The sequence below is a fragment of the Synchiropus splendidus genome, chromosome 1 (assembly GCF_027744825.2).
Source record: "Synchiropus splendidus isolate RoL2022-P1 chromosome 1, RoL_Sspl_1.0, whole genome shotgun sequence".
NCBI lineage: Eukaryota > Metazoa > Chordata > Actinopteri > Syngnathiformes > Callionymidae > Synchiropus > Synchiropus splendidus.
This window is the reverse complement of record NC_071334.1, coordinates 43,216,834-43,482,391: the sequence shown is the minus strand read 5'-3', so window position 1 is coordinate 43,482,391 and position 265,558 is coordinate 43,216,834. Positions and strand designations below refer to the sequence as shown.

Genomic DNA, 265,558 nt, shown 5'->3' with positions numbered 1-265,558 from the left:
CCGAGAGAATCCCTCAATTTAAAATAACCTTAAGCGCACCAAGTATCAGAGAATGCAGACACTGAAAAATAAATAAAAATACAAATCAGAGAACATTCCATCAGTTTCCTGTGTGTGTGTGTGTGTATATATATATAAATATATAGATATGTTAGTGCTGTCATTTTAACGCATTAATTCGATTAATTACACCGCAAATTAACGCGTTAAAACATTTAATGCAATTAATCATGAGTATCAACAGTTCTTCATTTTGCCTCATTTAGAGACGTCTTATACTTCTATTATTCATTTTTGAACTACTATATTGACCATAAGTGCCTATTTAGGACAGCCTTTATTTTATTATCTATTATTTATTTTATATCAGAATTGTGTTTAACTGAATTGCTGTATTTATATTACATTTTTGTAAACAGCCTTGTTTTATTTATTTCACTGTATTGCTGTTTGTGTTACATTTTTGAAGACAGCTTTATTTTATTTATTTCACTCTATTGCTGTATTTGTTTTACATTTTTGAATAATTCACCTGGCCTAACTGGTTTGCGGATGTGCTTGACCTTTACTTTTGGATTTCATTCATGAAGCACAGCTCACCAATAAAAAATTGGATTTCAAATCTTCTCTTCTTACTGTATTCAATTGACTAGTCATGCACTACATTTTTTTTAATATCCTAGAACTCAAATTATTTATCAGGAGACCTTTAGCAGATATGACATAAAAATGAGATTAATTCGATTAATTAATTAGAAAATCCTGTAATTAATGGCATGATTATTTTTCTGACAGCACACACACACACACACACACACACACACATATATATATACACACATATATATATATACACACACATATATATATATATATATATATATATATATATATATATATATATATATATAAAAAGAGAGAGAGAGAGATTAAGAAAGGAAAAATACATCAAAATAAAATAAGAAATTAACCATAATATTTCTGTTTCTTCGGCCCCATTTCCAACCCAACAACAACCCAAAAATCCTCCACACACGACATTAAAAAAAGAAAAAGAAATGTAAGCAAATAAAAATGAACGGAAGCTTGGAGTCCATAACAATCACTTTAATATATAAAACCACTTTTTACAGCCTCTTGTCTTCCAAAGAGAAACAAAAACCCTGAACGTTCTCATTCAAATGTAAAACCAGCACATTAGTCAAACTCCTCATTAGTGTGGAACTTTTTCATGGTGTTTCAAGAGCAGCTGACAGAATCCGGGTAGTTCACCTGCTCCTCCACTGATTTCATGATGTGTGGTTGTTTGCGTAGAAAATAAGTGCCATTGAGTGTCAGGTTTAAAAGACCAGCCTAAATTAGCTTGCGAACTTTGGCTGTTTGGTGTGAGCGCACACATTTCTTTTGTTTGAACATCATCTTTCAAAACACACACCTTGTTTTTTACGCAAGTACAAATAGGTTTTGTAATGATCCATTAACCACCTTGAACACATGGATCTAAATGTGAAGTGTGCTTAAAAGTTCAAAGGTGAAAAAATAAAGCTCACATTAAAGTCTCCACAAAAAGGTTTACATTCTGCATGCTGTTCTGAAGTGGGAGGGGGCCCACCGGGGCTGGGGGGGTGTTGGCAAAGTTACAAAAATCACCTTGAGAAATAAAATGCCGGCACATTAGGGTGTTTCTGGTTTTGCTTTCTGTTTGACTGAAAATATGCACTTTATAGATAGAAGTGATGTTAGAGTGGGTGTGAGGCAGGAGGAGGGCCCGTCTACCCACAGCAGAGGAATGTTGGCTCTGAAGAAAAGGATAAACAGTTTGGCAGCAAGGCTTGTCTTCTTCTTAGATTCAGAAGAAACGGCCAGAGTACTGCCGCACGCTGAAATAGAAGACGGAAAAATTACAAACTCAACGTGAGAAAAGGACACGGACTGATGATAGCAACACATCTGACCTGAAATTGCTGATTCAGTTCTGATCTGCACGTCGGATAAATATTTACATTGAACAGAAAGAGCCACGGCTCAGAGAAAAAGGACAGTATCAACCGAAAAAGTCTATCGCTGCCCACAACAAATAAATGATGAGGAGAATTCACAGTCAAAGCTCACTTATCACAGACAGAGAGCACGACTTAACTTGAACTTGGCTAACCTTACACTGGATGTGTGTCTCACACACACTGTGTAAATGTGTTCAGCTACATTCAGTCAGAGTCCAGAGGCGACTCGCTGGCGTACGTGCCTGTTCTGCAGCAGGTACTGGGCGTTCTGGATCTGGTCCTGTGTTCCTGTGATGGTGATGATGCGGTCCTCCGAGCCCTCCAGCGGTTCATCGATTTTGATGGACGCCCCAGACTCATGCCGGATCTGCTTGATCCGCTGACCACCCTTTCCTATGATGGAGCCGGCCAGCTGAAAAGACAAGTCACATACAATAGCATTGAAAGTCAAGGAACAGTATTTGTGCATCCAAAAAATACCAACACACACATTTACGTCATCAAATGACAATCTTTGCTTTTTCAATTTTGCAAGCTGCAGTGTTTAATAGGAAAAAAACAACCATTATTATAACTTTATTTAAATACAATTCTCAAATAATTAAATTAATGAACAAAAGAATTGTATTATGTTTTTTTTTTTTCAGCCAACAATCTTATTCTTATTCACTGTTGATTCCAGCATATCTACCAGCAAACAGCCAGCAAATCTGGGATAAGATATCAAAATCGTCCCTCTAAAGTTGGTGCCAGGGACAAATGACACAGAAAACCCAAAGCACTCTGTGATGATAAATATAAAAAGGGACACAGATTCATTTGGATTTACGTACGTCCTTCGGGATGGTGACTTGATTTGTGACAACGGGGCCTCCTATATCACTGTAGGAGCCTCTGCCACCTGGGGAGCAAATTAATTGAATTTGAATTTGTCTACAACTTCACAAGAAGGAACAATACTCCCTTAAGGTTAGCAAACAAGAAACAGGGACAGTAATGATCCATCACCACTCACCAGATGGAAAGTGCTCCCAGGAAGAGTTGCTGTCTGAGAAAACAAGGAAGGCAAGACAAAACAGATCATTAAAATTGTTAGCAAACCAGCCAAATGCAGCTGAATAGCTGAGGGCTTTATGTTGGGTTCGGTACAGGGTTCACATCCACACTCACCGTATCCACCGCCACCCTGAAGCAGGGGAAAAAAACAAAAAGTTTAGAGAGAGAATCATGACCAAGTGTGAAGTAGGTTGTGAACTAACTATTAACTATGCAACTAAGCACATTCCTGCTGAATAAGAAGAAAGTGAGATTCCCTTCACACAGACTCACAGATTCATACAGTCATTCATTAAATTCAACAATAAAGTGAAAATTGCAGGAAATTAAGTTCAGCCCACAAATGTTGCTAAATTCTGAAATCGTTTTTCTCCTACAGCCAAAGATGATATAATGACTACTGAATTAAATAGTCAACGTGTTGGCATTAAAAACAACAAAATGGCTATTTCACATATTTCAAAGATAATGCACCTCAAAAAGGAAGAAAAACAATTTTAACATCATATTGTTTAGTATTATACAATAAGCAGAAAAAAAGGCAAAACCTGTCATAACCAAGGCATTACTTGCTTACAGATTTCAATAATTAAAAAAAAAAATGTTAAAGATTCTATGTACAAATGAGAAGCCAAATGTAATGGATGATGAAGTGGTGAATATCTTGACAATGCATAATATAGAGGCACAGTTATGGAGCCTGCAGCCGAGGCTTTGCATATTTATCAACTGAAAGTCAGGTAGGTTTGCCTCCTTACATAAATCCTGTATCACTGTGAGAAACAGATGATTCAGATAAGATAATGCGAGTATTTTTTCCACATATATTTGGTTCATTTATTTTGAGAAGATATAGATATAGTGTTAGAATAAGCAATACTTTTATTTATTTTCATTTGAATGTAAGATTTCAGTATGACAAACAATGGCTAGGGATGTCCCGATACCAGCATCGGTACTTGCACCAATACTGGCCTATTTCATAGTACTCGTACTCGTCAAATACTCAGGACAGCACCCAATGCCTACCGCCAGTGATCGCTCGCGATATTCCGCATCTTCAGTGCATAGGTTTGTTTTTTTTTTGTTTTGTTTTTTTTACAGTGCTGTCAACCATCACTCTCATGTCAATTTGTATCATATATATATATATATATATATATATATATATATATATATACACACGCCCAGCTGGGCGGCACGGTCACGGACATCCGCTCCGCCTCAAAACAGCGATATTTTTCACAGAGCTCCACGCAGCAACTATTGTTCAGACAGAAAATCAGCCTACGAAAAGTGACGTGAGTCAAACGTTATTCTCATTTTACTGTAAAAGAGATCCACCCGTGGAGCTGCTCGAAGACATTGCAGCAGCACTGTGAGAGAAATGACTCAGATACTGGAGGACATTCTTTTCATGAGCATAGTTATAAATCTGTTTTATGCAAGAAAACGCTCAATAATGACATCAGCATAGACTTTCATCTGACAATCTGAGCCGCCCGGCACTAACCCGGGGTGACATGATGTTGCTGCAGCTACCATGGACGTTCAACTATAGTGTGTCTTCCAGGATCATAGCCCGTGCGATAGATGAAGGAACACTGTACACGTAAACCAGCAGGCAAGTAGCAGCATCTTGGGTGTTATATGCAGAGATTACCCAGGCTAAACTTCAAATGTTGGCAGTGGTGTCATGTGGCGGGGGAAAAATAAAAATCATCATTTAAAATGGCTGTCATGCTATTATTAACTACTCTCACACACGGTACTCTGCAAGTAATCAAATGTCAGTATTTGTACTCGGTCGGAAAAATAAGTGCCATCGGGACACCCCTAGTTATTATAGATCAAGTCGCCTGCTGGATCTCCGGACTACGAACTCAGCCTCTCTGTGGTAACCTAGGAGACAACTGTTGCCAGGCAACAACAGGCCTCGTGTGCACACACAGCAGAAAGCATCACCATGTCCAGACCAACGTGCTTGTACTACACTCAAACAAGGAATTCCAATCACTTGAAACATAACTCAGACATTTACAACTGCTTGGCAGCCATCGTGCAGAGGGGTGTTTCTGAACTCACCATGCTGTCGTAGCGATCGCCTCGACCTCGTCTCTCGCTGCACACAAGATGGATGGACAATTAGTTTTCTACACAGGACGGCGTCCATGAGGTCAGTGACAACTTAAATGGTTCATTCACCTGGACCTGTCGTCGTGATAGCTGCCGTGTAAGTATCTGTCTCCCCTGCAAGCAACACACATTAGCCACGTGTCAAAAAGGGAGGCATGAAAAAGCCATCTTCCTCACCCTCTTGCTGGTGGTGGTGGGGGAAGAGGGAGGTTGCGAGCTCGGGTCCCACCTCGCCCAGGCCTGCTCAGCGGCAGTGGTGGCGGTGGGCCCCGGCGGGGACTCGTGTCATCATAGTCTCTTCTGGACATAGGTGGAGGTCTGGAGGCTCGAATGGGAGGCAGGTGTTCAAAGCCCCCTCGCACACGGATGGGGAAGCTCCCAAACGGTCGTCTTGCACGGTCCTCAAACATCACGGTGAAGCCTCCATAATCATATGTCTCGTCGTAGAAATTTGGGTCGTAGGCTTGAGCACGACCTTTGATTGGTGCCTCGAAAAACATGTTCAAAATCATTAAGTGAATGCCACAAACAGCAAGTGTAGCGCAACATACACAGAAGATTCTCTGCTAACAAAATAAGACCTGTAAGACTTTGGTTACTCACCTCTGACACAAGCTCCAAAATGACTTTTATACACTCAACCACCCGGTCGGGCTTCCCCCCCACCAGGACCACTCGGTCGGTGGAGTGTGGACAGCATTCCTGAAACAACTTGATAGTGGTTTGCGTGTTCTGATGAATAAAAACAAAGAAAGCAGGAAGTGAAGGTGATAAAGCCTTTACAATAATACAAACTCATCATTCCGACAGCAATGGGCAAACCTCTCTGAGCTCCTTGATCTTGGCGCCTTTCACCCCAATGATGCCACCTGCTAAGCTCTGATGGATCAGCAGGCGAAGCTCACAGTCAAAGTCGATCCCGCTGTAATGCTGGTACTGCAAGAGATAATTAAGACAATAAAACAATCAGATTCAAACCATGGAAGATTTTTTCATATAAACTAAAGGGTTCATGACATGGTGATCTTAAACCGTCCACAAGGAATGAACGATAGCTTATCATTCACGATATACCGCCAGACCCAATCTCCACGATGACAATTCTGCATCTCACGATAAACTCGATAAACACGCAGCACACTCGCTGCATTGGACCTGTGACGGCGCCATGCCCTCCAGCTCCGTGGCGTTTGACAGCCGACACCGGCGTGTGACAGTTGTGGAGAGTGTGGTGGACTTTGGTTCACCATCGTAGTTTTAAACTTGTTTTGAATCAAGGGAACCTTTGATAGTGACAATGGTCTCTGGATCCCTGTTTAATCTATTAGACCCGGCATCAGTTAGGGACCATCAACAAATTCTAAAGCGGTCAAAGTATTAGTGAAATCTTCAATAAGGCAATGGAAAACAACCATTGTAGGAGAGAGAATTGTGAAAAGGTTTTTCATCACACAAGACAAAGGACTGTCAGTTTGTATCAGGATTTGGAGAATAGAATATGACTAAATGACCATTTATGCACATGATTTCTAATATTTCTTCAATAGCATCTAGGAAATGTGTCCAGACTGGTCCATAGTTCAAGTCAACTGTTCAGAGACATGAGATACAGCAGACAGACGGCTCAATTTAACCCCTAAATAAAGCTGGCAGAGCAGTCTGTCAGACACCAGCAGCTTCTACCAGAGACATGAAACACTGAATTTCTCATCTCTACACTTGGTTAACTATTATATTGAAGCATAAACAAATAATGATGTTGGAGACAAACTCCACTACTAAATTTCATCATTAAAATGTTTCAAGAGAGACTGTAGCGTCCAACACATTAGATAGAATGAATATGGATTTATCCTGATAATTATCGTTATCGCCAAAATTACAACATTTATCGCGATTAATTTTTTCTCCATATCCCCCATCCCTACCGTCCACTACGTTTGTGTGTGATATATACACACGTATATATATATATATATATATATATATATATATATATATATATGGGGTGGGATTTGATTAGAAAATTAATGTTATTAATTAGAGAATATGTGATTAATTAATCTCAATTAATCACAGTTTAATTGTATAAGAATATTTGCCACTAGAAGCCACATTTTTCAATTGGAATGAATTTGGTATATGACTGAATCAAATGATGGAGCCATACATACATTTAAACAACACAATATTGTTTATTTTGCATCAGTTTGACAATAGCACAATAAATCATGATGGTGTCTATATTCAAGTTTTTATATCACCTTATTTAAACTTAAGCTCTTTTAATGTCTTGAAAATATTTGTATAAGAATTTCAATGTTATAAGAATTTCAAGTCCATTCAGAGTAGTGGAAACCCTGGCCATTGGGTAGTGAAAAACATCCCTGAACCATAGCAAACAGATGCTTTTGTTTGCTTTGGTTCAGGGATTCCTCCATGTTTGTTGTTGTTGTTATCATCCTAGCTGCCACGTGTCTTGTGCATCAGTGTGATCAGTGGACCAGGAACTCCTGCACTGACAAAGGTTCCCTGTCGTCTGGAGAGCAAACTGTTCCATTAAATTAAAACGATTAAATGCGATTAAAATATTTTAACACGATTTTTGTTGTAATTAATTAATCGTAATTAACTCGTTTATAATATTCTCTGATCTGCTTTTTGTTCCTCATGAACTATTGAAAAGTCTCTCAAATGCCATCAATATAGTTGTCAACATCCTGCGCGTCACACTCAGGTGTGCTTGTTTACACAGTTGGGACCTGGTTGGAGGTCATCGACTACAGCAGGCGTTCGACCCATGACAACGTATCATCACTCTTGCCAGAATCACGAAAAACATTTTTGGAAAAGTTTGCACCCACAGAATGAAACAGTATTTTGTCTTTCTAACAACGTCTTGCTTGAGTCTTGTCACAGACCCTTTACGTACTGTATATTAGTACTAGTACTAGTCATTTAACGTGAGAACATAACCATGACTGAGAAGGAGGTGCTGCATTATGCATTGGGCTTCTCACCTCCTCTAGAGTGGGGATGATCTTCAGCAGGATCTCGCCGATCGTCTCGATGTTGGCATTCACGCTCAGGATCCTGCCACAGACCATTTTGGCCAAATTAGAAGCATGGCGTTACAATGGGGACACAAAGCACCTAAAACAAACAAATGCTGTTCATCGATGAAATAACTAAGAGAGTTTAAGTTAAAGTCATCATCGGAAAAGATTAAGAAAATCAAACGCTATTGTTTTTAATGTAAGGCCTGAGGTTAATCCCAAAAATGAAGCTGACATGCATCAATATGTTTCTAAAGTAAAGGAAAAGTCAAAAGAATTTGGGGTTGGGTGGGGAGGTTCCTTCACCGTCTTGATGACCAGACAGTAAGGGAAAGTTAGGGGACAGACCAAAGCTATGTGATTTGAAACCGTCTCAATTGGATCAAGCCAGGATTGGACAGAGCCAAGCGGAATTACGGCAAAAACAAGGTGAAAGCAATAGCTCCTTTTACACAGTACTTTAGACGCACTCAAAAGCTCCATCAGCAGGAACAGGCTATGGAAATAATTCAGAGTAAACAGCAGCTGCTAACAACTTCCACTAGTGCTCACACTGGCACGTGACTTAACACAGAGTCAAACCTTCAACCTTTTAGGCAAACTTATCTGCTGAGGTCAACAGCAGGGTTATCACGCTTTAAAATAACTGGGCCGTAGTGACCGATAAAAATGGCATTTACTTCCACGCATGACCCATGACCCACATGAGGTGGAGCAGTTCAACTGTCCATCATCAGAAACTCCAGAGATACAAGACATAAAAGGCATCTCAGTCCTGTGATAACCTGGGCTACCTTTGTGACCTGTCACCTCCCTGCCAGGCAAATTGCTCACCTCCTGTACAAAATATCAAAACAGAAGGTAAAATTGTACAGAACATTTCATTTATTCATTTCAAACGGTGGCTTTCACCTCAAACTTCACTTTGTCTCCAATAATATGGCATTTCTCACTGAATTGTCAAGCTTCTTCCCCATCATTAGACAATTTCTTCTTTCATCCAAATGCAACCTAGTCAATGCTAATGCTAATAATTATTGCTAATAATAGGTGTTCTAACAGTTATGTATATATTTCATTGCTGTTAATAACAGTTCTTGCTCTGCTGCCCTTTTTAGGTGTCTACTTTAAAACACAAAGTCATGTGTATGAATGTATATATATATATATATATATATATATATATATATATATATATATATATATATATATATATATATATATATATAAACATACATATATATATAAGTGCTGTCATTTAATTCAATTAATTAATTACGCCGCAATTTAACACGTTAAAAAATGTAACGCAATTAGTTATCGGTATCAACGGTTCTTCATTTTGCCTCATTTAAGAGGTGTGTTATACTTCAATTATTCATTTTTGAATTGCTATATTGAGCTTAAGTGCCTATTTGAGACAACCTTATTTTATTTCAGAAGTTTATTTATTTAACTGAATCGCTGTGTTCGTACAAAATTTTGTAAGACAGGCTTATTTTATTTATTTCACTGTATTGCTGCATTTGTTTTACATTTTTAAATAATGCACCTGGCCTAACTGGTTTGCGGATGTGCTTGAGCTTTACTTTTGGATTTCATTCATGAAGCACAGCTCACCAATAAAAAATTGGATTTCAAATCTTCTCTTCTTACTGTATTCAATTGATTAGTCATGCACTACAATTTTTTAATATCCTAGAACTCAAGTAGGTCTCCTAATAAAGTTCATCCTAGAACTTTATCAGGAGACCTTTAGCAGATATGACATAAAAATTAGATTAATTAGATTAATAAAAAAATCCTGTGATTAATTCGATCATTTTTTTAATCGACATATATATATATATATATATATATATATGACTTCTTTAAGTTAACTAGTCATATATATATATATGACTTCTTTAAGTTAACTAGTCATATATATATATATGACTTCTTTAAGTTACCAGCCTAATACCTTGAGCCACAAAGTCATAGTTACATCAAACATTAATCGGTTGTCCAGTCACAGGCCGAACATTTCTCATGCAATTTCCGAAATCCTGCTCCAACTCGAGTAAGATGCCCCTCCGCCTGAGAGAAATATAAACTCCCCAGCAGGTCCTAGGTCACACATCAATTACCACAAATGGTGTCTTCGTCTCTCAGATAATGGCTTTTTGAGCGTCAACACGGTTTCCCCATGAAGAGCTCATTGACAGGAATGAGGTCTAAAGATATACGCTGTGGTCTGTGAGTTGACCGAAATTTACGACTAACTTACAACTCATAGAAACAGCTGATGTCCTTGGGGCGCTTCTGTTTGTTTTGTTCAATATATAAAATACTTTTCTTGAAACTTCCAAGTGAAACAAAATAGGTTAATCTACACGAAAAATAAAACACTAGGAAGTGAATTATTAACATGTTTTTGCATAAAACTATTTCGTCTGAAGCTAGCTATGCAAGGTATATACAATATGAATTGATATACAACACAAGCAAATAGAATACTATAAATCACATTGTATAAGACGTTACAAAAAAATCAACTATTTCCACTAAAATAGCCTCAGTTAATTAAAGCATAATTTAAGAAATAAAAGGTCAGATGCCAGGCCTTAATCATAAAAATAATGATGTGTCTATGAAGATTAGCAGCCTGAAACACAATATCTATTCATCTTTAGTTACAAAGCCGCACATGCTGGTTGATGTGGAGACCACTCATGGAACTGATAGTTTCAACAGTTGGTTCAAACTCACATCCAGCACACAATAGCTATAAATGGCCAGAAGTACAACCATTGATTGACAACAGCTAAAAATCTTTGAAAGATGACGGAAAGTTGGAAAAAGAAGCACAACTTTACGTTAGTCCTGTTTTACTCAACATATTTGTCTTCAGCAGTTGATATGTCAAAGCTATGCTACGACCATCATCGAGCCACTCAGTACACAGTACACACTTTGGACAGGAAAACAGAATGAAACGTTTCTACCAGCAGCTGTTGACCACATAGCAGGTGAGATGTCTGTGTAAAAGGGGCTATGGTGGTTGAATTAAAAAGGGCGGGGAAGCAAAGGAGGTTACTAGTTGGAAGGCACAGGACAGTGTTTGGGGGAGAAGTGAATGGAAGGTTTGGCAGGTAGCTTCGATTTGGTTTGACGTGGTCGGAGCGGAAAATTGACAGAAGGAGTGCGACACACTTATATCATGATGGATACAGACGGAGAGGAGGTGAGTCAAGAGCCAGCGCTCGCTAAAAGATCATGGATTGAGGAGCTGAAAACACAGGGTTCGAGGAATGGGGGAGTGGCACAGGTGGCCACAGAGGAGGAAACCTTGTCCTGGTTAAAATGTTAATTTATCGTTGCGAGTTAAAAATGACACGCTGGTCACTTCTGGAGTCTGATTTATTGAGCATGGACAGTAAACTCACTCTAAATCAACAGAGACGCTTCAAAATGGACAGAGATACTGAAAGGAACATTATGTCTCTCACAAGTGGAGGCGGGAAGAGAGGATGGGGTGAGGGGAGGGGCAGTCATGTATATATGGATAAACATGAAACAAAGGTTATCAAAGACATGAGTTTGGCTGTTCTAATCAATAACTGGTGCGACATACCGCTCTGGGCCACTGCTGTCTGGGACTGATACACTGGCATTGAACTGCAGGGGCCGAGGTGGTGAAGGTGGTGGTGGTTGTAGTGGAGGTTGGCATTGGGCAGGGGTTTTCAATCAGGTGTTAGGTGTCCATTAAAGGTGGGGCACGGTTTATGGGTGGGGTCAACCGGGATTGTCAGGTGGACGGGCGTTCGGGGGTCAGGTTGGGCCAACGCAGGAGGGGCATGTCGATCCAGTACATGGCCAATAGAAGAAAGTGGGCAAAAAAAAAGTAAAGGAAAAGGGAAGAGGGGGAGAAGGAATACATTTTTAATTGAAATGAACTAAACTTTTGTCCTACAAGTTAGAGGTAGTTCAGTGAGGGAGCACACGCCTGCATAAGCATCAACCCACCGACAGGGGAACTGGAATCACATCACAACTTACCACTTGTATTTTAAATGGACCATAGAATTAAAGACCTGTGCAAGACTAGCGGCTCGGTTCATGCATCCTCATGAAAATTGAACAGTCGCAAATTATTGAGACATCATCATTCACTTAAATCATGAATTGACCGCTGATCTGATCCAATGCAGACACATCTAACACTTATCAGCACTGCGTGGCCAAATAAGGAGGTGGGCAGGCGTTAGGCTACTTTGAGGCGGCATCAAAGTGACATCACAATGTCCGCTGCTCTCATAACCTCTTGTTCACAAAACTTCAGATGAGGAAGGGCATTATAGAGCTTCAAAACAGAGCATCATCATGATGAGGGACTTGTTTAGTGCATCATGGGCAGGAAGACATAAGCAGTGAGAAAGGAGGAAATGCAGAACATGTCCCCTTCAAGGATCATGTCTTCTCACTAAAACTGACACTGACAATTCTCGTTTTAGCCACGTTAAGCTGCAGTTAAAAGTGTACACGTTCTACATCAAAATTGAAACAACACAACTGGAAATAATGATCTTATCTATGGTACATTAAATTATCACGACAGAAATTTAATTCTATGGACCTTTTAAAATTAAGCCGACCAATCCAAACCCATCAGGTTAAGAGTCGCACAACGATTTTTAAACTTTCTTTCTTTTAACATAAAAAAAGGTTGACCACTCCTCGAACTGTGGTGAAAATGTCACATACTGGATACAGTGTACTCACGTCAGTGCGCAGGGCTTTTATATTCTTGCCACCTTTTCCGATAACAGCGCCGGCGTTCTGTGAAAAACATGGTGGTCAATCCTCGGAAGACCCTTTATTAGTGAGCAGAACAATAACTGGGGCCCAGACACAATCGCGTGCGCCTCACTTTGCTCTGGAGCAGCACGCGAAGTTCCACCATCTCATCCAGGTTGCGTGATCGTTTGAAGGTCTGCTCGTCGTCAGGGTCGTCAGCCGGACGTTTCCCTGCGACGAAACACGGGGCGGTAAAGGGTGAGACACAAACACGTTATCCATAACACAGCCAACAAATTTGTCAGGCCTCCTAATGACTTCCAGCAGACAATATCGGCAGGGTCTCAGAAGGGTGCTAAATAGCGTAGTAAAGATTAATTGATTGGAGCAATGGAGTCAATTTCCTGATCAAAAAAAAAACTTTTTTGACTGGGTCATACTGACTTGTAATGGTGCAGCAACAACAACATACGGTTTGGGTGCCAATTCCATTTATATCGGCATTGTGATTTATTCATTTAAAAATAAATAACAAAAATGCACATCACAGTTTCCCACATACATTTGGACAAGTGGTGACCATGGTTGCATTTGTGTATTTATAAAGACTATTATTCACTCTTTATAAATATACAAAGCAGTTTACAGCATGTGCAATGACAAGGTGCCAGAACAGGTTCTGACAGTAATATTTTGGGGGCTAAATTGTTTCAGTGATTGAGAGCCTGCGTTATCACAGATCACTGTGCAGATGCAGCAGGAGAGAGACACTGGATAAAATAACCAATATCCAACAAGTTTCCCCACAGTTTTACAGCCCAGGACGTCCATTGATCACATAGATGGCGTTATTCTAGGGTCTACAATCCTCCAGAGTTATATTGAGCAGTGGTTAGCAGAGAGTGCTAACATGTTAGCACAGTGCTGACAACTCTCTCGTCATCAGCGTGAAACTCTGGCAGAAGAGGCTTTTGTCAGGCCATACTTCCCATTTGTCTCACCTTTCTAGCCATGTGACGTAATATGTGTCTATATTGTGAATGCAGACTGTGGTGCGTTCGCAAAATGGCACTGTGGAGGGACAGTCGGCTGCCAGATGCATGCACCGGCTACGTGACTCGAGCGACCAGTCCTTGGTCATCTACAATACATCTGACAATAATAATGGTGTTTGAAATTAAAACCTTGCCACAAGTATTAAACTTGAGTGTTTCCTTGCTGCTCTGTCCAGCAGGAGATGCGCTTGAGCTCAACTTCCCAATTGTTTACCAGGAAACTGACTTGACGTGGGAAGCATGTGGGGGAGAAGATTATGATATTTAATATTGTCACAAAAAATTAATTGAAAAAAAAACAAGGGAAAGTATGAGAGTACATGATAAACATAGAACAATAGTACAAGGGTCTATAAATGTACGAGAAAATATTACAAAGTCAAAGACTGACATAATCAATAAGAATATAGACCAAATATTTCACAAAGAGCACACACACAGCATTAGTGTGTATAAACAGTAACAGGTTAAATTTGTGGGCTCTTGTGAACCTTAATGAATAATGAATAAACTCCTCAGGAACAGTGAATAACAGCGTTTATGACTAGAACTAAACATGAGTTTAACAAGGAAGTCGATCTTGGTTCTTGCGTGGCATTATGGAGTACAATACAATTATATCTATAGTGCACTATTAAAAAAATGCAGATGAAAAAATAAAAGTCAAGTATTTCAAATCATGGTCGTGAAATGTGTCTGTATGTGCATGGATTACAGCAAAAAAAAGGTGCTGAGACAAGCAGTATTTTGCAATGAGCAGTCTGAACGGCCGAGTCTTCCCTCTACATTCTGTTCCACCCTGAGAAACAGTTTCAACAAGCAGCCAAATTGTGACTGGATCCTATCCAGATCCATCTTGTACTCCATGGATTAAAAAAAGGCTGATCTGCAGAGAGCCCACCAAACAGCAGTGTCCTGGACAGTATGAAGCCTCAACCATCTGACATGTCCACATGCTTCTTTAAACCAGCCTGATATCATCCAATACCGGTTTCCTCAATTGAAAGAACAAAAAGATGATGTACATTAAATTACATAATTGCTGTAGGATTGCTGTAAATAGAAGTACCGTTGCTATCAGTAGCACCAAAGGTGTTGTCCATATCCTGATCTTCACACTTCACTTCCATTGTCTCTCACCAGCAGGTTAATGACGCACTATTTTTTTCTTTCTAGGATCTGTAAAAGGAATAGAAAGTGATTAGACATTACACACAGAAGCCAAAGTATTTACAGTAACGTAATACTGTCTGATCACCGGAAATCACCATGTTGAACAATGACTGAATTTCTAGCAAATAACCTTCTGTTATAATCCAACATGATCTAGTATTCAATGGACAGTGTCACCTAGAAGGGTTTTGATACCTAGGAAATGAAAAATTAAGACTGAACAGAGGATCGTTTCATTGTGCCGCCCAAATATAGACAAGCTACGCCAGTACACACGACAAGCATCACGTGAGGTTCTTTATTGTTATTACTGTTACTGCATCCAAACGCGTTGTGATACACAACGTTTCAAGCTCTGTTCCAATTTACTCATATGTTGCATGTATTATGTGGCTGTACCATTAATATTTGCTCTCATTCTTTGCTGGGATAGAGCAAGAAAGGTTGCAGTTTCAAATAATGTGTCTTTTTTATTATTTTTTTTAAAATGAAGTAAGAGGCTAGATTGAAGAAAGGAGCAGTGACTGTTAAATATATTTGAGCAAATGAATAACTTTTGATATCATGAAGTAAAAGCAGGAACGGCAATGAATTCAGCACTTCAGAAAAAAAAAAAGCTTCAAAACTTTGCCTTGATTTAACACATCTTCAACAATGATAATTCAAGTAAAGTCAAATTAGCTAAACGCAAACACACTAATGACTGTAAGCAATGGATCTTGGGAAGCACAAATGTATTTTGTCATAAAATTATTAAGTAGGGTACTTTTGAAATAACTTCATCACTGACTGTCTTGACGGCACGTTTTAGCATGCTAGCCACAGAGGAATCTCTGGCGTGGAAGGTAAACATTTATCACGTGACACAACTCTCGAGAAGTCACCTCAGCGAGAATTGTGCACCAGTATACAACGTATTATACAACACAAAGGGCAGGTTGAAAAATGGTACTGCAAATGTCTGAAAGAAACATAGAAACCTTTTTTTTCTGATTTTCTGTGACATGGTTATTAGTAACATTATACAGGAAGTGAAATAACGTCTCCCTCGTTCAGTCATTTTAATACCGCATCAGTTCTTATTGCACCTTTGAAAATAAAATTACACAAACGGTAAATGCTCCCACATCACTAAACAACACCCGTTTGAATTTACATGCATCTGAAACTTGGGCACAGACAACCCACGTATACACAGTCCAGGCCTGCTCTCCTGATCAACGCCCACATGTTTTGATAGCAAATGCAACTACCGTAAGACACTTTCAACAGGAATAAACCGGACAGAAACACATTCGAAGCTGCTCATTCGAAACCATTGCGCGTATATACAAAAGAATATAACATGTCTTTCTAGGTTTACACGTCGGACATGCTACGTGTTGAAAAACAAACAGCAGAGTTGTTTTAATAAAATAAATGAGACGCATATCACATCGAACGGCAGTTTACAGCAACAATGGCGAACTTTGTAAGCACCTTAAAAGCGATCCTTTAAGATTTCTGCAAGCCCTGGAGGTTTCGCACGTTTGCAGCATGGGCAGGAGACAGCAGGCTCGACTCGTCGACACTGGCACAGCGTGCTGCTTTTTCTATACACCGGAGTCGCTCAGACGGGCGGCAGGGACAAAACATGGAACGAGAGCGTTCACAAAAGTGACCCTCTCAGCTTTGGAAATAAAATCAAGCGTCTCTTTGGTGCGCCGATGTTTTCCCTGAATTTTGCCTTGTAGGCAGCCTCCTCGCACTCCTCCGAAGGCAAACGCCCACTTCTGATGAAACTGTCAGTGCGTGTGTGGATTTGCAAAATATTTTCATACCATTCGTACATTGGTTGTTTTACGTCGAACATTACAATGACAGTAGTGTAAATCACTACTGACCATTTCTGAACAACCGTACAGTATTTCTGAAAACATTCAGGTCATTTTGAATTGCATAACCTATTAAAATCAGAATACCGTTAGCAGGCCAAGAGCAGCGCGCCAGATCACGTGATGTGACGTAATTCTGATCACAATTACTCAATAGTGCATTAAGATATATATATATATATATATATATATATATATATATATATATATATATATATATATATATATATATATATATATATATATATGGCATGCGGACGTCATGATCTACCAGGATTACAACTGATCTTTAAGCTTCAAAAAACTGACCGACATATGTTTGTGCTTCCTAACTGTCTCTTGTGTAATGAGGTGGCGTCAGTGATGAACCACAGAAACGCTTTAGTCTTTATGACACACTTTTCAGACTTAGGTGCTAGTAAAGGAGGTTCCGCCATATACTGGTAAACAATTGTAAGACGGCTTTAAAAAGTTATACATTTTCTGAAACTTGCACACTGCACATCAGATCAGCATTTTTACAGTAAATTTCTCTTTCATCTTTAGCTTTGCTCTGAAACTATCTTACAATCTGACAGATACCAGAATATCCATCTTCCCCAGTTTAGTACTGGTTGAAGCATCTAATGTAAACAGCAAATTAATATATCCCTTGCCTTTCCCTTACTAAATGTCGAGGTTACCATGGCAACAGGTATAATTATTTTCTTGATGTTTCACTAATACGACAATCTTGCATACATATTTTCATCTACAACCACACTTGACATTGTCTATGCGGTGTGTAAAATTAAGCTTCATCAGAATAACCACCCTGTCTGTCATGGGTCAGGTGTTCTGACCTCATACTGTTTGTCTGCTTGTTGTTCGGGGCACATAAAGATTGACTTTTAAAATAGTTCCTGGCAATATCAGTATGATTATTCTTCTTTTCTGACAAAAAACCTGGCTACAATCCTCCTGTCTCCATCCTCCTCCACATCGTCTAGAGAGCCTCCCAGGACTGAGCTGGCCCTCTTCACCAGTCTGTCCATCCTCTTTTGGTCCCTGTCTGTAAGGCTGCCCGCCCCAGAAGACCGCTCTGCAGAAAATGGCTGAGAGTCATAGAAAGTCCAATTGAGCAGGAACAGCCTGCTCTACCCTTCTCATCAGTGTTTTTTGTCCAGTCCAGCTGGTTGTTCAGGTACTAGTGTGACACCACCCTCTCGATATCAGGTGGCAGGATGGAGTGTTGTGGGCGAAGACAGCGGTGTGGAGGGTGAAGAAGACAGGAGCCTGGACTGTGCCCTGTGGCGTCCCCGTGCTGCAAAGCAGTGTGTCCGACAAACAATCACATACTGGAGTCTATTGGTCAGGTAGTCCAATATCCAGCCTATGAGGTGGGGGTCCACACCAGCATGACTCAGCTGGTCCCCCAGCAGAGTGGGCTGGTTGGCAGTGAAAGCAATGGAGAAATCAAAGAGCATAATCCTCACAGTGCTCCCAGCCGTCTCCAGGTGAGAGAGTGGAAGTTTGGAGGAGGTAAATGATCCACACTGATCGAGGAGGTCACCAGTGGGCGCAAGTGAGCAAGGATGCCTGAGATGGCCTCCAGACCCGTCCAGACTCCTTCAGCACTTCTCGGTCTCTGGAATCAAAAACCCTCTTCTTCTCCTTCTGGCGAGCATTGATGTCCGGCGTAATCCAGGGTTTGTTGTTTGCAATACACTGCACAGTCCTGTTGGGTAGAGTGTTCTCCACTCAGAAGTTGATCTAGTCTGTAACCATGTCAGTGAGACGGTCAACATTCTCTCCATGAGCATCACTGAGGACTTCCCACACAGTAGAGTCAAAACAGACCTGTTCTGCTTCTTTAGCCTCCACAGACCATGACTTCACTGTGCGGGTTACAACTGGCTGCCTCTTTACCAACGGTTCATACCAGAGGTGGGCGATTGAATTTCCTAAAGGGCCACATTAGAAACTGTAACGGTTGTGAAGGGTCATCATCAAAAGAAAGACATTGATGACTACAAAACATGATGTAAAAATATCCAAAATATACTTCAGTAACAAGGAGTAAAAAATACTTAAGTAACAAGGACAAAGGAACCTAAGGAGATGAAATGTAACTGAGGATATTAAGAAGAGTAAATATGCCAAATATTGAAATATTTCATTTTATATATTCTTAATTTGAATATAAATCAAATGTGGACTAGAAGTTCAATATAAAAAGGCAATTTATTTCATAATATATTTTCAGTATTCCTTCAATGTGTTTTGAGGAGCAAGAAAAACACACAAAAATGGTCAATGAAAAAAAATAAATGTTAGTCTTAAAACAAAAACATGCTACATTTACTGCTGAAGTGGTGGTGACTAAAAGAGAAAGAACAAAAAAGCCAGAAAAATTTGTTTTAGTTTGACGTCAAACGGGCCACGAAAATACAGGCATCAGGCCATACATGGCCGCCAGGCCGCACTTTGCCCAGGTCTGGTTTCTACACTGGCTTGAGGACCCAGTTGTGGCCCGATTTGACCAGGGGAGGGCAAAGCAAGAAGGATCATCAGTAGCTTCATAACATTGGACAGTGCTGGTGGTTCATCTTAGAAACAAGTGAATAATGACAATAATATTTTCCTCAATAATTATTTACTTAAAATATTATTTTATTATTTTATTATTATGAAAGTTTGTTTTATCATCAATCACTAGAAACATTAGATATGGTATATATGGTACACCAATTCATACTTTGCATCTTTGATGAAGAGAGCTTAAAAGTAGTTCATTGCAGGACATGAAAACCCTGTGTGATATATTTCATTCAGTGTTTACATAATTGCTAGCTGTTGCTCATTTCTTGTGGACAGTTCCGGCTCCACAAACACTCATGGTGTCTCATGAGACCATATCCACTTGTGGCAAAGACTTAACAGCACATTTGGTAGGAAAGTGCTTTTGTTTTGTTTTTGTTCAATGCCACACTTGTCCTTTTGATAAGAAATGCATGACAGCAGACAAAAAGGTACATACAGTATATTAACATAATATAAATAAAACTATCACTTATGTTCTAATGATTTTTTGCCAGAGCAGAACACAGTTGGCCTCACTTGTCTGAGGTTCTCACAGGTTGCAAGCAGTATATTTTTTTATCATGTACAGTGGTAGGTGGTAAATAATAAAACTAAATCTGACAAATAGGTAAAGGAAGACCAGAACCTTTCACTACTTTTCTATTCTTAGTTACCTCAGTGGTGTTCTCCATCAACAGGGTGCCCAAGCAACAGTATTTTACGGAGCAGCTGCTTGAGGGACAACACAACTGGCATGACATTGCAAACTGCTTCTCTCTTAAGATTCTGCACTCTACCCCTTCCTGTTGCTCAAGCCTAAATCAATGTATTGAAAAAAAGAAAGAAAGGTAAAACTTTAAATGTTGTCATACAGAGCGCTTCATCATCAAAACCACAAGACGCCATGTTGAAAAAATAAAGTCAAAATTGAGTCATAGAGCCTGGTGTAGCTTCACTGAGTCTATACATTTCCTCTGCAGTCTTCCCTGATACTGTGGGTGTTTTTAACAGACTGATCAATTGCGTTGAATGAATAACCCTTTGACCCAGTGTGAGCTGGATAATTCCATTGAAAGGGCCTCAAATGGCCCCCGGACCACACTTTGTCAAGCACTGTCTTAAACAGCAGAAAAGCCAGCTAGAGGAACGTAATTGGAGATGAACAAACTGGGTCAATACATGAGGCAAAGATGGAAACATTCGCATTTCATTTTTGCGACTTTATAATTCCTCTGGTTTTGAACTGCAGGCAGTTTTTCATAGAAGCGCTGCGTTTTGTGCGTCAACCGCGTACGTCACGCTCCAGGCCACTATAATGACCCAGGGTGTCGGAGTGAGGTGGGTGAAATAACCGTCAAACAAAGCACGTCAAGTCTGAATCAAATGGAATGGAATGAAGTGAAATGGTCAGAAGTCAGCTGTAGTGATGTCTGCCAACATGTGTCTGCGGGCGGAGATGCGCGCGTCCTCGGCGATAATCGATAGACGGATGCAGGTATCCTCCACTCACACACGCTCACACACACGCACGCACACGCAGCAGCATCCACGCTCATCGTGTCTTTTTTTTTCTTCCCTCCACACATACGAATCACTGGTGGACGGCCCTGCCTATTGATCTCCCAACATCTGGACCACGTCATATTTGTTTTTCCGCGGCAGTGAAGCCTGGAGACGGAGCAGTGAGACAGCAGCATCAGGACCACTTGACACCTCCACGGCATCGATATGCAGTAGTGTGATGCGGAGACGGCGAGGCCACTCCATGGCATCGTGATTTCAACCTCGCATTCCTGCGTGTGAGCGCGTCTTTTTTCGCCTGCGGATTAACTTTGGAGGCAGCAACTGATTATTTTCTTGACGTGGGCAGAGATTCGGTGGGATACCTGCGATGGACTTGAGCGCGCAGGGGGGATATGGCATGGCTCGTCTGGGATTGTTGTTGGTGTTGATGGGGCTGTGGAGATGGAGCGACGCTTGCCCCGCATCCTGCACTTGCAGCGTTTCAAGAATTGTTTGTATTGATTCGGTCCCGGGGATCGAGGATTTCCCTCTTCTCACGTTGGATGACATGGAGAACATCACCGAGATGTAAGTGTGGAAATGTTGCGTTTATGTAACATCGGCGTATGAGGCGACCTATAGGGGTGTATTCAGCGTGGTCTTTCCCACGTCTCAGCGCAGCCGCTCGAATTCCAGTCTGGCAAGAGGAAAACGGTGCCATTGTTGACAGATCACACATGAGATGACATGGCTGGTGTGATCGGCTGCCCACAGTTATGTTATCTGCGTCAGTGTGTGTAGGCCTGCGTGTGTGTGTGTGTGTGTGTGTGTGTGTGTGTGTGTGTACCTGCTACAACCCTGCACAAGTATGCAACAGCATGGTGAGAGCAGACTGCTGACTTCACCAAAGCCCTGGTTCCACTGGCCCAGGAGATTGTGCCAATGTTTGCTCAGTGCCATCACCAATGGTTATCCTTTCATGCAAACAAAGCAACATTAGAATCCATAGCTTAAAACCTTGGCATGTTAGCCGCTTGAATGTTGCTAAAAACATCCTGATTCATCAGAGACTCAAAGTCGAGCTGCTGTGTCACTGGGTATCACTTTCCTGCTGAGGTTCGGGTCAACCGGTTGGTGGGGAGATTGAACGCCCCCGATCTGGCTGTGAAAACCTCTTCATCCAGGACTCTCCAAAGAAAATGTGGAACTGTAATTCAAGTATTTCAATCACCTAATTTTTTCTTTCATCTTTCAAATTTATTTAATAAATGTATTTATTAAACAGATTAAATTTCATTTAATTTCTAAATGTTTAATATACTGCACACAATATATACTGCTATGTTTCATATATATATATATATATATATATATATATATATATATATATATATATATATATATATATATATATATATATATATATGATCATGTACAGTACAACCAATTTGCCGGTCAAGAAGTTGTGCTCCTTATGTTCTTCTCAGATGTCAGCAGTAGGGTTTATATTCATTTCACTCAAAATAAAGACATCAGATCTGGAGCAAGGGCAAAATGATCTATTTTATTTATCCTTTACTGCATCGATCACTTGGCTCATATGTTTTGGATACATTTGGTAGGAAAAACAATGCGGGGTACTCTTGATGCAAATCAGCTCGTCTTCAGACATTCCCCAGCCAGAGTGAAAAGCCTTTTTGTCAGACAGTGGAATGCTAGCAGGCAGCATCTTAGCCTTGTGATACAAAACACATCCGTCCGGTCTCATATGAGACTGCCAGTCACATCTGCTTTCTGAACAGCCGTATGATCGTAGCAATGCAGCAACACCGGAAGTAGTCAGTGGCCCTGGACATGTTGAATCTTCCCTGGTACTTACTATTTGAGTGACTGACTTTAAAAACTTTGAACAATAATAAGATATTATCTTCAAAAACAAACATGTTCTGGATTCTTTAATGTTTTGTTTTTTTTTCCTTTACAGATATATCGCCAATCAAAACAGACTGTTGGAAATCAGTGACAGCAGTTTGAAGCACTACATCAATCTAAGAAACCTGTAGGTATCCTGCATCACTGTGTGACATTTGATGATACTGTATGTGCCTGAACGTACTGTATGTACGTTCAGGCACATACAGTGTGCCTTGGTTGTTGTCTTCCTGTTTGAGAAAAGGACAGCATGAAGGTTCAATTCATGCTATTAAACATTAATATTTTATATTAACCATCAATATTTTAATCAGCAAAAAACTAACATATATGAATGTATATTCAGATTATAGTTCAGGTTTTCCGCAGAACACCAGGGTTTGATATCAGGTATTCTCCATTCCCATGGTGTCAGAAGGGGGACGGCCACATCAGAAAAAGAGCTACTTCGTGTGATATGAGTTAGGAATCCACAGGTATCACTACAATGTTAGGTATAAAAGCCACACAAAAAATGGAGGGACTATGGAGAAATCTAAGCTGAAAAACATACCAACAAGTCATGTGCACAAGACGTATGGGATCGCCTTGTTGACAGTGGAAGATTTTATGTATTTAACAGACAGTGTTGTTTTCAGTAGTCTATTTTCTTAACAAATTCAAATCAAACAAGAGTTGTCTGCGTAATACAGAACATGTTCATCACAAAAAACGATGTTCTTGTTTGACTATAGCTTCATGGAGCGGAATGAATACAAATGATTTAGTAACTGAAATTATTTTTACATTGGCCACTTTTACTACAGGTATTTAAAAAGGATATTAGCAAAGATACGTAGTGAAATTAGACTTCATTTTGAAACCAACAGCAGCGTACAACTTGGATAAGGCTGCGCATCCTGACTCTCTCATCCTGGAAGCTGTAATGTGGAATCAAATTGCTGGAATATAAGACAAAATCTACACCCTGCTATTTTTCGCTGGGATCATTGAGGAGGAGTGTTTTCCCATAAAGTCATCAGGAGTTGCACAGAAGAATGTCTGGATAGAACAGCATATGAAGGATGACAGCGGGAGAAGTCTAACTGAATACTAGGGACTAGGAAAAAAACTGAAATAGTTTGACTTCATTTGAAGGGAACTGATGATGGACTCCTTTCATGGATCAGGTTGAGGTACGGGTCCGAGACAACAGAGACCCAATAAACCTGCACTTGAGAGGGGATGTTGGGGCAGACATGGAGCCATTGGACATTACTAACTCTGTTTGTTTTTGATCCTGAACAGAACCGTGACAAAGACCAGATTGATGTCAATATCTTCGGATGCATTCTTCAACAACACAAGACTTCAATATGTGTGAGGACCGCATCTTTGTGTTTCAATAAGGCCAGACCAAGTGGCAGCAGGGTTCCCCAAGCGTTTTTAAAATTCACAGGCATTCGAGTGTGACACTAAAATAGCAAATGAAAACACGTTTCTTTGAATCTTGTTCATGTTGTTTTTGTAGCAGAAAATCAAATCATTTTTACAGATTTACAGTTGACTACAAACATGAAGGCAAAGCATCTGACCTCAGACCGGATCTATTTCCTGGTGTTTATCGTATGCCGGCTACTGTAGACCCAATCTTCCCAGCACAGAAACCTCTCCAGGTCTGCTCATTGAATCCCCCACTCAGAAATGCATGAGAAAAAGTGGAGTAGGTTCTCCTTCTGACCTCGTCTGTGTGGAGGAGTCCAGACACTCTCTATGGAAACCACAGTCCCACCATTTGGTCTAGTTCCTTCAGTCACGTGCACATGTGACTGAAAGCAGGAATGTCAGTGGCCAGTTTATCAAGAGCTGCTTTGCCTTCACCAGTACACAGAACAATGAATGCGTCCCACTGTCCATCATCCATTCCTCAAGAACACTTGTTTCTAAAGTGAACAGGTGATTCAATCTTTAAAGGAAGTGTGGTTTTCGAATTAAAGATGCAGAGGACATGACAAAAGCGGGTCCTGGACTAAATCTAACACTCCATAGAACCAGTTAAAAACACAGTATAGAACATGCACACTAAAGGATCATACCTTAATAATGCCGAACCTGTATTGGGCTGCTGTACCCCACGGGAAAGGGGTTTTGCAACTTTTAATATTCAAACCAGCAACCCACCACTGTTTCATTTCAGAAACCTCAGAGACAATAATCTCTCGACAGTGTCGTGGAGGACATTTCAGAACTTCAACATGAGCAACTCGTAAGTGCCTGGTCCAGGTGAAGAAGTGTCTGCATGTTCTAGGTTTGATGATACATGGCCCTTTGTGTGTTCCAGACTCCTTCTGTCAGGAAACCCTCTGGAGTGCGTGTGCGAAAACATGTGGCTCAAACTGCGGCTCCAGGAGGAGATAGACGGTCAGGAGCTGAAATGCCTAGACGGCCGAGGAAAAGCAAAAGCCTTCACTTCCCTCACACCGCCCGACTGTGGTAACACGAAACCCTGTTATAATAAGCAACACTTAGCATCCGATATTGACTTGCAAGTGACGCCTGACATGCTCTAGGAAATAGGATCCTTCTCCTGCTGTCTTTAATCTGCCTGCTTCCCGCAGTGGTTCCTCAGGTGGAGGTCACCCCTACGCTTGTGACCGAGATGGAGGGCGGTGATGTGAAAGCCGAGTGCAGAGCATCGGGATCACCTTCTCCAGAGATCGTGTGGAACCTTGAAATGCTCTCCACTCATTTTGAGGTAAACATTTCAGCATGTCTGGCCAAGTCAGGACACTGCGAGGTGCTGGTTTGAACAAGGTTCCCATCCTACAGTGGAGTAGCTCTCACTTGTTGTCGACTGCTTTACCTGATTTGACTGCACTTTGTTTTATTGAGTAGATGCGGTACTTAGAGAAACCTCCAGGGGGTTCTGCAGCTGCAGTAGTGGAGGCTTGGGATAAAAGCATCAGCCAAATGACTAAATGTAATTTCAATGTAACAGTAGTCATCATACCTGTCATGTGAGATCCCTGGCCGATTCTGAGAAAACATTAACAGTGCACATCATTTTTGCGTCACTTTACCGTGGATGATGAGCAAAATGAATGACAAAAACCAAAGACATTTTCGGTCTTATAACTTAAGTTGGAATGGTGTCGCAGCAGTTGTGCATGAAAATTATTCAAAGATGTTTTATCTGCCAAACCAGCAAAAAAAAGTTAGCCATTTGTGATCTGTCATGCTAACAAAATATAAACAACAATGTATTTGACGTGGAATTTGTTGTGAAAAATCCAAGCATTTGGAAAAATGTTTTTTTTCCAGATTGATTCTTCCGACAGCATGAGCCGGCTCACCTTGTCTGGTCTGTCTCCGGAAGATAATGGCAGGGTGATCATATGCAGTGCCGAGAACATGGTGGGTCAGACAGAGGCCACGCTCCAGCTCAACATTCTCTGTAAGGCAATTCTCCAAGATTATCCGTTTTACATGTAAACCAGGCAACATTAACCTGACATCAGAGTCACTGTGCTCTGTGAGTTTCCAGTGGATGCACAGAAGCGCGCACTTTGTCCTCATTGCTGTCTCTCTCCGTGGACCTTACTGACGCTCCATGCTTCCTGTCCATTACTCTTCCTCTTGTCAAGCTCCTCGTGCTTTGCCACAGTCCTGTTTTAGCGCACACATTTCTCCTCTTCCATGTTTTCCTGCTGTCACTCCCTCATGTCTGTCGTTCTCTCTAAAGTGCAACACTTTTCGTACCAGCAGCTCCTCCTGTTGTTGACTTCCTGTCACCCTGTGATTACTCCTTCTCTGTCATGTCAGTTGCCCCCACCATCCAGCAGCTGCTGGAACCCATGCAGAACCATTTCTGGTGCATCCCCTTCAGCGTGACTGGGAACCCTCAGCCTGAGATGCAGTGGTATCACGAGAACAAACTTCTGGAGGAGCAAGACTACATCCACACCAGGATTCATGAGTCCACAGAGAGCGAGTACCACGGGTGTCTCACGCTGGTCAACCCCACGCATATCCACAACGGGGTTTACAGGCTGGTGATCAAGAATGAGTACGGGCGAGACGAGAAGAAGGTCTCCGCACGGTTCATCGACCCGCCCGACGACCACACAGGTCCCAAGAATCAGCTGAAATCTTTTTCTCGTTTCTGAATACGCTTTTTGATCGCTGGTTTCTTCTTTGGTTTCAGAAGAAAACTGCAGCTACTACTGTGAGTAAAACATTTTTTTTTGGTGGTGAGAGGTTTCATTACCATGTCACCATGTCCAAGCAGCTCTTGTTGCACTTATCCTCCAATGCCGTACATTTGAATCTCATTCTAGACTCATGGTCTCCTATGACAGTGATTTTTAACCTTTTCCAACGCTTCAGCACTACGGTCACAGTTGCTTTATCAACTTGACTGTATGATGTCTTTGAAGACGTTTTCTTTTCTCTTTTTTTTTTTTGGCAAATGGCCCTGGACGTAGCAGGGAGGGAGGTGCAGCTGTGGTGAAAGCTAAACAAGTTGCCAGAAAAACATAGTCTCCCGAGAAGAGTTAATGAGGTTGTTATTTGTGTGTGTGTGTGTGTGTGTGTGTATATATATATATATATACATATATATATATATATATATATATATATATATATATATATATATATATATATATATATATATATATATATATATATATATATATATATATATATATATATATATATATATATATATATATATATATATATATATATATATATGGCAGATGGCACATATGGTAGATCCAGGTTACCAGAGGATGACAGGGGAAGGGATCTATTGAATCCCAGCTCCATCAGGTGAGAGGTGGGGGGCAACCCTGGTCAAACTCCTTATACGTTGCTGGAAACACATGTGAAAAATGACACATGCACAGACACTCAGGAGCAGCAGGGCATTATCTGGCACATGATTTGTGCAACAACCTGAAAATCCATGAGTAATTTAGGGTAAAACCAATTGTTGAATGTAGCACTTTTTTTAAATATACTACAGTTGTAAAGAAGTGTTGAGAGTTGAATAAATGACAATTATAATTGGCTTTCAGTTTGGTTCAGAGTCCTGGTTGTTTTGGGTGGTTAAGTCGAAGGAACAAATGTGTGTGTGTAAATGTCTTTTGAAACAAAGCGGTAACTTTGACTTGTCTTTTTTGTCCCATGGCCTGCTGACTCACCAATGTCTTCTAACTACAGACCCGATAGGTAGGTGTAACTTACTTGTCCTCTGTGTGTGTATACTTGTACTTCTATCTTTGTGAGAATCTGTATGAGGTTTTTAATCAGCAGAGCGAGGACACGTTTGCAAAGTGAGGACATTACTACAAAATAGCTGGGTTATTATCATTGGGTTTAGTTTGGTAAAGAGAGTAAAGGTTAGGTTTAGCCATGTGTTTTAGGTGGTTAGGTTTAGGGGGAGAGGCTGGCTAAAGGGTTATGTTAGTGTACGTCACTGACGGTACTCACGAAGATAGGAAGACAAAAACGTGTGCGTGTGTAAATGTCCGATGAAGCAAACTAGTAACTTTGACTTGTCTTTTTTGTCCCATGGCTTGCTGACTCCCCTGTCTTCTAACTGCAGACCCGACAGGTAGGTGTAACTTTGCATTCACCTCCACATCAATGTACTCTCTTAACCAGGGAATATATGTGGTTCATCAGTGGTTTCCAAATGAATGAGGCAGTTTTGGAAGTCGATCAAAAGACAACCTGGAAGAAAAAAACTCAAGTGATGATATGCAAGAAGAAATATCATGTCATATAAATAGGCCTGTCAATAGATTTTTCTGAGCTGAGTAAAGCTGAGTAAACTTGTGAATTAATACACTTTATTTGTTCTAAATGTAAGTGAAGTTTTCATCAACAAAGTGTGGCTGATAATGTTAAGAGTGCTATACTTACCATGCTTTTGAACCTTTCCAGTGCCTCTGAGGTCATTCTAAAGGATGGGCTGGGTTATGTTGGGCTGTAGCACGAGGAAAGCATGAATGGCCACTCTGGTGCTGATGAAAATCTACCTTCATACTTCATATAGAACGGATGCAAAATGTGGCATTAGTTTGCCATTCATTGCCAGTTAACTCAGCTTTGGTGTGAGTCATTCAGATTTTAAATTTTAATTACACAATAATCAGAGAACACAGTGAAGTGAGTGTTTAATGATCATTTGCATTTAGAGTAAAAAAAGGTTTTTAAAAAAGTGAATGAAGAAATGCAAAGCCTCATGACTGTTGGAATGCTCATATGTTGTCTGATTTCTGTCCTCCACTTCCAGTTCCACCATTCACACAGATAGATGACAGCGTTGCTGTAAGTGAACCTGCTTTGTTTGTCTTCTGTCTTCAGTCCACTCAGGGCAAACAAAACTTTCCATTGGGCAATAAACTTGCAGTTTGAAGCTTCGTCTGAGTGACTTAGTGTCAGACAGGGTGATAAAAAGACTTTCTGCTAGTTTCAACTGCACAGCTGGGTTGTGAACTTTGGTAGTGAGCATCATCTGATTTTTCTGTGAGTTAGCGTGCGTGCCAAACACACTATTTTCCTGCTAACAACAGCACCATCTTGCCTCCCAGGTCTATGTGGTCGTAGGGATTGCGGGTGTGGCTTTGACCGGCTGTGTTTTGATGGTGATCATTCTGAAATATGGACGAAACTCAAAGTTTGGACTTAAAGGTAACTTCAGAGACCAATGACTGTTAGATTCAGCAAGGTCATTCTTGTCAAGCGATGCTCTGCATCCTCCCTAACCTCCTCACCGTTGACCTCCGCATCATCACCGCGGCGTCTTTGATCACGACGTCTTGTTTGTCTTTCCCCTCTTCGCACCTCGCAGGCTCCTCCTCGGTCATCAGTAACGACGATGACTCCGCCAGTCCTCTTCATCACGTATCCAACGGCAACAACACCCCGTCGTTCTCGGAGATCGGTCCAGACGCGGTGATCATAGGGATGACAAAGATTCCTGTCATTGAGAACCCGCAGTACTTCCGTAACTCTGGCAGCATGCTGAAATCTGACACGTGTAAGTTACCGTTGGCTCTCCAGAACCTCTGGTAACCTGGGCCTTTTCTGATAAATCCATGCGAGACTTCCAGCCAGATTTATGCCGCTGCATTATATATGATGATCCGCTTCGACCTCTACTGGACCAGGATTTATGTAGAATAAGGAAATGACAAGCTAGTCAAAACAATTCTGTGTCATCCTTTAAGGTTATGTATTTATTTATGCATTTATTTTTCTACAACTCATTCATACCCTATTTGTAAAGCGATAAAATGTCTACATCATTTAACAAATTTTTAATAATCTTTTGATTAAGAGAGTTTATTGTCCGTCTATACTTTTTAGGCATAGTAAAACCTATTTAACACATTTTTTTCCTATATATATATATATATATATATATATATATATATATATAAATAAAAAAAAAAAATATATATATATATATATATATATCTACTTTAGTCACATAAAATACATGTGTTTCATCTTCCCATTTTTAATGCACATTTAAAGTGGGTTGAATTCTTGGCACTGTACTGAATTATTTCCTTGTGATCCCAACAAATGAAATATTTGAAATATTTGCCTTTCCAAAATGCTGAGCCTAGTTTTACTGTGGATTCCTCTCAGTCGTCCAGCACATAAAGAGGCACAACATCGTCCTGAAGAGAGAGTTGGGAGAGGGGGCGTTCGGCAAGGTGTTTTTGGCCGAGTGCTACAACCTGACACCGGACCAAGAGAAGCTTCATGTGGCTGTGAAGGTACGGACGGAGGAGCAGCTTGTTTGGAGAAAATCAATGCTCCTGTCAAGTAGACGGTGAGCTTTATTGACCATTCTGTGGTCCTTTGTCTTGACTCAGACGCTGAAAGAGGCCAGTGAGAGCGGCCGGGCAGACTTCTACAGAGAGGCCGAGCTGCTCACCAACTTGCAACACGAGCACATTGTCACCTTCTACGGTGTCTGTGTGGAGAGCGATCCGCTGATCATGGTGTTTGAATACATGAAGCACGGCGACCTTAACAAATTCCTCAGGTACGGCTCGACACAGTGACCGGCCTCTACGACTCACGTGGAGAGATTCCATGAGATTTTGAACACAGAGGCTTATGTTCCATCTCAAGGGTTCGGGCTTATTCTCACATCAACAATCTATTTGAACGCTGCTACCTCCATCATTCGCTAAGCAAATCCTGTTTGACCACCTGAAGCGCACCAACCGTCAGGTGGAGCTCAAAAGCAAAGTGTCGTCCATGTCGTAAAGTAAATTGTAAATAGTTCCACAGAAACTCCTAGAATTATGTTTGTGGCCTCGACTGCGTGGATGCCCGACTTGCCACATCCTCCACTCCCATGTTGCCGCGCCTGTTTTTGGCACACGATTTATGTTTAGTGAGAACACGCCGTTCTTCTTCTTGTCCAGGTCACACGATTGTCCCAGCATGTTGCTACCCTTCTGTCTCAGGACAGTCGCGTCCCCTCGATCAGACCAGCCTGCGCTCTCTTCTTCGCTTCCACCTGCATCATCGCTCTTCCTACTGCCTCCCTCTCACTCACACACCTTCCATACTGAATGACTTCGACTGACTTCCATGACTGAAACTACTCCACCACCTCAGTCTCACTACAAGTCTTGTAACTTTCTCTCCACTAAACCATGACGTAATCTAGCTATCAAGCTAAGCTAATCCAGCTATCGCTACTCCCTGCATGTAACCACGGTCTTCAACCAAAATTCCCCACAGGATCACGTTCCAAATCGCTTTGTCCCTATTTAAACGGCCAACTCTCCTGCAGGTCACATGGTCCGGATGCGGTGCTGATGGCAGACGGTCAGCACAGCATCCTGGTGGAGCTGACCCAGTCGCAGATGTTGCACATTGCACAGCAGATCGCGGCCGGAATGGTCTACCTCGCCTCACAGCACTTCGTCCACAGAGACTTGGCCACCAGGAACTGCCTGGTGGGAGAGAACCTCCTGGTCAAGATTGGGGACTTTGGCATGTCCCGAGATGTTTACAGCACAGACTACTACAGAGTAAGTCATGCAGCTCAGAGAGATGTGTGAAGCATGTGGCGAGACTGTCGGGTGGACCAAGCCGTTCAGACGGTCACTCTTAATACAATTTAAATGCAAATTCTATAATCTGCCGAGAACTACTGCTCCTATGGTAATAAGGGCCACTGGTGCACAAAAGCAGGGGCAAGTGGAGTATTTCAGTCTGCAAGGAGTTAATGCTGCATATTTTGCCATAGGAGCCAGTTTGTTCCGTCAGAGTGATCGGGGGCACTGATAGCCTTCAACTGGAGAGCGCTAAGGAGATTATTCTCTCATTTCTTCACGCTGGAATTAAGGTTAAATGAAGAGAAAAAAAGAAATCCACATTAAGGACGCTTTGATCCATGCAGTTCAAATCACACAGCGCCCTCTGCTGTTGGAATCCGCACTTGCAGCTTTGCGTTGCATTTTGAAGAGTCAAATAAATGAAACCCTCCAACGACCTGACAACAACTCTTCAACACAGTTGCATCATCTGCAGCCATTTTGTAATGTCTGCCATGTAAATATTTCAATACCTCAGACCGTCTTGGAAAATCAATACTGCATTAGCGGGGACGTTTAACTGTGGCCGCTTTTGATTTAATGGACACTTGTTTTACTGCTGATGTTTAACTGTTAGATAAGTACTTTTACCAACTACAATAAAAACTTTCACATGACAGTTTTTAAAAATGTGTCTTGTGAAGTCATATACACCCGAAGAAAAAGAAGTTTATTCAAGTGTACTATGAGTATTTGTACTGATACTGAGTCTGTGTACTTGACGTTTACTTTTGAAATACCACATATGAAAAAATACTCAAGTATGATTATTAAAATGAACTTCAAGTATACTTTTTTTTTTATTAGGGATTTCAACAATATTATTGGGGCGAATCAGAAGCGAAAGATGTGCAAAAGATCATGGGACTGGGTCAATGGTGGTAGACAAGTGTTGTTGTTATTGTCACATACCTTTGTTCCAACATTGTTTTGGTTTTATATTACTCAATTTCATTGAATTACTTTCACCATGTGACCATAGGTGATATTGTGATATGTACAGGTGATATGTACTGGGGCTGTACACTAGCGTATGTCTACTCATATGGAAGGTGTGTATGGTAAACATTTTGAAAGACTGAATTGAATGTTCATCAGTTAATCCAATAGGATAGAAAGTATATCACTACTACATTGGTAGTATGCTTCTTGTGCACTTGCTGAATACTTGAAAGTTTACTTCGGTAAAATGTTCCAATTCGATACAAAGAAGTATAAAATTACCATACTTTATAGTAAACTACTAGTTTATGGGCTGAACGATACATGCTACACTTATACTCAAGTATATGTAATAACATGTACTTTAACTATATCACTTTTTGCTAAGGGCATGACCTGATATGAACATATATTGTAGTAAATGTAGTAAATAAATTTGGGTCAGATCAATATGTAACAGTGAAACGTACACATTTCAGGTTCCTATTGTTATTCTTAAACATACCTGCTGTTACTGGGTTGGTTACCAGGTAATGACAATGAATAAATATTATTTTAATTATTCTATATGAATGTTTTAATAATAATTTAAATTCACATTGATCAACATAACAGAACTTTTCCTAAAGCAACATTTTTCAATAGTGCTGTTCCCTCTTATGTTATAAACATATTATATCATTTTATTGACATTTTTCGTCCTTCAAAAAGTTGACTTTTTTTTGCATGACCATATACGTATGAGAGCAACATTTACAGTATTATCTATGTTTTTGTTTTATTTATTTTTGCACTTCAGAGAGTTTTATTGATATGTGCTTTCGAGCTGCTTTGTAGGGCCGTTCGAAGGCCTTCTGTCATGGTGTGTGTCTAAGAGACATGAAGACAGGAAGCAGTACATTTTAGAGTATAATTATAGCTTTCATTTAAACTGATGGAAACGTGGCTGCCTCCAAACACCACCATGATTATTCGAACACATTCACAAGGGCAACGGTGTGAGAAGGACACGATGACCACGACTGCCATGGTTTGGTCGACAAGTTGGATGAAGAATGACATAGGTGACGAGGAAGAGGATGAATGAGGTTCATGGACGGGTTGAAAACAAGACGTAGTGAGGCACTGGCTGTAATGTCTGCAACATGGAGCTGAACATGGAACACTGAATGTGAAAGCATGAGTCACCACTAAACATAGCAGAAGTCGCATATACATTGGAATCTTATCGATCAATATTGATTTTTTTACCTGCAGGTTGGTGGTCACACCATGCTACCGATCCGGTGGATGCCGCCGGAGAGCATCATGTACCGACGGTTCACCACAGAGAGTGACGTGTGGAGCCTGGGGGTGGTGTTGTGGGAGATCTTTACCTATGGCAAGCAGCCCTGGTACCAGCTGTCCAACAATGAGGTTAGTGCTAAAGGAAGGTCCACTACTGCACAGTAGTGACATCCAAAGTCAAATAAGTATGTAAAAATGAGGACACCCGTTTTTTTCCTGATTCAGCAGAAATCACAGATTTAGCAAATATTTTGTTACATTTGAGACACTACACTTTAATGTTACGTCCCATTGTTTCATCTCTGTCAGTTTTAAATCAAAATCTAAAGCTAAATTTTAAATCTAAATATTAAATCGAAATTGAAATATAAAATCAAATCTTATATCTAAATGTTGCTGGCTTCATTCCTCCACAGTCGGCATCACAGGTAAGCAGCTCGCTCACCTGCGAGTCTGGTGGGTGGTCAGAGGCACCAAGGAGCAGAAGGGGGCGTCTAAATCTCCACTTGGCGGAAAGGAGCGTCTAAATCCTTAAAACTGACATTTTAGATTTAGAGTTAACACTTACACAGATGGAACAATGGGACGTAACATTAAAGTGCAGTGCGAAATCTGTGAAAACAAGATTTCTGCTAAATCATGAAAAAGAGGGGTATCTTCATTTTAACATTCGGCACCCCATATGCAGAGGGCCCCCAGACCACACACTTCACCACTCGTAACTTTTCGTCGTTGCTTTCTGTAGGTGATTGAGTGCATCACTCAAGGTCGGGTTCTGCAGCGGCCTCGCACCTGTCCTAAAGAGGTGTACGACCTGATGCTGGGCTGCTGGCAGAGAGAGCCCTACATGAGGCTGAACATCAAGGAGATCCACCGCATGCTCCAGAGCCTGGCCAAGGCCTCGCCTGTCTACCTGGACATCCTGGGCTGATCACGCCCCTGTATGTATCTCCCGTGTGTGCGCCTGCCTGAGTGTGTGTGTGATCGACTGTGCGGTGGCGCCGGCTTCAGCTGCCTGCACATCATGGGAGTTGAAGAGCGTCACCACGTGAGCGTCTGTGTACAATACTGGGCTGTACATGTGACTTTAAACGCTACTTGTCTGTGTCCTTACTACGTTGAGAGAAAAAAAAAAAAGCCTTAACTCTAATGTTTTGTTTTGTTTTTTCGTGATTTGCAGACTAAAAGGCATGTTGATCAAAAACAGCGCAGTGTTAAAGGTTTAGAAAACAAATAAAAACAGATGGTGACTGCAGAGTTTTGCAAAGGATGAATTTGTGTACTTTCTGTTGAACTCGCTGTCTTTCCTTTCTGTGAGGATTAAATAAAGGGAATTACATGACGGACACTGTATGGCTAGAACACACGCAGGAACTAACAACAGATGTTTTTCTTTAAGTGCGTTTCAAACAAACCTTTGTCCTAAGTATTTTGTTTAGTCATCAGTAATAAGACAATATACAAACACTTTTTTTTTTTCTCGTCAATATGTTTATTGTCTGTATAACGGTACAATAATGTTGTGTAATAACTCAACTCTGATTTTGGTTCAGTCTCTAAAGCACAGGGGCCGGGGCTCAGCCTGTCCAGATGAGCACAGTCTCTTTAAGTTTCTATCTATATTTAATTCACCAGCAGCATCACCACACTGTTGTTTTGTTGCCCAGGTTTCAGGCAGGAGCAAATCAGAGTTCCAGACTTGATGTCATAGAGTTGATACTTCAGGAAAGTTTTTTTTTTTGTCTGTGCAGCATCTAAAGCCGACAGAGACGGCTTGCTTGTGTGTTTACGTTTCTAATCCGATGGTGTTAATAATGTATAGCGTGCAAGTGTATGTTGAAGATCTCATCTTAAACTCTGGGCCGCCAGCTAAGTGAGCAGCATCATTAAGAGTCTGGCTGCTGGAAATGGGGCCCCAGGGAGCTTTTAGTCTGTCAAGAGGTGACTGATGCTGCTTTCAATGCGGTGGTGAAGCACTTTTGTCCTGACAGAACACCTTCATGGCTTAAAATACCGACTTGTATATTCGCCTTTCATCTTTATTCGACCTGCTACACAATAAGGGAAGAAGAATGTGAGTAAAAATAGTAACAATTGTTCCACCGATGACTACTCACATCGACTTACACTACTAGGTTGTGCTTTAAAAACTTTGTTTTCCCACTTGACTTGGAATTTTTAAATATTAAAGCCTAAACCCGGGGTGCAACTGTGTTTTGTTTTTTGTTGTTCATGTTATTGAAAGGCCAATTCCGTTGTCATACTTCTTTCACCGGACACAGCATGTACACAAACAACCGGATGAGAAGTCGTCGCTCAGTCACACACAACTGGAGCACCGTTCTGACGCGCATGTAGAAGTCTTGCACAGGTGGCAATCGTGGGTTTCACATATTCAGAAGGTCAATACTTTTCATAACTTGAAGCAATACTCACAGTCGAGTTTCTGTATTGTCATCCAAAACATGCAACTCAGGAACGGAGGAAACCAAACCGACTCCATGTAGCACATGCTTTAGAAAGAGAGAAAATCAATGGCGACACACAAACACAAGCCCCGTCTCCTTAAAATCGATCCTCCACACACTTAAAAGACTGTCATTTTTCCTTATTTTACTCATTTTAGAATGCAAGGTTGTCTATTTTACTTAAAAGTTGAGGCATCACTTAATCCCTGCTGCTGTGTGTATTGTTGAGTTTTGTTTTAAAACACCAACCTAGTAGTGTAGCAGACTCCATCTCCTGCACGAGTCCACCTCTGGAACACTTCAACCCCAACAGTCACCATGGTCTTCAGGCCACAGATGAAGCTACTCTGACTCATTCCTCTCAATGATCAAGGCCGTTTTTATGCACCTCTCTGTTTCCAATGGCTGTATAATAGTCCTGTCTCTGCTGTACATAAATGACTGTCGAAGATGTACAGTTTGATCATTGTCTATATGAATAGTAGGCTATGTTAAATAGTATCATCTGTTTTCAGCAGCTATGTCAAAAACTGTGCGACTATTCAAGTGTTATGGGCCACTGGCAATATGTGTAAATAAGGTTTTATTTAGTTTACGCTATTTGTCCTACATTTTATCACTTATTTGTGCTTGGTCATTATAGATCTTTTTTTTTAAATGTATTTATTTATTGAATTACTGGGGGAGGAGTGGCAACACTCAGCCGCAGCTTGTTTTGTTTCTCCGGAGAAGAGGATTAGGAAGAACTAACTCATCCATCCGTTCCTCTCTGCCGTGATGAGGAGCTCTCGCAGAGGTGATCTGAGACAAAGGAGCAAAGACTCAAACACCATGCTCCGCCCCGTGTGGCTCGTGTGACGGAGGTCAAAGGTCGCCTCCCGGCCCAGCGCAGCGCTCGACCTCTGACAGACTGTAGCTTATTTCGATCCTCTTTCAGAAGAATAACTGTGACTTTGCATCATGAATAGTATATTATTTTGAATGTAATCTAGAAGGGTCAGGACCTTTTTTTGAATGTAATCTTTGGAGGGTGGGCGGGACTATTTTGTAAATATATGGTTAAAGAAAAAGATGACACAATTTTCATTCCTGGAAAAGAAACAGCTTTTACTTAAGTTGTGAAAATAAAACACTATGTGTGTGTGTGTGTGTGTTTGGGAGAGAGAGGGAGGATGATGAGATGTGTGCATCTACACACACATCTGGAGCACATGTGTGTGTGTGTGTGCGTTCTCCTCTGGCAGGTTTAATCCCGCCATAATCAGCCAGTTCTATCAATCAATTCAAAGCTTTGTGCATCATGTGAGTAGCTTAACCCACAATTAATGGAGATGTTCCTTGTGATACTGTGCATTTAATAAAGGTGGTATGTCTTACAATAACGCTTGTAGCGGTACATTTTTACAACAACAGTAAAGCATGATTTATAGAGCTGCTCACAAAACCTCAGAAGTTTGGTGAGAGGAATGACACTTCCCCAGGCGGCGTTGGCTAGCTTGTATTATTGGGTATGAATGTGTCGGGAATTGCCATCTGCATAATGGGAATGATGAAATACAGATCCGGTCAAAAGATTTTAGAATTTACCTTTTGCACATTTGGATCTGAAAATGAGGTTTTACGTAGAGCTACATTATGCAAAAGCAAGAAGATGGAGTGAGACGGAAAGCTCTTTGAAAAAGTCATTTGTTGAAAACAACAAGCAAACTGAAACATGATCAAAAGTTTAAGAAAACTTTCAAAGAGTTAATACTGCTCAAAAAATTACAAAAAAAACTCAGAAGAACTCAGAACTCACGAAGGGCCTCAACTGACTGGACCTGATGGCCATTTTGATAAGCTTTCCTTGCCATCCCTCCCCAAATGTTCTGAGTGGGATTTAAATCAGGGGAGCATGCGGGATGGTCCAAAGATGGCTCTTACATATATAGCGCTTTCCATGCTTATCCAGCAACCAAAACTAAGTCACCACTGACGGCAGTAGGCTGCAACGCAGCACGCCATCTGAACCATCGGGTGCTAACCAAGGTAAAGTGTCTTGCTCAGGGACGACAAAACCACATCAGGAGCAGGGATTGAACCAGCTACCTCTCAGTCACAGAAACATCTCCTTGTCACGCCAGTAACATTGGAAGCCATCTGGACCGTCAAGGTTACATTGTTTATTATCAGAGAATAAACTTTTTTCCACCTTTCAGTGCCCCATGTTTGATGCTCCCTGGCAAAGTCTAAACGGGCAGTTTTGTGGCATTGAAGAAGACGATGTCTTTGAATTGGTTTTTGAAACCCTTTTCTTGCTGATGCCGTCGGATGGTTATTACGCTGCAGTCGGCACCAGTAGGGTGAGTCAAGGAGCGCCACGTGTCTTGACAGCTGATCCAGCTCAGCGCAGGTGTCATTTTTTTGAGTGTACCACTTGACGTTTTTGTTCCAAAATGCTCAGGATCTTTAAAAAATGCAGAATGACTGTCGGGCTGCATCCAACCTCAGCAGCCATGGCACGCTGCTAGAGGCCTTGCTTATGCAGCGCGACCATCCGACCACGTTCAAGAAGAGAAAGCTTCTTAGCTTTAGGCATCAGGAGGACTTGCCTGGCAGAAAATGAGAATTTTGAGCAGATTTTAGCTTTTATAGCCTGCGGCCTTAAACCGTTTGATCAGGTGATAAACAACCTATTTCAGTTCATGTATCTATTTTTTTTTATGTTCCAAATGTCTGTTCTGTCTCACTCTCTAGGTCCAAATGTGCAAAATGCATATTGTAGCTAGTTTTCAACTGGTCTTTTTTGATCATGTCTGTATGTCTAGCTTTGTGGACAGAAGCACAAATGGCTATTATTCAAGTGCTGCTCTTCAATGGTGGGGACGTCAAGGAGTAGGTTTTTGCACACGACGACAACTGGTTGACATCCAGCAGCACGTTGTGATGGAGAAAAAGAAGGACTGGAAACACAGACAACTAGAGCACTGGTGGCAGCTGACGGGGTGTGACTCCTAGGGGTTTGACATTGGCTTGGGTGGACCAGCGGCTTAAACAAGTAGCCAACCCTTCTTCATGTGCTGTGAAAGCGATCCAGCAGGCACCATTTGTTTCTAACAATAACTGCAGGAGAGTGACAAGAGCAGCTGCTATGAAAGGACTCGCAGAGGAGCAACGACAAACAGCCATAAAAAACTTTTTAAAGGGGGTTTAAGTCGACATTTTAGCTCCTACTCTTCACATTTGACGAGCCTCCCTGTCAGTGAATTATATATTCTGATTTTTCAAACAGGCGGGATGAGGTTCAAAGCCCCTCAGTGTGGAGCTCATTTGGCCATGGAGTGGTCAAAGATGTTGGGAACTTCTTCCTCTGCAGGCCAGGTCGAGACGGATCAAGGGAAAAAGCCTGCTCCATCTCTGGAAGCCTCAGGAAGAGGCAGGCTGCATGGAGGTGGTCTGTTGGTTTTCTAACATCACATGAGCAGTCCAAACCAAAGAGAACAGTTTTGAAGGCTTTTATAATGCTTAGGCCCAGGAGATGACAACACAAGGTGCAAACTCTTTTTTTGGTTGGTTTCATCAAAAGCTTTGTGCAGTTTGGGTTTATTGTAGTCTAAATGTACAATAAAAAGTCTGCCCATGTCTTAGAACTATTATGAAAGTTAAAACGCACAAATCCAATATACATCTTATTGTATATTACACAAGAGGATCGAAATATAGGCAAGTAGGTGGCGTGATCCATTTGTCAAGGCTCAGAAGACTCAAACAAACAAACATGAATAAATAGAAAGTGCTATTCTTAGCAGAGGAGGAAAAAAAAAAATCAAAACCCTAAAAAGCACAGCTGCATTGTGGGCAGTCTCAAGCTCCTATTACCCAGTAAAGAGAGTGAATGACATGAAGCTTATCTATGAATTATGAAAGGTCATATACAAGGTCTGTACAGCTTAGCGCACAACCAAAATACCAAGGGAATGTTCAGATCATAGCTCTGAATTTGTGTGGCTCTGCTGAAGGGTAATGTGGAGCTGAGAAACACACGGAGCAGTGTTCCAGTCGACGCTTCTGTAGGAGAGGATCCGCTTTTCCAACATATTACCAAATGAACTAGCTAACTGCCTGTCGGTTCAGCAGGCCGCACTATAGTCAATACTTTTCATAACCATCTTAAGAACTTTGGGATATCCAAGTTGTTTTTTTTTGTATTTTTTTTACAGTCATGCACGCTGCAAATAACTGCATGCAGTGGTTATGGTAACCCATCCAAGCACTTTTTATTAATATTCATGAACACACACACACACACACACACAGACAGACAGACACACAGAGCAGCTTCATCAGAGGAGGCAGCACCCTCTCAACATGTGATGACGGTGAAGTATTTATACTGAGAGCCATTTGCATGTCACAGGACACAAAGGTCTGCCGCAGCTGCCTGTGACAGCTGCCTGATCAAGAAAAACATGTTAGGTGGTTTGATTATCAACTTCATATATATATATTTGTTTTCTATATATATAATTCATATATCTCTCTTATCGCACTCGCTCACTCAGTTGCCATGGCCCACTCCATCATTTAAACCCACTTGCGCTCATTTATTTTTGTTCACAATGTAACAAAAGTGGTGACAGGCCTGAAATTACAATCACCAAAAAGAAACTCAGAAAAATCGAGGAGGGAGAACGGTGGGCGATCCCAGGGAGGGGGGTGGGTGGAGGGATGGTGTCTGCTGCTGTTGGCCGCTGCCTGTCACTGACAGTTGCAGCAGAGAGGACATAGTCTGCTTGATGCTCGGACATCAAAGAGGCGGTGGCGGAGGCTCCTTCCCCGAAGAGCTGCTCTCTTTTAGCTGAAGGTTCTCCAGGGCCACGTCTAAAGGCATAATATCCACGCAGCCCATGGCTCCGAAGTCGCCGAAGTCTCGACGCTCGTCTTCGTCGGAGGAAGAGCTTTCTTCATGCATCAACGTGGACAGAAGTAGCTCCTGGACAAACAGGCTGCGGTCGGCTCGCTCTCCTTCTAGAAACTGACGTTCTGCTTCAGACATCTTCGGCTCATTTAACCTGGGAGTGGGGACAAATTTGAGTTTGTAACTCTGCTGAACTACACCTAAAAGTGCCAAAATGCAAACACTTTAGCTTCTTTTGCTCAAAAAAGTCGGTTCAAGTTTGCAGAAATAAACATTGTCACTGAAGCTTTTCATGGTGAATCAACATGGGATTGTTTTGGTTTCCTGCTTAGGACCACAGCTGGATGAGCTTCACAGCACACTTATCCCAAGCAGGTCGACAGTCCACTCCAATTCCTCCACATGACAGGTCCCAAAGTCCAAGACTATAGCTCAGAAAAGGACAAAGTGCGGTCCAGGGGCTACGTGTGGCCCTTCACCTGCATGTATATGGGCCTCAAGAGATCAGGGCCAAACTACAAAAGAAATTGATCTTGAAACGCTATTAATAGCACTAAAATGGAGCTTTTATGCCATTTCCATCGTTACTTAACCAAGATGTTCACCACTTCCAAGAGTTCTGTTTCATCCTGACAATAATGAAACAAGTGTTTAAACTAGGGCTGAATGATAGTGTTATCGTATCTATATCGCAACATTACAAATTAAAAACATCCACGATATTAACATTACAAAAACAAAAATACGGGGACGCAGCCACTCACATGAGACACTCATGAGTGCGGAGCTCACTGTCGCTGCGGAGTCTGCACTGATTCAGTGGCCTAAGAGATTTTTTTAAGTTAAAAACGATGGCAGTAAAGCAAAGCAGTGCGACAAAGTCTTTCACCACCTGAACCACTTTTACTGCCCAAGAGTGCGAAGAGAGAAATGATGCAGGAGAGGGTCAGTGGTCAAGTTAGAGGAACATCAGCTCCATTCCAAGTTGACCTATAGACGGGACACCGTGTGTGGCAGGGGGACCGACACAGCACCGGTGACTTCAATGAAGCCTTACTGCTCGGTCCACTGATCACACTGACGCACAAGACACGTGGCAGCTGGGATGATAACAACAACAACAAACATGGAGGAATCCGCTGAGAATACGTTACTTGGACTGATGGGGGGCAAGTTTCATTTTAAGACATGAAAAGAGCTTAAAGTTTAAATAAGGTGACATAAAAAAAACTTCATTCACATTGAAAAAAGTGGCTTCTTGTGGCAAATATAATAGTTGATATTAATTCATCACAAATTCTCTAATTAACCAGATTATTTTTAAATCAAATCCCACCCCTAGTTGCCCATATGCCTGCCACATCACGGACAGGTTAGACCAGGGGTGGGTAAACTGTTCCACACAGGGCCGCAGTGGGTGCAGTGTTTTGTTCCAACCAATGTAATTTTCTTTCAGCTGCACCTGATTGGTTAAACTGTGTGAGCTAGTTTGGTTGAAAGAAAAACCTGCACCACCCCGGCCCTTTGAGGACCGGATTGCCCACCCCTGGGTTAGACCCCCTGCAAGTAGCTATGACAGACCTTGCTTAATGCTACTGTGAATGTGGGTCAAGGACTGAAAGGCAGACAACACAGTGGACGGTGTGGCAGCTGTTCTGAGAGAAAAATTGAACTTGAAAGAAATGAATGAAATCCGTAGACAAGGCTTCTGTTTGTCGACGTCATCACCACCTGTCAGCTGATCTTGGCAGCACTATACCATTTCAATATCGAGATATCTGCCATGCAATATCAAGATATGACATTTTGTCCAGATCTTTCAGGCTTAGTATTAACTATACAATGAAATAACACATTTCAAGCATATAATGTCACACACAACTGGCCTTCTTGAAGTAACAAAAATGAAGTAAAACTCAAAACTCTTTTTCTTGTCCTGTCTTTTGGCTTAGGAAGTGTCATGGCCCATCCCTGCTATAGCACTAGCAGATGCAAATCTGGTCTCGTCTTGAACACAAGTTGGAATGGTTACCACGGTGTCATTCTAATGTAGTCAGGTTGGTTGAGAGAGTAAACAGCTGCTGCTGCGGCTTCTACTGTTGTATATATCTGTGGCTCTTTTTTGTTGCATGCAAAGCAGGGACAGCGTCACACTCACCGTGCTAATAGGAACTGGGAGCTCTGCGATGAGGATGAGGGGTTGCTCTCATTCACGGCGGTATTGTTGGCAGTGACTGTGCTGGGGGGCGGGATGGCATTGCCAGTGTTGCCTGGATTGTTGCTGCGCCTGGTGGCATGGCGGACTGCCTCCACTTGTTGTCGCGCTGCCTGTGCCTGCTGCCTCTCCAACTGCAGTTGCATCTGTAGCTGCTGGAGCTGAGAGGCTGAAGGCCCTGATGAGTTTATCTGGCCGCCTGCTGCCCGCCGCACACCTGACAGCTGGGACAACAACTCTGCAGGAGACACCAGGCAGCAATGAGTGAGGACCCATCATGCTAGTTCTGGTTTTACATAGGAGTTAAGCACGTTCTCACCTGCAATTGGGTCCATTGCTTCTCTGTTGCTGGGGGAGTAATTGGAGCTCTGTGACGACGAGGATGACAGTCCTCCTGAAGAGCCACTAGTAAAGTGCATATTCGTCCGCCGCGCTCTGGGACCGCCGAGTCCTCGTCCAGGGTGGAACATCCGGCGTACATGCCGTACGCTGCTGGACTCATCGTGGGCACGAAACATTAAGGACAAGAGCAGTTATGAGAGGATGTGTGAGGAGTAAATGGACTGGTCGAGGCATTTCTACATAGACAGAAAGGATATTAAATCTCTTGGAGCTCTGTGTTCAAGTGTGAGATGTGCTGTGAAGTCATCTGTGACGTGATTTGGGTCCCCTCCGGGCAAGGCAGCACATATTGGACATATCTGGAAAGTAAGTAAGAAAGGTGTCTCAGTTTAGTTAGCCTCTCATCTCAACGTGAAACAGTACATTTTTGACTGTAGGGATGCTCCAATCCATTGGTCACCAATCATGATCGGCCGATTTCAGCGTGATCTGTGAATGCCTGTCACTGACGATCACAATAAAATTTGCATGCTGCAACACATGCACAGGAAAATGCTGTGCAGGGAAGCACCTTCAAATGAAACACACCATTTAAAGCTCCAGCACTTGACGGAGCACGGAGAGTTTTCTCGGCTCATGAAAGTGAACTGCGGGTTCCTCCGCAGCAGCTGTTAGCGCAGCTGACGCTTAGCAACACCCGCCGGTCCAAGCGTGACATTGAGAACGTTAAGCTTATTGCCCAAAAATAATTATTAATTTCACCGAGCTATATGAGCAGCCTTTCTCAGGTGTCGTTTACGTGGAGACGAAAACGGAAACGACAGGATCCGTTGCCGTTCCGGAGTAAGGTGCACCATTCGCTAGCCACCTGAATCTGAAAAGTTTGAAAATGACCGCAGTGGAAACTTTCAGAAATACAGTGCTCTCTGTCACAGGCTCCCATGACGTCGGTATGTCAATATTTCACGGACATAGCACAGTTTCTGGAGATTCACCAAACTGCGGCGTCTCATATCGAATTAAAGGTTTTTCAGTTGTCCTTTTCACACAATAGTTGCTGCATTCAGCAAGGTTTTTCTATTTTTTGCCTCCTTGAAGAGGTACATTAAAACGTATATGAATTAAAATGATTTAAAGTTTATTTTTTCACATCATGCACACAGAAGGTCTCACCCTGATTGGAACATCCCTAGTTTTACCCTATCTTGTACGATTTCTCACAACTAAGTTACAAACTTGTGAAACCATCAGACTGTTCTCTATTCTCAAAGTGTTGACTCAACTGTGCAACAAAACATAAGATTTATTTATTTTTTTCCATGCAAATTTGACAATTTGAACACAAAACTTTTAAGTCTGAAAGTGCTCTGGAAGTGCAATAACACTTTTTTAATACAATACTAACATAAAACTTTTCTCACACTGAGGGTTCTGAAGTCTTTAGTATTTCTGCAATAAAAAGCATCTGTGCCGTCTCCTCACTCCTGCTTTTTTTGGTCCGACTAGCAGAACATGTGAGAAGTGACATGCTACTGTTTAGTGCAGGGCCATTGCTTGTCTGGGTAAAGATTGCAATGAAGTGGAAATTAATCTAGAGTTAGTAGTGTTAAAGTGACAGCCTTATTTATGTTGTGGAGCTTCACTCTACAACAGTAGTCGTTCTTATCTTTGTGTGTTCATATTTCAGAGCAAATTTATTTGGTAATGGATTTAGTTTCAAGCCAAATATTAAACAGTGAGGCAAACATGGTCTGTAATGAACCGTTGTTCACTAGTGGTTCTGACAAGGAACCCTCCATTACGCCGCGCAGGTGAAGGCTTGTGTTCGAGGAGCATCACCTTCATTCAAAGTTTCCTGAGCTTAATCGCACAGACTACATGTGTGAGGATGACATGCAAACAGTGTACACCACCTTTCCCCACATATGAGAGTCAGACGGCTAAGAAATTTAATGTTGAAATGTCTCCGTTGCTTTGGTGGAACGAGAGAGAGGAGGAGCATCGCAGATCCCGATGTAGCAGCAGTTTTGGGAAACACAAATGTTCTCTGTTGAGTCATGTGCTCCCTCGTGAGGGGAACTTAGTTTCTAAATTTGTCAACACTAGCATCACACGAGCGTCTTTCAAATAATGGAGTGGAGATGAGTTGACAGTGTCAGAGGCACAGGACGTGAGCGATGACTGGTGAAATTAACATCTTGTCTTGTTTCAGTCAGCGAAAATATAATAGCATGTATCATAACAGCACTATCATGTAGACAAAGAAATATTAGAAAATATAGACTTGCCCTGCAGATATTTCACAACATAACATTTCAAAACATAGACCAGCCAATACATGTTATTTTTCCCCCTGAAGAGGACATCTTCAACATTTGAAACTTGTTTGCTGTGTTATTAAAAAACAAAGAACAAAACTAACAGCAACCCAAATGTTCAGAGTTTTGAATGAGACTGCAGATGTGTCTGGCAAGCCTGTCACAATAAGCAATGAGTCAATTAATCGTACATTAATTCAAAATTAACTTGGCCACTTTGACTGCCTGAATTAATTGCATATTGGGTTGTTTCAGTTCCTCTTCTCTCCTAGCTACTGGTCCGTCTTCGCCAGCTGACAGGAGAGTTCACACTGACCATGATATCAGACATCTCTCCAGTTGGATTTGCGCCACAGCAGAATGAACAGAGTGAACCGTCTTGTCGCCTCAGGGGCAGTTGTCTAGCTCACTCACTGTAGCAAGTTAAGGAGACCTGTGCAAACCAACTCAAGACACAGTAACTTGGTTGAAATAAAAGGAAAAACGTGATTGCAAAACCAAGTGTGGGGATATTTTGGCTTCAAACCTGAAGTGCAAGGTGAGCAAAATAACGCGGACGGGTCAGTTTGTAGAATTTTGTGCAATATAGTGACAACAAAAAGTGCAACATCAAACATGTATGCCTATGTGTACCACAACCACCACCGCAGTTTTATCAAGTTCATGCTTCTTTAAGACATTTCAACGACAATAGCAAAATACATTTCATTTTAAAGGCGTGTATTATTTTTCAGATATTCTAATTCAATTAATGGGTGATTTGGTCCCAAATTGAAGTTGACAACAACATTGTTTATCAGCAAGATAATTGGTCGACCAGCAAAATTGGTTATCGTGACAGGCCTTGCTCTGCATAGTATAGTGCGGAATCAGATGCTGCTTTACTTGGTCCTCAGCAAGAAAAAAAAAAAAACTAATTAATTTGACTGCTAAGTCATTTCATAGATCTTTCCTGCCTGACAAAGTATCGTTTTTTCACCAGTGAGAATCGATCTATTAAGTTCATTTAAAAAAAAAAAAAAAAATCAAAACGCGCAGCAAGACCGCGTTAGAAAAAATACCTGGCAACCCATTCCACCGCCACAGTACAAAATCTCCTGGACCCCTATTTGCCAGTGCTGTGATAGCACCATCTTCCAGAGTCACTGCACTGTCTGCTTTTGACAGAGCGGTTCCACACCAGTCAGATTCATCAAACTGTCAGACCCATTTCTCATATCTTGGTTATTGGATCATTTCTGTGGTCTGTGGTGACAAGCATAAAGCGGTGTGATTAAAAGTCAAAGTGTTGAACTTGAGAGTGTTGAAAACTTACTGGATCCACTTTGCATTCCAAGGACTGACTATGTCTATCTACTCTATGTTAACACAGTCTAGACGAGGGAAGATGTAGAAGCCCCATACGTCAGTTTTGCAGGCGAGGGGGCCTCTTTACACTGTGCCCAGGGTTGGACATGCTGTTTTGTTGTTTTAGTTACCATGGACTCACGCTCAAATCCACATCTGCAACACTATTACCAACTCACTCACATCTCCTTTCTCAGCATGCTGATTGATGGGAGGATACAAGCAACTAGCGTAGCTTTGGAAGTCTTGCAGAGCGGCTCCATTAATAAAAATATTGATTGAATCGAACTTAAGGAAATATTGCCCATGAATATTGATCATTTTATTTTGTAAAGCACCATTTTTATTTGTCAACAAAAGTGTTTTATACATCTACCATAATTTCCGGACTATAAGACGCTACTTTCTTGACCTGCTGTGGTGTCATAACTTCAGATGCGCGGATGAAAATGGCTCATTTTCAGTGCTTCAATGTGAATAAAAGATGTGATAAAGTTCAGAACATTGCCGAGTTTGTTTCAAGAGTCCACCTTGATGCTGGACCCCGCTTTCTAAAGTAAGTAAGTTTAGTGGGTGCGGATAATATTCTGGTGCGCTCAACACGGTAGCTATAGTTAAAGACACATGGCCAGCATTTCAGTTGCATACGGCAACGGCAATAGTAGGTCTTAATATTTGTTGATCGAAGTAACGCTAGTTTCCAAGTCATTTCTCCTGCATCCACCATATCTCACTTCTAGCAATGAACTTGTCAGCGTCACATCATTCCTGCACAACTATCATGATTCTGCAGCAGCACCATTTTCATTATCTCATCTTTAATTAAGTGCACATGATCCACTCCTCCTCACTCAGATTCTACCTAGCCTTGGTTGTAAAAACAAATTTTGGTAAAATACAAGGACAATACCAGCAAAAATCACATGCAGCGATGACCTTATCACAACAGTAGTGAAGTCATCACCCACCGGCCCCTCGATGTGTTGTTTAACTCTTCATGTCAACAAAGTTATGAGAATGTATGCAGTAGTTTGACACGTTCTTCAGTTACATCAGCTAATCCTAAATAAATAAATATTTCACTGGGTTTTCTTTACTGTAGTGTCTCAAGCTGTCCAGCAATGCATTGCATATTTTCCAATTATTTAGGGGATAAAAAACAATTTACGTGAATGTGTACGTTTTTCATGTACTCACCACCTCTGTAGACGTCTCTGCATGCTCTGAGGTAACATGTTCCTGTAAGGACGTCTCTGTGTAGCCCATCTTGCCACAATATGGACATGTGAACGACTGGGGTTGCTCTACTGAAAAAGTGTCTCCTCCATAATACAAGTCTAGAAATAAACAGAACATTTCAGTCAATCGTCAGCTGCCAATAATAATGCCTTAAACAAATGAAGATCGATGAGGGTTCATGGAGAGGTTTAAGTGTTTTACTGGTTGAAAAGAATGAATTTCAGCCAAATGGAGACATGCGTGGAGAAATGCTTTTGTTTTGAAACCCACTTTTGCCAAGAGTTAGTCAAATGCTATGACAGGTAACAAAAAAGGACCTGCACAAGCACCAAATCAAGTTTTACTTCACATTTAAACATGTTTTACTCAATGTGACAAAGAAATCACTCTCTTGTTCAAAAGCCACAAAGACATTTATCAGCATGAAGCTCTCAGCAGGCTGTCAGTATGATGGAACTGCTTGGCAACATGTTTCACCAATAAATACAAGTTCATCAAATAATATGAGGTTCAGTGTATGCAGTTTTGTGTACTAATCATGAACCAGAAGAGCCATTGACCTCCAAACCAAATGGTGCAGCTAAGGATGAGTTGCTATCAGTGTAAGTGATGCTCCACACACAAATACATTTCTGATGCCACTGACACTCCCTTACCATAGTCTACCCTAGTTAATATACACTGCATTGGGTGTTCTGTGGTGTGTCTCGTCGTCGTGGCTCCGCTCTCGTAACACGATGCACACAAGTCGTAGTCGTAGCAAATTAAACACTTGAATCGTCTCCCTCTGAAGTTCCCTTTCAAACATGCGTCACAGCTCACACCTGCAATAAAGAAACCAGTGTCAAGACAAACATGACAATGAAGTCTTAAATTCCTTCAGACCGAGGAGTCAGTGGTGCACTTATCTCTGCCAGTCTCCGACACTCATGCTAGTATGTGTTTTGGAAGGCCACCAGTCCCTCATAGAGTACTACATAATCAAGTGTTGCGAAAATGAAGCATGCATTTATAACAAGGACAGGTTCAATTGCTAATCTTACATGCGTAACTATCTACCCACAACTTTTAGTTAAAAAGGAGAATGAAACAAGTCATTTTCAATATAATGAAATAGTTACCAAAGACACTCTTTCCAGCAAAACCTTAAGTAGTTCATGTAACACGGGAAAACTAATTAGTATTTTACTATTTAAGGTATGAGCTATAGCACTGTCATAGTCCTGGGAGATTAGGATTCCAATATTAAAATACTTTTTATAGGAAATGGCATTTCATACAAAAATGTAGTGCAACACAATTATATCATGCTTTCCAAAGAAAAATAACTTCAGGTAATTATTAATTATTTATAAAACCATAATAACTTATAACATATATATATAACATATATATATATAACATATATATAACACACAAGTAGAATTTGGGCAGGTCAGGAAAAATGTGACTGATGAATGCCCTCTTTATCTGCCTCCAAAAATGTTCCATCCAACGGCACAATGGCATACAGTGTCACCATCCATACTCATGTTCATGTTAAGCAGAGCCATTAGCCTCACAAAAATCCAAATTAGCCTGCTTGAACAACAGTGGTCGGAAATGTTTGGACAACTTTAAATATGACTGTACATGGAATACAGCAACCATCTGCTATTCCTACAAAGCAAAGCTAACAATAGTAATGGTCAAATACATACATAAACTGTTTTAATGATGAAAAATCTCTACACTTAGGGATGGTCATTTACATTTTTCTTGTTGCTTATACATCTCCATGGTAAATGAGAGTTTAATTCCAACAGGAGAGCATGCAAAAGCACTCCTTCAATCAATAGAAATATTATGACAGCCTTAGTACGAAAATACATACCCTCTTAGCTGGTGTTTAAAAGGATATACTAATAGCTTGATGTTCCATTCCAGAGACACTGGAATGACTTGAGATATACCCGAGCTTCCTATAATATATAAGTACTTGGGACTTCTCCTGGAACAGGGCAGAGTAAGGATGGGCGATAACTTATCGTACACGATATACCGCCAAACACAATCTCCACAATGACAATTCTGCATCTCATGATAAATTCGATAAAGACGTGACACACTCGCTGCATTGGACCAGCACACGTGAACATGACTAGACCATGACCATCTCCATCTCCAGCTCCGCCGCATTTGACCACAGACACCGGTGTGTTACAGTTGAGGAGAGTGTGGTGGACTTTGGTTAACAATCGCAGTTTTAAACCTATGATAATGGCACTGGTCGACTCCGAGTCTGCGCTAGTGCCTTGGCAAAACAGCGTGGTGAAAATAGTTGGATATTGGAGTGACCTCCGCTCCGCTATTGGCCTCTTCCATGTCCCCATTAGGGTGCACTGATCGCAGAACCACTCTCACAGGCAGCACTAATGCTACGACCCAGCATCAGTTAGGGACCATCAACAAATTCTAAAGGGGTCAAAGTATTAGTGAAATCTTCAATAAGGCGATGGAAAACAACCATTGTAGGAGAGAGAATTGTGAAAAGCTTATTCATCACACAAGACAAAGGACTGACAGTTTGTATCATGATTTGGAGAATAGAATATGACTAAACGACCATTTATGCACATGATTTCTAATATTTCTTCAATAGCATCTAGGAAATGTGTCCAGACTGGTCCATAGTTCAAGTCAACTGTTCAGAGACATGAGATACAGCAGAGAGATGACTCAATTTAACCCCTAAATAAAGCTGGCAGAGGAGTCTGTCAGACACCAGCAGCTTCTACCAAAGATGTGAAACACTGAATTTCTCATCTCTACACTTAGTTAACTATTTAAACATAAACTAATAACGATGTTGGAGACAAACTCCACTAATGAGTTTCATCATAAAACAGTTTTAAGAGAGACCATAGCGTCCAACACATACAATGAAAATGTATTTATCGTGATAATTATCGTTATCGCTGAAATTACAACATTTATCATGACAACTTTTTTTGTCCATATCGCCCATCCCTAGAGCACAGAATGTCCAAATGCAAAATTGATCATTCGAGAAAGGACAATAAACATGGCTTTTAATGAAGCATTTCTCACAATCATCAGTGTTCCCAACCACTCAATCACAAGTTGCACCGACTGTATAAGATTTGTGTCTTGAAAAAGATTGAAAGCAGTCACCTTGTCCATCACTGACATTTAAAAAAAAAAGATTTTGGATGTTAACAGACTGCTCAAATGAAAGACTATTATTGGCATAATTCCTGATGCCTGTATTGTCCTTGGATGCAACCTGCTGAATAATTAAGTCTTATTGCTTACTGCTATTATGAATAGTTTAGATGTTCCTCTTTTGACTGATGGTGTTTGATATGGGCAACTTGTTTGCTTTTAAAAGGGTTTCCTTCAGGTAAACAAATGTCTAGCGTAACCCACTGCTCACAGCCATCAACAGATCAAATCTCAAACTGGTCCAGAACTCAGCAGTGTGGTTTCAAATGGGTTCTAACAGATGACAAAACAGTTTTTGCTTCGAGGCACTGGCTCTGTGTCCACTTCAGAATTGGCTAAAATTTGATTGATAGTGACTTTTAAAGCTTGCCTTGGTCTGTCCGCTGAATGAGTGAATGAATACCAGGAGCCTGAAGTTTTGCTGAGTACTTATAACCATAAATAATATGAACGCAATCATAATCACATCACAAACGCCACTTCACAATTTATGCTTCTTTGCCGGCTTTTTTTTGGGTGAGAAGATGGAAAGTAATATGTCCCACCACTGCTGGAGGGGTACATTGAGCTTTGATTTGCTTTAGTGTGAAAGCCTCCATTGAACTAAACAAAACTGACAATACCGACAGGTAACACTTATGCTTGCAGACAAAACTGTGACTGAACATCGCATTTTTCATCTCCAAAAAGCCCCTGTCACAATACACATTGAGGCTTCATACTTGCTGCTTCATCCACCCTATTTCGTTTTTGTTTAAAGTGACACGGTTTAGTGAATTCAAATGCCAACTGATAGTTCACGTCTATCACTAGTACCAGGCTAGAAACGTATGAGCAACCCAGCTGGTTTCGATCCACAGCGCTTGTAAAGTTACATGAAGGATTCTGGTCCGAGTTTGAGGCCTGGGACTTTCTGCCTTCCTGATGACAGTGCATTCACAGTGCTGTGACAAGACGGAGCGGTGCGGTGGCAACATCGGCGCATCATAACACATATTAGGTCGAAATATACCACAGTGCAGTAGAATGCTTGGCCATTAACGGCTGGCTGTTGTGGACGTTGCAACAGACGCCTCCAAGTGTAGCACACGTTAGCACGCTCGCTGGCCTAGCAACGGCTAACTGCTAAGGTACGCTTGTTTTCCGACAACAACTCACTTTACTATGGTGATTAAAGCACATTCTTCGAGTTTACTTTGTACAATGGCACAACAACTGAACATGTGCACTTGGAGCAGCTACAAATCTCACGACCTGAGCAGAAATGATAGCAGCTGGCTAACGAGCTAGCAGCTCAGGTAACGCAGCTAACGTGTTTATCCACTCACCCTCATGTCGGGACATCCTACACACGGCGACACAGCCCCTCCTTGGGCTCCCCAGCTCGCTGAACGGGGGACGGAACAGTTTAGAAAACCCCAAAATTGAAAGCGGACTTCACCCTCGCCTGTTTGTGGAGCAAGATGGATTCCCTAACAGCTTTCAATTTGTTCCGTTTCCCCTCCCAGTCATTTGTCAGCTGGTTCTGCGGGTAAACACAAGGGGGCGCACTGAGGCTCTGTAGAATGCAGTTAACGAATGAATGCAAGAATACAGCTTATTATTAGAAGTTCAAACCTCAAGTGCGCTATGAAAAACATTCTCCAGCGTCTGCGTAACTGAAATTATTAATATATATTTATTAATTATTATTGATTGATAACAATCAGGAAATCGGGAGGATTAAATATCATTCAAATGTAATATATGGAGAAACATATAAGCAAACGTTTCTTTGAAAACAAGCATCACACAGTTTTGAAGAATGCAGGTTTGTATTTTGTCCTCTATGACATCATCGGCAAAGTGCTCAAAAGAGCAACAGCAGCATGCCCCAGGCAGATACTGGAGAACGACAAAAGCAAGCTGGTCGGAATAAACCAGCCAGAGAAGATGCAGGAGACAAGAGACCACGATGAAGCGGCTCATCTCCTCAATGCTGATGAACAGTGGCCGTCCAGCAATGTCATGGAAGGACCGCTTGATTCCCTCTTCAAGAAGTCAGGAGGTGCAGGAGTTGAGAGCCAGGACAGAGAGCAGGTGACAGAAGAGTCCACCAATACGGTTGTCATGGAGAGAGATGCTCTTCGCCAAGAAGTTCGAAAGCTTCGATCCTTACTTCACAGAGAGCGAGAGTGGCACGCCACTGATGAAACTAGAATATCTCAACTTGAGAAAGAACTTCATGACACAAGAATGCATCTGACTGATCAGAAGGACCTGAAGAACATCTTCATCAAGAAGGAGAAGGAGGCAAGAAAGGAACTCGAGCTGTTGAGGAAATATGTGGACACAGAAACTCTCGGCAACACAAAGATCGCCTCACAGGTGAGGGACGATGTAAAGCACAAGAAGAAGAAACATCTTCAGAAGGACTACGAGGAGCTGAAGGTTGCTCATGTTCTGGCGCAGGAGAAGTTCGCAGCCGAGCTTCAGGAGGAAAGGAACCAGAAAGCTCTCCTCCAACAAGAAGTTGACAAGACACTGGCGTCACATCAGGAAGTGAGTGAGCGCTGCGAGAGTGTCCGACTGGAAGCTGACACCCTCAAACAGAGACTTGAGGCTGAGATCGAGTCTCATGCTGACAAGGTGAAACACGACCTGCAGATCATGGAGACCTTGAGGGCAGAACAGGAGGCCATTCGTCGAACAATGGCGGAACAGATGGACATCCTAAAGAGAGAGACCTCCTTCAACGAGGACACTCTTCGGCAGGAGATGGAGGAGTTAAAGCTTCAGCTAAATATTGAAATCTCACGTAACCTGGAGCTCTCGGCTCAGCTCCAGGCTGACTTTGAAGACCAGCAGTCGTCCAACAAACTAGATGAGGAGAGCAACCTCGAAAGGGATGATCTTACTGACGCCTTGACACCAGAACCTCAGGAGGAGGCGTCCACTGAATCTCACAAGAGTATCTCATCCACCAAGATGCCGTCCTGGAAAACGGCTCGCCGATTCATCGAGATGAGGACATTGAAGAAGTGGAAGAAGATGGGGCAGCAAAGCTGATGCGTCCTTCACTGTATCCCAGAGTAGCTGGACACGTTTGACCAGAGACTTTCAGGACCTGTCACCCGTATGTCAATGAAACTGACTTACCCTGGACTCAACCCCTGTTTTTTTGGTTTTTTTTCCGCAATGCAGGTTGATGCAAAGATTTATACATCATTTTATCATGAGTGTATACTTTCCACTTTAGATGTGATATACGTTTTTGCTTTTTTCTACTGCTCAGTAAACATGTAAATCACATCGTTGGCCTCAAATCCCCAAAGGTCTGGTTTAATGTTACATTTGTTTAATTGATTTTCTCTATATTGTGAATAAAATATGAACCTGAGCATTTAATTTCCAAAAAGGCATTTTAAAATAATACAATAAATAACACCCCCAAAAGTATGAGACAGATAACTTATGCCAACCATTAGAAAAAAGGAAATATAAAGACAAATGGCAAGAAAAAAAAGTATTTTAGTATTTTATTTATTTGAATTGAGCCTTTGAACCAAGGGCTTCAAAATGTGTGATCATAGTGCGTGGAATTTTAACATCTTGAATGTGACTGAGCATTATGTAGCATTTGAGCGTCATAATAAAATGACAATCGTCAAGTTAGATTGTATAATTAATGTTGTTTTTGTTTGTAATTCTACAAATGTTGTCAAGCTTTGATACACACATTCTAAACATTACGTGTCAAACTTCCTCTGGCTGGGTCACGTCCTAAATCTGATTAATCGTAGGTGGTCCTCTTTGGGCTTCACCTAACACCCTCCAATACATTTCTCTGTCGGCGAAATTCACCCTCCCGGCCACCATAGTAACTGCGACTATCAGTGGAATTTGACGACGGTGGTGGACATGGTGGAAATTGTTTTTAATGTCAACTGACACATTCAAGGTAATACGTGAAAAAAATAATATATATAATTAAATAAAAAAGATAATAAAAAAAGACTCGACTTTTAAATGAGTTGGAAAAATCTCGAGTTTTAATAATGAAACCATCAATTACATTTCTAAATATGTAAAACACATTTGACATTTAGTCTTGCCAATATTATTTTTGCCATAGATGAGTGGGTGTATGTAAACCACTTTTAGTTTCTGCACTTGATTGAATTTTTATTGTCGCATTTGAGCACATAGAATTTTTATCATCATATTCAATCCATTGCTTCAAGAATTATTTTGTTATATGAACCAATTAAAATATCGCAACCTACCTCACTAATTTAGAAAAATAGAGCACGTTTTGACATTAGTGAATTGAATTACAACACTTTCCAAGGCATTTCTGAAATTACTATTTGAAATAAATACAGCGGACCGCTTTTGTTTTGTGTGATTTTCTTTCACTTAGTGAGCAGTACATTTCCCAGATCTATTCCTGCATCTGGATGTTTACACGGTGACCAATATTGTCTAGAGGACTAACAAACGGAAGTCACCAAACAAGAAAATACTTGACTCCTGTTGTGCATGTTTTCAATACATTTCCTGTGAACCTTTATTTTATCCACATATTTACACATTTGCATGATGACGAATGCCCATAGTTCTTGAGGCACCTGAGAGAAGTGGCAACTGTGATGTTTTTAAATTACACAACAACTGCAACACAGCAACAGATCATACTAATATTTACAAACTCACATTTTTATCATTATATACAGCGTTAAATCTAAAAAGTGAGGCATGAAGCATAAAGAAACACGTGGACATGAGTTGGTTCCTTCATTATGTCCTGTGAAATTACAGCCTGGGCCAAAATGTCCCAAATCCCTGCTCAACTCTTTCCTGACTCGTCAGGACTCCGGTCTTTGAAGCCATAAAAGCCTAAGCTGGTCACTGGTCAACAAATTGAACAACCAAGTGTCCGCTGATCTGAGGAGAAATGGTTGGTGAGAGCTTACATACATACATACATAGGCCACGAGGCAGGGGACGCCCTCTGCTGGTTGTTGTGCCTCGTGTGGCACATACAGCCACTCAACCACCAACAAAGAACACACAATCCGTCTTGCAATGAAACAGCATCACTCACTGTTGTGCTGCCACTAACCAACATCACCCGGTGTCCTCATGGAAGCCGTTTGACTCTCTTTGCTTTTTTCTCTCATGCTCTATCAATTTCGTCCAACGTTGAGAGTTTTTTTATATTTACCAACATGTGTTTTCAGTCACAGGCAATTATTGTATTGTTATTGTTGTTTTGAAATTCCAAGTTATTGAATCTGTCCGTGGCACAAATGGTTTGTACACGTGGAGAGGAAAGGGACACGGAAGGGTGTTGACAGGTTTCACCAGATGAAGGAAGAGGCAGGTGGGACTGGGGAGGAAGTGTAAGATAAGTTTAAAGAAGAAGTCCTAGAGTGTCAAGATAAAGGCATTTTAGTTGTGATCATGATCTCAACATCTTGTATTCATGTCTTCTCTCTGTGAAATACTTTGAAACGTGTCTCAGCCTCTCTTGCAACACTTAAGGAACTATACTGAATTTAAATAAAGATGAGTTTTAACACATTTTGAGGAACTAGAAAAGCTGTTGTCCTGTTGCAAAGCAGAGGTCTGGAACTTGGTCCAAGTTGTTCAGCGCTTCAACACAAACAACATGTGCTGTGCTATACCGTTAAACTCAACAACACAAACAAAAAATATATTTTTTTAAAAGCTAAAATATTCAGTGTTTCAGAAGGCGTCATTTTTGGTTCCGACTCGAGCTCTGGGCACCGCTGCTCTGTGGTAAACACCCGAGAAAGTTCCTCCATTTCAGCGACAGTAGCGCCATTGCAGCTCGGAGTATTGATGCTCTTGTGCCCACCACTGCAGCGATGTCATCGTCTTCTTTGGTCCTGCTGCTGGAGTTCCTGACTCCATGTCAGTACCCATAAAACAACTAATTGCAATTGCATGTGACATTAAAAGCTTGAGAGATTTCCAGATGAGTCTTTGTCCCAGAGGTTAGCCGGAATTTAAAAACACTACTGGAGGAAATCATTTCTTCTCCGTGTCATGGCACTGAAGCAACTCTGGGCCTGAGTGGACTCTCCTCGGGCATTTCAGAAACACTGCCTGTCACTTTGGGAGACATGGCGGCTCAAAGCGAGTCACTCAGAGTCAAAGCTGTCAGGAAAACTCAGTCCATCATGTCGTCTTTCGAGTAATCCCTGGATTTTCTCTTGAAGAAGCCCATCTGGAGGAGCAAAGCAGAAGGTTTTTGCTGTGAGTGTGGAAGAAAATGTACAGAAAATTCCCATCAGGCTTTGCCACAACAGCGCAAAAGTGACTTTTGTTTTGCTATTCTCTGGTTGACGATGCTTCCTCTTCTATCTTTCCTGTCAGCCTCCACCACCTCGACCCACCTTGATCTTGTTCCTCCTCCTCTCCTCACATCCATGAACTTCAGTGGTTGTCTTCCTCCTCTTCTTTTGCTCTACTCTGAACATGTTCCCTGACTCTCCCCTTCAAGTGTACTTGCTAACTTTGGCCCCAATACTCTCCGTAGGAGCTGTCCTCTTATATACCGGTTTCTCATCTTGTCTTTCTGTTTATCTTCACAATGAGAACCAGAGAATCTTCAACTGACAATTCAAACTCTGCCTCTGGCCTTCATGTCAGAGCTACTGTCTCTAAATCTAAATGTACCGTAACGCTTCCCTGTCCATCGCTGTCAGTTGTTGCCACCCATTTCACCCTGCCCGCACTCTCCTCTTCACCTAAATTACCATACCATCTATATTTATATATCTAAATTCTAAATATGAAGACAAAGCTGTGACATTTCAAATCATAACTGATTTTGAGTTCGAGAAATTAAACACAATTTGTTTTTTAAGATTACAATATAATTAGAAAAAACAAGGGAGGAAGGTAGAGAGTGAGTTGTTTAAAACAAACAAACAGCATTGCTTGTCCTTTGTGTAAGTGTAAGGTTAAGTTTTGTGTGAAAGTAATGCAGCCTTCAAAAGATTGGTCAGCAAGTGACAATCGACTAACATCAACAACTACTGGTGGCGGACTACGCCATGACCACAATAAATAAAACAAAAAGCGTTACCTTCCAAAGAGCGAAGATGACAAGTGCCAGGATGAGCAGGCCGATCAGGATGCTGATGATGATAATCCATATAGGAATTCCACCCAGAGTTTCTTTGGAAACTTGTATCTTCACCTGAGGGACCATACATGCTCATCAATATAGTAGGAGTACGTGTATTGAAAGAGAGAAGAAAGGAAAGTGACTTTGAGACTCACGCTTCTGCTGCTCGCACTGTTGCTCAGAATGAACAGGTCACTGCCAGTGCGCAGCGTGGCGCTCACCAACATGTAGAGGCTGGAGAACTCCGCCTGTCAGACACATTGAGTCGCTGTCACTCATGAGCGGCATGAATGACATTTATAAAAATAAAAAAAATGCATTTATTGAGGTGAATAAAATATGAAGCTTCTAATAATCTGAAACAATTAGAGGTGTTCTTGCCTGAACTGTATTTTATTTTTTAAATAACATTAAAACATGTTATGGTCGTGTTGGCTATTTTTATGATTTTCTTCGAAGATCATTTTTTTAGACATGTGTTAAAGGTCATCAATCATTCTTACTTCCTTCTTCTAAATAAGCCTAGCACTCCGTGAACTGTGCAATTGACAATGGCGTTGCTTGTGTTCCACAATGAACCAGCAGATGACGCCATTTATTCGCGAGAGCGGCTTTTTCGCACTGCCTCACCTGTCGGAGGAATCGGCAGTGGCCATACAACTCACTAATCCCCGGGCGAACATACACACGCAAACAGAAAGGACGTGTTTTGCGCAATAGTTAGCTATGAGTTGCTCCATTTCAAGTCGTAGGTGTCTGCAGAAACACCTGCACAAGTATCAAACGTGGTAAAATGCGTTTTCCTGTCAGTATATACTTGTATTGTGTTGATCACGAGAAAACTGACTTAAACTTTCACTTAAGGCAAAACTCTCTAAGTTAATGAAAAGTAAAACTCACGTGTCATGAGAAACTACCTGACAGTCTTTGTTTTATCAACTTTATCTCAACAACTTCAGGTCAATCTGCATCATATGTTGAGACTGACCTTAATAAAGGTTGGTTTCCAGACCCTGAATGTGACATTGACCTGACTGAATTTGGCCTCTGGGATGGAACATTGAAACGACTGGCAGACAAGGTTTTCACAACTCTGAAAAGAAACACAAAGTGAGCCGCAGAGTCTTCACAGCACAGTGTCCAAAATCTCTCACCAGTAAGTAGGCACTGAGAGTTTCAGGTTTGGGGTTCGGCTTTGTGAACTGTGGGTTGAGCATTTTAGTGTTGATCAAATGAGCCGCATGACATTTCACCTGCAAAAGAAAGAAATGACATCCTGTCATTTTTTAAATCAACAGAGTGAGGACATTTTGGCCGGTCCTCACTTTGTCAAGGCTCATTTTGAGGGTTAAACTACAAAATAGCTGAGGTTAGCCATTTGTTTTAGATGGTTCGGTTTAGGGGGAGAGGCTGGGAAAAGGGTTATGTTTACGTATGTCAATGACAGTCTCACTAAGATGGGAAGACAAGCATGTGCGTGTGTGTGTGTGTGTGCAGACTCACCTGCGGGCTGGCGATCACACTGGTCAGGTAGAGCAGGTCATTATCACGAGGAGAATACTGAGGATACAGGACAGTGAGGGTGAGAGGAGGGGTCACTGCGTCGGCCGTGATCTGAGGACACAAGACCAGGACGTAAGAGCATGTGGGCTCCATGATGAACACATCAGTTTGCGGCTGTTACAGTGTAGGAGATGTTGACTTCTTCCCCGATCATTCTGGTGTCGTTAAAAACGCTGGCATAGGTCTCGCCCTCTTTCACCACGATGTGCTCCTCTACTGGTCGCCTGTGAGTCCAGAGACGAAGAAGAAGAAGGATATGACAGACGTTACAGTCATGGACAAATGGAGGAATGACCCCTGTTGAAAGGCGCTGGGTCCATGCTACTTACACAGAGAAGATGAGTCCAGCTTCATACGTCACTGGAATAGAAATCTGCACAGAGTTGTCATTCAGAGTCGACGGCAGCTCGTCACTGTCGCTGTTGGGAGGAATACATGAACATACAGTGTCACCATGGAAGCTTCAACAGCAGCAGATGAGAGCTCACCTTGTTGCGGTCACGTTGATTTGAATGTGTCGCTCAACATGAAGAGGATTCACCTCAAACCTGACTTTAAAATCCTCCTGCCAAAGGCATGTTAAAATCAACGCCTGACTCTGACTGTGATCTGCAGTTTGCAGTTGCTTTTACCTCGGTATTGCTTCCCAGGAAGGGGTACCCAACAGCACACTCCACTTTGGTGTTGTTCAGTGTGCAGTCTTTGTCTGGCTGTTGGAAGACAAGCGCCGATGTGAAATGTATCGCCAGCCTCAGGAAAATTAACAAAACTCACCTCCACTTTCACGTAATTGACATTTGGCGAGAAGATGACAATGACTTTGGTGTTGTACGCGTTGTCTTGACTGTTCCGGACTTTGATGTTTACGTCTATCTTTTCTTTGTTTGCCTTAATGACCATCCTTCAAAAATGAAAACAGAGTCCATCATTACTTTAACAGCAGCTCATCTCAACATGCTGGGGAGAAATTTGAAGGGTCACTAGACAAGTGCTGTTTCTGATCTTTTGTTCTGGGAAGAAATCAGAGTGCCAGGTTAAAAAAGACAAACAAAAAAATCATTAAAGTGTCACCCTCCAAAAAAAAAAAAAAAAAGTAGAAAATAACAACTATACTAGTACTTCTAACAACAACAATAGTAACTATTATTTCCATACTATTAGCACGAATAACATTGTCAAACGGATCCTCATTTTTAAAAACGCTTTCATCAATTTGCGTGCGTTAAATCAATTGGTGCATTGCTTCTTTCCGCCACAAGGGAGCAGTCATGAGCTTGACAAAAAAATGTCTAATTCTGTATTTCATATAATGCCCTGAAAAAAAAAACGTTTTTGATTCAAAGGATGGTTTTGGAGGATGACAGATTTCACTTACGTCTTCACATTTGACTCAGCGTGAAGCGAGAGGTCAGCAACGCACCGCTGGTCGCTCCCACAGTCCACGAGAGGAATCTAGAGAATAAACCAGAAGATTCATCAGACCCAATAACTTCAATACACTATATACACAATAGTTTTTGTTTGTGCTTCCAGCAGGATGGTTGCAGTTTGAATGACCTTAATTTCCTTTGTCTGAGTCCCAGGTCACAGTTTCATTTGTCAACATTTCTCTCAAGTTGAAGAGTCATGTCCCACGCAAAAGCGTGCTTCCGTTTGATGACTTCCCCTCTCAGTGCACGTGTACCCCTCTTTTCCTTTCAGTAACAATAACAGGAGAGGTTCTAATGCACTTCCTGGTGCGTCTGAGAGCTGTGGTCATCCCTGCCCCGGAGAGGAGTCAGGATGTGTCACGCTTGTTGTTGCTACTGGCTGTTCAGGGGACCAGATGAAATGAAGCCAGCGATCACTGTTGAAAAGTTTCAGATGGTTCATGCTGACACCTGCTATCCCCTTAGCAAAGCAACAACTGTTGGTCCGTTGGTGAGAAACAAGCCAACCTCGCTCATAAATACAGTGACAAGGCAATATCACACACAGTATCTTTGGTCTCTAGGCACAAACAAACAAGGGGGTGTACCAGGTTACATTCCTCTTGGAAGGTGTTGTCGTCTCTCATACGTTTAAGTCCTCAGTCAGACCAAAAGCGGTTGTGAGGACTCAATTCCTGGCATTGAAACAAGAGCAGGAGTACACTAAATACTAAAGACTGACTCCATTTCTTTGCTGATATACCAAGGACACCACACACACTTCCTATTCCGGCTTTGCATTTGTAAAGCGAAGACCATCAGGAGGTAGAGTTGGTCATGTCAGATCTAAGACCCATGTCTGATCCTCAAGATTATCCAGAGCATTGGAAAGGTATGGAGCCCACACAGTTCACTGTCTCCCTCCAGAGCTAACTGAGAAGATTCCGGACACAAAGCGTCCTCCTTGACTGCCCTCTCCGAATCAGGATGTTGGCAGGGCTTCAGATGCACACGGTGAGCGTGGAGCTCTCTGAACTCAGAAAAGCACTTTCCCTCCATCTTGGAGAGAATAAATAACTTCTTCGGAAACCCCAACCACTAGCTCTGGATGGGAGAGTGTGGGAAGAGACTGCTGCCCTCATGTCAACTTCAGAAAAAAAAACAGTGAAGGATCGCTGTCAGCTGTTGTTGGTGCTCATGTTGCCCAATAGATGCATGTTCGGGAGCCAAGCAAGAAACCCAGAATCCTGACAAATGGATGAAGATGGCAGGGGTTTAAGTCTCTCCTACTCTCTGACGCATCGATTTGGAAGATTAAAATTCATTAAAGACGTTTTAAAGCAGCCTTACGGTCTTATTAATGGATGTGGGAAGACTTTCATCCAGCACAGGTCCTTTGTCTTCATCAGCTAGTCGGAACTCTAAGGACACCATGAGAGGGTCTCGGAAGTCCAGTCGGGTCTGCATAGAGAGAAGCAGGAGGAAGACTGAGATGAAAAAAAACAGAAAAGTCAAAATGAAATTACACTAAAAACACACATTTCTATTCATTACTTCTATTTCATTTTTTTTTTTATTATTATCACCTGTTTGAGTGTTTCAAAATATCCAATAACATAAAACATGTCATTTCTATTTTTTCTAAACTTATGTTTATTCAGGCTTTGCTTCTGAAACGTAAAGCTGGGTACAATTAATTTCCAACATTTTGATGCACCTTGTTGTTAATATTTCAACAATCTTACAAATAATATTTCAATCATCACTTTGCAGCTGCCCTCTAACAAGTCTCCCAGCTTCTCATGTAGCCATTTGGGAAAACAAATTCCCTGCTGTTGCTCTAGTCCTTCTGAGAGTCTGTGGGAATTTGTCCAGTTTATATATGCTTTGTCTATTTGGAGCTGTTGAATGGGTCTCATGGGGCAGGTTGTGAGGCATATTTCACATATAAAGTAGAAGACGTGTGCAGGATCTTGATAGAAAGTCAGACTTGTTTTCAGTGAATGTTGAGCTTCACAAAGGTCACATCAGTGAACAGCACTGCTTCCTATTTTTTAGAGTCGACAATAACCTAATGTCTTTTAGGATTAAAAAAAAAAGTATTTGTGATTAATTAATCACAATTAATCGCTGTTTAATGGTATAAGAATATGTGCCACTAGAAGCCACATTTTTCAATTTGAATGAATTTGGTATATTACTGAAACAAATGATGGACCCATACATCCAGTTAAACAACAAAATACTATTTTACATCAGTTTGACAGTAGCACAATAAATCAGGATGGCGTCTATATTCAAGTTTTTATATCACCTTATTTAAACTGAAGCTCTTTTCATGTCTTGAAAATATTTGTATCAGAATTTCAATGTTGTAAGAATTTCAAATACATTCAGAGTAGTGGAAACCCTGGCCATTGTGTAGTGAAAAACATCCCTGAACCATAGCAAACAGAAGCTTTTGTTTGCTTTTGTTCAGGGATTCCTCCATGTTTGTTGTTGTTGTTATCATCCTAGCTGCCACGTGTCTTGTGCATCAGTGGGATCAGTGGACCAGGAACTACTGCACTGACAAAGGTTCCCTGTTGACTGGAGAGCAAACTGTTTAATCAAATTAAATTAAATTCTTAAATATTTTAACACATTTTTGTTGTGTTGTAATTAATTCATCGTAATTAACTGGCTTAAGTCCCACCACTAGTTTGTTTGTATTGACGGAGGAAAGCAGAACCATAGGCTGACACACCAAGTCCGCACTGTCTGGGCCTGGTGTCACACCAAACCCAGAGTAGCTGGAGTCATGAGGCGGTACACTAACCGGCACATGACTGGGCTACTGTACCTGTAAAGCTAGCGGTACTGTAAAGACACTTTCATAGTAAATCATGTCACATCAGTCACGTGGCCATAGTTGCCGAGAATCTCTCCAGTACTTTTAAGGATGCGCTTTCCAGACAGCAGCAGAGTCATTCTGAACTGTTGGGAAAAGGCCAACCTGCCTTGACAGTTTGCTTCTTAAATCCACAAAGGAACCTTGTCTGCAAGTTTCTTGTCCATCTTAAGTCTCTGTCCTTGGCCTTCAGTTTGGACATGAACAGAGGAAATTTCTGCATGAGCTCCAAACAAAGGTCCCACACACCACCTGCAGCTGTTTCCGTGGATTTGTACTTGTAGTGAAGCTAATCCCAGCAATCTGTTACTCCAACGAAGAGCCCAAAAACTGCACTGGTGAGTGGCCCAGTCGCATTTCACTGACCCCTCCACAAGATTCATTCTCTCTGCTGTTTAACCTGAAACATCATGGTATCAAATTCTCAAAACACTTTCTTCTTTACAGCTGGTCAGGACTGAATCTGGGACACTTTGATCAGACGCGGTCTGTTCCTTGTTACAACCGTGGGGCCGTCCTGCAGTCTGTCTCCTGTAGGTGCCACAGTGAGACTTCACTCCTCACTGTAGAGGCTAAAAAGTTCATAGGCTCTCGAGGTCAAAGAGAACTGACAAATGCGTTTTCTGACCCAGTTATGTCACAACCCTCCTAAAATTAAAACAACTGTTTCACAATTTCTGATATCAGGCTTGGAAAAAGGCCCATAGCCTGATGCAACCACGTTTCAGGCCTCATTGGTGACTACTTGCCGACATGATGAAGGTCTCCTTTACACACTTCCTCTCTCGGTCTTTCATGATGACGCTCCTGGTAATCCTGCGATCACTCTTCTCATCAGAATCCAGAAATGAAGCCCTGGCTTTGGCACGAAGAGCATCTAGACTCAGAATGTACTGAATCTCTGGAGGAAAAACAATAAAGTTTGTATCCGAAAAGCTGTAATAAGAGACCAGAGAGCAACTCTCACCTGTATCCAGGTTTAAATCCTGCTTGTCAGACTTGATCCTGAAGGTGAAACACACTTCGGTTGTCACACACACGGATCTGCGTCCGGCGCGTTCACATTGGTACTGAGACTGCTGCAGGTTGATTTTGGCAGGGTCGAAGGTCATGACGGCATGGAGCTCCGCCACATCTCTCGACCTAGTCGGGTAAGATGAAGACAAGTCAGATGAGTCAGCAAATCTAAGACAACGTCGAAAAGGAACAGATGCAGCTACAGCAGCTTTGGCCTCCACTCAGCGGTGGAAGGATTCTGCCAAAAACTATTCAAATACGAAGCCACTTGGGAGATGGAGTTTTCACACAGTGTGGTTGAGCCACAGCCAGCAGGAATGGTGGGATAAGTTCTGCATGGGAAGCTAAATGATCATGTGGGCTGATGTTTTGCGGGTAAAGCCTGAAGGCTGCGGTCCAGCAGTGAAAAATGTAACAGGGGGTTTCTAAAAGAGAGCTTGTTAGGAAGTTGTCTGCCAGTCCAGTGAGACACACGCAGCTGTTGACAACAATGCAGGCTGCTCCATGAGAACAGACGGAAGATTAGTGTGCAAGACTCACCAGAAGAGGGAAGCTCCGCCGAGACCTCCGATGGTCACATCTGTTATTCCGTCTCCATTCAGATCCATCACTCCGTGAATGGACTGACCGAAAAACTTCACCTTGCTTCCGTCTCCGCCTGCTGGAATACGCTGGTGAGGCAAAAGAGAAGTGTAAATAATGGTTCATCACTTATACATGGATTACTATCAATAATTATTACACATTTTATATGCAGTCTATTGGCTATTAATCCAAGAAATCAAGGTGCACATTCTCATGGCCTTACTTGCACAAACTTCTCTTTCAGTGAAGTACTTTCTCCATGATAAATATAGACGGCGCCTCTGTGGTCGTTCTCAAATGGCGCACCAATCGCCACGTCGTTGAACCCATCCAGGTTCAGATCAGATACTGCCGCTATGGCGGTGCCAAATCGGGCACCACAGGGTTCGTTCTGGTTGGTGCAGCTTTCGGAGTGGGCGGTGCAACAAGACTGATTGACAGGCATCAGAGTGAACTCATGTTCAAACTTCCCATGCTAGAAAAAAAACAGAGACATGAATTCACATTGAAGGATTTAAAATGGCCGCCAGCAAACTCAATTGTTATCACCTTGCTGAGTTTGTAAACGTAAACCTGTCCCTGCTCGTTCTTCTCCAAGCCCATGAACATCGGGGCGCCGACCAGCAGCAGATCTGTGTAGGAGTCTCCGTCTACATCCACAGTCTGCAGGACGCTGCCAAAGTACGATCCGATCTGCACAGATGGTTCAGAGGAAATGTTGAATCCCTCACTGAGATCCAAGAACTCTCAAGTCTCAGAAGCAAATTAGCAACACGACTTACACTACACTTTGCTTTTGTTCAGGGATGTTTTTCGCTACACAATGGCCAGGGTTTCCCCTACTCTGAATGTATGTGAAATTCTTATGCAAATATTTTCAAGACATGAAAAGAGCTTTAGTTTAAATAAGGTGATATAAAAACTTGAATATAGACACCATCCTGATTTATTGTGCTATTGTCAAACTGATGCAAAATAAACAATATTTTGTTGTTTAAGTGTATGTATGGCTCCATCATTGGATTCAGTCATATACCAGATTCATTCAAATTGAAAAATGTGGCTTCTTGTGGCAAATATTCTGACACCATTAAACTGCGACTAATTGAGATTAATTAATCACACATTCTCTAATTAACTAGATTATTTTTCAATCGAATCCCGCCCCTAGTTATAACCATGCGGTCACCAAAGAAGCCACATCTTGCTCACGCGCCACAGGTTCCCGACCCCTACAACATTATAAAGGGTCAACGTCTTAGTGGGGTTACCATGGTGAAGCAGCTAAGATTTATTGAGGAGTTTACGACAGGAATCTGATCGTCCATTAAATTCTCTTATATCTGCATCAGTCTTGTGTAATATAAAAGGAAGTTTTTGTGAACTTAGAATTGAATTATTTACCCCTGGGCACTGAGTTTGATAGGTGTGCTGAACAACTAGTCTAACTTGGCCTGAGCACAACCAGAGCTGAAGGTTAGACAGAGTCACACCAACAATTTCAAATGAACACGTCTCAGACATGCATCAGACACCGGTCATTAACTACTAATTAATCATCATTATTATTTTCATTCCATAGTTTAATAAATGCACATTAATATTACGGATGTTTAACCGTTAAATAAAAATATTATCGTTCAGGTTAGGTTAGGACACAGTAAAAAATTAGTTGAAGGATGTGAAAACATATTGTGCTGTTACATTACTGGCTTTGTCTTGAACATCTCTTTACCTGTTCCCCTTTCAGAATTTGTGAAACGACAGTCTTGTTGTCCTTCAGTCGGTAGACAACAACGCGGCCCGTGTGGTTGTATCGAGGCGCACCGGCGATGTACAAGACTTCTTCCCGAGTGGTCGCCGACTGAACATCATAACCTGCAGGGATTACGACACAACCTTGTGTTTGTTTCCGATCATTATGTCATTGGGAATGTAACTGGCTGTGAAGAGGAAGTTATAAAACACGACTGGATTCTGGCAGGGTGACGTTCACTGAAGTGGACCAGAACGCAGATGTAACAGATTCACAGGTGATACTCATGAACACATGCCAACCAGGGTCTGCAGTCTCAAGTTGCTGATTAAATAACATCAAGATGTTTCGCTTCCTCTGTAGCCCATAAAAGACATTAGCAAGGAGCGAACAGCTTATTTATGAGGCAAACAGAAATGCAACTGCTGTTAAGATGTTAAGACAGCACTAGTTAGCTGCAGTTTTGATATTCCATCATTATCTTCAACGGTCTCCCGTCATCTATCATCAGACCAAAATGGTACCTCAGTGTGTAAATTCAGATGCACTCTATTTACTGCAGCTGGCAGACAGATGCTTTAGAATTCAAATACATCATGAGTCAACTCACCAAGGTAGCCAGCCAATGCTTCGTAACCTGCCTCAGTTTTGGGGTCATAAAAGTCAGTCTTCTCCGGGACGATCGATCCACTCGGAACGCGCATCACCACGGTCCCATTCCAGTCGTAAGCTCCGACCGCTCCCAGCAGCACTACCTCCTGTCATGGTTTGAGAAGCAGTGTTTTTCAACCTTTTTCTAGCCACAGCACCCTTGGTTAATTGAAAAAATCCAGAGGCCCACCACCAAAGGAACCTCGGCCAAAGCGCACTTGTTGCTCCTGACACTTGGTTGTCATTTTTCCAGGCTATTTGCAGAAACAAATTGCAGAAAATGTATTTGTTTCAATTATGTCCAGAAAAGGGCGGGCAATATGGCAAAATATATCATGATTTATTTATTTACTTTCTTACTTTAAATAACTGTTTGGATTTTATCACTTCTCTTTTGCAGGATTTTATTGTAGTTGTCAGTTCCAGACATTATTTGCCTGAACTTGCTTCATATCAAAGAATATTTAAAGAATTATTCTTTATCTCTTCACATTTTGGAGCACATTTATTTTGTTGTGTATTTAGTTTTTCACCAACTTTTAAACCACAAAGCAAACTTTGACAGATCATGAGTATCAAAAAAGTTTTGAAGTGAGACGTCACATTAGCTCTATTAGCTCTGTGGTGCAGACAGTCTTTGGCGTCGCGGGTCTGACAATGATCCCTCCCTCCATGGTTCTGTGGTGAAAGTGTGTGCATCAGGTTTAAAAACAGCTGGAAGTTGCGCATGTGAGCGGCTTCTTGGCTGTGAGTGTGTGGGAAGAGGAGCGCCGCACACCACAGCAGCGCTGCTTTGACTGACGGACAGATCAGCGTATCAACACACTGTAGCTCTACAGTAGAGTGGAGAGAAAGAATGTCAGTGAATCCATGTGATCTCCTCACCTTGGTTGATCCTCAACACCTTCTAATTGTCATGATTTCATGTAATGAAACTGGATCATTTTCTCACGGCACACCTGACACTCTCTCACCGCACACTAGTATGCTGCAGCACCCCGGTTGAGAAACGCTGGTTTAAAGGAAAGAGCAGCAGTCGAATCAGAATCAGAATCAAAATCATAAAGGAGGTGATTTGTCGAGGGGAACGCTGTTTTGTGTGAAGTTGGAGGAGTTGCTGTGGCTGAGAGTCTACAGATACAGGTATTAATTCTGCTACTGGTCTTTGGCCCGTCGTTCTGCAGCTTTGGAAATGCCGTCTTATGTTATTTGAGAGGTCATTTAGAGGCCGAGAGTCACATTGCAAGGCATCAGTAGAACTTGTGGAACAGAGGTCGGGATGTGGTTGAGCTTTTCCCTCAACTTTGATTCATTTTCTGCCACACAGTTTTAAGTAAACCCTCGTGTGTTCATAGACAAGCATTTGGACGCATTTCTGCGATTGCGAAGGCTGTAAATCAAAGTCAGGTGCCTGTTTTTTTTCCCCATCAGACAGGACATACCTAATGGCCGAAAACCAGGAAGCACGTGAAGGGTCAGATGTTGGCACATCCTTCTCTACCGCTGTTAAATTTACTGTAACTCGTGCTGAACTCGCACACTTCCATGAAGACAGACAAAACAACATCAGTGAGACGGCTGCAGCAGCGTGAGTGCTGAGCACAGAGAGAGTCTGTGTCTGGAGACTGACTGAGGTGAATCACTGGAGGGTTGAGGATGCACCAGAGATAACACCGGACCATTGTGTACGCATGACTTCATCAGCTGAGTAAACATCCAAGCACGTAAGATAAACTAAACGCCTACTCTCAAGCACACTTTACTTTGATTCAAAGATACACTCATTGGAATTCGTCCGGACAACTTCCACCAGACTTATACCATGTTTGGATGGAGTCGTCTGACTAAATGAGTTTCTCTGGCTCCTGAGCTTGAAATGACAGGATGATGATATGATGACAAGCCCCTCCTAAGGGACACAGGATCATTATACTGGGGCGGAAAAATGCTTTCAGACACCCTTACAATTTGAAAGATCGAAAGAAATTGTGATCGAACAGTAGATCGCCATTGTGGAGTTGGTAGATGGCAGAGCCATGCGGAAGAAACGCCAGACCATATTAATCTGTCTGATTTAACCCTTTAAAATAACTTAAAAGGCTCGACTTAAAGTTGTAAATAAATAGCTGAATGGCAGTCAGCATGTGAGGTGCCTTCACTCTCAAGAATAAACTCAGAGTGACTTGAACCTGAACATGACGCCCTACAGCCCAGTAAACCAAACATAGTGGTAAAATGAGGAATATACTTGCAAACAAGCTTTATGTTTCCAAGACCAAGCCTCCTCACATTGGGCTAATGGCATTACTGGTGTTTCATTTACATTACAGCGCCAAAATGCACAGTTTTCATCCAGGTGTGAAACACCACTCAGCCCTCCAGCGTCCCAACAGTGGCGAACACGACTCATAAGCAAGTCTCGCACCTGTGCTTTAAGGAGTTGGCAGTTCTGATTTAAAGGTAGTCAGCACAACACTGCCAAAATATCGAATGAAGTTCAACAGGCATTACTTTAGCTCATCAGTAAAGAATGTGGCTCCTAGAGCGCAGCATGTTGCTAAGATAAATGTTGAGGCTTTTTTTTATTAAGCCTGTTTATGTGCAGTGCTTGACTGAACACCTAATCAGAACCAGCCTCTTATTGAAGACCACCTCAAAGGTTGGTAAACGTACCTTAGAAGTATGTGCACTGAAGCCAGCTTGAGACATTTCCATTCCAAAAGAAGATGTGAAGTTGCCAGTCGTAGCTGAGGAGAGAGAGAGAGTGAGAGAGAGAGAGAGAAAGGCAGAAACAAAAGTTAGGGCAAGGATTCAACATGAGGTCAGTCGTCAAAATCGTTGTCCAGTTACCTTCTAAAGCAAAGATTTTGGATCCCAGAGCATCCACAATGCTCAGCAAGGCCACTTCATCAGACACGTTGAAGAAGTGGTCATGCAAAGGGGGACTGGAAATGGCCTCGATCTCTTTGATGAACTTCTGAACCTCGGCTGCGCTTTTGTTCTGCCTGTTGAAGTCTCCCAAAACCTTCACAAGATTCACTGAGGCGTTACATTGAGCTTACTTCAATTCAAACAATGCCAGAGTGGTATCTTCTCCTCCATTAAAATAACATTATGGTTGACTTAGCTTCTGTAAAATTCAATTCAATCCCTCGACTAGTATGCTTACACGGACGAAAGACAAAATCAGTAACATCAAGAAAGGCTTATTGGGTCATAAAAGCCTGCAGGGCAATTGATGTCAAAGTGGACTGTGTACATACCGCGATGCCAAACCTCTCGATGCCATCATCTTTGCAGTCTGTGATGACCTCTTCCAGTTTATGGGAGTCATGTGCGTCTCCATCAGTTACGACCACCATCACTTTCTTGACCCCGGGTCGTGCGCCCCGCTCTGGCATGAAGGCCTCCCTCCTGTCGTGCATTATAATCGTTTACAATGAAAACTTACAAGGAAATCCTTTGTTTTCAATCGAGCATGTGACGTCAGTGTGAAGGCAGAAACACAGTTCAATTTGAGGTCAGGTCATTTCTTTTCACAGAAGTCATAAGTTGCTCTGAGGTTTATCTGGGAATGTCAGCAGATAGATGAACCAACATCTGATAGTCAGTCTGGTGAGAACTCTTTTCTGCTGGGTGACCGCAAAAATGACTGTGATGACAATTTCAATCAATTTTTCACCCTCCTTTGAGCAAATTTCACCCTCCTTTGAGCAAACACACACATGAAATACCTGGTTGTATTAATGGCATCGAAGGTCATGGTCCTGACCCCCGTGTGCTGAGGAAGCCTCCTCACGTAGGCCAGCAAATCAGCTGTGTTGTCAAACTGGCTGAGGTTGACCCGGTGGGTGACAGTCTCACCGTAAGACACGATGCCCACCTGGAAAACAGAAACATATTCAGTAACTCACTCCCCGTCGTCTTCTGAGCTGCTCCTCCCTCCATGTATGCGGTTGGTCTGGTGGTGGCGCCGATATGACACAATGTTCTTTATTCAGACTTCGGCAGCCATGGAAGATGTGACAAAGACTTTCCAGTGTTTCTGTCTGGAAAACTCCTCATGATCCAGGCTGGACTGATGTGCCCATAATAAAACTAACCACTTGTTCACCAAGTGAGGAGGCGAGACAAATACCAGGGTCATGCTCAAAGGGTGTACCTCCAATGTGGTACACTGCTACTGATCACTATGAGAACAAGCACATTTTACGCCTACTCATATAGGGAAAACCTGCACACATGAACTGACCTGTGAGAGTTTGGGCCCCACTTCTATTTTCTCAATGAAACGGATCAGAAAGTCAACAACGCTGTGCCATGGGAAGATGCTGTTGGAGCCGTCCAGGACGATCACAATGTCCAGTTCCTTTGGACAGTCTGCACAGAAATGGTGACAATTACAGGAACAATCTGCCTTATCCCGAAAAAAAAAACTGCCAGTGTTTTCCCCTAGTTCTGCTGTTAAAAACCTGAAACATCCCACCCAATTTCAATGATTTTAAAAATAGGTTTGTCCACAGTTCAGGCCTCAAAAACGGCTTTTAAATAACTATGACATCATGGCAGACTGCTTCTTCCCCAGTGGCGTTCTTCCACTATTCTTTGAAGAATTGTTTTCTTTAGAGCTTGCAGTTAGTCTACACAGGAGCCTTTCACACAGTGGAGTCAAAAATCTGAGACAGGAACAAAAATGGACCGTGTCAAATTTTGCGTTTTGATATGGACTTCTCTTCACACGGGGAAGTTGTGATATTTTGCTAGTCGAAACTGTCAGCCGAGAGGAAGTCAGTCTCATCAGTATTTGGAACAAATATAAAGCTGGCCACGGGCCACACGGCAGCCTCGTTGTTAGCACGCTGGAGTTGCAGCAAGAAGGCTGCAGGTTTGACTCCCAGGTCAAACGGTGGCCTTTCTGCATGGCGTTTGCAAGATTTCCCTGGGGTTCAGGTTAACTGAGCACTCTAAATGTGTGAATGTGTGATCAAATTGTTTGTCTATAGACTATATGTGTTGCCCTGTGATGGACGGGCCACTTGTTCAGGGTGACCCCGCCTATCGCCTGTTGATGCTGACATTGGCACAGCTCCCCCAGCAACCCACGTCTGGAGGACAAAGCAGAATGGAAGATTTATGTATAAAGTGGGTTGCACACTTAACAGGTATGAGGCTGGTTTTAGTTTTCACTGAACAGCAGAGCGTGCAGTTGCATGAACATGACTGATAAAAGGGCAGCTTTTATAATGTTTGATTTTAGCTGTGTTGTTGATGTCGTCTTTCTCTTTGGGCTTCTCCCATCATGGGCGGCCACAGTGGATCATCTTCCTCCATGTCACCCTGTCCTCTGCTTCCTCTTCTCTCAAACCTCATGTCCTCCTTCACCACCTCCATTAATCTCCTCTTTGACCTTCCTCTCCACCTTCTGCCAGGCGGTTCCAAACTCCTTCTTCTTCTTCTCCTCCTCCTTCTCCTCATTCTTGTCCTGCTCCTCCTTCTTTGTCTTCTTCTTCTTTTTCTTCTTTGTCTTTTTCTTCTTCATCTTCTTCTTCCTTTCTAGCCTCTCTGGCTTTGTCTCCTAAACACCTGACCACGTGTGCTGTCCCTCTGATCTACTGCTTCCTGATCCTATCCATCCTGCTCACTCCCAGAGAGAAGCCCAGCATCGTCATCTCTGCTACCTCCAGCTCTGCCTCCTGTCTCTTCCTCAGTGCCTCTGTTTCCAAAACATACAACATTGCTGGCCTCACCACCGTTTTGATGTGCTAATGCCAAAAGTGTCAGTCAGCGTCAATAGTTATGAAAGTATATTCTCTCACTGTGGCAGTAGTTCGCTCAAACTTCTTTCTTGCCCCAAGCCTGCAGTTCAGAAGCTCACTAGTGAACAATGAACGTTCGTCTTGGTTTAAAGCTGTAAGCAAAATGACTGGGCCCTGCTTCTACTCCTAACTTGGTCATTCCACAAGGGAAGAAGGGTCGGACCAGACGAGGGAGTGATGTGGCTGCAGACTTGTTTACAACAAAAAGAATGTGCTCATCCTCCTAGACACTTTGGGAGTTGGATATCAGGGTCTTTGGGGGGTACTCTAGTGAGGAGCAACAGCTGGCTCTGTGTACCTTGCACTGCCGGTGCCATGGAGTTGAGGATCTGGAAGGAAGAGCTGACATTGGCGCACACGCCAGAGATGTACTGCTGCTGACCACACATGTAGCCGTACTGAGGACCACAGGCCTGCAGAGACACAAACAAATAAACTGAGTTGCCTCTTTCTTCCTGCTGTGTGAACCAAAAGGAAAGAAAAATGTGATGAGTTGGAAAATACATAAATCATTGTTGTAGTGGTGTGGGTGATTCAGTAATATACCATTCATTGAAATTGAAAAATGTGGCTTCTTGTGGCAAATATTACCAAATAATAATATTAGCAAATAAATACCATTTAACTACGATAAATTGAGATTAATTAATCACAATTTTTCTAATTAACAAGATGCATTCTTTAATCGAATCCCACCCCTACTTTGTAGATAACACATTATCGAGGCTTGCCATATTAAGGCTTCTGGCTTCCTCTTTGTACTTGGGCTTCATCTGAATGCAGAAAAGCAGAAAGCAGACATAACGGTCGCTATCAATCATTGTTTTTATTGAACTGTTGTTTTAAGCTCCACCTTGCAAACTTGTATTCTAATTTGACAAGAACATTAAACCACAGTGAAATTACATTTGGCATTAGATCTGATATCTTTTATTATAAACAGGTGTTGAAAACTTCCAAAATCTCTGGACCAACAGCTGGGTTTTGTCAGCACGGAGGAACAACAGCTTTACTCTGAGTCACTGGTAGTTAAATAAAACCCCCGACTACTGAATCCCATTCAAATGCTTCACTCCTAGCTTCGATAGCTTTGTGATCAGTGCAGGAAGGGACTCGCCCTCTCAGACTTGAACTAAGGCACTCTTTAACCTCTGTAAACCTTTATGAATAAGGTAACTTGTTTTCACCTGCACTTTATGGCTGTGCATATTCCATCAAATGGCATGTACATTATTATGTAACGTAATTGGGGCGAAAGCTGAAGAAAGTGTCCTCAGTGGGGACAAATATCCACACCACGGCTCTTTGTTGACCGCAGTCCTCCAAAGTGGAAGTATTCAGCCCAGGGAAGCAGTGAGTGAAAAAACAAATCATTCATGTGGGACGAAAACCCAAATGTGTTTGTCCTGCTCTGGAATGTTCAGTTCTGTCTATGAGATAAGGAAGAAGCAGTGACCAGCCAAGACTCACACGAAACCTCTCTCCCTCTAACTTTATTAAAGCGTGAAGACTTGAAGCATGAGAGGAAAAGTAAATCTAAAAACCCACTATTAAACAACATAAAAGGTTGAGCATTACACTTACAGTAACAATCTGCACCCCCACCTCCCAAAAAATAATAGCAATAATAATAATAATAACCACAGCTCGCTCAAACCATTATTTTACCCGTAATTCACAACAAAGGTGGGCAATGAAATTTCCCAAGGGACATCATGGACTGTGACGGTTGTGAAGGGCCTAAAGGATGAAGAAAAAGAAGAGCCTTGAAAATGGTGGGAAAACGTGAAAAAAACAAAACGACAACAAGAGGGGGAGGGGAGGAATCCAATTTTTATTTTATATATTCATTTCATTTGAATATTAGAAATTGCACAATGGAAAAAAAAATGAATCAATTTTGATTCAGTTGTTTTTCAGGGTCAAAAAAAGGACAGGACGTGTTAGTTGGCTGTCAGAAATATGTGTCTGTGACCACTTTATCTCGGACCTCATGACGGCCATGTAAATTATATTTTCAAATGGGCTGCATTATCTACTGTGACTGTTGTCATTCAGCAGATTCTTGAAGTTGAACTTAAATTTTGTCAATATTTTACATTTTATTTTAATATCATGTACTGCTTTTTAATATGCATCCATTTATTTTATAATTCTGCTCAGACCACATGAAGGCTGCATAAATTATATTTTCAAATGGGTTGCATTATTTACCGTGACTGTTGTCATTCAGCAGAATCTTGAAGTTGAACTTAAATTTTGTCAATATTTTACTTTTTTTTTTAATATCATGAACTGCTTTTTAATATGCATCCATTTATTTTATAATTCTGCCCAGACCACATGAAGGCTATATTTTCAAATGGGCTACATTATCTACGGTGACTATTGTCATTCAACAAATTCTTGAACTGAAATTTTGTCAATATTTTAGATTTTATTTTAATATCTTTAACAGCTTTTTAATATGCAATTGTGCTCAGACTGCATGAAGGCCGCATAAGTTCAGGAAGTGGGCGGCATGAGGCCCCCGGGCAGCATTTTGGCCCCTCTGCATTGACGTACATACATTTGTATGTGTTTTGTGATTGTCGAGATCCTAGAGTGGAAGTGTAGACAGATGGTGGCAACTTGGCAAGTTAGCAAGTTGAATGTATCTGAATCACATTGAGGTGTGGGAACCCAGGTTTGAAAAGCCAGATAAAACTATAAAGCGAGTGATATTTTAGGTATGTGTTTTTACATCTGCCATCAGCCCCTCCCAATTTCCATACTTGTGTACCTGCCAGACTTGACTTCACCAATCAAGCCATAACATCAGACTCTCTGAAATGCAGCACCATAAAAAGCGATGCGTGAGTTTCCCAAGCCCCCGTACATTTCTCCATTTGCTCGAATGATTCACAGCACTCTGCTAAATTCCCAGGATATGAAGCTTTGCTGGGAACCAGGGAGGGTCAGGACATCCGTTTCCAAGGAAGAGTAAAGGTCTGGAGAATATTTACTGAGACACATTCTTAGCAGAGTGTCTTCTGATGTTTATATTATGCAAAATGTAGAGCGCCTTCATCTCTTACCAGAAATCCTCCAGTGGGATTGGTGACGAGCGTGGTTCCCATGGTCATGTTCTCCTTCACTTCATTCAAGTTAGGAACTGTTGTGTTTCCTGAGAGAAACATGGGAGAGTAAATGATAAGACAAACACACAGACAGCTGGATAATTTTATTCCCGTGACACCCTGCCTCCCTCCTGATGTAACCCACACTGACATGCAGTTAAATTTAGGGCCGTACACGACTTCACCTCAGTTTGACAATTACAGTGGGAATGGAGGGGGTCTCTCATTGCGCAATCACAACATGTGGCTAAAATTAGCAAGTCATGCCAAGTTATTACTTCAACTTGGGACCTCAGAAATTCCCACACACTTCCACCCACCTCTACTCCAGTCCCCACAGGCTCATCCTATTATTGAACCGCTTCTGATTCTAATTAGTCGAGCGTATTGACTTTGGCATGCGTTTTCCTGATGCAGTTCCATTGACCGTTGAAGCGTGTTTGCATTTCAGAGATTACGCATTTGCCTTTTTATTCATCACTTCTCGATGATAAATATTACTGCCTGCTTTTTACAGGGAAGAAGGGCAGTTGTTCAGAAATGACTCACTCATTACTTCCACAAAATTTTCCTGCTAAAAGCTTAGCAAAATAATAAGTTGTCACGTCAAAAACATGACTTCATAAAACCTTTTCTGCTCTTGACTGTATACAGCAAATTGTCACTACAAGAGGCTTCTGAAACCAACCAATGAGTCAAGTGACTGCAAATGCAGATATCACACAAATGGGATGTTTTGTTTGGTGAACTGCTGATAAGATCAATAACTCACATGCACCCTTGACTAACACCCAATATAATGGAAGTTGCAGGTTCAAATCATAACTTAAATCATAACTTAATTAAATAACTTGAAATTGTATTCTACGAAAAAAAATAAATGAACTTGAACTTGAGTGAAATCACTGAAAAGCACTGCTCAAGCATCGGGAGATACAGTGTGGGAATCAAATCTGCTTCAAACGTCTGTCAAGAGGATGTGAGTTTGCTCAACACTTTACATGATATTTTTGGGAAAAGAAAACCCAATTTCCCCTCAAAAGATAAACAGTAACATCATATCTAGCGTGAGCAAGAAATAAAACAGTGTAGAAGAAGCATCTTACCAGTTCCACCATGTGCAGAATAAACTACTTTAGACTTGAGGTATATATATATATGTGTGTGTGTGTGTGTGTGTGTGGTATATATACAGCATGAAATCAGATTGTGCCATGTCCTGCAAACTAGTTCAAGATTTGAACACAAAAAGAAAAAATGGCTGATCTTCACGACAGAATTGTCACACCAATGAAGTGTACATGAATGTTTGATAACTGCTCTGTACTACTGTATGTTTTTGTACTGATGTGTACTGCAGTTTCTATGATCGTCTAAGCCACTTTATTGGTGATTAATGTTGCGCTCAGTGAAACTTCTCTGAACCAAATATTTAACAACATTGCGGTGTTTGCATTCTGCCCACCGGCTTCACAACAATCTACTCTATCTATTAAATTGCTTCAAGAAAGATTGCAGTACAATGTTTGTTTTTGCATTTGCATTTTCTTACAAACGCTGAATGAACAAACAAATGCTATGCAACTATGCAACTCTGTAAGATGTGAACTTTTAGCATGCGGAAGTCCAGCAGACGATTGTTGTTTTTACCGGTTCAATTACAATGTAATATTGGAATCATGTAACATTAAGTCCTTGTTTGTTTGTGTTCTTCCTGAGCTCCCCTTCAGCAACACACTCTCACACACACAGTTTCATTCGAGTCAGCAGAAACAGTGGAAGTACACAGATTACACTGCATAGTCAAGAAGGCACACAAATATTCTCATGCATGTGAACAAATGCTTCTTACTTGGCAGCTCCAGTTTGACACACTTGTTGCCCCCCCTCCCCACGGGGCATTTGTAGACGTCTCCCGTCCGCCGGGCGGGTTGACCTGAGAGCGGCGACCCAATCAGAACCCTGTGACCAAGAATCGTGGTTAAGAATCGTGGACCATGTTTCAAAATGGCACTTAATATATAACTAGAGAGGGGAGAATTTTTTTTTTGGTTTGGCACTCAGAATATGGTGATGTCGACGGACCACAGCAATGTTTATCCACAGCAATTACACTTTAGTGTGTAGGCTTGGAGTTTAATTAGTCAACAGAGGTGACAGAAAAACACCGAGCTAAGCTTCCAGGTTGAGAGTGAAGCTGCCATCAAATGAAGTTAGAAACTTCATAACCACTTATATTGATCAATCCATGATTTAAGAACAGCTCTTTACCATCTTCAACCAAAATAAAGCAAAGGGGAGCAAGACCACGGCTGAGACCGAGGTCAATAAAATCAAATATATATAATAATAATATATATATATTTGGTATATATAATATAAAATAAAAACAACATGAGCATTTCAGCTTCTGATGTATTTTCAGTAAGAAAATAAATGTGTATGTCTGTAAGATTTGACCTTCTTAGCTTTATGTATTCTTTATTCAGTTTGGTCTCTGTATGAGCTGGTCTCGACATGGTCCATTCCAACCATTCATTGTTATCACCTAAAACTGTTGGGACTCTGGGATGAAATCAGAGTGCCTGGAGGATTGCCAAATGCACAGTGAGACCGTAGAAAGGTCCCCACTTCACTACGTAGTAGCAGCTGAGTAATAGTACTGAAGGATTTTCTGGAAAATAATAAATGAAAATAAAAGCATTCTACACCGGGAGAACATGCAGACTCAGAATCAGCCATCGGCATAGTCAGTGGGGATCCCACCAATTAGAAAAGTAATAAAAATAAAATAAAATAAAGCCGGGTTGCTCGGACAACTGACCCAGTATATATTTATTTTTTCTAAAATACCCCCAGTGAAATTCGAACACAAAAGAATCCGATATTGTTTTGGCTGAGCAGTGCAGCTCTCATGCGCCTCACATTGATGCCCACGTGTGAATTTATAACTTGTGTCCATCTCAGTGCATCTGATGCTAAAAAAGGGTCGTGTCGTCTGCGTTCCTCTAAACACTGCAGGCCTATTAACATTCCTGGCCTCTAATGGGCCCTGGACATCTGAAGTGGGATTCTGAGTGGAATAACAACACACAGCAACTCAGTCAGTCCGCATTGTAAACACACAGACACACGCACACACCCGGCGGTATCGATCGTTTGGTTTTTCATTCCCTAAACTAAAGGTATGGCATGTGTTTCACCTATGATTCATTGTTGATGGTGGTGAAGTCCGTTGAATTCAGTGGAGTGAAGATGAGACGCTCCTGTCTGCAGCGTCGCTCACACACACAGACCGGGGCCACATTATTGAAGGCATGAGCCACGTCCAAAAATATATAAGCCAAATAAATGGCGCACACATTTCTATCTTTGACGCTTGATATTTCCAGGAGGATCACAGTAAAATGTATGACTTTTAAAAATACATGCACAAGAGACATACGCAGGACGCAAACCAGCGTCACACGACCAGCTGCTCAGGTGAGCCTTACATATTTGTAGGATGTGGTTCTTTTCAGCAACACAGTAAAACAATGTGGCTCCTAGCCTCGGACAGGTTGGCCACAGTCGGATTTAGACCAACCCTCCGCGAACAAAAAACACCTGTTACAACTGAACCTGGTGGTTTTAACCAGTTGCAAAGGCAACTTTTAAATCCAAATTGTGATTTCATTCTTTCACATGAAAAAGTAGCATGCATTGAAAATGAGGTGACATTCAGATGAGGTCACATTGGAACTGGCCGTCACTCCAACTGCACCAGAAATGTCTTATCTCATCTTCATTTCTTCTGGAGCAACTTGATCACATGGCTGCTCTTCGGTTTGAGATGTTGCTGAGTCATAGTGGAGATGGCAACTTGGTCCTGAGTCAGTGAGATCAACCCTGAATGTTGGTGAGGTATGGTGTCATCTTTGGTGCAAAAACCAACGACCTACTTTCATCTCTAGAAAAAGACATAGCAGTTCACTGACCTCCACACCTGGTCCACCAGCCAACTACCAGCGAAGGTGGTCTTATTGCACCTATAGTGTTTCTACATTCATGTCTGCAGATGTTGATGGGAATTCATCCGAGGAGTTTTCACGGCCAACTTGTTCTGTACTTCCATGTACCAACTAACACCATAGTGGTTATAAGTCAGTGCCCCCCACTGTATGTCACGATATATAGGCCTAACCCTCCACTGTGTGGTGCATGACAGCATCTATTGTGTGCATTCTTACTGCTCCTACTAACAACTAAATACAACAGACTAAACACAGACTATGTAGTGAATATGTTTTCCCAATTCCAGAGCTCCTTCTAATCACATAAATGGATATTCTTTGCCACTCCTTCACTACACTGAACCTTCAGTTATGAAGGAGGATTTATTTCAGCAGTGGTTCCTCTAAGTGGTCTTTGCCACATGTTACATGATTCTTAGAGCAGTTTTACCTTTCAACACATCTAAGATGTGATGTGGACTATAACAGTGGGAGTCAGGCGGATACATCTGCATCCAATCAGTCACCACTGTGATACAGCAACCTGTTACATCACGGCTCGGGTAATCTTTTTTTTGTCTCACATGAAGTCATAATTTCTTATTTCACTGACCTTCTTGCTATTTTTTTCTACACCTCTTCATCATGGCTTCACCTGTATTCTCCAAAAATGCACCTCTGCCCCCTTTCCATCCTAGGTTTAAGAGACCTAGCACAGTGCTTATCCATCAACCCTGTGATTCTGAGGAGGCAGTATGAGTGGGGGTCCGGTCGCAGCTGGAGTCGCAGATTAGCGGTGCGTAAATTACTGAGCTGATTGGCTTTTGATGGGATCGCAAAGTTCCAAGCCGTACCAGGTTTGCAGTCAGGGAGTTGAAAGCTATAAAGATAAATACACGCGGGGAATCGGCGACCGACTCCAACACCATTAACCACCTTCGGTTAGTGTTTTACAAGGTAGAAAAAAACATGCCACTTTCAATGACTGGCCACAGACGCTTGGGTTTGTGGTACATAAAGGTCGTAATAATGTGTATACTCTGGTCAGCAGCTTTGGGTTTATAGCTTGAGTAATAAAGACACCGCAGCTGTCTGACTCTCTAACACGGCCTGCATATAATGAAGCCCGTCCAACTGAAATGTCACTGGCGAGAGAGAATTCATTGAGTCTCCCTGAAGAGCCAATAACTAGCTGTCACCAGTCTAAACAACATACTGTACATGTACAGACAAAAATTCAAATCAAATATAAACTAGAGGAGCACCCAGATGAAGAAGAACATTAGCTCCAGTTGTGCTCCTGTTCCTGTGTCTCAACAGTGTTAAGGTTTTGTGGAGCTACATTTTATTGAAACCCATCAAATAAACATCTTGGCAGAAGTAAAATGATTATTCTTGTTCATGTTCTATTGCTACTGCTTTTATTGTTAATCCATTTTGTCAGTCGCACATCTTCCTGTGGCAAATCTACTTCATCATCAATTTGTCTCTCATACAGTGACCCATTTGTCGGCAGAATGTCCACCCTGTGGACAAGTCCTTGTATCCCTACGATCCACATCCTGTTTAGCATTTTCTGTCACCAATGTTATTTTGTTTGTCTGCTGCTTTGGACTTTTTGGAGTTTTTATTCTTACATTTTTGCTTTTCACCACTATTTCCATTGCTACTTTTGGACTTCAACATCTCTAATTTTGTACTTTTGGATTTCTTTTTGTGTTGTGTACCTATGGACTTTTCAACTGGTTTGTTTTTCTTAGTCTTTAATTTATTTATTATTGTTATGATTACTAATATTATCATGTTTTTGACAGCACGTTTTCCAAAGCACTTTCCTAGTAGGTGGGAGCCCCAATGACCATGGCAATAAAGCTGATTCTGATTCTGATTTAAACACCGGTTTCCACTTCTGGATCTCCAGTAGTACACACCATATGTCAATAATAGTTTCAAATACACATTTAAAACAGGGTGCCATCTACTGGGTAATACATTCTAATAAGGTCAGTTTGCATGCAAAGATAGTGTACTATTAAGTGCAAGCATTATTTTACATTGGCCCTACCTACTGCTTGAAGGCGACAAGGTGATCCAAAGTTTACTTTCTATTTTTGCTGAGATGTACAGGACTGGTGAAGGATAATAAATATTAAAGATGACTCAGCGGTCGCTCACCATTTGCCCTCGCTGTTCTCAAACTGCTGGACGGTGTATCCAAACATGTCCTCCAGGGGACCGTCAAAGGACAGCGCATTCTTTTGGTCGACATTGAAGGACAACACAGACACCAGCAGCACTAAGAGGAGAGAGGAGATGGACAATTACAAATAAAATAAAAACACATTTTAAATGACACTCAATCGTGACAGCTAGTCTTCAGGGACTCTTAAGAGAAATAAGCTGCAAAAGTAAAAAACAAATATTATGCTAAGGGTATACATCAATGCAATGAGATGAACTTTTGCAACCCAACACAACATACGTATCAGTGCACATACACACACCCACACACTCATTTTGGAGACGGCTGCAGGAATTTCAGACATCAATGTGAAGCACTCTGGTCAGAGAGCAGTCTGACCTGTGGAACAAAGGCCTCTTCTCTGCGCTTGACAGAATCTGCACTGGTCTGTCACTGAGCTGAGTTTATCACAGAGTCTGTATAAATCCAACTATGTCTTATTGTGTCCCCACAACAATCACACTCTTTATATCTACTGTGCCCCCAGAATTTCACCCAAGCAATTTATTCACTTGTGAGGGAGTTCAGAGAAGTGGAAGACTGTCAGACTAAGCACACGAGGATGTAAATAACCGGCAGCTATGTGCCCTTTGATATGAAATCAACATTGACTGGACACTGGAGACTTGATGGAATAGACAGCCATTCATTCACAACCTGACAAACACATTAATAGTTAGTTATAGACACGGCATATATGTCACCTTAATACTTGAAAAGATCTTGTTTAATCCGGTTATTGGATGAAATTCATTGTCACTATTAAGACATTCAGGGTGTCAACTTTAGAACAAAGTTTTTTAAACTTAAAAACATGTTTTAAAAAATGTTTAGTCCTCAGTGTTTCAGAGCAGTGTTTCTCAACCAGTGAGACGCGGCACACTATTTCAGGTGGTAGTAACTCAATGAACAATTACAGCGATAATTGTTGTGCTCCTCTTCCCACACACACTCCCAGTGAAGAAGCCGGTCAAATGCGTAACTTCGAGTAAACCTGATGTGCCTCTAACTTGACCACAAACCTTCACGACTGACGGATGGAGTGCTACTTGTAGGACCCGCAACGCCAGACACTGCCTGCACACACAGTTTCACACAGTGCAAAGATACAGTCCACGTTTTAAAACATATTTAATTCATATGAGTACTTTGCCTTTTTTGTTTTTTTGTTGTATTTTCGTATTTGCTTTAAAAGTTTTCTATACAGTGTAGTTATTAGGTTTGAGAAATTAATGCGAAAAAAAACTGCGCCTGATGTAGTTGAGAAAAAAAAATCGGCCAAAATCAGTATCAGCATGTTGGGGCTTTCCATAAAATAGGTATCGGCCAAAAACAATGTCGATCACCTCTACATGGCACACTACATGGTTTCTTGCACTTCCACGTGATCAGACAAGGTTAACATCTTACACAGGGCAGCAAGACAGGAACGGAGATTCAGAGGATTCACAGGATTCTGCCACGAGGTCCGTAAATCATGAAGATTAAGATGCCTGAACTGTGTGTAATTTACTTCTTTCCTGCTTCTCTCCCGTAAACAGACGACTTAAGAAAATATACTGTGAGGAGCCATAGTGAGTCGTGTTTGGATGTCGATCGCATCCATTTCAAATAAGATTATGCATCATGTGTCCTCCAAGAGAGAGAAGAGGGAGTGATCCAGGCCGGCACACTCATAATCACAGGCAGGAGAAATATTATACCTCTGGCTCTGGCGTGTTTCCCTCCGTGTTTGCTCTGCTGCAGCGCTTCAAGTCCCAGAGCAGCGCGATTTCCTGTTCCTATTAACCTGATTATGGACTTTTCCTCAATGCCACAGGTACACACTGACACGCACATACACAAAGTTAATTTTAGCTGATTTAACATGGCTGCTGGCCAGTCAGCCTTTTCCCATTAATGGCAGATTGCGCTCAAGTACAGTGCACTGCCAGACGGCTCTGAGCTTCAAATCCAGCAGGATGGTCCTCTGTCTGTGGTGTGCAGCGCTCTCATGGTGCCGCGTTTGATGTACCCCACTTCAGTGACAGTCACGTCAGTGACTTTTACAAGCTGCTATTTTATTAGTGGGACAAACAAAAACAATATTTTCTCTTTTGAGGTCTGAAGTTTGCAGACAGAAAGTTGCCATCGGTGTTTACACTCATGCACATGGTGAACAGAGGAGAGAATTAGTTTTCAGCTTTCAACGACAAAAAAACCCCACAGATGTCTGTGGTATAGCTTGAGAAGGCGCCAGTTATTCAAGTTTTGTTCTTCACAAGTTTGTGGACGCCTGACAAAGTTTCAGTCCAATGAAGGTCACTTTGTCACATCACCTTATGTGATTCACTTCCTGACTATAACATTGGTTAGGTATGAGTGTTGTTATCATTTGATCTGAATTTTGTTTTCAAGTTTTTTTTTCTTACCCCCAGTCACAAAACACAGCATCCCCGTCACCCTGGGATGCACAGGTTGAGATGAGAAAAGCTGAGATCCTAGAAGTGAGAATGGGTTTCACCAAAGACCAAAAGATGAAGTGAGTAACTTAATACTAAAACCAGTTGGTAAATAACTGGATTTTATCTTGGGATGTCCTGATACCACTTTTTTGCAGAGCCAGTACTATTACTGACATTTGAGTACTAGCCCATACCGAGAACTGAGATACGAAGGACACGAGTCTTGGATATTATATATACTGATATATAAAGTGATATTATATATACCGATACATGATATATAAGATCCTGGTTCTGCCTACTGGTTTACATACAAATGTGGTGTTCCCTCTTATATCATGGGAGTTGAATTCCGGGACCACACATGATAGTTGACAATCTGCGTAAGTAGTAGCACCTGGTTAGCGCGGAGTAATGCAGATCATCAGATAAAATCATAGTCTGTGTAACTACTAATATCATTATTGAGCCTTTTCTTGAATTAAACACACAACTGAAACTACGATCATGAACTCTAGCACGCTTGGCTTTGGTGTCGGGTTTCACACAGCGTGGACATACACTCCATGTCTTAGGCTGTGTCCCATTTCTCACCCTAACACTGGTTTTTGACCCTAACGCTGGGTTTTGCGCGTCAAGTGTAAGTGTAGTGTGTCCCAATACTCCCGAAGAGTACCACTTGAAATGATCCCTCCAAACCGAGCTGACTTGAAACCAAGTGGGAATATGAGGTGGGGATAGAGGTCTAGGATACCAAAGTACTTTATTGGATAGGACAACGGGGACATTTTAGTAGCGAGGACTACTCTTCCGTTTGTTGACTTTTTCTCGTGCCACACGTTGCAAATGGTCAACAACAATACAACATGTATGTACAACAGTATGTTTTTATTTCTTCTGAGCTAGCATCCAGGCTAACGTTAACATCCTAATACCGCTGACAGATCTATCACCGCACCATAGTGGCGAAGCCGGCTTTGGCTCCGCCCATTTCTTCTCTGTTGGTTCACCAAACCAAGACAGAGGCAAGAGGTTGCAAACACATCGGAGATGGCATTTCCAAAGCGTCTCCAACACTGGATATGCAGGAAACAAAACACAGCACGGCAGCCAATGACACGTTGTCTTTACGCGTGACGTCAGGAAGCGTTATCCCAATTCTTAGGGACCTCAATCACTTCACTTGGTCGTCGGTGGGTGCTTCATAGTGGAGGGCACTCAGAACCAAGTGCTAGTGTTCAGTGCTCGTGTTAGGGGGAGACATGGGACACAGCCTTAATGTTCCAGTTGCTCATTTACAATAAAATGTGAATGTCTACACTTAAGTGTTTTATTTATAGTCACTCGTCACATATCACTAACTGAGCTCCTGTCTGAACCGTCCTCTGTGTAGTATATTCGCTCCATGGGAAAGGGCGATCGTGGCATGAGAGGCAGCGAAAACCCTCATCTGCATGAGTGTTAACTGTCCTGTAAAAACACATGATGCACTGAATCCACTGAAGGTGAACATTGCGGGGAACACTGTAGTGGGTTTTAGAGGGTTGCTGTCATGAGTGAGTAGTTGACGAGTACGAATACAGCGAAATAGGCCAGTTTCAGTGCGAGCATAGGCCCTAATTCTAACATAACAGCTCTGTGCATACAGTGTTGGAGTGGGTGAGAAAAGCAGTGGCTTGCTGATGCAACAAAATGACAACCCAAACACTGGTAAACGTGCTTCTTACATCATACAGGACCTTTGAAAGATCTTAACGGCAATGAAAAAAAAAGTCTTGTGTTGCAGTAGAAGAAAGTGCCACACTCTGAAAAACCCTTTTTGCTCAGATTTAGGGCAAAAAATGTTCAAACAGTTCAAAGAGAACAGCCCTGTGTCTGTTTTCAATCGAAGTTCGACGTGCTCCTGATTGATCCTGGCAGTCCGTCAGCAACACTCAGCCACAATAAAACCCTGCTGCACGCTCGGACACACTATTCAGAACCCCAAACTACTCCTTTATTAGTGTTTAAAGATTCTGCAAGACATCACGCCAAAGCTGCGAGTCAGTTGACACAACAGGAGCAGAGCAGCACCTGTGAGCTTCACCCAGTGATAAAAGTCTCCCACAGTCAGAACCTGGGGCTTTAAACTTGTGTTTATATGCAATAAAGGGACGCACCTGAGTAAAACCTGCCTAAGAGAGAGCTTAAGAAAATCAACACCTGCAAGGCTGTTAATAATAACTTACAGCAACAAACAAGTGTCCAGGCGATCCATGACAGGACGGTCAACTAATCCACTGCGACTAAAACACCTGTGGCAGACCTTCAAATGATCGTGGCAATGCTACTTTATATGGTGCGAATGAATGAGTCTGTAAATATTTTAGTTTACAGCAACCTGGTGTTTGACCGTGCCAAGAAACTTTGGGCGAGTCTTCTCTTTACCATGTGTCTGCAGTTAACTACAGCCTCAACTGGCAACGGAATCTTTGACATTCTCACGGTGAAATAGAAATACTTCCAGATATCACCCTTTGTTCTCTTTTGCTGGTTTTCACATGTACATCAGATGGAGGTCATGCGTCACATGGTCCATGATAGAATTGAACAGTAAATACTGTAGGCAACCAAAACATGTTACAAGGAAAAAAAAACATGGAGTAAATTCAAAGAAAATAAATTCACGAAGGAGGAAATCTGCCATCTCCATTGCATCCAGTGACAGCCGCCATTAAGCTAACTTACGCTATCGATCTACGTTCCCACCCTCACCTATGGTCATGAGCTTTGGGTAATGACCGAAAGGATGAGATCGTGGATACAAGCGGCTGAGATGAGTTTCCTCTGCAGGGTGGCTGGGCGCACCCTTAGAGATAGGGTGAGGAGTTTGGTCATCCGGGAGGAGCTCGGGGTGGAGCCGCTGCTCCTCCGCATAGAGAGGAATCAGTTGAGGTGGCTCGGGCATCTGATCCGAAGATAATCACATGCACAGTTGATGACCAAGGTTTGTAGGTTTCAGTAGTTAGAGTTTTGAACAAAGCAGCCATTTTTCCAACCTTAAGTGGTTATAAGTTTGAAATTAGAAACATTTTATTTGGGAGTGACGCTGGTCATGAGGGTGTGTGAGCAGATTAAAGAAGAGAAAAAAAACACCATCTGATGGACCATTTATTAATAATTTTGGGGTGTCATTTATTTATTTTTTACATGCGCCACTTGTTTTCGATAAGATTGTTTTATCAGCAAAGTGTTCAGTACACAGAAAATAATATTTTGAAATGGCTTTTTTGAGTAACGTTTGCCTCAATGTAAAAAAAAAAAAAAAAGAAGCCAAGAGCCAAATGTTCGTATCAGCTGTTATTTGAAATGCATTGTCATCCTGACCCACTGGCTTGGGTCGGGATGACAAGACCAAGCATTTAAGCAGGAACATTTTAAAGCTCCCCAAGAGTCTGATTAATTGCCACACCTCTTCCCACTGGCCCGAAGTGAAGTAAAAAGGTTGTTGCTTAATGTCATTTCCTTGGCAGCGGCTCTTGACTTTTCATTAAATCCTTCCTCCACACTCTTCAGACCGAAGCTTTCCCCCCCTCATCCTTTTATTCCAACTCATTTTCTGCTCCATTCATCGTCTCTCTTCCTTTCTCTGGGACACCATCCATCACTATTTCTCCCCTTCATTCATCTCTGTCACTGCTTCTTCACGCAGAGCTGCTCTCTTTTTACGCATGTTCTCATTCATGTAGTGAAACATATTAGTGCCACAGCGACAGAGTGTCAGGTTTCCTGCCTCCAGATGTATCCTCAAGAGCTCTGGTTCGTTCACATGGAGGCCGACAAGCCCAGACCCACGCATGACATCATCCCCTCGACAATTGTCGAAGCTTTTATCCGGCTTCTTTTACTACAACACACAGTCACTCCACAAAGCAGATACATATGCTCCCTAAATGTGCTGATCAGACAGTTCCACAACATGCATGAAGCAGCTGGAATGAGGAAGCTTCTGGGACACATCAAACACCCTTGGAGTGACTAAAAATACACACACACTCAGGGGTCAAAGGATGACCTACCTCCAAGATCAATAAGCAAACGTGCAAGAAAAAAAAATCTTGGGTCTTTAGAGTCGCTGATGGAGTTACTCTACCCATGTGCTCAGCCTCGTAGGTAGACTCACACTACAGCATGTTTGTTTTCACAAAGGAAACCTTGGGAGAAAATGAACCACTATTTTTTCATTTTACTCGATAATGAAGATGTATTACAGATCCACCTCTAGACAAATGACATGTTTTGTGAATGGCCATTAGATGACAATAATACTACAGTTATATCACCGTGTCCTGCAGTCGTGCTAGAATTTGTCTGTAGGAACTGAGTTGGCTGACTCTCAGTCAGTTTCAGTTCACTCACAGTTTATTTATCTGCATGAAACTAGTAATGTGTCTTTCATTTCAAAAGACGCTATTTAATAAGGCTAAGCAACGTTTTACTGTGCTGTATTTTATTACCAGCCACAGCATTTAGCAACTCTAGTGACATTTTTTAATGCATCAGCTATACTAATGTAGCTCAATGCACACGCTAACATACCTTTAGGGGGTTATATTCAACTACTGTGTATCAAACGACAGCTTTCCGAAGAAAATACGTCGTGTTTGCAAGTCGTAAAGTCCAATTCCAATGTCTTCCAATGAGTCTTCACTACTCTGACTACACAATCCAAGATGGCTTCCCCGAATGTAAACAGGGAGTAGAAGTACAGTTTCCTCTTCATCTGGTGGGCTTTCTACACACAAACAGCATTCAAGACAAACATCAGCATTAATCAATGTAACTTTGACAACAACAAAGTTAAGATGGTGTTTTCACACGAGTTGCTACATATAGTTATCGTAAATGACTTTTGAGCTTTTTGAAGCTTTTTGAAAAAGCACAAAGGTTGAGACTTAGCATTAGCAACGTAACCATTTTGTGTTTGCATTGTTAGCCACATTTCCTCCAAAACCCCTGTTTATATTTGAGCTGAAGATTATTCGAAAGCATTCGAAATTGAGTTAATATTGCTATGTTAACTCACAGACAGCTGGCAACAACGGCTATTTTTAAGATTTATAAAATTCAGTCACTCTATCTAAAAAAAAAAAAAATGTCTCACTGAATATTACATGGAAAATATAAAAAATATTGTTCGGTTTGTTGTAATACATTGTTATTCAAACCCTAAAGAGCAAGTTAATCAAAGCATAGAACAATAACGTGGTACTCACCTAAAAACCTGAAGTGAAAACACGGATTAAGTGTTTTCAATTTTCATTAAAGCTTCCACATTGACACAAACCCTGGGTCACTGGGATGAAAGTGGCGGCTGTAAACAACTTGCCTCACCCTGTAACAAGCGCAGATGCGCAACCAGTGGGAAGGAGATGTTTTGCTGCCTCGCTGTTATTACAAGTCTTCTCAACAACAATGAAGGGAATGTTGGGAGATAATCACGCCCATCTGACTACTGTGTAGATAAACATGAGAAGTGCTCTTCCTTGGACATTTGCTCCCGAACATCAGCAGCAACAGACGGAAAGGTTCTTCTCATTACAGTCACTCTGAAGCTGTCCTAGTAAAACAATAAATAAATGACACAACTAGTCTAAAAAGGCTGTATGTTAATTTGCAAGCAGAGAAGGAAGAAGCAGAACCTCTCTTTCACGCCGAAATCATGCTGCATCAGCCTTCCACATCAAAATAAGGCCTGCATCAATGACATCCCCAAATTAGTTCCGCAACCTTCGACTAAAAGGGGCCACTCTAATGGCCCATTACCTAGAACAGATATATACAGTATTTCTTGACCGCCCACGCTGCAAATTTATGTCACTTTCAAGGCAGAGTCTAAATACAAAACCTTATTGTTTCTTGCTGTGTCTTATCAATTCAACTTCATGGTACCTTGAATTGAAATCTCATTGACATATCAACAACAGGATCTTCTTCAATCACCAAAGGACAACCAATGAAACTCAACTTTGTCTCCAAACTTGCATGTGCATGAACTGTCCCTCCGATATTTTAATTTCTGGTGTTGTCCTAACCTTAACACAGTAAACACAACACATTTATTCCTCACTGGGTCTTGGATGTAACATCCTCAGAGTCTTAGGTAACTGAGAGCTGATGTTGAGGATCTCATCTAAGAGTAAAGCAGTAATGGGAAGTGTGCATTTTAGCAGATAAAATAAAAGTTTGTTAACAGAAAAAAAAGTCTACACTTTTTTTGAATGTGAACATCTATATATATATATATATATATATATATATATATATATATATTTTTTTTTTTTTTTTTTTTTTTTTTTACGCGGCTGCATTGCAAGGATTGTTAACCCTGAAAAAAACATAAAGTTGTCTCATAAAACAGCGAACAGCTCCCAAAGGAGAAATTAAAACAAATATATAACAAGCAACAGCTTTGCTCCTAAAACTTCGAGATTTATGACGGACACAAGTCTGGTGGTGTTTCCTTCAGCAGAACTGTGTCACATACCTTCATGGCACCAAGGTGGAATACTGTTTTGTATATTGAGTCAACAGTTGGAACTACTGTGGCAGCATGATAATGGCCCTCCAGGGACAACATGTCCTCAGTCTCCCTGTTAAATTAAAATTACCTGGTGAGTGGAGTGCTAATTGAGTGATACGACTGTCAAACAAGCAAAGCTAACTTTCCTGGATCATCAAAGCTTTTTTTGCTTTTCTGTCAAAGATGTCCAACTTGGGAAGATTTTTGTGTTCCTTACAGAGGGTTTTTCCCCAGATCTTATTTAGGAATTGCATTAATTTCTCACAATATTTACGTATACATGAAAAGCCTGCGATTATTTTTTGTGCGATTATGTTTGACATCTTTTTCATATTGGACAGGACTTCCTCAGTTTTTTCTTTCCTTTCTCTCAGTGACTGCATTTTTACAGCATTTTTCTACTCTCCTAGCATTGCCGGCCATTGTTTAATAGTTAGGTTTAAGTGCCAAAAGAAATTTCCCAAAGCTACGCACCTCAAGGTTCTGCTCATGATTTTGGTCACTCTGCAGAAAACAGATATCGAGTCCAACAAAAGCAAACACTGAGAAAGTCCTTTGAGTATTTTATTGGCCCATTCACGGTAAAGGCAGATCACTAGCTGAGTGTCACAACTACATCGACAGAGCACCAATTGAATCATGTTTACCGTCAACCTAAAAGTAAACTCTTTACTTCCCATGTGAATCCAGAAGAAGCATGGCAGCAGAGCAACTGGGGACCAGTTGTGTTGTGACGTAGAGGTTAACCCTTTAGGCACCTGAGATTTGTCAATAACATATTGCACTTTGTTATCATGATTTAAAAAGGTTGGCAACTGAAAATGATGTCACCAGGTGGCTAACTTCTACAGATGTTCATCTGATCCACTGGTGATACTCTTCCTCACCTCTCAAGCAATAGTGATGGCATCATCATTGTTGTTCACTGTGAATACCACTGGAGCCACACCACCATTTCCAGTGCTTTTTCAGTCTTTATTTAGTCCAAACATGGCCACAATTGTTGCTCAGATTTAAGTTACAGGCGTCCACTATCTAGCTTGCGTAAACTAGCAACTACACCTGGCATCATATTGGGAGCTTGGCTTGTTAAAATGCAGCAATGACGCAGTTTTACAACTTGAGTGACAAAAGGGTTAACATGAACAAGGTGCCACAAGTGCTTTTTGTATGAAGCCAGTTTGATGGATGTCTTGGGCCCAGAGCTGGACAGAGAGAGTGATAGACAGCGAAGGAGGGTCTGGTGCACAGATGCAGCATCGCCATGGCTGCAAACACACAAATGTGCAGCTGCACTGAACAGGTATTGGAAGCTCCAGGGGAATTTGTGTGAGCACATCTGACAGAAGTCATTTGCCAAAGAATTTCAAATTGCAGTACCCTAAGTATTCCACATAGTATTCCACACCAGTGAAAAGCTCCAGATTTATGAAGCGCACACCCAGAATACATTTTCCAAGACTAACACAAGTTGGAAAGGTTGCTCACTGTGAATGTGTGATTTTGATGGACTATTTACCAAAACAGGAAGCCAAGTCATGACCTCAATGCAGAGAATGCACGTGATTGGCCATAAATTCTGAGCTATCTGAAGTGGAACTCAACAGTAGCTAGGAAGTTATATTGCTCATCTCAGTACTTCTACAAGCTCTGTTAAGGGAAGCAAATAAAAAAAACATTGCAGATCTTGTCTGCTCATGATAACTGGTTCCCCGCTTCACTGAGTACGTGACAAATAAAGGAAGCCTTCCAACATAAAAAAAAGAGTAGGAGTGTGAGTCCATCCCACTATTCTAATCTGCTAGAGCCAACGTCAAGATAAGGTGGTTCTCTCCCACAACAAACCTCTCCTTTTAGCTCTCCGCTCTTGACAATGTCCTCTACTATTTGCCTTGGTCGCTCTCTGTGCTACAGGTCGACTGGAAGCACCACCACCAATGATAAGTCTCACTTGAACTCTGTAGATAATTCTCCTCCATACACCCACTCATTCACACTCTAACAGCAGGATGTTGCTAGTTGCTAGTGTCAGCTGCTTGAAAAACTTTATCTGCTTTGGTGCCAGGGTTTTGAATGCCGAGTCGTGAAGCTGCTTTTGTTGTTCCTCATTTCCTTCAGAGCATTAAAAAGTGAACGTGGTCAGAGATATAGTGGCTTGTTTTTATCGGACACAATAATGTTGAGTTATTTAATCCAGGTGTTGGTGTGAAGTGGAAGATGAATTTCATTACGGTATATCCCCATTCACTAATGTATCATGGCACACACTACGGGTTCTGTCTCGGGTGGCCTGGGTCCGATGAGCTGAGAAGGAAATAGTGGGAACAACTGCGTAATACACAGTGAGAGAGATTACTGATGATCGAGAAGATTTTAAGGATTTAAGTACCAATCCAGAAGTCAGAAATAATCAATGAATAGTCTGGTGATCTTCAGTAACCTGGGAAAAATCTGCGTATTTCTTCTTCGCTGTCCTCATGCAGACAGCTGTGAGATCACAGCAGTGAAAACATATACTGTAGAGCGCACATTGTTCATTTAAGCAAATCTGTCCACCAATAAAATTAGGTGTTTATCAGCCTAATAAAGGCGAAAACATGAATTATCAAACACCCGCACACATCGTGAATCCCAGACTGCTGCGCTGCGCTCCCGCTCCCCAGTTCCATATTCTGGCAGATGAGGCTGCACACCTCAGTGATCTGGGAGTTTGAGAAGTTGTTTTTGAACCATGTTGTTCACCCAGACAGCGATCAGACCCTTTACTGCCCGGCATCTATCATGCTTGTGTGGACTCGTGCGGTACACATAGTTTCCGGCATCTAGCGCTGAGTCGCTTGAGGCGAGAAGCTCACCCCCGGCTGAGAGTTTCCCGAGACAAGGTGCAGGTCTCCAGTCGGGATCAAGTCTTTGCCTGGAGACAGAACCCGCAGTGTGAAAGCGCCCACACATCAAGTACGGGAGAGACGTTTATTCACAAATTCTTGGGGAACAACACAGATTCCACCATCGTCATGGACCAACTTGTCATATTAAAACCATTTGCATAGGTCAGGGGTCACCAAACTGTTCCAGAAAGGGCAGCAGTGGGTGCAGGTTTTTGTTCCAACCAATCAAGCACACACAGCTTCACCAGCCAGGTAGTGCTAACTAGCTGCTGCTAGTTTCAGCTGACACCTGATTGGTTAAACTGTGTGCCCTTGTGAAGAGGTGCAAAAGGGTGCACGTGCATACGGATCGTGTTCTACGAGTATGTGGAACTTATGCAGCTGTTTTGGCGGTGGTTAAGGTGGAAAACTTAGCAATGTGTCACAATTGCAGTTTCACTTGTATCTGTGCACTTAGAAAATGAAGGCGAAATTACTTTTCGTGTTTGTATGAATGTAAATCCTCTGACGCATGGATACGAGTCTTTTGTTACGGGTATGTGCCACTTTTGCACCCATTTTACCTTCATAGGCTAAAGCCGTAATTTACAGCCCAATGGCTAAAGCTCACCGTTGCGCTGCGCCACCAACCTGAAAGTCACGTGACCAGTCAAATCGCAGCCTTACGGTTAGAAAATCACGTTTTATCACATTGCGGTATAATCGCAAATGCAATTAATCGTTCAGCCCTAAAACTCACCATACTACACCATTTCCAGAAAACAACTAAAATCACCTGTTTACACATTAAGCAGAACTAAAGCGGTTGACAAAGATAAGGAATGCGCCGTGGCCTCAGACACGATGACAGAGAAGCAGTTGTGTACCATGCACAAGGAGGAAATGTGCACAATGAAGGGAAACGTGAAGAAGCGTTAACGGCAGATTCCCCACATGCTGGTATCCGCCACAAGATGCGCCGATCCACCACAAAAACCATGTGAGAGGAAATTGTGTTTGAGCATGTTTTTTTTTTTTTTAACCTTCAGCGTGAACTACAGCCAGACCCAGCAAATAGGTCAGCTCTTTCTTAATGGAAGGAACATTCCTGAGGACCTTTAATGTCACTTCATTGACCATCGTTTTCTGGAGTGATCTGGAGCAGCTAAGATTGAACTCACTTGGAAAGTCTCTGGTTCTGTGCTGGGATGCTTCTCAACCTAGTCGAGAACCTCTGCACCTGCTCCTTGGGGCTCTAATATCAAGCAGAAAGAAAGATCCTGTACATCCTTTCTTCCTACGGTGTTCATCATCAGTGTTCACGTGTAGGAATATTTCTTTTTCTACTTCTACTTGTTCGACTTGGTCTTTCTGGATTCAGCTAGACTGACAGGATAAATGCCCAGTATCCAGTTTCTTCATTCACCACATCCATGAGTCTCAATGGTGGTCTCTGGAGCTAGATCTTTGCCACCGACTCGTACGAACGTGTCTTGGTTATTGTACACTCGCTGCCACAAAATCAGCCTATCACTGAGCTACCGCTTGAAGGTGTCTGCTCTCATTGGCTGAACTTCGCCACCAAACACAAGACGTTACAATTGGGAGGAAGCAGTTGTGGTGGTTACACTGTCTGAAGTAATAACAGCATTCCAAACATTAGAAGTAGTTGTCATTGTATAAGTAGCGATACAAGTAGTAGTCATGGAACTGTACTTAGTAACTAATAGATGGAATAGTAATAACAGAAGTAGTAGTATTACTGCAGTAATAGCACTAAAACAAGTAGTAGCTGTACTAATAGAGCAGCAAGAGTTGTAGACTAGTAGTAGTAGTCGTAGTAGTAGTAGTAGTAGTAGTAGATGAGTGGAAAACGCAACCAATCAAAACATCCAAATCGGTAAAGGTGATGACAGCCCATGCTGAATCCCCTCATGTGTTCCAAGTGTGTGGCTGCTGACCCTCCTTTGAGGTTAAGACCCACGTAAGTTGACCACAGATGGGAATCACACACGTCTTGTTTATTTGACGACCTTGTCTGTCAGATATCAGTTTCCTCCCAGAGTGTGTGTGTGTGTGTTGTGTGAGGTTTGGGGATCATTCTGAACCTATGGGAGGGTCCTGATGTTTGTCTTCTGGCTTTGAAGCTACTTAGAGAAGGATTAGAATTTCACACAAACACATGGTGGAGATCGTAACTGCTGTTTGTGTCAAAGTGGTTCAGCCACTGGGCCTCACAAGAGCCACATGTTGGGTGCTTACAATCACAACATCCTACTGTACACGCCGTTCATGCCGTCGGGCACGGCAAGGCAGCGGAAGCTGTAACGTTACTGTCAAAGTCTCCACAACTGTTGTGGAACTACTCAAAAGTGGACCAAGTAGGAAAACTTGTTTGCTCACATAACAAGTCATTGCTGCCCACTGTATCCATACTTCCGTACTTATTCAGTTTGTCTATAGAGGTAACATGAGTCATTTCAAATGAGACTGACGTTGGATTTAGTCTCAAAGTAAATGATTCACTGTAATTGTTGAATGAGCCAGATACTTGTTCAGTTTTGAGGGCTTTAAAGACAGATCATGAGAAGGTTAAGCACTAAACACTTTGGGTTAGCTGTGGTGCTAAAATGTTGCCTCTACATATTGAATTCAGAAATGTTAAAAGTCAGTGTTATATGGTAGAAGACAAATAGCGAAGTGCTAACGCGAACCCTTGTGTATCAACGGCAACACCTCTTGCTTGATGCGACAGCATTTCACTCTGTTGATGATAAATACTGCTTCATGCTGTCAGATGACTTGGATAATTACTGAGATGCAGTGACAGCAGAAGCTCTAACAGAATTACAGCCTCACATCTGCAGTTTGAGGTTGCAGGGTATGAAACCCAGTCCTGTGGGTGGCCTATGTGGTTTCACAAGTCGGCAGGGGAATCTTTGAACTGCTCTTGTGCTGTTGCTCAAAGACAAATTTGCACTTTAGTTCACCAGCAGAAGCACAACGTCCGGACAAACAAAAGCCAAAACTGGTTCTCCAAAGGTGCTGCGTATGATCACCCGAATTCATCTAATGAGCATCTTTGTGCTTTGATTTCATTCTTAACACGCCTCTTTTTCACCACAGTAACATGAAAATAAAATGTGATTTTGCCACTGGGAGCTGTTCCGCGACATCAGAGGCCCAAGGAGACATCTTGGCTTTGCTATAATATTGCTTGTCATGATTTACGGTGTACACTTGAGATAAATGGCTGCCACGATAGAAGGTCCATGTATGATCAATCGTGCATCATGAGGAGGAGTACAGTGAATTATGGCTTCTCGTCTGCTCTCTTCATTCCTCAGAATTTGTCAACACACAGTGGCAGACAAATTGGTAATTAGTGATGATGAGTGCGACCCAGAGGAGGAAGCCGATTTCAGCGAAAGATAGGTGGCGGAGAATACGAGGAAGCAATGTATTGCCATAGATGGTATGGTTCACTTCTCAGACCTGCCACTGCAAAATTGGTAGGCTTCCAATATTCCCAGTGCCGAAGACATAAATAAAAACTACTTTTTTTTTTTAACAAACTTTTGATCGTCTTGTCTTCATAGATAACACTTGTTCTTACGGCCTACAATGAGATTCAGCCTTAGAAAGAGGGATGAAGGGTGACTTGGCGTTTCATTGAGAACATCAGGAACTTCACACTTTGTCTCTTCAAGCATCTGACCAACAGACTTTTCATTGTTTGTCAGCAGTTCCTCTTGGTGTGTCAGACAACATTTCCAGCCTGCTCCTCTGACGCAAACCCAGAGAAGAGACATTTTAAGAGATTTTAAGGGGTTGGCTGTCGTGAGTGCTGCTTTTGGCAAACTTATGAGAGTTTAATTGCCTGATTCCAGTGAGAACAACAGGTGTCGGTCAAGCAAAGTCCTCACAAGCCTGAATATTGGTGGGATTTTTTTAAATCAACTCATAAAACTTGGCAGTTTATGATCAGAGCAGCGTGTAATCCACAGTGTTGGGCCAGTTACTTTAAGATAGTAACTTAGTTACACTTACTAGTTACCTCATTCTAAAGTAACTTTGTAACTTCGAGTTACTCATTACCTTTAAGGTAACTAGTTACAAGCAAAAGTAACTTTTTAAAAACTGTATGTCATAGCGGAACTCAAACTTAATCATCTTAGAACAGTCACAGTCGTCAGGCTGGGTGGGGAACCAGCAACATTGAGACAGGATCGGCTCCGATATCGTTGTTTGTGTGGCCTGCTCAACTACACAGTCAGGTAATAAAGGTCATCTATCGATCTGTAAGCTCTAACCCACTTCAAGAGCAATCCTATTACAAAGTCTCCACTTAATGACCTAAAGGCGCAATGGCAGTGTGAGCGCAAGTGAACGCATGACAATATTGGAACGTTTGATGGGCATATTTATTGTAACCATTTAGAGGAGAAACTATACCTTTAGAAGTGCAAAATAATCAACTCTTTTACAGAACACTTTGTAGTGGCAGGAACAAACAATAGTGCAAAACTGATGCTGATGATCATCTCAACAGCAACACACCTAGACCAAGTGGAAACGTTAACTGCAGTGACAACTCCACAGCTGTGATAGGCAGCATGTCTTCCACAACACACCTCGCTGCTACTAGTGTGCTCAACTGCTTCTGAGATAGAGGCTGTGCAACATGCGCTCCCAAGTCAAGCTTCTGCTGTTTGGCTGCAGTGGCTTCACTTGTGGCATCAGACGAGCGAACCTTAGCAGCGTCTGCTTCTCGCTCTTTTTGCACCAGATTGGAATTGCTGGTTTTGGACGTGTATAGTACTTTCAAGCCTCCGCATAGCTTTCACGCCACTGCAATATTTATCTGGTCTTTTACTGAAAAGGAAAAACAATGAGAATATATCCACTATGGGAATCTCACACCTGGACCGTCATTGATGGCGCTGCGTCACATGACTAATGTGGGCTTCACGTCCACCACGGAAGCTCTTAATGCGTATTATGGACACTGCTTTCTATTGGTAATTTTGGCAAAGGAACGCATTATGGCACTCGTTATTACAAAAGATAACGTAGTGCCTATAACACGTTACTTAATAACACGTTAGTCCCAACATTGGTAATCCATGACAAAATCCACAAAGTGGGGACAGAGGAGCCGTGATGCACTGTAACTACACCGCTCAGTATCTTGGCAACACTCTGCCGACATGCTTCCTCACAAACTGGTTGGTAATTAATCATGACTTAATGTGTAATAGCAAGGTGTCATGGAGAACATGAGCAGAGCTAACACCTGAAAATAACCATTAGGCCACGCTCATCCTTAGTGAGCTGGGTCACTCCAATGCGGCACTTGGCTGAGTGAAGCCAGATGTGGCTCTCCACTGCAACGCCAAACTCAAACCACCTGTAACCCCATCTCCGTTAGGAATTTACAGAGATTAAATGCTGCCACTACAATAAGCACATGTGGGCCTCCGGCAGGCAGAGGCGGCTCCCACAGCTCAACATGAGATCTCCTGCTTTGGGCTCCGACCAGATCGTTTCTATTGCCAAGCAGGGGTCACGGTTGAACAGTAGACGATCGCAGCAGCAAGGCCAAGGACAAGACTTGAACTACTCTCAGGCTTCAGACACACTCATAAACAATCGGCTTGAGGGTCTGCAGCCAATGTTTAATGGCAGTGTGTGGCGGGGGTGATGGTGCACAAAGAGGTAATGAGAGAAGCTCATCTGGGGGTAAAGTGAGTCGACCTGACTCCTTAATGTGGTGATGGGATGGTAAAGATTTGCTGCATGACCTTTGTGCTGAGAGACACACACACAGACACACACACAGACATACACATCTCTCTAACTCAATTCTCTAATGACCATCACAAGCTCCTATCACATGTAAACACAAGAATGTGAGATTAAAAGAGAGACGTTCAACCTTTTCTACGAGAAGAAATCTTTATTACCAAGACATAAAAATGAGGAGTGATGATGACAATTTATTATTTTTTCCACAGGTGATTTGTGTTTTTAATCATGTCGCAGTATTGACTTCAAAGATTCATGAATGTACACAAACATCATGGTCAATTTAGCTCACAATAGCTTGCGATGTGATTTAATAATGCCTGAAATTAAACATGTTATGCTTGTCTGTGCAATGTGACATGCATGATTGTGAGGTTACACACAACTGTGCTTTAAAACTGTACATGTTCCTGAATTAAAAACAGGAGGTTTTTATGACAGTGAAAAAAATGGGATCTTGCCACATGTTCCAGGATGAGGGACAGTCATGCAAACTTGACCCATAAAGGTCATCACGACCCGCTAATATGGATGCTGTCAGTCCAGTGAATGTCTGGGCCAGTTGGCTGCTCCTGTAAGTAGTATCATTTGTCTATAAAATTACTACAAGTACATGATATGGAAAAATGACTCATAATGTCACTGGACAAAACCATGCTTTTACTCGCACTTATTCATGAAAAAAATATATGAAAACCTGCTGCACACGGCTACAACCGTTCAGTCAGAGGGACAGCTGAAAAGCGGGTCCTGGTAGCACATCGTGAGGCTCCAACAAATGAGACAGCAGTTGACTGAAGCCGCTGTCTTTCACCACTGAGAACGCAAGGTCATCTATCTTGATGCCATGAATTATTTTTCGTGTCATTTGCTAAGCTTTCTCACGGTTTGCTTCACTTTTAATTCAACTCCGTTAGATTAGATTTTTTATTGCACAAGTGTCATTATAAATTTGTCTGCACCACTGTGAGTTCACCACACGCAACCATCTAACGGACAGTGTCTTTAATGTGGTGTTTTTCACTGCGTAGACGCGTTGAGCATTTGAAATTAAACTGAAGCTTTTTTTTTCTTGTATCGAGGTGTGAACCTGCCAAATCTGTGTGTGATCTGCAAGACATACTGCGAGGGAGTTCTCTGTAAAAGATGTCGTAGTTGTAAGTCACAAACAAAACAGGCAAACATTCTGTTCAGCTATAGGCAACAGTGAGCTCACTGAGACTGATGATGAATAAATGAAAATACACGTGTCCCAAATAATAGAAATCGAAAGGAAGTAAGTGAAAGTCAGAATAATATTATCTGTTTATTGACAAAGTTTCTGCTCCTTACATTAGCACTTTGTCGTTGTCTTGCCTTGTAGCTGACACTATCTATTCCCTAACTAAAGAGGGCTCCAATTACTAAAAAACATAAGCAAGGAGAGAGAAGTGCCCTGACATCACCTCATCTCAACCTCAGGTGGCTCTGAACAAGCATTACTGATAAAGCTATTCAGTCAAAGTCAACAGTGGCGTCATTTCTCACCTCAAAACACATTTAAACAAATGATCCCAACATCACATCCCTTTATCGGTGATACTTATTTCCTCAGAAAAACTTCTCAAAAGCAGCTGACAGTTCTGCTTGGCAGGAAATCTTTCAGTTTCTAGTGCACCGTATTAATTTTAGAACAGTTTCCGTGCCACTCGCTTTTCTAAAAAATGGGGTGGAAAGGCAGTTTGGTTGCCACCGGTTATGACTCACCAGTTTCGGAGGCACCGCGCAAAGATGCGAGTGGACCTCCACTCTTTCTCTTCACATCACGATGAAAGCAAAGACGGCTGTTTGACTCACCGGTGACTGCAGCAGCCGTCAGCCTGATGTGAGGTCTCATCTCGGATCGATGAAGATGTCGCTCCGTCTCTTTAGTTAGTCCGTGTTTTCGCGCGCGCCAGTGATGGTCAGTGGCTACTGGAGAGCACGAGCGTGTTCACTGGTCGCAACGTCCAGTCCCGGACAGAGCGAGTCTAGACTGCACTGATTCATCTCGAGAGCTCGCTTGTTCCATTGCGCTCGGAGTCTGAGGCGGGACAAGAGAGGAGGAGGGGGGCGGGGGGGGGAGGCGGTGCGAGAGTCGAGGAGATGCAGAAGATGCCTTGGTCAAACGCATTTCATGGGAGGTAAATGGCTCGCCATTAGTTTTGAATTTGAAAGTATTTATGTACAGTCGATGCCTTTCCAAACCCCCCCAAAAATAGGTAGTTTCACCAGACACTGTGCCTGTGATCAGAATTATTTCCCAAAAGTACTGTCCTAAAACTTTGTCTTCCATTATAAAGTATGACGTAGCATTCTGCAAGGATCTGAAATAGGTGACTCGCTGCTCAAAGTTCTGACGAACGAGGGTGTCAGGAGTGGGTTGAGATGGAGGAGGCCACGATACCCTTGCAACCCCAATGGGAAAACGTATCACCACCTTTAGCTCTGGTGATCTCCAGTCCACACTATGACCACAACCAGGATCATTCTGCTGCTACCTCCATGGAACAATAAAAAAGGTGCTTTTGATGATTTGACTCCATTGTTGTGAAGCTGGCTGGACTCCATCGCGCTGTATGGGTGGCGAACAGCGCGGCAATGTTGTTAAATGTTGTTTGGAAATTGAATCCACATGATAAATATTGGACATAATGACTGGGTTGCTGGTTTGCAGCGTCAGACTGTGGTCAATTAGACAAAATGTTTGGGCTCAAACAACTTAACAGAGTGGCTGAGTGATCAAGATTATTGTTAAAAAAAAAAAAAAAAGGTATCTACAGATTGCATGATAGTGGTTTATCTCATTCAAGACCAAGTCTAGCACTACTTATTGTGCCAGTATTTGAACTTGGGTAAGATGTGTTTTAATGACCAGCATGTGTTGCGTGGCGTGGCAACGGTGCAGTGAATGCGACAAAGACTAAATGCCTGATGCATTCCTTACATTTTCGTTGACAAACCCCACAAAAAGTGGAACGGCAAGCGGCCGTCGTGCCACCATAAAGAAAGAAGAACCATAAGAGTGAGCACTGATGTGAGCTGTGAACTTCCCTGCTGTGAAATGCCTTGTAAAAGACAATGATAGAGTCTTGAAAGTGGACCCTTCTTGAGACAATTCCATTGATGTCATTCATTATATCAGCGTAATGTCCAGGTCATACTTAATTGTATGGCTAACTAACCCTATGGTAAACATCAGTAAACCTAATTTAGGACCTTCAACAGTGCTCCTGGAAAGCAAGCACTGTTTTGGCAGAGAGGTGAGATATGGAGGTCGTGACTGTAAAAATATTTGATAATATATGGTAAATATTTGAGAACTTTTATCAACAAGATAAGGTTGAAAACTTAAAAAGCATTTAAGCATTTAAATAAAGCTTTGAAGTGTTTGGAACGCAGGTCAATTTTTAGATGTCTCTATTGTGCCCTTTGGAAGATTTTATTTGGGTTTTTTAAATTTCTTCTTCAATGTCTGTGTTTCCTAATCTCTTCAAATGTTCCAGGGACCTTTTAGGATGGTTTATCAAATAGATCCAGCATGTCTGAAAACCGGCTCTGAAAGTCATCAAGTTAACGCAAATGAATGAGATTTCTGTCCGTCATTGCCGGTGGATATGAGGGTAGCAGATGCCAGACAGGAAATGAGGTCACACTGGTTAATGCGCTGACACCAAATTTCATGTGTGGACTATTGCCTGGAGCTTGGTGAATAGCAGTTGTGTTTGTGCTCTGTGTGTGTAACAAGTTAGGAAGTTCTGTCAGAGGATTCGGTGGAGACCTTGACCACTGGAGGGCACTGCAGCAAATCAACAGCGGAAATTATTCTGCATTTCTACGGCAAAAAATACATAAAGGCAACTCAGATTAATACGGAAGTGACATGCATGTGTTTACTTTTTTGGATGTGGCATGCATGGCTTCATTTTTTTTATCGTGAGATAACAATTATCTCGTGATAATTCGTATGTCGGGATAATTTTACCTCCAGATACAATTGTAACTGTCAGCGCATGCGTAGCTGCCTCTCTGGCAAAGCGTTTTGTATACATCCGCCTGTAACCAGTCAGACTATAGAATAAGTCGCTGCGCTTTAAGCGCTCTGACCAAGTTAACAAGTTATCTTGAGATCACAGTTATCACAAGATAACCGTTATCTTGGTATAAAAAAATGAAGTCATGCAAAAAAGTAAACACGTCACTTCCAGGGCTCCATAGATTAAATATTTAGACCCTTTATTTTATCTGTTTAAAACTGTGATGTCAACTAAGATGTCATAGCTACAGTCCCACGACAAACAAGTCATTCATTCAGACAGACTTTACTTTCACATTTGAGTTGTACTGGGTTACACATTTAAAAGGTGCTGCCACAGCTGGAGGTTTTAAGGCGTCGCAGATGGAGACAGTTCTACAAAAGTGGTAGTAACATTTTATAGGAAAGAAGGTGGTCAGGGGTGCCAAGACCTGGATCCTGATTACAATGTAAACACAGACTGCCTAGTTTCACAATCCCAGCTAAATTATCACTGCAGCGCTGATGTCTATCCCTTAATAACGTCTACCAACAGCAATCCCTGAATTGAAGCTTTCTAATAACCTCCAAATTATCCTGACTCTCCACTTGGAATCCACTTTTGAAGTTTGTCAGCACAAAATTTCTCATGTGAGAAATGGAATACAGCCATGGAGCAGCAGTAAAGAGAAATCCACTGAGCCAGAATATAAGAGGTTCATCTTAACCCTGGCTGTAGACACACAAAGTGAGCTCACAGGTTCTTGACATCTAAATGCTCACTTGTTTATCCACTTCTTTGCACTTTTGTCCTCCGATCTATTCATTCATTCAGCTTCATCTGCTGCTCCGTGATGACACTGTAAACGCTGACAGGTCCTCTAAAACTGCTGAATCATGTCTATCCAGCACTGATTTCCTGTATCCTTCAAAATAAAAAGAAACAAAACACCTGGCTCTAAATCCAATGTGGTGCAAAGGCTGAAAATGGTCTCCCAATGTTACAGAATCTTGTATCAAACTCCTAGACCCCGAAATGGAAACATTTGTTCTTTTTCACATAATTCATGAACATTTCATCCAAACCCGTCCATTATATTTATTATATTTCAAGTTATTTAGAACAGTGGTCTCCGACCACCAGGCCGTGCATCAACTGGTACTGGGCCGCACAAGAAATAATTAATTATTTACGTTTTGTCTATCATCTGAAGTGTCTGAAGGATCTTTTATTTTGAAAATATATATATATATATTTTCTCGGTTAAGCCTCAGTCACTTGAGAGCCAAAATTCAACCCACATGCTCTCAAAATGAGTAGGAAACAGTCATTTCTTTGCGAAGGGAGAAAGGTTCAGGGAAGAGACAGAAGAGCCTATCACTTCCAAGAAGAACATTTTTTACAAACAAACACCAGGAGTCAGATTTATCGCGGTCGTCTACCGTCACTCCCAGATGGAACCGTCTCATTGCAGAGAAACAAGCTCAGGGCTCCCATTGATTGAACAATATGGCGAGTTAAAATTTCCATGCACTTTATATTTGTGGTGTGTCTGTATGCTCTTTTGAAGGTATGTTTAAACGTTACCGCAGTGACCAGAGTCAGAGAGTGTTTGGGCACTGGTCAAGAGGAGGAGAGTTGGTGAGTCTTAGCGGAGACACAAACATGCAGAAGCCTCATATGACGGTTCAAAGTGGCAACTTCATTCCCCCTGAGCCACGTTGCAATTGTCAAGTGTTGTAGGTCCACAGTGATAAAAAGGTTGGGGATCGCTGATTAAGAATACAGACAAATCAATGCTGTCAAAAACATAACCTCCCTTCCAGAGGTAATAAATCTTGGCTCCGCTAACATAAGCAGCCACTTCCATTCTAAAAGTGAAGAAAGGAGTCAAAATCAATTGGATCCACCAGACTTCCTTTCAGTCATGCCTCTTGAAAATGGCCACTGGAAAAGTGCATTCATTCATATTTTAACAACCAGGAGAAGAGGAAGCTCTTCATGTCTGTATGTCAACGTTATGAGCGCATCAAGCTAGCGTCACAAGAAAGAGGGCTGAATCGGCATCAAGGAAAACACAAGCAAAGCTATCAGAGAATCTCAGGAACCTCTGATGAATGAGACAGTTTACATGAGACCTTCCTGTCTTCAGCAGATCTCTGACGGAGGACTCAGGAAGACCCTGATTAGTTTTCCTCTCGCCCTTCCCCACCCGACCCTCTCCCCAACCCTGGTGTTTTCACACACACACGCACCTTGACTGTTGAGCTGCCTAACAATGTAAAGTGGTTTCGTGGTTATGTTTTCATTTTTCAGTCACTACGCAGTTTCCTCCCCCTCCTGCCTGCCACCCCACTACTAGCAGCAGGGTTCTATTCCAATGTGTTTTCTTCCCCATGTGTAAGACACAGTGCAAGACACAGCCTGTGATATAAGCTCTTTTCACGATCATGTCACATGTATCTGACGCTCAGTTGAAAGCATCGCTGCAGCTTCTGCTGCCTTCTCATGTAATGAGGACAAATGGTGAATTCCAGCCACGCAAATCCCTTTAAGTGAAGGGAATTAGTTTCCATATGATCAGCCAGACAATTTTTATTTGCAGACCGAGTCAATCGTTGTGCTTTTCTCCAGCTAAGTGGTTCGCTGCTCCCTCAATAACAAACTCCCCCCGCAGTAAAATCTATTTACAGGGAGCATCTGAGGAATTTCAAATGTATACAATAGCATACTGCCTGTGTGTATAGGTGGATGGCAGTTCTCCATAAACAGATATGTGTGGTACTCACTGCTGTCCAACTCAGTCATTTCATATATGCGTGAATAAATGCTCACATTTCTAATAATAATAATGTGAAAATGCTACTAAATGTTACTTTTGACTTGATGTAAGGCGGGAATTAACATCCATCGCTTCAAGAAATAACTGAGAAAGGTTGAGGAGTTTGATGATTTCCAGTCCTCTGAATGTCAGGAACCTTTACATTCCAGGAACTGCCTCTTTGTCCACCCGGATCTGTGTTGGTCAGCTCATCGCCTGCTTGAGGCGAAAAGAGTTTAAGAGTTAGTATGCAAAAAGGACAAACAAATCACTTCAGAGTAGCCAAACCAGATCACCAGCATTGTTTTGTGCTGCTGCTGAAGCATCTCATTCTGGTTCATGTTTGAGATCCTCGGTATGAGGATACTCATCGGATATGTATGTAAAAGGAGAAAAAAAACGTCTTGTTTTGTGTGACACTCTTGTTGGCTTTGGTGAAGGAGTCTCCCTTTAATGCTAGAGGGACAGCTGATAAGCAAGACTGAGATCGAAAGAGAAAAAGCAAAAGTGTTCATAAGTATATAATATTAGTATAAACATATACGTTTAAGATGAGGCACAACGTGTACTTGTTATTTTGCTAGGTCCAATGTGAAGCTAAACTTCTATCTTGGAGGAATGATCTGCAAGAGGAGGTGTCACTGGATGTAACTGTAAAACAGCCCAAACTCGCACAATTAACAATCGCCTCAGGATATTGAAATACAATTGGCTCATGCGTACTTATATCACTCCAGAAAAACTCAATAGATTCAATGGCAATATCTCTAATATATGTTTTAAATGTGGTCAACATAAGGGGACTTTTTTTCATTGTGTCTGGCAATGTGCCAACATGAATAAATACTGGTTTGATGTCAAATGTAAGACTGAAGAGATCCTATGTACATAAATCAAAATTGATGCTAAAATGTTTTTATTGGGTATTTATCCTGCAGGAAATAACTATACCAAATGCCAACAGTTATGTATGGATCTTTGTGTTTCAGAATGCAAAAAATTGCCATGGAAAAGATGTCTTTTTTGATCAAAGGAAAGTAAACGAATAAAAATATTGAATAAAAACAAAATGTATCTAGGAAGAAGAAGTGAAGCAAACTCTTTGCAAAACATTTCTGCAGACATAGTTGTTAATACAGTAGACATGGGGAGTTGAGAAAGTGGATGTACTCAGGTGTTTAAAATATCAACTCAGGTGAATGAGCCTGGCAGAACTAGATGCTTCCAGATCAATTCAAATGTCTTTTATCCAATGTAGCATACAAAACTATCTGGGGTTGAAACCTAAAGCAATGAGCAGCAAAGTTTTCATCTTACACAACCAAAAAGCTCAAGTACTCCCTAAATGTCTTTATCAAGTGACAAAAACGATGGTTCTGCTTCTGACACTGCAGCAACTGGAGTTCAACTCATGGCGCCCCATGGCTAGTAGTAGGGGTAGTGGGTGGTGGATGATATTTCTCCATATCGATGACACAACTTCATCCTTCTTCGATGCTGCGATGACATCAGGAATCTCCTTTATGAAACAGTTTGAGCCCCCACTTTCATACTCATGTCGTGGTCCAAAAAAAGACGCCAAATTTTCTCTACAAAGGGTCGGAAATAATAAGACCCTGTTCTTCAGTCTGTTTCTTTTCAATGACGCGTATGGTATATGTATTATACATGTCAATGGAAGTTGAATTAATGGATCAAAAAAGAGAAACTAGTAAGGAACTCAGACATTAATTTTCACCCAAACTATTTTTTCACTGACTACATGTATTTTATCTATGTAATTTGTATGAAAAGTATGAAAGTAGCTAGAAGTAGGTGTTGGCCATGCGTGACTCATTTACTATTTGTAGGTGGAGTAGTGTGGGTGTTGTGCTCTATTGTAATGGGTCGAAATTTGCATCTCCACTAACCTGACATTGTATTTTACAGTGATTATCAGACTTGAATGGAATAAAACGCTTCATGACAGTGTTGAAGGGAAGTGCTTGAATGGGGGAACACATTCTGACAACAGCGACATGACAGGATTTGTATACCTTTAGCCAGTCTATTTGTTACATAATGATAATACACAAAGCAATGATTGATTATTGGCTTGAAAATGTCATTTTTATCTCTCATGTGTGGTGATTGTTGAATAGAAAATTCCTCCAACCGATGACTGCTTGGTGACGTCTTCACTGAACAGGAGCTCAGATCCACTTTTCGTATTTCACCCAGCTGCCGGGCTCTTGACACGAGAGGGCTGATACAGAAGCCAGAGCTATATAAGGGCACGTTTGCTTGATACTCTGGTAGACTTTGACTTTTGTTTGTCTTTTGTTCAAATCTGTTTGTCTTTCGCTTCTCTTTCAATCTAAATGAAGAGACAAGATGAAGAAAACAAATGTAATTTTTTGTTGCTTGGCTCTAAATATGGATATTTCAGGCAAAAAGCTATGATAACATGCTATTTCTGCTGCCGCATCTTTAACAAGCAATTGTGTTACTCGAAGAAATATCTGTGTCCATGTTGGATAGTGACATGAATCACAGCTGAAAAGTCAACTGCAAGAACTCTCTGTGCTCGCTTGTGACATGTAAACATCCTGAGCACGGAACCCGTTCAATTTCCTGATCTTCAGAATACATTTGAGGCTTTTAAAATTAGAATTCAGTCAGCCTGACCATGCTTTGGAAGAATTATAGCTTGCTCCTTCAATTCATGTATGTGCGAGTTATCATTTCTGAATATATGAAACTAGCTCTGAATTCATGTTGTTTGACTTTTTGTATTTTAAAATACTTTTGTGTTCTTCCACCTGATTTATTTTCGAGGTCAAATAGTCCACAGTGGCAGCAATGATCATCCAAAAACATCTCAGAGAGCCAACGCCTCTACCAAGCGACACCTTTGCACCCTTATTGTGAATCCTTTTTTTCCACCTCATGTTATCGTCAGCTGTTCAATACCCTCAAAGCAGACACAGTTGGAGCAAAGAGCACTGTAGCACTGAGTGCAATGAATTCTTTAAGTACACGGACCAAGGACTGGACTGCATGCAGAACAAGCAGGTTTCGTCACGGAGCGGAACCCAATTGCAGTAATGCAAGAGTCACAGGAGGCAGACAGCGGGTCAAATAAAATCATTTAATATAAAAAATACAAAATCACAAAAGGCGTCACCAGACCGAAAACAGAAAACCACATCCAAAACATCGCCGAACTAGGATGAGTCCACATCGGAATAAGTCCAACGAAAAATCTCACCGAACCGGGAGAAACGAATGCGAGCGAGTGTGTAAAAAGAATAGAATGAACAATAAAACACAAAATAAACGAACGCACAAGGTAGGAGATGCAACAAGAAGAAGAAAATCAAGAAACCATGTGGGGCAAAAAGACAAAGAAAAGCCAAACGCAAAACTCAGAGCACCAGTGTTCAGGAAGAGAGAACAAAAGATACATTAACTGACAGATAAATGCACTGCTGCTAGAAAGCAAGCGAGAAAAGCCAACTACCAAAGATACAAATGTAGTCGATCTGGCACACGTTGCTGGAGTCCAGGTGCTCTTATACTCAGATGTTTAACCACAAAAGAGGAAGGAAGGAGGGAGAAACAAAACTGGAATCAAGGGACAAAATAAAAGCAAATCATCAAGTTTGCTGTAATGACAGCATTTCGGTTCCTGATTTAGTTACAAAGATAACGACTGTTCATTTTTCAATAGAAATAACTATGTGTGTCCATGTGACTCACAGACTTGTGCTTCTGTATTCTGTGTTGTATTTGGTCGTGGTCATGGTCTGTATGCTGCGGTCTTGACACAGTCTTGACTGCAACACTACTGTAGATTATCACCAAATTTGATCACAAAACCACACACACACAGTAATATTAGTTGAAAACACATTTAAGAATTGACACAACCGATTGACTCAATAAAAAGTGTGTTTTGTCCAGCATTTGGTAAATTACAGTAGCTGAGCTGCAATGGCAGCTGAGGTTGTGATTTCACTGCTCGGGATTCCCTTTTAACAGTGAAAAAAACTCAAGTCATCTGTCTGCCTGGTGTGAGAGAAAGCAGATCCTTCCTTCATGAATCCTCTTTGATGAGAACAGCATCAGACGCAGTGCTGAACTTGAACATGAACCAGACCAAGAAATGGAAATAGCCAAAACTGAGCCCTCACACATCCACTCTCCTGATTTGTTCTCTACTTTTCACTGACATGTCTCACACTCGCTGTACAGTTGACAGGAAACAGCTAATGATGGGGACATTAAAAGACTAAAGACTCCACTTTCATCTGGCGGGGTTCAAGAGTACAGCACATTACTTTTGTCACATCGAATCGAGACATGTCATGTGCCTTTGAACTGGGAGGAAGTTCAAAACCTGAGCCACCAAGAATCAGCCAGTCTTATCAGGCAGCGCACGTCTCTCCACTGAAGCATGGTGATGTTCTTCCAGTGAAAGGTATCCTCACTGATCTAATAGCTATGGAGATCTGTAAGTGACATGCATGTGTTTATTTCTTTGGATGTGACATCCATGACTTATCTCAAGATGTAATTGTAAATGTCAGCGCATGCGTAACTCAAAATAATAGCACATGTGTCTAAGCTATACGTATTATTCCTGAAAAAAAAAAAATAAAAAAAATAAAAAAAAAAAAAAAATATATATATATATATATATATATATATATATATATATATATATACAGTGTGAAAAGCGCAGAGACTTTGCCGTCGGCCATATTCTGACTTGCAGACAGTGAATGACAACGCTGATGAAGTTACAAAGCCATGGAAGACATAGTGGTTACAGGAGGACGTATACAAAATGCTTTGCCAGAGAGGCAGCTACGCATGTGCTGACATTTACGATCGTATCTTGAGATAAAAATGATCTCAAGATAACTGTTATCTCGTGACAAAAAAAAGAAAATAAAGTCATGCATGCCACTTCCAGGGCTCTGTAAATAGCTGATGTGCTCAAGAGAACAGAAGACCGGATCATCCTCACCATGAGTCTCCTGCAGGTTCGTGTCTGACTCGGAAAGAGTCTCGACCTTTTGACTCAGTCAATAGCGTTTCAGAGATTGAATTACAGCCTGACCACTGACTCCCCCAGACCCGCATTACAAGGATGAACAACCTCTTTCACAGGGGAAACTCACAGGAAAGCCAAAAACCAGAAATTCCTACTTTAATGCTACATTTCTGTGATGAGCTCTGTAGTCCATTGGCAAATCATACTTTTAGAGAGGTGCCACTTTGCTTACAGATGAGTGAGTCCACGGCTTTGAGATCATTGTAATTATCTTCTCTGATGTCTGTCCACTCAACTTCTCTTGTCTTTTACGACGTGGCCATCCATCAGAGATTATTCTGCACTGTGGCCTTATATCGCGCCATCTCTCAAATGTTAACCCACTTAATAAGCAGATGACATCATAAAAACATTAAGATGGTGGAAAGTTGTCGATCACTATTGACATTTAGTGTCAACTCCAAACCTTCATTAAGACCTATATTTAGTTGCACAGGCTGCACAAGTTGCACAATTAATCCGCCGTTATAATACGTTGTCGTCTGCCAAAAGTGTCTCACTGAATGGAAACAGATGTGCTCTCAAATGTTGGTCCGTTAGAACAGCTGCAGAAACTGAAGTCAGTCAAGCTCAGTTTTATACTTGGGGGATCTTTTTCTGCACCCACACTGTTGTTGATATAAAGCACTCGGATATCGCTTGAGTCCTCAGAAATTTGAATGATGACGATTGTAACAACATTATACTTGAACACACTTTTTTTTCCTAAAGACACTTGGCATCACTGACTAGAACAGAGGTGGGTCAATACGTTTCTTCAGGGACCACATTATATACAGTGACTGTTGTGAAGGGCTGTCGAGGGTCCAGCCTTAAATGAAAAGGAGTAATTATCCTGTGAAAAACATGATATTCTTTTTACATGGGGAATATTTTGAGTGGAACCATGAGTGGAATATAAATGTTTTACTTAAACATCAAACTTACTGATTGTAAAGTGAAGACTTTTGAATCAACCATGAGCAAAGCATTTGGCCCTTTAGCTGTATCGTGAAACTATGAAAATGATCGGGAAAAAATGTATTATTCATGACATGTCCCTGTGTTATTGATGACCACTTTTTCCATATATTTTCTTTTTCAATATTGTTATGTAAGTTATACTTATAGCAAGTCATGCCTTTTTTTCCATTGTTTGTTGTGCTCTCAATTACTGCAAAGGCTATGGATTTTCATTATATATTGAAGATCAAAATTTAGACACAGATTTAACATTCACATTCATCTGAACATATATTGGAGTTCAACGCTGCAGTTGACTTGAGTAATTTAAGTTGTGTGACAGTTTGCTCAGCGTTTTTTTTTTTTTTTGCAATACCCCAAAACTCTTTCACTATTCAACCCACAAAAGTGTGTGAAAATCCATGTCTAAATATCATAAAATAAAAATAATATATTTTATTTCAACTCCATAGAAGATATAAGTAAGTGTAAATGAAAGTATCGCCATAAAAGTGACTTAAAAACTGCTTCAACAGCATGAACAGTGTTTACTGTCGGGGGTGGCATCACGTTTATCATTTTTTCTTTTCAAGAACTCCTCCATTGTTCTTAACTGTCACAGATTTGAAACTGTCGAATCAATTCAGTGACACACTACTGCCACCATACATGTCTAATGTATTAAAACTGAGCATCTCGCAGCCCAAATGTGTAAAACAAAACACTTTTAACGGCCCGCTACGAGGTGCTTGCGGTTAAGGTGCCTGTGGTTAAGAATCACTGACAACATTGAACAAAATGTAACCAAAAATATATGGAAAAAGTCATAATCAATAACACAATAATGAAATCGTTCGCGATCATTTTCATAGTTTCACTACACACGCTTTGCTCACATTTGAGCCAAAAGTCTTCACTTTACAATCAGTAAGTTTGACGTTTTAAGTAAAACATTTATATTCCACTCATGGTTGAAACGTTTCTTGGTAGACATTATGAAAAATACATGCAGCTTTAAAAAAAAACATTTGAAATGTCTACCTGTCAGAAGAATGATCAGAAATCAAATGTGGCGTGTTCAAGATCTGAATACGTTCACTTGGACATCACCTGCTGCTGCTCTGGAGTAAGAGAGCAATTGTTTCGACTAAACTGATTTTAGTAGAAGTTGTCACTTGAGTTGTTTGCAATTGATCCACATTAGCTCTATTTTAAAGGCACGCTGTTCGAAACAAAGGTCACATCTGCTCAGATGGTTCTGTGACGCTCACTGGGAATATCTCACGTGTGTTTGACCCGTCTGCTCTCCTGGCTAACCAGAGGATGATTAAGATCATGAGGTCTCCATGCTCCCTCATCATGTTCGCTTTGACTTCACCTCACATCTCATGTTTGGAGGGTGAACGTTGGCCTGGGTCCAGGACATGTGATCAGTCTGAGAAGTCATCTGGTCGGCATTATTCAGTGCAGCGAGCTTTCACAAGACTGGAGCCGTGTGGATATTTTAAAAGTATAAACTGAGTAAACACTGTGATGACAACTCCATTGCTTCTGCTGAGAGAACAATGAGGTCATCAGCGGGTCCAAACATGACTAGCCCAAACAGTCCATCCGTAAGGGCCTTTTCCAATTCTCATGTTGTGAGTGAGTCACTTTCTCTTCACACACCGAGCGTGGACGTGCAAACAAAAAATGCGGTCAAAAGTCTGCATGTGTGTGTGTTAAGTTTCTTACGGCTGTATTTCAGAATCTCCAGAGAGGTCCCATTGTTAAAGGTTTCCTGCACAAGTCTGTGAGGGAGAACCAGAGGAAAGGGAGGATCACACACATTTGTGGGTTGAATAGTGAAAGAGTTTTGGGGTATTGCAAAAAAAAACAACTTAAATTACTCAAGTCAAGTGATGCGTTAAACTGCAATATATGTTCAGATGAATGTGAATCTTAAATCTATTATGATATTCAGTGTATAATTCAAATCCATAGCCGTTGCAGTAATTGACAGCACAATAAACAATGCAAAAAAGTTGAAGCAAATACATTGTTTCAAATATACAATATAGCGGAATTTTGTTCGTTATGTTTGCCTTAGTTTTCTAGATAAAGAATTTTAACTGTCGTAAGAATTTTGAGGCTTCTGATGCCTTTTTATTAAGAATTTTTGGCTTCTGATGCTTTTTTTATTTTGAGGCTTCTGATGCCTTACACTCATATAATGGAGCTATTCATAAATGGTATCAATGAGGGATTATTAAAATTAAGCTCTTCAGTATAAAATTCATTTTCCTTAAAAATAAATAAATATAATGAACTAATATCATTAAAAAGTGGAGACAGGTGATATCATTAATTGAATGAACTCTAACAATAACTAACACTTAAGTTACCTATGGCTGACTTCGCAGATTTGTGTGTATAAGAAAGACTCACAAAGCCACTGCATTGTCTTTGCATCAAATGCATCTTTTGAAGGTGTGAAATAGTCTGTATGTTCCAGTTAGTGCTGCAATGAATCTGCACTATTTAGCATGTGTGCTCACTTAAGTATGATCAGGCAGTTAAATATTTATATTTCTGTATCATCAAACATTGGAGCACTTTTCTGAGTAAAAACATCCTATTTCTAATAGTGTGTATGTGTAATTGTACTCAATTTTATTTTTCATAACAGAGTCAGTCTGTGGTGAGCGTAAACATGCTGAATAATTTTTAAGTTTTGGGTGTTTATAAAAATATTTATTGTCATAAAATACTAATATTATTGGCCAACATCCTTCCTGACTTCCTGACCACTGTTCAATAGTGCTGCAACTGGTTTAGCAACACGACTTTTTTGACTTGGTTTTACCTCCGACTGGCTGGTATCTTTGAGTGACCCCATTGTCCGACTGCTTGTTTCTTCTTTCACATCATACGTAGATCGATTGCCTCATTCCAGTGTTTATTATTCATGTTTCTGTCAAAGGCTTGAAGGCAAAGCACTTCCCTTAATTGTCCGGAGCCGAAGCAGATGTTGATACCGACATTGTCTTTCTTTCAGACCATTATTCTTCCACTTTCACACCTCTTTATGTTATTTTTCAGAAGTGCCATAACTGTCAAATGTTTACAGCAGGCAGACTTATGAAGTCCAGCTGGTCCTGAAGCTGCTGTCCTTGGATGAGCTGCGGTCATTATCAGGCTGTAAACTGCACTTCTGTTTCATGTTCACACACCAGCAACGATAAATCAGCCACATGCAAGCTTTTATTCATGAATTAGCAAGGCCCCTTCCACGATCCTCTTTCTAGTTGTCGGAATGAAGCCGGGGGAGGGTTTTCATTTCATACCATTTGATAGCAGGATTCTGCTTCTTCTCAGTCACCTTGTACTCACTTGGGATTTAGGCTATCACAGGCTATTGAACATAATTATATTTTCTCTCGTGACGCATCCTTGAGAGCCATCCAGAGTTTTGCTAATTCACTTTTCAGCTCTGCAATAGAAAGTGAATGCGTGCGTTGCCTCAGAGGAGTTGGGCGAGTGTTTGCATGTGTGCGTCTTCTCGTACATTTATGTGGAGGGGGCAGCGAGGGTCATCCATTTGCCCACTCCTCAGACAGGAAATGGCTACAATATGGGCTCGAATGTGGCCTCCCTAAACTCTAGGGAGTGATTTAGTCTGCTCGTCCAAAACCAGAGCTGCAGGATCAGTGAGCAAACATGTCCGCAGTGAGAAATACAGATGTTTTGTCCACATCATTTAAAAGCCACAGGCCTCTGCTAAGCAATGGTTTATTAATCGTGTCGGTGAGCGTGTGAGGCGACATGACAGATATGTTTTATGACAGGAGAAATAATGCTAGGAAGCTTCAACAAAATGCCTGGACCAATTTTGGAGTAAATGAATTCTTTCTTTTCTTCTTCCTTCACTTTCTCTCTCCCTAACAGATGTATACTGAGTACAAGTAGTCTTTTTTCCTCCCGCTCATGCCTCTCCGGCATTTCACCACCTCCTCCTTACTCCCACAACAAATTACTAAATCATCAGCAAACATCATCATCAAGAGTCCTTTTTTCATCTCATCATTACTGCCAATAGTCAGCTGTGATGGCGGCATCTATGACCAAAACATATATGACCTAGTGGTCCCCACAAGTACCTGTATAGCTAGACAACGGATGTGGGCAATTACATTTCCTGAGGGCCACGTTATATGCTGTGACTGTAGTGAGGGGCCCTTCAAGCAACCATTAAGAAAATCCTTAATATGACAAGAAAAATAAATGGGGGGGGGGGATCAAGTGCTGATGCTGATTTTTTTGTTTCCATCCAGGGGTTCAATGTGGATGTGGTTGAGGACTATAAATATCTTGGGGTCCTCATAGACAATAAACTGGAATGGGCTCAGAACACTGGGGCAAAAAAGGACAGAGTCATCTCTACTTCTTGTTCAGAATCAGAATCAGAATCAGAATTTAATTTATTCAGTGGGGAGCCCACCAACTAGGGAAGTGTTTTGGAATAAAGTGCTGACAAAAAATATAAAATAAATAAATAGTAATAATAATAATAATAAGGATGTTCACAAATTCACGGCCGAGGTGAAGAAGCTGTTCCTGTGATGGGAGGTTCTGGTCTGGATCGACCGTAGCCTCCTGCCAGAGGGAAGAGGAACAAACAGTCCATGTCCAGGATGAGAAGCGTCGGCTCTGATCCGACCTGCACGTCTCTGGGTCCTGGAGTCATACAGGTCCTGAAAAGGTGGCAGGCTGCAACCGATCACGTGGCGCTGTTGTACCACACAGTGATGGAGGAGGTGAGGATGGACTGGATGATGGCCGTGTAGAACTCCACCAGCAACTTCGTAGTCATAGTTTTCGTAGCTCCCGCAGGAAGAACATTTTCTGCTGGCCCTTCCTGATGAGGGACCTGATGGTTGGCTCCCATTTGAGGTCCTCAGTGATGGTGGTTCCCAAGAAGCAGAAGGAGTCCACAATAGGAATGGATAAACCAGCCAACATGGACACCAGCCGCTCCACCTCCCTCCAGTAAGCCGACTCATCTCTATCTGAGATGAGCCCGATGATGGTGGTGTCATCCGCAAACTTGATCAGCTTCACGGACTCGTGGCTGGAGGTGCAGCAGTTGGTGTAGAGGGAGAAGAGACATGGAGAGAGAACACAGCCCTGAGGAGACCCGATGTTGAGCATCCAAGTGTCGGAGACAGTCGTCCCCAGCCACACACGCTGACTCCGGCTGGTCCGGAAGTCTGTAATCCATCTGCAGAGGGAGTCAGGCACGTCGAGCTGGTGAAGCTTGTCTTCAAGCAGAGCTGGAAGAATCGTGTTAAAGGCAGAGCTGAAGTCTACAAACAGGATCCTGGCATAGGTTTCTGGGCAGTCCAGATGCTCCAGAACGAAATGAAGGGCCTGGTTCACTGCATCGTCCACAGATCTGTTGGCTCTGTAGGCAAACTGCAATGAGTCCAGGTGAGAAGCAGTGATAGATTTCAGGTGAGAGAGAACCAGGCGCACAAAGGACGTCATGACCACAGACGTCAGTGCCACCGGTCTGTAATCATTCAGTCCTGTGATCCTGGCCTTCTTGGGAACAGGACTGATAGTGGAGGACTTAAAGCAGGCAGGAACATGACAGGGACATTGACAAGGAAGCATTGAAGATGTTCGTGAACACTGGAGCCAGCTCAGCAGCACAATGCTTCAGGATGGCAGGGGAAACTCTGTCTGGATCCGCAGCCTTCCGAAGGTTCAGCTTCCTGAACTGAGTGCGCACGTCTTGCTCCATGATGTCAAGAGAAAGAGGAAGAGGGGGGAGGTGAGAGGGTGGCTCATCAAAAGTGACTGTGATCGACTTTGCTGACTCAGGGACATCGTTCGTCTTAGTTGTGTCACTAAGAGACAGCATAGTCCTTTGCTGTAAAGTGGAACATGGGGCTGTTCCTCAAAGGGACAATAGAAGCTGTTCAGGTCCTGTGCAAGAGCGAGGTTGTCCAGAGTGGGGACAACTTTGCTTACTAAAGCTCTTTAGTATAGCTTTGTTTTTGCACTTTATAATATTATTTCTTTTTAATTTATTGTGATATGTTGAGTACAGAGCATGTTACAAACATAATTTCCCTTGGGATTAAAAAACTTTTCTGATTCTGATTATGTGCGATGAAATTTCGTCTCATAAAAATAAATTATTTTTATGAGAAAAATCATTTTTATGATTTTTATAAATCATAAAAAATGGCTCCTATTTCATGAAAATACATTACACATTAAAGATTCTGAATGTGTCTCAGACATTTCAAAAAGGGACAGGAAATATGCACAAAATAGTCAAGCTAGGTATAATAAAACAAGGATCTTATATTTTATTTGCACTCATATTAAAAATAAAATGGTCATTGATCAGTTCTACAGTCTTAAGCTGACTCTGGGAGGGCCACATAAATAAAGTCAAAGGGCCGCATGAGGCCCCTGGGCCGGACTTTGCCCAGGTCTGATTTAGAGTCCATGTTTTTGGTCTCTGAGAGGAAACCAGAGTCAGAAGAAAATGCCTGTTACTGACAGTTATCAGTGAACAATATATCTTATTGACATTGGCAGCTATATCGTCGGAGAAACTGCGTGTGTTCTTGCTACCAGATAATCCACCGGAGCTTTTTTTCTCTGGGCCTCACTCCAGACATGGTTTCATCTTGGACTGCGTGCAGATCATCTACCTATATGGTCAGCGGAGTGTCTCAGCTGTGCTGCTGGAGTGGCTGTTTACACGGAACATATTTCCAAACCATCTGAGGAATCGTCTCTGCGCAGAAATGTTCACACTGGCATCTAAACACCAGAGGAGAAGCACATTGTTTAAACTGAGAAAAAAAAAGAAGTTAAAAAAATACACAATTGCATATAAATCAGCTCTTAAAATCAACATCATCATTAGTCGGACCTGAAATGTACCAAGTGACAATAGACAGTAACAAGAGTGCAGATGGGAACAGCTGACAGGAGATGTAAACATTGTATGATAACGCAGACAAGATTTAGGATTTGTTCATTTCTCAACGGTCTTTTGTACTGTGGTATGTAGATGCTCCTTCAATACACAGCAGTGGTCATGTTAAACATTCGACTGTTGCTGGAGCAACAAACCATAGCAGGCGAGTTGCATCTGACAGGGCATATCAATTTGTTTTTTAGATAAAAATGACTTATAGTTCTCAAACGATGATGCAATCAATGTAATTTAAGGAAAAAGGGTGCTATATAAAGGAATACTGACACCACATACTAGCACATTTTTGACATTTTAGCCACCGTCTAATGCAATGAGCTCAATCGGACAGCAGGTGGCAGCGATCTGGACAAATGACAAAACCGTGAAAATATGGGTAAATGCACATTTTGTCAGCATAGACATAAATTATTTCGCCGATTCCATTTGATATTGCGTCTTATTAAGCAATGATTTGCAACTTTTTTTTCGAATTTTATTTTCATTTTTAGAGACATCAAACAACGACAGATAGATAATTAAAACAATAATTTAAACAAAAAATAAATAAATAAATGAATAAATTATATTAATAATAATAAAATAAGAAATAAAGATCCATCATTTATTTAATATACAAGGCAACATTGTGTCTGTTCTCAGGAGTCAGTGCTTTGCCAATTCAAAGACTTGACTTCATCAATAAATGGAGACCAAACTTTATAGAATTTTTGTGGAGTTATAAGGTTTGGTTAGGTTTTGCAACTTTTAAACTGAAGCCAGTCATGTGGCCGGAAGTAATTAATGGGGAAATCTTAAGCTTGTTGGCAAATCCCAGCAAAGCAATTGACCAGCTCTAGGTTCGGAACATTTGCTCTACGTCCGATTTCTATCAAAATGTGTGCATAACCGAACATACAGATAACAGAAAGACAAACCAGTCTAATATTGAAAGATTTTAAACAAGCGGGTAATATTGGAGGAAAACAATATTCCTAAACTTCTTTATTTTTAATAAACAAATGCTTGTGCAGCAGTTCATGAAAAATAAAAATGAGCATATTTGCACTTTTATGGTGTTGTTCCTTTATTAAATTCCATTTGAATCAGACATTTTTCAACAATTGTTTAACACACATCCTCTTTGTTACAGAAACATATGTGTGTGTGATATTTCATGATTCTACTTGTGTGATACCTGCACATGAAAAGAGTCTTCATCTATTAGTGGGGTGTATAACAGTTCATTATGTGCCCAAGTCGCTCTAATCCAGTTTAGTGTCTTTTATAGGTTTCATCATATACTTCTTTACTAGCACGACGTAGGCTTCTTCTTCATCGGAAATGGACCAGGCCACCATGTAGTGCTCAATGGCTCACAGACACCATGCATTTCCTAAAGTTGGAAAAAAATCAAGCATACAATTAAGGGTAATAGTGGAAAGTTTTTCAGTAAATGGCATCCTTTTCTTACCTATTTCAGCTCACTTGACTCCCTCTCCTTTGAGTGATGTCAGAGTCATTTATATTTCATTGTTTTTGATGAAGATTACTTTCTCCAGTTTCCACTTCTGCCTCCAATTTTTTTAAAATATTTATTTTAATTTTATATATTATTGTTTATTTTATTGCTGTCACAATTTATTTTGTTTGTGTATTCTCTTTTAGGTTAAAAAAAAAAAACCTGGAAGAATGAAACTTTTTTTTTGTATTGCATTGTGGTCTGAAATTGTTATTGTAATGTCATATCCCAAAATATATACAAAAGAAAATATAGTCTTCATCTAATCTAATCACAGGTGACCCACCCCAAAATAGCTGGACTCCTCCACCAGGGGCAGAATCTCACCTGCAAACTAGATATTCCAACATATTCCACCCTGGAGCCATGAGCACTCCATGGTCTACAAAGAGCAGAGATGATATCCTGAGGCCACCAAACCAAAGAGCCCCTGCACCAGAATTACATTTCTTAATTTTCAGTTGTTAGTCAGGGAAACTAAAAAGTATTTGACTTTATGTTTAACACACTTGGAAGCCGCATCCTCTCGAGACAACAATAATCGTGGTGCAAATCCCAACTCAATCTGACAATAGGTCAGGACACTGGGGACTTGCCGCAAATCCAGTAAATCCAGCCCAACCGGATTAGAACCTTTACCCTCCTTGCTGTAAAGCCATGGTATGAACATTTGTGTCTATCTTTGTGTGGGTGTATTAAAAAAAACACGTTCTGACACCTAATTAAAATGACCTCTCCATTAACTTTGGCAAACGCCTGGCAATTTAATTTCGTCCTGTCAAATTGTGTGTTTAAGGATTAACACAAGCTTGACTTGTCCTCTCGACAGGCTGCGTTGCACTTGTCTGTGGTCACAAGAAGTGACAAGAGGATGGATTTAAAGAGGACGAGAGCGGACAGAGGTCAAAACACAGCATTTAATCCACAGCAGAGGATGAAAGTGACATTCAGCGCTACATCAGTTACTCCAGTAACACACGGTCCTTTAAAGAACTTTTACAAAATGAACATCAATAAAGAACAGTCCATTGAAGGTCGCTGGCGAACTGATCTGTTTTGGATGAAACACCATCGTGAACTATATACATGGAAACACTGCCACCTCGTGTTGTATTTAGTATACTACCTCGATTCGCATGTCTACTATGCGTTAAAACATAAAATCCTGTCTTGCCTGTGGTGAACAAAGTTTGTTTCATTTTAGCCTGCATACATTGTAAACTGTCGAGGACCAGACAGGACATGAGCTGGTGAAGAAAAGCTTCTGTCATCTCTAGGTTCAAAAAAGTTGGAGGGCAGCGACAAAGAATCCTGGCGTGTAATGGGCAATAAATAACGCGTAAAGGCGATAGATAAATACGGAAGCTGCCTTTTTTTACAGTATATTTTTTAACTTTTAGATTTAGTGGCGGCGAGATTATTTTTAATGAGATATGGAAGTATCTGCAATGTCAGAAAACATTTCATAAAGTTATTTCTAATGTACAAACATTGCCTTTGTTTCGAAACACATGACAGCAATGAAATGAATCGGCTACCTGTTATCTGTCACTCGCCGTGCAAAACATGAAAGCTGTGGTTTACATCCAGAGCCGTGCCGTACGTCCATAAATGCAACACACAAGATGCGTTCAAGGTCCAGCTCAGAGCCTATTCAACGTCACCGAGGCTTCCACCATGTTGGATCAGGAAGTGGGCAGAGCTGAAGCAGGATCCCGAGTCGAGCTTCTCGTCGTCTTCGATTGCCTTCTTCTCTCGAGTCGCTAGCCATTTTATTACTCTCCCACCGAGAACATCTAAGTTACATGCGGTGTGGCTGTTCGGCCTGTCGGGGCTGACGCTTTTCTCCGGATTTAAGGATTCATAAGCCGCAGAAATGACTTCTCTATCGCAGAGAAGCTCGGGCCTCGTCCAGCGGAGGACCGAGGCCACTCGCAGCGCCGCCGTCGACAGAGAGAAGTGCTCCGACGAGGAGGAGGACGAGGCGCGCCGCTGGGACGATGACGACGACGACAAGGGGGACTCGAAGGAGACTCGACTCACACTGATGGAGGAAGTGTTGCTGCTGGGCCTCAAGGATCGAGAGGTGGGCTGACTTCAATCCAGTCAGTGGACCAGAAGCACAGTCAGAAAGTGGGAACGTAGCGAGCAGCGACGTGTAAACAAAGCTAACTTTCTAAATATGCTGCCTAGTAACTTTGTCGTGGATGTTGCGGTTGTTTTAAATCCCACCGTTGGCTCCACATATTTATGTAAGAGGCAATTAAGACTGGTTTGTTGTTTTGGGCGTACTGAAGTGACTGTAGCCGAGACACTATCTCGGTTACCTGGACAGTGTTCGTGTCAACTTGCCAGCCTTTTTCCAACCTGCTGGAGTGTCTGAAGTGACGTAGCAGCTCGTCCTACCGGCACGTCAGCACCAATAACCGGCTCCACTCCTGCTTTTGTCTGTCCTCTCCAGGGCTACACGTCCTTCTGGAACGACTGCATCTCCTCGGGACTCCGGGGCTGCATGATGGTCGAGCTGGCTCTCAGAGGCCGAATCCTGCTTGAGGCCTGCGGAGTCAGGAGGAAGAGTCTGCTGTCCCGAAAGGTGATGTGCTCCCCTTGTTAGTTAACGTGAAGCTATATGGCATCAGGAAGGAAATATTTGACACACCTGCACTTGTAATGAACAACTCAGAAGCAAAATTGTAACTACCGTAACGGCATGAATCGTTTGAGCACTTACATGTACGACATGTCTGTCAAAGTCGATAAGGTTGTCAGTGCCCAATAATCAATTTGAATCCTTGTCATTCTGAATTTTCATCCCATTAAAAAAAATAACATAAAAGATGAGACGGCTGCCTACCAACCCATTTTAAACATGCCTAGTTTATGATGCTGCGTGTGGCAGTGGGGTTTAACTGGATGTAAAATGAACAGCCTTGTAAGTTGTCTGAGGTAAATTCACTCAAATCTCGTTTTTCTTGTGCAGTGAAACATTTGTACATGTCCTCACAAGGACGGCTGTTTTGTTGGAGTTACGTTCTGCAAACCAGTTATTTCAACAGCAGATGGAACTTCTGAAACCTTTGATCTTTTTGATTATAGTTGTTATGTAAATGTATGTCATTGTTTACATCAAGTAAAATGGCCCAACCAAATGGAATTTGGTCATGTGACTCCAAGTGAGTCCTGAAGTCCAAGTGCCCTGTCACACCTGTGCCAGCTGTTACATAAGGCTGTGGTGTCTGAGCCGTATTGCTGCTGTATCACACGTCTTACCCTTAGGGCTAAACAATTTGGTAAAAGAAAAACATGCAACCTGTTTTGAAAAATGTTGCAATTTAGCATCAGGTTTTTAGATAGCTTCCAGACATGGAAAAAATAGACGCCCAGTTTTTCCTTAGCAGGACTAAACGTCCGATTATTAGCACTAGTAGTATTAGTGACATCACACTGGCGTCCACGAAAATAGTGTTTCCACCTGCTAATTTTACAAAATGTGATGGAAATTCATCATATTAAACAGCGGTATGCTTGTCTTGCATAAATGTATGAAAGAAGATGAACAAAACTGTAGACATTTAGCTTGTAGTAAGGGAAATAATCATTATAAAAATGATTTTTTGTTTTGTTTTTTCAATCTGAAAGTGTTTTTGTGGCTACTGAGTTTGTATTTGACGCTTATTTGACTCAGATGTTTGTTTTTATAAAAAGTTATTTTTGTACCAATAGATGTTTGCAGTTTCGTAGTCAGAAAGTTAAGTCAGTCGTCGACATGTGTCGGGAGTGGAATGGGCTGGTGACAGGGTTATGGTCTGGGGTGGGGCTTTGGACGCCCTGTTTCAAAATCCTAGCTAAAAGCTTGTTTAGCATGCATTTTTTTTTTTGAGTTTGTTAAACTGAACATGTAATCATTCTATTGTATGAACAAAATGTAATCTCATACAATCGTCATATAAACATATCTTACTTATCATGATGAAATGAGCTGAAATGATGAATGCATCATATGAATATCATATTTATTTAACTATGGAGTTGAAAAAAGAAAAACCTTCAATCACTGGCTTCAAGTCTAATAAACGTGTAGCATTATTATTATTAACTTAAATAGAATCAGTTCGTAACAAAGCACTGAAGAGCACGATAGAAAAAGCATAAAATACAGCGTATACTGTGTGGCAAAAGTGTGTTAAATGCAGAACGTCCAAAGCTGGTTTATCATTTTCTTTAAATGCCCATCGTTCACCAAATGTCTTGTAATGTTGCAATCTTCCCATTAACTGAAGACATCACAATGGAGCACATTTTTGTTTTTCTCATTGCTCTGCAATTTGAAATTCACATTCCATCATATTTCGATGTCGATTTGAATCGAAATGATCTTTCAAGCCTTTTTGACGTGTAGCCATCCTGAGACTTGCATCTACTTTGTCATGACTGTCCTTTATTGATTTTGTAGTGTTTTTGAAATGGACTACACGTTTAAATAAATCGTTACCGACAGAGAACCCAAAGTGATCCTCCTATGATTTGCCCTTGCATTTCTTATTTTAATTGATCCCACAATAAGAGTGAGGACTGGGCCTTTTCTAGTGAGAAAGTAGAGAGGATTGACCAGCCTTGTATTGGAGTTTTGAATTTTTGAATCTTAATTTATTTTCTTTTTAAGCTCTGGAACTACCTGAGGAAACCAAAATATGACCTAAACATAGTTTCAGAATGGAACCCAGGTGTAGCACTCCATGTATTATCATTGAGTAAATAAAGACTAGTCCATATTAACACATGCTACAGTCATCATTTGTCTTTTGTTAAATAAATGTAGCTTCACCTATTCCAAGCCTCACTTTAAACATAACTGTTTAGGATTAACAGACATGACCCAGACAGCCTTTTGAATTTTCTCTGACATCAGTGTGCCGAATGTCTGATCCCATGTAATATATATGAAAATAATATATATATATATCTTTGGCATCTAAGCGATGAAGAAATTGTTGAATCCTGATTGGGCACTGGGAGTGTTGCCACAATGAACATGATCATAAGTCACTAGGGTTGAAGTTTTTTTTTTTTTTTTATTTTTTTAAAGCATTTACTAATTTACGCAGTGTTTGACAGCCCGCAGTGATTTGAAGGATCAATGTGATTTTGCAGTTATCTCACTTAAACATGGTAGTCATAAGCCACAAAATGAGCGGTATTTGAACACTGATTGTTTAAATTTCTCTGACAATGTTTGAAATGTTCGCCATGATTTATAGCCATTGTGTGCTGTTTGTTTTTCGGTATATAAGATAAGCAGTGGAAGAACAAACTTTGAACATTTCAGGTGGTGTCCTGTTCACCCAGGATGTGAGCAAAGACCGTACACTTTTTGAAGATCAAATATGGCTGCTTCTGTTTACACAGGTGATCTGCAAGTCTGATGCCCCGACGGGAGACGTGTTGCTGGATGAAGCGTTGAAGCATATTAACAGCACGCAGCCTCCAGAGACTGTTCAGAGCTGGATCGAGCTCCTGAGTGGTGAGAACTATTTATTCTCTTTTGTCGTGTGGGCAGGTGTGAATGCAGTGAAATTCAGCAGTTCAAGGTCAAGGTTCTTATTTTTATATGGCTTGCAGCAGATGAAGAGTCACTGACAGAGACAGTGTTACAAATGGAGGTGCAAGAAAAGACGAGGAAGACAACCGAAGACGTTCGTGGGTGGGGTGAAGGAGGACGTGTTGGACTAGGGATGATGATCAAGCAGTGTTTCCGTTGCTTAAATGAGAGCCGCCAGCCCTTGAGAATAATAATCTCTTTTCCAAGATGAAATTGCACATGATCATACATATTAAAACGAAGCATCGAAACAACCGGATCACACAACGCATCACGCAGGCGGACACGATTATGGTGGTTTTCGGCGGTTTGGAGAGGGATTTGCTTCTCATGATTAAAACTAGCATTTTTAATGACACCAATTCTGTCAATATCTAAGCTTTATTTTATTCATTTTTTGAGGGTGTGGTCAGTCCACCGCAGTTACAAAAATCCTGGGGGAAACAATGTCAACATCGGTAAACGTGGATGAGGCCGACTTGCTGTGGCCGCCCTTGATGCCAGTAGTAGATGAGAAACAAGCATGCCACAAAGTGTTCAAGAGTTGCGGTTATTTACAGAATGTGGTAAACATTTTTTTAGAGTGCTGTGTTTTACTTTTAACAGTGGAAGACATGAGGGTTTGACTTGGATTTATTTAAGGCACAGAGTCCCGATATACCATTAGCAACCATGCTAACGGTTGCTAACTTGGTAGTAATGTCGCCTCCTAAAACCAACTACTGACTCAAATCTTCTTGTGAGAACAAATGATCATTAGTCTTGGTGTTTGTTTTCTTCTGATGCGTAGCTGAAGCCCACGCAGCAGAAGCTCATGCAGCTGCACATCACCCAGTCAGATCATGGCTGAGCTACTCGGCTACATGCAGGCTTAGTGGCGCTATGGACCTCATTATCCAGGTCGTGTAGAGTTCTGGCTCTCATCCTGTTGGCGCAGTCGTCCAATGTTGAGGAGAACGCCTTTGCCCTGCTCTGTGATGATCTGTACGACTTGGGCATGAAAGGAGTCCAAAATGTACTGTAGTCTGACTAAGCTGTTTACTTGCATTTTGAAAGTTTGAATTTGGCCGGACTAACGCAATCATTTGGTTTTCTGAGCCATCACGGTATTTATAATTACTGGTTGTGTGACAATGCAGTTCAGAGGTTCACAGTAGCGTTCCTTTGACTTCAGGTCAGGATTCCTCAAGACAGCTGCGGAGAGAAAATGTTGTTGTCCTGAGATATGACAGAGTTATCTGGGTTGGTTTTAGTGGGTGAGCTATTTTGGCTTTTAACTATTAAATAAACCTGTTGCTTTGTAATTCGTAATTCTCACAGGGTTATCATTGCTCATTTTCCAAACAAATTTCAAAGAATATGTTTGAGTCATTACACAGAGGATTAGTGAAGCTCCTCTGGAGCCTGGTCAGAGAGATGTAGTTGAGAACGTTACAGCTTGACTGGCAACAACCGGAAAGTCTCCACGCAGTCTGCCACAGGAGACAATGAGCACGTACACTATGCCTGAACGATATGGACAAAATTTCACGTGTCTTTAACACAGAAAAGTATTAAAACATTTTAATAAGGATGCTCCAAAATGAAAATTTGTGGCACAAGCCAAATGAAATTTACAAGCTTGGCTTGTAAAAATGCAGTTAACTTTTTTCCATTTTTTTTTTAAATTGTGTAAATAGTCTAGAACAGTGATTCTTAACCATAGGGCCGTGGCCCATGGTTGGGCCGCTAAAAGTTTTTTTTGTTTTACACCCCTGGGCCGCAAGATGTTTTAATGCGTTAGCCACGTATGGTGGCTGTAGTGAGTCACTGAATTGACTTGACAGCTGCAAATCTGTGATAGTTACCAACTATGGAGGAGTTCCTGAACAGAAAAAATGATAAAAAGAGTGATAAAGTGATGCTGCCCCCTCCAACAGTAAAAAATGTTGACATGAAAACAACTGTTAAAGCCGTTTTGTAAATTAATTGGAACATTTTATGACAATATTTTTTTTCAAATTTTCTCAACAGTTTGCATCAAGTGTACCGGTATTTTTTTTTCTTTAGTAAATTTGATGAATATGACTTGCACGTGGTTCTGCTACTGGTTGGACTTTTCGATCACAAATAAATATCTTTACGATGATCACATGGTTTCATGTCATTTCACAAAGTTTTGCTTTGTTTACGTCTCAGTATATTAAATATGGTTATTAATCACAAGAGAAATGAATCTGTTCTACTACTTGAATGGGCACTGGGCCTATTTATCCTTGGAAAGGTGGCCCTGAGATCAAAAAAGTTAACAATCCCTGGTCTAGAATACATATTTAAATATTTAAAGAAATTAAATGTTTATTGAGCATTCTGCCATTTAAAAAAAATATTCCATTCGTCATTTTTCCAAAAGAAGGAAGTTCTTCATTTATAAAATTAAATGACAGAAAATTAAAATCATTTTGTCATAAAATTAAAATCTTTTTTTTTTCACTTTGGATTTGGGGAATCCTTGTTAAATGTACAGGTCTGTGTGGGTGCAGCCTAAACGGTTAGCAGTACTAACCCACGCCCCGTGTAAACAAATGGTCGAGCTCTTGCTGACTGGCAGGGCTGCGTCAGCTTTCTCTGTGTAGTGGGCTCTCTCTCTGCCTTCCACCGTAGGTTCCCTTCATGTAATTTTCCCTAAACACTCCTCCCCTTTCCACTCGTCAAAATCTGCGATATTCCATGTTGTCGATATGGTTTTAATCAGCCAATTCCGTCTGTGATTCCTTGTTAAAAAAAACCCAAACCAAAAAAATGATGCGCATTGAGGTAGATAAAGCCATGAAAAAGGGTAATATTGTGAACAGAAGGCTCTAGATAGCTTGGTTGGACACTCATCACAAACGACAATTCTATTCTTGCTCTGTATTCATTTCAACACTGCATATAGACTTCAAATCACACTTAACACTTATCACAGCTTTAGCCCACTGCACTTGAAAAATATAATTTCGACACAAGTCTTGGTCATTGGCAGACCCTGCAGTGACCTGTGGAGACGTTGCTGTCAATGCTGATGCATGGTTGGAGCAGGTAGCCAGGTTTCTAATGTGGCGCCTCTGTTAATGGTGGAGCAGGTTGCCAGAATTTCTACTGCAGTCTTCTGCTTTGCTGTGCATTTGTTTTTCAGCTCACAGCGATTTGAAAAACACATTCTATTACGACACGTTTTTGAAGCGAAATAACTGTTCAGTCCCACTCAGGGCCTCAATGATGATGTTTATCCAGCGCCTGCAACCTCAGAGGAGCTGAACAGCGACAGAGCTGCTCCGTCTTAGTTAGCCGAACGTGCATGCATGTTAGCATCTGCGACATGGATCCACCAGTGAATCTAAAGCGCATATTCTTGCGTACCAAAATTTCGACACAGCTGTTGTTTGATTCGGGTTTTCCTACTTGAGAGTAACCAGGAATACATCAGGGTGAATTGTACTTCCTTAGCAGAACTCAGTCTCCCTTAAGGGGAAGAGTTTTCCTCGAAAAACACCAAGCGCTGTGATTGCAGGTGACACTTCAGTGCAAATCAACCCAAAAACAGAAAACACCCATGACCCTGATACCCTAATGTAAATCTCTGATTACACTCTTGACTGAGCAACGTGGTCTGAAAAGTGATATGAAGTTCATTGATAATTTTTGTTATTTGGTTGTTGATTCTTAATTGTAATTTCTTGTTTTCAGGTGAAACCTGGAATCCTTTGAAACTGCACTTCCAGTTGAGGAACGTGAGAGAACGCTTGGCTAAGAACTTAGTGGAAAAAGGCGTCCTGACCACAGAGAAGCAGAACTTTTTGCTTTTCGACATGACAACACATCCGCTTACCAACAGTACAATCAAACAGGTCAAGTATGAGTGTTCATTTTTGGTGAAGGGAAAGAGTGGGCATGTGGGGAGCAGGCTTTTAGATAGAGGGCTTGGGCGTCCGGTGGATGCCCTAAACTGCAAAACGTGAAAAAATGGACGCCCTCCAGTGCTCAAAACCGGACTCCCTGTTTCCTCAGCAGGACGCCCTAAATGTACTATTAGTACCTGTATAACGCCCAACTCGTAGTATCATCTCACTGGTTTACATGAAATTGTATTTCTGCCCGGTAATTTCGCTGAATATGATCCGAATTTGCAGATTCTCAAACATTTTGCAGCTGTATTTTGGCCATCGTGGTCGCCATGTTTGTTTACCGCCGTAATCTTGTGGTGATCTCGCGAGTCACTCGCGGCATGGAAGCGCCCTGCTATTGGTGGGATGTCTGGCGCTGATGACAGGAGGAAACCGCATATAAGTTCCAAACTTTAAACAATCGTTCGCAAAACTAACTCTCTCTCCCAAATTCAAGTAGTTCCATTTATTTAATCAAGCGACCAGCCTTTATATATGTATTGTTGAATGAATGATGTGGTTGTGAAGGTTTAGAAAACCGTCACAGCTGATACAACTGCAGGCTTATCTTGCATAACTATATGAAAATAGATGTAGACACAAGGCTGTACACACGATGGCTTGTAGTAAGGGAAAGAATCATTATGAAAGTTTTTATTATTATTATTGTTGTTATTATTATTATTCTAATGAATCATGGTCAGCTAAGAAAAACAATTGCCAGGGCACCCCTGCATCTCAAAGTGTTACCGTGGCGACAATTACTGAGCTCATGGCTGTAAATGTGTATTTGACTCAGATGCTTGTTTATCTGTTGTTTATCAAGTTATTTTGATACAAATAGATGTTTACAGCTTTGTTTTTTTACAAAGCAAGTTGTCAGTCGTTTACATGCCGTGTCGGGAGGGCTGAGGGGCGAGGTTATGGGTTGGGGCGGGTTTTTGGTTGCCCTGTTTCAAAATCCTAGCTAAAAGCCTGGTGGGGAGAGTGTAGCAGGGTTTCCCAGGGCGCTTTTGGGAACCCCACATTGTCACAGTACAATTTCAGTATTTGTATTTTGACCCCTGAATTTGCCAGGAATGCAAAACATTTTAAGAGAGCTTTGAAACTATGAGATTTGTTGACTGAATAACTGAAGTTAATGTCCTTTTTTTTCCCCATCAACAGCGTCTAGTCAAAAAGGTCCAAGACTCTGTTTTAGAGAAGTGGGTCAACGATCCGCATCGCATGGACAAGCGCATTCTGGCTCTCATCCTGTTGGCGCATTCGTCCGATGTTCTGGAGAACGCCTTTGCCCCACTCCACGATGATCTGTACGACTTGGGCATGAAGAGAGTCCACACTCTGCTGGAGCTTGAGCCGGAGAAGGAGAGCGCTAAGTCCTCTGCCAACGAACTCATGTGGGCAGTGGTGGCAGCCCTCGGGAAATGAAGACGCCCGACTGGAACGGTGGCTTTGAGCCGCTTGATTGGTTGAAGGACTAAATGAGACAGACTTAAATGAGACAATCTGTTGGGCTTTTTGGGAAAAGCCTCGTCGTACATCTACTCCTACGGATGACATTTGGGCACTGGCCCATATTTACTTAGTGCAATCTGATTGGTGGCGGTTACAATTAGGCGTTGACATCGATGACTGGCTGCTTTTACCCAGAGTGGTGAACTGGCTTGTGTCCATCATGACGAAAAAAATAAGACGCTTCTGCCATTCGCATAAAGAAAGCAGGCGGCAGGAACTGTCACCATGAAAAGATGGTTCTCACCTGGGCCAAGTTATACCCGCGACACAAAAGGAGACTTCATTGCATTATCTTCATGAGATCAGAATCAAACCCTGGTCTGTGTCCACAGCCTCCCACCTGCTAGGCGCAGCAGCTTCTGGTGCTCAACCCTGCTTTTCCAGGGAGTCCGCAGTTAGGAAGTTTCAAAATGCCTCACTTTTCAATTTGGGAAGCTAGAGCAAAGCAGTGTGATAATGTCAAGAATAAAATTGGATTCATTTATTTATACTGGTCACAACACAATGACGGCTTTAAAAAGTTCACGAGCACGACCAGCTATCTGAGTTCTCACCATGAAACAGGGCTGTGTGTGTGTAGGTAACGTCTCTTTCTGTCACATTTTCACTGCTCTACATTGGTGCCCGTGATTTTAAAACATCCGTTGAAGTTGGTCATATGAACGTAGCCTCTGCTTTGTTGTCCAAGTAACATAAGCGAGTCCATTTTGTGACGAGTCTTCCATTTCTGTTATCGCGCTAATAGAAGCTCATTGTAGTTTGCCATTCATAACTATTTTGCACAGTCGGCTGCTCCATAGATTGGAGGATATTTATAGGGACTATTTTAGTTGCGTGGGTTACCTTTAGTCAATTTCGGAAGATTACTGTAGAAATTAAAGTCTTCACAACATTCATTCCAATGGATAAAAAGTGAAATGCATTCTGCACTTATTTTCCAAGTGTGAGTCGCTGTGCAGCTCAGACTGCATACAGTCGGTGGAATGATCGTTTCCTTTTTTTTTTTTTTTTTTTAAACTTCTTTCAGGCAAGTCTTTTCATTAAGGGTCTGCTCACTCATGAGCTGTCTTCGCACCGATGTAAAAAGCAGCGCATATCCAGATATCTGCCTCTATTTTTTTATGAATATGAATGGCTATTCCCTCCCGAAGGGGCTTCACAGTTTATAAGCAGCAGAGTTGGTTGTGAATTTACACATTTTGGAAAAGGTCAGAAAGTGTACACCTGATGAAAAATGACGTTCTTGGTTTGATTCACTCCATCAATTAGCCCCTCTTGGATGACTTTCATTCATGCTGTTGTTTTTGGCAGCGTCCAGAGGAAGTGGAGGAACTGGTGCGTTGGTCAGTGCCTCGAGAATTGCCTGTTCCATGCTCATGACCATTCACGCGGTCTGACCAGTGCTGCCCTCGAGTGGCCTGTTGCCCAAGTTATATGTCCCTGTGTCCTTAAAACCGTGAAAGGACCCACCATGATTTGTTTACAGCGGAAACGAGCATGCATGCTAACGGTGGAGGGTCGGGGTACTTGTGGATGTAGCTGCAGAGAAAAAGGCTTGTTGTGTAATAAGTAGTTATTTTAATGTGAACGAACTAATGGAATTCAATGAAAGGGATCTTCTCTCCTCTGCTCTGTAATTCTGTATGCTTTTGTATTGCCACACAAAATAAAGTAAGGATCCTTTAAGTGCCTGAATTTAGGATTGTTTGTGGCGTTTCTTTATGCTCTTGCAGAAGCAGTTTTTCTGTTTTTCTCTTAAACCTTGTGATTTACTGCAGTGATTGGAGTATGTCCGTGTTCAATCCCCAATTAACAAGTGACCCGCTACACGTGAATGGAAATGGAAAGGGTTGATATCAGATGAGGCTCATAGATTCGACGCAGTGATAAGTCATTCCAGTCAGTTGAAATCACTGAGCAAGTGAGAGGTCGCTCACATTTCTGCGTGCGCCACTGTCAATGGGTTTGTATTTGTCTCTGTTGCTGCCTGCTTCCTTCAGGATGTGATTGAGTGAGCTACAAAGTTGTTTTTCGTCAAAGAACATTCTGAATTATGTGTGATGGCGTAATGAAGACGTCCAGGAAGTCTTAGGTCAAATGATCTGAAAGAGAGTTGTAAGGAGCTCGGGCTATAACCAAGGGAAATCGATCGAATTGAAATCCCACTGAGGGACGCCGTGGCAGGTCTTGGCTACACTACATACTGACCCATTTAAAAAAAGCTCTGCACAAAAGCCTAACATAATCCTGGCTAATATTGATGTAGGGCTAGGGTTAGCTAGAACCCCCTCGCTAGACTTGAACGCCTCACCTTGCACCTGCACCACACAGAGGAATTATGTTGATGTATTTGATGTAAACAACTTTAACAAGAACATTCTTACAAACATCACTTGTATTGAGAGGATATAGCTTCATTGGGTCCGAGTTGAATTTGTCTTTGCTTCCTGCTTCCTGCGTGTCACAACTTGCGACAGAACTCTGGCTTTGTTCTCACTCTCCGCTGAAGATGGAGGAAGATGGTGAGTTGGAACTTCCGGTTTTTACTGTGAGAAAAAAATGAAAACAGTAGTCTCAACTGTCATCCTCCTGAGCAAATTTCATTTGTTTCCATTTGAATTCAATTTAAATAAATTTCTCACAAGATTAAATTCAATACACAATCATGCTAACAGAATTTCTACTTTTTTTTCATTTCCTTATTTGGAGGGTCGTGTTACAAGTAGCCATACAAATAAATATCAATAAACTTGAGACTAGTCTACACTACAGGTTATTATGTAAATGCTCGAGTGGCAATTCTATGGTTTGAACGGTTTTTCATTATAGCTTTCCCTCTCATAAGGTTTCAATTACCTGAGTTTTTAAAAGTGCCACGTATTTCAACGGAAGAGCGTCACCTAATTGGCTTGTGTTTGCGTGTGGTGCCTATTGTTGCGTGAACTTGTGACGTTGATCTTGTGTCGTACGATTCCTCTGAAGGAGGCGATGTGCTTCCTTGTTTCACTTTCCTTACATGGACGTTGTTGCTACGTTTGTTTGTCCAACTCTGACGCTGTGGTGAGAGCTGATAAACCACCCACGCGTCGGTAGAATTTCTTTTTGAAACACATATTAATGTTTCGACTTCATTATATTCATTTATTACTACTCGTATAGTGTTTATGATTGACATATGATTTTAAAATTATTATTTATACACTCTTTTTACCCTGTCCTCAGTCAATGTTCGCTATTTCTCATGCTACATTTTAGTTAAGTAAAGTTTTCTTCAGCGCAGCTATATTTCTATTCTACTGTATGTCTCTTTTAAATAATTGTCACATTTCATTTGTCTGATTTTCTTGAATTAATGTGCGTGTATACGTTATAAATGAGCACACACAGAGAGAAGCCTGAAGGAAGAGTAGGTGTTTATTTGTTCCTCGTGGGAATAAATGCGTAAATAACAACATTTCTTTAGAATAGCTCATGAATACATGGTTCCAGTACCAGTTCCAGTGGTTCCAATACATGGTTTAACGTCATGCCGACTTCTTAACAGACACGTGACCTGATCAACAGCTCCTCACGATCAGCGCGACCTTTCTTCTGGGTCCAAATCACAGGAGATTCCGTCAAGGCTCGACCAAACTGTGAAAAGTCGCCATCTCCCACTCAATATTTACATCCCGGTAGTGAGTCGGAACCGCAGGCTCGGGATCTTTTTCATGTCTTCTTCTTTTTTCAGGAGACCACCGCGACTTCAGAGGTCACATCACTTGATGATGGTGACGCTCTCGTAGTTCTTGATCAGGATCAGGAGCAGCTGGTAGGTCCAGTACAGCTCGTCTCCGATGTCGCGCAGCTCTCGGGCGCTGAGGTCAACCATCGTTTCTGAAGTAACTGCAACCGACAGGCGAACATACACCAGTAAGAAAACATAACACAATCGATACAGCTCTACCGAACTATTGAAGACTTCCTCCTCACCTCGAACCGCCATTTCTGGTGGGATGTGTTCCTGCGACTAAACGCCTGGCTCCTGTGTTGGCTCGTGTCTTCAGCGAGTGTCTCGTGCTCAGCAAGAGTGAAAAACAAGTCGAGACTGATTTAGTAACCTGAGTTATATACCGCAGTCCAGACGACGTCGTCACGAGGAAAGCCCCGTTGTAACCACGCCCACCCCATGCATGATGTCATTTATCACAACTAAGCAGGGATTCTTCTTTTATAATAATAATAATAATAATAATAATAATAATAATAACAGTAAGCCTGGGTGCATTTTATATAGTAAAATATTACCAGTTATCTTTGAAAAGACCTTTGATTGTGAATCCAAAACAAGCCTGTTAAAGAGTAAGCAAGCAAAGTTGTTTCCAAAAACACAACGTGCACTCAGTACTGTAATCCTGAAGTGCCTTAGTCTCATAACCAGACTTTGTTTTCCACAATAAATTGTTTAGACAAGACATCGTAAGGATCGAACACTTTGAAAACGTCACTAGAAGAGCAGACACCTCTGTCGTCCATGACTCAAGTCCGGAAATACGCGTGAATATGCACGTCAATGTAATATAAACATGAGTTGTAACATTGTAATTCACCAAGACTGTAGGTGATTATTTAAGCACCGTGACCCATTGAACGACGTGCAAATAAATGGATTCATACTGTCTGAAATCATTTAGTTGCTTGAATTGTCCGTACTTATCTATATTTACTTTGTTGCACATTCGCCATTCACTCCACTTGTTGTCACTACTTCCGTATCACACATTACAGCCACATGAGCAAGATCAACGTTACACGACGTCACATCCGTTCGTCATTGTCCTAACCGAAACCCAAACCATTTTTTTTGTATCATCGCCTAAATTGGCATTTTAACATTTCGCATCGTTAATAAAGTAAATTTTACATTTTTATGAGGTTTAATGAATATTATTTCAATGTCAAAGTAAATTGCCTATAACTTTATTGGCCGACAGAGAGCACTCGTCTCAAATAAACAAACCAGTCTTGGACCACGAAAAACAGTGAAACTCATTTGAGTGAAAATGAGTCGAAGGCATATCAAGCAGGTGGACCTGGAAATGTTTCTGCTAACCTTCAAAGATCTAAATTTAATATTTTTACTGAGTTTCTAAATGAGAAATTTACACACTACAACAAAAGTTTCACAATATATATGTATATTGCCACATTGTGGCACTGTGGCAATAAAAACGTAGAATTCATCTATGAAAAAATAACAATGAAGGATTCTTCTTGAACTGCATTTTCTTGCAGATAGTTCACATTGCATCTAAGCTCTTTACTATAGATTTTTTTTAGCACTTTATAATCTTATTTCCTTTTAATTTATTGTGATATGTTGTGTACAGAGCATGTTACGAACAGGATTTCCCTTGGAATTAATAAAGTCTATCTATCTATAAATCTATCTATTTACTTTTTGATTAACAGACCAAATGCCGCTGAGCAATCACACGACACATTATTTTAAGGAAGTGGGAACAACAGTGCAAAATCTCCGGATTCTTCCCGGAGATTTTCTATGTATTGTATGCTGAATTAATATATGAAGGACTTTCCTTCATTGCTTTGTGTAATTCTATTTATTGTTGCCAAATGTCCCCCAAATGTCATTATTGAAAAAATATTATCTGAATCAGTTGATTAATTCAATGTATACTCTCAATTGTTTTCAACGAAGGCATTGACGATATAAAATAGCTTCATTTAAACCATTTTGTTTATATAAAATGCGTATCCATTTGAGATCGATTCAAAGATTTTGTTCCAAAAGAAATCGTGACGTAACGATTTAGCCCCGCTGTGATTGGCCTTCCTGCCACACGTGGGCTGCCGCGGCTACATATATATATCGAGGCGTGAAGCAAGTTCACAGTTCTCATCGTTTAACGTTCACGACGCCATGAAAAATCTTCATTTCAAAGACTGTTTTTGGGTGAGTTTTTTAGTCGTGACTTTGTTTTCTGCAGTATTTGCATCTCAAGTTTATTATCTTTCCTTCACTTTCAACCACATTGCTCATGAGACTTCGTTCAATTTGACAATGGCTAATTTTGCGTCGACTCTTTTACCGACGTCCTCCTAAAATATCCTTCACTGGCTTGACCTGTTTTCCCCCTTGTCTGGGAAACAATTTCCCACGAAAGTAAATACAAGTGTGTCATCATGTGGGTTTCATCTTAAATGCTGAGTGTTGCAGAGCCAAATGCTCGTGTGTTTATGTCTGTCTTCGGTGTCATGATGAAATGTGTTTGTGTTGGACTGCCAGAGCTCAGACCTGGTCTGCACCGGCGGTTATGACACCATAATACACTATCTTAATGATGGGAGACGCACTTGCAAGGAGGTGGAGGACTTCATTAAAGCCAGGTAATTATGGGTCTTATAATATGATGCCATGCACATGCAAACATTGGGTGCTCAGTGAGTATGGGAGTTGCCAGGTCATACGGTAGTTGCTACCCTGAAAGTATAAAGACACAACTCTAAATTCTAAGCTATTTAATTCTTCAATTTCTGTCACTGGTGAGCTGGAGTTTTGAAGACCCGCTGTAGCCAGTCTGCACAAACTACGGCACACAACTGAAGTTTCAGGTTCCAACATTAAATGACTAAGATTACAGTTGTTGAACAATGACTGCTCATCCTTTATGATCCGATATATGAAGGTACTCCTAGAAAAGCCAGTGTTCATTATTATTATAAATATAACTAGAAAAGAACTCTTCTTATTCACACCCATGCAGTCATTTGTAGACAATATTCTTTCCCATTTATTTAGATGTATAATTTGATCACTTTTTTTGAAAATGTTTACAGTGAGCGCAGTGGACACCACGTGGCAGTAGCGTTGGAAAACAAAACAAAACACACACACAATAGATGCAAAACGTATTGTTCATGAATTCTTCATCCAAAATCCAACCATCTGTTCCATGTCCCAATATCAACTTTCCTTCTGAGTTTAACGGAAATCTGTTCTCCCATTTTGTGGGAGGTGAATTTGATCACTGTCATGCAGGCAAACACCCCATCTGGAAGGAGGTAACACATGGAACACTTCATTGTGATCCAACATCATTACAGCCATTGCAGTTAGAATGAGGTGGAAGGCACTAGCACACAACAAAAAACCCTGGAATCAAACAGAACAGGATAGAAAATCTATTAAGATTTTGAGAATGAATCCGGTTTACTCGCAATATGTGCAATGTTGTCTCTCCAACTTCATATGACACAGAATCCTGACATATTTTGGCATATGATGGCATTATTATTGATAACAGCATTGTTAATAATAACATACAACAAGTGTTCTTTTTTTTTTTTTTTTTTTTACAAAACAACTTCCCTTCCAAGACAAACTTAAGTTGTTACTCCTTCTAGGTCACTCATCCTCAGCAAAACTCAATAAACGCTCGGGTTTGAAGAGGTTAAAGACTGAAACTGGTGTTACTCTACTGGGTTGTGTAGCAATGGTATTTGTAAGAACCTCCTATTTAGTCATTTAAATGAGGAAGTATTTGTGACTTTTTTAAGTGTCAAATGTTTTACAAACCAGTGCATGGCGGCGATATGTAAAGGGCTGAGAAAGAAATAACAAAGAAGTAATTTTGTTGTGACTTACATCGGCTGAAAAGTTGTGGTCACCAATCAAACACTCAAAACAGGTTTGAAGACAGAAAAGACTCCTCCTTGGGTTATCACTTGCTACTCACTCCCGATGCAGAGGAGCGGAGAAGGACAACTCTAGAAAAAAGACTTCAACCATCAGAAGGAAGTGACTGACATCAACACGTCCAGTAAATGTGAAATGAAATAAGAACATATTTGAGGAGACTGGAATAAACGCTCACTCATTAATATCAATTCCAGGGTGTACTTCAGGCCGCTGCCTGTGGACCACAAGGAAGCATATTTCTGCTCACCACATTCAAGTTGTTCATATGAATCTGCTTATTTTCCAGGCAATTGATGAAGTACATCAGTGGTCCGTCAAGTAGATTTTTTTTCTTAAAGTCCGTTCATGACTCTACATGAGGCATTGGCGATATGGACAAAAAAGGTTATCGCAGTAAATGTTGGAATTTCAGCTATAGACTCAGAGTCGACCATTGTCGTTATCAAAGGTTCCCTTTTAGCGAACGTATCGTGAGATGCAGAATTGTCATCGTGGAGATTGTGTTTGGCGGTACATCGTGTTCAATAAGTTATCGCCCATCTGTACAGCATAGTATATGAATGGCTGCTCTGATTATGATATGGACCCAGCCTGGGAGTGAGTCTCAGCGAGTCTCAGTCTGAATAAGTTCTCTCCCGTTAAACCGCTGGAGGATGTGATGTTGATCATCCCCGTGAGTTCTGAATATCTGTCTTTCAGGGCGTCCATTGAAGAGCGCTACGCCAAAGATCTTCTTGGCCTGTCCAAGAAAGTGTGTGGACACAATGAGATGAAGTAAAGACAAAGACTTTTTAAGTTCTAATGCCATTGATCATGATTTCAGCAGATTCATATGGTCAGATGAAAGCAATGTATATCATTGTAATATCTGTTATTTTTGAAGAAATGACTTTGTTGAGTAAGAAAACAGTCTTCAGTTTTATCAACCAGGAACAAGATTTTTATTTTCCAATCTGAAGCAAATTTTATTGTTTGATGTCACCTGCTTGCTATTCACACACTTCAAAACAAAGTTGGAAACAGGAATATCTTCTTGCAAAACTCTTCAAGTATGATCTTTGAGGATCTAAACTGCTCTGTTGTCTTGTGTTTTTTAAGCACGCTGAAGAGATCCCTGGACATGTTTAAATTACGTAAGTTCTTTCGTCATTTCACTAGCTTCTCATCAAGATGCGGAATATCCCCGCGACGAAGGCAGTCACTCTGAATTTTTGGGTGAGGCCTGGTGATAGAATCAGGGGGAAAAAATAATAATAATAATAAATGAAGTGACAAGCTAAAACATCCCAGCGTTGCAAACATGCAAACTTTTATTTTTAAACAGGTTATCATTTCAGCAGAATGACATTGACTTTTTGTGTCTGCAGAGATGGAACAAGCGAGTCTGTCACATATCCACTTGGCTCAGAGCATGCGGGAGGAGGCGAGGAAGCTGGAGGAATTTAGAGAAAAACAAAAGGAAGCGAGAAAAAAGGTTTAGTACCCTTTCTAGAGTGGCGCAACATGAGCACTGAAGGACTTGAACTTTGGATTTCAGATTGAGCAGCAGATGGACGCTCTGCACAAACTCAGGTCATCGCACTTCAAGAAGACATTGGATGTAAGTAGACTTGTGAAGTTGAGTATCTGAACCTGTTGTGGAATTAATAGAGCATAATAAATATTATTCTATTTTCCTGTGGTGAATTTCTGCAGTGACAATTGTGTTGCTGTTCTTCCTCTTCAGTGTGAGGGAAGTTCTGTGGGTCAGTCAGTGAAGTTCACAACGGCCCTTTAATTTCAAAAAAAGGAGAAGTGACCAACGTTTCCCTAAAATTCAAAATATACAAATGAACCACGGTGTCCGTTTTCCAACAGTCTTCATGGTATTGCACTAGCTACTGGGAAATTTGTGTAGTCAGCGTTCTGTAATCTAACTAAGATATTAAACATTCATGGCCCGGCCGAATGATGTCTTCCTTGTGAAGATAAGCTGTCATCTCCTTCGATAACTTCAACTTCTCTTTTAGTCTTCCTCTATTTCTGTCCAATAAATTCTCACAGGCTCAGATGTGAAGATTGAACTGCTGTGGAAATGTACATTTGCGAGCCAATAAAGGCTCCAGTTTGTGTTTTTTGTTTGTGACAAAAATAGTACTTTTAAAAAGTTGTCTAAAAAGATGTGATGTGGAAATATGAACGCAGTTCATGGGAATGTGTTTTACATATTTTTTTGTCAAACTCCACAGTCCAAAAAGACCTACGAGCAGAAGTGCCGGGACAAAGAAGAGGCGGATCAGAGTGTGAACAGATACAAAAACACTAACAACACAAAGCACATGGAGAAGGTGACTATGAGGGCGAGAGCAGAGGCTGGTCGTGTGTGAACCACTCGTGAGGTACATTTACGTGTGTCTTCTTCAAACCTGCAGCTCTCTGCTAAAGCACAACTGGCCAAACAGAACGCAGATGAAGCAGGTAGAAGTGAAGTATTTTAGTGTTTTCATTTATTCGCCTGTTTCATGACATTCATTGGGAAACCAGAAGGTGCCTAGAGCCGTGAATACACACCCACCCACACACTCGTGTTATGTTTTCATGTTTTGTGGGGACTTGTGACACTTTACTCTCATGCTTTGTCCAGTCTCTCACCATCAACCTAACCATCTAAAACACATGGCTCACCTTAACCAGGGCCTAGACCAGCGGCTTCTTAACCATTCTGACCTCTGGGCCCGCCTTTCCCAGAACAAATGGGCCCAGTGCCTATTCAAGTAGTAGAACTGATACATGACTCTTGATTGCATTTGTGATCAATAACCATATTTAATCTACTGACACGCAAACAAAGCAAAACGTTGTGAAATTACATGAAACCATGTGATCATCACAAAGATATTTATTTGTCATCGAAAAGTCTAACCAGCAGCAGAACCAGGTGCAAGTCATGTTCATCAAATTTACTGAAGAAAAAAAATACACTTGATGCAAACTGTTGAGAAAATAGGAAAAACTGAATACAATTCTGAATAGAATAAATAAAACTAAATAAAATAAAACAATGTCTAAATATCATAAAATAAAAATAATATATTTTAATTTAAATTCCAGAGAAGATATAAGTGAAGTGTAAATAAAAGTATCGTCATTTCCAAACTGCTTCAACATCAAACATCACTTCATCATTTTTTCTTTTCAGGAACTCCTCCATAGTTGGTAACTACCACAGATTTGCAGCTGTCAAGTCAATTCAGTGACTCACTACTGCCACCATATGTGGCTAATGTATTAAAACCGAGCGTCTCGCGGCCCAGAGGTGCAAAACAAAAAAACTTTTAGTGGCCCTATGATAGGGCCCCCGCCCTATGATTAAGAATCACTGGCCTACTGTCCCCACAAGGAGCTGTGTTTCCAAGAATTGGTCCCCACAAGAATAGCAATACAAGTTTGCGCACGCACATTTGCAGCTCCATCTTTATGGGGATCACTCATTGACATTATAACAAATATACAAATAACTGACGTACATTTATTCAGATTACCCTGGTACTGTTGTAATATATAAGGAACAAAGTCATCTTGTGATGTAGAAAGTCAAATATGAGCACAGAAACTACAGATGGTCGGATGGCTATGGCTATTATTTAGAGTGATTGTTCAAATATTCTTTATAGATATTTGCCATAGCATTCACTTCCGCCGGCGATGTGTTTTGTTGATTCTTTCCTGTTTGTCGGGATGATTTCTTCATGAAGACCGGATATACCAGCAGAACGTGGTGTCTCTAGCCACCCTCAGGAGTGAGTGGATGAAGGAGCATGTCAGCGCCTGTGTGGTGAGATCTGTACAGGGATAATGGGCCAGCTCAACTAGTGCGTTACTAGTGATTCTTTACTCAGCTCTCTTGTGCTCCTGATAGGTGTTTGAAAAACAGGCGGTTGAGCGAATCCATTTCCTGAGGAACACAGTGTGGACTCATGTCAACCTGCTCTCACAGCAGTGTGTGACCAGTGATGAGGTAATGACTAGGACAGTCTCTCAAGTGTGGCTTTGGATCGTGTAGCTCAGTTCGTGCCGATGTGGCAGGTGCAGCCCTACTTCTATTGACAGTGTGTTCATGTTTATGTGCAGCTGAATGAGGAGGTGAGAAAGTCTCTGTCGCAGTGTGACATCCAGGAAGACATTGAACACTTTGTTACTCTCAGACAAACCGGCGACAAACCTCCAGGTAACATGTCGCAGCAGACACTGATCCATTCATCCTGATGCGTGAGCTTTGAGCAAGTCATTTTTCTCATCAGCTGCAGTTACGTATGAGAACTTCTACATGGATCAGAGGTCACTTGTTGCCACCCAATGTCCTCAGCTTGCATCTCCAGCTGTCAGGTGAGACGTGACCATTTGTGTTGGTGCTGGATGGTGTAAACAACATTGTGGGGAAATGTAATGCACATAAATAAGTAGCTTTCAGCTACTTATGTCATGTCTGGCTTGGTTTAGCTAGACATCACAGCTTCAGTACGCCACGTCTGAGTGTTGTGCAATGTGTTCCCCCATGTCTTCAGAATCAATGAAGCCACCCTAATGGCTGCTGAAGTTCAGATCAACTTAGGGCAATACTACTTTTACTGTACATCAGGGATAGGCGATATGGACATCGAAACTTATTGCGATAAATCAGCGATAACGATAATTCTCACGATAAATACATTTTCATTCTATTCCATGTGTTGGACACTGCAGTCTCTCTTGAAACTGTTTTATGATAAAACTTATTACTGGAGTTTGTCTCCAACATCATTATTTGTTTATGTTTCAATATAATAGACAACCAAGTGCAGAGATGAGAAACTCAGTGTTTCACGTCTCTGGTAGAAGCTGCTGGTGTCTGACAGGCTGCTCTGCCAGCTTTATTTAGGGGTTAAATTGAGCCGTCTGTCTGCTGTATCTCATGTCTCTGAACAGTTGACTTGAACTATGGATCAGTCTGGACACATTTCCTAGATGCTACTGAAGAAATATTAGAAATCATGTGAATAAATGATCATTTAGTCGTATTCTATTCTCCAAATCATTATTTAAACTGTCAGTCCTTTGTCTTGTGTGATGAAAAACCTTTTCACAATTCTCTCTCCTAAAATGGTTGTTTTCCATTGCCTTATTGAAGATTTCACTAATACTTTGACCGCTTTAGAATTTGTTGATGGGCCCTAACTGATGCCGGGTCGTAGCATTAGTGCTGCCTGTGAGAGTGTGTCCACGATCAGTGAACCCTAATGGGGACGCGGAAGAGGACGCCGTCACCAATACTGGAGCAGAGCTCCGTCCAATATCCAACTATTTTCACCACGGTGTTTCACTGAGGCGCCAGCGCAGCGGGAGACCTGCATGTGTTGAGGACCTATGAGGACCACTCCATCTAATAAAATAAAGTATCCAGAGACTCAGAGTCGACCAGTGTCATTATCAAAGGTTCCCTGGATTAAAAATGAGTTTAAAACTACGATGGTGAACCATCGGTTATCGGTGGTTATCCCTACTGTACATTATAGATGAATAAATCACGGGTAATTGTTCTAAATAGAACAAGTCACAACTGAGCTTGTGGTTTGTTGACAGAATTGCAGTCAAACTTCTCAAGCTGTGAAACTATCAAAAATGTTTGTCCTTGATGAAGAATGTTGTTGGTCATGTCACGCCTGACCAATCCGTTTGAATCAACGGAACTGAACAACATCAAAACCCCAGCCGCATTTCCTCTTTCACTGACATGGAAAGCAAGAAGAATCAAGCCCAGTCATGTGGCAACCATGGTAAACATGGCAAAGCATAGTTTGAAATGATGAAGTCAGACAAGGAATTATCCTGGTTTTGCAACTCCATCGGAAGATAAAAAAGCACTAAGTTGCGTACAGTGGTTTTTGTTCCTTCTCTGGAGTCAGTCATGTGACACGGTGAAGCGATGTCGGAGCAGAAGTTTAAACTTTCTTTGGGGACTCTGCAGGAGAGGACCCCTCCCAGTGCCCAGCAGCAACACCAAAGGTTGGTCCAGCTCTCACTTCTGCCCAGTTGCCGCTTCAACAAACTTTTGATCCTTCTTTTCTTGTCGTCTGTAGAAGATGTGATCTACTCCACAGTGCAGGAACCAGGCTACAGTATGATCCAGTTCTAACGCTCAGCTTCTGTTTACTGAGGTCCTGACCCCCAGCCAGGCTCAGTTCAAGCTCATCCGAGTCCAAACACTCTTCATGGTAGATTACAGCTGCAATGTATGGCTGCCTTGTAGTTGAACATGATAAAGGTGAGACTCTTGTGCCGAAATGAAAGGAAGCCATTCATTCTGTTATTTAAAGAATCTCATGCTGGAGTTTCCTTGGCATTCACAAACCTTATAGAAGTTTTAACCACATAGCTGCCAGGATCATGTCAACGTTTTAAGTTTTGCTCTGTACAACTTGTATGTTACGTTTTATTGTCACCCACTTTAAAATAGTCCATCCTCATTGAGTCACTAAGGACAACATGTGCATCATGCTGCCAAAACGTCCACTTGTTTCAATAATAATACCACGTCCGAACCAATCTGATAACTTGCCAAGATTAAATCTACTAAATGTGCAATGCAAATATGACTTGGCATCATATTTTTCCATAAACAGTTGTGTGCATTTTGTCCTGAGTGCAGAGCGCGGTCAATTCACTCGACCAACACTGGATTAAGTCATTAAAAATGTAAAGTTTTATTGTCATTTGTTCATTGTTTTTTCTTTTAACTTTTGCTCATGAATGTAAACATGGGGGAAGATATTACAGCTGTCTGACTTAGTGTGCTCTCTGAGAGGAACCAGAGAGACAGGAAGCACTTTGATGTGGCTGAGAAACATTCAGGCAAAGTCAAGGCTGACTTGTAGTTGGTCACACGCCATGTTCCGACTTGATCAGCTCCAGGATGGTTTGAATCGTTTTCTCATCTAAAAATAGAACCACATCATGAGTACGGTTACGAGTGCAGGTCATGGACCGGCTGGTCGCACCTTCGACATTCATGCGAGGATTCTCCAGCTTCTTCTCCAGCAGGGAGTCGATCAGCTTCCTCAGGTGTTTGAAGATCACTCCGATCCTCACCGGAGCCTGGAAAATAAATACGTGTTTACTTAGTCTGCCGAGTACAACTGCCTGGGACTGAATATGATTCCATGATTTATTGTATCAATTCCAGCATGTGGCAACCAGCAGAAAGTCACTTAAAGAAGAGATATGGAGCCTGAATTGAACATGAGCTCATTGCACAACACAAAGTGAAAGTACTGCACTTGAGAAATGAGAAGCAATGAGAAAAGGAGAAGCTGTCGTAACTTTGCAGTCACTCTCAGGAAATTCTCCAGCAAGTGTCACATATTATAAGGTACGTTAGCCAATGAGAACAAGTCACACAGCCAGTTGAGAATTGAAAGTTCTTTGATACACCTCTGACGACTTGACGGAATGCACAAAAATATTCTTGTTGAATCTTATTTAACAGCCACAAAGCTGCTTTTGGCTGTCAGACCACATCCTTTACATGTCTCAAAACCTTTTCACAACGATACACAACATTTCTACCATCAAAAGATTTGTTCAGTCTCTTCGCATTACTATATTACATCCTGCAAGAAGTTTGTGTCAGCAGCCAGCCAGCCGGACTGTGTCAGTCACTGGCTTCCGGAACAAAATATGCAGTATGAAATGATCACATATTGTCTACAAATATGTTTGTAGACAGTTGATTCTGTTGAATTGTAATGCTAAATAAGACTGTACTCCATAGGTTCTAACTAAGACCTTTGGGCACGCGGGCGAAAACAGCGCATTTTAAGGGCTTTAATGTTCAGATCATTGCACAGTTTGTTTCATGAGTAACTCTCAATGCTGGAGTCCGTTTTCAAAACTACTTTTTTGTTGTTTGTGTTTTTAAGCCGGTGCACCACTGACCTGTCCACAGCGCAGACAGCACCACTGAAACTGTGCCTTATAGACCACTGCAGTTCATGTAGGAGCAAGATCTATTTTCCTTCTGAAATTGAGTGGGTGTGGCTAATATTTCGGTTCACTCTATAGTCTGGAAATTACGGTAAATAAAATTCCAGTGACTGGAATGAACAGCCAGTATTTCTTCTTTAGAGTTATGTATTGGTTGCTGGTGACACTTCCAGCTTCATGCATTGCATTTCCTAACAAGTGACCTGGAAGTGCATCCATCCGTCCAGAGTGATGAGCCTCTCTCTGTGTTGGATATCGATGTCACCTCCAAACAGCATCATAGGAAAGGGTGAGATGAGGGTGGTGTCCCTCAGGTAGATCTTTGTGTACTTCACCTGCGGAAAACAGGCAGAGTAAGTGGCGTCTGGGAAGACGAGCACTCGTGGTTGTATTTACTTTCTCCTGGTAGAGCAGCCAGCCATGCGTCTGCAGGTTGCGGTTCACAGAGGATGGATGGACTTGTGCTTTGCCTTGTGGCGTCTCCACGGTGCAGACCAGTTTCTCCAGTACGTCCACGGAGTTGGCGCACAAGACCCGCGCCACGCTGTCGTACAGTCCAGCAGTCAGCGCGGCGTTCAGGACGGCGGTGAGCGGCTTGGACAAAGCGCCCGTTTGCGTCTTCCAGTTGGAGCGTGAGGAGAAGAAACCCACCTGCTCCATCATCTTCATCAAGTCGTGCTTGACGTCCTGCGGGTGCAGACATGAGCAGGGACAGACCAGGGACGACTGGAAGAAACAAGTCATCTCGTACCTCTATTGTCATGAGAGCAGTGCGACTCAGGAAATGTTTTCGACAGTAGGACAGCTCAGCTTTTTGTCCCTCCTTCTTCGAGTTCCTCCACCTGCACAACAAAATGCTGAAAACCAGCCTGATACTATAGCACAACACCTCATTATCGTGAATGCAACTGGCAGCATTCGTTGCAAAGAGTTTTCAACTCGCCATCCTAGCCAAACCGTAGACACAATTTGGCTCAGTTAGAGATGAAAGCCTCAGGATTCTCACAGTGTACCTGTTTGTACACTGTTTGTATCTGTTATGGTTTTGGAGATACGGCTGTTTGTTCGGGGAGTAAGTCACTCCGCCATCTGAAGCACAATGACATAGCAGGTTTTGGGTGCGCTTTGTGTGAGGGTGCTTTCACACTGCGGGTTCTGCCTCGAGACAAAGCTTTCAGCTCAGAAGTCTGAGATGTGAACCGCAGATTTTATCCCGGCTGGAGACCTGCACTTTGTCTCGGGAAACTCTCCACGGGGAGTGAGCTTCTCGCCTCAGGCGACTCGGCGCTAGATGGTACGTAATGGTACTACGTGTACAGCACGAATCCACACAAGCATGATAGATGCCGGGCAGTAAAGGGTCTGATCGCTGTCTGGGTGGACAACATGGTTCAAAAACAACTTCTCAAACTCCCAGAACACTGAGGTGTGCAGCTGACAGCAGGCGGTGCATCGGGCCACCCGAGACAGAAGGCCCCTGAGAGGGAGTGGGAGAGGGGGAGGGTGAGGGAGAGGGAGAGGGAGAGGGAGGGGGAGCCTTGAGGTGGCGATGGAGCTGCAGAGTAGGGCAAAGGTCAGGGCCCGCTCAGACTGCAGCCACAGACACCGGGCCATATCTTGGCTGTCTTTTGAGCTAGACACCCTTTGAAGCTTAAATCGTAGCTGCAGACCTCCACTTATAGCATATGCATGGTGGTGGCGCACGGTGCATTCACAGGCTGTTTATTCATAAACAACAGCGTCTAGTTATTTTTTACTATCACATGGTAGATTAGCATCTCAATAACGTCTTTGACTAAAAGCCATACCCCACATAGGCATTGTAAATGGTCAGGTGGTCAGAGTTAGACACAGCAAGCGCAGCTTTTGCCAGGTTAGCTTCTTCTCTTCGGTTCATTGGTGTAGAGAAAGGGGACTTCTCAGTGATGGCAGCGGCGATTGTTGCCTAAAAGAAAAACAACAATGTAAACCAAAAAAATCAATCCAGTGGAGTGATGGAAAGCGCGAGACGTACGATTGGTTCCAGGCAGCCGAGGATCGCTCCGTAGATGAGCATCTTGCCTATCTTCACGTTGACGGGCAAACAGGCCAGGTGGTGGCCCAGCGGCGTCAGGGCATGATGGCTGGGCTGACAGGCACCAATTTTTCTCAGCAGGTTGACGGCATTGCTCACAGACTGAGGTTGAGGAGCATCTAGGGCGCGACTCAGGAAGTCTTCAGGAGATCCGTACTGACATTTCTGCCACGGAACAAGAACACCATAGAATGCATTTTCCAAAACCCAAAGAAGGATCGACAACATTTTTCAGTACAGGTATGTGCGTTCGAGAAGCAATTCTGAACAAAGTTACTTTGTGCATCGTGTGTGCATTATATTGACCATAATATGAAGACATAGCTCCTCCAGCGGGACACGAAGAATTTCTGGAATAGAGTAGTCCATGAAGGCATCAAACCTGAGGACAGAATGTTACCCAAGTATGAAACATGAAGCTAATGTAAAGATGGGTCTCACACAGTAGAACTACCGTCACCAAACAAACAAACAAACAAACAGCTTTCACTCAAAAGTGAGGAGCGATGGATGATCCAAACCTAAATTTCGGGTAGAGTCTGAAGCAGAAACCATTGCGGACCCGTCCTGCTCTACCCTGCCTCTGGAGGGCGCTGGCCTTGGACACAAAGGTTTCCACCAGGGAGCTCATTTGGCTGCTTTCGTGGTACCTGAGCACAGCAGGCGGGAATCAAGCATCACCATCAATGATTCAGTCACTCAGAAAGTGGAGCGTGATTATTACTTGTTTTCCTTGGTCTTCCCTGTGTCGATGACAAACACAACGTCAGGAATGGTCACTCCAGTTTCAGCAATGTTAGTCGACAAAACAATCTGAAACAAAAGACGCAGACTCGAATTTTCAACGGCAAAAGATTCCAGTCTTGTCATAGGCTCTGGAAACAAAAACAATTTTCAATGTACTTTCCCCATTTCAATGTGTGTATTTGAGGCCTATTAATACTTCCAAGAGTGCAGTACCTTCCTAACCCCAGTGGGGGGAACGTTTTAATACTTGGAAATTCTGGGAAATGTTTGAAAGCCCCTGGCTCCAGCCTGGAGAACAGGGCGGAGCTTAACGTTGAGCTCGAGGGTCCTGCCCACTTCAGCCACTCACCGTTGAGTTCAGCCCGTCTTAACACATGCCCATCAACCATTGCGCTTGCATCTCAAAAAGGCTACAAAACTTCAGCCAAGTGTTCCACAACACTGGAAGTAAGAGAGACTTCTTTAAAGCGGACCTCTGAATATGCTCTTAACATATTACCTTATCATATTATATGATATCGTTGTGATGCAACAGTTCGTTACCCTATGTTAAATCTGTAATTTCATTCGTCTCTTTATCAATATTTTCAAGTGTAATATTAACCGAGCATAATATTAATGAGTTAGCCTGGCAAAAATGTTAACACGTTACATTGATATTGCACATGGTTTTGTCATTTTAGATTTCTAGTGTAATAACATTCGGATGAAATACGTCATGATGATGTCGAAACAAGATATATATTTGTCAGAATAAATGATGTCTTCATGTTTAAAAGATGTAGCCTTTTTAAAAGTCCGGTATGTATTGAACATTGTAACAAAAATCAACATTTTTTTTCAGTGTGACGATTCTGTCTGCTTATTTTGTTGTCTATATGGAGACACATAACAATTTGGAGATTGGGTGCGATCCCAAAGAAACAAGAAACAAGCAGCCCAGGACTTTTTCTTTGCCCATTCTGCACCTATAAAGAGGCTCATTATACGGTTGACAGTCATATTAAGGGCCAGTCTACCGTGAACTACAAAGGTACTGTACATATTTGTGGATTTGCCCATTTTTGCACATTAGAATTTAACTCTAACTTGCTAACTTTACTGCTCTCTCTTTCAGAGTTCACAATCTCGAAGTCTTTGCTTCATTTGATATGAATGAATGAGAGGCTCACAATAAAAACAAATTGCATTTGTGTGTTGTCTTGATTATTACTGTATTGAAACTTTGTTTCAAGTGTTCTCCAGTATTGTGTGCGAGCTGAGTACACAGTTTAAATCTATGTATTAAACACATCTGTACAGCGAAACCACATACTCTGTCATTTGAGTGACACAAAAGTCTGATTTCAGAGTAAGACTGAAGTATCTGTTTTGTCCACTTGTAATTTTCATGTAAATTGAGAATAACGTGCAGTTGTAAAAATGTACCACAGGATGGTGCCATAAAGACAGTCTGCGTTACGTTCTACTTAGTTGCTTAATTTTTATTTAAGGGGGGGCAGTAGGGGGCAGAACGCTTGAACTCAACGTTGAGCTCCGCCCCCTTCTCCAGGCTGCAGCGAGGGTTGTCACTGCCTGATGTGGTCCGCCTGCCTGATGCGGTCCACCGGAAGTTCCGGGACTGGAACCGGATGTTAGAAACACGCATGCATAAGGTCTACGAATTGTGTATATTGGTTATATCGCGTAAATTTGTGCGTTTTTTGAATAGTTGTCAAAATAGTTAACAGTAAAATCTGGAAATTATACGTTTTTGCGATACGTTGGTCTGTCTGCCTGATGCGGTCCGCCGGAAATGATGGTGCTGAAGCAGGAAGTTACCGACGAACCGGTTTACGGTAAGCAAGCGTTACTTTGGTTTATTTCTTTGTCACAGCCAAACTGCACATAGCTAACCCTAACCCTAACCCTTAATCTAGATTGTAGAAGTAAAAATTGTAAAACGTTTTTAAAAAACTTCATCGCCTGTGCGCGATATAACCATGGACGCATGCGCTTTACCGGTAAATGTCAGTTGGTAAAACTTCCAGTTCCAGTCCCGGAATTTCCGGCAGACCGCATCAGGCAGGCGGACCACATCAGGCAGTGTTAAGGGTATCTTGAAACGTTTCATACTTCCAAGAGTGCAGTACCTTCCTAACTCCAGCAGGGGGCACGGTGAACGCTTCAGCCTGATCCTTGGATGAAAGAGTTGAGTGGAGAGCAACAATCTTGTACCTGTAAGTAAAAAAAAAAAAAAAGAACTCATTAATAGGACTGTACTCCAGGTCAACTCACGACACCTTCACACCACCTGCTTGTGTCTCTGAACCGTTTGTCTGAGGTCAAAAGGTCATAGAGCTGCTGGATGTGAGCCAAACCAGGCAGAAAGACGAGAACAGCACCATTCAAGGCAGAAAACTGTGGAGCTTTATCTGCAATAAAAAAAAGGTTGGAGCACATGTTGGGACGTCGGTGTGCACCTTAAACAAACTGGCAAACTTCTGTTGTTACCTAAATAGTCGACGAGATCAAGCAGCAGCTCCATATTGATCTTATTGGGGTTCATGTACTGAAGAACATGACGGGTCCTGCTGCTGAAGTGGTCCAGGTCAGGACCAAGATCCCAGCCAGCAGAAGAGTCTCGTATGATCACATCCTGGAATTCAACTTGTTAACTGGCCATCACGGACGTGTTGTGGTTCAAGTGAAAAGGCTGTTTGAAGCAGAGTCCAGAGTTACCTGGTGCTGCAGTGTCTTTCCACCTTTCTGGGTGACAGAAATGCTGACCTCCTCTTCTTCTTCCAAGATCTTCTGGCTGTACTCCGAATCCTTTTCCAGGACGTATCCCATCTGCTCCACAATGTCTTCCAGGTGAAACACCTGAAACACAAAACACAAGAGATGTAACGTCAAGATGAAACAGGAGTACTACGAAATGAACTCACCTCTACAGGAAACGTCCTGCCAGGGATGTTGATGACTGGACAGCAGTTGAAGTAGTTGGAGAACTTGTTGCAGTCCACTGTGGCGCTCATTAGAATCAGCCGCAGGTCTGACCGCCTCAGGACGACGTCTTTGAGGATGGTCAGCAGGAAGTCGGACTGGACGCTGCGCTCGTGTACCTGAGGAAGGACATGACTAGTCACTAATCTCACTCCCCTTCATAACGCTGTGAAAGACAGCACAAAGTCCAGATTTTGTTTCTGATTTTGTTTGTACTTTCAGCCCCAGGAGACGGTCTTTACCTCGTCCACGATGATGTGGGTCAGTGAAGTGAGGTGGCGGTCTTGCTGCAGTTTCCGCAGCAGTACTCCGGTGGTGCAGTACAGCAAGCGGGTCCACTCCCCGGACTGATTCTCCATCCTGATCTGGTAGCCGCACAGCGACGACTGGAACATGAGTTTGGATCATCAGCCCAGCGACCAAATCAGATCAGACATGAAGCGTTGCACCTTAGATCCTGGTCCGTCCTCACAGCCCAGCTCCTGGCTGACCCTGCTGGCCAGGCTCATGGCGGATATTCTCCTGGGCTGGGTCACCACTATGTTGCACGGCTGAATTGCTGTCAATAGCTCCTCCAGAAGGAACTGAGGAATCTGGGTGCTCTTTCCACTTCCTGTCTCTCCCGCCACCACCACCACCCGGTGCTGCCGCAGAGCCTCTAGTATACGGTGGCGATGGTGAAAGACTGGAAGCTGCTCCCGCTCTGCCTAGAGGGTTCACTCAACTCCATCAACATGTCAATGTCACATTTAACACGTCATGAGGGCCTACCTGCAGCTTATTGGCCAGATTTGACATCTTCGACTTCAACAGAAGATCTCTGGCTGCTTCCAGCGCTCCATCTCTCCCCATCCTTCCACCTCTCTTCTCACCCTTGTCCTCAGACTCTCCTCCCTCTCGGATATCAAGAGTAGCCAGGCTCTCCCAGGACTCCTCCGGCTCTTCATCCTGACAGTCATTCCCCTGTGGCTCAGAACTGCTTCCCTGACTTTGCTGTTGTTTGAGTCTGGTAAGGAGTTTGGAGATGAATTGGTCTCTGGGTTTGTTTGCCGCAGTGCGAGTCTCTTCTTGCTTCTGCTGCTCACTGTCTCGCCACTCGAGCCAGACGTCCCTGTAGGTCGGTGGGAGCAGCTGGTGCACGGACTGACAGGAGACATAATCATTAGCAGTGGACTCACTAGATATTCCACATGGGAAACTGGCATCTACAGCATCTACTGCGTTTGAGAGCTTTCAACGCCGTCCTTGATCACCTGACTTATGACATCCCATTATACTAGCCTTTAAAAATTTCATTTTTGCAAAGCAAATCACATTATAGGGCCCTTTTAAGAAAACAATAACTGCATCTAGTTATCGTTTAAGAAAACAACAACTGCATTCAGTTCTGTGAATATTTTTGTTGGTCAAACTGGCATTTTACGAGGCAAGTCAAGTATCTTTGGTTTCACTTGGGCTACAGGGAATATAACGCTACTGAGAAGGCATTTTTACAAGCAACATACCTGCCCCTTGACGAGGCTGTAAAGTGCCAGGGTTGCTCCCAGATGCTGGGCCTGCATGCTGTCCTCTGTCAGTATGGTGGGACACACCTCCAGTACATCATCTGGCTTCTGAATTCTCACTCTGGAGGCAAAAGAAGTCTAAGTTCATGAGCTGGTTCAACAGGCTTTTTCCAGTCTGAAGAACAACTCCAAACTAGAAAAGCAAACAAGAGTGCGCAAACGTCTGCCAAAAAAAAAAATCCATAAAAAATGGATCAGTCATCCAGATCCTCGTCCCATTTCACATTTCCCTCAAAATGTCATCCATGGAGCGTGGAGAAAATATGTATATCTTATGTACTGGAAGTCTGAATTGATCGCTTAAAATGATCCTTATCATAATTTGTTCATTGTCCAATTTCACACATTTCATTTTCCATAACTTTTCAAGCTCTTTTGGATACAGACAGACCAATGCCATCCTTGGCCGAGATCATTTATGGACCAAATACTTGAAGAAAAACATACCTGCATTTCCAATATCTCCCGGCAGCGACCTTGTTAAAGGTAGGAGGAGGACTCTTGGGCAAGTTCTTTCTGACCCAGTCGATGAGGAACTGTTTGGGAGACTTTCCCGTCCAGCTGCGAGCCGTGTAGTCAAAGTTGCGAATGTCCTTTGGTTCATTCTTTTTCGTAACTGAGAATGAAAGAGTCACCGAACAAAGTCACGCCATCGTCATTCATCCCTCCGTTAGAAAAGAAGACCAACAATCTAAATTGTACCTTTTTCTGTTTGAGGCTGTTTCTCAGCTTGTTCGAATAAGTTGAATCCCAGATCTTCTTTATCCTCTTTGACAGGAGTTGGTTTCTTTTCCTTCTGAGGTGCGTCTACTACTTTTATGGCTGGGTTGAACACGGGGTGGGACTCCAGCTGCTTCATTTCTGCACATGTAATGCATTGACTTAAAATGTCACGCAAGACATAAATTTGAAGCTGCCACTGTAAATCATACCTTGCTGAATGACCCGTATTCGGTCCTGCGCTGTCCTTTGACCCAATTTGTCTCCTTTTGTTTTGGCTGTCGTCGCCATTTCTTTAGTGTCATATAGTTGAGCGGTCAGAATCAAATACCTGTCATTCTTGAAATGACAAATAAATAATCACAGTGATAAATATACACATACAGTTGGGCAATAATGATTTCACACTAAATAAAGAAGAAATCTTCAGTCACACTGCAATTTCCTGTTCCTGTTCCTGTATTCACCAAATATTCAGACTCACTAAAATTCAGGTCAAAAAAACTAGATTAAAAAAAAGAAATTTCAAAATATCATATGCTACATAATAACATGCTGATAATACATTACAATTTAAAACATGGTTTAATTCTGGGCCGAGCAATACTTTCACAAAGAAATAAAAAATAGTAATAATAAAACTTAGTTTTCACAATCGCCATGTATATCAACATCATACTGAGAGATGCACATGTTTGTCATAAGTGGATCAATTTTGGAATAACGTAGTAATTACGGAAATGAAACAATAATGGCTAAACTCGCCGTTTTACCCACTGGATCGAATTTTTCATCAAGTTCTGGATTGCGCTCTGACGTTTTCCCTCCTTCCTCCTCCTCCTCCTCCTCCTCCTCTTCATCATCATCACTACTCTGCTCAGCGTATCGCAAGATCCAGTCTTTCATAGTCGCTGCTTCATCCTTGGCTGACACCTGATGGTCGACGCAGAACAAGGCACTGTAGTTGAGCAGTCACACCCAGATGTGCTGGTTTGCAAACCTTAATTTTAGTCGGGGGAATGGTGGGTGTCGGCTTGTGTGCGGGAGGTTTCTGCTCTGCTGGGATTTGAAACTTGGGTCGACTCTTCTGACTCTCTTCCTGCATTTGTTGGGTGAATCCTTCAGGAAGCTCCTCTGATAAATTAAGACTTTTAAAATTGGGACATGCTGCACATGCATAAAGAGCAGTCTCACCATCATTGAGGTTCAGGCATAGCCAATCCAGAGCAGAGTGGAGATCACCACCATAAAGCACGCTGCTCTTCATCGACTCCTCAATGTGTTCTCTTTTGAACTTAAACTTCTCCAGAGCAGTGTACAAGTCCTGGGAGGAAAAACAAACAATCCTAAATAGCAGCATCTTAAGGAGAAGTTTAAATGACTTGGGCGTGAATGCTTCATTTTTACCAACAGTTTCTTGTTTGTGAGTCTTCCTGAGACAGTGCCTTTGTCCCCATTTTCCTGCCTGAAATCATTGATGAGCTTGATTATCTTCTTTTCCAGGTCAGCCTGAATAGAAACCTGTGACAGAGGAAAACGTTTTTGGAACAAATATACTAGATTAATGATTTGATATCTATGAAATTAGACACATTTAAATTCTTATAACTACACTGAAGTGTGCTGAAGGAAATACAGGATGATGTCACGTTATAATTGCAAAGAAACTGTATGTAACCACAGTCAGAAAAAAGAATCACTGTGAATCACTCACTTTCAGGATGGATTTGTCAGAGACGCCACCAGTGTCCACTTGGGTTGTGTTGGCAAGACTGTAGGTCTTTGGAGCTGTAGAAAATGGTTTGGTTTATAGCTCACAGTTGATGCCACATTTATTTCACTCAATACTCAAACAGAATTCTTATCACTGCCATGCACACTCGGACCAGTAAATAACACAAGATTTATTTTATTTAGTACAAGTACTTTAGAAGTATACACATCAATATTAAGGATCCTTGCCGATACTTACTTCTTGTGCATTTGTACGTCGAGTTTTTTAGTTAGTTAACACAGCTGAGCGCGTCAGTGTCTTAACTATTTTATTCGGTGCTTCGGGAAAAGTATGAAGTACCTCTGGACATAACACTGACATAGCCGTGAATAAATTAAAACTAACATGAGTCGATGGATTTATCAAGAAAATGAATAGATTCTAAAGACGACCGAGTAATAACAAAAGACGTCCGACCTCACCACCTGGGTTTAGTGGCAGTGGCTAAGATGAACAGTACGATAATGGCGTGGTCAAAATACAGCGAAAGAAAACCTTTAGATTTGCTGTCTTTGGCAGGTTTGGGCTGCTTCTTCTTCGGGTCTTCTGCTGCGTTACTCCCCGCTGCAGTCCCCCCGGTGCTGCCACTCGCCACAGCCACTGACTGTTTCTTCTTCTTGCCTCCCATTATCACAACTTATTAAAAAAACACAATGATACAGGAAGACACCGGCTACTCATTCAAATCCATATGTGAAATCAGCACCAAGTGCCGAGCAGGTACTTCTTCATCTTTTTGGTGTGTGCAGTCAATCTAGAGTAAAAATGCACTAGCGCCACACCTGGCGTGGAGCAGTTAACGCCAACATCGTAGACCACATTTGACGTCAAGCATCTGTGCGACCGTTTGGAACGAAGCGGCTTCCGTAGTGCATGCACTACCGGTTCAGCCGCGTGTGCTGCCTGCCCTCAACAAACATGGCGGACGCATTCGGAGACGGGTTGTTCAGCGTGTTTGACGACGAGCAACAAACCTCTTCTAGTAAAAAACTACCGACCAGTGCAGTTGCAGAAACGAGGTATAGCCCCAATCTAAAATGCCACACTTTATAAGACTTTCGTTTCTTTTGCTATGTGTGTTTCAGAGAAGCAGAAGTAGCTATGTCAAGATTCGAGCCTGTCGTTGTTTTATAGTGCATTGTGTATTGGGGCGTTCATAATAGTCCGATATCATTCACGCTTATCTTGAGTCACGGCAACATTCGGGGGTAAATGGTGAGCAGCACAACGGGCTTTGAGTCGCTATGTCATAAGTTGCGGGATCTAACACTTTCTACCGTCGTTGCATGATTGAACACTGCATTACTTCTATTTCGAAGTAAGTAGAGACAATACAGTTCTCTGATGTGGCATGGCTTGTAATTACATGATAGGTACAAGAAAAAGTTGTCTTTTAAATGCATAATGCTTGTGTTACCTGTTAAGGCTCATATATCTAGAAGCCATAAGACAAGTTACAGTTTTGTCTGGTAAGTAATGTTTCGCATGACCATGCCAGATTGTCTAAATGTTGGTATTTGCTCCTGAAATATGGTATATATATATATATATATATATATCGGTAGATGTCATACAAGTGACAGCCCCAAGCAACTGTGTCTGAAATTTTCAGCTGTAAATTTTGTGATTGTATTGTGTTTTCAGCAAATCTGTTGCCAAAAATGGCACCGATAAGGAGGCTGGTCCATCTGGCCGAGCTAAAAGAGAAGCCGATAGTGATGGTGGGGAGGAGATCGTGTCGGGGAAGAAGGCTCGACATGACATTGCTACTACCAATGATTTGAAGTGAGTTGGGCTTTCACTTTACAGACCGGCCTGCTGTTACTTCAAATAGGTCCCACCGTCTTGAATTTACTTGAAGGACTGTCGGTATCTTTGGTGTATCTTAGTTTCCACAACACTAACGGTAGGCACTATCCTGTTGCTGTAGCTGCTGAAAAGTGTTCTATAAAGGCTCAAAGTTTCCCTTTCGTATACATTCAAACTCTACTCAGGGTTTCTTTTGTTTTCAGACACGGTCGTCAGCTGGCGATTCACTTGTGTGTTTTAAGTGTTATCTATTACCCGTATTATTCCTAGTCAAAGTGATGAGAATTCAGTGCTGTAGAGAACATAACTCATATTGGCAATGTGGCAATCCTTGTTTGATGAAGTGAATGGGGAAACAACATCACCAGCTCCATTTCTGGTAGGGTTCTAAGCCCCGTGCAGTCTGCAGAAGATATCTTTTTGTTGACAGAGATCTGAGTGACACCATGACCCGTGTCGCAGCACTTTGAGCCCTGTTGCCCTGTTCCTACAATATCACTTACGTTTGTACCATATAAATGAGCTCACAGTTCTGAAGGCATGACGGCTTTTATTTTGCTGTGTGGTGACCAAACTCGGTTACATGCCACGGAAACCCTTAGTCAAACCATTGCTCATGAAAGGTAATGTAATCCAGAGAATTATTAATATTGAATCATAATTGTGACAAGTATTCTCATGCTATACCTTTTGTGAGTGGCTTGTAAGTCCTCAAACACCTCCTCCAACATCCTAACAGCATAATGCATGAATTAGGTTATGAGTAGTGGTATAAGTGAGTTTTATTTTTTCATTATTGTTTTTAAAGATAAATTAAGGTGGTCATTATTGTTGCTGACTTATGCTTTGTTCTCCAGTTTGGCAGAATTCATGCCACAAGTTAAAGTGGTTCCAGTTGAAACAGTGGAAGGATGTTCCCATGAGGTGAGTTGGTTTGAGGATGAATCCTCATAATTGAGTCTATTAATGAGTAAATTGTTAATCGTCCTGTTTTCTCCTGAAGGTGGCGCTGCCTGCTGGTGATGAATACAAACCACTGAAAGCACGAGTGGGGAAAGCTGCTAAGGTATGAAGACATTAGGTCTGATATTCATACTATAGCCTTTTGATGTTATAGCTCAGTCTTCTGTCTTTTCTCTCACAGGAATATCCATTTATTCTTGATCCCTTCCAGAGAGAGGCAATTCTGTGTATTGACAACAATCAGTCTGTGCTTGTGTCTGCGCACACATCTGCCGGCAAGACTGTGTGTGCTGAGTGAGTATTACAAGAAAAATACAGTGGAATATGTGTCCATACAAATGGTTTTGATTCAGAAAAACGTTTGACCAGCGATTTCAAACATCACATGTCAATAGTAGGACGTATTTATTCATTTAGTGAATTGTGACTTATGACATTTGCGCAGGGCTCTTCCTTATAAGGTAGATTTTAAAATGACCTTAACAGATGTACTACACGGTCTGATTTTGTCGACAAACGTTCGCCACAATCATCCTTCCATCTGAGACACCCCCTACAGTGGGAAAAGATCCTAGGGAGAACGCAGAATGCATTAAAATAAAATAAAATCAGAATCAAATGGAATGAGTAAGCTTAGGTGAAGGTGCTTAGTAACATAATACATTGTCAGTGGAGGATTTGTGCAGTAAAGTGTCCAGTTCATTAGTGTGTTCAGGTGATAAAAAGTGATTTGCAGTATATTGTTATAAGATAAGTGAATTGCCCTTATTAGTATCTAATGCTTGCTTCATCTTTTGTCCCATTTTCTGTCTACAGATATGCAATAGCTTTGGCCCTCAGAGAGAAGCAGAGGGTGATCTTCACCAGCCCCATCAAAGCTCTGTCCAACCAGAAGTACAGGGAAATGTATGAAGAGTTCCAGGATGTGGGGCTGATGACTGGAGATGTCACCATAAACCCCACCGCCTCCTGTCTTGTCATGACCACAGAGGTGACGCACATTTGCATACATTACTATGGTATTGCAGAAACTTATCACTGGTTTCTTCTTCAGATTCTGAGGAGCATGTTGTACCGAGGTTCTGAGATCATGAGAGAAGTGGCCTGGGTCATTTTTGATGAGATTCATTACATGAGAGATGCAGGTAGGAAACGTTACCGGCAAATAACAGGCAGATTTGGACAAGTGCTTGAGGATCGTTTGTTTCTTTTCCAAGAACGTGGCGTTGTGTGGGAGGAGACGATCATACTGCTTCCTGATAATGTGCATTATGTGTTCCTGTCGGCCACCATTCCTAACGCCAAACAGTTTGCAGAGTGGATTTGTCATTTACATAAGCAGGTAAGGACAATACTCGTCTCAATACGGTAGCATGTTATGATGCACCACATGTGGCGGAATTTGTATAAGCTATCAAATTGTAATGGTCCAATGTAGAAGTTTTCGACCACTATGTAGCTATACCTGTTCGTAAAACCTGTGAACATGTATGTCAGAAAAAGCCCCAAGTTATATTTTGATTTCATTTAGGAATTATTTACTTAGACTTATTGTCATTGCTCAAAAACATATCACTATATTATGGCAACGAAATTTCGGTCTGAGGCCTCCAGTTTCCAAAAACTATATGTCCAAAAATAAATAAATGTGAGATAAATACTAATCAGGAAGATGTACAAATAAACAAATAAACAGTATTCTGGCTATTGTCTAACGTTCAGCAGCCTGACAGCACCAGGAACGAAACTGTTCCTGAATCTGGTGATTCTGCATCGGATGCTGCGGAACCGTCTGCTGGATGGCAGGAGGGAGAACAGTGCATAGTGGGGATGAATAGAGTCCGTGATGATCCTTTGTGCCTTGGATAAGCAGCGACCATCTGCTATATCCTGGATGGAGATCGTCTCTGATGTGCACACCCAGGTACTTGGTTGTGCTCACCACTTCCACAGCCCTGTCGTTGACGTAAAGAGGGGCATGGCTGGGTCTCGACCTCCCGAAGTCCACGACTATCCCCTTTGTCTTGTCGAGATTCAGGGCCAGATTGTTCGTCTCCCACCAGTCCTCCAGATGTTGCACCTCCTCCCTGTAGGCCAGCTAATCATTGTCCTGGATGAGACCCACAACCATTTTGTCGTCCGCGTACTTCAGGATGTAGTTGCTGCTATACTTGGGGCGACAGTCGTGGGTCAGCAGTGTGAACAGCAGTGGGCTGAGGACACATCCCTGAGGGGAGCGATGTTCTGGGAGATGACACTTGACGTGTTACTTCCTACTCGGACAGACTGGGTTCTGTTGGTGAGAAAGTCCAGCAGCCAGTTGCACATGGAGGTCTCCACTCCTAGGTGGCCCAATTTATGTACCAGGCCCCGTGGGATGATGGTTACACAGGTGATCTTTGTATTAGTGGATGCTGCAGATAAAGTAGCATTCATACATTTAGGATCAATAGTCTTCCAGTTCAATCAAAACCTATTTTTTCTGGTTATTGGAAAAATGTATCTAATTCATTCTCTCAATTTACCGGCAGCCGTGTCACGTGGTCTACACAGACTATCGTCCCACTCCGCTGCAGCACTACATCTTCCCAGCAGGAGGCGATGGACTCCATCTAGTCGTTGATGAGAACGTAAGGAGTCACTCTGTTATGACGGTTTCTGTTTAAAAGTTACTTTTCCAACCGGTTGATAATCATTTCCAAGATCTTAATTGTGTTGTTTCCTATCTGCCCTTCCTGTCTGTTCATTCCAACACGTTCTTTATGCCAGGGTGACTTCAGGGAGGATAATTTCAACACAGCCATGCAGGTCCTGAGAGATGCTGGTGACTCTGGGGCCAGCAGTGGTGGCAAATGGAACCCAAAGGGAAGAAAACAGGGGGGGACAAAAGGTGATCACAGATATTCAAAGAATCAAATAAGATGAAATAGAGGTGTATGAATTGGGTTGTCTTTAGGCCCGTCCAGTGTTTTCAAGATAGTCAAGATGATCATGGAGAGAAACTTCCAGCCAGTCATTATCTTCAGCTTCAGCAAGAAGGAGTGCGAGGCCTATGCTCTCCAGGTGTCCAAACTGGACTTCAATACCGGTGAGTTGTTCCCTGTTGCGGCATGAAAATCTGCTTTTGCAAAGTTTGTCTTTGTGTGCTGAGATGTTGCACTTGGCTGGTCTCTGGGATAATTTCAGCATAAATGTTAGACAACAGTGTGGTTTGTTATTTTTATTTGTGAATGCCAAGTATTCTTGCAGCCTGACTAGGAAAATGTCTCTTGCCTCAGCCGAGCATGGGGTCATGAATTGCAGTGGAGCTGACATTTCTGACATAAGCTTTGTCTTTGTTGGGCAGCATAGCGCAACCAAGTTTGCAGCGATTTACAATTGTAAGTTGCAATTATTATTTATTATGTGCTTGTAACCGGGTCTGTGATTTTTATGGGTTTCTAATTGTGAGTAAGTGCTAATTCCCTTGATAGTGGAGAACATGTTTGATCAAATCATCATAGCATGAAAAGCTAACGGAGATATCTATCCTATTGAAGAGGAACCTTAGTCTCTGCACTGGACTTGGCCAAAGTAGATTTACTGTGGGTGGTTTTAAACAGCTGCATATTTTAACTGAAGTTACAAAATCTGTTCCTGAAACCTTTAGTAGCAAGTGAGTGTGTGACGGCGAGATGAGTGCAGGCAGCCAAAGATAATTGCTTTCATTTGTGGAGAGAATGATTTGAAAATCCAGATGTTGTCCAGTCACAACAGTCACATAACTCCATCTGGGTTTCACTTGACCTGCTGACGTTCTAATTGGAGCTGCGTGTCTACTGATGAAGCTCAGCCAATGGCCTGTTAGAAATTTATATGTAATTGAGTTTTGTTTCATTCATTTAGTTTTGTCCGGATGAATTCCTGCCAGCAGAAACCTCCTAACTAGGCCCAATAAAGCGCACGATTATTCTAAATAATGCAGACCTATCAGTGCCAGTTTAATGGAGGTAATATTGCCTCATGATTGAGATACTTGTTTTATTGCATTAGCTGAGCTATTGACCATCCTTTTACTTTTTCCACATTTTGAAGTTGCGTCTTTTCATCCAGTTAGTGTTGATTTTCTTATTTTGTGAACTGCGTATTCACAGACGTAAGTGGCTTTCTCCCTCCTTAAAGTGAATGATCTTTACGGGAACATCCTTCCATCTGTAGTAAATAGAAAAGTGGGTACGATGCCATGAAATGTGTGATCCTTGGTCCTCCGGTAGAGAAGAGGGAAAGGGGGGAAAACATTTTTGGACTCGGGAAAAGAATTCTGACTGTCACTTGAGTCTAAATATGGTGAACATGAGCGTTGGTGTTGCTTTTACTGGCCTCTCTGGATGCGCATGAGTAATTTCTCGGCAAGGAGCCTCAGTTCAAAAGCACTTTCAGTGATTTGTCATAGGATTATGTGTCCAATTCAACTTTTTTACCGCTTTATTGTTCGGTTTAGGGCTTTTCTGCTGTTTTTTCTTCTTTGAGTGAACCTGGTTCTGTGTGGTGATGTGTGGTCATCTGTCCTGCCGTGGACTAACCTGTCTAGGGTGTCCCATGCCTCTGCCCAGTGCAGTGGAATGGAATGTCCCAGTTGGGGCTCTGGGTGTGACCTGCCATTTGAATGTCTACAAGTCCTTATTTTCATAGATTAAAATTGAGCAGTAATAACATTCCGTGTCCACACGTGATACTTCCGTTTGGCGACATATGTCCGAAAGATTGGGGATAAGCAGAGGCCAGACAAAATCTGTGATGGATTATAATGGGAATCTGGCAAAGATGGCAGGTCATAGAAAATGGAGAGGATCATTGCGAATCTGAGGAATGCTTGTTTTATTTAACTTGTCATGAGTGCCGAGTTACGCTCTTAGTTGCGTGAACATCGTGATACTTCAACTTGGTGAGATCACATTCTGGTGTGCAAACACGGTTAACCACTGGCTCCTTGGTTCAGGGGGGCATGATTTTTTTTCATGCCTCGGGGTCTAGTGCCTGTGAATTGACTCTCAAGCAGGGTGAATCAGTGTTATAGTGTTAGGCCCAAAATAGGTTGTAACTTGTGGGGGAGAGAACAGCGTGTCATGCCCATAACAGGGATGTAGCTTGGATACAAACATTTCGGTTCATGAGTTATTTTCTTGTTTTCAGATGATGAAAAGCGTCTGGTGGAAGAAGTATTCAACAACGCTGTCGACTGTCTGTCTGATGATGACAAAAAACTTCCCCAGGTGAGACTAGGTCCTGACAAGTGCCAACTGTTTGCAATAATAGTTTGGATTTTCTGCTGCTATAATGCAAATACAATCCATGTCACTCTTAAATTGAATGGCTGAATGATTGTACCATGAAAAAGTGGTGCAGCGAAAAATAAAAGCAGCCACGCTCCACCTATGTTGACGCAATATCTGGAAATGAGAAGAATCATTGTCATTTATCGGAGAGTGAAAAACCTGACTCCCATCCAGAAGTCAGCATTTCAGAATACTGTGGAAAGAAAATAAATATGCTACATTTCCTGTTATATAACAGACACTTATGATTTATGGTGGATCAGAATTTAGGACTACAGACCTCCAGGGTCCGCACTGGTTACCTCATTTGGATTTGAATGCCCAACTTTTTTCTGCACAGTTACTGCTGCTCGTGGGCTCACTGGCTGCTGAATTGAGCTAAACGTTTTTTGTGTGTTATGCTCCACGATATCACAAATCTGTGGTTGCCCTCTCCAGGTGGAGCACGTGCTCCCCTTATTGAAGAGAGGAATAGGAATCCATCATGGAGGTCTGCTGCCCATCCTGAAAGAAACCATAGAAATCCTTTTCTCTGAAGGCCTGCTAAAGGTGAGAACCAAACTCCTTCCAGTGTTTCATTTGTGCTGAAACAGAAGACAGCGGCATAATTATTTGATGGAGATCTGAGAAGAAGAAACAAAAGATTTTGTTTTGAGTTTTTGTATCCAGCTATGTAGCAGTTGAATCTCTGCCCACTCTTCTATAAATTGACTTGACTCTGTTTTCACTTGTCCACTGACCATGTGGCTTTTTCTTCCTGAAACATCTCATGAATGAAAGGCGTAAATACAAAATGTAACCTTCCACCAAAACCAAGACTGCATCCATTTCTAAATAATTAACTTGCCATGTGGCAAAAGACCTTCAGGCTGTTTGGAATTGTTTCATGCTGCTCGCATTGGATAATATGAAAAGCTGTCGAATAGTGACAGATCAATAAACACTATGTGTCTCTAATTTGATGAACTTAAATCATCATTCTTCAGCTGTGGGGCAGCATTTTGACCAGCGACAACAGTCAGTTATTGGAACTCGAATGAAAATGAATGAGCTTTTGCCACACAGTTGGTTGACTAAATGGCAAAAGCCCACTTAATGACACGTTGAACTGTGAAAGCAGAAGAACGTTAAACGTTGCACCTCTCTCTCTCTCTCTCTCTCTCTCTCTCTCTCTCTCTCTCTCTCTCTCTCTCTCTCTCTCTCTCTCTCTCTCTCTCTCTCTCTCTCTCTCTCTCTCTCTCTCTCTCTCTCTCTCTCTCTCTCTCTCTCTCTCCAGGCTCTGTTCGCTACTGAGACATTTGCCATGGGCATCAACATGCCGGCCCGCACTGTTCTCTTCACCAGCGCTCGCAAGTTTGACGGCAAAAATCACCGCTTTGTAAGAACAAGCTTGGATTTCATGTATTATAATTATGTTTTTCATGATTTTCCTCACTTTCATTGCCTATATTCACGTTACATTGGGGGAATTTAGAAGCTTGGGTTGCTTTTATACGCTCCTCTCGATTAACTGATGGATGAGGTGCAACAATCAGAACATGCTCAGTGAAGTGCTCTGTCAATCTCACCATTCGACCTAGTTCATATCTTGCTGTGTGGTGTTGGGTTGTTGTGCATCTCAGGTTGGTCTATGATGCTGTGTTGTTCATAATTGAACAATACTTCTTCAATCTAATCTAAAATGTCCCTTCTAAGGGTGGTTACTGATGTTGATGTTTTCCTTCATAAATAAGAGATTAAATACAATTATATGTTCAAAATATGTGACTTATTTTAATTTTTGATTGATTGATTTTAACCCATGACTATTAAGTACCTTTATTTCAGGTCGAAAAGACCATAATTTGTTGTAAATTTATTTTGTTAATTCTGCTGCTTATCTAAAAAAGCAACGTTTTAAAGCTTTTGTTTTGAATTGCTTTTCTGTGGTTCATTATGAACATTTTTCTTCCACTTCTATTTAAGCCTCTTCCCTGGTGCTGTCCTCATCTGTTTCACTGGTGCCTTTACTCCCTCTCCCAGAAGTTAAACAAGGTCACATCCATTTTGTGTCCTTCTCTTGAAGCTGCTTCACCAATCAGAAACCACCAATAAGACAGCAAAATAAACTCCCTGGAACCGTTTCCAGTGCCGAGAATAATTGGCCCAAAAAAGGTTCTCTGGCTCTAAATTATGGTGTTGCATTATCCCTGTGTGTCAGCCTTTATAAGGTCTTCAACACTGCTGCTTCTTTGCCACATAAACAGCCACGTGTTGTTTGTCAGATTGAGGAAGTGCTGTCACAGAATAGAGTCTCATATTCACACACAACAATGAGTGGAGACCAAAAAAAGTTTCACAATTTTGCAAGAACATCTGGTACCTATGGTGATGCCAAAAATCCACGCAGGCACTAAAACGCACACACGCACACTCACAGTCACACAGTCGCACACACACACACACACACACACACACACACACACACACACACACACACACACACACACACGCATATCTCATTCCGCAACCAAGTTGCTTTTTAGATCAGGGACGATCACATGGCATTCCTAAATCAAACACCAGATCACTGCAGGACGAGATGAACTCTGCTGCCCTGCTCTATTCACGGCTCCTGCCAGAGTGCCGGTTAATATGTGGAATCTAATCAGAGACATGTGCTCTGCAGAAAGTGGAGCTTGAGGGATTTTCGTGAAAAGCTGTTTTTGTTCTGCGTTTTCTCCTGCAGACAGTTGCATCAGCCCTGAAGTCAGCTGTGTGGAGAGGCACTACTTGTAGAAGGATTTGATCCGTTGCAGTGCTTTCCTCTCTCTCCTGTCTAAACAGCAGCGCTGTTTACACATGCGCCACTTTCCATCCCACCACTGCCACGCTGCAAAGACACCAAGGCTCTAATTATGTGTTCCTTCCTTCTTTCATCAAGATCACTTCCGGTGAATACATCCAAATGTCTGGACGTGCAGGAAGGAGAGGGATGGATGAAAGAGGAATTGTTATCTTCATGGTGGATGAAAAAATGAGTCCAGCTGTGGGAAAACAGCTTCTGAAGGTACTTTAATGGAGGCTCTCACGAAGAGATTAGCATCTTCAAAGTCGAACCTTGAAGTTGAAAATGGTGGAGACAACCAAAGATTTTAGTTTGAAATTCAACACATTGGTAACTGCTGCTGTAAATATTTAGTGTGGGGATTATAAAAGTAGCTGCAGGAAACATGTGACTTCAGCCTCTCGACCTCTGTCGGCTGGGAAACGATGCATCCGAATGTTTAGCAGTATTGAATGAGTAAATATCTTGATCTCTGATATGTCAAAGGTCACACTGACCCTGGAACACTAACCTTGCTGCTCCCCCTGACTTTAGTTGAAGTGAAGCAATTGTGGAGCAGAAGAGGAGTAGACAAAATGCGACTTGAATTATGTGTTCTGTGTTCAGTTGCAACGGAAATGTGAAGTGCATTGACCGCTTGACCCCTGACCCTGGTTTAGAGGAATGAGAGTCTTGTATGTAGTTATGTTTTGTCTCTTTCTGCTATTTACCTCGACTCAGTAGCATTTGGTGAAATAGCTGTGGGATATTTGCAACATTTCATAGTTAATTAATATTAACCCAGTTGGGACCCATGCAAACTATTTTGTCAAGAAGCAAGTCTGGTTATAAAAGAACAATACATTTTTTTTACTTGTTTTTGACTTGACCTAGTGAGTGAAATCCTCATTCATGTGTGCGGCGTCAAAATACTACCAATTCTTAACATCCAGCTGTATTTTTAAAGTCCTGGCCTTGTGCGATGTCGGACCAACAGATAGTGTTATGGGTGTGGTAGTTCATTGCTCGACTTGCTACATGTCAGAGAGATAGTGTTGTGCCTGAGGACAAAAACTTCTCTCTCAGTTTTGACTGGCTGTAATTTCAGTTTTTGGACACAGATTTGGTCTTTTCTCTGCTGACCTGACTCATCGACTGCTTGTACAACAAACATAGTTATGTGTGATCAATACAAAAGTTATTCTGCCGACAAGCCCCCTTTTAGGCAACTAACGTCCATGGAGTTTAGTTGAGAGTATACGCTTTCATGGTGCTTCTGCCTGTGTACTATCACTGTCCGCTTTCATCAGTGTGAGTTGATCATGAGTTTCATTTGTCTGATTTTCATGCTGGTCCATAGGGCTCTGCTGATCCTCTGAACAGTGCCTTCCATCTGACCTACAACATGGTGTTGAACCTTTTGCGAGTGGAGGACATCAACCCCGAGTACATGCTGGAGAAGTCTTTCTTCCAGTTCCAGCACTACAGGGCTCTACCTGGCGTGGTGGAGAGTAAGTTGCTGTGTGTCGGATGTGCTCCATCTCACCCTGTCCTCTGCTTCCTCTTCTCTCAAACCTCATGTCCTCCTTCACCACCTCCATCAATCTCCTCTTTGGCCTTCCTCTCCACCTTCTGCCTGGCAGTTCCAACCTCAACATCTTCCTACCAATGTACTGGCTCATCTCTCCTCTGTACATACCATCTCCATCTAGCCTCTCTGACTTTGTCTCCTAAACACCTGACCACATGTGCTGTCCCTCTGATCTACTGCTTCCTGATTCGATCCATCCTGCTCACTCCCAGAGAGAAGCTCAGCATCTTCATCTCTGCTACCTCCAGCTCTGCCTCCTGTCTTTTCCTCAGTGCCACTGTTTCCAAACCATACAACATTTCGAAACGTTTCCTGTTTCTGTGCAGAAATTGAGAAGCTGGAGCAGCAGTACAACGCCATTGTAATTCCCAATGAAGAAAGCGTCGTCACGTACTTTAAAATCAGACAGCAGCTGGCCAAGTTGGGTAAAGAGATACAAGAGTTCATCCACAAACCCAAATACTGTCTGCCCTTCTTGCAGCCTGGGCGTCTGGTGAAGGTCAGTTTTCAGTTGATAATGAGACACAGAAGTCAAGGGTCAAGTCTGAAGTCTGGTGATGTCTTGAATGAGCAGGTGAAAAACGAAGATCTGGACTTTGGCTGGGGTGTTGTTATAAACTTCAGCAAGAAGTCCAATGTCAAGGTATGCAGATGGGCTTCTGTTTGTCCGCTTGAACTACGCTGTGATTGGCTCATGTTTGATGTTTCAGGCCACCACTGACTTGGAGCCGCTGTACGTGGTGGAGGTTTTGCTACACTGCAGCAAAGAGAGCATCAAAGACTCGGCGACAGAAGCAGCACGGCCGGCGGCTCCAGGCCAGACCGGAGAGATGCAGGTGTGTGATGTCAGACATTTTCTACACAAGTGTTTGGGTAACAACAATCGTGGTTTTCAGGTGGTTCCAGTGATGCTCAGTCTCCTGACCTCCATCAGCTCTGTTCGACTTTACATCCCAAAAGACTTGAGGCCCTTCGACAACAGGCAGCTCATGCTCAAGTCCATACAGGTGTGTAACAACAGATTCCCGGATCGTCTGTTGGGACTGACGTTTCCGCTGTTTGTCAATGTTGCCTTCATATGACAGGAAGTACTGAAGCGGTTTCCTGACGGCGTTCCGCTCCTCGACCCTATCGACGACATGGGCATCAAAGACCCGGCGCTGAAGAAAGTCATTCAGAAAGTAGAAGCCTTTGAGCACCGCATGTACTCGCACCCATTACACAGTGACCCCAACCTTGAGTCGGGCTACTCTCTCTGCGAGAAGAAATCACTGGTGAGAATGATTCTTTGCTCTGACGTCAGTTGATCCCTAATGTTTAGACTACACAATGAATTAGTCACCACACCAGATAATCTATGACCTTCTGTTGTCGGCTCCTGCCAGACCTGTCGACTACAAACGCTAATAAAGACAAAAGCCGGAAGAAATCCAGAGCAGAGATTTGGTACAGAACCTTCTCTGTGAGTTCTGGGTGGATCTAACATACCAAAACCACCTGATATGATCTTATCAACTGGAGGGAGTTTTTGTCAAGCTGTATTTGTGGGGAACTGGAGTCCGAAACTTCCTGAGGAAATGCCGCCTTCTCTAAATGTATCACTGGCCTTCAGTATAAATGGGAGGCTGCACGATCATTGTTTCATAAGGAGTTACAGCGGTGAGGGTTTGAACTCAAGCTTTTTCTGATAATTATTTATCAAGCAAATAATCTTTTCAACCTTTCTCCAACTTGAAATCATGTCTGAGCGTCTCCACTTTTTCCTGGGACTCATGGAATCGGTCTGTGTTTGAGAAATGTTCTTAAAAAGAATGAAATGAAAAACAGATTTTTTTCCTTCCTTCAAAACTTGTTTTCAAAACTCAGTCCAAAAAAAAATTCAGAGTTCTGGGCCCCCAAAGCATGTGTCACTTGGGGTATGAAATGTGGTGTGTTGAAAATCTCTTTAGTGTGAGTTAGGAGTCTCATCACGCTACACGAGTAACACATGTTGGCTCAGCTGTCTTTTGCTTGTCAAGTGCTACACACTTTCAACATGGCTGGACTTAATAGTTAACTCACCAGAACTCCCTTTGACAACATGTTTGGCTGTGAAGGTGTGTTGGCAGATCAGCTCAGATAAGACATTCCCTCACTTCCCTGCAGCCTTCAGTGCCAGCCTGCTGAGGCCGTTGGCGTATTCAAAGCGCTGAGCAGCCGTTTGCATTCACATTTGTTTGTGGCTTGTTTTATGAGAGTGCAGCACTTACTAAAGTGGATTATTCTTCGCTTACTTGGCAGAATTAAACTTGTACCATTAACCCTGCTAATCCTCTGAGGCAGCGCTCCATCCCATTACACACTCACAAACACTCATGCCCCAGTCCAAACTACAGCGCTGTTGCGTCTTATGTGAGACATAAATAAGTATTTGTGTTTACTCTACTTTCACCCGTCAAACTAGTCCACAAACGAACAACTCGAGAATAATATTGTCTTTGGATCCGCCTCTTAACATTATTAGATTTGGCTTGAGTTTTAACATTGAGCTCCAGTTCACTTCAGACTCTTCTGTCTTCTGGTAAAGTAATGATTTTAAATTAATAATAGTGAAAAATTCTCAGCCTTTGTCCTCTGACTGGAGTCCACTGTAATATTATGAGGTTGAAATTGTAACTCACCGGATGAATATTTGCGATGGGGTTTTGTTTTGCAAAGAAATTAATTTCTAGTCTTCTTTTCCTGCTCTAAAACGTGGCAACTCTTCTGTAAACGTCGATGATTTAATCTGATGTTGCCTTTCGTCAAAGCTGTTGAGTGTTTGCTTGGATATAACTTGGTTTTAGTTCCTCTCCGCCTGGATTCTTTCAGATTGCCTCAGACCTGCGGGCAGCCAGGCGAGAGCTGAAGAAGGCTCGCACCGTGCTGCAGATGGACAAGCTGAAGTGCAGGAAGAGAGTCCTGCGCCGCCTCGGCTTCGCCAGCCCCTCAGATGTCATCGAGATCAAGGGGCGAGTCGCCTGTGAAATCAGCAGGTGAGTCCGCCCTGATTTTGGACCCTCAAATTCCAGCTCGACCTTGACTTGACCTGAATGTGGCTGCAGCAGGGCCCTGGTGAACCCAGAGGATCTGCAGTGCACACTTCACTAGTAAAGCTCACTCGCAAAGATATTTGTCATCGAAATTTACCGAAGAAAAAAAGAAAAAATACACTTGATGCAAATTGTTGAGAAAATTGGAAAAACGGAATAAAATAGTCAAGCATAAAAAAAATAAAAATAAACATATTTTATTGAAACACAGAAGATATAAGTGAAGTATAAATGTATGGCAATAGCAACAGTTTTTACTGTTGGGGGCGCCATCACTTCCTTAATCGTTGGTAACTATCACAGATTTGCATCTGTCAAGTCAATTCAGTGACACACTACTGCCACCATATGTGGCTCATGTATTACAACTGAGCATCTCACAGCCCAGAGGTGTAGAACAAAAAAACTTTCTGAGGCCGTCAAGGAGGCCCTCGCGGTCCATCCATGGGCCCCGGCCCTATGGTTAAGAATCACTGGTGTAAGGCATGTATTATTTTATATGTGACATTTTGCTCAAGGGCTGGGGCCCAAATCTGAGCAACCAAGAGCTTGAGTTTGAATTCAGTACGACTTTGTGGCACGTTATAATGCATGACTCTATTTCTCACGATGGTTTGTGTTGAAATTATCACTATTATATTTGTGCCGTGTCTTAAATGTTGGGCCCAACCTGTGGTTGGTGTGAGATAGAAGGGTCACTTGAGCAGCCATAAAAGCGTTCTGCTCTCTTTGACTGTTTACAGCGCCGACGAGCTGCTGCTGACAGAGATGATCTTCAACGGCCTCTTCAACGACCTGACGGTGGAACAGGCCACGGCTCTTCTCTCCTGCTTCGTCTTCCAGGAGAACGTAAGTTGGAACTGAGTCAGGTGGTCTGGTTGTTGCTCTCGTTGATAAGGATCTTCCTCCAGAGAGCTCTGTTGAGATTGTTGGACAAATGTTGACATTGGCAGGAAACCGGCTCCACACCGCAGGGACAGATTTTCTTGTTGAACTCACTATTGTGTCCTGGAGGTGAATAGAACGTTCATTTGCTCGCAATACAGCTGGTAGGAAAATAAGGTCAATTGTTGCTAGGTGACGACACAACTGTGGGGATGTGAGGAGGTACATTCACACTGTGCTGGGCTAAGTTGGTTCATGGGACCATGGCTGGTTCTGAGTGTGTGAATGTTTGGCAGGCCAGCGAGATGCCCAAACTGACCGAACAGCTGGCTGCACCTCTGAGGCAGATGCAGGTGAGAGTCCCGGTCAGAGACGGCCTCGCGTCACCAGTCTGGTTGTGGTGGGACTGACTTGTCGTCGCTGTCAGGAATGTGCCAAGAGGATAGCCAAGGTGTCGGCCGACGCCAAGCTGGACGTGGACGAGGAGACGTACCTGGGTCAGTTCAAGCCTCAGCTCATGGACGTGGTCTTCGCCTGGTCCAACGGCGCCACCTTCGCCCAGATCTGCAAGATGACAGATGTTTTTGAAGGTGGGTCCTCGTGATTCTCTCTCGTGACTCGACCCTGGAAAGGCTTTCTGCCTCTACCAAAGTGTGACTCTGATAACTTTTGCTGGCTTGGTTAAAACAATCAGCCGGACACAGATGTGCTCAGTTTTGTCCTGCCGTTTGATTCTGACAAGACGGTCGGCTGCAGCTAAAAATAGTTTCCACCTCAGCTGCTTCCTGTTGGACAAACAATGGCGACTATAGAGTCGAGGATATGGGCGTCCCTGCCCCTGCTAGAGTTGGCATGCAGCCATAATGCTAACCATAATATCGAAAATATGATTCAGACAATAAATCAAAGGAATGTGAAGAACGTAAGAAAAAAATAACAATTGTAGAAATAGCAATTGCAATACTTAAAAACTAAATGATGATAATAATTATAATAACAATAAAAAAATTATTATCATTATTATTAAGACTACTAACTGTGAAGTGTAAACTTCAGTCCAAAAATAAATCATTTCTAAACAAATTGGAAGACTAAAACCTCAAATTGTTGTCTGTAAAGAATGATGACTGTAACTTGCTGCTGTATGGTTCTGTATGACTGGTGATGACAGCCAAACCTGGTCGTGCATCTGCTCTGTGCAGACCCCTGGCAAGCAGCCCATTTCCTTGCTTAGTCGCCCAATATTGCTCCTCTGTAATAGGCTGATCCACAGTCACTTCAGTGGGTCAGCAGGTGGCAGTAGTGTTCTTAGTTGACTCCGAGCAAGAAAGTAGCTGCATAGCTCAAGGATGTGTCCCATTTCTCACCCCAACACTTGTTTTTGACCCTAACACTGGGTTTTGCGCGTCACGTTTCAGTGTAGTGTGTCCCAATACTCCTCAGACCGAGGGCTCTCGCCGATGATCCCTTCAAACCGAGGGAGCTCCGGAGCTGACTTGAAACCAAGTGGGAATATGAAGTGTGGATAGATTTCCAGGATACCAAAGTACTTTATTTCAAAACAATGTTGGACAGGACAACAAGGACATTTTAGTAGCCAGGACTGCTCTTCCATTTGTTGACTTTCTCTGGTATCACACGTTAGTCACCCAAATGGTCGACCGTGTCCGACACCATGAACAATACAACATGTATGTACAACAGTATGTTTTTATTTCTTCTGAACAAACACCAGTGGGCTAGCATCCAGGCTAACGTTAACGCTAACGTCGGCTCTGCTCTGAAGCCGGCTTCTTGGTTGGTTCACCAAACCAAGTGAGATGATCAGCACCGATGCAAGAGGTTGCAAACACGTTGGAGCTGGCATTTCCAAAACGTCTCCAACACTGGATATGCAGGAAACAAAACACAGCACAGCAGCCAATGGCACGGTGTCTTTACGCGTCATGAAGTGTTGTCCCAATTCTTAGGGACGTCAATCACTTCACTTGGTCGTCGGTGGGTGCTTCATAGTGGAGGGCACTCAGAACCAAGTGCTAGTGTTCAGTGCTCGTGTTAGGGGGAGAGATGGGACACAGCTTAAGTCTGAACCGAACTCTTTAAGGTGTCTCGCTGAGAGACCGACAGAAAGTACTGGCATGACCGTAACTTCCTTGGTGACGGTAACCATTCTGCACCAAATAAAATTGAAAGCCACGAAATGCTCGACAAATTTAACAGAAGTTTTTGGTGAGAGCTGCGATCGGCTTCCATGGTAAGTGAACTGCTAGTGAACTCTTGGGACTGGTCCATTAACCGCAGCGTGCGTCTGCAGGCAGCATCATCCGCTGCATGCGGCGTCTGGAGGAAGTGCTGCGGCAGATGTGCTCGGCAGCCAAAGCCATCGGCAACACTGAGCTGGAGAACAAGTTCGCTGAAGGTGAGTTCATACATTCATGTTTCTGTCATAAACCGCCTGGATCTCATTCAATTTCCTCATTATTTACTGGACAAATATTTGAGTGCCGATGCTGCAGTGTGTATTTTCGATGCTGGAAGACAAACAAGCCGTGTTGGGGTTGGATCCCGGCTGACGCTGCAATTATCAGCGTCTGAGAGAAGTAGGATAATCTGTCTAAAAACAAAAACAGATTATCTTGATTCATATTCAGGCCCAGATTAGCGGATTGCATTATCGCTATAATGAACCAGTCCAGTTGGAACAGGGAGGTTGTGAGTCAGTCTGTGTAGCTGAGTGAAAATGTTCCACTCGGATAATAGTCGAGCACATAATTGTAAGGACAGGAAGTAAGGAAGAAGGAAAACATCGGCAGAGAGAGGAATAACAACCTTAAATAAGTAAACAAGCTCCTCCGCTTCTGATTCTCTCAAGTTCCATGCATCATACTGTAGATGTATGTCAGTCACATTTATGTTAGCCAGGTTGAGATGAAGTTTAAGAGGAGAGTGCAGGCAGGGTCACCGACTGTCAGAGTCGCTGCTTGTGTGAAAGTGGAGGCTTGGTGCAGATGACTTGAATAGATGGAGAGGAGAGACAGGTTCTGTTTTGTGTGTCGGACTAGAGAGGATGGTGGATCTGGGCTGAAGAGGAGGCTGGCAGGGAATTATTTCAGGCAACTGGAGTTACAATGTCGATCTGTGGCGAACTAATGATGTCAACATTGCATTCTTCAATGTGGGAAATTGTAAGTTTGTGAGTGAAAACAAAGATGAAATGAGATTTTAAAGAACAGATTGAGAAAGTGAGACCCAACACTGAAGCGTGTGCTGTTCCTGTGTGCAGGAATCACAAAGATCAAGAGGGACATCGTCTTTGCTGCCAGTCTTTACCTCTAACTGGTCCAGTGGAAACACCAGAGCTGCGCAGTAGAGCTGATCATGTGTTCAGTGAAATGGCTTTATTTTCCTTGTTTTACACATTTTGTACATAATTCTTTTGCAATAAACAGCTGTGTGGTTCACTGGACATACGGATGACACAGAAGGTTTGTGGTCTCTTGTTTTGATCAGTGGTAGCAGTTCAGCCAAGGCAACACGGACTCGGATTAAACATGTTCAAGTGATCCAGGATCGGATCGTAGAAGCGAGTGGTCAACTGATCCTGAATCGGATCCCGGAGTAAAAGCAGAAGTTACATTCACAGGTTTCCCCTCAGCAGTGGCTGGACCCTCTTTAGTGGGAGCATGCGGTCCAACCCAGACCCTGTAGATCCACCTGGTGGGAGCTAGAGAGCAGCTTCACATCATAAATACGTCTTCAGAAAGCTAAAGTCCACACCGCTGCAGATGCATGCAGATATTGCGGGACGGGCAGGCAAGAGGTGAAAGAGTTCTTAGTTGGGACTCTCAAAGTTGTGTCCGTTTGTCGGCGTTTCCTGGAGCGTTGTGTGCGGAATGTCTTCCTCTTTCCTTCCCTGCGGACGCTCAAAGAAATCGGAGACGAAAAAGACCTGCAGGGACCAAAGGAGAGAGAATGGTGAGCATGGTGTTCTTCTAGATTTATTCTGGACGGGGAGGTCTGTGGATCAGAACCACAAATACAGGAGGAGACAGACAAGTCCCACCAGTTGGTCCTGGTGCACCTGCTCACCACCTTAGCCGGCGTCTCACAGCAACTTGCTAAAGGACACAGGTCTATTTCCAATCACTCGAGCGCAGCCTCATGGCTCAGCTCTTTTCTTCACTGATTCTGACTCCAAAACAACTTCACTTCCTGGTTCAGAAGCATAGCCCCAGAGTCAAAGGAGTTGTTGAGCTTATCCTCATTGATCTACAGTGAATATCACTCTACCAAAACATAATATGATAAACACGCCGCACACATTGCATTGGACCTGCACACATGAACATGACGAGACTGTGACGGTGCACTGCGCTCTCCAGCTCCGTGGCGTTTGACAGACGACACCGGCGTGTGACAGTTGTGGAGAGTGTGGTGGACTTTGGTTCACGATCGTAGTTTTAAACTTATTTTTAATCCAGGGAACCTTTGATAATGACACTGGTCGACTCTGAGTCTCTGGATCCCTGTTTATTTTATTAGATGGAGTGGTCCTCATAGGTTCTCTGATGAGGTCGTCCGCCTTGGTTCACATCAACACATGCAGGTCTCCCTAGAATACGACTAAATGATCATATATTCGCATGATTTCAAATATTTCTTCAGTAGCATCTAGGAAATGTGTCCAGACTGGTCCATAGTTCAAGTCAACTGTTCAGAGACATGAGACACAGCAGACAGACGGCTCAATTTAACCCCTGAATAAAGCTGGCAGAGCAGTCTGTCAGACACCTGCAGCTTCTACCAGAGACGTGAAACACTGAATTTCTCATCTCTACACTTGGTCAACTATTATATTGAAACATAAACAAATAATGATGTTGGAGACAAACTCCACTAAAAAGTTTCATCATAAAACAAGAGAGACTGTAGTGTCCAACACTTGGAAGAGAATGAACATGCAGCTTATTCAGCATCTACAGCTTATTTTCTGAGAACACGCTCAGAGCACGGTGACCTGGAGGACGACTCACCACAAGCAGGGCCATGACGGCGCCCTGCAGGAGCCCAGTCAGCACGTCACTCCAATGGTGTTTGTAGTCAGACACCCGGGACAGTCCGGTGTAGATGGAGGCAGCGATGAGGAAGAACTGCAGCATGGGCCTCAGCAGCCGGGCCCACTGGGCCTGCAGCCGAGCCTGCAGGTACAGCTGCGGGGGGGAAGCACATGACATTCTTTGGATCAGTAAATGTTGAAGTTCATGAGTCAGCATCAGAGCACAACATCCTGTTCCTCTCTATCTTATCGGCTGGGCTGAGCCATAAACCAGATTAGTTTTTTGTAGTCTTTTCAGCGGGTTAGCCGCAGACTTGGTCCAACGCTTCTAACCTGAACCCAGGAGGCTTGGCCTTGGATGAAGTTTTGGATGAATTTGATATCAAATATTCTAGTTTGAAACGAGAATCAGGAGACTCTCCTGCCACCTTGGGACACAAGTGTTCTGCTGATGAAAGTGACTCACCGCCAGGAACAGCATGCAGTACATGGAGAAGGACGAGTGTCCGGAGTAGAAGGAGAGCCTGTGATGGGGGCACAGACAAGCATGACTCAGCATGACAGACAACTACGGGAGCAGCTACGGGACTCAGAAAGTGACATGTAAACTCAACTCACTCCGACCACAGTTTCCCCTCATACATTTCCCCACATGCTCAAGCGAACAGTACGTGAGGGTCAGGGGTCAGTGAGAGGGACCCCAGCCCACCTGCTCTGCTCTCGCCCGTCCCACAGTGGAGCGCCAGCCTGGACAGTGTCGATGTGCACGTCCCAGAATAAACAGATGCAGGACTAGAATAACAACAGAGTTTCCACTCGCTCTACTGTGGAAACACACACGTCCAACACATCTGAACACGACTTCACTCACTCTGATGATTCACCCAAGCTTGAACCCTTTCGGAGAGACAAACTGCCTGGAAAGATACAGTATGATTTCAATGGATTATGCTGATGGCAGAATGACGCCAACAACACGGTGGACTCTGTGTTCAGTTCTGGAGCAACACCGTGGCTCCTTTAAATGCAGCTGAGCCGCTGGTCCCACTGTCTCCTGCAGGGAATCGTGCAGGGGAGTTGCATTACAGAAAGACGATCTGGCCCAGCCTTCCCCGCGCTGCCACACACACACACACACACACACACACACACACACACACACACACACTCTCACATGTCCAGGTCCAACAGAACTCAGTGAAGTCACTGAAGCCCTTCCCTCTGCTGACCGCAGAGAAGTCAACAAAGTCTCAGCTGACATCAGCACCCTCAGAAGTCACGTGACCAGTGATGCAACAACAGGAGAGGCTTGGACTTTGCACTTGTAAACAGTTATGAAACAAAGGTGCGGCTGATTTGGTTAATCTGGAGGCCAAGTGCTGACCAGTGACCCCACTGCTGACACAGCGCTGCAATCAGAGCACTGTCTCACTCACAACCTCAGTCTCACGGTGTTTTGCCCTTTAGTCTTCAACCCACATGTAAACACAAAGAATGAACGTCTGTTGTGACAGCGTCGCGCACTTGCCCGAAAGAAAGGGCCGAGTGAAGCGGAACCAACAAAGCTCACAGAACCTTCAGAGGAACCTACCTTCAGCTTCAAACATGGGAAAAAACCCAAAGTAGCTAAACTCCACCTTCCTTGTAAAAACATAGCATTTGAAACTGACCTGCCCTCGTTGACCTTGGTGGGGTCACCGGTGCAGACGAAATCTTCCACGTAAGCGCCGGCCGTGCAGTTGATGAGCTTCCAGTCGGGTTTGCAGATGTCCAGGAAGTGAGGCCGCAGTCGTCCGATGGAGTACTTGGCGATGTCCGTGAGCGACTGGCTCATGGCGGCGCCGAAGAGGAAGGTGCCCACCGCCTTGTAGACGCAGGCCAGGTAGCTCCCGAAGGACGACTTGGACGAGAGGCGCTTCAGATAAACGGACAGGCACTCGCCGACGACCATCTGTGGGAGACCAGGGAGGACAGGTTGGGTTCGGTGCCCTCACTGGACTGCAGAAATATGGACATACTGTATTTATAAACAAAATACTAAACATCACAACTAAGTAGGAAAGAATCAGGAGGATGTCCACTTTGATCCAAGAGTTTTAATTTGCATTTGTGCAATCGGGAAAAGCTATTTTGTTATTGTCACCTCCACTTAACCATTGATGAGAATTGGGATTTGTTGTACTCATTTTTACAGACTTTTTTTCCAATAGGATATTTTTTCCCTATGGAGGAAAACAAATGCATGAAAAACAAAAGAAGCCAAACTAAGCTGAGCTACATCGGTTCAAGCTAGCACCTGCTGAACCACAGGTTCCAGTCCTGCCACTTCAGTTCAGTACACACAGTGGACGCAGTATTTAAGCACTCCCGACACAAGCTACAATACTTTCCACTCGAGTACAAAAGACTCTTCTCACTGAGTTGAAGAGTGGATAAAGTCTCAGTAGGTGACCAACTGCTGACTGGTTCGCTTGTGTTCACTATTTTGAAAAACTGGCGATTCTCAAGGGAGATGAGTTTTTTTTCTCAACCCAAGGTTTGCTGTGCTGGAATCCCCCTTCTCAGTCTCTTGGTGACTGAAGAACATTAGTAACTCAACCTTCCGCTGCCACCGTCTTTCCTCTCATGCATGACCTTGAGACTTTTAGCTAAACCACTGCTAGCTTAAACAACACATCCTCAAACTGTGGTTCACCGCCACGAAGATTCGAGGGATTTTATTCTTAAGGTGTGGCTTGTTGTGTCCCCAGGTCAACATTTTCTGTCAGTCCCTTTGAGAAGACAGCAACAATAATGTATTGCAGCATCTTGACTCCCTCCAACTCCTTCAGTTCAGTGCTATAAATACATTGGCAGTACCCGTTTAAGATGTACAAACAACTACTTAAATGTTAGTACAACTTCAAACACTCTTAAATCACAAACACATTGTGTATTTGCCTTTTTTCTACATTCACGTCACCTTTTGTCTTCTACTTAACAATACATACGAGTACACAGCGTCTGCAAATACAGGGCGGCGTCACACGAGGCCTGGGGCCATGTGCAGCCCAGTCAAACATGAGAGGAAAACTCTACACTCCAAAGGTGAGTTTTTTTGGTGACAATGACTTCTAAATGTTTGTGTCATTATGCACGACTTTACTTGCTGAGTCTGGTTTAGTATCATAAAACATATCTGCAATACACATCTTAATCGTCTCTCTTTTGAATTCATGCTGTGGATCTGCATTGAACAACAGTGCAGGGCCTGTTTCCCTGCAGATTTCTTACATTATTCTTTTGTTATAACTAATGTTTCCCATTTTGAACACTTCTCGACACTGTGTCACAGCTGTTGGGTGAGATTGTGAGGTCTTGGAAATGATAGTTGTTGTTGCTGATTTGGGAGTTTTAGCTGAACCACTGCTAGCTTAAACAACACATCCTCACTTTCTAAAGCAGGTTTTTCAACGTCTGGCTCTTTATTTGCACGATATACCAACATAAGCACGAAAGTTAAACATTGTTTATACTGTTTATACAGCGCAACTCTCAAGTGCGAAGGCTTACAGGATCATGGTGAGATCATGGGTTCTGTCTGAAGATATGAACTGGTTTATAGACGGGTTTGTTTCTGGCACATGCTCTTTCAATAGGCTGCTCGTATACAAGGTAGTGGGGGGGTGCTTCAGTAACTCGTCAATGAGTTTGTCAGTAAAACACACAGCTATTATTGGCAGCATTTGCAGAAAGACAGGGTGATGCAATCAGGCAGAATAGTGGAGGAAAAAAGCTCTTAGTGTTGAAAGACAAAAAAGACATGAGCATGTAATTTAATGAATGAACTTACAACAAGAATTGTGAGAGGAATCATTATGCCCCCTAACAACTGATAGGAAATGGTCTCTTCCTTCACCGGGTACTTGATTGTATCGTCATTACAGAAAAAGCCCCGGCGGAAAGGTTTGTGCCGCACATTGAGTATTGCGAACGGCAGTCCAGCTAGCAGAGAGGCAAGGAGAACACAGAGAAGCAAAACACAGGTTAGTGGCTTGTAAGGCTGGCTGCCTGTGTTCAGGACAGCCATGATGCAACACCGCCTGTGCAGGAATGAGTGGCACATGACGCGACGCATTCCTGAATGGAAGTGGTTAGTTGTTGACTGTCTGGGTTGAAAGTTGAGTTAAAGTCAGAGACAGAACAACAGTCCTCTCCTCCACATGCAACAGAAGAGCTCCGCTTCCTCCGGATACTGGGCCCAACGCGGAGTCGCTCTCAGCATTCGCTGTTTTCAAACAGAAGTTGTTAGGGGTCACATTCAAAGGAAACGATCATCTGAGCCGCATACGTCAACCACACAACAGACCACATCACTTTTCCTCCCACCTGTGCTTTGACAAACTCGATTTAAGGAAGCAGATGCACCAAACAACCCTAACAGTTGCAGATTCACAGTTCTTCCCTTCTTCATTGACTGAACGGACTGATGACGGATGAACATTTTAGGTCCTAGTTTACTTCCAGAAGCCCATTTCAATGCTATTTAACAGTGGACATCCTCCTTCTTTGCTCTACACTACTGAACCAAATAAATAAAACTACTGTCAACAGCCCAGTTACCACCAATGGAACATGATCACACTTAAATTCCACATTATTTTCTCACTCAGTATTTTGGTGAGAATTGCAGAAACACTTTGAGCAGAATCAGGATTGGTATATTACAAACCCCTTAGCTCCTCCTGCAGTAAGGAATTTCTCGCTGACTAAAATGATTCCTTAAGTACAAAAGTTTTTTCCGTTGGCTATTTTATTGTCCCTTAAAATACATCAGAATTGAAAGTAGATTTTGAAACATATGAGACAGATCCAGAATCTATAAATGGAATGTGGTTGAAATGAAATAAAACACATTTTATGTGCATTTTTTTAAAGTGCAATTTCATGTGATCACATTTTTATTTAAAATTTTCTCTTACCCTCCTGTCTTTGGGTTTGATGGCCCCTTTCAACAGCCACAATATATAACCTGGCCCCTTAGGAAATGTAATTACCCAGCCCTGGTTCAGAGGAAGACTGACCTTGCATCATCATACCAACTTATAAACACGTGATAAGCTTATTTATTGACACAGCCAAGGTTTAGGATCAGTAATAGGATTAAAAGTTCTCATCACTCCGGGTGGAACTGGGCTATGTGACAGTAGCACACTTACCAAACAAGGTCCTGATTATTCAAATGTCAGATCTCTCTCAAAGCAAACTCCTGTGACAGTGGCAGAGATCTAAATGTGCGTGACTAGTCTGAAACAATATGACCCAGTGGGCGCGTCAACATATTTTCCATGAGCGAGGTCATGGGAGCACGTCCTACTTACGCAGCTAATGGGCAGCGCGAAGCCCACAGTGTACAGCACCGTGGACGTGACTGTGCTGGGGTGGAAAGGGTACTTGATGCTGTCATCGCTACAGAAAAAGCCCCTCTGGTAAGGGCGGACCTTACCCAGGTTAAAGGCTGCCAGAGGCAAGCCTCCTGTGGACGAAGAGGTCAGGAACATTAGACATGAAAACATCACTTGTCAACAACAGGGCTTCCACTGGAGAGACTACTGAGCTTTGAACATGACTTCCCAATCGTGGGTAGACATTAAGTCCGTGCACTTTGATTTTATCAATGAGCAAGGCACTAAAATCACCGTCACAGATTTAACTTTGCAAAACAAAGGCTGGTAAAGCAGAATAAATTCCTACTTTATGATCAAGACTTTTATCATATACCTCCAAACATTCCCGCTCTTCTAAACACAGACTATCCTCAGAAATATGTATGTATATACAGGGGTTGGACAAAATGATGGAAACACCATTATTTTGTCCAACCTCTGCATATACAATGTTTGCTTTATGCCTCCTTAAATCTCCAAAGAAAATGGTTTTCCTCCTGTGCAGTTGGATGACCATTTTTTAAGTGTGTTTCAATGAGAACCTGAAGTGGTGGCTTCAGAAACATAAGCCTTCCTGGGCAGGTTTTCATTCTTTTGAGAACAATTGACTGGGATGACCGGGTCATATACTGCATGTAGAGCAGCCAGAAGTTTCAACCAGACTGTAAACATTAGTATTTTAATAATGACCTACAATTCAACTGAGTACTTTAAGAACACAGCCAAAGATGGGAGTGCAATGTCTGAATTTCTCTGGTAAAACGTCTCCTTAGTTCCCCAAAGGATGCCACACATCTCTGAAGTGCCGTAACCATCTTGATGCAGCCACAATTGGTTTAGTTTCATATGGTAAATTTCAAGTCAAGTTCAAGATTATATATATGTATATATATATGTATATATATATATAAATTTTATTTATTTATTTTTTTTACACGTGTAGGTTTGTAATTTGAATCACTGAGTGATTTCAGTGAGCGTATGGACACCCCTACCCCTCCTACCCCTGCAGATAAAACCCAAAAGTTTGGTGCCAAATGCCATTCAAACAGCTGTCAGCTTCAGATGACTGGCTGCAGCAGCTGGAGTGGCTGGGATACTCCCGAGCCACCAGCCCACACACACACACAAACAGGCGTGTTTGCCTCTCAACACGCAGGTTACGTTCCATACTTTATCTGGAGTCATTTAGATGACTCAGAAATGAGATAACGCCCAAATGAATCGTCATAACCACTGGCATCACGCAGCATTCTTCCAAGACGAGCCGCTCGCCCACAACATGTCAGTGCTTGTGTCGTGACCACCATGTCATGCTTCTGCCAAAATGCTAATGTGTGGCCAGAGCTAACAATTGTAGTTTAGCCTCAGTATTTTGCCAATTGTGTACAAAATAAGGAAAGTTATTATACACAGGTTTTTGCAAACCATTTACCACGTTCCTGAAGAAATGTTCAAGACTTCACATTGGTGCATTACAGCAAATCTCCTTCATTGACATGTGACACAGTTGAGTTCTACTCAGAGACTAGGAAATGTTCATTGTCTTTCTCTATCAGTTGGTTGTTCAACTCAAAATGGGTTGTTACTACATAACCACATCCTTATTACAGTGCATGCTCTAATGTTGCCTCCAAAACAGTAGCTCTTGTGGTTTGTTCCCAGGCCATAGTGACCACCTTGACCAACAACATGCTGCAGTTGCTGCAAGGCAGACAGAGTGTTGCAGACTGCTGAGTCATGGATGGGCCAAGTTAATAGAGGGAGGCTAAAGACCATCTGCGTGATGTGAGCTGACACACAACCAAACCTGCTGAATAAGGTGATGTCTTCCTGGCAGAAGAGATGTCGGAGGTGTCTGTACACCGGCCGGAGGCCCAGCGTTGCACCTCATCTGGATCCACTGTTGGCAGTGGGGTGGGATTCATGGGAACCACTGAGTGTGTATCCTCAGCCTCAACATACTCCACATACGAGAAATATGTTTTATCAAGAGCCTTGTGTGGGGACACGCCATTGTAACACCCAGAAGAGCTAAAGCTTTGTTGCAAAATGAGGTTTAAAAAAAACAAAACAACTGCTAATTCATAATAACAAGTAAATACATAAGGTATAAATGGTCATAAGTCGCGCTCACTGATATCATCAGTAACAAACCAAACAAGGACATGGTTCACCATGCCAAATCTGGTGTCGACTTTTCCTATAGAAATCGCTTCTGGTGACTAAGGATGGCAACAAAAGCCAAGCAGCCACAGAGCGGTCGTCTCCCACGGTGGGACACTACACTGGACTGGACTTCAGCACGCGCGTGGACGGAACTAACGACGAGAGCTCGATGCCCTCATGGTGACATCATGTAGACATGTACTTACCCAGAATCAGGCAGGCGATGTCGAGCAGCACAAAAGAGACAGCCCGGGTCTCGAACATGTTGTCGCTTGTGTGTGCGTCTCGGTCTCTGCAACGATCAACAGCGGAGGCTTCGCTCCCCCTCGACTCTCACGATCTCTTCACATTAACATTAAAAACCGACGACTTATGCTACAGATATATGCTACACGACCTATAAAAGGAAGAGCGTGGCGTGCTGGAGAGGATTTTCGCTGGAGATGAGCTTCCTCTCGCCGGTCATCGTCCACTCGCCTGCCACTTTCAGACACGATCCACCATCTTGACCAACACCTGTCGCCAGCCTGACGAGAAAGCGACCCGCGAGCCCTTTTACAGAGCCGAAGACCTCCGAAGACGAGCGATGACGCCTCGGCCACGGTGATGCATTCACGTGTTTGGAGGAGTGTCGGAAATTTGCCTCACACGTCACGAGTGGTACCGTGCCAGTGTTGGCGCTTCGTCATAAAATTCAAATATTGAAACACACTTATAAATAACCTTAAATACATATTTAAACATTGTTTTTGCATCGCTAACAACTAAAACGTAAACATTTTTACTTTGTGTCAGAGAAACACATCCGTCAAAAGTATAGTCAAAATGTATAACATTAGCATATATGTATAATATTAGATTAGACTAGATTAGATTAGACGCCCTATTACGATGGATAGATAAAATTGTAAAATGCCATATTTAATAATCATTGCAATAATAATTGGATCATTCTCCCGAAAAAAATGCATATATACCACTATCTAGTGGTATAACGCTGCAATTACATTGACAAATGATAACTGAATGACTATATATATATGTATATATATCGTCTAGAAACCGTTTTCCTTGGTTTCATTTTCTTTTGACGATCAATTATTTTTTGAATTATTTCTAACATATCAAGCACCATTTAAAAACAAAAGGCAACTTTCTTTAACTTGGCTGGACGTTTGAGCAAGAATGTTTTATGTGCAAAACAAGAAACATTAGTGCTTCAGTACCATGTTATTTCTGCATAAACTCAACTTTTTTGGTTGTATTGCACTTTCCTTTGATTTACTCTTTTTGTTTTTATTTTTATTTTTTAAACTTTACTTTGATTTACTACGCATTTTACAAAATTACTTATTCATACAGGATAATAAAAGCTTCACTTAGTGCAGGAGGGAAATACAATCTCGACTGATCAAAGATCACTTGTTTGAGAGGATTTACCGACCAGCTGTATCAAATTCTTTACACACAACTGTCTTACAATAAATGACAAGAAGCTAAATAAATAAATAAAAATAAAACAAACAAACAAACAGAAAAACAACTCAGATAACGAACTTTACTCAAGTGATACAAAGAACATTTGGTGGGGGATTTAACAATCATTAGAAAATAATATTCACAACTAACTTTTCACATCTTTGGTTTCAATCCATGACAATAACACTTCCAACAATCGCTATACATGGTTATAAAAACATTGAAAACAGCCTCCAAAAAATGGAAGGCGATGGTATGTTTGAAGGAATTATTAATACAAACAAACAAGACATCCATACAGAATTAAAACAAACATTCAGTTTTGCAGTTTTGCAACAATTCTGAAAATGTTGGCACCAACATATTTGAGAGTCGACCAAAACTGAAGTCTTTACTACGAACTTTCTTTCAAAAAGAAAATAAATAAAGCACAACTGACCCACCACATTCCAGAATACACAACTTCAGTTCGAACAGACTAAAAACAGTCAATCATTAAAGTAAACTGACTGGTGAGGTCAAATTCAAAACAAGACAAACGACTTAGAATTTCACTTACATTTCCATCACAATGACTCAACGTTTTTATAATTCACACATTCCAGCCAAACGGGTCTTTATAGGCCATTTCAGGCTCCTTCATGTTATTTGAACAGCCATTCATGCTGACCCTCGGCAGAACAGCTCACGCAGAAAAGTCAGGGAGGCCATGTGGGACATGCTCAAGAAGGATATGAGGAGAAAAGGTGTGACTAGGGAGGATGACAAAGAGAGGTTGAGGTGGGGCAGGGTGAGTTGCGATGGCCAAAACCCACTCACGGGGAAATGACATGTCGACACGTAGTCCATTAGATGGCGCTGTTTCCCTGAACATGAAAATTCAAAGCCAGTCCAAGTTACTTCAATGAAAAGGCACACGATTTGAACAACTCGGAGCTCATTCAAACTCACAATGTACAATAACAGTTGACCATCAGAATTATAAACAACCTATTTTTCACCGTCTCAACGGAGCGTCCTTGTAGTTCAAGCCCTCATTTTCATTCACACAACAGCTCAATTTGTAAAATGCATTTCAACTTGCAAAATATATTAAACCATATTCACATCAACTAAACTAAAACATTAACTAAAGGTGAAGCAAAACTCATCATCCACATCAACTTGCAAGTATTATTTTACTATTCCTGATATTGAGACAGACCTAATGACAAAACTTACCCTTGGTAACATGAAGGTACATCATTGCAAAATAAGTGAAATAGCTGACTGAAATGCGGCTGACATAGACTAGGAAGGTTTAATACTAAGCTCAATAAAAACAACGATAGCATTTCGCAAATCCATTCTTCTAATTCCTGTTGTGGGTCTGCACACACACTGTTGTCGACGTGATGTGCATGAACAGAAAACAGCGGATTAAAAGTTGACGTCAGTACGATCATGACTTCTTGGGGCCAGAGTTCTGCTTCTGCTTCCGTAGATGAGCTTCAATGTCGCGCCTGAAGAACAGCATCCCCAGCTGCCCGTGCGAGGCCTCGTTCATGGCTTTGGACTGCATGCACATACGGTACTGGTCCGGCGGGAGCTCGTCCGCACAATGCTTCTCATGCCACAGGTGGAACAGACCTCGCGACGGCGCCCGGACCACCAGTAGGTTACTGTGCAGGTACTTCCTGTAGAGGTGGACGTCCTCGCCCCCCCAGCCTTTGATATCGATGTCGAACCCTCCTGCAGAGACGTGATGTGACAGGTTGCCGGTTAATTTGTGTTTTTGTTCCTTCCTTGAGGAACGTGAGGAATCCTCTGAAGTATTATGCATGAGATCATAATCGGTACTTTACAAGCTGTGCTAGGTTGGAAAATACTGTACTGATTGTTGTTTGACGTTGTGGACTGATGCTATGAAACTATTTGACGGAGCAGGTTTGAACCTGCAGTGCTGTAAAATGAGGGGAAAGATAGTCAAATCTTGTTGTCTCTCAAGCTTCAGCTGCAGGATGAGAGGGGGATAACAAAAACATTCGCAGGTGTCGAACATCTAAAACATGTCTATTCACGCAGAAACAATAAAAACCCTGGAACTTTGAATTGCCAAAAATAACCTCTCCTGTGTACATGAGAAAACAGGAAACAGGTAAAGCAAAGAACAGTAAAAAGGATGGGCATTAATGCTATTAATAATCATGATCATATCTAGTGACGCTTCCCTCAAGTAACTACCTCGACTTCACCTATTCTAGTACTAATCTTTCCCGGATGAAACAGCTCGGTGTGTGGATGTAATAGACACAGAACTTTGTAAATGGAGAAAACAATGTAGTGCACATGCCAGGCCTGAAGTGGCGCTGTATATCTCTGTATCACTTCGCAAACAGCGTCGAGGCACTCGGGATAGTCAAGCTCGCCTCCAGGCAACACTGTTATCACAGACGGGAAGTTCCCCCAAATCTGTTCTTAAATCATCCAACAGTAATGTCTGTAGTGAAACGTGATGGCGCTGCAGCTGGTGAGAGCTCTGGGAGCTAATAGTGATGCAGTCACTTCTGCTTTTGGTGGTTTAAGAGAAAGTCGTTTTTTGAGAAAGTTACTGAACAGAATAACTCAGGTGACATGTTCATTCTTGTTCCAATTGTTGGCAACTGGAAGGCAGAGATGGAGTCGACTCTCTCCTCACACACCGATGGAAATGAAAACCAACCGCTCCTGCAGAGAGATTTCTCTGGCTATTTTAGGTTCATCAAAAATGGACTGATCCCACGACTCCTTATCTTAGGTTCAAAACAAGATTTACATTCAGGAAATGGATTTTCTTAAGTCACACAGTTAGGCCATACACATCACGGCCACAGACTTCCTGCAGGACAGATGGAATATTACCTATGTTGATGAAGTCCGACCTGTACTGGCAGGTCATCCCGAACCCAAAATCCCTCCAGAAGCCAGTGTCTTTCTTGATCACCTGAGGACAAAAAAGATGTTTCTGATGCATGACATGGACTCAGGGGAAATAAGGGCAGTAGGCTTGCGCCTCTTCACACACACAGCAGCAGCAGCAGAATGTTTAGAATGTCTCTCTGGTGGATTTAAAAAACATGCAGTGTTTGTCTATTACCAGCTGCTGCTCCACTGCTGGGACGTGCTCAGAGCCTCCATAGATCAAACTGGGGTTGTATTGGCTGAACAGCACTGGGTAAAAGACTTTTTTACCTGAGAGAGAGGGGGACAGTGATGTTGGATGGTGAGGCTGCAATTGTTTAGAGCACTGCCTTCAGCGGTCTCACCGGGCTGCGTGTTGAGCCGGCAGGTGTTGAGGAAGTCGGCGTTAAAGTAGATGTCCACGTCACAGAAGAACATCAGCACATTCCCTCCCTTCCAGGACCGTGCGCCGACATCCAGACCCCGACCTCGTGAGAACTCCTCGTCCAGTTGTAGCAAGGTGTAGTTTTTAAAATGGACTTCCCTGCATACATATATACAAGACTCTTATTTAACCTTGACTAGACACACAGGTTGTTCCAAAGGAAAACATGATGCACAAACAAACCTAATCCCAAAACAAACACTACATTCTGCTTTCATGAGAGAAACCTTCCGACGCTGGTTTCAGGAGCTGCTCCTTTACACAGTTTTCCTGACATGATCAAGTTTGCTTGTGATGGTTTACACCAGTAACCCATGATGTCAGCACAGTGAATGAGCGCTCATTTTGCTGTTGCCTTGAAGCTCTAATAATGAAAGTTAGAGGCAGCAAATGAAATCACACTAATGTACACTGAGAACTGGAACAACATGAACTGAAATAATGCTACAATAATTGAATAAGAATAAATATAAACATATTTAGTCAGTGAGATTGCAAAGATGATGTCCCTCCATAAAAGACACACTTGTAATTCACTTCACTGAGTGGTTCACAAAGAGGTACTTAAGCCTGCACCTCTCCTGCACCCGACGCCATTTTTCACTGAAGAAAAACCAGATCTGTTTAATATAAGAGCTTGAAAAAAATGTTTGATATGGCAGCAAATAGCGGTATTTGACATCCAATATGATATTGATATTTCATCTCCAAATGTAAAACAAGAACAATTACTTATCACACTAATATCAAAGTAGTGTGAGCAACAAAAGTACTGCATTTGCTTTCAACACTGTATTTGACGTCCAGCATTTCCAATGAAGCTAGTAAAATGGGATAGTTGTTTCCGATCCCACAAATTTTACTTTATTTGACCTTCAGTTTTGAGCAATTCTGTTTGATTTATTATTATTATTATGTGAGTGGAATATAGCAGTTCTTACACTGTATCTTGGCCTAAGTATTGTGATACGAATTTTGAGGTTTGAGCCAATACTCACCACTTATTGACTAAATATTCTCAAGATTTCGATCTTTCTGTCCTAATAACATTCACTGTTTGAAGAGTTGCAGTGCAGTATGGGAGTGATGGTGCTTTTTACTTACAGGGTATCAGCTTGGCTGGTGACATGCTGTTTGAAGCAGAGCATGAAGAAATGAGATTTTCATGATTAAAATGAGCTGATTTTAATATCCGCTGCACATCAAAGGACATGCTGTCGTAGCTGTGCTGTAGGTTTAGTTCAGAGCACATGTATATTCAGGACTAAAGGGGAAGACGTTTCATTCATCACCTCAAAGGTTCCCAAACACTGCGAAAACCTCTTGAAATTGTCACTACGACTCTATCTAATAAATCAAAATAATTCATTGGTCTGCCACTATCGATGGACAAGAGTCAGGTTTCGTTTACTCGGCCAGTGCTCATACTTGCTTCCTGGGGCTGGGATCTTCAGTAAACAGTTTGAAGAGGGAGACTGTCTTGGCTCGTGAGATAACACGACTGACCCTGACCACAGCTTCCTGCTCACAGGGGAACGCTTACTGTATGGCTCCAGTTATAGTGTTCGACTACAACTCAGTTATAGTTGCTAAGGAGGCTGATGTCCTTTGGGATGCATGGAACGCTCCTGAGAACCTTCTGTCACTCTGTATTGACATCAGCCATTTTCCATGGCGTCGTCTACAGGGCGGGGAGTATTACTAACAGAGACAGGAAGAGCCTGGACTCCTGACTCCCACAGGGGAGAAGGTGGGAGACACAAAGACTGAAGGCAAGCTGCCATCCATGGTGGCCAACCTGTCCCACCCCACCAGAATCAGAATCAGAATCAGTTTCATCCCACCAACTAGGAAAGTGCTTTGGAATAACGTGCTGTCTAAAATAAAATAAAATAAAATACACAGTTGAGGGGAAGAAGCGAACAGCAGGGGCCTTTTTTCCATCTGATATGAAACACGACTAACACCACATTTCCTCACCCCGGGAAAAATAGAGGCATTCCAACCTAATGTAAAAAAAATCATTTCATGCAAAATATTGTGAACTATTGATTCCTGAAAATGGAAGACCTCACAAATCTAGTCCAGGACTGACAAGACAAATTACTTGTGTGGTTTTTCACAGACTCCTCCAGTCATGAAGTTTCACTTTTTTCACCTCCCTCTCCTCTCACCAAAACGCACTTTTCCCCACATTCCTGTGAGGGAGCAACTTGGAGCAAGGAAGTCTTACGAGCCATCAACTGACCACTGTAATTGGCCAAATAGCCAATGTTGGTCTTTGGGAAGACACACAAGGAACACTGGAGGACCAGAGTCAAGCTGAAAGCGAACATTTCCTTTGGCTTGTGATTTTTTTATGATGTACTCTATACTAGTGTAGTCAAGACCATGTTGAGTCCAGTGCACACAAGAACAAGGCCAAAACCACTGTGATGAGGAGGATGTGGCTAAACTGAATACAGAGCAAACAAAGCATTTCAGTTCTGGATTAAATGTGAAAAAGATGACTGTTTCATTTGCAGTGTGAAATAAATGTGTGTCCATTTGACCAATAGACTATTCTGTTTGGTGAGGATCTCACCCTGCTCATTGGTCCAGGTCTGCTCTTCGTATGGACCTGGCTACAACAATAATCTGCACAAGGTACATTGTAAATGGTCCTGGACTATTTCTACTTCTGAGCCTAACTCCCACTAAATGTGCGTGCTCCTTTGATCGACGAGCGCCCAGAGATTAGAACGCAAAGACGCGGCTGTGGGACGTCTGCATTTTTAATACGGAAGAATGTTTGTAGCTGCCGGCTTTTAGAATCCACTCAAAGTTGATATTAGGTCCCTGCGGTGTCTCTATCTGAATAAATGAGATCCTAATCAGATCTTTACAAGGAAGCGGCACAGCACTGCACACGGGGGGGACGTTTAATCAGCAGAGTGGAGCGCGGGTTGATTTGATCTGATCATGAGATGAGGCAACATCAGTCCAAGCTTTTCCAGATAATTACAAAAGTTAATGCTGCTCAAATAAAAGAGGTGCACTTTCCAGTGAGGTGCAGGGCCATCACTTTCCTCTGGGAACCAGCGAGGCGTGGTGAAGACGTCATTCAGCCAAAAACAATCATCAGCAAGGTGAGGACATCTAAGATGATCGTGTCGCCAGATTTGTACCCAGCCAAGTAAACTTTGAATTCATCACTTCATAGTCCCGAACCCTGGGCCTGTTCTTATTCTGAAGTGAAATCGACTGACTTCAATAGTCTATCAATGATTTGTTCCACGACATGAAAAAGTAGCAGCGCAATGATCCTTCATCAGGGCTTCATAACCTTTTGGATCTCGGGGCCCACATTCCCCAGAACACATGGCCCCGGGGCCCATTCAAGTAATAGAACTGATTCATGACTCTTGATTTCATTTGTGATCAATAACCATATTTAATCTACTTACACGTAAACAAAGCAAAACCTTGTGAAAGGACATGGAAGCATGTGATCATTGCAAAGACCTGCAGCAGAACCAGGTGCAAGTCATGTTCATCAAAAAAAAAAGAAAAAAGAAGAAAATACACTAGATTCAAACTGTTGAGAAAATTGAAAAAAAAAAACTGAATAAGATAAATATAATAAAACCACGTCTAAATATCATAAAATAAAAATAATATATTTAATTTAAACTCCAAAGAAGATGTAAGTGAAGTGTAAATAAAAGTATCGCCATTTCAAAACTGCTTCAACAGGTGCTCTCCTGAACAATTTTTACTGTTGGGGGGGCGACATCACTTTCTTCATCATTTTTTCTTTTCAAGAACTTCTCCATTGTTGTTAACTGTCACAGACTTGCAGCTGTCGAGTCAATTCCATAACACACTACTGCCACCATACGTGACTCATGTATTACAACTGAGCGGCACACAACCGTTACGGTGCAAATGTGTAAAACAAAAAAACTTCTAGTGGCCCTCTAGGAGGCGCTTGTGGCCCAACTATGACCCCCGAATCACTGCCTTAAGTTATCCTCAAGGATGAATCGTCCTTACACATACTCTACTACTACTGTTATTTGCTCTATATTGAATACTGTGGTAGGCCATCTACTCTAATCTATACTACATAATTTCTGCATAATTAAACGCACTAAGTTTAAGTTGTTTACCAAGTATTATAATTTAGTATGTGTTTAGTGTTCTTTATTTTTATTTAGTGTTATTTAAACGGCGGCCTAGTAGCTAGCACTTGCTTTGCAGCAAGAAGGTTGTGGGTTTGATCCCACCGGACCACCTTTCTGCATGGAGTTTGCATGTTCTCCCTGTGGGTTCTCTGGGTACTCTGGGTATTCCCGCCTCTTGCCCCATGACTGCTGGGATAGGCTCCAGCTTTTCCCCCCAACTCTGAGCAGGACTAAGCGCTGGTTAATTGACGATGTATGCATGCTATTTATTCATTTTTTTGCTCTTTAGATTTCCTTCTCTCCACCCCGACTTTATCAAGTTTGGGGGCTATTGGCCACGGTTCATGGTGCAACAAGAAGTGACTCTGAAAGTGCTGCTAAGGAAGTACTGTTCCAAGACAAAAGAAGATTGAGAAGTTACACTTTAAGGCCCAGTAACATCGGAACTCCACATACTTTCAGGAGGCTGCACAGCTGTCACACCACACAGCTGTTTGGTTTTTTCTTTTTTTTTTTTTGTATTCACACGGAGAGGATATTAGGATGTGACACCAGTTGAACAATGTTCCGAATACTTCATCTAGCAATAGATGATACCTCTCAAAGTCTTTGTCTTGGACTGTGTATGCTCAGGTCTTCTTTTCACAATGAGAGTGTCCTAACAACACATTCAAGAATTGAGGAATTAAATAATAAGTCTGTTTCCCTATAAGATAAATGTACCACCATAGTTATTTTTTATTGGAGCAGGGCCCATTGATCAACAGAGATGCCAAAGAACCGATGAAATACATTTACAATCTATTGCACAAAACCTTCCCTCTATATCAGAAACACAACATAATCCTCTGGAAGTAGCTGACCTTGAACAACTTCTAGCTGAAACAAAACCCGCCTGTTTGAAGTTCACGCAGGATGAGGTGAGAGTCAACAGCTGATTCCAGATGAGAGCAGCTGTTTTTAAGCCGTATCCGTTCACAGCTTGTGACTAATGCTTTTATCATACACACACACATACATACACACACGACACCCAGAGTAGAAGGGGTACTTTCACACAACTCCACATCGCAGGAATGAAAGGTGAAATGACACATGGAAAAGGTAAACTGAAAGAACAGCTGAGGGACAAGATGTGTCTGTTATACAATAAAAATTACTTGATAAAAATAATAATATTGCGAGTAGAAATGCAGCCAAATACTGAAAATGTATTCCATCAGATTTGTAGAATCAACCTAAATATTCAAAGCAACTCAGTCATTGGGCTGTCGGCTAACAAGATGCTTGATTCTAGGAAGTTTATGAATCCAAACAGAGTCAATCTGTCTACACAGAGTCCCAGGAGAGTTGAGCCGGCCCTCCTGCTGGCAGTAAACTGTCCACAGATGGCAGAGACGGAGCACAAAGACTCAGCTTGTCTCAGGTTATATCAATGGAAGCTTCTGTCACAATATGCTTTGCTTGTTTTAACTCCAGTGAAGCAATAAGCCTTGCCTTAATTTACGCAAATGAAATATCCCATGACCAAAGTAATAAATAAGTAATAAACACCATCCTTAACCTCCAAGAATTTTCATCACAGACTTGGGAAAGAGAAACCATTTGAAGTCAAGTTTGGTGGATGGAGGCAGCAGAAGTTTTTGGTCACTGTTGAAGCCACCTCAAGAAGTCAATAGAAGAATACTTCTCTGTAGTATACCACTGCACATGACCATCCCAAAACTTCATCAGGCTAGTAGCCTTGCTGCCTCCTGCATTTTTAACTGTTGAGACAAGAAGAAATCGTCCAATAATGGCACATTGAAAAATCCCAGCAGCTGCTCTGCAAACTGTGTTAAAAGCTTTAAAAGTAATGCAGCTAAAAACCAGAGTCAAACCATGAGTTGATCTATTATTCAGTGGGATAAGTGGAGTGTGTGGGAGAGTGCAGGCGCTATCAGGTGTAAATATCTCTCACAGACGTTTGTGTCAGTCTCATCAGTCTCTGCTTTCTCTTAAATCTCTTCTAAAAACACATTTTTACGAAACTGGCTTTTATGTGATGTTGTCTATGTACTGGATTTGCTTTTGTTTGTCTTTCAGTTGACCATGTCTGATTCTTTTCTGTCCTGTACTGATCTTAATCCTGTTTTAATGTAAAGCACTTAGTGACCCTTCGCGTCGAACAGGTGTTCCATACATGAAGATTTATTATTATTATTATTATCATTTATGTTACACTATTTTAGGATTGTGAGCACAGAGTAGCCACTGCCTCAAAAATGAAAATGGCTGCACATAGAAAACCGCTTTTATAGCTGTCCTCGAGATTCCCACAGTCCCTTTTATAATGGTTCCAAACAGCCACCTTGTTTACTGACGGAATGAAAGACTGTGATTGAATCTGTGAGGGTTCTACTTGAGCAGGAGTGGGCCCGATCCCGTTGGTTCTGCTCAAGACAAGAAGGAGAGACCTCATTTTCTCCCTGGATTTCTATTTTTACTGTGAATCTGTGCTGTATTTGTACCTATTTGCTTGAGCGCGACTAAATCAGACGACTTACTGGAGCTTGGCTGCGAGCCGCTGATTACTCACAGCCACATTCAGGCTTCGCTTCAAGCTCCACGAGTTTCTAAGAAACTAAATGCATTCGTTTAGGCCTAATATACATATATTTTACTCAGCTAAATTTATTTTTTTTCTTCTTCACACTGACACCACCATCTGGAAATCGATTCAGAAAACAGATTCAAACATGACCAACCACACGTCCCAAATTGTTTAGTTGTCTTAGCTAACAATAAAAGCCACAGCCTGAGCTCACAAATGCTGAAAATGAAACTAAGGCCAAGGGCATGCATGGCATGTGACTGAGCAAGAAGGCAAGCTTCAAAAAACTTCAGTTGGTTGTTCAGTGGGAGGCAGCAAAATATAGCTCTGAGGGCCTCGAGGTTGGGAAATTCAATTTCCTTAAGGTCCGCATTAAATATCGCGACAGTTATGAGGGGGTGGTCGAACCCTCCGAAAGAAGAGACGAAGAGCATCATCCAATGATGACAGTCAAATTGCTGTGGAAGATACTTTTCACTTGCTGCACTGTGTGTGCACTGTGCACATCAATCGTTGAACTGATCTGAACCAGTGACGACACCTTTCTCCTGCACGGCTCGACCTGTTAAGGAAGAGGGCGGGTTAATAACCAGATTTCAGACAGGAGAGAGCCTTAAAGCAATAACTTCAAAACCAAACATCATCATGATGAGGGCGTCATGGTGACGTTTTCCGGACTTGATACAGTGACCACGGGGTTTGAAGGCCCATTTATGCTCCCTTTCCGTACAGAATTGTCCCCTCCGTTTCAAACAACGTAACCATCACGATCAAATACTTCCATGCGTTCTTTGCGATGGTATTGGTGTTCACCAATATGTCCACCAGGGAGAGCAGCCCAGAGTCAAAAGTTTATGACAACGACAAACTCAGAAGCCAACATGGCGACTGTAGAAGAAGTGTTGATAATGTACCTTTTGCACAAAAGAGGAAACAGAGGCAGTGTTGAAGGAGGCGGCGGCCAGTATATCGCAACTGGAGGACGGAGAATTTCCGCCATTGCTATGCATTCCTACATGTCGGGTAGCAACAGCAACACTGCCCCCCACGGTTTCCGGTGGTACTGCTCCGTTTGGTCTGTATCCGCAAGCTTTGTGGTGCAGGTGCAGAAATATGGACGAAATGATCGCAGAGCACTGACAGAATACTCCATCTGTATGTAACATTGAGCATAAATGGGCCTTTAAGCATTGGCTCTAATTGCTGCGCTACAGTAATGCATTGCTATGTTGGACTGACTGGTTAGAGACAAAGAGATAGTTATTGGACAAACATTAAGTTGACTTATTTTAGAAAATAATTGAAAAACTATGGTTTGGAAATGGGCAAACAGCATAAATGCTTGTTTTTCTAATTTGTTTTGACTAAGAAATAAAAGGACAAAAGGAAAAAAGGACAAAAAATGGATTAAAAAAAAAGAAGAAAATTTACTTCCAAAACATGGACTTTATATATTTATTTAAAATACTATTTAAATAAATAACAAAATTAAATTGCTAGCTGTCCTACACTGCTACATGATATTTGGCTGAATTTTGGAGAACAGTGAGAGTCTAAGATAAACTGAGGTAGGGGAATGAATACTAAGTCAAAAGTTTGTTTTTTATAATTTCATTTTGCATTGAGGTTGATGACAAGTTTAGACTCTTGAAAGGACAATGAGACTGAATCAGAACCAAGTCACTACAAAACAAACCTGTTGACTTCAAATTAGATTTTTGATAAGAATTACTATGCATGGCTTTTAGGGAACCGCTTACACTTTTTTTTCACTCCAATTAGTTTCAGGGAAGTGGAGAAGTTTGGTCATCTTTGGTACCATTGTGGTAACATGAAATATATTTGTATGCCAAACCATAAAGGTTTCCAGCTGTCTTCAAATGACCCATTGTTTCTGCTGCAGAGGTGGCTCACACATTATTCAACTGAAAACCAGATTGCTTTGGAACAAAGTTAAAGTGGAAGTAAACAGGGCAGCCAGACTAAAACACAAGTCTTGACATCAAAAATCCAGTGGACAAACTCATGCCAAGTATGAGGAGATATGTTTAAAATGATTGAGTAATGCCAAAAACATCAGAGAAACTGGAGAAAGACAGCACACACACGGTTGCCTCTGTTTACAACATGTAAAATCCTTAAGTTTTACCTTGCAAAGCTAAAGCGAGGTAAACAACTGTACAATCTCTATGATGTGGTGTCATGTTTTTATCTTCCTATGACGATACCGGCAGGTAAATTAAACCTCAGAATGCCATACAGTTGAAAATCTCTCTTCACTTTACATTACCGGTGAATAAAAGAAAACAACTAACAGAATGGTCCGAGTCCTTGACTGCAGCAAGGGTTTGAGTGACGTCATCAGCTGTCTATGATGTCACTTATCTAAACGGTTTCTAAAAGCCAGAACATGTATACATTGAGGGGTGGTTTGTAAATCAGTGGGATGAGATCAAATCATTATTTTTAATCTTTTGACATTGTACAGTATTGAAGAGTAGGGACGCTCCGATTAGGATTTTTGGTGCCAGTCACCGATGCTGATCAGCCAGACTGTCGATCACCACCGATCACCGATACCGATCACATGGATTGACAATTAATGTTGGAATGTGATGTGGAAAAATTAACTTTAAATCACTTTAATTCTGACACGTTTTTATGTACCTCTTTGAGGTGGCAAAAATAGAAAAACTTCGCTGAATGCTGCAATTTTTCTGTCAAAAGGACAACTGAAAAACATTTAATTGGACGGGAGGCACCGCAGGTGAATCTCGAGAGACTGTGCTATGAAATATTGACATACTGTAGCGGGACTCCAAGACAGAGCGCACTGCATTCATGAAAGTTTCCACACCGGATGTTTTCAAAAGTGTCAGATTCAGGTGGCTAACAAACGCTGCATCTGACTTCATAACAAGTTTCCGTTTCCGTCTTCGCCACCTGAGAAAGGCTGCTCATCTAGCTCGGTGAAATTAATAATTATTTCTTATCATTCCGAATGTCACGCTCAGACTGGCGGGTGTTGCTAAGCATCAGCTGCGCAAATATCTTGCTGCTGAGGAACCAGCGGTTTCACTTTGATGAGCCCAGAAAACTCTCTGCTCCGTCAAGTGCTGGAGCTTTAAATGGCGTGTTTCATTTGAAGGCGCTTCCCTGCGCAACATTTTCCTGTGCATGTGCTGCAGGATGCAAACTTGACATGACAGATTGAAAGAAGATCCACAGCAGACATGCTGCTGCCGAGGAGCCAGCGCTCTCACTTTCATGAGCCCAGAAAACTCTCCGTGCCCCGTCAAGTGCTGGAGCTTTAAATGGCGTGTTTAATTTGAAGGCGCCTCCCTGCACAGCATTCATCCTGTGCATGTGCTGCAGGATGCAAACTTTCCATGACTGCTGCTGAGGGAGCAGCGAGTAGGGAGGAGCGGACGCGTCACAACCAGCGGGGCTTTTTCAGAGTTGTTGTGATCGGCAGTGACAGGTAGTGATATGCGTTCACCGATCATGTCCAAATCAGCTGATCACGATCGATCTGAGCATCCCTATTAAAGACATAATTGTATAAATGAAATGTAGTGAAAAATTGGTATAAAATTGGGATTATTTTCTTTTTTGTTCTTTTTGTCATATTTTTTTTTGAACATTTTAAGTGCACATTTATTCACTTAACTCAAAAGGTTTGTTTTCATCGTGAAAATGTGAAAACAAATATTTAGTCATAATTTCTGCTAAACAACAATGTCGTGTATATTGAACAAACCAACACCAGAGAATTTGAAAAACAATTCTGGGATTACAAAATGTATCATCATATGCAAGACAGTGAAACTGATGAAAGCAAAACAATTTGTATTCCATACGTGGGAAATTCAAACTGCAAAGATTGAATGCAATTCTGTCCAATTATATCCCCACTCTGCTCTCATCTTCCAAATTATGCAGCTGCACCATCAAAGCAGTGAGAGGCAGGCTCTTCAGAGAGAACTCGACCCGCCTGTGAACTGACTAAAATGCCAGGACAAAGCTGGTTGAAGAGCCTCGCCCAAATTGGCGAAAATAAGAAGGACGAAAAAGAGAGAATTCTCATCTCATCTCTTTGTTCCTTTCACAGTCCAATCTTTAATTTGTGTCCAACTGTCCTTCATATCTTTGTGTATAGTTTTTCATGGCTGGTGAACTTAAAGCAATCTCCAAACACTTCCACTCTTCCAGCGGGGATTTGAAAGGAAAGCAATCATTCAGTGACGGCTGGTGGAGTGTTTTGCGGACGATTGATACTGCTCTTGTGATTTACACTCGAAACCTTTTCAGACAGAATAAATTATGGGCAGCGGGAGATATAATTCATCTGACCTTAAGCATCAGATAATGCTCTGCCATCTGTTAAATACAGGATTGAGAGCCATGTTAACAGATCTTAATCACATTCACAGATCACTTTGGATCAATATTTCTTATAATTTTGGTCTCAATTTGAATGGATTTAGACTGGCATGCAAGTAACCACGACTATATTAATCCACCAGAGAGCACATAATATATATTGGAAAACTGCTAGTCCAAATATAGATTCATTAAATTGTTGTATTAAAGTACAACAGCCCTTTATTGCAAGCCAAATGGCTTCCATTAAACATGCAAACCCATATCACTAATGGTCGACAAGGATACAATTTCATGTCGATATTCATACCAGATATCTCGATTTGATGTGACTGCAGGTCTAGGGAAAATTGTGAAACTAAAATTTAATTTTAAAACTAAAATCATCATCATGGAAAGGATTGGCAGTCTTCAGATGTCGATCGAGGGCCAGCAGGGAACGAGCAAAATAACTAAAAACAAAAAAAGACCCACAGATCTCGGTACATTCATATGATTAAAATTTGGTGATGATCTCAGATGATCCTATTGTCTCTTTGTGGAGGTGAGCTGCAGCCTGAAAACAGACAACTCTTATTCGCAAAATAATGGGCCGAGCGGCAGTCTGCACTCTCTGACTAGAAAAAAAGTCCTTTTTCTCAGAGACAAACTAAATGAAGACATCAGTGCTCTTACTTTCATTAATGTGTGGTATATTGAAAAATGTAAATTCTGCCAGGGAAACAAATGACAAGACAAAGAGCATTTATATTGTGAAACTAAAAGGTTGAGTCCCCATAAGGTTGGTCTGTGCTTCTTAAAATCCCCAACTATCAATTTATCAGATTGCATCCTGGGATTTTTCAAGCATGAACACAAATTTCCAAGTCTTTGGTCAGAAGACTTCACAAAGCGCGGGCTGAGATTCAATGGTGGATGGTTCAAAGGTAACTGTGTTTACATCACACACAATTATTGTCATTAAAAATGACGCAACAGATGAGAGTCAGTGTGCATACACAGACTTAGCAAAAGTGAAGACAAAAGTGCTTCTCAACTTCAGAAAAAACATCCCGATCTTAGAAAAAAATAAAATCCCTGAAGCTATGATATTGATATATTTGTCTAAGGTCATCTGGTTTCTTGCATCCAAACCCACACTGCTGATGCTTAAGACAAAACTCTGTATAGTTCAAGGCTTTCTCTTTCTGCCAGCGGTGACAACAGCAGACGCAGAGAGACAAAAAGACGCTGTGTAACTCAGGAGATAGTCAGGCTGATTCAGAGCCACACAAAAACCCTCAGGGATTGACATGCGTCACCATAGCAACTCACTAAAGGCCATTGAGGCTTTAAAACAGTAGCTCTGGCTCAGATATGCTAACGGTGACCGTCTTCTGGGACTGTGGGTGTCAAGGTCTGTGTGAGAGTGAAGTATGCATCAGGAGTGATTGAAGTATTTTATCCACATCTGCCAGTAAAGACGGTGGAAAAATTGAGCTCTGAAGCTTAGGTGGCACTTGTCCATTATTTATTAGATGAGAGCTCTTAGTGAGCTGGAGGTGATGTATTGTGGAAACAGGGGAGAAGGAAAACAGCTTTTCTTTGCATTCTGCTTTCCACATTTGCGATTCCAATTGCAGTTCCAACCTACCTGGATGTGTTCTCCAGAATCCCGCGGACTTCACTCATCTGCTCTTTCCCGAAATACACCACGGTCAGATGGACCCGGCCGTCTTGACGGACGCAGACTTCCCTGCAGGTTCACAGGCAGAAAAGTACTCGTCATTGAAGTAAATTCAAGGACTGTTTTGTGAATTCAATTTCAGACCGACAACTTCCATTGCAACAAAGGGAGCATTCTCAGCAGCAGTTTGGTTAAGTCATTTCCTCTTTCAATATTTCCTATTTAAGCTTTCTCCGTCCATGTTTCCACATCTCTATTTGAAAAAAACACACTTGACAGTTAAGTTGTTTTTTTTGAAAGTCAAGTCTCCTTCACAGACCGCAGAACAGTCCTTGTTGCTTCAGGAGACCTCTGGACAAGCAAAGTGCCTCTCTTTTTAGCTTTACTGATCACGACGAGAACAAGAACCTGAGCACTACATCATCACTGAAAGACAATGTAATTGAAGCATATAATATATCCATAATTCTAATTCTGTCCTAAAAACATTGATGGGTTTAGGGTTATCAATTAGTGGGAAGAAACCCGAGTGTACAGTGCACAAGCAGACACAGGACAACAGTACTAACCACTATACAGCAGTGCTACCCCAGGAATCAATGACTGCATGATTCGATGAAAAAAAATAAGGAAGGTGAAGAAAGAGTTTGATTCCTCCTACACATGTAACTGCCACGTACTGTTTCGTCAACACAATATCACACAGCGCACACGTGGGAAATAGATGTATAATGGATGGCGCTGCTGCTCCAGAAACTGGCGGTAAACATTCATCCCAGACTGGATGTGGGTCGCACCTGGACAAGTTCCTATTCAATCACAGAGCTGTCATGCAAAGATTCACACTCATACGCCTGCAGGCTCTTTAGATGATCCAATTAACTTCCGAGTGTTGGGTCAGGAGAGCGCCAGAGCAGGCAGAGGCAGACCACACACGAGCCGCAAACAAAGACCCCGGCAAATTTGGTTTTCACTCGGATATGGCTATAAGACTACGGAGAAACAGATATCGGTAAGACAGCAATGGGGCGCTGCAATAAAAAAAGGGAAAAAAAAAATGTGAAATTTGTGACATCCAGAGAACTCATCTGTCACAATGAGACAAACAGAGAGAATTCTTTGCACACATGTATAATAAAACCCATATCCAGAAAGACTTATGGTTCCTTTGAACTGCCAACATTTCAGGGGTTTAGGTTTAAAAGTTAGAACTGCAGAGTCGCTGACCTTATTGGGAACGCAGATAAGCTACTGCATTCATCTCAGAGATGATCTTAAAGCAGCGAAAAGATTCTTCAAGCATCAAAGGTGATCTGTGCCTCTCTGCCACAAACATGTCTGATGACCCTGAACCATGAACCCAAGTTCAGCACCTCAAACCGGCCCTCAAAGGGCTACAGTGGCTGCAGGTTTTTGTTTCAACCAGTCACCTTCTCACCAATCAGGTGTCTGAAGACTGTCATGAGTTGATTGTGAGTCAGCTGCACCTGATTGGTTCACCTGTCTGCTTGTTTGGTTGGAACAAAATCCTGCACCCACTGAGGCCCCTTTGTGGATCAGTGTGAGACTCCTGGTCTATTTTTTTTAATTTGCTTTTAAGATACTTTCACAGTGGACAAAGTGCTACAAGTTCTATAGATAGAGGCCAGCGAAAAGATCATCAGAAAGCAATGAAATATCTGAAATTCACTGTACATTATATGCCTCTTTCTGAGTCGTAAATCCAAATGGACTAGAATATTTCAACTGACCTTCGGGGTTGGTCAGAGATGGGCTAACTTCAGATTTACAAATGTGATTTGAAGTGAGCCAACACGACTCTCAAGTCAAGGAAGTTGCTTTGTTCTTCTTCTGTGGCACACGCTGCCTTAGTGTCTAGCTAGTATGACCACAGACTTGCCAGTCATATCAAACACCAGGTGAAGGTGTAAACACCTATTCCTGCGCTCAATACAAGACTGATACTGTACAACTCACGGTCCCCAGTCACACACCCCATATCTGAGCGTGCAATTTTAATATGAATGAGGCTCAAAATGTTTGCTCAGCAACACGGCGACTCTTTCAAGTGAGCAGGCTTCTTGCTGCGCTGTATATCAACCACGGCTTCTCTGCCCAGGAGGGCATTTTAATGGGTCGAAACACTGCTACTAAGCAGGATTTACCATGTAAAAGAAGATGTGATAAGCAACAGCGCTGGCAGAAATAAATCACAGCCCACGACTGATGCAGACAAGCTGGAGAGCTGAGACGAGCACGTTTAGTCTATCTGCTGATTCAGACTGACAGCGAGTCACAACAAGAATGCAAAAAGCCTGACTAGAAATAGAGATATTATTCATTTATTGCTTTCCAAAACATGTTCACTAGACCGTAGTAATAAATACATCTTCACCTTAAACGATCAAGTTGATGAGTCACACGACAAAGGAGTAGGAAAGAATATTTAACCCTTCAAGTGACTTTTTTTTCAGTTCAACATTCAACTCTGATATCTCTATTCCAAAAGGCTGCAACATGAAAACGGTGGGAGATGCTGTCTATCTGCCTATTCAATATACATTACATTCACTTTCGTGGGACCATGGACACCTGGACTGCTGCTGCATCCAACACTATAAGCACTATATTTTCTCCCGTGGTTACGGCTGTGTGTCCTGTTTTTCCATGTTTTGTCATGGCATATTGACCATGAATCAGGTCCAGCACGTGCTTCTTGTGTACTGTCATGGTGAATAAAAGCGCATGTCACATGTCGCATCTCACTAGTCAGGTTTCTACCCGAATGAAAACATGCAAAAACAAAACGCGACTTTATGCCTGTTTAACATTATTTTGCGTTTAAGACTAGAGTGCGCCATGAGATGACATCATCATAGAGCGTCTCTGCCACAAAAACAACACACTCGGCTGAAAGTCAACAATGGATCATGGACAGTTTCCTGATCAAACGATCAGCTCCAGAAAAGTATCTGTTTCTTCATATTTCACACTATCATCTGGAAATTATTAATACCATTAGTACTACTTAGTACTATTTCCCAGATGACTGCTGCAGCAGTAGTAACCCTCTTGTCTCTCTTGTTCCTCATAAATGTCATATTATCATTCCATGTTATTGGTATAATTCAATGAGGAAATGGAGACGTGGGATTCATACGCAGCACATTTTACTGAAAGGAAGTGGGAGTAGACTCACCTGAAATTGTGCATGAACTGCTTGAACTTGTCGGTGCGTTTGGACAGTGGGACGATGATGTTGACGAGGATGTTGACCGTGTCCACCCGCTCGTTCTTCACCTTCATCAGGGGTCCAAATGGACGGAAGAGGACAAGGCGACGGAACTCATTAGCGGCCTCCCCTTTGAAGGTCAAATCATACACCGTCCCTTTGTCCTTCTCAGTGCGAGTGATACCTGGAACAGTAGACAGATGAATTTATGAGAAATGTTAAGTAGATGGGAGTCAGGGTCCTACAACACACATCAATCTTACATAAGCCTCTGATCACTTAAGGTGCCAGGGCACACTGAACACATCTATTTATCACTTCCATGAAAAATATTACATTTTCAATATAATTGGACAAAAACATATCTGAATTGAATAAGATATGTAATGACTGTGGCACAGGACAGGAGCCGGATGTGGCTCCGGGCTATTTAATTTTAAACACACAAAAATATAGACTCAATCGTAAATTAACTCTGTGACATTACAGCCAACACAGATTAAAAACTTTTTGAGGTAAACAAAGCAGGAACATAAGTAATTACATAATAAGATTTGAGACTAACACTTACATAATAGCGAGGTGTTTTGGTGGGAACTATTCAAGCTCTAAAATCTGTGAAACGGAATTTTACCACTGGGTTACAGTGTGTTGTGTAATGGTCAAAACCACTAAGTACTTTGATTCATGTGTTGTTTATTACAAGAAATTTCCATCAACTTCATTTTAAAAAAAAAAGAAAAGAAAAAGGTGGTGGCTGGTGTTTGACCAGCAAACTGTTCAGGCGACTATTATCCACGATAAGTACTAAGAGTACTATGAAAACTTAAGCTATAGTTTGCTCAGTGACTTCTGAATAAATGACACAGCTCATCAAAGCTTCTTTAAAATGGCATTCTCCTCCACCAAATACAAACTGAAGGAATATTTAGAAACAATGACACAAGAGTACTATTTTTATCCCTGTCGGACTGATTTATTGTGTATGAAACACAGGGGAGATTGAGGTCACTTGAGGCCAAAGGGGAGATTGACAACGCACTTCACACCAGAGCAATTCTTCTTCTTTTGCGTTGTTCGACTTCTTCAGAGAGAAATGATCGTATATGATGCTGCTCTTATTTTGATCATTTCTCTCACAGTGAGCAGGAGTGAGTGCAAGGACGGTGATGAGACGAAGAAATATATCCATGACAATAGACAAAGACCAGACACTCTTTGATGGAAGAAAGAAGAGCTTTGTCGTCACAATGTGGGGCAGACATGATTCACCGTCTGATAGCAAATTGAAGTTTTCCTGCCAAAGTAGCTGACTTCCTGTGTGAGGATGCAGTGATCCCAAGAGACTTCTTTTGGTAAAAATCCAGACCAAAATGGTTGACTTTCGTGCTATCTGTCTGCTTCTTGAATGAACAATGAAGCTGAGTGCTTTCCCTTTTTGCCTCCCTCTTGGGAGTCAGAGTATTTAAAGGTCTCCTAGGTTATTTTGGCTAGTTCAACCATTTCAACAGACTTTTACATCCCAGCATACATTCATACACTAACATTGTGTGTGTAAACAAATCTGTAACAGAGCTTCAAGTAAAGTCAAGTGGAGTGCGGAATGAAAATGTCTGAAAAGGATGAAAGGCAGACTTATCACACTTACACATTTACCAAAATAGGTGTCTCTGCAAGGTAGGTGTATCAAAACCTTAAACACAGTCTACTTCACGGGCCAATTAAAGTGAATATTTACTCAAAATTATTCGAAATTCTTGACCAGAAAAAGACAAAATATCAGTCTCGCTTTATCACAGTATCACAGCATGAACACTCCAAGTTCATTGATGGTAGTAATCTCTGCTAAAACTGCTAGCTTGAACACAATACCGCCACATGTCACAAGTTCTGGAGCTGTTCTAGTTTTCAGGGAATGTTACTCGTGGACCACAGAAAATCACTTGGTGGCCGGATTTGGCCCTTGAGTTTTGATTTTTACACATCTGACTGGCTCCTGATGTCATTATGCAGAAACATGGAGCGTCCATTTTTTTTAAGTGTGGCCATGAAATAAAGTAAAAGGGAACTTAAACGCCTTGAAAATATTTCAGATAAGACATGTTTTCAATTTAAGTTTTGCCCTTAGCATTTATCTGGAAACTTTTCTCATGAGCTTATTTCCTCTAATAATGTCACGAATTTCCTCTCAACATTTTCTTTTTGAGTGCTTATCAGTTGTCTAAGAGTTTTTAAGTTTCTATTTTTCCAATGTATTCTGCTCGTCCTAGTATCATTTTAATTCCCCTTGAATCCCTTAAACCAATATAACTTTGATACGAACACCATGTCTGCAACGTTCCAGTATTACAGTGTTTCTCTTATCGCAGTTCCACTTAAATGAATTCAGAATAAAGTCCTGGGAGTCACACTCATGAAATGAACACATCTTTTCAGTCTGAAATAGAGAAAATAGAAATGCTTCTTTCACTGGGAATTGTTGCAGCGACAAATCTACACAGACTTCCTCAGACTCACGTACGCTTTTCACTACTTACAGACCACACACAGACAGGAGCTCGCCCATTATTCACTCATTCCACACCCACGTCCAACATGTAGACCTTCAAAAATCAAACACACACACGCACATCTCCTGTTAAAAGCGATGCTCCCCGGTGCAGGATGAGCAGCTGGGCTCATTTCCTGTAGATGTGATCAGACGGAGAAGGAAATCCTGGATGCTTCGCAAACACAAACACATATTCTCCACATTCCAAGGGCAACAAGGGCTGGGAATTGTTGTTACCTTCAATGAAGTCGGACGGTGAGTATACTTTGCTGGTTTGGCTGTCTTGCTGGGATGACGGTGTGTTGAGGTTGTGCAGGGCGGTCTCCAGGACCTCCCCCAGCTCGTCTCTTTTGTCCTTGCGTACCGGCTTCTCCTCCGGGTGGCGAGTCAGTCCCATTTCTAGCTGGTAGACTCGCTGCAGGGTGAAGCTCTCAAAGGGAACCACTGCATATTCACTGGGGAGTCTGGATCCAGAGGTCACCTCTGCCTTCGACAGCTGACTTCCAAGGAACTCCTGGAGGTCACTCTGTTGGCTCTTAGCGCCTTGAGCTTCACCAAGTCCAACAACAGATGCAGGCCCAGCTTCATGAGCCTCCACTGTTCCTCCAGAAGCTCTCTTTAAAGTCTCCTGCACCCCTTTCAGCTGTTGACTACGCTCTTGCAGAGCCTCTTTGAGCTGAGCAATCTGCTTCTTCAGAGAGGAAATGTGAAGTCGATGCTGCTCCTCTCGCTCCTGCAGCAGCGCCTGATAAGACTGGACACCATTACTCTGTGAAGGGCCAGCTCCCGCAGTTTTACCGACCACAGCTCCGGCTCCTGGCCCTGTACCAACGACGTGGTTGGGACTTGCACGGGGCAGCACGTGACTCAAAGGGGGGTCGTCCGAGTGTGGGGGGCTGCAGGTCATAACATAGAGGAGCGACAAAGAGCAGCAGAGGAGCACCAGCACCCCGCCAACCCGTGACACCCAGGCGAGCAATCCACGTCGTAACATCGCAGAGAGAATCATCCAAACGCCTCACAAATCAAATACTCATGTGACCTCACACACAGCCGCTGTGATAAGTCTATGATTGTGTTCCATCACCGGCTGCTTATCAGCGTGAGGTCACTTCATCTGTTGTTTCTACTGGCGCCCGATAAGCTTCTTCAGAGAAAACATGGGCATTGCCAGTTAAACTAAGTACACACTGTGTTTTCAGCATCCATCCCAGACTTGTTACATCATGTGTGACTCAGTGCGTCCATAATTTCTTCTTCCTGTCTCTTGACTCGTGTGATGGAAAGTGTTTCCCGGAATAATTGAATCAGCTGGATGATGCAGGGAGAAGCAGCGCTACATTCTATGAGCTCGCAACTCTACGGTCATCTGTGGTTACTTCACAATGTGGACCCGGTTCTGAGGAGAAAAAAAACATGAATCATTAGTTTACTTATTAGCGACACACTCTTTACTGAAGAAGAATCCAAGTTATTACATTAAAACATCAGTTATAAACAACAACATAAGATACATCCCAAGTCATAGAGCAAATAAATAAATTTAAAAAATCAGAAGTAGTTGAGTGCAAAGGAAAACAGCTGTACAAGACTTAATGCCGTTCATGGGAATCATGAGCCTGACAGAGCCGGGAGGTGTGGTGTGATCTCAGCCTCCTGGCTTCTCGGAGCCACACACGTACCATACAGTGATGAAGGGGGTGCTGTGTGCTACATTTTGAAAACCTAAGTGAAGACCTCCATCTGGGCTATCCTCATATCACATAAGTGTTTTAGTTCCACACAAGTGGGCAAGATCATAGTTGGGGAAAGTAAAAAAAAAATCACAACAGATGGAAGACATAAACTAGGCACAACACGTAGCACAGCTAGTGAAGCATACAATGGCGTTCATACAGTAAGGAGAGGGAGGTTGTGGGCTTGCCAATAGGGTGCATTAAAAAAAAAAAAGACTATCATTTTATTTTCACTTGGGAATAAATGTGTTTTTGCAGGATTAGATTTTTATTTTACCATAAATTTATCAGAGCATATTTTTTCCAATAGGCCTCCAGACTAGATGCCTTCCAAGATATGGGTGACTAAACCTTATATAAATACACAATACACACACAATGGGGAGAGTCAAAAGCTTTTTTTGTAGTTTTTGTGCATCACTGCGTCAACTGTCATATTGGGTGAAACCTGGGAGGCAAAGTTCAGGACTGGCAGAAACAAGAAGTCTTTTCATTCAACCCAAACCTGACCCACAAACCTTCAGATGAATGAAAAAAGCGACTAGATTCGTGTTGATGAATTAAGAGGAATCTCAATGAGACAGAAGTTTCAGTTGCTGTTTCATCAGCCTGCTGCACAGTGCCACACAGCATCTCCTACTGCAGACGCAACCATCTGCACTCAGTTTCCACATATCAACGTTCCTTATCACAGTAAGATGAGTCAAGCCATTTAAGGGTGTATCAATCTGTCAGCCGGGTTGACATGGTTCTTTTAGATAGCAGAAGCAACGCGGCACAAATACAGAATCAGACTCTCACCCTGAGTCCTGTATAATGATAGTGAAGTCAGAAGAACAGAACGGGGCCATTTGCTTTTATCTGATTTTATCTTAGTTGCTGTAAGTGACGACACTGTTCATATATCTATTTCTCATGGTGGCATACAATAGAATAATTAAGTATTTAGTGACCAAAAAAAATGTTTTCTTTGGAGTAAGAAAAGGTAAGGCTAGTTTCTTAAGGCCCATTTATGCTCCCTTCACCTTTCAAATGACCGTCACTGCTCATATACTTCCATGCATTCTTTATGGTGGCATTGTGGTTCACCAACATATCCACCGGGGGGGCAGCGCACAGTCAAACGTTTATGACAAACTCCAATGCAAACATGGCCCTTAGTGGAAACATGCAGAAATACGGAGGAAATGAACGTAGATCACAGCAGAAGGTTTCATCCTTATATAGATCTATATGTAATATTGAGCATAAATGGGCCCTTAGCCTGAGACCGTGGTGTGGACCTGTAAGGCTGATAAAGCAAGAGACAGTGACCCAGAGACAGATTTGTAAAGAATCCTACATGCTGCGCCATCTTATAACTAACTTCACATATCATCACAGGGTAGGTACCCAGAGAACAAGAGCATCCCTACAAGGGGGCATTTTTCCCCCTACAGATAAGGTGAGCTCAGTCATCCAAAAGAGGCTCAAACTATGACTGCGACTTCTGAGGACCCTGTAGAAAGACCATGGCTCATGGTTGTCATTCTGGAAAAGCAGTGGAGGAGGTTTCGCAGATTAGGATCGGTCTCTTTGGAAACACAACTGGCTCTCAATCTAAGTCATGAAACTAAAATGTTTTTGCTCGTGTTCACAAGAGATCGGGTCCTGCTTTTGTTGACTCTGGCTCTAATGTAAGCTCCTCCCAAAACAGTAACCCAACACATTTTACAAGATATAAGAGTCGACTATTGTCCACTAGTCCATTGCCGAAGTCAGCAGTCTGAATTGCATGTTGATGCATTCAGTGAGAAAGTGGTGGGTTAAGTCACGTGTTAGCACTCCTTAAGGTTTTGCTCTTGAAATTCAATTTCATGCCACTTTTTGAGCTTCACTCATGATGCGCACTGGTTGGTATGGCCACATGTACCACATGACAACAATGAAGATGTCCTCACGTGTCCTAACCCCAACCACTCTTGTCATACAATGCAAGGCAACATTTGTTAAAATTGAGATCTGATACATCGACATGCACCAGAAAGGTTGCCTTCGGTTCCTTCACTGGAAGCTGCAGTCTACATGAGGACACAGTCACTATGTGACGCCTTAGGAGTGACAATGTGTTGACTAACCTTACAAAGCAGTTGCAATTCAGACCTGCCTTATCTTGCGCCCACGCTGTTGCAGGAACAGGTGAGCTAAGGGACATCAATTGAGCGAAAAATCAGAATGTATGCTTTTCAACTCAGCTCCTTCACCGGACAGAAAAATAATCAAGTCTGTCACTCTCAGCTCTATCCTACTGTCAACTGTAAAAAAGATCCCTTGATACCTGAGCTCATTCACAATGAGGCCAGCCAGAACTCATTTCCAATCCCACTTGGCAATTCCACCAAAGCACATGGACATCACATAATGCATTCATTCTGCTATATAAAATAAAATAATATAAAATAAATATAGAAATGATCTTCCCACTATGCATTGGGAAAGGAATCAGTGAGGTGAATGTCATGCAGCCATTTCTTTCAAAATGTATTCAAGGGTTGTTTACAAGAAGCACACAAGGTTAATGGCACCGTCATAACTCAGAAAAAAAAGGATTTGGTTCAACTCCACCAAATGACAGCTGGTGCCTCTTGGATTTAGATTAATTGCGGACCCTCTAATTGCCGGAAGGTGTGATTATAACTGAGGCTGGCGTGGTGATGGAGCGTGTGTTGGTAGTCCCGAGCGGAGTGAGCGGGGCTGATCTACAGTCTTCCTGCATGAACCAGATAATAAATGGATGGAGTGTGAGGAAAAAGCATTTCACCCACTTCTGAACGTAATCCATCTGCATCACAGCCTGCAAACTGAGAGAGTGTTAAAAAAAGGAAAACTTTGAGGACAGATTGAAGTGGAAAGTACACATTAGTTTTTTAATGAGATACATGAGCTGAATAACTAAATACTCACGCTTTGAATATCCAGCTACAGGCTGGTGGCAAGTGAGTTTATGTTTTTAAGCCTCCAAAAACAATGAGGAATTAAAACTATGGCTTAATTTGGTAGCACAGCAGCAGACAGAAACGGTGCTGCCAGCAGTCAGCAGGGGACAAAAACAGATGGCAAAAAAACCTGATGAAGCCAACAATAATAAAATCTAATGGCAAACATTATTCATTATCTCGGTCTGCCTTTCGAAAAACTTGCTTCACAACAATGAAAACAAAATAGCTTTATTTGCAGTCATTTTGAATGAACCAAGTTCATTCAATCATTATTTGGAGACAGAGATGATTCAGTGAACAAAGTTTGACTGACAGACATTAAGATGTGTTTCCGTGTGCAGGTTCGGTGTCAGCCTTGACTCACTGTAAGCATCCGTTGAAAGTATCTCTGTGTGGTGCGCACAGAAGTTGCTTTGACTGCAGCCATCAATGGATCAGTATGTGGCAGCGGTGAATGCTGAGCTGTGCTCTCGTCGGACGATGCATTTGGGCAGCACTACAGCATTTCACCAGCGCTCAGCAGAGATTCAGGTTTAAAGCAACAATGACAATTCCAAGGCAGCATTCGGTCTGCATAATAAAAGTCACCTTGAGGAGTGTCACACACTGACCAACTAAAGTCAGTGAAGAGTCAAGAAGGGCTGCAATGATTAGTTGATGTCATCGATTACGTCAACAACAAAAAGTCGTCGAAATCTGGGAATCAATGTGTCATGTTGCGGTTGGTGTAATGCCGTGGAATGGGCATGGAGAACTGGTTGTTATTCAGAAGCAGTGAGAAACGATCACATTCTCTGTGTCATGTCTGCACTTTGTCTGTTCCTTTTTGTATATTTCTCTCGTGCTTTTATTTTGTTACCCCCGGTTTCCTGTTCCTGCTTTATCTCCAGCTTCACTGGCAACACAGCTGGCGTTAATCTCCTCATCAGACTCCTCGTATATAAACCTGTGAACGTCAGCCCTGTTTGCCAGATTGTTGCTTCTCGCTTCGTCAAGGTAAACTGTTTCAAGACTTCCGTGTGTTCGCTTTCCTCCCTGGTCTCTTCTAAATTCTCCTTGCGCGCTTGATCTCTATTTCAGCCGTATCTTGGTTTGTCCTCATCCTTCCTCGCTCTGCTTTTTGTCTTTGCTCCCATCCTCCAATTCAGACCGCGTTGTGAGCTTGTTATTTAAGTCTCACTTTTAGTTTTCGTCAGTTTACCCATCGTGTGTGTGTGTGAGTCTGATTAGCCGCCGCCACCGAGCGCTTTCAGTTTAGTGCCACCACCATGTTGAGCTTAACTCCGGGTGTGTGTTTTCTGTTCTCCCATTTATATTGTAGGTCGTTGATTCTAATCCGCCTCTCTTGTTTTCCAGATTTACCCCGTTCCCTGTGTGTTGTTCCCGGTCCGCGTTTTGGTTCCCGGCGTCCTTAGTTTTCTAGTTGTCTGTCTGTCTGTACTTATTTATTTGTTCCAACGAATAAATTGTAAGTTAACCTCGTCTCCCGTGCCTTCTGCCGACCAACACTGCCTGCACTTGGGTCCATCAGCCGTCAATTATGACAGAACAATCTGGCCTTGAGCAGGTCTCAGTGGTAGTTGTTGGTCTGCAGAAGGCGTTAGGCACCCAGGCCTCGCGAATTGGAACTCTTGAAAGAGCTGTTCAGAGCGTCCTGGAGCAACTGCAGAGCATGTCTTCTGTGTCTAACCGTCTGTCTGCTTCCTCCGCTGAGTCTGACACTTCTGCGTCAGCTAACTCTGCAGTCGAACCAGCACACCCTGTTGCCAGCGGGCGTGAACCAACAATCCCCACGCCGGAGGTTTATGCTGGTAAGCCAGGGTTCTGTAAACATTTTTTTTTCCAGTGTTCTTTAGTGTTTGACTCCCAGCCGTCTTATTTTCAAACTGACAGATCAAAAGTGGCCTACTGCATAAACCTCCTGCGTGATAAGGCCAGTCAGTGGGCGGTCTCCTTATGGGAGTCAGACTCTCCTGTTCTGAATAATTTTTCCAGTTTCTCTGCAGAAATGAGGAGGGTTTTCGACGCTCCTTTTAAGAGCGGACCCAAGGCTTCTCAGCGACTCATTTCGCTTTCGCAGAACTCTCCAGGTGAGTCAGTATCTGAGTATTCAGTACGTTTCCGTATTGCAGCAGCCGAAGCAGGCTGGAACGAGCCAGCGCTCATGTCTGCCTTTTACAACGGCTTAGCTGGCAATATCCAGGACCAGCTCTCCACTAGGGATGAGCCTTGCTCATTAGAAGACCTAGTTATGTTGTCTATCAAAATAGACAACCGACTAAGAGAGCATTCCCGGCGGAGACGGCCCACTCCTCATTTTGTGCTTCCAGTCCCGTTCTCCCCACCTGAACCTCTGCCCCAGTCTGAATCTCCAACAGATCTGCCTGAACCCATGCAGGTGGGGAGGGCGAGACTAACACCTGAAACACGGCAACGCCGTTTGTCTCGCGGCCTATGCCTATATTGTGGTGCAGCTGGCCACTTCCTGAGAACCTGTCCTGTACGCCCAAAGAACCGTCGGTCTCCTCCTGTGACTAGTACTCGGATCGGTGTCATTTCTCTGTCTCGGCACAAGAAGCAGCAGTACTCTTCCCCTGGTGTTTCACCAGAACCTGAGAGACCCATGCAGTTCAACAGAACTCATCTCTCCTCTGAAGTGCGGCGATACAGGTTAGCTCAGGGGCTATGTTTTTATTGTGGGGTGGCTGGTCATGTTCTTGGGACCTGTCCTACATGTCCCAAGATCCCTCGTTCGCTTTCTGTGACTCAGACCCGGGTTGGGCTCATCTCGCACTCTCTCCGCGATGGAGAAACGTCGCACATCTGCAGGTCACTGGCTCCACGGCACCGCTCCAGAGGGGTTTCCGGTCAGGCTACCAAGGTGCTTTCCAGAGCGCCGGCAAAGCCAGAAGTGCTCCGGAACCCCAGCTCGCCGTCCAAGCCAGACCTGTCAGGAGCCTCTTCCAAGATCCAGACCCCCAGTTTACAGTCCGAGCCACCACCCCCGAGATCGCTATCGCCGCCTCCCCAGGACTCGAGTGTGGCTTCCCAGCCGCCGCCTCCCCAGGACTCGAGTGTGGCTTCCCAGCCGCCGCCTCCCCAGGACTCGAGTGTGGCTCCCCAGCCGCCGCCTCCCCAGGACTCCAGCGTGGTTTTCAAGTCACAGCAGCCAAGCTCTTTCAGTCCCTCCAATGAGCCTCCTCCTCCCCTCGTCTCCGACGACCATCCATCCATCAGACTGCAAGACATCCTCAACAGCAGACAGAACGGTGATGGATTCCAGTATCTGGTCAGTTGGGAAGTTTTTGGCTCTGAGGAAAGGTCCTGGGTCCCCGGACCCCTCTTGGATCAGAGGCTACTCAGCGACTTCCACGCTCTACACCCGCATAGACCTGGTAAAGTGCCAAGAGGCCCTCCTTAAGGGGGGGGTACTGTCATGTCTGCACTTTGTCTGTTCCTTTTTGTATATTTCTCTCGTGCTTTTATTTTGTTACCCCCGGTTTCCTGTTCCTGCTTTATCTCCAGCTTCACTGGCAACACAGCTGGCGTTAATCTCCTCATCAGACTCCTCGTATATAAACCTGTGAACGTCAGCCCTGTTTGCCAGATTGTTGCTTCTCGCTTCGTCAAGGTAAACTGTTTCAAGACTTCCGTGTGTTCGCTTTCCTCCCTGGTCTCTTCTAAATTCTCCTTGCGCGCTTGATCTCTATTTCAGCCGCATCTTGGTTTGTCCTCATCCTTCCTCGCTCTGCTTTTTGTCTTTGCTCCCATCCTCCAATTCAGACCGCGTTGTGAGCTTGTTATTTAAGTCTCACTTTTAGTTTTCGTCAGTTTACCCATCGTGTGTGTGTGTCTGATTAGCCGCCGCCACCGAGCGCTTTCAGTTTAGTGCCACCACCACGTTGAGCTTAACTCCGGGTGTGTGTTTTCTGTTCTCCCATTTATATTGTAGGTCGTTGATTCTAATCCGCCTCTCTTGTTTTCCAGATTTACCCCGTTCCCTGTGTGTTGTTCCCGGTCCGCGTTTTGGTTCCCGGCGTCCTTAGTTTTCTAGTTGTCTGTCTGTCTGTACTTATTTATTTGTTCCAACGAATAAATTGTAAGTTAACCTCGTCTCCCGTGCCTTCTGCCGACCAACACTGCCTGCACTTGGGTCCATCAGCCGTCAATTATGACACTCTGGGATCATTAAGAAATGTTCATTTCTGTTCCTTTAATTGGTTCCTGACTGAGGTCGGTCTCCAGCTGGCCACCATCGCTGTGCGCCCCAGGCTCCGCGTCACCACCTCCAACTGACCGCCTCAGTCACAGTCACGGAGGAGTTTGAGCGGCGACGGGTCGTAATGTTCAAAAGTGTGGCTTTGTTTTGTTTGCGAAGATAACGCGTCTCAAGGATGAGCAACCCCCTTGGACACCATGGTAGATAACAGCTAGCTAACTTGTAAGTTCTAGATGTGTTGAGTCCTCTGTCTCTCTCCTCCTCCTAATAATAACCAGAACTGAACTAGAGTATTATTCAAATAAGGCCTTTTGATGTGGATGTTGATCTGATATTTCATATGAGATACAAATATGAGTATTGATGAGTTTAAATTCTTCTCAAGGACCAAAGAAGACCTCTGTTTTAAAGAACTGGAGCTCTCTGTCAACTGTTTTATGCTTCACAGAGTTAATACATGTTCGGGAAGTTGTGTCATTATTTTAATATACTTGTTTAATAATGTATGGTGTCTGAGTATCACAGTGAGATGATTTAAGCAACTTAAGGTTATACAGAAATTAAAAAATTCAAGTAACATCCGACTTACGACCGTAATCGGTTCCGACCAACCGGCTGTAAGTCAGATTGGACGTAAGTCGAATGTCATTCAAAATAGCCGACGCGAGGGCTTTAGCTACTAATGTAGTGGTAGATCACTGTGTGAGAGTGAGATGCTGGATACTGTGCTGCCGTAACTGTCGTATGTGATGCCGGGCTGCTACGTGCTGTGGTGCCAGACGTTGAATAAAACAAAAAATAAGCATCTGCTGGCCATGGTCCTAAGTACGGGTGGACGCAAGTCAATGAATAGGTTGGTCGACAACAAAAATAATCGTTAGTTGCAACCCTAAAGTCAAGACATTTCACAGACAGTTCAGCTATATATGCCCATCACCTGGCCACTACATAAGGCTAAATGTGAGACAGAACCCTGCGGCATTGTGACATCATCATTTGGTTAATGAATTACTTTAAATTCCGTTAATACACTGAATGAGTCAATCAAGTATACTGTATATGGCAAAATCAATGGCGCTTTTTGGACAGAGTCTGAGCAGGACAATGATTATGGCATCAATGATTTCAGCTGTTTTTATACCATAAGCTTCAGTTCTAAATGTTTAACCTCTACTTGGATTCCAACAGTGAAAGAGTTCAACAGACAGTCTGCCCCTAGAGCTTTAAAGAGCATGTTAAGTGTGTTGCTGAAAGAATGTTTGGATTCGACAGCAGTCCAATTCACACTTGGTCTGATTTATGGAAACAATTAGTAGATGAATCACGAACTGAAACTGAAAAATCAATCTTTTCACTGAAGGCCAGATTCATCACAGTAAAAAATGGGCTGGTCGCACCGTGGTCTCCAACTACACAGTCGACCCAGTGAGTCTCGCTGAATGAGTCAATTCAGACCCGGTTAGCCGAGTCCCTGTGGGATCAGCACGGCTGTGGAAAACAGGCGTTACCCAATTTCCTCCTTTGTGTTTTTGTATTATGGTAATAGCTGTTCCAGTGTTCACGCAAATAAAGTCGGTTTTTCTTTAACAACAGTGACCTTGATGGGATATATTTCACGCTTCCTTAAACAAAGCCAAACTAGCCAAGCAGTATTTCAGTGATCCATGGGCGCTGAGGAGCAACAGAGGGTCTCACTGGCGTAATATCAAATAGAGAAAAGCTGAGCGGAATACCAGAGTGAGTATTAAAGTGTTGGGAGCTCGAAGGACAGTCCTTCCAAGCCCACATTTATTTACAAAGCTGGAGTCACATGAGGTTTCACACTCATCGCTCTGGTAGACACGAGATAGTCAAGCTACTGAGTGACGAACACGACTGGTGGATATAGCAAACAGACAAAATAGACAATGCGTCTCTTCAAGATAAGATATTTCTGTGCGCCTCATGTTATCATGAGCACTGAGCTTGGACTTTGCACGTCATTAGAAATTTAAACGTTGACATCAGAAACTTAAACTGGGAGTTTAATAGACACTGTCAGTCAGTTGGCAGTACTAATGGATATGACCAACTGTCTGCCTTCGCAGGACTTCTAGTCACTTTTAACTCAGACTTCAAGATCAGGTGGGAGTGTGCATCTGTGATCTAGCCTGGAACTGATGGAAACTGGCGGAAAGCCAGAAGTGGTGCGGGAAAGTAAATGCCTTTTGGTGATGGACAGCAGGAGATGGCGAACTACATCTGAACTGTAATTAAAATAGCAGAATTTTGATAGAAGAGATGGCTGTCAAATGAAATCTCAACAGAAAGCCTCTAAGATCAATGTCTGTTAGCTGGGAAAAATAAAGCCTATCCAGCCCAAAGCAGAAGAAAACAAATGTTAGCAACCGTGACATTTGAAGTGAATTGAAAGTGTGGATCAGTGTTTCTCCAACAACATCATCACCATGAGGAATTCAATTTCACCACAAACGCAATGCTGTTTTAAATCTTTTGGGAAGCAAAAAATCATTTCTCTCTTGTGTCTTCCCTCGTCATTTATCATCCTTCACCTCCTCTACTTTCCCACTCTGCCCTCCACATACTCACCTGCATTTCTCCCCGCACTGAACTCCATCTCTACTTAAAAATGAAAGTCACTCTGAACTTAGAGTTGTGCATTGTATAGAACAAAGGGAATAATTCCAAGTAAGTTCAAGTTAAATCCGAAAACCTCACAAGATGTCATTTGGGTTTCTAAACAAAAATCTTTCTCTTGATTTTTGGTGGGAAAAAAACAAGACACTGCTTGAACTGGTCAAATTGTCATACAAACTTGAACTCAATTGAAATTAAAAAAATTAATAGATATGAGCCCAAACTTTACCTGAGACTGCCCCGCAACAACCTGAACTGTCTCTGCCCATTCATAAATTAACTGCTGCAGAGAAGTGGAAACATTCATTTTGAATTTATAAGTCTTCATTACATCAAATTCTCCAATATCACCTTAATATTTGCACACCACCATCAATGCCAGCAACGATCTTTAGACTTTGTCCGTTTAGACTTTGTCAAAAGGACAAATGGAGCGTGTCAACATCATATTCCATCTCAGCAAGTTGGAACACTTCTACACAGAGATGAAAGGGTGTGATATCATAGTAATCAATGACAACAATAACACTTGAAATAGTTTGTGGTGATAATTCTGATTATAACGTATTGAAAAACCATGTTCAATATGGTTTCAGGAGTGTTTCTGTGGTCAATCAACACAAGGCAACATATATTTGAAATAACGTGGTTCTTCATTTTTTACTCAAATATAAAGGCTAGAGGGGACTTTAACTTGGACCAGAGTATTTTTGCAGATTAACTTTTACTTTTATTCAAGGAATATCTGACTTCCTTCACCTCCATATTTTACAGAGCAACTGGCTAAAATGTGTGCTTTGGTGGATGATCACATACTTCTTTGTTACCGCTCTCCTTCCACTTCACCAGTGACTTTGTTCAAGTCTTCATTCTTCAAGTCCCTTTTCACTCACTGACTCCTTCATCAACATCATTTCTCAAGTGTAAGTTGACACTTCTGCAGTAAGTCCGTACAATCAGCTACAGGCTCAGAAACAGTCTACATATTACAGCCCAGAAACACCTGCTTGAAGTGAGTTTGAGTGAGAGGAGAAGACAGTAAATGGAGGAATGTTTGCGCTCTGACAAGAAGTCTTTCTGGTTGACAGTCACACCCGGGCAGCAGATATCACACACGGCTGACAGGAACCGGTGTGTGAGAGTTCTCTCTGTGCTTGAGTGTGAACAGGTCGAGCTTTAAATGTCTGCGGCATTTAAGCAGAAGCGACCTACTGACCCCTTTATCATGACAAATGCCTCACCGCATTGCAGCTGCATCAACCTAACTCTCTCAGCACCGCTAATTCAAGATCTGACAGGCCAATGTGATATATTCCACAACATGAGGAGGACAGCGCTTTTATGTCAATGAATACATGATGTAAAATAGATGATCCCTCCATAAAAGATTTGAGTAAAAGCAGCGGGAAGTCGGCTGCAAAATGGCTTATAAAATGCATCAAAAGGAATATATTCATTTCTCCACCAAGCTGTTCATTTGGGTCCTGAAACCTACTTTATAAAATCTTACAAATTAAACTGTACTTGCATTTCCACTTCGAAGGTCTCATGAAAAAGAAACGCAGAATACCACCAAATACTTGATGATGTAGCTGACGATCAAAAGCTGAAGCTGCTGAATCATTCAAAAAAAGAAGCGATTAAATTTAATTGTGAGATCAGTGGCCATGAGCAACAGCATGTTATACTTGAAACCAAAATCTTGACTAAAACTGTGGGAGTAATAAAGGCCATCTAATCTAATCTAATCTAAACAACAGAAGGCACAAATGTGGGATGTTGACATCTTAAAAACAGCCATCAATCAATGTCAGGTACGTGTCCAAGCATCTCGGGGAGATCGCAATACTTGATTGTGCAATATTGTCTTGATATTTTTTTTTTCTAAATGAACATTGAATACTTAAATACTTGCCGCTGCATTTATGACCAGTTTTTCTGGTACACTTTATAGACTTTTCTTTGTACCCTGGAGATATGTTGTTAAGGAAGCGATTCATTCCTCTGTTGGAGTGTGAAATTTAACTGGAAGTCTAACTGGATTGATCTCATAACATTAATCTCATTTTCATGCACATAATATTGTACTGCATTCTCTATTTTTTTCCCCTTGAAATAATGGTTCTTATTACAATATATGGTTGAAATAGTATCACAATATGTTGCAATGTATCGCATCACCACCCCTGTGTCGAGATATGTATCGTATGGCAAGATACTTGCCAAGACACAACCCTCTTTGTCTCTCAGGTGAACAGACCCCTAATGCTCAAATGCCAATCACAAAGGGTTTGAATCATTTCTATGTAATATACATGATATGCCTGATCATTACCACCGCACTCCTGATGCCGACTGCGGCGGACTTGGCCCCGAATCCTTGTCTTCCGTAGGGAAAACCTGCATTATTTCATTATTACTGCTATTTCATGATGCCTTAAAAAGGGATGTCCTAATCGGCTCAAATAACTCCACAGTACAGGATAGAAAGCCAAACAATTCACTGACGACTACGATACAAGACAAGCCAGTGTAAAAACACACATGCGAAGAGATATGAATCTTCTCAACCACCCACTCTCCTCCCACACGCTCCAGCACATGGCCTTGAGCTGGTCTGTCTGAACGCACAGTCGGAGAAAACACAAACGTACATGTGTAAACTCTCTTATTAGTTCAGCTTGAAAGCTCTGCTTGTTTTCAAGTTCTTCACATAAACAGGCTTTTGACCATAGTTAACTCGTCCTCAGCCGTCCATAACTACTGCACTGTTACTGCTATAACTATTTTAACAGCACACATGTAGGACGATGATGAGGAGCTAGCATGAGTGATAGTCAGCCAGTAATGAAGCAGCAGCGAGTGGCGTCTTTGATGTCTCCTGTCCCTTCAGGTGATTCTCTCTCCCATTCATTAGGAGGCCACTTTTACCCGGAACCTTCCTCTCGACATGCCATCTGGAGACCTCTTAAAAACACATACACATATACGCACGCACGCACTCCTCACTACAAGTGTCCTCTGTTACATTCGCTCTCCCCCACTCCTGCTTGTTGGTCAGCAGTACTACGTTGAACCAGATAAAACTTTAATGTTTAGTGGAGAGAAATGGGTCAGAGACAGACTGACTTTTTTTTTTTTAACACCAATAGTGTTTGCGAGAATCTAGCTGAGATTTTACTCTACTTCACACTTAATAAGTCATCAAAAATATTTGATCAAAATACATGCAATTTTTGTAAAGTAGTAAAGAATTCCCAAATGGGCATAGATGACGTACCTCAGCAGGGAGTCACCCAGAAGCTATTTTGACAAGCTGCATGAAGCACCTCAGCTGGATTGTCTCCATATTAAGAAGGAATAGTTCTCCTCTGAGCTAAAGGCCTCTGAAAGAGGAAACGTTCACAACTGCACCGTCCATCTCTAACTTGTAGACAAGGTCTGACGACGAAGGTCACCAGACCTCGGCAGTGAAAGAGCACCACATCCAGGAAATCCATCTACCAAAACTGTCGTCATGATCCAGCAGCCCCAAAAAGATGGATGAGCAGCTTGTGGAAAGGAGCACAGCTATTAGATCTGCCTCCTTTTAAAAAGCCATAAGCTCCCATTAGTCATTTGCAACACAGACTTTGTCCAAACCCTGAAATCCACAATAATTCATTCCTGTGCCTTTGAACAACACTGCCAAGGTTTTTTTTATTGTCTTCTACTAAAAAGATTCAACCCATAAAAGCATCTGAAGATCACCAGGAGCATGACAGCTGACGGATCTGGTACTCGATGATGCTTGTAACGATGAGCCAAACGACTGTTCTCCATGGCCCAAAAGCATCATCATAATGCTCATTCCACTGCAAAGTCTGTATCAACTGTCCCATATATATATATATATATATATATATATATATATATATATATATATATATATATATATATATATATATATATATATATATATATATATATATATATATACAGTAGCTCTCCTACAACAAACGCAATAACGTGCGGATTCAGGATATATTTATATCATAAATGTGCCAGTGGATACTTATGTAGGCTAATGCACTCAAAGATATTTTTATCATAAAGATATTGACTTGAACTGTGCTTTACATGAAGATCTGTAAAAATTAAGGATGGAATTTGATTAAATAATGTAATCTAATTAATTAGAGAATTTGTGATTAATTCATCTCAATTAATCGCAATTTAATGGTTTAAGGATATGTGCCACAAGAAGCCACATTTTTCAATCTGAATGAATTAGGTACTGAATCCAATGATGGACCCATACATACAGTTAAACGACAAAATACTGTTTAGCATCAGTGTGACAATAGCACAATAAATCAGGATGGTGTCTATATTCAAGTTTTTATATCACCTTATTTAAACTAAAGCTCTTTTAATGTCTTGAAAATATTTGTATAAGAATTTCAATGTTATAAGAATTTCAAGTACATTCAGAGTAGTGGAAACTCTGGCCATTGTGCATTGAAAAACCGCCCAGAACCAAAGCAAACAGAAGCTTTTGTTTGCTTTGTTGTTTGTTGTTGTTGTTATCATCCTAGCTGCCACGTGTCTTGTGCCTCAGTGTGATCAGTGGACCAGGAACTCCTGCACTGACAAAGGTTCCCTGTTGACTGGAGAGCAAACTGTTCCATTAAATTAAATTAAATTAAAACGTTTTTGTTGTAATTAATTAATCATAATTAAGTCGTTACAGGCCCACTGCTAGTAAAAATGTGAATGCTACATGAAGAAATCTTGACCTTGAGAGTGTGTGGGGGTTCGTGATATATATTAGCAGCTCTGTGGTCACCTCATTCCTGCTCTATTGACGCCACAGGGCGTAATCATCTTGAATTTCAGTTTCATAAATTCATACTTGATTGTGGTTAGAGAAAATAAACGTTGACAGAGTGGCAGGCGATTTTGTGTTAATATTGACAATAACCTGAATTGTTGTTGGCGAATGTACTTCTATTTGTTGTGCGCCTGTATTGTTGTGGATCGGCGACTTTCTAGGAGACACCTGAGGGAGACGGAGCCTGTGACGCTGTTGTTTATCCGCACAACCTGTTTCCCTAGCAAAAAGTCGTAATTTCTTCTAACTGACACTCAGCTGAGCACACTCAACTGATTCACCTCCTCCACGTGAAAACTTTTTTGAGAAATTTTGGTGTTTTCATTTATGTTTATTTTTGCTACTTGTGAAAATTCTAATAAAAATAGGTGGAAACCCCATTGCAGATGATTTCAGACACATGCGCAACAGAGCAGCCAATCAAAAACGACGGTTTAATATTTGAGGGCGGCTTTTATTTTGAAACCATAGTCAAAGAAGAACTTCCACATAGATGCTAACACTGTTAGCATGTACGGCTAGCCACTCCCCATCATTGCTCCTCTGAGGTTGTAGACAGTGGATTATCACCATCTACAATTAGTTTTTACCACCATTAGTTTTTACGAATTTACGAATTTTTTACCAGACGCCCTGTACACATCTCCCCAGTGAGGGGCCTAACCAACTTGGAGGAGGACTGAAGGCAGACCCAGGACATTTTTGAGGAGCTCTGCCTGGTAATGCCTCGGTATTCCCCCAGAAGAGTTGGGTTTATGGGGAGAAGAAAGCCTGGACCTCCCTACTCTCCCTGTTTGCCGTACCTGTGACCTGACATCACATGGAAGATGGATGTATGAATGGACATTTCATTTTAGTCTGCACTCAGGTGCACATTAGGGGTCTAAAACTGATCCACAAACGGGCACCTGTGCGTGCAGGGTTTTGTTCCAACCAAACAAGCAGCAGCAGACTGACACAGACGTCGATTCAATAATATATTGAATATATTGAACTACATACAAGAGTTTAGAGCGATAAGACATGTTGAATAATGAAGGCATCAATATTTAATATAATAATGTGATTCCAAAAAAACACATTTGTCCTCATACATCACATTTTCAACACTAATTACACAACACTGCAACATAGCAGTTGTATATAGCACAAACACCAATTCACGCTTGCTACAAATTGCTTTATGCCAGTATATTATTGGAGCATGGCGCTACATGAAGCGGAAGGAATTGCCATGAGGGGATGAAAATCAGTGAACAGAGCATAAACAAGGCCTTACGATTGGTCCATTAAACAGGGGGGATATGGTGCAGCGCGGTCACAGACAAACTATCTGTCGTGTAAATGAGGTTTGGAGGAGTCTTTATGGAGATAAGTGCAGCGTTATGTCAGTCGCAGCCAATAATTCATTCAATAATTGATCTTGTTAGTGTATGTGGAAATGGTTTTTAGGGCATTTAAGGGCAACTTCCAAAAAACAAAACAGTGAAAACAGTAGCCTGGTATCACAGAAAACACGCTTCCTTTTGCACCTCTCTGATAATGAAAACCGACGTTAGGAAATATTGAGCAAATTACTTTTGAAAGAAAACGGACAGATTTTCTTTACTTCCCTTTTCTGCAACTAGGTGAGTCAGACAGGTTTCTGTTCAAACTTTAAAATGGGTACTTAACCTATGTAGTCATGATCACAAATATTTGTGATGTCATTATTGTTACTATTACAAACAGTCATCAAAAGAATGAATCATAAAATGAATACACCATTTTGGATGTGCGACACGTGTTGTGTTTTTACGTTTTATGGGGACATTGATTCTGATTCTTTCCCCAAACCCTCACCCTATACCTAACCATCCAAAACAAATGGTCAACTAACCTTAACCAGGACCTAATCCAAACTTCAATTCAATTTATTTATATTTAGGCTTAACCTTGTTATGACCAGCAAATTCCAAATATCCTCACAAGGACATATTTGGTCCTCCCAACAATAGATAAAACCATCACACACTACAAGCAGGGAAAGGACACACAAACTCCAGACATAAAGGGTTAGTGACACTTGCTTTGAGCCGAACCACTGTGCCACTAAGACAGCTTGATGTGACATGTATTAGATTGGGAAAAATAGATGGAGGAAAAGGGAGCTGGATGAAATACAGACTTATGTTAGAATTCATCATTTAAAGAAAGAGGAACCATGTCTTAAATGTCAAAATGAGTATGATGACAAGTGAACTGACTAAAAGTGCAGGCTAGATCTTTATGATATCACTCACCAAATGCCTCTGGTTACATGATCTGGGAAACATGAGTGCGCACACACACACACAGAGAGAGAGAGAATCACAAATGAGGGCAGTTCCATCTCCCAGGCCATGAAGCACATATATGTCACCGCACATCTCATCACGCGGCTGTAAATCAGGGATAACGCACACCTATTGTGGGTGTGTGTGTGTGTTGTTTCTCCCGCTTCCAAGTGAGTCAGCGTGTTCCCCGCTTGTTAAACAAGCTTAAAGCCAGCATAATCTCCAGTTTCACTCTTCCAATAAGAGGAAAACAACTCCGCCAGCTTCCACAGCAAATACTTCAGGTTGCCTGGTTGCCTCTTACTGAATGGGCTGAGCGGGATTAGAAGCATTTCACTGACGGAATCTGCCCAGTGGCTGCACGTACATCAGCGGGCAGAGGGTTTAACAAAAGAGTCGGATATATGGCTCCTTTAGTTCACTTTGAATTGGTCTTTATGAGGCTGCATGGATCGTGAACGTTTAAAGGCGCGTGTCCCATATAAACAATATCCCAACGGCACATTTGAGTGAAAACAATGAACAAAATGTGCACATGAAATAAGCTCTAATGACCCAGTTGTGTTTAAAATATATTGTGTTAACATTAAAATAAGCCATGAATTAAAATAACGAACAAATACTCAATAATATTCACACTTGAAATTGTTTCTAAAGAGGAGAGATATTTCAGCGGCTGTCTACAGTGTGTCGTTCCGGGACACTTACCTCAAGCTCCGGTGGCATTTACCTCACTCCGGGCTGACTGGGGGTTCTGTTTTGACCCGCTGGTTCGGTCCAATAAGGGTCCACAGCAAACACATGCAGGGTGTGTGGATACTGGTGCCGCCTTCATCTGTCAAGTCTGAGGTTAACATGTGGACAACACCGGAGCCGGATACCTTAAGCTTTCACAATAAAAGCACCGCTCGCGGTCGCTCGACACAAAGCAAGAAAACTGTGACTCTGAGGCCAAGAATTGAAACCTGGTATCAAAATAATGAGGACAATCCCGAAGGTTGAGTAATTAATGCCAACTTCTGTGCTGAATGGGCTAGCTGGTTGATAGCACCATGATCGCAGAATTCATGCTGTCAACACTAACCAGCGGGAAAACTTCGGGATGTGCTTCGCATTTAAGTGGACACCCAGGTGGCTTGGTTTCACACGCGTTAAAGATGTAATTTGCTTCGTAACTATTAATTCACAACCAAATTAAAAAAGTAAAAGTAAGTAGTCACCGTTCAGGATTTTATTTTGAAGCCCTTCGGGAGAAGTCTGTCTCCTCCTAGTGGTTTTGACGGAGTCGCTCCTTGCACGCTTGGTCCTCCAGCCTTCCTCTCAAAAATAAAGAGATCCTTGTTGGAGGATTGTAGACCGGGCAGCAGGAAACACAAACGCCTTTCACGAGTAAATGACAACGGTAACTGTGACTGTGACGTTGGACATTGAGGCTCATCTCCATGTAAAGCGACCCTAGAGGTCGAGAACATGACCTGACAGCGGTAAAACACACACACGCTCAGGGGCCCCGGTGTGTATATGGGGATACAGATCATTTGTTTTTGTATTTCATTATTCATACTTACAACTTCTGTCGGTGAACATCGTCTGCAGTGGCCAGTACCAATAAAACACTGACGGACGCTTTAGGGCAAACCAGGGTAAAGTGTGGTATCGGGGCCACACGCACCTAACTCTTTGCATTTAACTGTGGTCAGTGTCAATCGGAACACGATAAAATGTGTGCATGCAGCTTTAGGTATCTGTTTGTTTGTTTGTTTTTTCCAAACTATAAACGACTTAGCTTTCTGTTGAAGCATCATTCACGTTTATTCTCAAGTATGTATTTCACGATTTTCAGTAGCTTAAGACTTTCTATTTTTTTGTATTTAGATCTTTTTTTAAAGCATTTTATTTCTCATAACCTGCTATTACTCGCCTTAAAATTACTTTGTTCAACCATGTCTAATTATTATACGCCTACGTGTCACATTTCATCGACGGTTAAATGGCGACACTTCGTGGCGAAAAACGGGACTGCAACTTCTACTAAATGAACTCCGACTCAAGCCTGCGAGCAGGGCGCATTCGCGCATTCGTCACCATCTTAAACTTGAAGGACAAACAAAACAAAACCTCCCAACTATCAACTCAACGAATGTCAGGGGACATAGAATAGTTAGTATAGTGCATAGCTCAATTTGCCCCGTTTTCCCTGTGCACATTTTAAGACACTCCCTGCCAGGAAACCAGGGACCTGATCAGCACACTCCTAAGGCAATCAAGCGAACGCTGACAATAAAGACATCCTCTGGGTTTCACGCTGTAACGAGACCACTGGGACCCTGTGTCTTGTCCAAACAAGCCGTCACATGCGTCATGACGCTGTGTCACCAAGACTGGAACAAAAAGAGCAAACTTCCGATTGACAGCATCTCTGCATTTAATGCTTTGCCATTTTAAAATGTTGCATATAAAGCATAGAGGCATAAGAATATCAAGAATAGATTACGATTTAACAGCTCAGTCTTTTCTGTCTCTATCTGCAAGTTAATGCGATGAACTCGACTAGAAAGTCACTGCTGTGATTTAGAAAGTTCCTGAGTATTAAGTGCATATTCAAATATAAAGCCAAGCACTGACTGAAAAGTGTTACAAATGTAGTATATTAAATAACTCCTAAAAATTGCAAGCAGACATATTAGAAGATATAACAGTCACGCTCCCTGATCATCAGGGCTCTTCGTCTAAAGTGCAGGAAGATAAAAGTTTGCTACATTTTTGTTTTCGCCACCGTTCCTTTGTATTCTAGCCCTTAAAGTTCTGGAAGATCTCCGCAGCATCCAGCCAGGTGGCGAAGCAGGCCACGCCTCGGTCTCTGATCTGCTTCCTGCCCTTGTCTGTGATCACATCGCCGTTGTTCTTCACAATCACCAGTTTGGGCACCGCTGTGATCTTGTAGCGCTGCTTCAACTCACTGAGAGAGGAAAGAAAGTGGGGGAAATGTGGAGTTACACAAGCTGACTCTCTAATCTTGTTGCAGTTGGACACAAGTAGTAAAGAAGCCATAGCCTGATTTTGGCCTTTCATGTGTTCATTGTGATGAGTGATGGAAGATACCGTATGTTGATGTTATTGAAAATCTACAGGTAAATGACTTAAACAAGACACTGGAACATTGTGTTCCTTCCACATAAGATTTAAGATTTAAAATAAAATAAAAACAACAATGTTGTTCCACATGTACACCATCTCGCTGTGGACTTTTTCCTGAATCATTCCTCTAAAGGAAAAAAAAACCAGTCTGTCTCTATCTCTTTAAAATAAAATAAAAATCTGAAGAGACATAATGAAACTCAAGCAAGCTTTTGATCTCAGAAGGTCAATATGAACATCTGATCAGAGCTTCAAGAGCAGGACTACAACCTTGCGACCTGAAACAATTTGCTGAAAGAAATGTTTCAGCACATATGCGGTCATTTCTGCAAATCTGCTCTGAACGTTCATCAGGGCCAACTTTTGTTAACTTACTTTTTTAAATCAGGAGGTCGCAAATTACACATTCAACAAAATTGAGTCTCATCTTTCCATCAACTTCATGGCAACTTATCTGCAAACACTTTGAACCAAGTACGTTGCTGCAGCTGAACGATAAAATGCACTTATCTTCTATCTATCATCTCTAAAGTGCGTAGAGTGTGTAGAAGGAAGCAAAAAAGACGCTAGAGCCAACAAAGTCTCTTTTCTGGATGCCCCGCTCTACTGGAGAACAATAGACCATCTACCTCACAAAGTCCATTTTAGCTGCTTGTTTGACAGTTGTGACCTTCATTTTCATGGACACACCGCATCTCCCCATCTGTGGCAACTCTGTACTCAGACGATGGTTTACGTGAATGAAAGGAGATTCATATGAACTGGGCATATGTTAAGGTTGGAAGCACCCACAGATTTTAACAAAGTAAAACATCATGAACGGGACGTGCCTTAAGTAATTCAAGCGTCGCCACTTGCAACGTCACACTCACTGTTTATAGTCGTCAGTCCACGGCAGAGCGAGCCAGTCGCCGTGCATGTCGTGGTAATACTCCACCATGTCGTCAGTTGACTTGTCAGAGGACACAAACACGATCTCGAACTGGGCCGGTGGCTCACTCTCCTCCACCAGCTCCGTGTAAAAGTCGCACAGGATGGGGGTAAAGTCTCGACACGGTGGGCACCATCCGGCCGAGAAGTAAATGCCCACCACTTTGTTCCTCAGCGCCTCTTCGGGGTCCACACTATCCCCGTCTTTATTCAACAGAGTTCTACCAGAGAAGACTTCCACCATCCTTGCCGCTAACGCGAACAGACTACCGGCCCAGAGAGGTTTACCTGAAGCCCATATTCGTCCGCTCACTTTTAAAACAAGCGACTTCCGGTTTTGTTAACCTGTCAAAGCTACTTACGACGTACACATCCAGCTTAACACCTGTTGACCAATCAGACTTGAGAGTGCAGTTACGTCACGGTAGGCAGGCCGGAATGTTGGAAGTTGCGTTCAAGTGCAACAAGAAAGAACGAACTTTCCATACATGAATGACTTGACCAGGACTCTTAATCGAACCTAAACCAAATTGTTGTTAGCTGATTTTTTAACTGACATTTTAAATCCCGTGAGGACAGATCAAAATGTCCTTAACCTTTACCTAACTAAAACCCAATTTAATGAGCTGGTAATATTTGAAGTTTCAACCCTCAAAATGAGGTTTAACAACGTCAGGACCTGCCAAAAAATGTCCTCACTCTCTGAAAGATACAGTACAAGTACACACACGTTTGTCTTCCTATCTTACTGAGGGCCGTCATTGACATAAAGCAAAACCAATTCATAATAACCTTGCTATTATGCAGTTTGACCCCACAAAATGAGGCGTAACGATGTGAGGACCTGCCAAAATGTCCTCATTTTGCAGAAATGTTCTCACCTTGTTGATTAAAAAGTTCAAAATATTTTAAAAAATTAAAAAAATATATAGATTCTCACAAAGATAGAAGTACAAGATAGAAGAACACACACACACACACACACACACACACACACACACACACACACACACACACACACACACACACACACACACACACACACACACACACACACACACAGAAAGTTAACATCTAAATGTTCAATTCAACATGGAAACAATGAAGGGACCAGAAAGTGTATTGTGACACAGCAACTTTGCTCACACTTTCTGGTGGAGTGTCTGAGGTCAGTGGGAAGGAAACCCGGCCCCTTTGTCTCAGTGGGAGTCTGCTGCCCAGTAGTGGCGTCGACCACTTTGTCGAAACACTGAAGACACATAGCAAGGACTTCACTCCAGTAACTACCAGACAACATGACTTCAAATTCTAACTTATCATCGATGAGACGGCTGGTGGAGCAACTGAAGCTGGAGGCCAGTGTGGAGAGAATAAAGGTGAGAGATTCAACATTTTCAGTTAGTTTCTTAAAAACATAAACAACACACTACTTTTGTGTCATTATCACAAATACCTAATATTACGTATGTTAATGTTGTGTCACATTTTGTAGCGTTATGTACAGGCGGCATACTCTGTTTTTAATAAGTTAAAAACAAAAAGAAAGATATGATAGATTATGCAGGATATCCCTCCGCATCAACCGGCTGGGATGGACTCCAGAGCCTTGCAATCACATGACGAACAAGCAGAACTAAATAACTCAAAATTCAAAAGTCTTTTAATGGGGAATGAGGGACTGAATGGTGAGGAACCCCAAAACAAACAAAAATATCCCTTCCTTGCTGTATGTGTTGCATCACACAATCGCACCTGGAAGTTGGCAAGCTGGCTGCGTTCAAAGCTGCGAAAAGGAAAGCAATTTAAAATAACTTATGCTGGAAAATCCAACCATACGACTGTGAAATTTTTGTTCAAGCCTGCTGTTTATTCATTCATCAAAGTAGACTGGTGTATTGATCACATCACTTCCATATCCTGTTCCTGGTTTCTGGATTTTCTTTTCAAGGAAATACAACACTGTTTTTCACTTACTTTGAACACAGAATTAATGGATATTAAGGTTGAATTTTATATACAGTCAATCAAATTCTGACACACAGCGAAGTGAGTGACTGAGATATTCTCAAGAGATCAAGAGTAAATGTGTGGGAGAACAACACAGATGGTTTCCTGACCATGGAAGCGACATCTTACCATGTTTAAATATGTGCACGAGTCCGAGAAGACAAGCAACCACCCCCAAATTGACTCTTGTTTTGCAGTAAGCTGGTCACATCTGTTACCACATTTTGACTGGAATTATCAACAGATACTGAAGTTACCATAAGAATGAGCGGTTGCTTGCCAAATGAATTTTATTCAAGGACCCTGCAGGCTGGACACGTGTGAAGTAATCATATAATAAATGGGTTAATACAAAAACTATTTTTTATCCAGTGACTGCTTTGAAGCCAGCATAAATACAGCCAGCTTCTCAACTAAACCTAATCTTAGGTCTGAAGGTAAAGTCACTCAAATACAAAACAGTCTTTTCAACACAACCTAGCAACTGAATAAGTGAATTGTATGGAGAAAAGCTGATTTTACTTTCTGTCCTGGTCCCACGGATGGCATGTAACTGCAGGGGCTACACATCATAAACCAATATGGTATTGTATCAACCAGTACTAACATTATCACCCAGACACTGTTAACTCTCAGCTGATGGGCTGACAAGGTGGTTGCCCGTTCTGCAGTAAACTCCTTTAAAAAGAGATGTGAGCGCTTACGTCTTCAGATTCCACCCTGAGCCAAAGCAACAAACAGAATTGTACATTTAATGTCTTTGAAGGTGTCACAGGCAGCCGCAGAGCTCCAGCAGTACTGTCTGCAGAACGCCAGCAAAGATGCCCTCCTGGTGGGAGTGCCCACCGGCAGCAACCCGTTCCGAGAACCGAGGTCCTGCAATGTGGTCTGAAGTCCAGGCTTCAAACAGCACCTGACATTTCTGGGGACATTTTACAGATGAATCAGGAATGGAAACCTCCACCTCGAAGGAAATATTGTACTTAAACTTGCAGAGCCAGAGACTGTATAATTACCCATCATTAAACTTTATTTTGTAGTCTATTGTCTAGACATCTTTCTTTATCTTTCCTTGAATAGGTGAGCCTGTGTTAGTAACACAATTCAGACAGGGACCGAGACAGATAATCACAAAGCGGATGTTTATGCCAGGAGTCCAAATTACCTCTTGGTATCTGGCTGTATCAGAACTTCCTGAACTTCAGTGTAACTTGGGAGCAAGAGCAGAGACAGGAAACTCTTTCTTCCTGTTAGAAACTGCAGACACTTAGCATGTTTCACTTCACATCTGGCTGTATTTGTAGTGAGTGGCACTTTTAGCGAACAGATTGAAATCAGGGCTAGTGGCCCAATTGTGATAGCTGGCTAGCTAGACTGCCACCGCTTACAGTCGTCACAATTGTACATCTGTTCTTTAGTTTATATACAAGTGATGTTGGCTACAATTCTTATTTCAGAAAAACACTTGTGGACAATTCTCTTTTCAAACTCCACGGTGACATTTTTGTTCTTTAATTTAGGAAAACAAACTGACATGGTTGACAAGCAAATAATATTGACCTGGTCAACTCACAACACTGCTGATGTGCTACAGACTAGAGATGAATTACCGTAATTTCCAGACTATAGAGCACTCTGGAATATTAGCCGCACCCACTACATTTAAGAAGGGAAATAGAGCTTGTTCATACATAAGCCGCAGTGGTCTATAAGGTTCAGTGGTGCTGTCTGTGCTGTGGACAGGTCAGTGGTGCACCGGCTAAAAAACGCTTTTCAAAAGTAGTTTTGACAGTGAGGAAATAGTGGAAACAAGCTGCATCATATGGAGCGTCTTGATTTATCCACGCTGCTCTCACAATAAGTTGAACACAGTGAGAAAGATTACTGACAGTGAAGTACAGATCCAGTCATCAGAGATGATCAGTGAATAGCCTGGTGATCTTCCAGTCCCGGAGCGCTGCAGCTCCTCCACAACACCGGTCTCCTGCAGCTCCCGGCTGCACACCTCAGCGTTCAGGGAGTTTACAAACTTGTTTTTCCAACCATGTTGTCGGCCCAGACAGCGTTCAGACCCTTTACTTCGCCTGAGGTGAGAAACTCACTCCCTGTGGAGAGTTTCCAGAGACAAAGTGCAGCTCTCCAGCCTGGACAAAGTCCGCAGCCAAAACCCGACTCGCTTGAGTTAATGTCGGACTTTTGAGCCGAACGCACTTTTTCTGGAGACAGCGTCTCACATCTTTTATTCACATGAAAGCCCTCAAAATACGTTGTTTTTGCCCGCGTTCCGACACCACTGCCGGTCTCAGGGGTGCTTCTCAATTCCAGACCTCCAGGAGATCCACTCTGTTGACGGAGCTGTGGACACACGGGCGAAAACAGCGCCTTCTGAGTGCTTCAAGGGTCAGTAAATAGCCTCTGATTTCAGTCTGTAAAATTCCATATATTAGTTGTTGTATAAGCTGCAGGACCACGAGAAAAAAGTAGCAGCTTATAGTCTGGAAATTACGGTACTCTTTTTGTTCATTTGGAGGAGCTGGGTATTTATTTCTTCAAAACCTTTGACTCATTTTCAAACTGTGCCATGCCATCATCCACTGGGAAATAACATTTCATACTGTGCATACATTACAGTTGAGGATTTACCGCTGAGCAATCACTGCTCACTGTTTTTCTGATTTAGTGCTCGCTCGGAAGTTAATAATGATGTGCAACCAGATGAATTTAGTAACATCGCTGCATGTGATAAATCATCCGACGCTTGAAGTTAAAATGGCATTCATAAACGATGTACATTCTTTTATCTCTACATCTATTAGTGTTCTGTCTTTTGTCTTGTGTTTTGTGCTTCGTAAGCAGCGTTTCACAAAAGCTGACCATAGATTCATACTTTCGGGACGTACAGGACATTTGTGACATTTAAATAAAGAATAAGTTCTTTGCTACATGAACCTCAGGAAGCGTGAAACGATGTCACCTGCTGGTAAATAAGCAAAAAACATCTCTATGGACACAATATAGACTACTCTAACTGTAAGGTCATCTTTACTTTTCTCTTTCGATGCAGCCCAATAATGTAAAATTTAGACAGTACTCTGATGTCACATGTTGATAATATGATTCAAGATAAAAAAAAAAAAAAAGTGGTGCCGTTCCACTGTCAGAGACGCCATTAAGTTTCACAGTAAATGAATAAATAAATGCACTGTCGTGCCAACAATGTAAACAGCTCACGGGCTTATTCAATAAAATGCACCAGTGTTGTGTTATGTCATCAAATATCTCATGTGGGATTATACAAATTGTAAATAAATACATTTGTTTAAAGTACAGAAACAAACTGATCAATGATGTTGAATTAGTAATAATTATATTGACTAACATGCAATACTATGCTATGCTAAGCTGTGCAATACACAATAAATGTCTGTCTGCCACTAAATAGCTGAATAACAATGTGCTACAATAATGTGTACGTCATGTTAAACCAATACAATTCAACTGACGTGAACCAAATCCATCCTTTATAATGTTACATATATACAGGTATATATATATATACATATATATATATATATACACCACCCAAATTGTGCCTACACTATTATGTTATTATATCCTACTGTGTTGCCCTGCACTATATAACTAAACACATCTTATATAATATAAACGTGGTATGTTTACCTTTCTCATAGCTAATAGTGCAGTAAGTACAGTGTTTCTATTTTGAGATTACATGACATTTTTCACTGTGCAACCTCCAAATGGTGTACATGCTTATGTGAGGATGAACAAAGCCGTTTCAAAGACATAGGCTTTGATCTTTCTTCCATCTCATTCGTTCACAGCTGACAGGACTGCAGACTAACAAATCCGGTTTAGAATCGCCGCCTGAATTCCGCCTTTCCTCTGACGTGTCTCAATTTTGATCAAAGAAACTCTTCATGTTGCAATAACTCCAGATCAAACTGTAGAAACAATGCTCCACCTGTTGTGTGCTTCCCATGAGCGCCACGGCGGCAGGTATGAAGCTGCAGTTGTTCTTCCGAGTGGAAATAACCTGAGTGGCTTGAATGGAGTTGTATTCCCTTTAATGGTGCGGGGCGGGGAGCGGGATTAGGTTTCAGTGCACACGCCTTCCTTCGTTTCTATTCTCACACTCTGGTGATCCACTGCATGAGCTGCTTCACTTTAACTCGTCTTAAACTTCCCTGGCCTAACTTTTCTTACTTGAATGAGGAACTATGACTTCTATGGACACTGGAGAACTTCCACAGGACGCCCCCTCACCTTACAAAGGTCACTGACATGATTTATATCTCATGTTGTGACTGAAAGAGACGGCATGGAGAACGTCAACAGACTTTATGTGGGACTTCTAACAGGTAGGTTGTGATCCTCTTTCCTGGCTGTGTGCCTGTGAAGAAGCATGAAACTATTTTTATGCTGCTATCTCTTCATACAGTGCCAAAATTGTCCCAACAAAAATGCTTTCGGGTTCACAAATCTCACGCCTTTATAACTGAATGGGTGTGTTGGTAAATGATTAAAGAAAAAGCAGTAAATTCTTCAGCTCCTTGTCATAACAGGAATCTTCCATGACACGTTTGTCACTATACACACACACAGCTGAATTTGATCAATAATTCAACCCAGTCTTGCTGAGCATTTTAATTAAAGAGGATCGACTTACGAGACTTCTTTCCTATCTTACTGCAAGGGCCCCTCATTCACAGAGGGTGTCTTTATTGCTTGCTAATATATGTGTGGAGCATCAGCTTTTGTTTGTCTCTGACCACAGCCCTGGCTCTGTGCAAATACTCTCAGGCCAGTTGGAACGGCACCAGGGAGCCTGCCAGTCCCACAGAGTCCCTCTGCCATCACCGTAGCAACGGAAACAACTGTACAGGTAGATTTGTGCCAAGCGGTTTCTTGTAAATGGCTACAGGTAGTCACAGGAGTAATGTTGTTGAGTAATTGGAATATAAATTATAAAGGGGTTTTTTTTCTGAAAATTCAGAAAAAGAAAAAAGTCTCACTGACTGACCCAATACTTACTCATACAGGCAGCAGAAAAGTACCAAAAACATTAGCAAAATAAGATTTTCTGATTTTTTTTAATGTATTAGTTCATGTATTGGTATCAAATCCAATTTTGTCACTTCAGGTTTCATGAAGTTTAATACAATATATCATCTAACATGTATGAAAATAGTGTGCTATGATATAAACTTCTTATTCAGGTAAACATTTATTTGGTATTCACATTTAATATCTGTTTAAAATGCCAATTTAGATTCAGCCACAACAGCTGTGGCTGCCCTGTGTTCATCCATAACCCTAACGCTACTGTAACAATAGATATTTGACTTTATGTCAGTTTAGTTAGCCAACAACTTAAAAATGAATTAGGTCATCGCAGGCCTATCCAAAAAGACAGGCACGGGGGCCATCTAGTACCCCATCATCTACAATACAGCCCGGAGTGTTGGTCATAATGTGTACTGTGTTTGTGGCTACTTGGTGGGACTTTCATAAAATGTCTAAAACAATAAAAAAAATGAAGCAAAATGAATGCAATTTATAGTATTTTTTTCCACACACGTACAACTGTGTTTGCCCCATTTGCCATGAAACTAGAAGCTTGTCAGCGCATAACCAGTCGAAGCAGTCTAATGCAAACAAATAGCTGGCAGGGAGTACAAGTACCTGTGCAGCCACCCACCAGATACTTTTGACAAGATCTTGTCAGTCTTACAAACAATACACTGCTAAGCTACGATGCTAATAACCAAGTACAGAAAAAGGTCTATCTTTCCCAAGACAAAGTCAATGTTAGCTAGTTTTCCTTAATTCGCTGATAAAGATTGACTGTCCATCAGATGTAAAATGAAACGATAGATATTTTAGAGTTGTCATATTTAACATGAAAAGCATTCTATTTTCAGGTTCATGCCAGTGGAAAAAAATCCTATATTTATATTTGCCCTGTACTAATGTTGAAGCCAAACTCAGAATCAAGTTTTGCAAGCAGGTTTTTAATTAATTTTAATGATCAAACTAGGAGAAAAAACAGTGCCCTGGGAAGGACAGATAAGTGAAGAAGTGGTTGTGCTCAAGATACGAAGAGCTTCCCTGCTGACCTTATTGATTCGCCAGTTGATGGAGGGCACATGAGAGTCTGCAGAAGGGCAGGAAAACCCATCTCAGTCAAAACACTTTGGAAAAACCTGTGCAACTGCTGATAAAGAGTGCTCCACGGACGCTAAGAACCAGGCAAGCGTTTATGATGACCTTGTGCTTGACGACCAGATTCTTGTGAAGATAAAGCACACAAACTTGTGTCCGGTTGAAGTGCGCCCATTGATGTCACCTGAACGTCAGTCGGCAGGTAACCGGGCAGGAGTGTGTAGTAAAGATAGCGGTGGCCTTTGGTGGTGGAAGACAGCGTGTAACTTGCGGTCGGGAGGTCAGGCGTGATAGTTGAAGAGCAGCAGCCGCGGGGTGGAGTCCCTTGTCTGTGAGCATGTAGGTGAAGAGGGCATGCCCAGGTATGGGAGTTGTAGCTGCACAGAGTTTATTTGGTTTCATGAAGGAGTGTCTTCACCGTGATAAATGAAAGTTCAATGACTCCGCGCTTGGAGGAATTTGTCAGGGCTCACCGCTGAGGCTCATGTTGCAGTCTATTTATAAACATGACCGTTCCAGAACTTCCACTGAGGTGGGTGAATGTCACAGCTATGTCACATGAGAAAATTAAGCTACATTCAGAGATTGTAAATGTCGAGATCAAATTCTACGTCCATCAAAACAACGCCCCGCACAGCAGTCACCTCCAGTCATCACCTCCTTAGGTGAGAATAATGATAAAATATGTCAAATCTATCAATATGTTGAGAGGTTTAGGGATCGAATCAGTGAAGTCTTCGACCTTAACATGACCCTACAAGCCGCTGCAGTAGAATGGAAGCTTTCCGAAGAGCATCGTGAAGCACAGAATAACAGAAACGGAAGAAACACACAGCAGCATAAGTAGACACCATTGTTTATCACCGACCAAAATATGTCAGACTGAAGGACCGTGGCCTAAATCTGTGTGGCATAATCTCCATGTAAAGATAACAGAAGGCCATTGAATTTCGCCACAACTCTGTGTTTTGTTGAAATCAATGATGTGATTGGACAAAAGTACAGAACAGTTGAAAGATGCGTTGACTAAACTACTGCCTTGTTATGAATGTTATGTTATTCCCTTTCTTTGATTTAGAGCAAAATCTGTACAAAATAATGATGGCCCCATTCGGCTTGTACGTAGAATATTTTTAATACAACTGAGAGCAAAGACAAAATTAAACTGCTGTTTGAAATTGTGACAATTAACAGTCCCAAAGCCAAAAGAGTTCTGATTTAAAATAATCTGTGTGATATAGACATGTTCACTTTGTAAACACTGATGATGTAGCGAGTATTCTACTTTACTGGAAAATGTACTGAACTTCTGTACACGGCTTTGACGTCCATGTATTTTGCGCTGAAATAAGTCTGGTTTTACTTTGCTCTTAAAATGAACATTTGCTTACATGTAAGTCATGCAGTCATGTTGACTATAAATGTGTCTATTGTCTTGACATGTGTCGGTACCAAATGTGGACCATGTATCTTACATGCCGTCGGATGATGGCGTCACTAACGGCATCACACATAAAACATTTTTGTCCACAAAAGATGATGTTTGTCATCAGGTTGTTCCTCTTTTCCACATCTTTTCCACATTGTGATTGGCTGTCATGTTCAGGTTTTTGCTTTCAGTGAAAAATGTGCCTTGATGTCGGACTTGCCATCCTCATGTCAGGACATACCAGCCTATCATGATACGTTCTTTCTCATACCCGGAAGTGGAGCCGACATATACGTTGCACCTGATGACAAACATCATCTTTTGCAGATATTTATTTGCAAAAGTATGGCAGACGTACCACCAAATCCTTCATTTCAAGATTCACTGGTTCTTGCAAATGTTTTTAAAAACCTGATCGAAACATTCCGCACGTGGAGTCAATCACACCAGACCAATTTAATGGCAGGTCAAACAGTCGCAGATTTGCCCTGTGGTTTGTACCATATTTTTACCTTTATTAATACTATAATAGTTTCAATATGCCTTACCGAATGAATGTCTGCATCAACCACCATGTTCATTTCTGTTGTATGTGAAGGGGCATCTGCTCTTCTCCAGGTCTCTGAGAGATCACCATTCTGAATTATCAAGCCAATCACAAAAAGCATAGTTCTGATCATAAAAATCAGGAGAACAGAAGCAGCTGATGCTCAACAGCAAAATGGTGTTTTTCTTGTTAGGGGCCAAAAGCTGGGAACTAATAGGGTCTTTTCACGGCAGTCACTACAGCCACGACAGAGACGCCGTGGAGCGGCCACTTCTCTGAATGTCCAAAGGAACTGCAGTATTACTGCATTCACGGAGATTGTCGTTACGTTACAGAACAGAAGACGCCATCTTGCAGGTGACAAGCTTACACATCAGAACAATCTGCTCACTTCTAGCTGATCAACGTTTCTTGCGTTGTCTCAGGTGCCATGATGGGTACGATGGGGCCAGATGTGAATATCTCATCCCCGCATGGTTGACAGATAAAAAGCAGATCATCACCTACTGCGCCATTGCAGGACTTGTGGTCCTCATCCTCTTCATTGTTTTCATCTGCATCCATGCACAGTAAGTTCATGTGCTGAAGCCACATTCGATTTACCTGGGAGAGGAGAGAACAGCGTGTGGTCGTTTGTCTTTCTGTCAATGGAACAATAGACAAATAGATTTCAGTTTTCAGAGAAAAATGAACAGATTTTGCTGGTGTTCCAGGTTTTTATTTTATGGATTTATTATTATTATTATTTTTTTTCCATCTTGTTTTGAAAGCTGATTCTATAAAACAAGAAAACATTTATTAAACATGCAGATGTGTCTGGGCGGAAAACAGGACAAGGAAAACAAACAGACAAAAGAATAAAAATTTTGGTCTTTGGATTTAACCACATCTCACTGTAACATGTTTCTAACATCTCTCCTCAAACAGCATGTAACTCACATCTTATCTCAAGGAAAGGATAAAAGGCTCTCCACTTTTCATTCATTTTAATGGATGTACTCTGCTGCGATGAAGATATATACGATAGAAGAATATATATATATATATATATATATATATATATATATACATATATATATATTTATTTATTTATTCTTCTATCTATGTCCTTCACAATCGTACTGTCTGACAGAAGACGTTATATGGTGAGTGTAGAAATGTCAAGCTTTTATGGCAGCGAGAATTTGATTTAGATCTGAAAGGTTGAAAGATGGGAGAAAATAATGAGAACTTTTTGTGAACTTCTTGGACAGATGTTTTAGTTTCTGTCAATGACTTCCAAAAGAGTTTTTTTGTGTTTCATAATATGCATTATAGTTTTCTTTCAGGTGCCTCTAACATTCTTATTTGCTTTTGTGATGTACAACAACAACAAAAAAAACAATCGATGTTACATCGTTTGCAGCGTGGTCAAAAGCACTCAGAGGTCCCTGACACTAAATCTAACAACCATCTCAGTCGCAGGTCCAGACGTCGTGGGATGCGAAGGCAGCGAGAAGGAACGAGGAACGGCACAGAAAAGCTTCATATGATGGACACCAATGCAACACACTCAATCGCTGAGTCTGCAGAACCGACTCACACCAACTCTGTGTGAAGACTGTTTGTGCGTCTGGATTGTTCAGACATGAAGAACGCAGTCCTTCAAGTGAGAGAAGCAGCTGTCTGTCACTCTTTGATGCAACACTTTCTGCACCAAGCTGGAACAATGAAGGTGGATTCTACGCCGTAGCCGGACAGTAGCACTGCACCCTTTAAGTTCAGGAGCTGCATGGGATACAAACCAACAGCCGACCTTTGGGTTGGTGTTTGTCGTACAGAGGGCGTGAAGCATGAGCAGGACTCCACACAGCGCCCTTTTCCTCTCCTTTTTTTTATTTACACATTTATTTCTCAGATGCAGAGATACTTTAACCATCATGCAGGGACAATAAATATGTTGTTGCTCATCTGCGTCAGCAAGACAAGCGCCTGATTGAGGGTTTGTTTGCAGCGAAAAAGGAGAGTTTGCCCTTGAGAACAGGTGGTTTGTATATTTGGAGATGTGCAGCCACAAGTGAAAGAAGCAGCCATGGCAGCTGCGTTGGACAGCTCGCCTGGAGAAAAAGTCTTCCACTGTACAGACCAAACATTGAGTGTGAATCTTAATATAGATGGATGCGGGTTAAGCCTGATCTCACCACCCAAATAAACAGATTAAAGCCCAAGCATGTTTCACGTACATCCTATATGTTTATGGATCGCTGAGTGCACTGAATAGATTCTTGTTGAAACCAAAACTAGTGAGCTTACAATTTTGTGCATGGCGTGGTACAGTATTACGGATTGAGTGTGTGACAGGCATCTTCTTCTTCTTCTTTCTCTTTCGGCTTCTCCCTTCAGGTCTGGCAGCAGTGGATCATCTTCCTCCATCTCACCCTGTCCTCTGCTTCCTCTTCTCTCAAACCTACAAACCTCATGTCCTCCTTCACCACCTCCATCAATCTCCTTCCTCTCCACCTTCTGCCTGGCAGTTCCAACCTCAACATCTTCATCTACCAATGTACTGGCTCTCTCTCCTCTGTACATGTCCAAACCATCTCCATCTAACACCTGAGCACATGTGCTGTCCCTCTGATCTACTGCTTCCTGATCCTATCCATCCTGCTCACTCCCAGAAAGAACCTCAGCATCTTAGTGACTGGCAGGAGTCACAGCTGATAATCCCAAATTTCAACCAATTCATCCAAAGCTCTAACTCAGAGCCTTGGCCAAGCAAAAATATTGAAGTGAATTTTACCCAGGTTTACTTCCAACAACTTCAAGTCGTCCCCAGAAATCTGAATCACTCTCATCAGGCCAATTTTGAATGGTGTGTTGGTTGCAGGTTTGATTCCCAGCTCGGACCAGTGGCCTTTCTGCATGGCCATTGCATGTTCTCTGCCTGTGCCCGTGGGTTTCTCTGGTTTCCTCCCAAGGCTCAAAGACACGCTGATCCAGTTTCACCTCATGTGTCCGGAGATAGAGGTGGACGATATGATGACATGAAATCATGACAATTACGTGTTGAGGATCAACCAAGGTGAGGTGATGGATTCACTGACATTCTTTCTCTCCACTCTACTGTAGAGCTACAGTGTGTTGATGCGCTGATCTGTCCGTCAGTCAAAGCAGCGCTGCTGTGGTGCGCGGCGCTCCTCTTCCCACACACTCACAGCCAAGAAGCCGCTCATGTGCGCAACTTCCAGCTGTTTTTAAACCTGATGCGCCTCTAACTTGACCACACACTTTCACCACAGAACCATGGAGGGAGGGATCCTTGTCGGACCCGCAACGCCAAAGACTGTCTGCACCGCAGAGCTAACAGAGCTAACGGCTAACGTGACGTCTGCCAAAGTTTGCTTTGTGGTTTGTGGTCTAAATGCACAACAAAATAAATGTGAAGAGAGAATTTTTTTTTTATGAAGCAAGATTAGTCAAAGAATGCTAAGGATTTATCTGGAAACTCAAAACTGCAATAACAATGGAAATAGTTATTTAAAGTAAATAAATCATGATATATGACATATATGTGTATATGTGTGTGTATGTGTGTATATATATATATATATATATATATATATATATATATATATATATATGATAGCTAAGTCAAATTATGCCATAATTTATGTTATTTCATTAAATATTTTATTTTATAGACAATTTATTGAAAGATTTTAAATGACAAAAATTGCAAGATCTTTCGAAATGCTTTTTTTTTTGCAAGACAAATATATATATAAGCTAAGCTTGAGTCACGTTATTAAATCCTGTTGCACACCTCTTGATCACATGTGTGGATGAACTATCTCGGTATCCACTGCAGTGCTCTCTACTGATGGATATGACATTATGACTCATAGCTCCATCTGAGTAGAGTACCTGATGATGATTTTTCAGTCCCTTCAGCTAGTCACTGGTGCAGGCAATCCAACCATAGCTCTTTCCCATTCCTCCTCTCAGCCCAAATGTTTTGTGTATGTGAGCTCCAAGCCATATGGATATCATTAAAATCCATAGGACCTGATGCATACTGACATTTTCAAAGGCCACCAACAAAGCTCTGGTGAGCGTGGTGAATACACCAGGAAGAGCAGGTGACGGTGAGTAGGATTACACTCCATGAATGAAGAACATGAACCAGCTGTGTCAGGATTAGCTTTTTGTTCAGTTCAATCCTGGGTTTCATGCTCATCTCAACAAATGATGCTGCAACTTGCTCAGTCTCTGTTGCATCCAGCTGCACTGCCATTATCAATCCCACTTCACAGAGTGTATGACAAGAAACCACAAGCAAAGACATGGTGGGTGACACGCTGAATTTCCGCAGCTGCAGAGGAAAGAAGAGCATCTTTCATGGCTTTTTGGTGACTCACTGAAGATGCAGGATCCACCGTAGGTCATCTGAGATGAGGACTCCTGAGTGGCTTGTTGGAGAAGACCCTCCCCACAGTATTGCCGCTGATCTTGAGTGAGGGGTAACCTCTTAGCAACACATTTGCTTTGACTTCAGCATTTTATTTAAATATAAGGAAATTTATGGCAACAACATGGAGTGTGTAGTTCGAGCTATGATTGCATCAGCTGTTTTATTTGTCATATCTGGGCAGCTCTCTGGACGGACCACTTTTCATCGTCCTCTCTCTTGATACCACCTTGGCAGTCAATGGTGTCCACTATGGTAGATAGCTGTTCTAAGTCCATTTCCTCCAGTGCTCTGATGCTTCCACCTTGCATCCTGCTATGTCATGCTCAGAACATTCAAGTCAGGTTACATTAGCTACCGAGACTATGCTTCAGTGTTGGTTTGAATAACTTGTTTGAGTTGCCCTGAGTCACTTGCTGAAAAGTCCTTTTAATACTGCCACACACACGTTTATTTTAATATTTTTTGGGGGGCCTCTCATTGCCATAATGCTTCCCTCACCCTCTCACTCTTAACTTAACCACCCAAAATAAGTGGCTGACCTTAACCAGGACTCCACATGCGACTCTTTCCCCAGTTTCATGCAGATCTTCACCAAATGAGTCGACGAACTGGCTGCAGTTTTGGTCAAGTTGCTATTGAGATGATGGTTTATACAGGAAATAACAGGAAAAAGTCACAGCTATACTTTGACTTGAGTTTCACTTTGAAACACAAACAATAAACCTCGCCGCACATCTATGCCCCCTCCCACCGCCGACTTGGAGCACGTTCAATGGCGATGCGAGTGGCGGTCCTCAGACTTGGAGTGTCATCAGATCCACGATCAACACGACTGACATGACTTTGTCATTCCCTAAACTAAAGGTATGGCATGTGTTTCACCTATGATTCGTTGTTGATGGTGGTGAAGTCTGTTGAAATCAGTGGAGTGAAGATGAGACGCTCCTGTCAGCAGCGTAGATAAATGGCGCACACATTTCTATCTATGCCGCTTGGTATTCCCAGGAGCATCACAGTAAAATGTATGACTTTTAAAAATACATGCACAAGAGACATACGCCGGACGCAAACCAGCAACCTTGTGATGTGCTTTAGCCGCTATACTGCCGCTAAGTCACATGACCAGCTGCTCAGGTGAGCCTCACAACCTGACATGTTTGTAGCATGTGGCTGTTTTCAGCAACACAGTAAAACAATGTGGCTTTTAGCCTTTGACTGTTTGGCCACCCCTGGTGTAGGCATTGGGATGTTTCTCAGTCCATCCTTGTCAGACAATGTCATCGAGGGAGACGATGACATTGATGATGACGGATAACCTTCCAAATGCAGTCCACCTCCTCTTTGGACTGTCTTATGCACTGGATCTCAACCGCCCAATGTTTATAAAGGTTGGCCGCTTACAGTGAGAAGACATGCTTTTCCATACTTCAGAGCAGCAAGTCTTGACAAGTCACCTTTTTGTGAGGACATTTTGGCCTGTGCTCACAGGGTTTAATTGAATTTCCTAAGTGGCCAGGTTCTATATTGTGACTGTTGAGTGGGGCCGTCAAACCCAAAGAGAAGAGGGTAAGAGAACATTTTAAATAAAATCAATTCTTGACATAACACTATCCTTGTGAGCACCATATGAGATTGTGAGGACATTTGGCTGGACCCCATGAGGTCATGTCTCAGTTTGTGGATGAAGACTTCAAAATAACTGGATCATTATACCAGGGTTTCAGCTCTGCTCAGAGTACTGGTTAAGGTCAGCCATTTGTTTTGGATGGCTAGGTTTAGGGTGAGAGGCTGGGGAAAGGGTTATGGGAATGGGAAACCTCACAATATCCCCACAAGGACAGAAAAACAAATGCATGTGTGTGTGTTTGGTGCTCGAGATGGAGGTTCTACTCACCATTAGTATGTTTACTTGAAATCTCAGGAGATGCTAAAGGCGCCCACTTGCTTCCTCCTTGAGCAAGATCTCAATTCCAATTCTGAACACCCCCTCCCTTCCATCCTTACCTGTAACTTCTAAAGTTTCTAGTTTTGCTGTACCTTTCCAAAAATAATAAAAACGATGAATACAGTTTACTTTTAGGTGGCTCACAGCTGGTCCCCACAGTGAGGTCTCTGGTGTAGACAGTCCAGAGATCAAATGATGGCGGATGGTCAGGCAATGACTGGAAAGAAGAGCAAGTTCCATGCGGTTTGTTCCTTGTAAGATGAGACAAAAAAAGAAAACAAGACAAAGAGATAGAGGACAGAAAGGGACATAGGAGAAAGGAGAGGTACTACTAAAAAGAAAGTGGAGAAGTGTGAAGAAGATTCAGAAAGACAGAAGGATAGATGAAGAGGGAGCATGATGGATCGTCGAGGAGTGAAAGGTCACACATGTACACTCCACCATCACCGCTGCTTTAGTCTCAGTTCCAGTCCAAATCTGGGCGAATGAGAAGGACGGATTCCCACCAGTGATTCGTGATGTTTTGGGGTGCACAGGATGAAGTGTCACACCAATGGTTGAATGTTCCAGCCACAGATCCAGAGCTGCACAATGGTTCAGTTGACTCAGAGTTGTCTGATCGAGCACAGAAGGCTGTCACTGTGATGGACTGTCGACCTGTCTGTGGTGTCACCATCATGTCCACCGCTATTGACCTGCCTGACACACAGGAGGAACGCCATTACACGCTCACCCTGAATGTTAAACAAGGGTTAAACATGGAGATCCAATGAAGTCTGTGAAAAGCATGAAGTGCCACCAGGTGCTGCAGATACTAGAGCACCTGCAGAACATTTGGAGAGCCCCATCACTACCTGGTCATTTCATCTTTATTGCATAATGGTGAACAACCATTTAAGAACAGTCAATTGTTTTAACTGGTATAAGTTGTTTTTAGATTTCAGTAAACAGAAGAAAGTGACAGAACAAAAACATTGCAATGGGGGGAAATACAAAGTGAGAAAGAACCAATAATCAAATAAAGAAAAAAGTATTACCATATGACTGAGACAATATGACAAATTACAACATGTCTGCAGTGGAGTTAAAATCCTTAAATGAAAAATAACAACTTTAAATACAGGGAGTCAAGTCTCCAGACATCATCCCTAAATTTTGACTTCTCATTTAACGATTTCAATTCATGTAGTAGTAAAGAACACGCATTTACGCGATGTCAAGTTTTTCCATCTTTCTTTATCCAGCCCTCACTGACTGAATCTTTGGTTGAGTATTTTCGGACCAGCACCGTGAACAGCACCAGATTGCGCCTGAGCGCAGCGTCAGGAGTTTTTTTTTTTTTTTAGGGATGAGGAGGACAGACGCGCAGACTGAATCACACACTACGGCGACACTTAACACTTAAGTGAGCGGCTGCGGATGGAACTTGTTCTGGGTTTTGGATTGGAGTGATGATGTGTGGAGACTTGCCTTGCGAGGACGCACCGGGGCTCAACTTCGATGCTCCCTCCAACTTGTCTTGTTTCCTCAATATCACCAACCGGTCCCGCGCGGACCTCCTCCAGTTTATGGACTTGGACATAGCATCGGATGGAGCCGCGGTTGTCCGGATCATCATCTCCGTCATCTATTCGCTGGTATGCGCCCTCGGTCTGGTGGGGAACTTGCTGGTTCTATATCTCATGAAGTCCAAACGCGTGTGGAAAAAGTCCTCCATCAACCTCTTCGTGACGAGTTTAGCGGTGACGGACTTCCAGTTCGTGCTGACGCTCCCCTTCTGGGCGGTGGAGAACGCGCTGGACTTCACGTGGCTCTTCGGGAAAGCCATGTGTAAGATCGTGTCCTACGTGACGGCGATGAACATGTACGCCAGCGTGTTTTTCCTGACCGCCATGAGCGTGGCTCGCTACTGGTCACTCGCCTCGGCTCTGAAGGGCAGACGCCGGCGGCCGCTCGGCTGCTCGGCGCGCGGCGTCGCGGCGGTGGTCTGGTTCGCCGCCGCGTCCGCCGCGCTGCCGCACGCCGTCTTCTCCACCACGTTCACCGTCTCCAACGAGGATTTGTGCCTCGTCAAGATCCCGGAAAGCAACGGAACCACGCAGTTCTGGCTGGGACTGTACCACTCTCAGAAAGTGCTGCTGGGCTTCGTGCTGCCGCTCGCCGTCATCACCTCCTGCTACCTTCTCCTTCTCCGCTTCGTCAACACCTCCAGCGCAAAAAGACGCGCCGAAGTCACCAAATCCGTCACCATCGTGGTGCTGTCCTTCTTCCTGTGCTGGCTGCCGAACCAAGCGCTGACGGTCTGGGGGATTCTCATCAAACTGAACGTGGTCCCCTTCACCTACGGCTACTACACGGCGCAGGTGTACGCGTTCCCCGTGTCCGTGTGCCTGGCGCACTCCAACAGCTGCCTCAACCCCATCCTCTACTGCCTGATGCGGAGGGAGTTCAGGAAGGCGCTCAGAACTTTACTCTGGAGGTGGACTTCGCCCACCCTCACCGCCATCAGGCCCCTGACTCACTCCGAGAGGCCCGGCGGGGACCAACTGGGAGGAGTCCTGGTGCCGGTCCAGGTCCCTGAACCGCCGGCTGTCGTGTTCTACCCTCCCGGAGTCGTCATGTAGCGCCGTCTGGCCGATTACAGACGCGTGCGAAGACCAAAACCTTACGCGCCACTGAACATACCAATGGTAAGAGGCTCATTCAACCTCCAGAGACTCGGAGTGGAGCAGCCACCCGACATGGCTCAGTGATGTCATTGGAGTCATCCACGGGTCGGACCTGATCGGTTTGTGCCTCCTTCGACCTCAGCTGGATGAAGAGATGGACGGTGATGCCAGGTGACTCGGAATGAAGTTCCCAAAGGAAAAAAAAACTGTTGTTTGTCTTGAATTACCATTGAATTACACAAGGTTGTGTTTGTTGTGTATCGTCTTGACTTGACTGGAATTTTTCCGCTCAGAATTCACCCGAAGAAAAATGAGCAAAAGACAGAGATGGTTGCAACCGAACGCAACCACGAGCTCAAACTCCGAAGAAAAAAAGTGTGTACAATGAAACTGAATGAAAGTCGGAATTCATGCTCTCAAACATGTAATGACTAGTATTAACAGATGCATCTCCTGTCCTTGTCTGTGTTGCGAAATTGTGTTTGCTTCTCTGTGTTTGTGTGACAACGGAGGCGCAGAGACCCTCAGCCAAGTGTCTGTGGACTGCACTGAAGGTGTCAATTCAAAACTGACCTCCGGACTCACAAGTCAACTCTAGCTTCATATGATTTCTGTGTTCCTCATCGCATGCACGACCCCTTGTTCAGTGTGTCATCGTGTGATCTGACATCAAATCAGCCCAGCGTCGCATGGTGATTAGACGTGAGGAACGGCGTGCGGCGATTCATAGCAGCATTATTATTAATATTGCTCACCAGAAGAGGGTTGTATTGCTGATGTCTCGAACCAAACAAACGGAACAATACAGAGTTTTGAACTTTAAGCAACATCTTTAAATTCTAAAGCCTCATACTACTGGTGCTACTGTGACTACTGCTATTACTACTACTGCAACTTTTAATGATGATAATAATAATAATAATAATAACAATAATAATAATAACAATAACAGTTATTATTATAAGAAACAAACCAGGAAACAACTGTATAAAATGTCTCAAATTTTCAAAATAAATAAACAAAAATAAAATAAAAAATAAAATCATGAGTGAATGAATGTTCATTTCAATCTCCTCTAACATATTGCATTCTATCATTTTTATCGTTATATCACATCTGCTCATTTGATGCATTGCCATTCGACAATTCCGTCAACATTACTTGATACAGAGATTGAAAAGGTGCAGAGTGTAGAACAGTTGTTTTAGTTTGTGTCTCATGTTCCAACTTTCTCTGTTTTTTTTTCAGAACAGTGCACATGTTCTTCATGTGTGTTATTATCAGTCGGTTCGTATTGTAGTACTAATAGTATTTATACTACTGTCAGTCTTTCATGTTTACTTATTTCTCTCATTGCCTATGTGTAACAATAGTTTTGTGTTCATGAAGGGGTGTGTGTGTGTGTGTTTTTGTCCTTTGTGCACTGCTAACTGTCAGTTAGTTTGAAGTCTGTTCTTCAGAGTAATCTAGCAGTTTCTCTGTCAGACCCATATTCCCCTCATATTGTGCAGGTTTTTAATTCCTTTGTCTACTACCACTATTGTTCATAATAATAATGATAATAATAGTAATAATAACAATAATAATGACACCTCTCAGGGCCCTCTCATCTCAGACATACTACGCAGTGCACAATTATCAATAAATGTTGGCGACCCATTCAGAAGAAGAGAAGAGTGATCGCAAATTACAATCCATGTCTCCGCGTTGTCCCTGTCAATCTGGCTGTACTTGCTCTAACTGCACTGCGATGGCCGCGCCAGCGCCTCCTATTCTAACAGCATCGGAGGAAGTGAAGCATTATGTGTTTCAACAAATGATTAAAGCATTTTCAACTTGTGAAACAGCCATCTGCTGAACATGATGCTTCAATTGCACATTCATTACAGACAAAAGAATAATAAGGTGGAGCAGTCGCTGCAATCCACTACAACAGACTGCTGTGAAAAGTGTGGGCACTGTGGGCAGAGTGGGCAAAGTGAGGCCCAGGGCCTCAACCCTCTTCAGCCTCTCATGGTCAGAGAAAAAGTACCATTACAATTTTAATTGAATGAATGAATGAATGGCTTTTATTGCAACTGCAAGTACAACAAAATGATGCGATTCTATGTGCTCTCAATAGTTTTTAGTAATATTTTTTTTTTCTGTCAGAATTTGATTCTCATTTCAGTATCTTTTTTTGTCCCTCCAAATAAAGAAAAGATGTTGAAGGAAATCTCATTGTTGCGCTTTTATTTTATTGTGTTTATTATTGTGTTTCCTGTGGGCAATGATCTCCTCTCTTCTTCTGCGACCTGGTGACAATCTCACGCAAAGCCACATCCAGCCGCATCCTCCCCTCCACTCCCCTATTAAACTAGAGCAATCTTGAGTATTTGGAGAAACTAGCAGAATCTTTTTTGTGATATTTCAGTTGTTGAACTGCAACAGCATTCATGGAATACTGAGGGTGGCTGACACACATCGCTGGAGCAGCTGTGTCTAGTGTGTGTCTAGTGGTATTAATGCCTGTAGGAGGTAAATGTGGAGGTGTCATCGAGGAAGATGCACTAGACGGTGCCAGAGGAATGAATCCTCTGGATGTTGGAGATGGAAAAGCAAATGGGAAGCCTGGAGGAGAGAGATTAGGCAGGAGAGTTCCACCGACATCATGGAGTAGGCAGCAAGTGAGACAGCTTTACCCTGGGAGCTTCCAGGCTGAACCAATGAGATGTCAGCAACAACATCCCAGCGTGTCATCATTGTGAAATGTCATGTTGAAACAGAACCATTTTTATTTTAGATAGCATTGCTAGATAGCTTCTTTTTCTTTCTTTTTTCCTCTATCTAGGTGGATGTTTCAGGACTAAAAACAAGTTATTCTGCCTGCAGAGAAAGGAGATGTCAGAACCAGCCCCTAGCTGGCAGCAGTGGGCTCCTGAAGAAGGACCAGCAGAGGACTTCAGGAACTTCAGCCCCCCGACCCTCCATCCAGGAACTGTGCCAGTCCAACATGTGGAAGAGGGCAGGCAACGTCATCAAGGTCCTCACTCACCCAGGATCTACCTCCTTCCAGCACCTTCTCCTCAGGCACATGCAGAGCCCTCCTGACTAAAACCGAGCCTCCTCAGATAACTACACACACACACACACACATGTTTGTCTTCCTATCTTAGTGAGTACCGTCAGTGACATACATTAACATAACCCTTTCCCCAGCCTCTCCCCCTAAACCTAACCACCTACAACACATGGCGAAACTTAACCTGTACTCTGAACCAAACTAAAATCCAATGATAATAACCCAGCTATTTTGTAGTTTTAACCCTCAAACTGAGGCTAGACAAAGTGAGGACCGGCCAAAATGTCCTCACTGTGCGAAGATGTCCTCTCCCTGCTGATTAAAAACTCATACAGGATCTCATAAAGATAGAAGACAAGAGCACACATACATACACATTTGTATACACATTTGTATATTGTATATATTGTATATATTGTATATATTGTATATATACATTTATATACATTTGTTTTTCAAGGTTTCTCATTACCATAACCCTTTCAGTTATTTTGGATGGCATTCGCCTATTGTCATTATTATTATTATCATTATTATTTCTTCCAACAACATTACAAATCCTGCAAATTTCTAAAGAGTCGCCATTAGCCAGAGAAAAATCCCTTGTATGTTGCTAAGCTAATACAGAGTGAATCAAGTTGTTTCTGTTTCTGATATTCACAGAAGGAGAAAATGTGCAATGTTGCCAGAACCATTTGCAGTCCACACCCACACCCACACACACCACCTATTTAAGAATGAAATGAGATCAAGCACGAGACTGTTTTTGTTCACTATATTTGAAACAGCCAGTGCCTAGACCTTCCTTACATGACTGATGAAAACACAAGCATCTCTAGCATGGCAGTCGTTCACGGCCCCGCCCACCAACTGAAGCGTTCCCTTCACTTGAATTAAGGGGCCAGGCTCGTGCTGAGTCAGATATAGGCGTCAGAAGTGCTTTCTGACGCCTATATCTGACTCCCCCTCCATCAATCGTTGCACCTCCTCCTGGCAACCTCCACAGCCAGCCTTGTCCATCCGATTCTCAGTCTCTCCAGCGTGCTGAGGCACACATGCATCTGGCGCGCGGCATCCCACCTGTTGATGTTTGAATAGGATTCAGCTGCTGGGCCACTGAAACCCATTCCATTAGGCTCTGGAGGCACTCGCCATAGGACGCTTGGAGGTCTGCAGTAATAGTAGCTGTAATTTCCAATCGCAAATTGTCACAACACCACTCCCGCTCTAAGGCCCAGTAATGACTGGGCCTGTGGTATAGATGGTATCCCATCACCAAGCCATTCTCTCAGTCAATACACACCAGAAACTAGAGCTCCTGATTATTCCAATGGGTCAATACAGCGTCCTGACTGGGCGACCTCTGGTCACGCAGTGGGCAACAGAAGTTGTTACTGAAAGGGCATTGTGCAATTATATCCCTGCATTATCCACTGGTAACTCACCTACTGTGCCGTCAACATGGGACTGATGAGCTATCCATGTCAGGTCTGGGACTCTGAACGTCATCAAGCGAGTCTCCCAGAGAGGGGAGTTTCAGCCCTGCCACCCACAGAGAGCAAGAGACTGGATGACAGAGAGGGTTTACTCTGCGCACAGGTCACATGCTTTTCACACTGTCTGTCTCGGGTGGTCTGAGTCCGTTTCGCCCCCTGCTATGGAGCCTCGCTCCCTGCGCTTCAGGCCATGTCCCTTTTTTTCTCCTCAGCTGGTGGCGCAAAATAGCTGGTTTGTGACCCGCGACGAAGCACGTCTCAAGGAAGTCGACATCCGCCGTCATGACATTTAGCTCCACTGTGCCATGGCCACCCTGGACACGCCGCTGCCACTCTCCCTTCTTATAATCCACTTAGAGAATAAACAAGAGGAGTGAATCATGAACATATTTCAGGGGTCATCCAATGATAAAGCAAAACATGACATACAGGGACACCCACTAAGTCTGTGACCATGGTAAGGGTTTGTTGAGGATGACGGTTGTGAAGTCTGCCTCACAACTGCGTCAGAGTGTGTTAATATTTCACTCTGATCACAAATGAAAAGGAACAGGTCATTTTGAGCTACAGGTGAACCGACCTTCACAACTGACTTTACCTATTCTATTAACTTACATGTATTGAGGCTTTCAATAATTCTTTTTTAAAGAATGTTGTTCTTATTTTTGATCTAGCAAAATTAAAAAAAAAATATTTGCCTCTTGTTCTCTTGTATTATTGTGCTATTGGGTTCAAAACCTCTATGCCCATCGCAGCAGTGCCATTTGTGAATCCAGTTTCTTTTAGCAGAGAAAATAAATCCTTGAAATTCCTCTAAAACTGATACACATCACTGACCTGACACCTGAATGGATTTATTCATGTTCAGTTGGATGGAAAATAAATGTTTTTAAACTGTTCAGTGCAAAAAGGTGAGAGAAAGATTACATTTGAAAAAAGAGAGCGAAGAAAACAGACCCACTGAGGCTGTGTGAACGGAGGAAAGGAACGAGGCTTGGCACGCTCTTCGGATTAAGAGACCTTAACTGCCGTTTTAATGATGCACGCTTCATCCCCCTTATTAGAAATACAGGCCTACGACTGCTAATTTTTCATTTCACATTTCTCCCTTGTTTGTGGAGAAAGATGATGCTGTGAAGAAATTATTGATAATACATTATCTTGTTACTATTCTCAGCTGTTTTTTTTTTATTTTTTTCATGTTGTTTGTTCTATGTTTTAAAGTACTGTCCTCTAACTGTTTTTATTTATTTATTTTCTGTCTCCACCCCTGCACCAAAAATACTGAATTATGCATTTCTAATTGTTGACCAACAAGCACTGTTTTATATTGTACTGGAGTTGAACAGTATCCTCCGGGAAGTGGTGACAACAACATCACTGTGAGGGTTAATGGAACCCGACCTGTCATATTTTGCAGCAGAAAACCTAAGAACAGCTTAATTGCGGTCGACATTTTTGACAGTTGACGTCATTGTGTCAAGCACTCTACAGGTGGTGAAGGCTGTTCTGGGCCAGATGTGTATGAGATTGTTATGACAGAATGTGTCGTCAAGAATAGATGATTTTAGAACCACAGTGGGCAGCAAACTGATAATGAGCTTTGAATATGCGCGTCATGGAGGGAAATGAAGGGCTGACAAAGGATGGACCAGTGTAGGTATCTCTTTTTGTTAAATGTGCATTTCTGTAACATATACAATATTGTTCTTCGCGTCGGTCATTTTTATTTTTCCGCTGCGTTTTTCGCTGAGCAACTCCTCACAGAGCTTTCGTCGTAGAGATCCGGCTCCAAAGCCAAAGTGTGTATTGCCTGCTATGATTACTTTTCTCGGACTTAGGTGCCAGAATTCCCAAGATATTCCAGGTTTTGTGACCAATTTTTCCCATTGAAAATGAATGGGAAGAGGATTCACTACTTCAGAAATTTGCCTCTACTTCAACAGCTCGCAGCTCCCCCAAACCTTGGCCTAGAAACTCCTCGAGAAGTTCAAAAGGGAGCCGCACTCGTCCTCTGACGCCCTAAAAATAAGATCTGAGCCAAGTCGTATCATTTTCCCACAAATCGGCCTCAAAAAAACAAAAGATTTGGCAAAAATCCAAAAGTTACGGAGTGGGCAATCAAGCGAGTTAGAGTGGAGCAGAGCAGTCGAAATATTCTAGGCCAACTCCTGGGCTGAACAAAACTCATTTGTATTGAAAAATCATGCTTCGATTGTTGAGTAGTTCAAAGAGTGTCCGTGACCTTTCTAAACTGACTCAGATCACAGGAGACACTCTGTTTCTCTTCTTGAAGCTCAAACCGCCGTCCACTTTCAAATGTCGAATCGACTTCCCTTTTCTCTTTTGAAGTTAGTTTTGAATTTGATTTCACCTAAATGTATATACGGCTCATGAGGGCCTCATCAAACTACTGGGCAGGCCAGATTTGGCCCCTAGACCACGTGTCATACTGCTCAGTGTGGAGACTCTCAGAAGAGAGCTGGTGAGGAGCTGATGCTTGGAAGGAGTTTTCTGTCTCATATTATGCAGTAAATTCATACTGGAGAGATGAGAACATAATGATTTAATTTATTTATGAAAACAATATCACCAAAACATTCTGTTCCTGTTCAATCAGTCAACATATTTTATGAAGAGGGCGATGAAGATGCACCCGAACAGAGACATAGTGGAGGCTGAGAGCACGATCACCACCACGCTCCCTGCGATGTTGACCAGAGCGCCCAGTCCAGCGCCGACGATGATCTGAGCCAGCTGGACCATGCAGGTGAGAGCTGCGCAGTCCACACCCGTGCTCACCTGGCTTTGGGTAATCCCTTGTCTTCTCAGCTGCTCCTAAGTGTTGAGGGTAAATCACATGACATTAGGAAACAGTCGGCCCATTCGCCATCTTTGCATTTGTCAGCCACCATTTGTTGTGATGAAGGAAGCCCTGCTGACTTAAAAACATGCATTCTTCATATCTTCTTTCATTCTCTTGACAATCTTGACAGTCACATCATTGACATATATTCCAGAGGAAATTGCTCTCAGGTTTGAAAAAAGGGATTCTGTTTCCCAAAAACATCCATTTGTGTGTAAATTCAATGGGGAACTGAGCTACTGACTAACTTGTTCAATTCTTTCATGGCTTTGTACTTGCTTTTTTTTTTTTTTTTTTTTTAACCATGAACAAAGAATATACATGTGTTTGGAACACACAAACATTACAGTACACCCGCCTCTGAACTGCTAGGATTGATAGCTATGAGGTAGGGTGTAAGACCTCAAATTAATTGACCGATCACACCATATTCATTTTGATCTTGAGAGTTTTTAGAGTGCACCCCAAATTGTCACAGAGAAAATCTAAATCAACAAACAGCTTCCTGTTTATAAAGCCCTGGAAAGGAAAATGAGCTGCACGGTGGTGCTAGGAATTCATCCATTCAAAACACTAAGAATCTGTTGCCTGGCGAACCAGTTTACTCTGTGATGGAGGAGGAGATTAAACAGCTTAAACTTCCCCTTTCAACATTTTGAGTTGCAATTCACCAATGAACATGCTTGAAGTAAAAATAATGCTCAACATAGTTTGCACTGTCTCACGACCTATTCCAAGTCCAAACACCTAACCATGGCAAGACCGCCATGCCACTGCCAGAGGCCTGCATAGATGGGGCGAGCGCCATACGTCTGAGGTGTCCTCTCAGATGCCGTGTCTAGTCGCATTCCCTCTTCCCTTTTGAAGTTAGTTTTGAATTAGATTTCACCTAAACGTACATACAGATGAAGCAGCTCAAACGTTCCCAGCTTCCCATGGTGCCTCCGTGAAAGAGCCGTGACTGCTCCCTGAGGCCCCGTTACGCCCCTGAGCAGCCGGAGCTGCAATGCCTCATTTATCCACGGGGAGGCGTGTGGATAGATTTGGCCCTCAGCGATTTGAATAGTGGCATTGTACCTTTCTGTTCACTGTGTAAGGTGTACAAAATGTGACTTAAGTAGCGAGGACGAAATGAATTGGGTTCAATGGAAGCAGGGACGTTAAGAAGTGTAAATATTGCATGAACCCTATAAGAGAATCATTTCACATGCATCTTATTTGCACGTAAATCATAATAAAACTATGGCCCAAACATCAGAGATAAAAAGGCAATTTCTTTCAAAATATATTTTGAATTTTCTTTCAATGAATTCTGAGGAAAATACTAAAATCACAAAAAGTAGAAACAAAAATGTAGTCATGAGTCATGTTGTATTTACTGTTGAACTCATACCTGCTAAAACCGGATAAAATAAATGTCAGTAAATATCAGTTGCATCTTGTCTTGTCTGAACCCATGAGGGCCACAAAAACACAGGAAAAGGACTGCATATGGCCCCCGGGCCTCACTTTGCCCAGGTCTGGCCTAAATCATCAATCTTCTGTTATTTTTTAACTCAGCACCGCTGGATCCACTCACTCGAGGAGACCCATGAAATATATTTTATTCATCCTGTTCATTTGCTGATCTAAGTCTGTTCCAAAGATGTGTGGGAAGAAAAGCCTCCAGGCCTGTAGTTCAGGAGGCATTCTATTCCATCCTGTAGCCATTTAATGAAAATGTTTCTTCCACAAGGAAGGAAGGAATTTCAGAGCAGCTGTTCACTGTCACCAAAGGAAGCACATCCTCTCATCTCTCAGTCATCACCATTAATTTTTTAAGTCCATGCCCCTCAGAACGGCAAATGGGGAGAGCAAAGCATCTGGAGTTACCTCTTTTTCATGTTGATACTCTGCAATGAGGTTGAATGGGATGGTGTAGAGCGTGCTGGACATGATGCCGAAAACACTGCAGAGGATGAGTGTACTGATGATGTTCGGGAAGAGTCCGATCAAGCTGGTCCCCAAGCCAAACATGAGGTAGCCCAGGAAGTATAGACCCTTGAGGCCAATGTATGGGAGAAGAATGCGCTGGACGTCTTGAAACGAAAAAGGAAAAATGGGCCACACGTTACATTGATGCCATCTGGGGCGTTGATTTGTGCCCATTGAGGCTGCTTAAGACGTTATGTCTGACAGGGAAGGGGGATTTGGCGCATCCTTCTTTGAAGGATTTAATTGGACCTGCTGCTTTTGCAGAGCGCAGGGCAGAATGCACCTGACGTGACAGACACACTGACAGGCAGCAGCCAGCATACAGTCAGTAAGTGGGTGCTGAGACGCCTATGAATGCAACACAATCCTCCTCATTTACACATGACTTTACACCAAGGTAAATACAGACTTATGAGTCGCAATGGCTGTCTAAATCCTGAACCCAGCGGAGCCCAAACGTACTTTTTAATCATTCTTCTTCATGGTTGCAGGCCTAAACTCAACTTACCTTCCCAATGAACTATACAGCCACATAACAAAGAGAGACCTGGCTCATCTGACATGCATTCAGTAAAACACAGCCGCATCAATGAAGCAACTTCACTGATTCAAGACTACTGTAGTAGTGGCTCTCGGAATAAAAACCTGCGTCACATGAGAGAGTACTGACTCTTCGTTGCCGAGAGCCACTGCTGGAGTCAAAAGTGCATTGTTGCTACACAATAGAGCTGCAGTTGGTGACATCACCTCTTATACTGTCGATGTAATAAAACACGGATGCGCCTTTGGTCACGGGTCCTGTTATATCTGAAATAATTGTGATGACTTTGATGGGGTCACGCTGCATTTGAAGGTTTTTTTTAGACTGGAGTGATTCGTCGGACTACATGTAGTGCCGGTTACCGGTAGATATTCTCTTCTGTCAATCTAAAGAGCACAGCAAGGTCGGTCAAATTCATTTTTATTGAATAAATCCAACATGTCCGGGTTATTTCACCTTCCTCGGTTATGGCAAGCAGATGTCTGGATACTGATGGGGTCTGGTTAAGGTGTGTGTTTTGTTTCAACATGACCAAATGATTCACATATCCATTTATCTGGCCATTAATGATTCCAATGTATGCTGTGTTTTTTCACATCAAGTTGCCCGTCTCTTGCTGAAAGTAGACGCCACAAATGTGAGTGATGATTCCTTCAAAAC

At 42.2% G+C, this 265,558-nt stretch overlaps 15 protein-coding genes across 19 annotated transcripts in view; 7 read left to right on the top strand and 8 right to left on the bottom strand.

Moving 5' to 3' along the window:
• Positions 1-1,511: 1,511 nt before the first annotated feature.
• Positions 1,512-16,873, bottom strand: hnrpkl (heterogeneous nuclear ribonucleoprotein K, like). The gene is made up of 16 exons (XM_053853383.1): positions 16,738-16,873; positions 15,155-15,264; positions 13,164-13,261; positions 13,016-13,072; positions 11,868-11,911; positions 8,216-8,288; positions 6,018-6,131; positions 5,799-5,927; positions 5,373-5,683; positions 5,265-5,309; positions 5,145-5,181; positions 3,174-3,189; positions 3,019-3,051; positions 2,837-2,904; positions 2,246-2,415; positions 1,512-1,880 (listed from the first exon to the last, which is right to left on the bottom strand). The coding sequence occupies exons 2-16, from the start codon at positions 15,213-15,215 to the stop codon at positions 1,850-1,852; spliced, it is 1,287 nt and encodes a 428-aa protein (XP_053709358.1). The 5' UTR covers positions 15,216-15,264; positions 16,738-16,873; the 3' UTR covers positions 1,512-1,849.
• A 4,326-nt stretch (positions 16,874-21,199) lies between these two features.
• ntrk2b (neurotrophic tyrosine kinase, receptor, type 2b) lies at positions 21,200-38,316 on the top strand. Its single transcript, XM_053868828.1, has 18 exons — positions 21,200-21,785; positions 23,182-23,256; positions 24,417-24,488; positions 25,306-25,374; positions 25,450-25,601; positions 25,727-25,863; positions 26,430-26,562; positions 26,931-27,236; positions 27,316-27,333; positions 28,720-28,728; positions 29,413-29,447; positions 29,711-29,810; positions 29,971-30,159; positions 30,777-30,907; positions 31,007-31,179; positions 31,942-32,182; positions 34,448-34,606; positions 35,223-38,316. Exons 1-18 carry the CDS (start codon positions 21,586-21,588, stop codon positions 35,406-35,408), a joined length of 2,385 nt encoding a protein of 794 aa, XP_053724803.1. The 5' UTR covers positions 21,200-21,585; the 3' UTR covers positions 35,409-38,316.
• Positions 35,840-54,064, bottom strand: kcmf1 (potassium channel modulatory factor 1). The gene is made up of 7 exons (XM_053868816.1): positions 53,857-54,064; positions 49,960-50,127; positions 49,262-49,401; positions 44,657-44,758; positions 44,377-44,560; positions 44,001-44,295; positions 35,840-41,996 (listed from the first exon to the last, which is right to left on the bottom strand). The coding sequence occupies exons 1-7, from the start codon at positions 53,870-53,872 to the stop codon at positions 41,732-41,734; spliced, it is 1,170 nt and encodes a 389-aa protein (XP_053724791.1). The 5' UTR covers positions 53,873-54,064; the 3' UTR covers positions 35,840-41,731.
• A 2,979-nt stretch (positions 54,065-57,043) lies between these two features.
• On the bottom strand, positions 57,044-104,442 carry itga1 (integrin, alpha 1). Of its 2 annotated transcripts, none has more exons than XM_053853371.1 (30): positions 104,227-104,442; positions 84,643-84,763; positions 80,328-80,437; positions 78,434-78,522; positions 75,655-75,769; positions 73,793-73,920; positions 73,275-73,423; positions 72,804-72,954; positions 72,391-72,565; positions 72,214-72,287; positions 69,500-69,647; positions 68,869-69,011; positions 67,683-67,826; positions 67,357-67,608; positions 67,089-67,219; positions 66,499-66,674; positions 66,281-66,432; positions 63,992-64,102; positions 62,608-62,684; positions 62,007-62,133; positions 61,865-61,942; positions 61,721-61,797; positions 61,562-61,651; positions 61,354-61,456; positions 61,173-61,283; positions 60,824-60,922; positions 60,658-60,762; positions 59,825-59,917; positions 59,628-59,741; positions 57,044-58,763 (listed from the first exon to the last, which is right to left on the bottom strand). In XM_053853371.1, the coding sequence occupies exons 1-30, from the start codon at positions 104,264-104,266 to the stop codon at positions 58,707-58,709; spliced, it is 3,540 nt and encodes a 1,179-aa protein (XP_053709346.1). In that variant the 5' UTR covers positions 104,267-104,442; the 3' UTR covers positions 57,044-58,706. The 2 variants fall into 2 exon arrangements, with proteins under 2 accessions (XP_053709346.1, XP_053709347.1); XM_053853372.1 differs by lacking the exon at positions 104,227-104,442 and adding an exon at positions 92,409-92,573.
• Positions 104,443-125,394: 20,952 nt separating this feature from the next.
• LOC128756767 (Golgi phosphoprotein 3-like) lies at positions 125,395-136,516 on the top strand. Its single transcript, XM_053861422.1, has 5 exons — positions 125,395-125,875; positions 126,251-126,382; positions 129,196-129,310; positions 133,097-133,257; positions 134,461-136,516. The coding sequence occupies exons 1-5, from the start codon at positions 125,666-125,668 to the stop codon at positions 134,722-134,724; spliced, it is 882 nt and encodes a 293-aa protein (XP_053717397.1). The 5' UTR covers positions 125,395-125,665; the 3' UTR covers positions 134,725-136,516.
• A 4,205-nt stretch (positions 136,517-140,721) lies between these two features.
• Positions 140,722-149,207, top strand: pstpip2 (proline-serine-threonine phosphatase interacting protein 2). Its single transcript, XM_053861407.1, has 14 exons — positions 140,722-140,767; positions 141,101-141,201; positions 143,213-143,287; positions 143,612-143,646; positions 143,881-143,987; positions 144,051-144,113; positions 144,742-144,840; positions 144,925-144,970; positions 146,248-146,327; positions 146,412-146,510; positions 146,624-146,720; positions 146,794-146,878; positions 148,497-148,534; positions 148,609-149,207. Exons 1-14 carry the CDS (start codon positions 140,735-140,737, stop codon positions 148,662-148,664), a joined length of 1,014 nt encoding a protein of 337 aa, XP_053717382.1. The 5' UTR covers positions 140,722-140,734; the 3' UTR covers positions 148,665-149,207.
• Positions 148,978-161,125, bottom strand: dhx29 (DEAH (Asp-Glu-Ala-His) box polypeptide 29). The gene is made up of 28 exons (XM_053861395.1): positions 160,872-161,125; positions 160,317-160,390; positions 160,010-160,123; positions 159,797-159,926; positions 159,603-159,736; positions 159,380-159,535; positions 158,815-158,941; positions 158,585-158,743; positions 158,330-158,498; positions 157,823-157,943; positions 157,089-157,460; positions 156,767-157,024; positions 156,560-156,703; positions 156,260-156,436; positions 156,054-156,194; positions 155,826-155,970; positions 155,626-155,746; positions 155,465-155,549; positions 153,310-153,398; positions 153,107-153,235; positions 152,892-152,967; positions 152,526-152,750; positions 152,320-152,456; positions 151,263-151,353; positions 150,908-151,198; positions 150,715-150,846; positions 149,527-149,623; positions 148,978-149,463 (listed from the first exon to the last, which is right to left on the bottom strand). Exons 1-28 carry the CDS (start codon positions 161,002-161,004, stop codon positions 149,408-149,410), a joined length of 4,083 nt encoding a protein of 1,360 aa, XP_053717370.1. The 5' UTR covers positions 161,005-161,125; the 3' UTR covers positions 148,978-149,407.
• A 154-nt stretch (positions 161,126-161,279) lies between these two features.
• Positions 161,280-180,421, top strand: mtrex (Mtr4 exosome RNA helicase). Its single transcript, XM_053868777.1, has 27 exons — positions 161,280-161,395; positions 162,021-162,161; positions 163,043-163,109; positions 163,189-163,251; positions 163,330-163,442; positions 163,965-164,139; positions 164,203-164,293; positions 164,366-164,490; positions 165,680-165,778; positions 165,918-166,038; positions 166,105-166,236; positions 168,321-168,400; positions 168,902-169,012; positions 169,740-169,841; positions 171,387-171,512; positions 172,630-172,780; positions 173,187-173,359; positions 173,435-173,503; positions 173,571-173,696; positions 173,757-173,867; positions 173,946-174,134; positions 175,711-175,874; positions 176,675-176,780; positions 177,113-177,169; positions 177,244-177,406; positions 179,131-179,235; positions 180,100-180,421. The coding sequence occupies exons 1-27, from the start codon at positions 161,295-161,297 to the stop codon at positions 180,150-180,152; spliced, it is 3,114 nt and encodes a 1,037-aa protein (XP_053724752.1). The 5' UTR covers positions 161,280-161,294; the 3' UTR covers positions 180,153-180,421.
• On the bottom strand, positions 178,396-190,062 carry plpp1a (phospholipid phosphatase 1a). Of its 3 annotated transcripts, none has more exons than XM_053868805.1 (6): positions 189,674-190,062; positions 185,705-185,856; positions 183,543-183,823; positions 182,339-182,396; positions 181,850-182,026; positions 178,398-180,765 (listed from the first exon to the last, which is right to left on the bottom strand). In XM_053868805.1, the coding sequence occupies exons 1-6, from the start codon at positions 189,729-189,731 to the stop codon at positions 180,649-180,651; spliced, it is 843 nt and encodes a 280-aa protein (XP_053724780.1). In that variant the 5' UTR covers positions 189,732-190,062; the 3' UTR covers positions 178,398-180,648. The 3 variants fall into 3 exon arrangements, with proteins under 3 accessions (XP_053724764.1, XP_053724780.1, XP_053724772.1); XM_053868797.1 differs by lacking the exon at positions 185,705-185,856 and adding an exon at positions 187,233-187,387 and having other exon boundaries at positions 178,404-180,765; XM_053868789.1 differs by lacking the exon at positions 189,674-190,062 and having other exon boundaries at positions 178,396-180,765; positions 185,705-187,381.
• Positions 190,063-190,793: 731 nt separating this feature from the next.
• csgalnact1a (chondroitin sulfate N-acetylgalactosaminyltransferase 1a) lies at positions 190,794-232,495 on the bottom strand. Its single transcript, XM_053872822.1, has 8 exons — positions 232,368-232,495; positions 213,139-214,300; positions 210,318-210,534; positions 207,086-207,187; positions 194,231-194,409; positions 194,062-194,156; positions 193,827-193,908; positions 190,794-192,677 (listed from the first exon to the last, which is right to left on the bottom strand). The coding sequence occupies exons 2-8, from the start codon at positions 213,908-213,910 to the stop codon at positions 192,388-192,390; spliced, it is 1,737 nt and encodes a 578-aa protein (XP_053728797.1). The 5' UTR covers positions 213,911-214,300; positions 232,368-232,495; the 3' UTR covers positions 190,794-192,387.
• Positions 232,496-234,066: 1,571 nt separating this feature from the next.
• Positions 234,067-236,090, bottom strand: nxnl2 (nucleoredoxin like 2). The gene is made up of 2 exons (XM_053846912.1): positions 235,670-236,090; positions 234,067-234,618 (listed from the first exon to the last, which is right to left on the bottom strand). The coding sequence occupies exons 1-2, from the start codon at positions 235,969-235,971 to the stop codon at positions 234,450-234,452; spliced, it is 471 nt and encodes a 156-aa protein (XP_053702887.1). The 5' UTR covers positions 235,972-236,090; the 3' UTR covers positions 234,067-234,449.
• An 870-nt stretch (positions 236,091-236,960) lies between these two features.
• Positions 236,961-239,427, top strand: gng10 (guanine nucleotide binding protein (G protein), gamma 10). Its single transcript, XM_053888117.1, has 2 exons — positions 236,961-237,103; positions 238,501-239,427. The coding sequence occupies exons 1-2, from the start codon at positions 237,023-237,025 to the stop codon at positions 238,624-238,626; spliced, it is 207 nt and encodes a 68-aa protein (XP_053744092.1). The 5' UTR covers positions 236,961-237,022; the 3' UTR covers positions 238,627-239,427.
• Positions 239,428-241,643: 2,216 nt separating this feature from the next.
• Positions 241,644-248,977, top strand: btc (betacellulin, epidermal growth factor family member). Of its 2 annotated transcripts, none has more exons than XM_053854663.1 (6): positions 241,644-241,754; positions 242,070-242,116; positions 242,533-242,640; positions 246,232-246,253; positions 246,322-246,465; positions 247,355-248,977. In XM_053854663.1, the coding sequence occupies exons 1-6, from the start codon at positions 241,711-241,713 to the stop codon at positions 247,491-247,493; spliced, it is 504 nt and encodes a 167-aa protein (XP_053710638.1). In that variant the 5' UTR covers positions 241,644-241,710; the 3' UTR covers positions 247,494-248,977. The 2 variants fall into 2 exon arrangements, with proteins under 2 accessions (XP_053710638.1, XP_053710636.1); XM_053854661.1 differs by having other exon boundaries at positions 241,646-241,754; positions 246,130-246,253.
• A 4,874-nt stretch (positions 248,978-253,851) lies between these two features.
• rxfp3 (relaxin family peptide receptor 3) lies at positions 253,852-254,915 on the top strand. Its single transcript, XM_053844895.1, has one exon. It carries the CDS (start codon positions 253,860-253,862, stop codon positions 254,913-254,915), a length of 1,056 nt encoding a protein of 351 aa, XP_053700870.1. The 5' UTR covers positions 253,852-253,859.
• A 7,115-nt stretch (positions 254,916-262,030) lies between these two features.
• slc45a2 (solute carrier family 45 member 2) overlaps positions 262,031-265,558 on the bottom strand; it is a 17,562-nt gene continuing 14,034 nt past the window's right edge. Inside the window, exons 6-7 of the mRNA XM_053882548.1 lie at positions 264,256-264,461; positions 262,031-262,355 (exon numbers count right to left, since the gene is read on the bottom strand). Of these exons, the coding sequence (XP_053738523.1) occupies positions 262,134-262,355; positions 264,256-264,461 (428 nt within the window). The 3' untranslated portion in view covers positions 262,031-262,133. The remainder of the gene's footprint in view (positions 262,356-264,255; positions 264,462-265,558) is intronic.

What these genes read in the sequence shown, in the direction of transcription:
- pstpip2 (XM_053861407.1), top strand. Translation starts at nt 140,735, where the DNA reads ATGAAAAATCTTCATTTCAAAGACTGTTTTTGG. An exon ending in TGTGGACACAATGAGATGAA is followed by an intron (nt 143,288 to 143,611) that starts GTAAAGACAAAG and finishes GTGTTTTTTAAG; the next exon opens with CACGCTGAAGAGATCCCTGG. An exon ending in AAAAGGAAGCGAGAAAAAAG is followed by an intron (nt 143,988 to 144,050) that starts GTTTAGTACCCT and finishes TTTGGATTTCAG; the next exon opens with ATTGAGCAGCAGATGGACGC.
- nxnl2 (XM_053846912.1), bottom strand. Translation starts at nt 235,971, where the DNA reads ATGGTGGAAGTCTTCTCTGGTAGAACTCTGTTGAATAAAGACGGGGAT. An exon ending in TGGACTGACGACTATAAACA is followed by an intron (nt 234,619 to 235,669) that starts GTGAGTGTGACG and finishes TTCCTCTCTCAG; the next exon opens with TGAGTTGAAGCAGCGCTACA.
- dhx29 (XM_053861395.1), bottom strand. Translation starts at nt 161,004, where the DNA reads ATGGGAGGCAAGAAGAAGAAACAGTCAGTGGCTGTGGCGAGTGGCAGC. An exon ending in ATGCCTGAACCTCAATGATG is followed by an intron (nt 159,737 to 159,796) that starts GTGAGACTGCTC and finishes TTAATTTATCAG; the next exon opens with AGGAGCTTCCTGAAGGATTC. An exon ending in TTCCCCCGACTAAAATTAAG is followed by an intron (nt 159,536 to 159,602) that starts GTTTGCAAACCA and finishes GTCGACCATCAG; the next exon opens with GTGTCAGCCAAGGATGAAGC.
- gng10 (XM_053888117.1), top strand. Translation starts at nt 237,023, where the DNA reads ATGACTTCAAATTCTAACTTATCATCGATGAGACGGCTGGTGGAGCAA. An exon ending in CCAGTGTGGAGAGAATAAAG is followed by an intron (nt 237,104 to 238,500) that starts GTGAGAGATTCA and finishes ATGTCTTTGAAG; the next exon opens with GTGTCACAGGCAGCCGCAGA.
- hnrpkl (XM_053853383.1), bottom strand. Translation starts at nt 15,215, where the DNA reads ATGGAAGTGAAGTGTGAAGATCAGGATATGGACAACACCTTTGGTGCT. An exon ending in AGATCAAGGAGCTCAGAGAG is followed by an intron (nt 5,928 to 6,017) that starts GTTTGCCCATTG and finishes TTTATTCATCAG; the next exon opens with AACACGCAAACCACTATCAA. An exon ending in CTGGGAGCACTTTCCATCTG is followed by an intron (nt 2,905 to 3,018) that starts GTGAGTGGTGAT and finishes TTTGCTCCCCAG; the next exon opens with GTGGCAGAGGCTCCTACAGT.
- LOC128756767 (XM_053861422.1), top strand. Translation starts at nt 125,666, where the DNA reads ATGACTTCTCTATCGCAGAGAAGCTCGGGCCTCGTCCAGCGGAGGACC. An exon ending in TGGGCCTCAAGGATCGAGAG is followed by an intron (nt 125,876 to 126,250) that starts GTGGGCTGACTT and finishes TGTCCTCTCCAG; the next exon opens with GGCTACACGTCCTTCTGGAA. An exon ending in CCAACAGTACAATCAAACAG is followed by an intron (nt 133,258 to 134,460) that starts GTCAAGTATGAG and finishes CCCCATCAACAG; the next exon opens with CGTCTAGTCAAAAAGGTCCA.
- ntrk2b (XM_053868828.1), top strand. Translation starts at nt 21,586, where the DNA reads ATGGACTTGAGCGCGCAGGGGGGATATGGCATGGCTCGTCTGGGATTG. An exon ending in ATGGAGAACATCACCGAGAT is followed by an intron (nt 21,786 to 23,181) that starts GTAAGTGTGGAA and finishes TTTCCTTTACAG; the next exon opens with ATATATCGCCAATCAAAACA. An exon ending in CATGCTGAAATCTGACACGT is followed by an intron (nt 30,160 to 30,776) that starts GTAAGTTACCGT and finishes GATTCCTCTCAG; the next exon opens with TCGTCCAGCACATAAAGAGG.
- btc (XM_053854661.1), top strand. Translation starts at nt 241,711, where the DNA reads ATGCTCCACCTGTTGTGTGCTTCCCATGAGCGCCACGGCGGCAG. An exon ending in CAACGGAAACAACTGTACAG is followed by an intron (nt 242,641 to 246,129) that starts GTAGATTTGTGC and finishes TTTTCACGGCAG; the next exon opens with TCACTACAGCCACGACAGAG. An exon ending in TTCATCTGCATCCATGCACA is followed by an intron (nt 246,466 to 247,354) that starts GTAAGTTCATGT and finishes CAACCATCTCAG; the next exon opens with TCGCAGGTCCAGACGTCGTG.
- itga1 (XM_053853371.1), bottom strand. Translation starts at nt 104,266, where the DNA reads ATGAGACCTCACATCAGGCTGACGGCTGCTGCAGTCACCG. An exon ending in ATCCCACTGGAGGATTTCTG is followed by an intron (nt 75,770 to 78,433) that starts GTAAGAGATGAA and finishes GTGTCTCTGCAG; the next exon opens with GCCTGTGGTCCTCAGTACGG. An exon ending in ATCAACGTGACCGCAACAAG is followed by an intron (nt 61,652 to 61,720) that starts GTGAGCTCTCAT and finishes TCCTCCCAACAG; the next exon opens with CGACAGTGACGAGCTGCCGT.
- rxfp3 (XM_053844895.1), top strand. Translation starts at nt 253,860, where the DNA reads ATGGACTTGGACATAGCATCGGATGGAGCCGCGGTTGTCCGGATCATC.
- csgalnact1a (XM_053872822.1), bottom strand. Translation starts at nt 213,910, where the DNA reads ATGATTCTCTCTGCGATGTTACGACGTGGATTGCTCGCCTGGGTGTCA. An exon ending in CCGGCTCAACACGCAGCCCG is followed by an intron (nt 194,157 to 194,230) that starts GTGAGACCGCTG and finishes CCTCTCTCTCAG; the next exon opens with GTAAAAAAGTCTTTTACCCA. An exon ending in GTCGGACTTCATCAACATAG is followed by an intron (nt 192,678 to 193,826) that starts GTAATATTCCAT and finishes ACGTCTCTGCAG; the next exon opens with GAGGGTTCGACATCGATATC.
- plpp1a (XM_053868789.1), bottom strand. Translation starts at nt 185,989, where the DNA reads ATGCGTCGCGTCATGTGCCACTCATTCCTGCACAGGCGGTGTTGCATC. An exon ending in TTCCTCTCACAATTCTTGTT is followed by an intron (nt 183,824 to 185,704) that starts GTAAGTTCATTC and finishes GGTCTCCCACAG; the next exon opens with ATGGTCGTCGGCGAGTGCCT. An exon ending in CCGTCATGGCCCTGCTTGTG is followed by an intron (nt 180,766 to 181,849) that starts GTGAGTCGTCCT and finishes TGGTCCCTGCAG; the next exon opens with GTCTTTTTCGTCTCCGATTT.
- kcmf1 (XM_053868816.1), bottom strand. An exon ending in ACAGAGCTCCAAGAGATTTA is followed by an intron (nt 44,561 to 44,656) that starts ATATCCTTTCTG and finishes TTTCGTGCCCAC; the next exon opens with GATGAGTCCAGCAGCGTACG. An exon ending in TCCCAGTTCCTATTAGCACG is followed by an intron (nt 41,997 to 44,000) that starts GTGAGTGTGACG and finishes CCCCACTCCCAG; the next exon opens with GTTAAATGAGCCGAAGATGT.
- mtrex (XM_053868777.1), top strand. Translation starts at nt 161,295, where the DNA reads ATGGCGGACGCATTCGGAGACGGGTTGTTCAGCGTGTTTGACGACGAG. An exon ending in GCTACTACCAATGATTTGAA is followed by an intron (nt 162,162 to 163,042) that starts GTGAGTTGGGCT and finishes TTTGTTCTCCAG; the next exon opens with TTTGGCAGAATTCATGCCAC. An exon ending in TCATTACATGAGAGATGCAG is followed by an intron (nt 164,294 to 164,365) that starts GTAGGAAACGTT and finishes TTCTTTTCCAAG; the next exon opens with AACGTGGCGTTGTGTGGGAG.